This window comes from Vicugna pacos, chromosome 27 (assembly GCF_048564905.1).
Source record: "Vicugna pacos chromosome 27, VicPac4, whole genome shotgun sequence".
NCBI lineage: Eukaryota > Metazoa > Chordata > Mammalia > Artiodactyla > Camelidae > Vicugna > Vicugna pacos.
This window is the reverse complement of record NC_133013.1, coordinates 10,624,643-10,913,000: the sequence shown is the minus strand read 5'-3', so window position 1 is coordinate 10,913,000 and position 288,358 is coordinate 10,624,643. Positions and strand designations below refer to the sequence as shown.

Here is a 288,358-nt window from a genome sequence, read left to right as displayed (position 1 = left end):
CCTGATTCTCTTTAAAATTTCATTGTGTTGACACCTGGGCACGTTCTTCAAGATTGCTGAAACGTACATCATGAGCAGTGACCTTCCCGGTTTCCTGTCTGGGTAGAGTTGAGGGCTTTCAACCATTTGACACAGATGCACTGTGGACCAGTCAGAAGTGGGATATAAAGCCAGTGGGAGAACATAAGCTCTTCCTGGAACATAGAATCCAGTAAACTGCTCTGCCCTAAGTCCTTTCCTTTGGGAAAAATATGGGCTCGTGGCTTTTCCTTGGAAGGGGGCTGGATATCCCTTGGGTCACATGATGAGGATGGGCACTCTATGTGGGAAATCTGGGTGTGTGGTCATTCTTCACACAATGAGGGTGTGTCCAATCATCAGACCAGAGCATCCATACTCTATCCAGAGAGTTTGGATCATGGACCCCTAAGCCTTTTGTTATGAGCTTGAATCCCTTCAAAAATGCCTGAATGAAGACCTCTTGGTGTGGTGTGAGCATTAAATGAGCTTGTGCACATAAAGTTCTTGCATCAGTGTGTGGCACACAGCCGAGCTCCAGAAACTTCGACTATAGTGGGTGGAGACACCATGAAAGGGTTCTCCATCCCAGAGCTGTCAAGTTCATGAACAAACTTGTCTAGGAAACTTGAACGTTAGATTTATCTGTTGAATGGCTCCTTGAGTTTTATTCTTTTTATTCTAGTAAAACTTCAGCCTGATATTTTTCTGGCCAAAATATGAAAGGCAAGGCAGTTAGTAGCTGTCAATACAAGATAAAAATGCTGTTCCCAAATCTCTTTGCCCTTTGTACTAAGATACTGTGTGTCCAAATACCACTGACCCAGATTCCCATGAATGGTCATCTCATGTGTCTACACTTACACCTCTGGTTGTGCAGTGCAATTCTGGGTGTGCCTGGTTTGTCCTGATGCAAATGTTCCTTCTCTACCCTGTGCCAAGAGTGCTTGCCACACATTCACTGCAAATTTCCACTGTGCCAAACGTTGTATGAAAGGCAAGGGATGTTCTACCATGATCATTATGCTCATTTTTCTTTCAATGCAGAAATTGAAAATGAGAGAGCTTTTCTGAAGTTAATTCTACTGTTTTTAAGTGTGAGAAAGTTCCTCTCATGAAGAGTGGATTTGGGGCAGCTTGGTCACTGGACATCCTCAGACAAATCATGATGGCTTTGTGGCTTAGCTTTGTCGTCATTCAATGAAGAGATCAAGGATTGGCAAACAAGGAAGCACATCCCATGTGTTGCCCAATGTTTGTTTTTGTTAATAAAGTTTTATTGGATTATCGCCAAGCCCATTCATTTATGTATTGTCTGTGGCTGCTTTTGTCCCATGAAAGTAGAGTTTGGTGTTTGTAATAGAGACCACAAAGCCTGAAATATTTGCTATTTGATGCTTTACAAAGAAAGTTTGCAGAGTTCTAGATAGGTATATTCTAAGTTCCTTCATGGTATTATATGATTCTGTGGTAGAGAGTCGCTGCTGTCCTCTCAGAATTCAGTGAACAGTCATGCACTAATCTCACTGAACATACTTACAAAAGCTCTACTGGTTTTTCAAAGGCTCTAACCAGTGTTGCAGCAGGTAGCTTAGATGGGAGATGCATCTTCCCCAGAAAGCACTGATATTCTAGACTGAATAGGGAGATAGCTAATATGCCTGATCATATCGGGATAAAGCATTGTATGCCATTGAATTTTTAAAGAATATCTTTGGTATTTGCTTAAAACTGATCTGTGGCTTCTAAAGTATTTTAAATGGTTTTTACTTGAGAAGCACTAAAGACACACTGAAAACCTGATCCATTTTGATGTAGTTTTTCTCAAAGATAATTTACACTAAGTATACACTTTTGAAAACACAATTTGGAACCTTTTACTTTAATTTGTTACTTCTCTTTGCAATTTTTTTGGTAGTTGTTACATCCAAGCTACAATAATCCTTTATACTGAAAACTTAATGTTGCCATAATTACGCAGACACTAATGCATGAAGACGATGGGTTTATATTTGCCAACATCGTTAAGAAAATTTCTGCTAATAGGTCCTGATTACTTTTCCTGTCTATTGTGGTTTGTCTGCAGTGCTTTGCAGTACACATTACCCGGCAGTGGTGCTTGGGGGCCCCTGTGTATACCAAGGCACAAAGGTGGCTGGGGAAGGGTCATACACAAGTCATTTTTACTTTTGAGTACAAGAGAATGCAATCAGCATGACCTGATAGGAGAAGGAAATGCTAGATTCTTCATTTTCATCTTTTCTCAGCTGTGTTGGAATGGTCAGTTTCTGTCTAAGGAAGTCCCTGAGCCAGTCCCCTCAAAATCTTCCAGTTTATTCATAGCTTGTCAGTTAAAGTGTTCTAAGGTCTTAGAGTCACAAAAGTGATAAAAGTAATAATTTCTATTTAATAAAGTAAGTCAAAGATTTATATGGTACTATCTGAGGAACCACTAAAAGAGGAATAAAACAATGTATAACTAACAAGCTAAGAGAGGAGAAAGAATACAATAATAATAATGACAAAAAAAATGATTAATCCCCAAAAAAGAAAGAGGAGAGAAAATAAAATACTAGGTCAAATAGCAAAGAAGTAGAAAGATGATAGATATAAATCCAAACATAACAGTAATTACATTAAATATAAATGGACTATACACTCCAATTGAAAGAGATATAAAACAAAGGCCACAAACATGCAAATTCTAAGAGATATCTCTTAAATATAAGGACACAGAACGGTTAAAAGTAAAGGAATAAAAAAAATAACATGCATACATTAATTGAAAGAGAAATATACTACTAACAGACCAAGTAGACTCTAAGGCAGGAAACATTACTAGAAACAGAAAGAAAACTTTTATAATAAAAATGGGATGAAGAGAATACAATAAATTTTAATGTGTATATACACAGTAACTTAGCTTCAAAATACATAAAGCAAGATAGATAGGATTGTGAGAAACAGACAACTCCATGATAATGGTAGGGTTAACACAACTCAATATCTAACAGATCAAGTAGATAAAAAAAAACAGTGAAATCATAGAATATCAAAGTACACAATTAATAAATGTGACCAATTTATGTATTTATTATATATAAGCATACCTTGGAGATACTGCAGGTTTGGGTCCAGATCACCACAATAAAATAAATGCTACAACAAAATGAGGTGCGTGAATATTTTGGTTTCCCAGTACATGTAAAAGTTACCTTTACTCTATACTGTAGTCAATTCATTGTGCGATAGAACTGTGTTTAAAAAATGTACATATCTTAGTTAAAAATGATGCTTAAAAATGGGGCTGCTAGACTTGCTTGACACAGAGTAGTCATAAACCTTTCATTTGTAAAACAAAACGCAGTCTCTGTGAGGCGCTAAAGCAAAGTACAATAAACCAGATATGCCTGTGTTAAAATAAAGCATGTAGAATATCTATTCTATATAAGCATAATCATTGTACCCAACAGCTATGTAGAACATTAAACCTAAAATCTTATCATTTTCAAGTGTACAGACCTCATATTTCTCTTTTTGCTAATACAGGTGTACCTCTCATTATGCAGCCCTCTGGGAGGGCTTCTGTTAACTCCCTCAGCCACATTGAAAGTGGATATGAGGAAATATGTCTTTCTTGGGGACTCAGGACCTTTCTAAGTCCAATTCTTGACCACTGAATCTTAGAGGACTGAAGATTATGTTTCAAGTACTCATTGGCTCTTTTATTTTTATCTCGGGCCTGTAGATTCTCAATCAGTGCAACTCGAATGCTGGGTAGCTCTTGTCTATTTGGATACAGACAGGGCTCTCTAGCCTGAAAAGCTGATTAGTTTTTTCACTCTTACCCTGATGACTAATGGTATAAAAAGAGAGGCAAGACTGGTCGGTCTCAGGAGGAGTAGAATTAATATCCCTGACATGGCATAGAATTGTTGGCATGTGGAAGTGATAAAGTCAGGCTGATCTTTGATTGGTTTTATAACTGTTTAAAAATTCTCTTTTGATAATGTATCCCCTTATTACCTGGACATGGGGGAGGCTGGTACCATCACACAGCTTCTCGTTTTGGGTTTGTTACATCCCGTTACCTCCTGCTTCCTTGTTACGTGGAAGCTGCCTCGTTAGGGTAGTCAGGTTTTTGTGGGAAGGCCACACCCTTGATTTTATTTCTACCCTGACTTATTTTAGTCAACTGAGGCATTTGGACATCAGGTAGAAAGATTTTTTTTTTCAATATGGCTTTGTCCCTCAAAAACTTTAAAAAGTTTCTCTCTTACTGTTTGGTGTCAATTTAGGACGTTTCAAGTCCTAAATTTCCAGGATCTCTCTATTTTAATTACTGCTTGCACACTTGCCGATATTTTTTTTCCTAAACTCATCTCTTTCTTATAACACCTTGCCAATGCAGCGATTACCTGTTAGCACCAGCAACTAAGCTGTATGTTCCAACCTCTTCCCCTAGAGCTACAAGTTCCTTAAGCAGGTAATCTGTTTTCCAAGTGTCCACAGGTTTACCATGTACTTCGCTACTGTTTAAAATGGGTAATCATTTCACATCCGTTTCCTCACCTCCCTCACTTTCCAGCATCTGACATCATTTCCTCACCCTCTATTAGGTCCGAATAAATTTGTGCTACGTGAAAATTTCAAGTCCTCAGTGGCTTAGAAACGAGATTTATTTATCACTCAAATAAAATCCACTGCAGATTAAGCAAATGTCTACGTTGCAAATCTAAGACAGGGGCTTCTTCAATTTTCAGGATTGCCCCATTAACAAGGACCTCGATTCTTTACGTAAGAGAGAGCGTTAGAAGGTTGCAAAAGGGCTTTCCTCTGCCTCAGTGCAGGAGTGACAGGTGCCCATGAGCCAGAACCAGGCACACGGTCTGTCTTCCTACGAGGGAGGAAGGGCGGAGTGCAGGATGAGTCCAGGAACGAGAGAAGGACCAGATAACCAGGAACCCGAGGAGTGTCTCTCAAGAATGAGGATTGTAGCCTCCTTACAGAAGGGAAAACTGAGGCTCAGGGGCATTTAAATAATCCTCCCAGGGTTCCGGGTTAGTAAGTGACAAAGCCCCAAATCAGCCCCAGGTCAATCCGATATTCTGCTGCGTGCCATACCTCTCCCGGTGTATTTGGTGTATCGTTTCAAATATCTTAACATCAGATTGTCCAAAGAAGATCATCTGGAGAGTTAAAAGCCAAATATTTCTCTGTTAAGACCATCATGGCTCCCCAATGTCTTCCTTGTTACACATAAAACAGTTCTGCTTAGAATACCTGTGTTTTCAATGACTAGTAAGTTACGTGCATGTATCTGAGACACGGGTGTTCATTTTGTGTTTGTCTACTTTCCAGAGGGCTCGGAACTTGCTGTGAGTGGCTTAACTTGCCCAGCACCATACAGGGTAGGATTGCCTCGCAGACAGCGTGGGTATGCTTTGTCCCGCAGTGGTCTCAACGAAAGGGTTTAGGAAGAAACGTTGCTCTGCACAGACAGCAGCACTTAGCTGGTGAGGGTCACTGCTGTGGGATCCCTAGCCAAGAAGGGGTCAAGGCGAGAAATCAGCAAGTGTGGAGGTCATCTGGGGAACCAGGGGTGATGGATGACAGAATAGTGGTTGAGAGGATGGAGATTTCCAGTTGCTATTATGATGCCAGAAAGCAAAGAGGTAGGGGGATTTTCATACAAGAATCAAAACATGAAAAAGTAATTGCAGTAGTTTGTTTTGACAACTAAAATCTGCCCCTTTTTTGTATGTCATCATGTCTATTTGAGAAAACACTGGTTGCTGCCTGAAAGTTTTCTTCACTAAATTACATTACTTTGGGGCTACAAAAAAAAAAAGGGGTCTGAAGCATTGGATATATCAATATACTGTATCTGAAATTCAGGTTTTTCAAAAATATCTCTAAATGTCAAAAATAAACTCTCATATTAAGGGCAAAGCTTGAAGCTTTTCCCTTAATTCTTATTTTTTAAAATTCATTTCATTGTTTTTTAAAAAGCACCTCAAGCTCATTTTAACAATTTAACTCATATTTCAAAGTACCAAAAACATAAAAAGAAGAAAAAAAATCACACCAAATCTCATCTTTTAGAAACACCTAAATAGATGAGTATTACTACATATAAATTTTGATGTCAGTGGTCAGACACAATAGTATACAGACAGAAATAATTTTATAAAAGTGACTTCACACTACTTGTGCAACATTATAATAAAAATGAGAGAAAGAAAAATACCATATGAGATTGCTCATATGTGGAATCTAAAGACTCATGGATAGAGAATACAGACTTGTGGTTACCAGGGGGGTAGAGGGTGGGAAGGGATAGACTGGGATTTCAAAATTGTAGAATAGATAAACAAGATTACACTGTATAGCACAGGGAAATATACACAAAATGTTATGATAAATCACAGAGAAAAAATGTGACAATGAGTGTGTATATGTCCATGAATGACTGAAAAATTGTGCTGAACACTGGAATTTGACACAACATTGTAAAATGATTATAAATCAATAAAAAATGTTAAAAAATGATAAACTTTATTTTTCAAGAGGAAACAAAATAAACTACTGAATGTCTTCAAAAGAAATATACATTATATATTTCATATTTTTCATTACTTCCTAAAGTCTCTAAAGAGGGGAAAGAAACGTAAAGAGAAAAGAAAATATAAAGAAGTTGAATCCATCCTTTTAAAAAAATTTTTTGAGGTGAGTAATCAGGTTTATTTGTTAATTATTTATTATTTTTAATGGAGGTGCTGGGGATTGAACCCTAGACCTCCTGCATGCTAAGCATGCCTGCTATCACTGAGCTATACCCTCCCCTAAATCCATCTTTTAAAAATGTTTCAATTTAGGTGACAATTGATTCCCTGCTCTGAAAGAAGGAAAAATGAGACACTCACATTAAAAAAAAATGGTATCATCTCTTACTTTTATGAGTTATAGAAATATTTTTCCATTGCGGGAGCTTCTGTTCTGCAGCTGTACCGTTCACAGTGGTTTAATCTGAATTCCGTGCATGAAAGGGATCAGGGCTCACTTTTGATCACCCATCCAGGCGTGCTTACCTGGGTTTCATCACCACGTAGGTCTGGTTGTGTTGTTGTCTATGAAGTCTCACCAGGCTGCTTACGCAGACTTTTACACGATTGCAAAGACTCTTTATACCCAAGAGTATCTTATCTGGATATACTTCTTTAAGGTCATTTTTCTTCCATCAGGATTATTGTAGGCATTGTTCCAACATCTCTTGGCCTGAGAATTGCATCAGTCCTTTTATCACATCTTCCAATGCTTTTTCATTTCTTCCTTGCTTTTCAATGTCTAGTAACCTTTCAAAGAGTTAACAGTGTGATATTTGTATAACTAGTTTACCTGACTGATGCTTCTACAGTTGAAAAACTATTATATTTATATTTTATATTTGAAATACAAATTATTTCTTGGGTATAAAGTTTGGGTCCAAACTTCCTCTCTCTCAAGTCTTTGTAGACACTACTCCATCCTCAGACGGCACTGAGCATACAAGTGTATATTCACGTGTCCGTGTAAGTATACAACTGTCATACATCTATATAAATACATATACATGTATACATATGTCCAGGTATGTATATAAAGTATATAAAGTCATTCTGATCTCCTTTTCCCTTTTATAAGTGATTTGCTTTCTTTGCCTAGATGTTTGAAGATTCCTTTCTTTACCCCTCAAGCTCAATGTTTAACAAGGCTCTGTTCTGAGCTAATAGTTTTTCACCTGGGAGATAATGTACCACTCAATAAGGCAACTAATTTTTTCCTTCAGTTCAAGGAAATCGTGTTTTATCTCAGGAGCCATACAGGTACAGGCTTACAGAAGGGCCGGTGTATAACAGGAATGTATATAGTAGGTCGGGTTACTTCAAGAGGGAGTGATGGTGCCTCCGGTGAACCAGATTATGGATGCTCTGCATGAAAACACTGAGATACAATTTTTAAAAAGAGGGAATGCATCAGTCAAACAAAACACATCTTCCCAGTCTGTGATCCTGGCCTCAAGACTTTATATAACTTTTCTGCTCCATTTTTATAGTTTTTTTCCCCCCGAGTTAGGGACTATGATTGACCTGTGTTAGTCTGTAAATTTTCTGGCTTCCAGCCTTCGTAGCTTCTTTCTTATTCCTGAGATCTTCGTATCTTCTGCCTTCCTGGTTGTCTTCTCAAACTTTCCTTTATGCAAGTCATTCAGCATCGTCCGTTCTCTGCCTTAATTTCTAAAATGTGTTTGTTAGTTCATCAGCAGCATGACTCTAGTCTTCAGTTACTTTCGTTTACTGTGTTATTTTTATCGTTTAAGATTTGAGCTCTAATTTAATGGAGTTTTTATTATTGCTGTTTTTCTGTTGCGTTAGGCAGTGACGGCGAATTGTCTACTGTGCCTTTTGTCAACTTTTTGATAGACTGGGTTCTTCATTTGTCTTTTAAATGTACTTTTTTTCTTTTCTCTTTTAAATAGGCTACTTGCATATTTTCCACAATATTTCTTCTTATCATGTCTGTAGGATGAGCCTCTGTCTGGATTTCTGCTGGCACTGATACAGTGTGGGTGATTTCTCTGTGACTCACGTCTAACCTGCTCTGAGTCATGCTTATTTTCTCTGAACTAATTTTCCACGGACTAATGGAGGATGGGTTCAGGAAGAAAGAGAAGTTACACCCTTAACTAAAGCCAAATTCTGGCTTTGCTTTTGGAACAAGGCTCTGCACTCCCCTCTGAATTTTCTTAACTTTCTTGCACCAGGGTTACCTAGCAAGGAGGGCTGAGCTGCGCTCAGGATTCAGGTCCCTCCCCAAGGGAAGGGGGCAGCCTGCATCTACGGACTTGTCAGACTTGGTTCCAGTTGTTCACTTGCTCCGTCTCCCCCACCCCTTCCGAGGAACTGCTTCCTCTTTCCAGGCAAATAGAATAGATGGGGAAGAATATGCCCACAATCCCTAGTCTATTCAATTTTACCGTAAGTACAAAATTGCAAAGTTGACGATACTATATTTTGGTAGCATTTCTGGGACCTGGGTTGGAGATGACAACCACACCTATGTGTCTCAAATTACACTAGAATATTCTGTTTCATTTTATCATTTCACCTTTAGAGTTTCTGATATAAATGCATGTTCCTTTCCTGTTTTGGGTGCTTTCGGCAAATGGTTTATTATTATTTATTATTATTGTTATAAGTATTAGGAGGAGAGAAAGACAGTCATCTTTTATGCTGTTATTTATTCTAAGAAACTGTGAATTGTGTCTCTGCCTTTATGAAAAGGAAGTTTATATTGTTGAAGGACATGTTTCAACGTGTCTCAGAGCTGGAGAAAACTGAACCGTTTGTGATCAACGTATGGTCACTAATTTGTAGATACCACACAAATGGCTAGACAAAACCGAAGAATGACGTGTAGATTTGCTCAGCAGCTTTGTGGAAATGTATTGTCTTCTCTGGTCAAGTTGTCTGAAGAGGAGATATCCTGGGAAAAGACATCATAAAGCTTTACACTGAATGAAAGTGAGAGGGATGTGAGTTGGAGCCAGCATGCAGGTCTGGGATATCAAAAAGGAGCCCTGGGGGGTGACGAAGGGGCAGGCACTTTAAGGGACAGGATGGGATGCTTTATGAGACCTCAGGGCCTCAGGTCGTTCACCTCCCTGGGAAAGGGCTCCCTGTTGGAAAACACTAAAACATGAATTAGCCTGGAGGACCTAACTACTAGGAAGGCTAATTGATGCAGATGCTACCAGGTTGGGAGACATCGTCTTAAAGTCTAAAATTCTCATGTGTCAGTTTAACTTGTAGAAGTTTAATAAGGCTGTAGTGGAAATTTTTCCTGTATTCTGATTTTATAAGTTACTTATGCTTATTTTGCTGGATGAGTGTTTGAAGACTGCCTCAAATCCTTACTGGCAGAGGTAAGGTGTAAATGAACAATCATTATAGTGCCTTAATTATGGTATTGTTTATACTATATTTTTAAGAACCAAGTCCTCTAGCATTGGGTTAGTACCAGCGCATCTGAGTGTTACCTAGGTAACTAGACCCACCACCACCACCACTTCCAATGGCTAATCACTTTGCGTATCCATTGACATCATTGTGTTAATTCTGGTGATCCTTTTTAAAAGATGACATTTGGACTCAGCGTTGAAAAAGTTGTTAGCAAAACGTCATTTAATCTTGGTGGTAGGGCAATGAGGCAGAACATTTTGCATGTTTGCAAAATAAGCTTCATTTTGATGCATTTGGCTTTACTGATTATATTAATTAACTTAACAGCAAGTGTGGATATTATTTATGAAGCATTAAAAATGATGGGTCCTTAATTGCTTCTCTGGTAGAACAAGGAACTTGAATTTCAGTGTAAGGTTTGTAAAAACTTTAGCTTGCTGGTATGCAAATTCGAATTTTAGAAATACTCCTTTGAAAACAAATGAAATCTCATGATGAGATATAATTATGCATAATATTTCCCTCAGAAAGCAGAATGTAAATGTTCTATCAAAACTGGAACTTTTTTTTCAGTTTATGCTTACAAAGCATTTTGATTTTGTTTTTTAAAAGATACTCATTTCATTTATTTTAGGTTATTCTTACATTTATTTACTAAAAATATACCAAAGTGTGTATTTTTATTGCCTATAATATCTAAGATCTAAATATCACAGGAAATATAAAAATAAGACATGTGTTAAGTTACTGGTCTTTAAGATTTCTTCTCTTAGAACATCCTCAGCTAATTTTGCTTCAAAACTTTAATATCTTCCTTGTGTTTTCAATTTAAATTTTATTCTAATGTGTTTGCAGAATTTTCTCTCTTCCAACAGGAATGAGGGACTGAGCACTTCTCTGTGAAACATTATTCTTTTTTTTTTTTTTAACTTCTTGTTTGACTATTCATGCACCATGGGCAGCAATAAATTTCTGGATGAAAGTTGATATGGATTCTTCAAGTTCATTAACCCCAAGGAACTTGCATTACCTGCTACCAAGAGTCAATTTATCACACAGGGGGATATGAAAATCTACATGAGGGAAAAAGCAAAGAGTTTGTAATATTGAGTATGTGCCTATAAAATGTAACTGACTGGTAAAAAAACTAGACTAATAATTTAGAGTAGTCTTTTAAACCTCACACTTTTTTTTTTAACTGTTCTGAAGATTTTTACTTCTTTTGGTAGGAGGCAGGTGCGTGGTAGATCACAAAGTTAGTGGGAGAAGTCACGCCATTGACATATCTTAGTCGATATGGCTACTTCAGGCCATAATCGTTATAGCTTCGCAGAACAGGTTCACACCTATGTTTTTGGTCCTTAATGCATCTTAAATAGAGTCTGAGGCTGCAGAGTTTCTATGAATGCATGTGTAATGTCTGTTTGATAAGTGTCTTTTCACACCCTGAGGACTTTCATAGGCAATTTGCATTTCACAATGAGAGAAATCAGCTGGAAAGGGTTTATTGTTTTGTGTAATAGAGAGGAGTGTGAAAATACCCCAGCTCTACAGATGGCACCTCTCGTTAGCCTTGAACATATACATGTGCAAGGATTGTTTTATCTTAACTAATGCAGCCACCAAGAAGGCTATTTTTAGCAGTGAATTCACAGTTTGGTTGGCTTGCAATAATTAGTAGAATTTCTTAAAAGATAGAGGGAGTACTTACTTGAACTCCTGGCTATATAGTGACTTCATGATCCTGGGGAGGAAGTTTCCCCTTGCGCTGATCTCTTTCAAATGGTGAATTGTCATAAGTCTATAATGCAATCAGCCTGGTTTTTAAATAACTCAGAAGACAAATGAAGGAGCGTGGAGCCAGGGCTGCTGCGTGTGAACTTCTCATTCGTGGCAGTAATATACAGATGAAAACTTGTGCATATGTGAGTCAAAAAGCTGGGTAATAAAACAAAAGGTTGTAAGGGAAACCACGTGCACTTATAAATGCTCTCAAAGAAGAATGAAATCTCATCAGAAAACTTCAAGATCCCCACAATTCGTAAAGTTAACTTGAGTCTTGTATCTTCCCATCTTCAAGTTGAATATTAACTTTTACTTTTGACACAAAGGTAAGTGAAAATATAACTTCTATTGATGGAGTGATAGTACCTACCATTGCTCGATTGAAATAAGTATTTATATTTGTACTTTCATGGAGAAATGATCAGAAATCTCAGCAGAGCTCAAACTTTGGGTTGTTCTGCCCCTTTTCGCTCCTTAAATTTATTGAGGATTCCAGAAGCCTTTTGTTTGTGAGGATTGCATCTATGAATATTAAAATAGATGATTATTTTTTGCTGTTTGTTAAATATTTGAAAAATAATAATAAACCCCTTTCATGCATTTTTAATGGAAAACAAAAAATAGTAAAGACAAAAAGTAGCACAGATTTTCATTTTTGTACATCTTTTTAATGTCTGACTTAATAGAAGGGGGCTGGGGTTTCTTCCCTGCTTTTGAAATCCACCTGCTGTGATGTGTCCTTTTGTTTGAAGTACATGACGAGCACCTAGCTTTAAACTGGCATTTGGTTGGAAGAGGAAGATGTGTTTTAATGGCACTTTTTGATAATTGTGGGAATTCTGCTTTGGTATTACACCAAAACTCAAAAAAATGGTAGTTTCAGATTTGTTAAAAGTAGAATCTTAAATCATATTAGTAAACTCAGCTAGATTAAGATTATTTAGTCTATCTTGCACTCTGAATGGATATTTTAGCCACATATGATTTTATCATTCTTTGGTCATTTCTAAGACATTAACTCACTAAATTATGTAGATATTACAAATGTTGACATAATTTATCATGCAGTATGAAAAAAACTGCATGTTCATTAACAATTACCATTGATAACAGAAATGTCTTTAAGTTTTAGGAAGACATCACACGTGTGGAGGTGAATACAAATTTTCCAGAACTTTTGTATTTGCTTGAGAGCTCAAGTTTTGTTTTTGTCAACGAAAACGGCCAATGGCCTTTCTTGGAGGGATAAGTTCACACAGTTAACTTTTGAAAAATTGTCTGCTAAATACCTAAAACTAAGTAACTATATTTTACCTGTCAAGCTTTTAATTTAAAATCGTGTTCCATGACAAAAGAGAACAGCCACACTCACAACTCAAACCCGAGTGCTTTTCCTAGGAACAACCTTTTTATTTCTTTTTTTAATGCAGAAAATCTTTGTTTCATGTTTGTTAATCATTTTAAAAAGCTTTCTGAAATAAAATCAAACAACTTAGGGATGAATCAAAATAAAATTTAAATTGGAGAAGGTACTGCAAAAACACGAAGGTTGTAAGTAAGGAAGATTAATTAATATAAAAATAGAATATTAATATAAATCTCAAGTTAGAAATAAGAAAAAATCAATAACAAAGGTGTGGAAATAGAAGAATACAGAAATTATTTTTTAAAGTCAAACAGTTTACCTTAAATGTAGTATAGTTTAACTCCCACTATTGATAAAATGAAGACATTTTCAGTTACACATTTTCAGGAACAACCATTTTATATGCATAAAAAGTGCTTTGTACATATTTACCATTTTTTTCAAACAGAATATTTGAAAAACAACATAAAGACCTGTACACAGGGGTCAGGATTTAATAAAGTTTATCATCTTTACGGTTTTATCAAGGACATTCATAAGGGCAATTGACTTTCCCTTTTCCCAGGGAGCGTGTGACGTTAGTGAATATGTATAGGATAATTTGGTGTCACTTACCTTGACTCAAGCAACAACATGAGCCGTTTTATTCCCCACTTCTTTTGCACCACCAGTACACCAGTACAAGTGTAAACATTGTGAAAATAAGGCATGATGTCTCAATATCATGAAGAAAATTGTTTTAAAATCAAGAACCTCCTGACAGTTTAAAATCAAGAACCTCTCAAGGACCATCAGGAGTTCACAGACCACATCTTGGAAACCATTATTTTCTAATCACGTGTAATAAAATACTCCATTTGTGTCTAAACAGTGCTTCCTATTGGAAGAAAATCTTCTTAGTCCAAATGTTATAAATTTTATCACTTGTCTAATTTGGATCTATGACTTTGATTTTAAGTATTTATAATGGGTATTTTACTAGAACAAGGAAGGACTTCTTTTTTTTTAATACATCACTTTTTATCTTATTTTTATTTTTACTTGAGAGAAGGTAATTAGGTATTTATTCATTTATTTGTTTTAATGGAGGTACTGGGGATTGAAGCCAGGACCTTGTGTATGCTAAGCATGCACCCTACCACTGAGCTATATCCTCCCCCCAAGGAAGGACCTTCTAAAGGCAATTTAAGAATATATCACTGAATACTTTTAGAAGGTGAGAATTCTACCACTGAACCACCCATGCCATTGAATACTTTTATAAATAAACCCCCCAAAATTATTTATTATTTTATGTGTCAGGATCAAATGAGAAAGAGAGAAACCACCCTAAGTATTTTAATAGACATACTTTAATATAGTGAAATGATTTTAATATCAGGAAGTATTTGAGAACTGAAAGAGCAAAAACAAAATAACACTTTAGCATAGCCAAAATTACAAATGCAGAGCCACAGAACTTGAGATTTCCCAGGAAGATGGCACTCAAAATCCTAAAGAGTTTATATGTCTCTGTTCTGCTGCTAATTCCTTAGAAAGAAGGGTGTTGAGGTTGGTCTGTGGGGGATGGAAGATGGATGATGATGGAAAATGGCCAAAGAAAGAAGAAAAGTTTTTTTTTTTAAGGTTTCTTTTAGTCCTCTTTCTCCTCCTCCCACTTTTCTTTCTTCTTCTGAAAATTCTTGTCATCGAAACCTAACAGGAAGTCAGTTTCAAACAAGTCTGCAGACCGCTATTTTCTCAGTTTCAGCCCTGGGATCACAGAGTGGAACATAGAAAAGATGGTTGGTAGCCGAGTGACAATAGACCAATAACTGGCAAGTTCACCCCTGGGGATGCGCAGAGTCCACACTCAGCCTTCTACACGTGTCTGAACTGCCTGGCAACAACAACATTGTGCTCTGGTCTAAGAGGAAGCCAGTGCCTCATACAAAGATGCTTCCACTGTCTCTGCCAAAAGTAGAGACCAGAAATCTCAGTAGCCATGGTACTTACCTTGTGGAAAAATTCACTGAATTCATATCTAGATGTTTATTTCTCTTATAGTGTAGTCTCAACACCCTAGCTGAATAATTTGTAAACTAAATATGAATTTGAATACAAAATTCATATAAAATTGTAAGAGAATAAGAGGAAGGTAAACTTAATTTATCTATATGAATATCGTATATTCATATATATTATATAACATATGAAGTATATACACATACATATGTATATATTATAAATTATATATATAATACGGGGAGGGGCTAAGTAAGGGAGACCTAAGAGATACAAATTTCCAGTTGCAAAATAAATGTCACTGTATGAATTGTATGGTGTGAGGAATACTAACATAGTGCTGTAGCTCAGTTACACTTCAAGAACAAACAAACTCATAGAAAAAGAAAACAAGATTTGCGGTTATCAGAAGCAGGGGGTAAAAGAAGGGGGGACTGGATGAAGGCAGTCAAAAAGTACGAGCTTCCAGTTATAAGATACTAGTACTTGGGACTAAGTACTAATACTTAGTACTTAGTATTAGTAGGTAGGTGCTAATACTTAGTCCCAAGTACTAGGGATATTATGTACAACATGATAAGAATAATCAACACTGTTTTATGTTATATATAAAAGTTATCAAGAGAGTAAATCCTAAGCGTTCTTCTCACAAGAAAAATTTTTCTCTATTTCTTTAATTTTGTATCTATATCAGATGATGGCTATTCACTAAATTAATTGTGGGGATCATTTCATGACATACATAAGTCAAAACATTATGCTCTACCCAATAAACTTATATAATGCTATATGTCAACTACATCTCAATAAAACTGGAAGAAAAAACACATAAGTAAAATCATGCAAGAAACAACTGCTACAGGCATTGCTGCTGGAACTGGTCACAAAAACTATAGTTGTTTTTTTTTTTTAATTTAATTTTATTGAGTTACAGTCAGTTTACAATGTTGTGTCAATTTCCAGTGTAGTTGTTTTTTATAACATCTTTCACTACCCATTTCTTGTTGCCTTTTTCCTCAGTCAGCACTGAATCTACATGATTCTGAATTTAACTGGTTGCTATAGTTATCATTAATATTTACTGCCTGACACGGAAGTGCTGAGAGGTAGGTCACAGAATTGCCCAGGTTCCAGACCATATTCTGCCTTCTCCATTGCACAGTAACAACCTGATTTTCACCTGACAATCCAGGAAGTAGGGTCATGCTCTTATTTGGTTCAGTGATATGAAAAACCCAAATTGGCCAGATAGCAGTCTCAAATTCCAATGAAATGAAACTATACTGTATCCCATACTAGAAGCATACCTCCTTGAGGGTGGAATATCTCTAAGCCAGCAAAGTTCAAAAAGAAGCAAACTTTCTGTGAGTGGATTGTTCAGGGCTAATGGAGGGAGAAATCTTTCTGGTTTCCATCCCTCGATTTTGTGAATTCTGTATTCAGGCTATGGGAGAAACCACATCTCATATTGCTCAAAAATACACTGACCCTTCAATGAGATCCCCAGTCTTTCAGGTTGCTGTCTTCCAGCTGATGCTGTAATCCTGAGATTTCCATAGGTCACTCTGCCATTGTATCAGGGTTGCTGCCTCTGAGTAATGGGATGGCTGAGAAGGTAAGTTAAGTCTTTAAGAGCCCACTACGGCCATTTTTACAGTTGTTGTTGACAAACGTGTTTCTTGTCAGAAGAACATATTGCCTCTCAGAAGCAATGTTAGGTGGGATGCTGTGATCATCCATAAGTCCTGCTGTAAAGGGCTAGCTCTAATCTATAGCATTTGTACTCTTTTCGGTTTGATGAGTTACAGCCCACCCTGCAATGAATGCCACTTGGCAAGCATTCACATGAGACAAAAATATCTCCAATTTCTGTGTTTGTTTGAAGAGTTTCATCTACAAACCTATTCCCAGGCCTGTTTATCACCCATCTTTTTTTGTTTTTTTTTTCTCCCTTCAAAGTCTCTAGCCATTTAGTTGTCTTAATGCCCAGGAATCAATGTACATCAATATCCTTGACCATTTTTTTTAAATCCAGATAATATGGACCACCAAATGCATTGTTTAAAGCTCTTTCCACTATGAAGATTTTCCTTCACTACTTTCTTTCAGGAACTTTCCTGTCTGTGCCTGTAATACTAAAAACACTTCTGGTTGGTACCAACATATTGTACAGGAACATCTGTAATGAAGGTCCAAGTTTTTCTTTTTCTTTTTTCTCCTCACTAATGATGAATTTCCCATGAGGTCATAGATGTGGGTTGAGGCAGAGGAAACCAACAGGATCTGCTCACAGATGGTCACTTACATGCCATTTGTCTTGACGGCGGAGTTGCCGCTGTGAACATACAGCTTCCTGATCAGTGGACCCTAGAACGCCAGCTTTATGACATGAAGTTTCAGGTTGCATGGTCACCTGAGGTCTAGGATTAGACTCTTGTCAGGGCCCAGGAACAATATAGGGTTTTCTGAAAAGAAGAAGAGTTATCTGCCCATGGCTTTTTTTTTTCCCCTAAACAAATATCTATGAGTCTGCACTGTGATTTCTCTAATGTGGTTTATAAAATGCTCCATGTAACATACCTATTTGCGTCAGACACAGAGAATGCTGGGGACTCTTGTGAGTCACAGGGACAAATTAACAGAGCAGTCTGTGTTACAGAACGTATGATGAAGGGCTTTGTTTTTCCCTAAAAGCTGGCCATTTTACAGGTTTCTCTCTAAAAACTGGCCACTTTATCAAGTTACTTAATAATTAAACTTTATAGTTAAACTTTATAATTATAAATATATGAAAATATATTAAAATATAAATATATAAATAAAAGTTTATGATTAATTTATAATTATAAATATATACAAATATGAATATATAAATATAAGTTTATAATTAAACTTTATAGGTTTTTCTTTAAAAACTAGCCACTTTATAAAGTAACTTAATAAAGTTACTTAATAAGTGAGTTATGTTAGCATGCTCATCGTGGCCTTAATTATTTTTAAAATCCAAAGAAAGCTACCAGGCAGTGTGGAATGTGGCAATTGTTTTTTACTCTGAAGGACCCTCCATTGTATTCCAAATCTTGGGTGCTCAGAAACTTGGGCAAGGTGGCAGGCTTGTGAACTTTCATGGCAGATCTTCTTTATTCTTTGGTATGCATGTGTCTTGCTATGTTATTCCGGGTACTAGCTACTTCTTGGTGATCAGGTCCAATCAGGGATGCTGCCACCAGTGAAGAGGAGCCCTGTGACATTTTGTGGGATGTGTTTACCAGCAAGACCTCTGTGAACTAGGTTATGTCAGAGAGCGCCAGATCTGACACAGTTCTGAGGCGAGACAGTGAAGATGGGCTGTCGTTCCTGACAGGCGGGGCGCACGGTGGGTGGGTACTTCTAGTGTCTTTGCAAATCCGTATAGAGAAAAAAAAGTGTGAGACCGATAGCTGTGTGTCAGGTGCTAGGAGACATGCTGACTTGCCCAGTAAATAATTCATATCTGGACCAGCCACTATAATTCAATCACCTTATAAAGTTTAGGAAAATCTATAGTCATTCCCCAAGATTCGTTGCCTTTTGCAACAGCCCAATGGCAGAGTTAAATAGAGATACGGTAGGATTTTACCTGCCTCTTTCAAGTCTTTGGTAATGACACTGACACCTGTATTTCCCTTGATGGTAATGCTTTTTGCTTTACCATTCTGATGGAGAGAAAGATTCTAAGGGATTTATCTTGGTTATTTTTACTATAATAACCCAGCTGATTGTCTGGTTCTTATCCAAGCTGGTAGTTTATAGCATAACACTCTAATTTCTTTCTATAAAATCTTCCATGCCTTTGAAAGCAGCCAACCCACCACTCAATTCCTGTGGCCAATATTAACTACAGTCACAGTAAACATATCAGCTGCTTAGTCTTTCAAAGCACCTGCTGTGAAAGCTACTTCATTCCAAGCAACCGAAGATGATAGCTTATTTCATTTTGATGCCTCTCCATGACTTGGATTACCACTATCCCATTTTGCATCAGCAATTAGCTTGATATGGTGCTCAAAGCCAAAGACGTAACCAGATCAGTCCTCAGATAACTCCTCAGAGAGTCTCATTTATGGTACCAAGTAACTGTCTCAGACAGGGTCTTGTCAGGAAATAAAAAGCAAACAGATACTTCAACAAGGCTGATTTAAATTGTCCATGCAGGTGATGAGATAGTGAGAGGCAAAAAGAGAAAGTAAAAGGAAGGAACGAGGAAAGGAAATGAAGCACAGAAGTAACCAAGATAACTGATGGAAGCGGCAATCACTTCTAGGACTAGGGAAGCAAAGGGAATAACAGAACTTCAGGAACACAGGAGCACGGACAAGGAGCACCACTGAGCATCTGACCCATTGCTGCTTGTACCTCGGGGAAACTTTGACAAGGCTGGTTCTGAGAAGCTGGACAGGAATAGCTGCTGCTACTGAGCCCAACTGGCACTGCGGGGACCAGATGTCAAAATCCCTCCCCTCTCCTCCTGTTCCCCTTGTCCATAGTGTCCCGCGCTGGCAGAATCCACCAGAGCCAGCAAGCAAAGGATTCTGGGAAATGTAGTTTACAGAGTCTCAATCCCAACATCACAGGTCAGACTACAGACGGAGCTAATACATAAATGACTGGCGCGTATGGATATCTTTTGTCACATGAGTCGTCTGGGTCACTTACGAAGTAGAGAGTAGATACCGTAGGAAAGATGTGTGGGACGCGTTAAGGATATAAGATCAGAGATACATTCACTTATCTTTTCTCTTGCTGACTCTCCTATCTGAAGCAAATTATTTAGCCTCAGTGACGTTTAGTTTCTTCTTTTATGCAATGAAGAAAATCTTACCTTGCATGCTTGGTGTAATGTTTAAGTAACATAAATGAACATAAAACGCTTAGTTTTGTGATGGGCATGTGGCAAGCACTTTTAGAAGTGGGCCATTAATTTAAAAACAAAACAGAACAAAACAAAAATGCCTCCCGACAATTTTCTTGCTATTGGGACTCTTTTAGGTGGGTTACGTTATTCTACTTTCTCTTATTAAATACTTTGCAACACAGGCCTTACGCCGAAAGCCCAAGCAAAGCACGTGAACAGAAAAACTAAGGCTGAACCTTCTGTTGTAAAAATATGCGCTATTTGTACATCTTTAACTCATTTTTTGAGTTTTTAATAATTTCTAATAAATGCTTAGTAATAAGAAGTCATTTGTGAAAATTTTTCTGACTTCAAAGTATGTAAATTTATTATTATTGTTGTTGTTGTTGTTGTTGTTATTATTATTATTACAATCATTATTTGAGAAACTAGCCAGGAAAGCTGGTGTTTTTTAAAACCCTTCTGCGTAACAGTCTCCTTTATAAGGTGGTTTAAATACACCTTTTAGTTGTGTTCAAGGCATTTTCTTAAGCCACAATCACAATTCTTAATAAACATAATAATAGCATGGTCATGAACCTCGATAACTTTCATTTGTGAAGGTCTTGTTAGATCTCTGGGATGAAAACTATCCTGCAGTCACTCAATTCACAGTTGACTCTGCTTCATTCTTATCTTCCCTGAAGTTTTATGTTGATAACGTTTTCTTTTCTCTTTCTAGAAGAATGTCAAGGAAAGACTGAGGGACTGATCTGGAATTTGGGGTATGGTGTTGACCAGGGCAGTGGTTAAATTGTGCTCAGATAACCAACCACAGTGAGGCCAAAAAACATTCACCAGTCACCTAATATGCTCTCTGAGTCACCCCATCATCTGCTTAGAGAGGAAATTAAATGTGTATTCAGTCTAGTGACTCAGGAGTTGGGCAAGCTAATGTATCTGTGGGCAGAAAACCTCATTCTCAGGTGAAATAACTGAGATTCTTATGTCTTTGAATTGTGTCTAAGTCTAAAGTTTGGTCTCAGCCCGAGAATGCATCCAACTTTAAGCGGATGGAGCTCTTTGACATTTGAGTACCAATATGCAACTAACTAGCTTGCAGGGTTGGCCAGTGCCAAACCTCTAGCTGAAAAAAAGTATTTCATTACTCTTATGTTTCCTTCTGTTCACTAGAAATGCTGGCAACATCAAAAATTGGGGGGGAGGTACACTGAATGTGAGAGTCTATGCAAACTTCCACATTTTAGGAAAGGCTAGGACTGTTTTTCCATGGATTTTTGAGAAAAAAAAAGTGAATTAGAAATTCTTAATTCACTTCTGCTATTGCTGTGAAATTTTATAAAAAGGTACCAAAGCAGATATAGAAATAGTTTGTGTTATTTGCATTTTTTTCATACAAGTAATATGCATTCCTTCAGAAAAATAAGAAACCACAGACAAACAAACAAAAAAGTAATGTATGTTTTCTATGTCTCTGAGTCTGTCTCTATTTTGTAAATAAGTTCATTTGTGTCTTTTTTTTTAATTTTTGATTCCACATATAAGTGATATCATGTGGTATTTTTCTTTCTCTTTCTGGCTTACTTCACTTATTATGACGATCAAAGGAGGGATAAATTGGGAGTTTTGATATTTGCAGATACTACCATATATAAAATAGATAAACTAGATGATCCTATTGTATGGCACAGGGAACTATATTCAGTACCTTGTAATGGCCTATATTGAAAAAGAGTATGAAACAGAATATACATATATATTTTGCTGATTTCAAAGTATATGTAAATTTATTATTATTATTATTATATTATTATTATCATTATTATATATATATATAACTGAATCATTCTGCTGTACATTAGAAATTAACACAACATTGTAAATCGACTCTACTTCAATAAAAAAAAGTAATGTATGGGATGTGTAGGAAATTTATAATCAAGTTCTATTCTGCATTTTTTGAAGCCCCACATTTCAACTTATTTTATTAGAGTGTTATTGCTTCTTTTTGAGAATTTGAAGTTGCACCTTAAATTTCTACCTGATACAGAATCCTACCAATGAAAAAATAAACACAATTACTATTTTGGTGCATTTATTTTGACACATAAATGTGCATTTTGCAGCAGCACTACGCGTTATTAATACATTTTATTGTTTGGAATTTTGTTCAGCTTTATTCCTTGTTCTCACTCTCCTCCTGGGAGCAACAGGCTTGTACAGGGCTGTCTTCTGGGTAGTGTCAGAAGCCTAAGTGAGCAAGTCCAGCTGCCCAGAGGCACTTCAATTCCTGCTTTTCATTTCGCTCTTGGCCTGTGCAAGTGACACGGCCAGGCTGAAATGCAAGGGATGAAGACGTGCCCTCCCCAACTGCCAGTGAGCCACGTGGCTGAGCCCAACCTCAAAGTGGGGCCAAAGGGGAGTTAGACTTTCCCACGTAGGTGAGGTGGGAGAAGGACATAGATACTTTTGAGCAGTGATCCAATCTGCCATATTGGTCATTTGGATAGGTGCTTTTGTGAAGACTCGGTTCAATTTTTTTGGCCACTTTTTCTATTGGGTTGAGTTTTTCTGTACACACATCTTGGATAAGTGCTAATATCTTTCCAGGAAAGGGTTTAATATTTTTCCATTGTTGCAGAAGGAGGAGAGATAGGAGAAAGGAGGAAGGAAGGAATGAAGGAAGAGCGGGAGGGAAAGAGGAAGAGAGGAGAGGAAAAACACAAAGAGAAAACAAAATCACTGCCAATAATTCTATTCTGGTGAGCAAACCTTTTGGTGGTCAGAAAATGACATTAATAATTTTTTTTTTGATATACAGTGTGTGGTCCATTGCTCCTGGAGACTGGGGGAGGCCTTCTGACCTTACCGAAGGATTCAGAACAGACGACTTTACAGGTATCCCTGAGTTTACTCACCTGATTCAGACATTTTCTGAATTAACTTTCTTATAGGTCTTCAAGGGGTTGGGGTTCCAGGGCAGTGCACTATCCTATCATCTCGACTCAAACCTGTACTGTCTTAGGGTTTACAAAGCCTGGTCACATGCATTGTCTATATTTCTGTATCCATATATTGGGTGAGTACTAATATCTTTTTTTAAAAAGATCTAATTGTATCCACTATTGGAGAAAAAGAAGGATGAGGAGGATCACATTAAATATGATCTTTGCCTGCTTAGTTTTTTTTAAGTATAATCAGTTTACAATGTTGCATCAGTTTCTGGTGTACAGCATAATGTTTCAGTCATACATGTGCATACATGTATTCCTTTTCAAATTCTTTCTCATTATATGTTACAACATGGTATTGAGTATAGTTCCCACTGTTATACTGTAGAAACTTGTTGTTTATCCAGTTTTGTGAGGATTTTCCTTGTAATTCCAGTTGTAAGAGATGTTCCGCCCAAGTCCAGTTGGTATTCTGTGAGAATTGTTCCAGGTGTAGTAGATGTGGTTTTTGGTGTGAGCTCCACATCCTTCTACTCCATGATCTTGAAATCCCCTCCTGCCTGCTTACTGTTATATAGTTACATACACATTCACCCTTGTATACAAAAGGCGTGGATTAAAAAGTTATTTGCACGTTCAAAAACATTGAACTGAATAATCCAGAACTATATTAACTGCCAAGGAGTTCGTCTTTCTCATTGTTTGTTTCTGTAATGCCTGTCTGCCTTGAAATGACAAGTTCACTCTAACCCATTTCAAAGTCTATTATCCATTAACTTGGTGAAATGTCAATTGCTTTTATACCTTCCAGTCAGCGAGCCAGTGAGTCCAGCATCACTTAGAAGAGACATTCTCATGAGCCCAAGATGTCCTATCGAGATGGCTGCGTGCAGAGATGTTCCTCAGAGAAGCGTCCTGGATTATCTCATCTTTCTCTGGACTTTTAACGCTTTCCCCTCTTTCCCAATGCTGTTCAAGGGAAAACACATCTATATTTGAAGGAAGAGATGATAAGTGATCAAAACAAGAAGAGAATGGGAAGTCTGGCTTCTGCATAGAGAGCAGTGCATCCTGTTCTGCAATTCTTTCCTTGGTTCCATTTTTCCATAAAATGGAGCAATTGAAAATGAAGCAGTAAGGCATGTTCAGAAACAGGAAGGTTATCCACATAATACTCACAATGCCATTTGCCTTTACCGAATGCAAATGTTTCTAATATATGTGAACTTCATTGTCTCCATCTCGGTATTTAAACATTTTTCTTCAGCCCTGCTTCTGCCAGTCTTTCAGGACTACTCTTCTGTTTTGTGATTAACCGTCATGGTTTGTTCAGACTTTCCATCTCTTTCATGAAAAAGTCCCCACAGTTAGGGTTGTTATACCATCAACCTACAGGAGTCCTGTCTCTTTTTTCAATCAGCCTCATCCATGTAGGACGGATTATGGGCTCTTCTGGATTTTCATTTGACAGAATATCTCAGATACGTTTTAGCAAATACATCCATAGGGCTTGTTTTCTTAAGAAACAACCAGAAACATACAAAGGGACTAATATTCTTCCCTTTAACCTGAGTGAGTAAGGGAAAAACCAATCTACTCTTCCGTGCACATACAGACTCACTCTTTAAGGCTTTTTGCACCTGCTCTCCTCTCTCCCTGAGTCTCCTTACACCTGTTACCTCAACCGCAAGCTGATCGATGCTGCCCCATCCTTCTCACCTTCAGAACACTTGACCCCTTTACGTATTTGCATAGTTTATGTACTTGTTGAGTTTATTGTCCCTCCCCTGGGCTAAAAGTTTACACAAGCCCCCAGACCCCATACACGTTTCTTAGGCAAGTTTTGTTCTATGCTGTATCCCCAAGTACCTAGAACAGTGTTCGACTCAACACAGTACTTTTCCAAAATGCTGACACCTGAATGAGGAGCGTGGGAGAGAGGAGCAGTTGACACTGTCCCATTAGGCTGCATTGTGCTTCCAGTCTGTTGCTTATTGTCCCATCCTGCCTCCCTCAGATCCACCTCAGGTAGCTCGAAAATTATTAGAGACCCCAATCCCCCCCCCAGATCCTGTGGGCAGATGTTGGTAGCTCTCTTGAATGGACTCCATAAAACATCAAGGGCAGCCGGTGTGAATGTCCATTAAAGGCCTAATTCCTCCAAAGAGCAGATACAAACTCTCACCTTAATCTCCTCTTTCAGGCTGGATAGAAAGTGGTGGGCAGATGCTGGGGACGGACAAGGCCCCAGATGTGGTCATCATTTTCCGCCTCCTCTCATTAAATGTGAATCGTGAAAATAGAATATACGTGGAAAAGAGCTACAGAACACATTTGGCCTTAAAATCTAATTCATGTCCATCCAAAGGTGACTTACGAAATAGATTGAAAGCATTGCTGATAGATAATCTGTTTACTTTTACTGTTTTTCTGTCTTTTATTTTTAAAATCTTGGTATAGTGTTTTCTCAGGATAGTTCCCAGTTGTTCAGTCTCTTCAAATTGTGCATTTTTCCCCATTAGACTTTTCTTGTATATCAGTTATTAGATTTTATGTCATGGAATTATAGACACCAGTTTTAACAACATACTTTTTTGGTGTTTTGCTAGTTCAAATCACATTATTGCATCCAAAATATATCATGATGGGGGGGTGATTTTTTTTTGTATTATACATATTTTTAAATTTTATTTTTTATTGAAATGTAATTGATTTACAATGTTAGTTTCAGGTGTACTGCAAAATGATTTAGCTATACATAACGTGCATAAATACATTTGTTTCAGATTCTTTTCAAATTATATGTTATTATAAGTAATTGAATGTAGTTCCCTGTGCTATGCAGTAGGTCCTCCTTGCTTATCTATTTTATATATAGTAGTGTGCATCTGTTAATCCCAAACTCCTTATTTATCCCTCCACCCCCGTAAAATGTTATTGTTAGATTTTCTAATCCTAGGCATAGATTCTCTCTTCTCTGTTAAGCATTGTGGCTATTTCTGTATTTAATTCAGTATGTTTCAGTTCTTACATTTCTTTTTGAATTGCGTATGTCCCATTTGCATACAGTTTATAGAACTGTAATGGGGTTCAGCAAAATAAAGATTTATATTTGTATTACTTTCAGATATTCTTAGTTGAAAGCATGCATGGTTTTCTAAACTAGTTTTTTCACTATCTCAGCTAGTTCCCTGTCTTGACCAAATAGAGTATGCTTTGTGGCCAGTCATCAAAATTGCATGACCTTTTCCTTCGGAAAACTGCCTGAGAAAATATGTACACATATATTTTGGGCAAGTTATTAAACCTGACAGTAAAAAAAAAACATATTCTTTCTAAACAAATACCATCTATGTGCCACTCCAAGACACACCTATTTGTAAGACTTTCTATTTTCTATGCTTCAAATTACTCTGAAATTACAGTCTACACAACTGATTATCAGATGGAAACGTTGAAACAGAGATAAAATATCTTCCCAACTTGATGAACCAAGAATTTTTCCTCTGATCTTAAATCTGTCATTTCTCCCAGATTAAACAGCTAAATTGAGCCACCTGTGAAGAAAACAATGTGATTTATTTCCAGGAAAGGTAATTCCCATTTTGATAACCTCAGCCTAAAAGCAGAAGCCTCTTAAAGTACTTTCTTCAGCTAAACAATTTCTGAATGGCTCTTTATTTTCAAAACCGCGCCTCACCTCTGAGCACTGGGGGTCATCAGTGAATTTTAAGGACCTGCTTGGACACTGTGTTTTTAGTTGCTGCCAACTTTCAATTAAACAGACAATATCCTCTACTACTAGGAAATTCCTATCACTGGTGTAATAGCTGCCTGATAGGTGATTTCTGTACTCCGCCCAAGGTGCACTACAAAGGGAAACACTGATGGATTAATACATTCAAGAACTGAGAAAGTTAAAAATCTAAGCTCTTCAAACCGTGAGTAAAGGGGTTAAAATATCTCTAAAGCACATCCTATTTGCAGCCTCTGGCAGGAAGACACATCCCAATTCAGAGAGAGGTTTGAATAAAGTGATTTTATAAAAAGTAATACAATTACCTGTAACAATGAATGATTTTAGGATAATTTGTTGCATTTATTAAAATTGAGTTATCAAAACATTTTTGATAACTCAGTTTTCATTTAACTAAAGGACTGCCTTTAAATTCTCAGTTTTTCTCTGTGTTTGAATAAACTTTAGCTGCTTTGTCATTTGGGTTTCCTCTTTCAAGATGTTTGATATTATGTTACATTATTATTTTGAGGTCTGTAGAGTGGTGTGATAATGTTTAAGTTGAAATGTTGACTGTGTAGGTTTGTATAATTAGGAAAACAGATGTGTGTGTATCTACATGTAAGCATGTAATTCAAATAATTAGAATTACGATATCTTTTCAGTATTTCAGAAGGAGAGGGGCATAAAAAAAGGTTTGTGGAAACGAATGTACTTCCCTGAAGAAGGTTTCATGACAATTTAGTTATGCACACTGGCTAGAGGGACCTTTGGTCCCCTGATTTCAATCCTGTTATGACCAACTGTTCTCTTATTCTGTCAATATTAAATCAAAATTATATTACTTAGCCTCATGTTTCAGAAGGCAGAAAATTGCATAGTATATATTTTTCACATATATCTCATAATTCTTAAAACAGTGCTGTTGAGTGGGCATTGATTACATGTATTTCACAGTATTTAAGGGAATAACACATTTCTGAAAGTTTCATGAACACAGATCTTCAGTTCAACACTGGAGACAATTTGAATGTCCAGCACTAGGAGGAATGTTTAATTATGTCATAAGGGAAATTATGCAGATTTTAAAATGATTTTTCTGGAGTTTTCATCAACGTGAGACAATACTGCTGTTTCATTAATAAAGAAATACACCGAAATAGACATGGACAATTGTCCCCGTTATGCCAAAACACATGGACAGAAAGCAATTGGGTGGCATTTAGTTGTTCATCGGGTTAACCTCTAGACAGTTTCTGATATTTCTAAGGCTTTTGTGTGTGTGTTTTCTAAATTTTCCCCATAGTTAGCCCCCTCACCTTTATTTTTAAATACAAGCTGTAAAAATAGAATTGTGGTTGCCTTTTCCATAGGAAGTGCTGAGTATTCAAAGGTTTTATTGTATTCAGAGGCCTGGGGACAGTGATGAGTGATAGGCAGGGACAGCGCTGCGTGGTCATTCTTGGACCCCGATGACAACGTCAGCCTATCCCCTGATGGTTCCTAGCTGGCATGTCATCGGCATATTGATTTTTACAGTTTTATTGACTCTTCTAAGACACTGCGAGGCAAGCTGTAAGCTCTTTTGGTAAGCCACGGGTCCCTCCGCTCTTCACTTCTTGGCTTTGATCGAGCTATTGAAAATTTCTTATGTGAAGCCTGGTCCCATTGGTGAGATTTCTAGCCTCTGAAGAATTTGAATGCCCAGCCATGTGCAGTCTCTTAAACTTTTACAAAACCTCATCACTTCTTGAAAATGTGCATTCCAGGGGTGTTAACTTTACTGATCTTCCATCTTTCTCCTCACCGCCCACCTTGGCCCATGCCCTTCCTGTCTGCAAAGCCACCTCCCTCTACTCACAAAGCACACATTTCCTGGGGCTTCATCCCTGCATCAGGCCCAAGGCTCACTGCTGAGGTTGCAAAGATGAGGAAGCCAGTCTTCACAAAGCTCACAGTCTCATGAGGAAGATGACTCAACGCTGCTATCAGTAGACAAGAACAAACGTGCTGGGAAATAGAAGCAAGGGGGACTTAGCTCTCTAAAGAAGTTGGATCAGGACCAACTTCTGGGATTTATCATTAGCTCTGAAGATAGAGTAAGATTTAGATACATGGAAAGCAGGGAGAAAGGCATTCAACTCAGAGAAAACTACGTACAAAGAGCAAGAGGTGTGGTGGGTAGGGCACGCAGAAAGGAAAGGCCCCCATCTGATATCCCCAGAGAATAGGGTGCCTGTGAGGGAGCAGACTGCAACCAAGGTGAACAGGTAGGTTAACTCTCGAAGTTGGAGAGCTTTGAATGCCTGCTCACAATTGCATCTCTCAAGGTCAGACAAATGGAGGGGTGCTGGTGATTCTTAGTATGTCAATTTGATGGACAAGTTAAAAGTGTCCCCATGCATGAAAAGATGTTCACCATCAATTATCATTAGGGACATGAAAATCAAATGCACAATGAGATGTCACCTCACATCCATTAGGATGGCTACAATGAAAAACAAAGGTCACAGAAAGTAACAAGTCAAGTGTTGGTGAGGTCGTGTCAGATTGGAACCCTGGTGCCCTGTTGATGGGAATGTAAAATGGTGCAGCCACTATGAAAAACAGTATGGCAGTTTCTCAAAAAATTAAAACCAGAATGACCACATGACCCAGCAATCCCACTTCTGGATACACACCCAAAAGAATTAAAAGCAGTGACTCGAACAGGCATTTATACACCCATGATTATAGCAGCAATGTTCACAATAGCCAAAACGTGGAAGCAACTCACATGTCCATGGATGGATGGAAGGATAAACAAAATGTGGTCTACACACACAATGGAATATTATTCAGTCCTAAAGAAGAAGATTCTGACACATGCTACAATGTGGATGAATCTTGAAGACATAAGCCAGTCACAAAAAGACAATTATCTTATGATTCCACTTATGTGAGGTACTTAGTCTAAGTCATAGAAACAGAAAGCAGACTGGTAGTTGCTAGGGGTGGAGTGGGAAGCAGGATGTGACAAGTTATTTAATAGGTACAAGGTTTCAGTCTTGCCAGATGAAAAGAGTTATGGATACAGGATACACAATAAGAGAAATATACTTAACCTTGTTGAACTGTACACTTAAAAATGGTTAAGATGGTTAATTTTTACATTATGTGCATTTTACCATGATTAAAAATAAAAAAAGTCCCCATGTTTAAATAAATATGGGACATTGTATAATAAAATGCCAACTTTGATTGAATTTTTAACACAAAACTTGAAAATATGAAGAAATTTACACCAAGCATCTCTCTGTGTGTCCCCAAAGCCCCTCTAAGGCACCCATTTAATCCTGTCTACTATTTGGCTTTCTTTAGTAGACAACTTTGAGGAACCCTGCTCTGGGGATTAGATGTTATCCTATGTCAACGTGTCACCAATGATGGATCTTTAAAAAGAGTTCTAATATCTTTATTTTCATCTGTGTTTCTATGTTAGATATTGACAAATGGTTGCTAATAATACATTTTTTCATTCACTTTTTATAATGTCCTTTTATTGTGGTAAAAACACAACCTGAGGTCTACCCTCTTAAAAATGTCCAAGTGTACATGACTGTTGCCTACTAGAGGTTCAATGTTATACAGCAGATTTCTAGAACTTATTGAGGAAATGACATGATAAGATTCACATTTTGGGATCTGGAGGGTTGGGAGGTGGGGGATGGAGGGGAGGGCAAGGGAGGTGTAAGAGAAAGATGTTGCTGGAAACCAGTCAAAAATGGGCAAAGACCCAGAGGTGGGAACTTATGAGCCTCAGGAGCAGCAAGGAGACCACAGTAGTGGATGTGCAGAGTGGGTGAGAAGGGTAGAAATTCAAATTGCAGAGGGAGTCAGGGGCAAGCAGAGAGGGGTGGTGGGAGGCCCATATTAAGGCTTTGAGATATAATTACAAGCATGATGGCAGGCATTTAAGAGGAAGGAGAGAGAAAAGGGGAGAAACTTCACTTTCAACCATAAACCTAAGCTTCATCATGACTGTCTTCACTCTCCCATCCCCTTCCCCAATCACAGTTCCTGTTGATTTGACTCCCTAAATATCTCTAATTCTGACGTCCTTGCTAACATTGTTGAGGACTTACTAGGAAGCACTAATCGAAGAACTTTATATAATTTAAATCATCTGAGCACACAACAATCCCACGAAGCAGATACTGTTGTTATCCACAATCAAAACGGAGGACACTAAGGCACATATAACTTCAGTACTTGTCCAAGGTCATGAAGCCTCTAAGTGACGGAGCCGGGATCTAAATCTAAGCATTTTGATCATAGCATCGCACTCTCACCAGGAAGCCACCTGACTCTCTGTCCTGGTGACTGTCTATTCTTCATTGAAAACCCTTCAGTGGCTTCTTAGTCCCCACAAAATTAAGTAGACACTTCAAGATGCTTTATAAAATGATGTCAACTCACCCTTCCCACCTCATGTCTCACTTTCCCTTTAAGCAAACACTGCACCTTAGATAAACTGGGGTACTCGGTGGCCCCTAAAAACTCTTCATTGCTTCTGAGTAATGATTTTTACCCCTTCTAAAAGCCCCATTACCAGGCACCTATCTTCCTATCTGAATTCTATTCATTTCAAAGCCAAATCAACGGCAGCGGAAGTGTTGTTGAAGCCTTCCCAGGCATTCCTACACTTCTTAGCCTTAATCAAGGCTTCATAATAAGAACTGTCTTTCTAAGTTACTCAAACACACAGACACACAGTGTTCCCCAATTTGTACCATCTCCTTCATCATCTAATAAGATCCTTGAATTGGAGCAGTGCTATTTTTGGTTTTACCAGCCTCATGGAGCCCAGCACAGTACATGGCACAGAGAACCATGTCTTGTATTAAATAAATTCCTCGAGTGGCCTCCATCACAGCGATGCAATGTGGGTCATGGATACTCCCCCATTAATATGTGATCATATGTCTCTCCCCTCGTTTCTCTCCAAGTTCAACTTTCAAAATGTTTTTATTTAGCTTTCAAGGGACATGTTTTGAAAAAGTCTGTTTCGGTGTCACAATTCTTCAAGAGTTCAATGGCTTATTAAATTGGTGAGCAGATGATTAATTGTGTCAAAAATGATGTGTGATGCTGAGAAGTACACATTTTGGATGAAATATACCCATTTCTAATGAACATGAAAGTCCCTTCAGGGTGAAAATAAGCCTTCTCTCTCACCATCAAAATCTTGACCTCGTTCAATAAAGCAGTCAGTGCTTAAAGGAGAGGATGAAATGTGAGACGTAGGGACTTTTTAGACGTGCACTGTCTTGCTTTATACGCTGAGGCTTAAAGAGTTATGAAGTGATGCAGGCAGAGGACTTGCTTGATGAAGGGGTCCAGAAATCTGAAAAATGACTTGTTGCCGAGCGGAAAGGTCCTATAATTCAAGAGCACATTTCAGCAGCTAATGTAGTTTGTGATACTTTATAATCCTTACACATTCCAGAGCCCGGCTCTCGGAAGGTTAGACCTAAGGGATACACTTCAGAAAAGTTACATAAACAACTGTGAACCTTAGGCAGGGAAAATGTACACTTTGAACATGTTGAAACTCTCCATATTAAGTCAGTTTAGCACTTTGATTAAAGAGTTTAATCAATCACCATCCTAAGCTGTTTATTAATCACTTTATCAAGCAGTTGATGCATTGCCGGTTTTAATAGAATCCATTTATTTTGATTTCTACCTACTTCATCTTTCCAAAGGGCTTTGCGAATCAGCTGTGATAAAAAGAAGAGGGAGAGGGGGAAGGAGAGAGCAAGAGAGTGGGAGAGGGTGGTTGCATCGAAAACCCGGCAAGAAATCTCTAACTGCACCTAAACATACTTTATTATCAACGCCCGACCAAGACTTGGCCAATTTATTACGGGGCAAAAAAGCGCTCTGGGAAGTGAATGTTTGGGTGAACCACACGGTTTAGCTCAGATAAACACAGGCCATTCGTCTGCTTTCACACCTGACACCCTCATGATATACGATTCTAATAAGATTAATCTCCACCCACCCACCCTCCCTCCCCCCCCCCCCCCGGTCCCCTCTTTGTTTCAACCTATTTGAGATCTTCCACTTCCCTTCCTGGACATTTTCCCCACCTTGGGTTACAATTTGTGGTTCAAGTTAAAGCCCTTGGTTCCTCACTACACGGAAAACAAGATTTGTGGGAAGAAAACATTTGTTATGTGGCTTAAATTTTACTGGGAGACTTTTGCAGTCCTTGTGCCTTTAGCAGGAAAGGAAGTGACACTTGGAAGGTATGCACACAGCCAGACGCATCAGGTCTGAAGGCTGCATCCTCCCCACTGTGTTCAGAACACCGTTCATACTCTCAACGGGTCTTCCCAACCGACGCCAGGAACTAAGGGGGGAATACTGGTTATCTGTGTTTCTCTTTATTCTCTTCTCCTTGCTTTAATTCATAGAGATAACAAATATCATACAAATAAATATTTTAATTGTTTATTTTCTCTTTCTCTATTAAAAAAAGTCTTTAAATATCTTCCTTCTCCATAGTTTTTTCCCAAGAGGAAAACAATATCATGGGGGAACTTTTTTAATAATAGTATCATAGGCCGTGAGAGGTAAGCAAAAGTTTGGTACATCCTTATATGACAGCTCCTGTGTTAAGTATTTCCCGTATGCTGTTCCACATCGTTGTAATTATAGCCCTCAGCATCGGAATCCCCGTGTTTCAGAGCCGTGCTGTCCAATGTAGTAGCCACTAGACACATGAAGGGGCTGAACGCCTGCGCTGTGGCAGATTCAAATTGAGATGGGATGTTTTAGAAGATGAGGGTTGTTGGTTTAATTTAAAATCCCCTGAATTACTCTATTAGAGAGCCACTCTTTACTGAGGAGATCACGTGGATTATGTAAACATTTTTGTATCACTTTTTTTTATTGTTATCAAACACTGTGGGAACATTTCATTCTCTTGACATTTACCGAGCAGTTGCTATGCCAGGTAGCAGGGGTGTAGAGATAAAAGGACAGTTCTTGCTCTCAAGGGGCTACAATTCAGTTGAGGGAAAAGAAGAGGGGGGTGGTGAGAGAGAAGGGGAGAGAGAGGAAGTGCCATGTGATATTGAAAATGACAAACCAATGCATAAGGTGTTATGGGACCAGAAAACACACACACACACACACATACACACAAACCTTCTAGAACTGGGCGAAGCAAGAAGTATCCCTTGTAAGAATGCCTTGTACGTTAGCATGTAGCTCTGGGAAGGGATTTGGAAGACGAGTGGGGGAGTCGGTGGGGGAGGAGAGCCGCCCCAGTTAGAGGCACCGCTCAGGCAGAGGCATGCAGGTAGACAAGCAGCTTGCAGTGTGAAGAGATTGCAAACCTTTCAGCATAAACTGAAGACAATGACAAAACACAGAGCTGGAGAATTAGCTCCAGCTCAGGGTTTCTTCTTAGGGAGTTCTGAGTACCATGTAAAGGATTCAGCTTTTTATCCTGTATCCCAAAATAAGTTACTGCAGGGTTATAAATGGACAGAGGTGATGAGAACTGTCTTTATGATCTGTCTCTCTGGTGGGGATATACAGAGGATGAACTTGAGGTGGACAGACTGGAGGGAGACCCACAAAACCTCAGGCAACAGTCTAGGTGAGGAATGATAAGGATTTGGAAAGAGGTTCCAGACTTAAGACATGGCTGGAAGAGGAGCAGAGGTCTGCTCAGATGACAGCCAGAGCAAGTCTGTTGGCTTTGGCAGCAAGGAGGTCATTTATATGAGAAAGCAGATCACAGGGCATTGATGAATCACTGGAGGTGGGCAAATGGAGAGCTTAAAACAAGCTCAGTTGAGAAGGGGAGAAAAGAAATGGATAGCAGCTGGAAAGGGGCAGATTTTTTTTTTCAAACGTATTTATTTTTTAATAAAGGCAGAGACTTAAGAAAATATTTAGGATAAAAAGTAGGAGCCAGGAGGTGATTTCTAAAAGATTTAGCTCCTGGAAGAGAGAAAAAAGATTGCCGTCAAAAGCACAGATTGGAGGTTTGCTGTCGCTGCTTCTGAGACAGAACAAAGGGATGCAGAAGCAGATGTGGATACAGCTGTGCTTGTAGGCAGGAGAGAAGGTGGGAGATGGTTGACAAAGGAGGTCTGATTGTCCATTGTGAAGTCAGGGGAACTGATGACCCTAGGGAAGGTTTGTACTGGTCAATATGGGGAAGAGGCTCCAAAACAAGTTTGAGAATCGGTGGGAAGTGTTGAGAGATTGGCTGCATGGTTGCCCAAAGACCTCAGATGTGGCTATAGGAACAGTGTGGGCAGAATGTAGCATGGCCCCAGGTTGGCAGTTGGCTTGGTGGCTTGAAGGTTGGAGCTGCCAGCCAGTAACAGGGGCTGGTGAATGAATAATTTAGATGACCAACATGGGATTCCATCTGGACTTGGAAGGAAGAGAAACCAAACAGTGGTGAATGAATTAAAGAAATGAGAGGGGTAGAGAGACGGGGCATTCTAATGATTTTAAAGAGCACATATTGCTGATTTCTTTCACTTTAAATTCCATAAGTGGTTACTCCGGGTTTTCTACGGAAGAAGCCACTAAAAAAGAGTGGCATTAGATTTTGGCAATCTTGAGTTTAAGGATTATGATGTTTGCCTTTCTGTTTATCTAGTAAAACACATGAGTGTTAAACACGTATGAATGAAACAGAACCTAGACTTGTGTGTTTGGCAATATGTTTTACAAGTTCATACAGGTCACACTATTATGGATAGGATGAGGAAAAATATGCATAGAAATATGAAAATGCGATGATAATTAATTTTATTATTTAAATGTCATGTGAATCAATTATTTTCTACTAATACGTTAGAGTTGACCTCTGCTACTCTAGGACTTGGACGAGGCAATTGATCTCCGTGAACCTTTCCGGGACCCTCAAAAGGAAGGAGGCGATTTGTTCTTGTGGCTTAACAGTAGGTGGAGATGGCTGTCCCAGCTCCTGTTCCTTGGTGCACTGAGGGGTGTGGACAGCAGTGATAGGGTTTCCCTGATCCTAGTATACCAGTAGCTCCCATGCACAAGAATGCTCAATAAATCTTTATCAGACAAATGAATCAAGGAGTATGAGATGAAATAATTGCATTAGCTGGTTTATGAGAACCATTCTAGCTCAGGTGTCTCTGGTGGATGATCATGGAGTCCTCAAATAGCTGTGATGGATCACAAAGATTATATCCATTCTCTTTAACCTGACCATCCTAACCTCGGGATCACTAAGAATTCTGGAACACCATTAGGAATGGGATGTTAACCCTAGAAGACTTGACATCTTTCTTTCCAATTTATTGTTTCTCTCTCTTTCATCATTTTTTGGTAAGCATCTAGCCCATCTCTATTATCATTCATCCTCTGTTCACCAAATTTTGCCCTTTTCTCCCAAATAGATAGCACTCAACTCGCACGGCAGAGACACAACACAAAGTCTCACCCAGTTTTGCTCCCTGCTTCAAATCCAAGATGTCCCAGTGATGCACAGTCCCCTTTATCAGGTATAGAAATAGCTCTTGTGGTCCAGTGACATATAAATTAAAAAGAAAGTGACCTGATCCCTTAAACTGTACACTCACCCCAAAACACAGAGCAAAGAAAGGACAGCAAGCATTCTGTAGTCTAGGGCACCTCCAACATCCCACTGGGCAGACATTGTGAGAACCCCCTTCCCTGGGGCAAAGGGTTTCTTTGGCCACGCCTGACTCTGCTGCCTGTGAGGAGCTCGCTTTCCCATTGCTCTCTGTGGTCCCTGCTACACCCTGTCTAGTCTCCTTGTCTAGTCTCCTCCTATGTCATGTCTGAACTGGGCCTTGAGGAGGAAGCTGGCTTTCTTTAGGCGACACACCTTTTGTTGCCTACTTTCCGTCCAAGGATTGTTTGAAAGCTCTTTTAAACATCTCCAGTCTTTGTAGGCCAAACTTGTGGTTTCTTTGGCAACACAATTCCTTTAGAAACTTAGCAGGTTCTGATGGATTTGTTTCTCATCAGTTCTATGTACCAAAAACCACATCCAATGTTCCTTCTAGATGGTGTCTCATGTATGTCTTATTTCTTTGTGCGAACTGTCAAATGTCTCTTAATTTACTGATGACTGCCTTAATTAGGAAGACCACACCCTTCATCTGATCTACCCTTCAAGGCTGAGACACTGTCAACTGGGAAATCTAACCAGGTCGCGGTCCCTGTAAATCTTTCTTAATTGAAGAATTTCCTCTTCAGGGTCTAGATACTGTTGGCCTTTCTGACCCTACAAGTCTTCCTATATTTAGACTTTCTCTATTCCTTTTCACTTTTGTTTACAAAGCAGTCAGTATTTTGTAGAGTTCATTTCCTTTATCAAATGTCTAACCAAATGCAACCAGTGACAAACACAAAGAGCAGTAATCTTGTTTTCTGACTTCTTCCATCAGAGTCACATGCTCAGGAAGCACACAGTCTTCCTTCCAAGTTACAGCATCTCTATTTTACAAAATATTTTGCCACTGCCTAACATAGCGTCCCAGCTCTCCATTCAGTTATATCCTTTTCTTCACCAACTTCCTGCTAAGCCAATGTGATAAAGTTGAAGATTTTGTTTGACATTCTGTGGTACAAAGAGCCATATTCCATATTAAAATGAACTATACAAAAAAAATCTGAAGGCTAAATAGATTATAATACACTAAATGTTGATTACTTTCTCTTGGCAGTCCAGTGTGGTTGATTAAGGGGGCATTTCTCCAAGTAGTTATTCAAAGACCCAAAACTCCTTCCATCTTATAATTCTGCCATTGTCAACTCATGGCTTCCAAGTACCCTATGGGAGGGAAAACTTTATCATGGAGAGTCTCAGGTGGATTGACAGCAGACCTGGAAGTGGTGAACATCACTTCTGCTCTCATTTCATTGGCCAGAACTCTGTCCCATGGTCTCAAGCCAACCCAAAGAAGTCTGGGAAATGCAGTTCAACCCGTGTGCCCAGGAAGGGGAAATGCTTTGTAGTTAGTCTCTACCACTCATAGGATCAATTAAATTTCTGCTTTGCCATAAGTTGAATATAATTGCTACCAGAAACAGTTGAAAAGGTACAAATACTATATTGTTTCCTTTTGATAAGGTACCAAATCGTTTGGTTCTTTCCCTAAGCTAATTAATATTTGGTAGCTCAAGGATTCACCAAAATTTTCTCTGTGATATGGTGGAGCTAAGAGCTGAAGTCTTTAAAATGTTAACCACTTCTCTAATTTCGCAGTGAAGTAGCTTTTCTTTTTTTTTAATTCCAAATGCTGGGTTGTAGGGAATGAAAGTGTTGCTTTGTTACAAAGACTAAATATCCTCTCATTATCCACTCATTTATTTACTCTCTCACTTAACATATGTTTGTCCAGTCCTTAAAAGGTGCACAGTGCTCAGTGCACATGCTATCTTTTTATTATCAGAGTTGATAATTCTTATTATTCAGTCTGCACATATTTATGGACCACTAAGCAGTGCTAGGGACCAGGGAGACCAAGATAAATGTCACATTCCTATCCTGAAAGGGCCTTAGGTTAGGCAGGTGACCAGCAGGTAAGCCAGGGTTCTCATCAGCTTACAAGCGCTGTGATAAGGCCACATCCTGGAGCCCAGCCTAGGAAAGGCGTCGGGGCATCTACAACAAGGAAGTCGGTGACAATCAGGCTCAGCCTTCATAGGCAACTAGGTGTTCACTGAGGAAAGAAAAAGAAAGGAGAGGAATTTCAGAAAGAGGACCTACACACAAAAGCACTGAGGGGAGAGGATGCTGGAAAGAAGGCAGGAGGTGAACAGGGGAGGAGGAAGTCCCGAAAAGCTTGCCAAAATACGAGGCTGCAAGTGAACATGAGAGCCTGGTAGTGAGGAACCATAGATGTCTACTTAAGGAATTCAAACATAAATCTGAAGGTCAGTAATATGCTAAAGTTATAGGAACCTTTGCCTTGGAAATGATACAAATATAGATAACAAAGTAGCAGACATCTTCTGAGATCTTACTGTTTCAGGCTATGTTATAAGAGCTTCATACATTGTGAGCTACACACACGTCGCAAAAACTTTGGGAGGATGGTGACAGTCTTGTATTTGTTTTATCGCTGAGGGACTGACACCCAGAGAGTTTCCATAATTCATCTGAGGTCACACAGCTCATAAGCCTGGGAGGTAACAATAAGGACCCATGCAAAATACCAGCAAAGAATTATGACAGCTCCTGATTATGGGTATATTGGTGTGTGAGTGTGTGTGTCTGTGTGTCTGTGTGTCTGTCTGTGTTTCTTCTTGAGAAAAAATGATGCATGGAGATTAGCTTCCTTCCCCCAAAGACCTCACAACCTCTAGGTGGTACAGAGGGGGTTTCAATCCAGGTGTGTCCCTGCCAAGCTGTCATATCCATCCATCTCCTCTCCCACTCCAAGCCTGCGGGGGTGGAAGATCAGGTGATAAACTAAAAATTAAGAGACTCCCTCTCCTTCCAGTCTGTCTGCGTGACCACCCACTAGCCTGAGCTCCAGCCACGTAGCTTCTCTGGGCTTCAGTCTCTTCCTCTATTAAGTCTAAGGTGTTGAACAAAGTCTATTGCAAGGTCCTTTGAGTTGTACAGTATTCCATGTTCTCTTTGGGAGCCTGGTCCGCAAGAGGAAAGGCTGGTGCTTAGCATGTGCATTTAGCCAGGGAGGAAAGGGGGTGCCCAGCCAGAGATGCCAGCAACCATCCTGCCTTTATGCCCACAGCTGCCTTAGACCATGGCTGCCGGGGTCAGAAGTTAAAGGCTCCATACCTCCTCCTCTCTTTTCCATGCCTTCCCTTCTCTCCATCACTCACAGGTTACAGGTGGTGGCGGGTTACTGCCTCTGAGCTCTCCTGTCACCCAGGCCTGGGGTCTGCACCGCTGGGTCACTCATCTTCCAACAATAAATCCTCTTCCAACTGGCTCGCCACTGGTGCAGCGCAGTGACAGGGGCTCCAAGTGGCAATTCCAGAAATACTCATTACAGCTGAACAAGGCAGCTGAGCGGCCGGATTCCAGGCTCCCTGGGCGAGGGCTCTGTGGCCCAGCTGCGAAAGCCCTCTCCAGGCGACTATCAATTGGAAGGGAATGCCCATCCAGCTGAATTGAGGGGGATCCAAAAATGCTAATTAAGCAGGGGACACGGCTGTAAAGCAGCCGCTTCCCACCTCCCTAGAACTAGTGGCAGAGGCTTCGGAAGCTGGAGAGCTGGCAACGTGTGTCTGTTACAGCAATTTTTTTTGCTTTCGTTTTATATTCAGCATTCAGGGTAAATAGAGGACTTCTGTTGCCTCTTTCTCTTTCTTCCTTCCTTCTTTCCATCTTTCCTTCCTTCCTTCCTTCTTCCTTCTTTTTCTTCCTCTTCCCTTTCCCCCCTCTCTCCTGACTTCTTCTCTTTCATGTTATTTCAAGCCATCTGTGAAAGATGGCACTCTGACAGCACTCAGGGAGCATCTGAAGTCTTTAAGATTTCCCTGGAAGACTCAGAGCTGAGATGGGGCTTCTGTCAAAACCCATCTTTTAGGCAGTGTCTGCAGATCCGAGTTCAAATTCATTTCCTGAGGTTGGTCAGCCCTGGAGCTAGCATCATCTTTGAAAGTAATTGGATAAAACAGAGAGGAAGAAGTCCATAGAGTGTTTTCAATGACCAGAACTGGTGCTGAACTGGCTTAGGGACATGGCCTGGGAATGACTAATGCTCGGTTTTAGGCTCTTGATCCATCACTTCTTAAGTGTGTAAGTGTCTATTTCCCTGCCTCCCTAGAAACAGTGACTATTATGAACCTCTAACATTTTTGGCCATCTGGTGGACAAAAAAAAAATGCTATCTCACTGTCTCAACTTGCATTTCCTGATCACTAATGAAGTTAAACCCTTTTTGAAAAAATATATTATAAGCCAGTTTTTTTCCCTGCAATTTTTTTCTATTAATATCCTGTGCTCATTTTTTTCTAGGAACTTGCACAAGAGTTTATCAGAGTAAGAGGACGCATTGTCACATTTAGTTAATAGTACGAAGGAGGGTGGTCTTTGGAAAAACTGTAGAAGCGGGGGGGAGGGGGAACTGAAGGAAAACTGTGTTAGGAGACGTTTAAATTAATTCAGAAAAAAATTTGTTTTTGCTGGAGAATCGAGATTGCCTAGGATGATGGAAATGTAGGATCAGACTCGCTTAAACAAATAGGAATCAGTTTGTCTCACAAGAAGCCCGGTGGCTGCCTGGGGGCTGCTTCATTACTTCAATGATACTGTGACCAGGAAAGGGACAGTGATTGGGGCCTTCTTCTCAAGCCTCACGAATACAAGTTTGAGGCTGAAGCTCCAGCCATCACATCTTCATTTTCATAAGAGAAAGGAAAAAGAGGGGCCTGTAGATGGAAAGCAAGGACTTTTCCTCGGAGTCAAAAAATGGTGTCATACGATCACAGCTAGCTGAGAAGTTGCTAGGGAGGGTGTGTGTTGGGTGAGTGTATGATGAGGAAAATGGGCACCTTTGAGACAAATGAGGTTTCTAGGATTGGAGACGGGGTGATTTTTGTTCATCAAGGAAACATAAGAGAAGGAATAGATTGGTGTATTTTGAGGGCCGCCATATATCACAGCACTTGGAAATACGAATCTGAGTTTGGGAGAGAGCTTGGCATACAAAGAACAGACATGAGAGTTATTCAGGCTAGAGACCAGAAAGTAGGGTGGCGAGAAAGGGCAGAGGGTCAAGAACAAAAAATGAAGAAAGTTTCAGATGCTCTTTTACATCTGTTAATTTTCTTGAATTAAATTCTCAGAATTGAAGAGTAGATTTGAAATTGCCCAATTGCTTTTTTTTCCCAGCGTTGCATTGCTTTTTACAGCTTATTAATTTGCGAATGATAGACTCAGGTACTTTTGCACCGAGGATAAAACTTTCAGGGCTTATAAAGCAGCTCTTAGATCAATAGAAGACTCCACTCTCCAGGACTTTTTTTTTTTCTTTCTCTCTCTCACTAGCTCTTCCCTGGTAACTATTCTGATTATGCATTTGAATAAAAGGGTAGTAAAAACGAATTCCCTGATACATTTAAGTGCCCTGAGGGATAGGAATATGCAGCAGGAAGCGTGATATGTAAAGTGTCTGCTCCTGTGTGGCCGCACGAGTGAAGGGACACACGTTCGCCCTCCGCCGAGCCTTTGTACTGGGCTTCAAAGTCATCATGCTGCAGCTCAAAGGCTCTACCCTTTCCTGAAACTCCAGTGTGGAAGTACTTTGATAGCTGAGTTGGTGTTTTAAAATGTTGGTTCTGGTAACGCGCTCTTCTGAATGGCTTTTCCATTCCATAATCTCCTATTCAGAATACAAATGGAAAACTCTATTTACATAAATATTAAAATGGGAAGTTTGCTTTTGCTGAATTCTGAATGCTGCAGATATTGAAATTGTCAGCTGTGATGAGGCAGTGAAAGTATAAATAGCTAACAGGGATTAGGCACTAACTCTGGTGCTAAGTGCTTTAAATGAAGGACCTTTTGCGACATCCATAAGCGTCCTACATAGTCGATACACTTATTATACCCATTTAATACACGAGGGAAAGATTGCTTACATAAATTACATGTTGTACCCTGTGTGTTAACCACTGTGGTAAAGAACAATCTACTTTGGTTTGATAGGTAGGTGTTGATAAGAAGCAAAAGCATCGAAGTTCCCAGGACAATAACAAAAAAGAAATGTCCCTGATGGAATAGGCAGATAGAACTTGCTACAGACACTGGGGCCAATGGGCTGGGTAGCAATACCTGAGTTGCATTTCTACGATCTAATATGGGCTGTGGTTGCTTCCATTCTTCTGTGAGGAAGCACTAGTGAAAAAAAAAAACATTGGAGGCTGAGAGTTGGAAGTGAAAAAAAAAGTTATTGTAAATTCAGGGAAAAAACCATTTACATAATTTCCAACGTTTCCAATTTTGTTACAGTGAGAATAAGTAATAATGATTTAAAACACAGTACGTTGAAAAAAAAATGAAACGTGGTCCCTGTATGTAACACAATTAAAAAACTGTTGCATAAAGCTTTTGGAACTTCCTTGGCAAATCTACAGCAATTATATTTTAAGAAGTATTTGTAAACTCTAGTAATTACCTAAACAAAGACAAGTAAAAGACACATGAGCTATATTATTCTAGAAAAGCAGGTGTGCCATTGAAATAAGGAAACTATTTGAAAAGTGCCTTCACATCCTTAGAGGAATCCTCTACACAGGGGCTCTGCTTCAGCTCAGGGCACTATTTCAGCTCTCGTGTTTTGGACAGTTTCTCCAAACAAACTGAATTTTCAGAATGGATTTACAGTTTTTGTTCCCCCTAGGGCAGGCTGGAGGGGATTCGGGTCTAGACTGGAAGGTGGCACATAAAAAAGAAAAAAAGAAAAAGAAAGAGAAAAGCTTCATTTTTCCCTGTTCAATGTTGACTGACAAAAAATGACTGAATCTGGAACAGCTAGTGAAGAATTGGTTGGGTTTGGTTTATATGTATGTAGTCTGGGGATTGGAGTCTACTTTTTAGATTGATAGAAACTCCTCCAAAGGCAGGGTCTTACGTTTCCCTGGGGTCCCCACATTTCTGGTTTGCCTTTTCTGTCTACCATCTTTGATGAAGACTTTATTATTGCCAGCTCTGTGCAAGGCGCTGGAGATGGAACAAAGAGGAGGAAGAAGTACGAGGGGTCAGATGTAGATAAATGGTACTAAAGGGGAACCAGCAAAGGAAGGAGTGATCCCTTCCGCCTGAGGACAGGGTGGCACGCGGCTGTCGAGGGCATCTGAGTCAGCACTGGAGGAAGGCAGCCCATCGTAACACATTCACATTCATCAGAATCAATCCGACTTCCCAAGAATGTTCTTTGGCTTTGTTTTAAAACACCTTAGATGGAATTCTTTTCTATTTGCTTTCCTTGTAAGTTTTCTTGCTCCTTCGGAGCTCTCTGGCTGCGTGTTTCAAGCGCTGGCTTATCGGGTTTCTAATCATGCCAGCTAAGTCCTTTACATCTTGCTTAAAACGATGGGACCTAGACTAATGGAGTGAATGAGTGAAAGCTGACTGAATCCAATGCGTTCAGTACGTGCATTCTTTTCACTGGTGTTCAGTAACTATTCACAAATCACAAAGCCAAAATTCACTGAAGATTTGCATTTTGCTGCCCTAGACAGATCTTTCCTACCCTCGGGGAGGATGAGAGGGTGGATGCCTCCTTACAGGAATATGTGGGGAGGAGGCTGAACTCAGAAATTATCAATCAATCGTTATGGTATTTATTTATTACCAACTATCCATAGAATATCTACTTATGTGCCAAGCCCCGTGCTGAGCTGGCGGACATACTAATTGTCAAAATGGACTTGATCTTGTCCTCACCAAGTTAGTACATGTCTTTAAATCAGTTTTCATTGATTCGAGTTTGCCTCAATTTCCTGCCCTTCTTACAATACTTCACAAGAACTCGTGGTCCATCCTTCAGACCCCTTGAAGGGAAACTTACACACTCAACAGCTTATTGACCACTAGATCCCATTAAGGAGCTTCTGCAGGGTCTGTTATCGACTTTATAGTAGATAATATGAGGCAAATGTGGTTTTCAAGGTGATAGTAAAAATGATTTTAGTGTGATTAGAAATACTTTCTAACCGAGGATGCCAATAATATTTTGATCAATAAAAGATTTTGATAAAATTGTCAATGATTTTCTAAAAATCATTGAAGTAAATTGTATTGTCTTTTCAAAAGACAACATAGGTGAGAAAGGTATTGGACTGGCATGTCCATACATTTTTGTTAAGACGTCATGTTATATTACACAAACAGAACAACTGCATGAAGGGTTAAGAATAATACAGAGACATGTATTTGGGTTGGAGAAGGAGTGGACGTCTCCCAGAAGAAAGAAGAGAGAGACTGAAGAAGGCAGATATCATATATTGGGTGATATTAAAACAGAATTTTTAAAAGAGTATTAAATAAAATTTTAGATCCTTTAGACAGAGAAGAAAAACAAAACCTTTTTCCTTGATAAAGTAAGTTTGGAAAGCATTACAAATACATCATATACTGGTAGAACACATTTCATATCAGCATTTTGAAGACGCTGAGAAGTCATGTAAGGGGGAAAAATCTATTAATGTTGTTTAACCTCCATTTCCCAAATTTACATGACAATGGAATACATTTTTATCCCTTTCATTTGTTATTAAAACTGGTCTTGCTGAACACACTTTCAAAAACATACATTTTGAATGTCCTAGAGGGGGGCAAACATTAAGAATTAATTTCTAAAACAAAAGAAATAAGTTAAGAATACATCTAGTAGAGGAAAAAAGTTGAACAAATGTACATGGCTGGTGTAGGAAAGTTGACAATATTTTCCTGCTAAAGTGGAGGGAATTGAAAGTGATATGAAATCATATAAAGAGTTATTTATATTTCACTCGGGGTGTAAACAAAAGACGTCACAGAACTTAAATAAAGGATACACTGCTTACAAAATGATAAAGCATTTTTGTAATTATAAAGTGTTTCCACCGCTGATGCCCTTGGAGTGTGAAGAGGTTTTCAATCTTTTACGAGTTCCTATGTCTAAAAAGACTGAAATGAGGTACAAAGCCCTACCCACTCTGAATCAGCCACAGGAACGAAACCACTCGAGAAGTCTGGCACCTCGCTAGTGGCGGACCCTGGCCCGCCATCTTGCTCAAAGACTGAAGACAACACCGCCTGGAGAACTCGGCCAGGGGCTCCATGTGCCAACCGTACCATGCTGGCCTGTGTGAGTCTGGGCTTTTTGTTAACTCAAGGCATCTGGAGATTTTGTTCTGCCTGAGTAGGAGGACTTACTGATGACTTTCAGCTCCGTGTTTCTGAAGACAAGTAGACAGAGGCTGCTAAACAGATATTAACAGCTTGGTGGCATAATAGTAACATTGATAGGTAGCATTTATTGAACTCACTATGTGTGAGGCATTGTTCTGTATGTCGATTATCTCATTTCATTTTCATTATTTTTACGGGGCAAGTCCTATTGTTTCCATTTTACAGAAGAGATTATTGAGGTTTACGGAGCAGAAGTGCTTGCCCAAGACCACACAGCAGGTTTGTGAGGGAGCTATGATTTGAACCAAGTCTTCTGACTAGCTTTAGACTCGATCTGGGAGTTCTGAGGAGAGCAATCATAGCTTCAGTTCCATCAGCATGCAGACTTTTCATTGCGGTGGGAGGCCATGCTGACCTCAGCATAGCTTGTGTTATCTCCTTGAGGAAAGGTGATGCTAGCTCCGTTGCTATGGGATTAACTCATGGGTGAAGCTCTCAAGAATACTGACCCTTTAAATGCTGCAGAGAAAAGAAAGAAGCCTGATTCTCTACTGGGAAAGGAGCATGAGAGTCAAGTTGGTTAGTGTCCATTGAGGGTTTGTGGATATAGCAGGGCAGGAGGTAGATAAGACCTGACAATCTCACAAGTGATTGGACTCAAGTCGTAAGTGGAACCTAACGGACTTTTGGTTTAAGTGAGCCATCTCCTGTGCCGGAGTCTGGAATGGATGTGAAGTTTTAGTTTTTCCCTCTCTGATGTTAGGCTAGACTGGACAGTAGTAGCAGAAGTAGACCACAGGGTGTGTTTTAAAATTGAGACACAAACAAGCCATCCATCCAACATGCTGGGGATGATATGTGGGATAAAAGGGTGCCCTGTTGAATCCTTGATGGCCGTTTCTTACAAGGCTTCAGATAAAACTGTTTATTATACCACCCTGAAGACACCATTCATAATCCACCCACCGTACAAGGCGGCCCTGGTACTGACATGGTCATAACAGCATTCTGGAACGGAACAGGACAAAGGAAAGATGAGTCATTTCCTTCTCCTCTCATGGCTCTCATCTGTGTAGCAACTGCCAAGCAATTTCCAGAATTCTGTAATCTCTCAAATGATTTTAATAGCCCTTTTGGGGTGGGAGAAGGGGAGATCCAGTTTTTAACAGTTGATTTTTTTTTTTTTTTTGCATTCAAGATGACATGGCAGAATGGGATGAAACAACAAATTCAGCCTCAATAGTTTGGCATCGGATTAAATTTCCATTTTACAAATGTCCCCTCTGGAAACCAGAATTCTGGGGAGGAGGGGGTGAATCTTATCCCAGAAAACTCTGATATTAATCATGTTTTGAATACAATCTGTATATTTGGGAAAGAGATCATCAGAAGATGATAGAATTTCAGCCTCGATTGACTGGATCACTCTAAAGTTAAGTTTTATGTAGTCCGTACTTTGAGAAGCTGTTGCTTAGAGCAAAACCAGGATTCTTTGAGAAACATTTAAAAGACAACTCGATTTGAGTCCGCTCCTGTCTCTTTTCCCAGACTGCTACATGTGGCCTCCTACATTTAAAATGAGACGTCCTCAGACAATCCTAATCACATTGTCAGTCCGACAGTCATCTCTGAAAGGGCCGCCTTCACCTTTAAGGATGCATGTACAATAGTGATATGTAAGCAGCTCAAAGACTCAATACCCCTTTTTTCTGCAAAGCAAGGCTGGGTTAGGAAAAAATCAATATGTTGGAAGTAAAGGTCAGACTGGGAAAAGTGACATGAAACAGAACTAAGGGAACAATATCCTTCATGAAGACTGTTTGAAGTTTCCTTTACCCTTGTGCTGGCTTCAGAGCAAATATATTTTATCCAAGAATAGAAGGCTGCATTCTTGAGAAAAAGTCATATTTTAAATATTTATCTATTCGACAGCATCCTTATTGCATATTATCTTTGTCCTATTGACTAATACTCGAAAAGAATAGTGTACACTTTGAAGTGCACGTTGCATGTGAATTGGAGTTGCCAGATTTTTTTTTCTTTCCTTTCTTGTGAGCAATGGGATTCGAACACACATATGCATTTGCCTACCTTTTTTGAACGGTTCTCAATTTACTTTTTCAAGTGGGCCAGATGCACTGCTATAGTCCTTAAAAGGGTCAGGACCATCTCCTTATTTCCCCACTCTCTACACTTACTGCTTGGGTATAGCTTTAAAGTAGCCCATGAACCCTTTTCATTCTTGCAACACATTTACCCACAATTAACAATCAAGCCGTCTTCCCTTCATTCAGGCGTCCATTCTCCCTGGCCTCATTTTCCCTGCCTCTCTCTTGATCTACCATTGTGCCGAGAGCTGTTTGTGCCACCTCAATCTGCCCCCCTCACCAGCCGCACAAGGATGGGGGGAGGAAGAAAGCGCCCGGCATTCAGATGCTGAATAGCAAATTGCTCTGGAGTGTCCTTGCTTCCCCCCCGACTCCCCCTCCTTTCCTCGGGAAGGACAAGGGGGGCGCTGAAAGCAACCATACATTTTGTTCAGTGCTCTTGAAAACAAGCGTTTCACACCTGAAGCCTTTCACAGCAGCCCAGAAGCACCCCTTCAAACCACTTAATTGCCAATTGCTTCAGAGCTCCTTGTAAAAGTCCATTATGTCAGCCAGCTCCATGGCGGAGACAAAGTATGCGAAATGAAAAAGTCCTCCTTCTTCCAGGGCCAATGCAGCGTTAAATATCCCCAGATCACTGGTTTTCTTGTTGTTAGCAGGCTGTGATTGGCTCCCGTTGGAGGTATGCACAGAAACCTTCTAGCATTATTCGAAAACGAAGGATGCAATTTTCCTTGGGTCTTTGTCAAACTAAGGTGGAAAAAAAAATAGAAAGAGGTACTAGAGATATCCAAGAAAGGACTTTCACATACTCATTTGCTGCGCCTGGAGCTGGGGTGGGGGATGGGGCGGGATGAGATGCACCTAGAATAGATCACCTCTCAAAGCTGAGTAGTCTTCTGTTTTGTTTTAGGTTTTTTTTTTTTTTCTCCCATTAGGTTGAAAAAATTACAGTGTGTGCAAATTCTCAAAGTTAAGAGGCTCTATCCTTGAAGTCGAAAGAACCTCGCAATAAGAAATTCCACACCAAGAGAATGCTCACCTGGAAGACAACGAAACCGAACACTACTTCACTAGAGAACTGTCTCAAAGTTGCAGCTGTGGAAATTGATTTTCAAATGACTTGGCTCTTTTGGAGGCCTCCCTCCCCCCTCACTTCCATCTTTACTACAATTAACAGCAACACAATCAATCTGATGGAGAAGAAACCCTGGTAAGCATCTGAGTCATGAATGAAATGTTCTTGGAGAAATATGTCTCTTGTAGTCAAGGCTTCTCACTAACTGTTAGGGAAATGAGGCTGTCCAGGTGAGAGAGACAGACTAATAAAATACGACCCAGGGAGAAAGCCACTAAGATGATGGAGGTGTGGGGTCCATCTGTTAGGATAATTCAAGGTATGTTTTTAATAGACATTCAGGGTTCCGGGGCTCCCAGTGTTGTTCCCCTGGCACTTTGAAAACCACGGGCCTGACACTGGAGGAGTCTGAGTAACGTGTAGGCACGTCTTCCAGTCTCTAGGATGGTGTGTGTTTTTCAGATGCACCTGTGTCCTGCTTTGAAAGAGTTGTCATTTTCTCTGATACCTCAGCACTGAGATTCCTTGGAGAAATCAATGTTTTCCTTCCTGTAAAGAGCCAAGTAGAAAGTGGAGTATGAGAGCGGAAGGAAATGTGTGTCTTTATTCTAATGAAACCTGTAAGAGTTGGCTTCTATTGTGAGCCAAAATACTCCTGTGACTGTGGGGATGGAAGGACTGTCTTCCTTATCGTGTGTAAACTTCCTCTGAATGAATGAGCTTCATCCCACTGAATGAACACTCCCTGGACAACCTGATTCTTCTGTTTTCTTTATCAGTTCCTACTTCTTTCTCCGAATCGCCATACAACTCACACCTGCCACTGCTTGCCAAACCATCTGGTCCAAGCTTGTCCTTGTGACTTCTGACACTAAATCACCAGGATTTCTTTCCTTCCTGTCATAATGAGTCTTTAACTGTTTTGGCCATGCCCCACAATACATAGACAGTAACTGTGCCATGTTTCAGACTTGCGGTGGTTGAGAACCTAGCGCGATTAGAGATGCTCTAGGTTCTTGATGGCCTGTCCATATCCAAGGATCGTTATAAACAGTGGGGCTCATGTCAGAGCTCCTATATCTCATACTGCAAGAAAGGTTCCCCAACCACTGAGCTTTATTAAGGATCACATTTGTGAAATCCATTCTGTAGTAAGCACTCGGCTTACAGTAAGAAAGAATCATTTTTGCCCGTGATTATTTGCTTTTCTTACTGTCCTTCCTCTTGGCTTCTTTTCTTTATGTTTCTTTGCTTAAGTTGCTTCTTTTCTCATTGCTTATCAGGTTGCTCTGCAGAAAAATTAAGAATATGAAAATGAATATATGTATATTCATGTATGACTGAGAAACTGTGCTGTACACCAGAAACTGACACGTTGTGAACTGACTATATAACTCAATAATAAAAAAAAAATTTCCAACAGATGAATTTATTTGGTTAATCATGTAGCATACTTACGCTGTAAGATGTATAATGCATTTCCATTAGACCTTGTGATAATTTTAATGCCACCATGAATTTTTTTCTAAACACTAAAGTAGTAAATGAGAGGAAAGCAATGTGGGCAGTGTCCTGCTCATCTGTATCCCCTCCGTCTCCAAAACTCATGAAGTAGAGGATGTGGGGAAAGATACTGGGAGGGAACACTAGGGAACACCGTCTGATAAAAAGTTTCATCTTAGCATGGAAAGCCTCAGAACCATCCCTAAGTATGGGAAGGTCAGGAAACCATGGCCAGGAAACCAGTGGGCCAATTCTGGGCTGCCACCTGCCTTTGTAAATAAAACACTATAGGAATAGAGCCACACACATAGGCTTATGGATTGTCTATGACTGCATTCGATTCAGAGTTAAGTAATTGCAACACAAAACGTACAGCCCCCAAATCCTAAAATACGCACTATCTAGCATTTTAACAGAAAATGTTTGCTAACCCTTAGAACATGGGGAAAAAAAAACCTGCTGAGATCTCTGTATGCATTTTGCACAGGAGACCATGAAACATTTACGGAAGGCTTAATCAGATATACTTTTGTTGGGAGCCTGATCTTTTGGGGGTAGGGGGAAAACACTGAGATAATATATAAAATATATAAGCATGTATGCATGTTTAACTAAATTTTATTTAATGAAGGATTGTTTGCATGTCTGTCTCTCCTGAGAGATGGTGATTCTTGAAGACAAGATCATCGTCTTGTTTGTAAGCCCGCTGTGGCCATGTTTGTCAAACAGTTGCCCCTTGATATGTGTTTTCACATGGACATCCCTTGAATGAATGTTCTTTGAAGAAAAACCATTCCATAAGACTCCAAGTCTTTAGGCTCAGCTCTTTGGAAATGCAGATGATGAAGCAATGAGACAATGCACGGGAAGTTGTTTTCGAGGTGCGCCATGATCTCACTCTACTTCTGGACGTCACAGGGGGATTTTCATTTCTTAAGGAACAACTGCATGCTCTTTCTAATGTGTTTTCTTCTCTTTGTCTTCACTTTATTCCTCTTACGCCCAACTTTCTGGCATTTTTGAAAAGAAGTGAACGATTTCTCTTAAGCAATAGGTTTTGTATAATTGTGTTAGCAACAAAAACACCTTTAATTATTCTGCAAACAATCCATTTCCCATGATGGAGCCTTGCTGCCTCTTGGTCAACATTTTCAATGTCACAGCTGCTCTCTCCGCTCTCCCTTGGCACAGGTGCACTCATCTTCTTTGCCACTTACCTGGCAACATGTGTTGACACAAATAGCGGCAGATTTAATCAAAGTCTTGCCAAGACTTCTGGGTGCCAGGTTTGTAATCTGACTTTATTCGGGGGCTACTCTGGCCATTTTCAAAAGGGGCCAATAAAGGAGGTTCTTTTTTTTTCTTTTTTTTTCCTTGAAAAAAACAACTCTCCATTGATAGATAGAAGGCAACTAAATCACTCCCCCTTGGCAGAATGGAATTCATACCACTAGGAAATTTTCAACCAAGGAAGTTTCAATCTGTCTAAAACTATTTGAACTTTACTCTTCAGTCCAAGGGCATTTGCTTAAATATGCCTACACTTTCACACATAATGTTGGCTTTAACCAATGCTTAGAATTTTAGCTATTGAAAAAGGTGGTCCTAATATTTTTGAGTGTTAATTCTAAGTCGAGCCCTCTCCCTGTGTTATTTAATCCCACATGTGCTGGGTAATTTACTATTAATGATTGCCCTCCTGGGAAGCTGTTATTGTCCACAATTTACAGATAAGGAAACTGAGGCACACTGAGGCCAACAGTGTTTATAGAGCTAGAATAAGGCCACCTTTCTTCCCACGCCCTCAAGCTGCTGTAAAACAGCGACTCTCCACTCACCAGGAGCCCCAGGTAATTATGCGCTGGTGTGACCTGCAACAAGTTGGTGTTTCCACGTAAGCAACACTTTAGCTGAACGAGGCTAGATGTTGTGAATCCACCTATTGCCAAATGAATAAGCCAGAGAATTTTCCAAAAGGATCATAAAATTCATCTGCCCGAGACTAAAGACAAAAGCTCAGGGTGGGGGTTGGATGGGTGGCAGAAGTAGATCCAAAATAGAATCTCTAGGAGAAGTTCTCCGTCGGCTTTGCACTTGATAAAGTCTGTGTTGGTCTTGACCTTCAGCATGGGCATCACTTTTGCTTAAATATTGATGTCACGTAGGTTCCGTTCTTTGTCCTCTGATCATCATCATTATAAGAGTAACAACAACAACAAGAATAATAGTAATGGTTTGCATCTACTAACTACTTACTATGCACTGATATTTTATATGGATTAATTTATTTATTTCTCCCCAGAATCCTATAAACGGATAATATTATTATGCCTCTGAAAATGGGAAAACCCATGCCTGGAATGTCAAATGACTGCTCTTGTCATACAGCAGGCAAACATCAGAGTAGACATTTAGATATAAGCCCTTGGCTGTCTGGGGCTGGGGCTGCAGCCTGTACCACTAACCTCCATAGTGTGTTCCACATGGGATCCCTGGATCAACTCCTCTGCACCCATGGCCTCAGCTCTCCCTGAGATATGCCGATGATGTCCTATGTTATTGCTCAGTAAGAGTCTGCTAAAGACAAACATATTATCCACACACGTGAGTAGAATCTTCTACTCATTTTGAACCTCTAATTGTCTCCCCAACCTCCTTCTCTATTTTGTCTCTTGATAAATACATCTTCCATCTAATTGCCTAAACTTGAAGCCTAGAAATGATCCCAGCCCCATCTCTCCCACTCTCTCTGAGAGATCTCTGACCTCTCAGATCTGTTTCCGTCTCCTTCTCATTGCCCGCACCTTAAGTCACAGCTCATCCCTGATCAGTGACTGCCTTCACCTACTGTAGACCTCCTCTCTCCAGCTTGAAGTATCAGGAAATCCATTGACTGCACTGGGACTGGAGTGATTTGTCAAAAGATGATTTCGACTGTATTCTCCACCATTGAAATGTATTCGTTGACTTCCATTGACTCAAGATCTTCCCAACCAAGCACACAAAGTTCTTAATGATTCAGATCCTCCTCCCTGGAATCTTTCTATGTTTTTCTCACACTGGACAGCAAACCTCTCAGAGACAGATACCAACCATGCATTGCCAGCACCCAGCCTGGGGCCTGGTGTACAGTTGATGTGCAATGAATTGTTGAATAAATGAACATGCTGTTAGTTAAAAGATTTTATCAAGAGTGGTTAAAACTTCATATTTAAGGTCCACAGTGCCAAAAAATTAAGCTACTTCTGGTTTGATGAGCCAAATAGAAAATTTTTGCAGGCCTATTTTTTCTAAAATTGTCTCCAAATTACCATTTAAGCTATTAATGCAAGTTTTCCTATTATTGCCCATACTCCACCAAGCGTTTCTTCTCTAACTTGAGAGAGTCGTCACTTCACAGATCACTAAGTTAAATTCATGTGAAGGCACATGCTTGATTTTCAAGTGAATTATATTTTTTATTATTTAAACGTAAGTCAGGCTGTTTTGTTGTTGCTGTTTTGTTGAAACGGTTGCACATTACCTCTGCTCTGCAGATAAAAGTTGAAGTTTCTCGTTCACAGGCAGGATTTGGCAGTCGGTGTAGAGAATGGCTTTGGCAGACTTAGTTTAATTGACTTAAACTTGAGCACTGGCTGCCCCTCACATCGGAATTCCCAGAGCTGTTCTTAACAGGCCTCACAAATCTAATAGTAAAAAGGATTTGCTGATGAGAAACATCTGCCTTAGGGCCTAGCGAAGATTCCATAGAAAGGCATACTTTCTGTGCTGCAAACTTATACAGATCTCCCCTACTTAGTCTATATCGTGGGGACAACCCTGGAAACATTCCTTCTCAGTTTAATCATGAGCTTTTCACATACTTTCTTCTCCCCTTGGCAGAACCAATGACTACATCAACACGTTGTTTGAAAGAATAGAGAGGCTATTGAAGATAATTGAGTTAACCCCCCACCCCATGGTTGTCCTAGGACCTAAAGCTTTGAGTCTGTTTAGAAGTGAATACAGAAAATGCCAAAAGGAGAACCTGTACGTAATAAGACTATTGAAACACATACAGGAGTGTATTTTAATAGCCTGTTCAATCATATTAGAATTGTTCTGATTTGTATAGAAAGGGATTTTTGAATGAAAGAAACCAACCCTTCCAGCTGTCTATCCGGTCCAGCCCAAGATCACACTTACTGGCATTTAAGAATATCAACAAGGTCGACTAATAGAAAGGCACTCAGTGATGGATAGAAAGAAACGTGGACACGTCTTTAATGAATGTTATGTTCCCATATCAGATTGAATTTTAGGATCCATGTTGCTAACTAGGATGGAGGATTTGCACTTTACAAGGAATGAGGAAAGACAAATTATGCGGTTAAGGAGGCTGCGTTAGACTTCTGACTCGTACGAAGAAGCCCCGAATTACACTACATCTTGCAGAAAGGAGTGCTTCTCTCTGGCGATGCGCATTCTACACCCCCGCGCTCTGGGTAGGAAAAATCTAATTTTAATGTGTGCTGAGGCATGTGGTGTTTATAGGAAAAGTTGTGTGTGTGGGTGTGCACTTAACGACTCAGGAGGGCTCTGAAATATGAATCAGATTTCAGAAGGCTTTCTTACTTCTGAATACCAAGAAACCAAAACAGTCAACTGGCTGAATCTACTTACAAGCCAAGAAAAGCAACAAGGCATTTTTCGTATCACAAAAGTAGGGTAAGTTTTTGCCATGAATTATTTAAGAACTGCTTTCCACACCCTGAGCAGATGATTTAGTTCCTGTCCTAAATTGGAGGTTTCCTTTTAAAGACTAAAGGAAGCATATTTCGATTAAAAACAAATGAAAACCAATCAGTAAGTTTTGAATCTGACAGCTCTTCTGTCTTGAAAGTCAGGCAGAGCAGGGCAGTGTTTCATCAGTTAGGTTATACCATCAGTTAGGTTATTAGGTTATTAAACTTAATTTTTTATCAGGAGAACAACTTATTAATTGTAACAAATAAGGAGAACACCGGGGTTCCTTCCCAATACAGGGTCTCAAAATCAACCTTTTCTTTTTTTAATGGACATACTAGGGTTGCACCCAGGACCTGGTACATGCTAAGCATGTGCTCTACCCCTGACCTATACCCTCCCCCCAGTAAACTTATCAAAGCTCAATTTTTAGCAGTCTTGGTTATCTATAAATATGTGAAAGGAACAAAAATGTACATTTTCATAAACTTTTCATCGTCATTTACTACTTACACAGTTCTGGTTTCTGTTGGATTTTGGAAAATGTAAGATTTCTATTTGCTAATGAATCAGAATCCAAAATAACCACAGGGTAGCATCCTTTGGAGGCCAGTTTCACAGGTTTCCCTGGCCTCTGGCTGCTGACCTGTTGCTCTGAGATGAGTGAGTTGACAGGACCAAGGGAAGGAGAAAGAAAGAATCTTGCCCCGTACAATGTCATGGCCCCAACTCCTGGTTTTGCTCGTTGGCATGGCGATTGAAAATTTCTTCCACGCCTTGATGTTTGCAGGAGAAATCCCTGGGGTGGAATATAGGCATGCAAAAGCTCAGATGCCCTTGATGAGAGTTGCTTCATAAGTTTTGGCGCCCACTCGTACATTTTTTTTTCCCCCAGTCCAGGGATTTGGATAATTATGTTGGTTCATGGTGGGTGGTATCTCATTGCCAAATTGTTCTCTTGAGGGTATAACTGCCTCGGGTTTTTGCAGCTAATGGTCTGAAATTTTTGGACTAATTGATTTAGATTTGTAATACTTCTTTGTTTTATGTAGAAACTATTGGTCTTGGTACTGAAAGACCATTGAAGCCTTGCAGCTTGATATTCTTTGGACTAATTGAATCCGATTTGTAATACTTCCTTGTTTTATGTGGAAACTATTATTTCTGTCACTGCAGGGCCCCTGTAACCACGCAGCTTCTCCTAAGGAAGTTAACCTCTTTGCTTTGTAGAGTTTCCCCATCATGAGGGTAGGGGAGCAACTCTGTTTTTACCAGCTTTCTGTGCTTTCCCCAGGATCTAGAACAGTGTCTGTCCCACAAGGATTCAATCAGGGTTTGCTGAATTGAGTCCCGTATACGTGTCCTTACTTCTGGGGGGAACTTATATACGGGAAGCTGTGTGTACTGGTGGAAGACAAGCAGAAATGCTCGTTCAGGAGCTATCTTTGCTGCTTGTTCGCAGGGGAATCTTGAGCAAATCACTGAACCCATCTAAGCTCCACCTTTTTCACTTGTAAATGGGAATTTTAGAACATACTGGTACTTAAGATACAGAGATATTATGACGATGAAGGAAGACGATGTACATGTAAAAAAAAATGTCCTTTATAAACATACCACACTATAGAAATACAAAGTGTAATTAGAAACATGTAATTGCAGTAAGAATGTACTGAATCTTGGTTTTCTACCTAATTCTCTCATAACTGTCACTGATGGTTGTGAAATGCTGAGTCACGTGGCTCTCCTGACCCCCATGCTGCCTTACGACTTGCTTGTCTCATCTGCGTTTAACCTGCTTCTCTCCAGGTTTTCTTCCAGGTTTAAACATCTGATGTCAAGCCATGATTTCAGGATTTGCATACACGAGAGGTCATGAAATACTCATCGGATTATATGTAGTAAATGTTATTAAATATTCTAGGTTATACTTAAAAATAAGGTTGTTTCTTTTTGGGGGGGCAGGCAATTATGTTTATTTTAATTTTTTTTTAATGGAGGTACTGGGGATTGAACCCAGGACCTCATGCCTGCTAAACACGTGCTCTACCACTGAGCTATACTCTCTCCCATACCTAAAATATAAGGGCTATATATGTAGGAAGTAAACAAAAGAAACATGTAAACTGAATTCTAGGTATTTTTGTTTTATTCCTGTGATGCTCTGCTTCCGGTACTCCTCTTGCAGAGATTCATATCTGTGGGGCTAAAATTCCACAAGATCCAGATAATCAGGCACTTAGGGGGATGCTGTAGTGGTGTGGCAGTGGTAATCAGCCTGGGTAAAGACGTTTTTTAGGAAGATAGTTTATGACGATTTCAATGTCAAGAAGGAAGAGGTCTGCCCATCTTTCAACACTCAGCTCAAGTGACCCATTCTCCCCTGACCCTCCTTCCAACAGGCAGTTGAAGTGACCACTGCCCACTTTGTGTGCCCACCCTGTGTCCTACAGAGATGTCTCACATACCTCACCCAATGATCCCCTGCACCACTTGACTCCCATGCTTTCTTCCTTTTACCCGATTTGCCCCCCACCTGGCCAGGACAGGTCTATGCCAGTGGGTATCATATGGTGGTGCTCAGTAAGGTTGAATGGTTAAATGAAAGGAAGAAACCAAATGGGGAATCTGGAGTAAGAAGAAGAGGCCAAGAAGAAACACTCTGCTAGGCTAGCTTGAATGTAGTTGTAACAGCAAAAACAGAACACAAAAAACAAGTTTGGGAGATGTTACAGAAAAAGCTGTGTACTGTACCACCTCAGGATTCCTGGATTGGGGTGGTGGTGGGCCCATCACAAAGGCTAAGATGGCCTTGTCAATACCAAGGTTTCCAATGGCAAGTCAAAATGTCAACATGAGAAGGTGGATAGCATAAATGATTTCTGTTATTTAATGTATATTCTGGTTCTGAGTGATGAGGACAAGTAAGACGTGGAACATTATGAATCTAGGAAGGGCCACAAAATTGGCTTCAGAAATTAGTTTCTTCTGGTGATAAAGAGCAGCGGGACCATGGGCTGAGACAGAACTTCCTAGAGCCCTGATCCTCACTGGCTCTGTGGCTTAAGACAAGTTATTTTAACTGCTTCCACCTTATTTTCCTAATTTTAAAATGGTGTTGGCAACAATGGTAACTCCCTCAATGATTGTGGAGTTTAAATAAGATGATCCATTTACAGCACTTGGTACAATGCATTATCAGAGCAGAGATGAGCAAATGCTTAATTTGTGTGCATCTGAGACATTGAAAACTTTGCAAGAAGAGGGATAAAGTAATTATGCCCATGAGCTTTTGGGTACCTGCTCGTGGGAACTTGGATCATGAAAAGCTGCCTGTCTTTCTTTCTCTATTTATTCCAAACATTTATTGAATATTGCAAGACTCTGGGCTGGGTTCTGTGAGTTACATAAACCTATACATGAGGTGCTGTCCCTGGGCTGAGTGAAGGAAGATAAAACTTGTGTATAAAACCATGTAATCAAAGAAACAAAAACAAAAATGACTGCATGTAGTAATCTCTGAAACCAAAAAAAAAAAAAAAAGGGCACTGGGTTGGGGAGAGATCAGATAGCCAGGGTTAAATCCTGGACTCTTGTTTGTTCTCTGGCCTCGGGTCGGTCTTATTAACTTCCTGGCCTTCGGCTTCCTCATCTGGAACGTGAGAACGTCGGTTGCCAAGACCTCAAGTTTCCTGCTGGGCTTGATGATTCTAAGCCCCACAGGGTCACTGTCGCCATTCAGACCAATGCCGGAGGCCACTGCCCCTTCAAAAGATCGCATGGTGATCTGGGAGAGAGACAACAGTTAGGATTGGTCTTGAAGGATAAGTAAGATCTCTGGGCAGAGAAGGGAGAATGGTCTTAGAAGACATGGGAGCGAAAGTCCAGAGGTGGACAATGACAGGGCTGACTTACAGTTACCTACACCCTAGAGTCAGGGGCTGGATGTGGTCATGTGATTCAGCCTTAGCTTTAGCTGGGTTTTACTGAGACTCTCTCCTTAACAAGCCCCAACCTGGGGATTTCACATATATACATAATTTAACCCTCCAGCAATACGGTGTAATAGGTATTTTTACCCTTTTTTTATAGACGAGGCATGGGTACACATGCAGGTGACTGCAAAGCCACCTGCAGATGATGCAAAAGTGAAGTAAGTTTTCTGGAGCAGAACACACATCTGGGCCCACATCTGGCCCATAGACCCCTAGTTGTTAATTTTCGGTATGAGGAAACTGAAGTTCAGAGAGGTTAAGTGACTTACCCGATGGAACAGAGTAACTGTATATTAAGCTGGGATTCAAACCTAGGTTTCCAAAGTCAGTGCCTTTGTCCTACTAGAAAAACTGGGAGAGAAGCCTGGTGATGCTAAGTAGGGTCCAGACTGTAAACGGCCTTAAAAGGCAGCCCAGTGATCTAGACTGTATTCAGTGACCAGCTGAAGACTTTGAACGAACACAAGTGGTACCTTGGGTCTGTTAGAAATGTAGGACCATGGCTAAGAGAGCACAGGTAGGGGTGGTGGTCTAAGGATAAAAGTAGCAAGGGAGGTTCCGAATGGAACAAGCAGAGATGGAACATGAAGATTAGATATGACTGGATATTGACAGAGACGAGGGGAGAATCCGTCAGAGATGACAGCTTCCTGGACTAGTGAGGTCTTTCTCCTGTCCTAGTTCAAGAAACTGACATATACAGAGAGTAGTTGAAACCACGTGCATGGTTCAAGGGAAAAAAAAAATCTTACTATGGAATCCATGTTTATGTCACGTGATTTGCCAGGTCACAGACTGGCTTTGGAGCTTTCCATGGCCTGTCTCCATAGCCAGAGCAGAGACCCCTTTGCTGATAAAGAAGTGTATCAGCCCTTAACATGGGGTGGGCTCCAAATTTTAACACCAAAAAGCTAGCTTAGTTTGAAGGAGGAACTCTTTGTGTGTGTGTATGTGTGTGTGTGTGTGTGTGTGCTCATCAGTTTCTCTCTTTTAATCGGCTCTTTTCTTGTAATTGTATATCTGCCAATACCCTGGTTATATAGCGGCCCTTCTAGCTGCAAATGAATAATTTTTTTTCTTCCTTGCAGGAGAACTTCACAAATGCTGCTTTGAATAACTGGAAACTGGCAGATCCAATGGAAAGACAAGTACCAAATGATCAAGGTATATCTGACATAACTAATTTGAAGATTCATAAATTTCAGTAATGAGAGGGAAAAAACACTAAACTTCAGTAAGTCACTATTAATTTTTTAAAATCTATTGAATATAAAGGTAAATTGAGAATATGAAGTAGGTAAGCCTTTCTGTTAACTTCAGATAGTGTCGATTCAAACCCAATGTTGAGCAAAAATGGATAAAACTGAAACGACTAGTGTAGTTTTTAACTTAATTTGAAAAATGTTTATCTATGTGTCCATCTTATTAAAAGAGCAGACCCTTCAAAGCACGTTGAAAAGAAGATGATTGCTCTTTTATCTGATCGGATCCTTAATTATTAGTGGTTCACATTTGATAAAAATAGAAAGTAGCAAGGCAAAACTGAAAATAATATGATATAACATGCAAATATATCTAGCCTAGCACATTCTTCAGAAATAATCTGAGCTGGAGTCATGTTCTATGGGTCTAGGCCTTTCCTATTTCTCTCAATTCCACAAGTCGAGAGAACATCTGAAAATGATTGTAATGTGGGAAATTATACCCAATATTCAATATGCTATGAGTTAATGCACAGCAATTTGCCTAAATACTAACAAAACTCATGTTAACTTTTTTTTTGAGTGAATATGCTAAGTTTAAAAATTGTTTGGTGTTATTTTCCAATATGTACCCTTAACATTTGAATGTAAGTGGGTTTTTCCTTTTCTTTTTTTCCTTTGGGAGGTAAGGGGTGGGATGCGGTGCTACCTTGCCCTCTGTGAAGACCTCTGACTTGAAGAAATAGATGCTGGTACCGGGTCCTGCCGTGCAGAAGGACCGTGGGCACCGGAGAGGTTGAAATTGGTGAGTGAGTTTATTGTGTTCTTTACTTCATCACTGCAAAGCCATGTGCTAATCTCAGAGCCAGCCCGTGTGCTTCCATGAGCCCCCTGTCAGGGTGGCAGTCCTGATGGGTCCAGGAGTCCCCTGCTTGCCAGGTGCGGGTGACAGTCTGTGAATCCATCTTCTGTGCTCTACACTTTGATTTGGTAATAGTTGGAGTTAAAACTTAAAGTCACAGTAATATTTTTTTGAGCCAGAGTTAAGTCAGATGAACTTGAATATTCAACTTCGTTTTTATCCTCCAACTTACTCCAATTTAGAATATTTCTTTTTCTAAAGAGTGCTAAGTATCTCTCAAAGCTTTGCACAATTAATCTCTTCTGCATTTTTTTTCCTACAAGGGGCGGTGCAAATATGTTATGTGGACCCCAAACCATTTTTATCAGAATCAGCAACACAAGATTTGGACCTGATTTTAATATGATGCATGTGAGAAAAACACCCCACAGTGACTACTTAGTACCATCTTTTATTTATTTTTTTTTTGCCTGGAATCCAGGGCAGGGTGGGTCGTTTTCTTCACGCATTGCTCCCATTCACATTTTTTCCCTTTCTTTAAAATTGCCGAAGCTTAGCTGTTGCTATTTGGTGTTGCTCGACCCTTCTGGTCAGCAATGACTCCCAAGGGTGGAGGAGAGCGTCCTAAAGTTCTGAAGGAGAAAATTTAATCAGCAAAGTAATCATTTCTGCTGTGATGGAAAAAAAGGCGTCCAGTGTGAATGACAAAACAGCTGTGGACCACCAAAAAAGTCAACTGGAATTGGAAGGAGGTAGACCTGGGGAAAAAAAAAAAAATTGCTTCCAAGGCATAGCTTTAAAGGGAAAATGAATCAGAAAAGAGTTCTGAAGTGTTCGAATGCACTGCCTAATAACTTTAAATAGTCCATTGAGTCTTCCGGAATTTTTTTTGTTCTTCTTCAAGAATAATCTGCTTACATCGTTAAGACCTCGGCTAAGCTCAGTAACACAAATTACCAGATGTTGTATCCCCTAGTTTTTCCATCAAAAGACCAACCACCAAGCTTGTTGAAAGAGAAGGGTCATTGTCCCTCCCTGGCTATAAAACTATTTTTGCAACTCCTAACAAATAGAATGAGAATACCTTTCAGCTGTCGAAGGAACCTATCTCCCGCTCCTTCGAAGTCGCCCTGTTTGGCTTTGTTATTTTCTAATAATGCACTCATGTGTAAGCTAATAATGTGAACAGAGGGAAAATGAAGAGACTTAGGGGGGAAGAAAAAAAAAGGAAAAAAGCAGAATGAATTAGGGCAATTGAGGTCGCTGTGTTTCATTTTTGCTGGAAGGATTTTAGCCCTAGTTTTTACCTTATCGCTTTATTACACAATTTACGATAAAATGAGATGTGATTCCATTCTTATTGTTGGGCTACCGCCTATGGAACATGCATATATAGAATTCATTTCAGATTTAAACACTATCTTAATTATGAACGGAATAAAATGGACAACCTATCGGGTTCTCTAAATTGCATTCTAACAAATAGTTTCATTTTTTATCGCATTTCTACTGATGACATATTGGGTATAATAATGTCCAGAGACTGTTCCTCTTTTATGCACTGTCTTAACTGTGCCAGAGTTTTTCGTATGTGACAACCAATACTTTATTTCTGACATGCAAGTTTGAGAACTTTAACCGTATGTCCTGACTCACAGTATTTTTCATAATGTTTTACCTAAACAGTATTATCAGGAAATCTTCCTACTTGAAAATCACCTACAAAGGATACACATGTCGCATGATGAAAACATAATAATTGTATTACATATAACTTTTTTTATTTTCTTTGAAAGCAATGTGATTGCCGTTTGCATTTAGGATCCACATGTAGAAACCTCTCCAGCAAAAGCCAGGCACCGAATTGGAAATATTGCAGGAAATAGTCTCATTGTGTTTTAAAATGCAATATACGTTTCTATCTTATTTTTAAAAGAAAAAGTAAGAAAGTGTTCAAAAATTTAAAGTTTTTAAAAGAAAATGCATGTGTATATGGACTTAAAAATTTTATATTTACTTGCCACATACTGAAAATTGCTGTAGAGTTATATACATGATCAAACATAGTTTTATAGTTAGTGTACTTCTTCCAAGCATAATCTGAGTTAACACAATAATACAGGTCCTAATCATCAGAATATGATGCTGTGTCGTCTATAAAAACATTGATTTATATTAATTTGATATTTTTAAATATAAAAGAAAAATTATGTTTGGAAAAAACTGATGTTAGAAATGGTAGTCAACATACAATTTTGTAATCAAACCTATATTTTAATATGCATAGCATTTGTCGAAGAATTTCTAACTTAAAGTGACTTAAATGTAATTTCACCTATCAAATAACTATTTCAGTGACAACAGATGAGAGGAAAATAATTAGCACGTTAATGTTAATTGTTTTTTAATGTGTTAAGTTAACCAAACTGCCTCATTCACTTACTAGATATTGCTATACGTTTGTATGTTACTCAGATACAGCTGCATCTGTAAATAAACACACACACATACTTTAGATTTTTGTTTTCTTCTCTTTCAAGTTCCCATGCGGCGTCTAAAAAGTAAACCTGGCCAACTGGTCCTGTAGAATAGAGGCTGGCGTTTTCTGAAGTTTGCATCTAGACCATTAAAAAAAGCTGTTGTTCTGCTGGACCTTGGAGCCACCCTGCTGCCCACCAATGTCGTCTTGCGTACTTTTTTTTGAACAGTACAAATGGAAGTCGATTGAGTTCTCTCTTTTTCTTTTACTTTAGGCAGGGGGTTTTCCAACACACATGCACGCTCGCACACACACACACACAAATACAATTTTTAGTCATTTTTTTCCATTTAAATGATTTGCTATCACAGTTACTCCATCTTTTATCTCTAAAATAGTTTCAACCCTGTTAATGTGTGCATGTACTTTTTTCTTATCAGCCTCTCAGCAGCATTTGTGATTCATAGCAGCCATCAAAGTGATAATAAACTCATTCACAATACTAACAAACACGGGGCTCCCAGTTATTTACGAGGCAAATTCACTGCAAGGCTGGGCTGCAGAACAGGGGAGAATCAAGATGGTGTTGATTGATAAATTGACAGGTTAATTTACAAGTGGATAATAGGAGTTAGACCCAGAGGGAAAGAGGGAAGGTCTGGATTCTAGCTTGGTTGCACTGCCATCTGTCTTATGCCCGGAAATCTGCAGGACTGTGGCTGTCAGAATCAAATACATATACATTCTTCATAACTTAAAGACAAAGACCTCCATTTACTGCTGTTTGATGGGTTTCTTGCTTTCGTTCTTCACTCAATTGACCCTCAATATGTCAAAAACTGTGCCATGTCCCAGTGTGTCTTCTAAGTACCACTCGGAACATGATTTAGAGTAAGTTATTCTGCCAGTTTCACAAAATAAACAATGAACAAAAAGTGTTTTTGCGATGATATTTCACCAATATTAACTGTAATCTGATTGTTGATGGCTGAGATGGGTTCTTCCGAGTTTCAGAGAACTTTGGTATGTTCTTGTTCTAGGGTGTACACCTTCCCCACCCTCCAAAAAACACAACGTTCCTGTTTTATCTTTGGCATTACATACTAGCTGGTCTTGCTGTTTATAAGATATGAGAAAACCAAATAGTATGAATCTTATATTACACATTCGCATCATTTCTTTCTCTTAGAGTTTTATTATTGTAAATTTTGAACGTATTTGAGAAATTTAAAAAAATGTTTCCCAAGTACTTTTTAAAATGGAATATCAATTTGGTTATTTTTCTCTTCCAAGGAAACATTTTATTTTATAGGTCAACCATTTATGTTACTACTTTTGGAGGGAAAATCTTCCACGGTCAAGTTATTTTAATCGTGTAGGTCTGGTGTCACAAGCAGATTTCATCATCAGTTGTTAGGATAGCACGTCTGTCTCGGGCTAATGCCAGTTAGTTAGATAGCAAACGTGTAACTATTGCTACTTGAGAGAGTCTTTTAAAACCAGCTGATGGGAAACTGTAAGCAGCCCTGTCCGTGCCCCGGGTCTCCCAGACAGCGGGGTGTTTGGTTCTCTCTTGCCCGCACCTGTAATCCCCAGGGCTAAAATTCTGGATTCTCAACCTGAACCCTCTCTCCCCACCCACCCCCAGCCCCGTATCACCCATTGTAAGCAGATCTGAAAGTTCATTTAATGCTTAGCTAATGTTAAAACTTGGTAGATTTGACCCAAGAGTGGGGACTTCAACACATTTTGAAAGAAAATTCAGAAAAGGCACAAAAGAGCATGTATGCTAAGCTTTCCGAATTCATTACAAAATGCAACACTAATATTATTTTTAAAGAGATTGTCTCCTATTAATCAAGGTACTAAGGTGAACTATTAAAACTATGCCTTTAGTTGGATACACATGATAAAATTCATGGAAAATATCTGATCAAGAATGAATGTCAGGAAAATAAAAACAGATAACTTTGCATGCATGGAATTTTATGGTGTCACAAGGTTAAAAATGTCCCCTTAAAGGGTAAATATCCTTTGAAAAGAAAATGCATTTATGTGTGAATGGGAGGTTGAATGGCTTTTACTGCTTTGTTTAAAAGTAGACAATCATCTTTGTAAATTTTTTGGCAAGTTGTTTATTTTTCAAAAAAGACTCATAAAAGATCACAGTATGTTTATATTTATGATTGCTGATTTTTCTTGATGTGGTGAATGTTTTATTAAACGTGTGTCAGAAAAGTGTCTAAGTAATTTTTAAACTTTATATTAGACAGAGAAAGCCTGAATTCTCTCTTCAGACTGAAGCCGGGTGTTTTATTTTCTGAGGACCGTTTGAATTTTGTGTTTTATATCATCTTTCTATTTAGAGACTTAGTGACAAAGAAAATGTTATATAAAGTAAAGAAATAGAGAGCCAGTTTACAGAAATGTGTGATTTTATATCATTTTTATGGGAAATCTAATAGAAAATAAATGTGTTCAAAATTCAGTCTGATAACTACTTTTCTCCTATCTCTAAGTTCCAATGGTAAAACTATTAGTGTTATAAAGCCATAATCTTCAATATGTTATACTTTTGTAACTTAAAATATGTAAGTTAACTTCCTAAAGATTTATTTTAGTTAATATTTTTTAAAGCCCATTATCCCACTGTGATGTGGCCAGATTCATTTTAATCACAAGCATGTTGATACAGAAAAAAATGAAAGCTTAATGCAACAATGAGCAGGTACTGATCATTTTATGTGTTTATAATTTTGAATTCTTTCTAATAAGGCACACTCCTTCTGTGCAAGTTAAGGAGAGGGTTTCTGCCTTTTTCTCCCTGCAGGTGCAGCTGCAAAAAGAAATTCTGAAGCAAAAGAAGCAAAAACAAAAACAAAACCAAAACAACAAAAAAGATACCCGATCTCATCTCCCACCCAATTTCTGAGTTAAACCAGTGACAGGTATGTTTCGAAGCAGGACTATTTAGACACATTGATTTTTGCTGTCACTTTCTTCTTATTTCATATGTCACATCAAGGCTTGGAAATTAGATGAATGTAAGAAGGGTCCGCTGATCATTGTTCCTCAGGAGGGATTTTCAAAGTCAGCTAGCTCTGCTTGATAGAGGTGGCCCCGCACAGAGCTTCACTCTGCCTACAGGGAAGTTTAGGCGAACTCAGCTTTACCGCTTCACTCATATTACTAAGATTCCTGCTTGTCAAGAAGACATCTATTTAACTGAAGTCTGGTAAATCTCAAAAGTAAAGCATTAAGAAGAAAAAAAAAAAAACCTTAAATCATCTTCTTTTCCCCCTCTCACTTCAAAGTCCTTTGAAATGAACGTGCAACTCCAATTCTGGTAAACAAATTTTATGAAGTAAGTCATGCAGGTAATGCTTTCTTCAATAGTGTGCTTCCAGGATAACATGTTGACATCCAATCTTTGTGTTTTGAAGAGTTTGTAATAATAAATAAAAATCAGTGCTGCAGACTGAAAGGTACAGCAATTATGTTTCTTTTATCTCACAGAGTCTTTCCATGTTGCATCTATCTATCCCAGTGAACTTTTTTTTCACATTGTAAAGCATGCTGTAGTCTAATTGGCAACATAGATTCTCAGTGCTGATTGAACCTAAACTTTATTTGACAGAAATTTTTTAAAAATGGTTTTATTTTCTGTGAAATATCAAATATCATCATGGTCCTTGAGTCTGAATAGGGAGATTATTTTGGGGTGTGTATTATACTTTAAAAAGTTCAGAATAGGTATGAAAAATTTAGAAATAAATTAAGAAAAGTCCTATAGAGCCATTTGGTCCAGAAAAAGAGGGAAAAAAAAGTGACCCAAATAGTTAAACTATGATATATGAAATGAATAAATATCAAAACTTTTAAAACTGAAAATATTTAGGGAAAAAATGGTTTATTTCCATCCAGTACGGAAATATGTTCCCTCCCCATGGGTCTCATTTACTGCAGAAAGGGGAAGTTCAAAACAGACTGGCAAACTTGCAGAAGGAAGTTGGTCCTGAGCTCTGAGGGTGGGCACCCTACTTGGTGCAAAAGCAGACGGGATTCAGGGCTCCTGGACAGACTGTGCAGACTGAATGGCCAGAATCTCAGTTATGAAACAGTGCATGGAGATTTGGAGAGGAGGGGAGGATGAAGAATGCCATCCTCCTGTAACAGCGAGATTTCCTTTTCACAGCATTTACAATTCCTTCCCCGCCTGTGGTCGATCTGGAGTCTTTAGGAAATTTTATTTGAGCCCATGGGGAGAGAGCACTTGCTAAGCTGTAATTTCCTATGATTTGAAATATGGCGTCTGCAGCCCTCCTGTGTAGGATCAGTCAGGGGGAAAAAAAAAAAAGAAGAAAAACAGGGTTTATCTTTTAAACTTGGCTGAATACCCAGGCACTTTTAACTCCAATTCCCTTTACCAATATATTTTCCTTTAAAAACATGTCCATGTAATTGTGTGGACATTTGTGGACAGTGGTGTATTGGACTGTGTTCATTGCTTTTTATCATGATCTTTTGAGCCTACATGAAATGTTTCTCCTGGTCACGTTATTTGAAATATTGAATTAATTGAATTAATAAGGGAGAATGTTAATGTATTAATATGAATATTAATGTATTAATACAAATGAACATTTATGAAAACTAGGATTGGGGTCAAAACATTAAATTACAGAAGAAATAAAAAAAGAAATTTAGAAAGAATATCCTGGAGAAAAAAAATCAGATAAATTTAAAATTGTAAACATGGGTGATCCCACAGTCCTCGCTTCTCCTCACTCTTTACAGACAAGGAAGCCAAGAACCAAAAGGATAAAATGAGACCCCATGTTCTCATGGGTAATCCCTGCCAAATCGGTGGCCAGGATCCAGGTCTGTGGTTTGGTTCCCACATCAGCATGCTGGGAACAGTTCCTGTGGCAATTATAGTGGTTAGAGTGAGCAAAGAAGAGTCAGCTTGCCACTGAACCTCAGTTTTCACATCTCAAATATGGAGACAATTGCATTGTCTTTTATTTCTCAACGTTGAAAACATTGTTTTTGAATTTGAACTGAACATTGAATTAATGGAGGAAAAAAGCAAGAGAAGAGTAGATCTGGTATCATTTTTGATAAATGATGATTCTTTCACCCATCAGTAGGAAGACACGGTGAGCATGCAGGTTGACCGTGGCAATGATCATCCTAGAGTGTACATTTGCAAATCTATGGGGTGATCATGTCCTGACGTCTCTCTTATGAATATACATTCACGCACACATGAACACATGGATTCTTTCTTGGAGAAATCCTTTTGCCATGTATGTATTTTGAATTTCTTTAAATAGTACTAGATTTTGTGGGCATACGAGCCAATGCCCCTTTAAAAAGTCTGTATTTCCTCTCTGAATCCTTGAATTCTAGTGACCCCAAACCCTCCTTGGTGAATTCTCAGGATGTTTGAATCTTTCCAGAGAATGAGGCTGTGTGTGTGTGTGTGTGTGTGTGTTTGAAGAGAGGAAGGTGATGGCTAAGATGGCCAATGGGCACTTGAGAAAGGAGTCAGCAAGGAAGGAGGTAGAACAAAATGAGAGGAGATTTAGGATAGTTCAATATTAGTTTTAAAATACTTCATAAAATTGGCATAAGGTCAATAGAGAGAGGTCATGATCAAACTACCTGTGAAATTGAGATTGAGGGTAGGTACCTGAGGACAACTGGAAGACAGAAACTTCTGTGCCTGTTTGGGCTGCTCTGGCAGGACTAGGTGGCCCCATGGTTTGAAAAAAAGCTGGGTTTCATTAAAATATCACCAGCTTGTAGTCAAAGTTATGTTTTGATATTATTTATGGTGTTTCTCCATAGCTCTGTTTGGAGATGGTGGTGGTGGTGATGATGAAGACAGTAGCATTTATATGATGCTTATATTCTCAGCATTTTGTGATTTTGTATTAGCCTGGGTTCTCCAGAGAAACAGAACCAGTAGGAAATAAAAAAAAAAAAGATTTATTATGAGGAATCAACTCAGGTGATGATAGAAGCAGAAAAGTCCCACAGTCTTGCCATCTGCAAGTGGGAGACCCAGGGAATCTGGGAGTGTAATTAAATCCAAGCGCAAAAGGTCAGAGAAGATGAGATGAGACGTCCCAGCTCAAGCAGGCAAGCAGGAAGCCAAAAGGAGTGAACTCCTCCTTCCAACTTTTGTTCTGTGCAAGCCCCTAGTGGATTCAATGGTGCCCACCCACATTGCGGAGGACAGTCTACTGAGTCCACTGATTCAAATATCAATCTCATCTGAAAACACTGTCAAGACATACCCAGAAATAACGTGTCAAACAGACACATAAAATTAACCACACATTTCATCTTCACCACCATTTGTGATAGATTCTTTAACAGTTGCCATTTCATAAATGAGGACATAGATGGCTGAGGACATCGGATGAGTTACCAAAAGTCATGAGTAAGTGATGGCAGTGGAGTTCAAACCCAGGGAGTCTGGCCTAGAGACACATGCTTAATCCTACAAGATAATCTGTCTGTCAGTGAAACAGATCTATCTTATGGATGAATAGCAAAAGAGACTACTCAGTTAGTAAATTGCCAGGGAAACTTTTGTTGAGTTGGCTTGAGGTCAATTTAAATAGATAATATTTCCAGAAATCTTCACTTGACACTCTCTTTCTTCCTTGTATCCTGCATTCAGTCAAGGGATTTTATTCACATTTTTACCTTTTCTTTCCCCACCCCACCCACTCATTATTCCGTGATAAAGTCAGGGGAGGAAAGAGTTTATGATTCTTGAGTTGGAATGTTTCTTGATATGAGTTCTCTAGTATAACACATTTTTCTATTTGTTGTGTCCACTAGGAAACTCAGAAATAAGTTTTGTACCCATGTGCTATATATATATATTTTTTTCTCAGACAGCTCTTGATAAATGATGATACATGTTTTGGGGCATTTTAATGTTTATGTGGGTAAGTCAAATGTGGTTCCATCCTAGGTTTGCATAGAGCATGGTTTGCAAAGACAAATATGGCAGCCCTGATCTTAGGTTAACAGATTGAATGTGGAAATCCAGAGGGTCATCTCAATAACTGCAGGAAAAGCATTTGGTAGCGTTCAACATTCATTCATGATAAAAACTCACGTTGAATTTGGAGGAGAACAGAATTTCCTTAACTTGATAAGGGATACAGTTCAGATATCTAGAAAAAACATCAGGTTAGGTAGGGAAAGTTAAGGGAGCATTATCATGAAATTCAGTAATGACAGGAATGCCCATTATCAGTATCTCTATTAAACCTTGAAACTGGATGCTTTAACCAATGATAAGAGAAAACAATAAGTTATATGAATTAAAAAGAAAGAGATAAAAGTACATTTACTTCCAGAATATGTGACTTGACTACAAAGAAAATCTACCAACTTCTAGAATAACTATAAAAATTTTACCAAGCTTACTAGATAAAGTATAATTATAAATAATAAATAAATTCTTATTCACCAGACATAACTTATAAAATGTAACACAAAAATACCTCATTCACAATTCATAACAGTATGGAAACATTACAAAAAATTAATATTGGATACAAGAGGAGACATAAATAATATAGCGATACACAAAGATTTTCATTTTTCCTCAACCAATCCATAAATATATTTCTCATGAGAATCCCAATTGTTTTTTTTCTTTTTGAGTGAAACTGGACAGGCTGCTTCTCAAATTTACAGGAGTAGCTCAGGTAATCTTTTAAGAACAAGAAGGAGTCTGTCCTCACCAGTTGTCCACCCTTATTATAATGTTTACAAAAGTAAAACAATATTACATAAATAGTATATAAAACAATGAAGGAGAATGAAAGGTTCAGATACAAATTCACCTATATATGAGCATTTAATCAATGATAAAGGTGAAATTATAAATAAATGGTGAAGTGGGATGGTTCAAGATGGCAGTGTAGGAAGAGACTGAACTTACTTCCTCCCACGGACACAACAAATATACAGTCACATATGGATCAATTCCCACTGAAAAGAACCTGAGAAATGGCTGAACACCTGCTCCACAACAAAAGATAGAAAGGACCACATGGTGATGGGCAGCAGAGGCAGGGGAACGCTCTTGCCAAAAACCCTACCACAGGCACCGTGGCACACAATAGGGAGGGATGTCACCAGATGGGTGCTTGTCCTGAAGGAATGAGAGGTTGGCACCCCACATTAGACACCCAGTCCCATGGATCTATCCCACAAGATGGGCTCCCAAAATATCTGGCTTAGAAAATCAATGAGGCTGATATCCAAGAGTCCCAAAGTATATAGGAAAATGAGATTCCTTTCTTGAAGGGCTCACATGAAACCTCACTCACCCCAAGACCCATCAAAATAACAGCATTTTGAGGAGTGCCTAGACTATCTGTGAAGAAGAGTCATTTGTGAATCTGAAAGCATCGGCTGGAGGGACTGGGAATAGTGGAAATACCTCCCAGAGGCAAAGGTTGCTCTTTCCACTGAACTTGTTAGCACGGGGAGGGTCAAACAGTCATAGCACTGTCCTGCCACATTGGTGAAGCCAGAGACTTATGGCCATTGCAGCACTTCACTGCTCCTTGGAATGGATGGGTGGGTGCAAAAGGTTGCAGCATGCTCCATAGCTAAAGTCTATGAGTGCAGGAGGTGATGACACTCCACAACTCCCTGGCTGGGGCTGGTGAGCACAAATAGCTGTGGCATTCTCCCACTCCAGAACTAAAGCCCACATGAATACATTCTCATGCTGAATTGCTAAAGCTTATGGGTTCACACAGCCCAGTTATATTCTTGCTGAACCAAGAGAGTAAGCCCTTCCCCCTACCCTCTCCAACTACCCAGCTAAATCTGAAGGGCTTGCATAATCCACACAGGGAATGCCTGTTGATTGCCTGACACTGGTGTCCAAGGGGAGTGGCCTTCCTGAGCTCCATGGGATTATAACAATGGGAAACACAATTATTGGCAGGCCACCAACTCCAGGACACTGCAAACACAGCAGATTGAAACACAATCCCAGTCTTCTTATAGAAAGGTCTATCTTAGCCTAGAGCTTTATACTGCAGGATAGGCTGCAGGTTTAAAACACATCCTAGAGAATAGGGAGACAATCTCAGGGAATGTAAGAGAGGTAGCAGCTTTGACTAATACATAGGAAAAACTCCAGAGAGCAAAGCAAAATGAGGAAATAGGGAAATACATTCCAAATGAAAAGACAAGATAAAACCTCAGAAAAAAAGACTCTAAGATATGGAAATAGCTAATCCACCTGATAAAGAATTTAAAGTAGTAGTCATAAAAATGCTCACCAAACTTGGGAGAAGAATGGATGAAAACAGTAAGAACTTCAACAAAGAGTTACAAAATACAACAGAACCAATCAGAGGTGAATAATATGACATCGGAAGCAAAAAATACACTAGAGGGAATCAACAATAGCTTAGGTGATACAGAAAAGTGGATCAGGGATCTAAGAGACAGAATAGTGGAAATCAGCCAACTGGAACAGCCAAAGAAAAAAAGAATTGAAAAAATAAGGATAGTTTAAGAGAATCTCTGGGGCAACATTAAACATACTAATATTCACATTATATTTCTCCCAGAAGAATATAAAAAAGAAAGAAAGGAGCAGAAAACATCTTTGCAGAAATAATGGCTGAAAAATTTACTAATCTGGGTGAGGAAAATGAAACCCAGGTCTAGGAAGCAAAGACAGTTCCAAACAAGATGAACTCAGAGAGATCACCACCAATGCACATTGTAATTAAAATATGAAATGTTAAAGATAAACAGAAAAATTTTAAATCAACAAGAGAAAAATAGTGACATTTATGAGAACTCCCATAAGCCTCAGTGGATTTTTTAGCAGACACTTTGTAGACCAGAAGGGAGTGGCATAATATATTCAAAGTGCTGAAAGGAAAATATTTATGAACAAGAGTACTCTATCTGGCAAGTTTATCAGTTGAAGGAGTTGAAGGAGAGATAAAGAGTTTCCCCAACAAGCAAAAACTAAAGGAATTTATCACCACTAAGAAGTCCTTACAATAAATGTAAAGGGACTTTAAGTGGAAAAGAAAAGGCCATAATTAGAAATAAGAAAATGTATGATAGAAAAAATATCTCACTAATAATGACAAATATAAAGTAAAAGTAGTACACCAACCACTTAAAAGGCTAGTATGAAGGTTAAAAGACAAAAGTAGTAAAAGCAGCTGTAAGTGCAATAAGTATTTAAGACGACACCCAAAGTAAAAAGATGTAAAATGTGACATAAAAACAAAACATGGGGTGATAGGTAAAAATACAGTGCTTGTACACGCTTTTGAACTTAAGGGACTATCAACTCAAAATAGACTGCTTTATATAGAGATTGTTATCTATGAGCCTTATGGTAACCACAAACCAAAAACCTGTACTAGATAAACAAAAACTAAAGAGAAGGGAATCCAGTGTAACACTGAAGAAAATAATCAAACCACAAGGGAAGATAACAAGGAAAGAGGAAAAGCATAGAGAAGAACCACAAAAACAACCAGAAACAATTAGCAAAATGTTAATAAGCACATACCTATCAATAATTATATCAAATGTAAATGGACTAAACTTCAACCAGAAGACATAAGATGACTGAACAAATTAAAAAAAAAAAAAGATTCATCTATAGGCTGCCTAAAAGAGACTCACTTCAGATCTAAAAACACACACATACTGCAAGTGAAAGGATAAAAAAAGATAATTCATAGAAGTGGAAATGAGAAGAAAGTAGGAGTAGCAATATTTATATTAGATAAAATAGACTTAAAAAAAGACTATAACAAAAGACAAAAAGAGTAATGATAAAGGGGTCAATCTAACACAAGGATATAACATTTGTAAATATTTATGTACCCAACATAGGAGCACCTAAATATATGAAGCAGATAAAGGGAGAAATTGACAGGAATACAATAATATTAGGGGATTTTAATACATCAATAGATAGACCATCCAGACAAAAATCAGTACAGAAACATTGACCTTAAACAACATGCTAGATAAGATTGAGTTAAAAGGTGTAGATACCATATATATACACACACACAAACACATAAAATATTTCATTCAAAAACTGCAGAAAATACCTTCTGTTCAAATTTACATGAACTCCAGGATAGTTCACATGTTAGACCACAAGTCTCTGAATTTAAGATTGAAATCATATCAAGCATCTTTTCTGACCACAATGGTGTTAAATTAAAGATGAAACACCAGAAGAAAATTGGAAAGAAACACAAACACTTAAAGACTAAAACAGCATGCTGCTAAACAGCCAAAGTGTCAATGAAGAAATTAAAGAGAATATTAAAAAATAACTTGAGGAAATGAAAATGAAAACACATCTTTCCAAAAGCTATGGGACCCGGCAAGATCAGTTCTAAGAGGGAAGTTCATAGTTGTATGGCCTTCCTCAAGAAACGAGAAAGCTTCAAATAAACAATCTAACTTTGTACCTAAAGGAACTAAAAAAAAGAACAAAAACTCAAAGATAGTAGAAAATGGGAAATAATAATGATCAGAGTGGAAATAAATGAAATAGAGACTGAAAACAAGATAAAAATGTCAATAAAACTAAGAGCTGGTTCTTTAAAAAGATAAACAAAATTAATAAAACTTTAGATAGACTCATCAAGAAAAAAAGAGAGGACTCAAATAAATAAAATCAGAAACAAAAAAGAAATTAGAAATGATACCACAGAAATTCAAAATATCATGAAACAACTATGAACAATTATATACCAACAAATCGGATGACCTAGAAGAAATGAATAAATTCCTAGAAAGACATTATCTTCCAATACCAAATCAAGAAAAAATCAAAAATCAAAATAGAGCAATTATTTTAATGAAACTGATCAGTGATACAAAAACTTCCAGCAAACAAAATTTCAAGGCCAGATGGCTTCACAGGTGAGATCTACCAAATATTTAAAGAAGAGTTAATACTTATTCTTCTCAAATGATTTCATAAAACTGAAAATTCCAAACTTATTCTATGAGGCCAGCATTATCCCAATAGTGAAACCAGAGAGAAACACTACAAAAAAAGATAATTTCAGATCAATATCCTTGGTGAACACAGATGCAAAAATCCCAACAAAATATTAGCAAGTTGAATTAAACAACACACTGAAAGGATCATACACCATGATCCAGTGGAACTTAACCTAGGGATTCAAGGATGGCTCAATATCCACAAATCAATCAACATAATACATTAACAAAACAAGAATAAAAATCAAACAGCAAAATATGTAAATGACCTTGTGTATACACAATGGAATATTATTCAGCTATATAAAATGCATAAATAAAAATAAATAAATATACATAAAACTAAATCTTGTCATTTGTAACAACATGGATGAGCATGCTAAGTGTGATGAGAAAGACAATTACTGTAATCTAAAAGAAGAAGAGAGAGAAACAGACTCACAGATACAGAAAATGAACTGGTGTTTGACAAGGAGGGGAAAATTTGGGGAGTGGGCATACTAGATGAAGGGAGTGAACAGGTGTAAAATTCCTGTAATAGAATAAATAAGCCATGGAGATCTAAGGTACAGCATAGGGAATAGAGTCAATGACATTGTAATAACTTTGTGTGGTGACAGATGGTAACTAGACTTATTGTGGTGACCATTTTGAAATATATATAAATGTTGAATCACTATGGTGCATACCTGATGCCAACACAATATTATGTCAACTATACTCCAACAGAAGTGAATAAATATGTAAATAAATAAATAAATGATGAAAAGATGGCAATGAGAGACTTAATTTTGGCCATCTTGTTATTCATAAAATACTGTATCTTTTCTATAATCCCTACACATAGATTAAAAAAGCAAATGTGGAAAGCAGAACTTCAAACATTTCAAAAAATTTGAGCATCCAGCTTTAGAATATTGGAGTATGAAAATCTTTCATATGATAAAAACATAGAAATCATAAAGGATAATATAGATGAATTATATTATAATATAAAATACAAAAAAATCTGACTTCTTTTCAACAAAAACACTATATACAAAGTTAAGAAGCATAATCCACAGCTCATGATAACATATATAAACATTGCAGTCAGGAACTGACTAAACTAAAGAAAAAAAAAACAGGCATCTAAATAAACATTGGGTAGATATATGATCATATAATTCACATAAAGTAACACACACCTGACCGATAACTATCAGAATAGGTTTTTAAACTTACTAACAAATAGGAAAATGAAAAATAAAATTATGACATACCATTTCACAGTCTTAAATAATTTCAAAGTCTGATAATAACAAGAATTAGTGAGCAGGGGGGAAATAAACTCATAGATTTCCAGCAAATGTGTAAATTACTACTACCAATTTCTAGAGCAATAGGATCATATCTAGTGAAATTGAAGACATCATGAACCTTGATTCAGTATTTCCAATCCTACTAGAAACTCATTTATTTATACACAGGGAGATATATGCAAGAAGTCTACTTCAGTATGATTGTTACCAAAGAAAAATTAGAAAGTACCTAAATGTTCATCAAAGGCAAATGAATAAATCATAAATTATATCTGTGAGAAGGAATATTATAGTGATTATCATTAGTGCTTTAGAATTATATTTATTCATATAGATTTTTAAAAAGAAACTATAATTTTAAGCCAAAAAAGGAAATTACATAATGATGTGGGTATTGTTGTACCATCGATAAAAAGGTCAATAATAACACAATAAAATAGTATATGTATTTTATGGATATTTACATATATAAATATGTAAAGTACACAAAGTTAAAGGGCTTTCCTGAGGATTATAAACACAGAATTCAGAATAGCAGCCAACATCTCAGGTAAGGGATAAAAGGATACTGTGTTTGGAAGGAAATGACAGTTTCAACTTTACCTGAAATGTTTTATAATTTAACAAGATTAGAAACAAATGTGGTAAAATGTTAAAACTGTGATGAGTTAAAGAGCGAGGAGGTGGGCAAACAGATGTTCATTTTATTGGTCTTCGTAACGTTCTAATGAAGTGTTTTGTAATATAAATATTTAAAGCTTTTCTTAAGAGTTTTGTTAAAAGACACTTTTATATCCACTCCACCACCCCCACATTTTTCATCCACTTTTAAATAAAATAGCAGCTGCTCATTTCCGGAAAAAAGTCAAAACAACATCAACAACACACTAAAAAGCAGCGTTCAAATTCCTTTGAAATAATACACATACAGTTTCTTCTCGGTTATGTCACATAATTCCTTATTTTTCCATATAATATACATGTTGTGTGTTAAAAGATTTTACCCATTTTGTTGATTCCAGAACTTTTGTCTTGATTGGTGGTTATCATTTTGGTCAAATATTCAACTTGGAATATTTTCTTATTTGCTTCAGTATCCTATGAATCAGAATACAAGAGAGTCAAGTTTAGACCACAAAACCAACTCAAGAAATGTTTCTTTACTACCTCATTGCTTGAACATCTTAACCCAGTAGTAATTATATAAGTAAGATGAGTACGCATTTAAAACATTTGGCAAAGTGAAAATTACAAAGAAAAAAATGTATAATAATTTGAAATTCCATCCCTTAGCAACAACTTCTTTTTATTGATATATTTATTTTCACACACATACCAATAGGAAGCAAATAAAAATTCAGGATTCCCAGTTAAATTTCATTTCACATAAGCAATGATTATGTTTTTGATATAAGTAAGCTCTGTGCGATAACTGGGACCTATTTGTAACCAAACAAGTTAATTTGTTGTGTGTGATTCAGATTTAACTGGGAATCCTGTGTTTTATCTGGTAACTCTACTAAAGGTCAAAGCAGAGTGAATTTCTGGCTTCCCTCAGGGTCTATGTTCAAATTCATAGACTAGTTTAATCAGCAAGACTGGAGGCAAAGAGACCTAGCATTTCCCTAATTCATGAGAGTGGAACTGTAATTCCCACATCAAGTCAGACAGTCCTAGAAGAGAATGTGTGGAAGAAACTGAGTAAATTCATGCACGTTCAGTAATCTTCCTGATCTATATGGAAGATATACTTTGTTCTCTGCTGAATGGATAGGGACCCATGATCTCAAAAATTTTACATTTACACAAAATTTTTAACCATTGCAAACTGATAATCTAAAACCATTTCTAGATCTTTCCCGACCAACGAAGTCTAAGGATTGGAGTACTTGTTAGCTGGCTACTTGCACAGTCCCTGCTCTCAGTGTCCCCATGAAGACCTTGCTCAGCCAAGCATGGCCAGCGGATAGCCTCAGGTGTCAACTTTCACAGGGCTCCTTGGCAAGGCAATTGAGGGAAATGGCTCTCCTCAGCTTTCTGTCACACATCATCACTGAAACTTGGAAAAAGAACTGTTTGTACTCAGAACCAACCAAATGGAAGTAACTTCTCAAATTCTCACTTCTGTCTCAAGCTGCCTCTACACCAGAGCACAGAAACGGTCTGTCAGGCTGAGGAGCAGAGAAAAATGAGAAAAGGGGCAAGTACCATGTCATCCTTTACATACTCATAATTTCCTCATTCATTGTCCTTCCCTTGAAAACCCATAGATACCAAGATGCTTCTCTTTTCCCCTTCAATAAAAAAATAGAAGGCCTTTAGATTTTGGGAGGAAGAAGACCCACTTTACTAAAGTAGCCAAATTATAATTCAGCTGAACCAGGGCATCCTATGGTAATCATATGGTGTTTATTTTTCCTAAAACATGACTGTTATTGGTGAAGAGAGAGGAAAAAAAAAAGGACACTGCAATCTTATCAAGATGGCAGGAGATTTATCCTGAACACCAAACAAATGTGGGCAAAAACAAACAAGAATAAACAGAATGATCTTCAAAGGAGGGAGTAGGGTTCGGAGAGAGGAATCACAGTGTCATCACATCACACTGACCCATCATCAGGGTCAACTCATCAGTCAGTTTCCTCTCTAGTTACCCAACCAACACGGGACAGAATTCCTGCTGGCGCTTCTCACCCCTGTATTCACGGCTTGTAGGAGCTGAAATGGCTCCTTTTTTTTTTAGGATGGTTAGATGGGCAAGAGAGATTTTTATACAGAAGCATGACTGGGTACAAGCATGTGAAAAATTTCTCTAACTTTCTATGGAGATTTGATTGCAGAGAATCCTGCCTTGCATGGACCATAAGGCTAACTCACCAGTATAATTCCACTACTCAGAAAACATCTTCAACAAACATACTACTGTATTTCATTCATGGGACTACTGGGGAGAAATGCAAATACATTGCTACATATAATATCTTACAAGCTGAGTATCGCTCATCTTTTATTCTGTTCCACCATTGAACAGCTCTATGATCTGCCTCTAATATAAATTTTTACCCCGGGAAAATACTTTAGTACCTTAAACTGTCGAAAACCCATTTGATGTCTAGACATTCTTTTTCAATCATCAAATAACGAGTCTCTGGGGAAAGACTTTTCCTCCTGATGGGCTCAGTAGCTTGTTCCGGACTGGCTGGTTTCTGTACCAGCCATGCTCTCCAACTCACCTGCACTTTAAAAGATTTCTCAAAGTCACATCTAATTAACTCTGGCTCTGGATATAAAAAGACTTTGTTATGATTTCTTATACTCAATGCAGGTAATCTTTTTTGGATCTTTCCAATTTATTAAATGCATTGTAAAAATGGCAAAGATTAATATCTAAAATATGCATATTACATAAACTATTAAGTGTCTCTTTGTCGTGTTTTGTTTTTTGGTATTTTTCACCACTTATTTGCAGTTCGTGCTATTTGTAACCAGCTCTCCCTTTTCAAAAAAAATCGAATACTTCTTATGATGTGAATTTACATCCCAGGGAAATATATTTTTAAGTCCCTCAGAATTCAATACTAAGGGACGAGATTATATCAGTTATTTTAATATCTTTCTCAGAATTCTTGTTGAAATGTTGTATTTATGTCTCTGAAAATGTCATTATAGTTTTGAACAAAACTCTGTAGATGTTTGAATTTGGATAGGTTTCTGAGCAAAACAAAAGCTTGAGGAAATTAAATGGGGAAAAAAAACAATTTAAAAGCTTTCTATAAGGAACTTCTTATCCAATCGATCGCATGAATAAACCTGGATACCTTAAGTATCTTATTAACTATTCCTCATTAATCAGATCTTCAAATCTGTCATTCACACACTGCCCTAGTTATCTTCCTCAAATCTAAGTCAGTTAACATTTCTCCTGTTCATCGCAGTCTTCAGGGACTGGCAGCCTGAATAATAAAGGGGAAATACATTAAAATGACCTTCAAGGCCTTCTGTAATCATCTCAAAACCTCCTGGCTTCATCTCCTGCCAAATTTTATCAGTTTCACCACTTACTCTCTCTATTCTCACTGTACAGCAGGTGCATTCAAAACTCCATGCCTGTCCTCATGGTGTTTCTAAAATTCCCATCTGCACGTGCCACTGATTTATGGAGTCTTCCGTCTGCAGTGGTCACAGTCTGTTCTTTGTTCTGCTTCAACTGTAAGATGTGTGGTCTCTTTTGAGACAGATTTTATTTTAAGTTTTGTTTTAGTTATTGATTTGTGGTTTTCTCATTGCCAAGTAAATTCTCTGGGAAAAAGTATTTCCTTAGTCATCTTCATATTCTCCTAATACCACATACAGTACCGTTTAGATAACAGATCTTCAATGAATATTTATTGAATGATTCAAAAATGAACTAAATTTAATTGGAAGTCATATTGGAATCATCACCATTTTCAAGAGTGATATTGTCTACTTTCATGTCTATGTTCTGTCTTCCTTCATGTTGAAGAATTCTGAAGGGTGAACTGTTCAGTTATCAGGAGAGCTATGCAAATGCTGTTGGGTTTGACCGAAACTGGGTGGTATGCAGACAATGCTTGGAGCACAGAGATGGGTCTGACAGATGGAAAGGAGTTGTAAAATAAATGTATTAAACACGAGTTTTACTTGTGATCTCCATACCAACAGTGATGAAAAGGTAAAAGTGTCTTTCAGTGTTTCAGAAACTGAGAGGTTGTCTGATTGTCCTTAAGTTATCTTGAAAAAGATCAATTCTCAAAGTCCACCTTTCTTTTCCTAAGACCAGATTCCAAACTTACCACTTAGGGTTGTGATTGTTCTTTCTCAGTGTCATAACCTCCTTCCTACCAGGGGAAATTGGTGAATTTATCCTAGACCATTAATAGAGAATGGTTACTCTGCTAAGCTTCCTGTGAGTGTCTCCCCACATTGGGTGGAGATTTATCTCTGATGAGCAGAGGAGGATGCTGTTCACCTGCCGTTGCCACCTGAATCACTAAGCACCCCAAAGCTGGTAAACGCAGAAAGATGCACTGCTCGCCATGCAGTGGAGAGCAGATGTGATAGCTGGCCAGTGATTCTAGATCAATTTTCAATATAGGCTGTCTGCAGTTCCCAACCCAACCCTTCACAAAAACCAAAAAACCAAAACAACAACAACAAAAATCATCACCAACAACAACCCCCCCTCCAAAAAAAAAACAAAAACAATGTATTTGTAATTGGCCCAGCTTTTGCCTTTCACCTGAGAAGACTTAATATTAGCAGGTACTTCTAAAAAATTCTTTTTAGCAGATAGACATTAGGTTGAATGGAAGAACTTAATGAGAAGATGAGAAAATGAATTTACAGGTGCTATGTAATCGATCTAGATATGGAATCTGGTCCATAAGCCATGTACACATCCAACTTTTAAGACATTAATATAAACTTATTATCAAAATAATGGCATGATTTTATGCCTCCACAAGCAGGATATGAGAAATACCATTTATTGGCATCCTTGCCAAAATCTGATACTTTCATACTTTGAAACTTATGTCAATAAAGTGAGTACAGTCATCCCTTGGTATCTGGTTCCAAGAACCCCTGCAGAGACCAAAATTTTCAAATGCTCAAGTCTCTTATGTAAAATGGCTTAGTATTTGCATATAACCAACCAACCATTCTCCCATGTGCTTAAAATCATCTCTAGTTTCCTTATAATTCCCAATACACTGTAGATGCTATGTAAATATTGCCAGGCACAACAAACTAAGTTTTGCTTTATGGAACTTTCTGGATTTCTTTTTTTCCAAATATTTTTCATCCGCAGTCGATTGAATTCACTAATACAGAGTCTGTGGGTATGAAGGGCCAACTGGAAATTTCTATTTCATTTTTTTTATTATGGATTTAATTTGCTTTTCTCTAATCATTAATGACGCTGAGTATGAAGCACCTGTTCATGTACTTTGCACATTGCTTTTAGGGAATATATATATATTGTTCAGTATAATATGTGATTTAAATATATAAATATTCAAATAAATAACTTTCTGTTCAAATAGAATTATTTAACCCATTTAAAAATTTATTTAAATATTTAAGTGACTATATTTACAAATACATAGTACATTGTATATGATGTTTTTCCTTTGAAATTTGCTCACACTTTTAAATACCTTATGACTTGGTAATATTTTCTATGTTTCATATATGATTGTGTATATTTAATATTTTAGAACATATTTGATAGGCTAATTAGGTGATTGTGCTTTTAAATATTTTATGTCCTTACTGAATTGTTCATTTGTTTGAACTCTTAATTATTGAGGTTGATATATTAGAGTTATCCACCATTATGGCAATAAAATTTCTCATTATAATTTTGTCATTTTCCCCATCATATCCTGAGGTATACACAACTATATATATAAATATATATGACTACATTTTTAGGTTCCTATTTATATTTTCTCACTGAAATATCGTTATTTTAGTATCATTACTAATTTTTTTTTCTGTCACTAGTGATATCTTTCCCTTAAAGTCCAATTTTTCTGGGTTTTATACATTCCCGCCAGCTGATTTTTTGGCTTTTATTTACCTGGTATATTTGTTTCAGTCATCTACTTTGATCCTTCCTGTGTCCTTTTTATTTTTATTTTTAAATCTACTGTGACAATGCGTAACTTTAAAAAAAATGTTCATCAGTTTATATTTATTATTACTATTGATTATTTGGATTTATTTTGTGCTTCAAATTTGTCTTTCTTTTCCATTGTTCCACTTTTCTCTCCTTTCTTAGGATTTTCCAAATCCATATATATACTCATCTATTCCACTGGTTTAGATAACATAAATGCTATTTTCTTTCCTTGGTGGTTCTGTTGTAAGTTTTAACCTGCAGACTTCATGTAACAAGGCCAAGGAAGTATTATCAGCCTCTTCAACAAATGCCTTGGGATATTTTAATGCCAAAAATCCCTCTCTTCCTTTACCTACAATATCTGTTAATAACTTTTGATGTGTACTGTAACACAAAAATTAGGCATTTTATCATTATTAGTTGAATACCAATTTAAAAAATTTACATACGAGTTAAGCATCTTATTTAATTGCCATTCTCCATTCATCTCTGAATATCTTTTAGGACTTACGTTTTTTTATTCTTGATGCAATCTCTTAGGAATTCCATCTTTCGGTGGCAAACACTTGCAGGTTTTGTCTTCTTGAAAGATTACTTCACTAGATTTAACAGTTCTAAATTACAGGTATTTACTCACAGAATTCTAAAATATAATTCTTCATTCTTCCGTACCTTGTTTCTGCTGTTGGGGATTTGTCAGCAAAATGTCATTTCTTTAAAAGCAATCCATTTTATTTTTTTTCTCTCTGATATTAAATTTACTCCCTCATTTTCTGTGGGATTTTGCAGTCCTGCTACAATGCATGTGGATGTGAATTTTGTGTTTGTCTTGATGCACTGGGATTCAATAATCTGAAGATTCATATGTTTAAACAATTGAAGGAAACTCTCAGACATGATTTCTTCAAGTCCTGTTTTCTTTCTCCAATTCTCTGCATTTTATCCTTCTAGAAGTATAATTACACATGTATTCTTGATTACACATATATTTGATTAGACTCTCTTCTCCATATCTCTCTAACCTCACTTTCGTATTTTCTGTCCTTTTGGGTATTATTACTGGTCATTCTTCAGATCAGTCTTTCCGGTCAATAATTCTCTCCTTTATTGTGTCTAAACTAATATGTAAACCAGTTGTTAATTTATCTAATTTCAATGATTATATTTTTAATTTCTGGATTAAAAAAAATTAGATTGTGTTTTGGTAGTCATTTGCTCTAAATTCATTTTTTTGTTTCTGTTTTTAAAATGTATTTGTTTTTAATTGTACATCCAATAATTATCATAATTGATATGATCACAGATCTAATTTTGCTCTTGATTGTTTCTGCTGACTCCCCCTTATGCTGTCTTATTTTCTTTTGTATAACAAGATTTTATTATGAGTTTGTGTTTTGTTGAACAAACAATATGGATTTTTTTGACACCTGCTTTGAGGATGCGTTCCTCCAGGGTAGATTTATATTTCTGCCAGATATGTAAGGACACCAGAGATTTGGTCCATTTTCAGTGATAGTTCTTTATTAGCAATTTTTAAAGCAATGAAAGAAATTGTAAACCCAGTCCCCAGTCTCACATGAAGACCATTAGACACTTTGTTCATGTCCCTCTTTTATCTTGAAATGGAGACAAGGTACATTTTTTGTAAACTATTTCAAATGGTTGTTTTCCCTAGTTTAGACTTTTTTCTGAGAGTGAAACCTATCCAGAGTTCCAACTTTATGTAAAATCTTTCAATCAATAATTTTAGAATGTCGTCTGCAGTCACTCCTTGCCACTGGTACCTTAGCATCTTTCTATAACCTCAGGATAACAAGTTGCTTTATTGTTAGCTTTTCTCCTTACTCTGTGTTCCTTTTTCACTTGTGACCTTGGATTGCCATTACTTTGTTTCAGATATGTCTAATTATTTAAATAAATTATTTAAAAATTTTTTTATACATTTCATGGATTTTTTTTAAGTAGGGAGGGGTTGATGTCAGTACCTTTCAGACTCTATTCTATTCTAGAAATGGAAGTCTGGTTTGTTTTTCTAAAAGTAATGGAAGCAGTACTAAACCTGAAAGTTTTCCTTTGGTCTTTTGAGGCAGAAAAAGATTTTTAAAGAGGTTAGTTCAGAAGAAGGACCAATTTTGTTAGGTCTCGAAATTGTAAAAATCAACTGGCACAATCAAACGTAGTTCCTCAACTGAAAAGTCTGAAAACAAGTTATAATGAAAAGAGAGAATTGTCTGCAGGTTGTATAGAAGTTTAGAGCTGGGTATAATATGGCTTGACATAAGAAGGGAAGGTTTACTTTGGAGATAAAAATAAGAGATGGAGTTGGCAGCGGTAGTTCTCTTAGTCACAGCAGAGTATGAGGAGCATGGCTGAAAGGGCAGAAATGGGCTTCGTGTCACCCAGACTTGTACTTGAATGATGCTGATGACTTGATGAAATCTGTGTTTATTTCATTTTATTTCATTCATTGAAAAAAAACTCTTAATGAAATAATTCTTTCAGGTTTTTCTTTTTTTTTTTTAATAAGAAAATCCTGCACCAGACATTTGACAAGATTCAGTTGTGTGGAGTGAACAGGTTAGTTAAGGACTACTCCTGGCAGAAAATTTCTTTATAGGAGTCAGAGGCACTTCACAGTACCTCTCACTTTAACTCAGAAAGGAAACGAGTATATGACTTTTTTGATAATTAAGGATAATTATCCTCATAAAGAAAAAAAGTCTTTATTTTTTCTGTATTTCTTTTGAGTGACTTATGACTTGACCTGTTTAAGTGAGCTCATTTGATGAGAATTTTTTTACTGCAGAAGTCGCAATGTATTCTGATAATTATTTTCTTAGAGTCCTACAATTGCATCACGTGCTTCTGTATATTAAGCCAATAGTAAATGTAGAAGAATTATCCTTTTTTTTAATTTTCCAGGCTTTTATTTTTTTCTTCAGGATACATGTAAGTGATAAATTATTCATTGCAAATGGATATTTGGGGAGCTAAGTGCTAATTAGAAAACTTTTTGCGGATTGTTCCTCAATTAGTTGATTAGCATTAATAGAAGGATATTTGAATGGTGCAAATTTAATGGTTTAATTTCACTAATGTGGTTAAAATAATCAATGCATCAATTTAAGGAACAAAAGGAATTTTGTTTCCAAGAGTGGACATTATTTCACTGGTGAAGGGGGCATTCAGGATCTGAAGCTATTTGTTTCTTTGATTGATAAACCCATTGTGTTAGACTAAGTAAAACAGAATGTCTTTAAGATAGAGGTTGACACTGCTGGATATTATTTCTGTCCACTCCCTGGAAGCTAAGCTTGAGACATGTGCGATGTTTTGTTAGACTGCATGCTCTGGCTAGCTTTCCGTAGCTTGTAGAAGTGTGGTGGGCAGAATTCTAAAGACGTTCTTTGAGATTCCCATCCCCTGGTTATACAATCAAATACTAATCTAGGTTCTGCTGTGAGGGTCTCTACAGATGAGTTAAGTTTACGAATCAACTGACCTTCAAGTATGGAGATTATCTTGGATTATCTGGAAGGGCTCAGTGTAATCAGATGAGTCCTTAAAAACAGAAGAAGGCAGAAAAGTCAGTCGGAGAGATGTGGTAGAAAAGAAGGGCAGAGGCAAGTTGATTTAGGAAAGGAAGTCGGAGAGCTTCTAAGCGTGAGAAGGACTCTCCTTGCCAATATTGGCTTTAATGATGAAGACGGGTGCCATGAACTAGAGAGTGGTCGTGGCGTTCAAGAAGCTGAGGATGTCCCACATTACCAACTGTCAAGAGAACAGGAACCTCAGTCCTGCAGCACATGGAACTGAATTCTGCCAACAACCTGAATAAAACTGAAAGCAGATTCATCCTCCAGAAAGAAATGCAGCCCTGCTGACACCTTGAATTCTATCTTTTGAAATCTAGCTCAACCATGCTGTGCCTAGCTTTCTGACCTACAGAACCGTGAGGTAATAAATGCGTGTTGTTTAAAACTGCTGAGGTTGTGCAACTTATTATGGTGGCAATAGAAAACCAATACAAAAAGTAATGTAAAATATAAACGCCATTTATAAAGTGTTCATGGCAGAGACATTGGTATTGGAAGGGGTGGTGGCATCAGTGTCCAGCTGCTGCAGTGTCCAGGAGTGGTGTCCTACCTGTTTCATTTCTGTGCTTTAACTTTGCATGTCTTTTTGCTGCATATTCTCTTCTGGCCCCTGACCACTTTTGACTATTAGTTTTGCCACAAACTCATTCCAATAAATTTCTGTTCTGCTTAAATTAGACAGAGTTGGTTTTTGTTGCTTGCAGTCAAGAAATCTGCACTGTAGAGACAGACAATGGATGTAGAGAGTGTCTTGTAAGCAATGGAACCCATGATTAATACGGATATTTGGAATGGCTTATCTTGACTATTTAGAGCTAATATTTCTTCTAGGTTTGAAATATGGAAGCCCATGATACATAACAGAATTCCACAAGTGATTGCGTGTGGTCACCTAGAATGAGGTGTTTCCTGGAGGCAAGTTTTTGAATGTCTATTCTGCCACTGCCATGAATGAAAGACAAGAAGTCAAGGTGGTTGCTGAAAGGTGATGACAAGCTGAAATCCTGAAAATCTCATGTAAGGTATCAATTAAAATTGAGAGACTCTCTTGATTTCATCTCATGCTTCCACAGAGTGGAAGCTGTCAAAGTCTAAATTTAATGTTTGAGCTAAATTACAATATCCACTGAGTTCAAAGCTTCTCCATATCTTTTATGCTAAAACTGGAAAAATGACTGGGAATGGTTATAACACTAAAAATTAAATTCAGGACTATGGAAATATTCAGAGATCTTAAACTTCCCTTGGGGACCAGAAGAATCCTTCATCTCTCGTTTGACCTTATGCTGACATGAAGATGAGGTAGTCATAGCCTAAATTTGGTGTTTAATTTGCAGACACTGAATGATAATATCAGTTAAGTTCAAAGCTTTACCAAATCTTAGATTAATAAGAAGACAGCGATTGGGAGAAAAAAACACAGAATTTGAACAAGGATGTATGGAGGAGATTCAGAGGTCCTGAAACTCCCTTGGAAGCCCTCTTTCCTTGTTGATGGGATTCTCACTGTTGTATGAAAGCGTTTTGAGTAACTCTCTTTCCTAAGTTATCTACCTTAAAAGCAGCCATCTGTTATAATTATTCCTAAACCTTTCTTGCATCCCCAAATGTAATAAGTATTACATTCCAGAATATTCTGGGAGAAAATTACAAAATCAAAATTTCATGAGAATGCTTTCAAATTAAAAGTGTATATATGGCTTTCCTAATTCCTATTGACCAAAATCTGGAAAATCTATGTAGGAATGGATCTGAGCTTGTTTTTAAAATGAGGGAAGATCGTTACTTTTGAATTGATCACATTAATTGATATGATTTCAGGATGCTGGCTGGATTTCCTGGATTTTAATTATTTGCTTGGATGGATGCCTAAAATCTGAAACTTGGAACTTGAAGGTAACCTACACTTAAAAGAAAGAAAACAGGAAAAAGTGCCAAGAAATAACCTTGGTATAATATATAGAAGAAGCCCTCAAAACTTTGGGATTGGAAGACTGGGGTTCGTTTATCATGTGTTACTACAGCTCTTTTCCTAACTATGTCTCTTGAGTTACACCAAGAGATACTCTCTTTACTAAGACTTCGAGGAAAAGATTATGTCATGAGAGCATCCAGATCTATGAAACATGCTTATTGGTAATTTGTTTGGAATTTAAGATGCTTCTGAGAGAGATATTGCTTGAAACACGCTCCTGATTTCAGTGGGTAGGAGGACTGCAGAGGAGCAGGAACCAAACAATTACATTTAATCTCCACAATAACTAGGCTAACATGGTAAACAGATTCTCTAGTGTCTTTGACCTTCGCAAATAATTATGAGATCCCTTAAGACAAAGCAGATGCAGAGTTGCCAGAAGATTCCTAAATGATATTACAATACTTTGTGTATGTTGAGGGAGGGTGGGGCTTCATGTCTGGTGAACTTGGGTCAAACTTGAGAAACAATGGAACCATGATGTGTTAGCCTAAACTTAATTCCAATACCTGAAGCAGTTCCTGGCTTAATTCTTCCTTGAATGAAATGGAGGAAGATAGCCTTATGAGTGGACCCTGTAATAAAATCAAATTATGCATCATGATTCTTTCTCCAAGTCTTTCTCAAAAGAATATGGAGCCATTTATCACTGGGAAAAGGGAAGTATCCAGACCTTTTGCAGATTAGTAAACACTAGCTCAGTACTAACACTGTGGCTCACAAAAACTCCAGATATCACTGTGGTCCATTCAATAGAATAGTGGCTTTTAGACATCAGATAATAAATACATATTTGGCTCAATGGACCTCCGAATCATTCAATATTTGAAATACACCACATACATCAGTATCAACAAGATCCCCACTAGTTTTGGTGACCCATAAAGTAAAGACTCCCCTGGAACTTCTTGTTCTTAATGGAATATGGTAAATTTAAAAATTAAAAGCAGTATCCTATCCTTAGGAAAATCTTTTCCTCCAGAGAATGATGAGTGATTTTACCAAAGACAAGAAATATAGAAGTGGTGATCCTAATATAGCTCCACTGATGTCTCCACTAGTGAAGGTGCAGAAAGAAGAACCTCAGAGAATGAGCCTTAATTACCTACAATGAAATAGATTTGACTCTCAGGGTAACTACTGTTCCAGATGTGATTTCTCTGCTGGAGAAACTCAACACACACACTGGCACTCAGAACACATCTGTGAATTTGGGAATACTTTTCCTCTCTCTTCTAATAAATCGAAGATATCAATAATATCAATAGAAGTTTGCCTAAACAAAAAAGGACAATAATATATTCTGAGTTTTGTCTCATGTTTCCAACCATGTCCAATTAATTTCCAGGGCCCTTGACTGTCTCATCATTTCAAAGGACATTTTGATGGTCTACTACATGAATAATTGCATATAGATAGGAGAGAAAAAATTAACAAGCACCTTAAATACTTTGGCAGTATACATTCAGGCCACAGGTTTGAAGATAAATCCCATAAAAATATAAGGTCTTACCAGTACAGTGGGTTTTCTAGTGACCCACTGACTGACTGGCTAATGGTTTGTCCATGTGGTCAGGGGGCTGGAGGGGCAAGTTTGGAAAACCGTAGCAGGGACGTTTAGGGAGGAGGTACAGGTCTTTCAGAAGAATCACAGAGGAAACTCTTAACTAATCAGAAGTGGTTTTCTTGAAGTATCCTTCTCTGCTTTCGTTCCCTATTTCAAATGGCCGTGGAACAAGGTTAGATGCTCAAGACTAATTAAAAACATGCACTTCACCTTTACCAAGACCCTTCAGGCTATGCTCATTAATGGGTGTCCAAATCATATTGTATATATATTGTATCCTAAGAGGAGCAACTAGGGGTCTGTAACAGGGCGATAACACTGAAGCCCTTCCAAGATAGGTTGCATCACTTTTCCCCACTGGAATAGATATTTAATATAGATTTGTGTCCTTGCCCATCAAGCATCTGCAAGGAATGCTCTAAGGGGACTTGCTGTTCTAACATTACTGTGGATTTCCACGTATCATTTCTTCTGATGGGGAAAACTCCTGAGGGGAGAAAAGGCAAGGGGACTGCTATGTTCTCAGTTATTAGCGTTACCATATTGGCCATAACCCAGAAGTATCTTTCATTATAAAGTCTTTGAATGGGCAATTGAAGTCTCAGTTACTTCTATAATTTTTGCTTCTTGTTCGCTTAAGTCTGGGGTCCCCTGGTTTGGAGATCTTAGTCCATTAAGGAAGATTATTTCCACCAGGACACACAACGCTTTCATTGGTTTAGAAGCTCATGCCGTAACCTAGTCCTTTTCAGCTTCTTCTGACTCTAGAAAGAAAACGGAAATGATAGGCATTTTAGTATTGGCTAGTGTGACTGGTCCTGATTGTGAGGAAAAAAAAAAAGGGTTATGGCTTTACAATGAAGAAGGACGATTCTGGGTGGAACCTATGTGATCTCTCAGGGCATCTTCTTGTATTATCATTCATTATAGCAGAGTTTAATGAAAGAAAATAATCCTGAACTACAAAGACTGCCAAAGGCTTGACTCCAACAACAATAAAGTTTTAGGTAATTTGCTAGGTCAAAAAATCCACAACAACCTAGTTGGTCAGCTGGGGTGCTAGTTGAAGGCAGAATATGAGTAATAAGGGAGAGAAGTAAAAAAAAAAGCAGATTTGCCTTCATACAGAGTAGTAGAAATGAGGGGAATAACCCCTACATGTCTCTTTTTGCTGTATAATAAATACATTTACATACCCTAATTTCTAACTTATTTTCATTTTCCTTCAGTATTGTATACGGTGCATGCTACTTAACACATTCAGTTTACGAAAGCAGAATTCCAGCATGAGATGGTGACTGCATCAAAGGACTGTCACCCCCTGGGTTCTGAGCTGGGGGAGATAACTGATGAGACGCTGTGCTGTCATCTCTTTGAGGAAAAGACTGAATGTGCTTATTTTTGCACGTTTGAATGATGTTCTGAGTTTCTTTTCCCCTTTCTAGAGGTGTAGGCAAAGGGAGAATTATTTACACAAATGACAAAAAGTGATAGCCCTTTTCTGTTCTCTTGGCTACTCAGCCTCTCTGTGCCCTTTGTTGTTTGGACCAGCTCCTGATGGTGTCAGTTTGGGTGGAACTCCATTGCAGAAATGAAAAAGACCATACAATGAATTCTCTTGTCTCGTTCCATTGTAGCAGGAGTGAGGTTTTGGCCCTAGGTTTAACTAACTGGGACTTTATGTTGAAGGAGTAATGAGAAGACAGAGGGATGTTTTACAAATAGTTTAATTTGGTTTCAGAAGTGTTGAGAACGGGGGCTCCTGCAGTTCCAGAAGTCAGCTACCAGAGACAGCAGGGGCAGTGGCGCCAGAGAAAGTTTATATCCGGAGCCTTTCTCCTGGGCCGAGTCTTTGTCTATGTTCCTTTCTTGCTAGCAGTCCCCATATAACACCCTGACTTAAAGACTTTGGGAAAGGGAGGCTATAGCTCAGTGGTAGGGTGCCTGCCTAGCACACATGAGGTCTTGAGTTCAATCCCCAGCACCTCCATTAAAAAATAAGTAAATAAACCTAATTACCTCCCCTGCCTAAAAATAATAAAAATTAAAAAAAAAAAAAAAAAGACTGACCTCTCTAGCATCCTTTGCGGTTGGGTTAACAGGATTGGTTCCTGTGGCCTCCAACCCTAGTTGGTACAATATTGTTTATATATTGTTAGCAGATACGTAGTTTTATGTATATATACATGTGTGAGTGTATATAGTTATATATGTATATATATTATTTTATATAATATATTTATACATAACCAATTGTCAAATTATTGCTAAGTCATAATAATTTTTCTTTTAATTTTTCTTTCCACTCTTTAACCTGACATCCACTATGGGTATCCATAAGAAGATATGGGCAAGTTCGTATTTTTCCTGTAACACTATCTTCCCCTGAAAGGAGAGCCACTGTTTATCAAACTTAAACATGTATAAAATTCATTTTAATTTTACTTTTCACAGTTCGGTTCCTGATATTGATCACAAAGCCCGTTTCTGCACGTGACACAGTGTTAAGTGTGATGGAGCCTGGGTACCCAGACACGGGGACCCGCTCCCTGAGTCAGCCTGCAGCCCAAGAGGACCAGCGTGATTATAAATAAACATGAACATTCATAGTGTAGAACAGAGATGAGGGAAATGAGTATTTTTATCTATTTGATATGATGTACAATGGTTGAGTGTCAGGAGGAAGATTTGGGAGAGAAATATTGTCTTTATATGAGAAAGGAACATGGAAAAAATTTTTTCCCTCAATAGTCAGCGTAATTATTCAACTTGGTGGTAAACTTTAAAGATTCAAAATGAGTTCTTCCTCTATTCATTAAGATAGCATCACAAATGCTTGGCATAGACAGCATATGTCTGTTCAGGACAATGTGCAATGTCTGACTGCTAATAAGTCGGTCATGAAGTAGAGTCTTCTGTCTTTACAACATCTGAGCTCCTGGCATACTGATTCATCTAACATGATACAGTCAGATGCTCCAGAAGCTTCTTCCTATTGATAAGTTTCATATAAATATTTAGTCTTTGTTCCTTTTAAGACAATATCTTAAAAGTAGCTATTGGATGAGTAATGACAAAAAAAAAAACACACGTTAATTTTTACATTGTTTAACAGATACAGATTGAATTCTGAATAATTAAATACTGTTTGATCTTAGAAAATATTTAACAATTGGAAGTAGTGTACCAGCAATGGACTTCAGAAGGAAGTTGAAATATAATCATTCAAGCTTCGTGTCAAATTTGACAAAGGTCAAACGTAATTAACACTATGCTTGTTGAATCCCAATTAACCAACCACCTGATCTCTACAAAAAGTATATAAAATAAATGTGGCAAGCACTGTTCATTGCCTACAGACATCAATTCCGCTACACATGCCCTTCTTGCCATTTACCTCGGGAGAAACTGTGCCTCTCTCCTAAGCAAGGAAGAAGGTGCTGATGGGCATGGGTGGACCTAGAGACAATCATACTGAGTGAAGTAAGTCAGACAGAGAAAGACAAATATTACATAATATCACTTACATGTGGAATCTACAAAATGATACAAATGAATCTATATACAAAACAGAGACAGACTCAGAGACATAGAAAACCAACTGATGGTTACCAAAGGGGAGTGGGAATCAGGGAGGGAGAAATTAAGAGTATAACACTAACCAATACAAACTATTATGTATAAAATGGACAAGCTATAAGGACTTACTGTACTGCACACAGAACTATATTCAATATCTTGTGATGACTTATATGGAAAATAATCTGAAAATTATACATATAACTGAATCACTTTGCTGTACACCTGAGACTAACACAACACAGCAAATCAACTATATTTCAATAAAAAAATAATTAAAAAATTAAAATGCTGATTGGTTTGTTAGCCATGGTGATTCTCTGATCATGTTGCCAGGAACTTGTGACACAGCTCTGGCCAATGAGGCTTAAGTCAAGATTCAGAGGAACTTTCTCCTGCTGTTAAAATGGGAAGAAACGTTTACTGCCTTTGGAGGTTTTTTGAGTGAGAATATGGTGCTTGGAACCACCACAGCCACACTGCAGCAGCAACAACGAAAGTCATGAGGACCAAGGCCAGTACGTGCAGATTTGCAAAGCAGGAAGACAGAGAGAATCTGGCTCACAGATTACATCATTAAGCCAGTGAGTTATCCCTGTACTGTCCTCCCCTTGGGCTGATTATTATGTGACACATAAAAGGCATTATTATCCAAACCATCTTTTGTTAAGTTATCTGTACTTGCAGCTAACATATTCCAATAAATGTCTTTATTATGAAAAGAAAATTAAAGTTGCTAATCAAGTTCATGTAACTTAGAGTGACTCAGTATAGGGGTAGCATTGATCAGATTCTGCTAGGAAATCCTGTCCTCTAAAAACTCTGGTACGTTATCATCGGTGTGTTGTTACACCGTTGCTGAGAATCACGGGGAAAATGCTGGAGTGGACGAGGGGAGTTCTGTATCCCAGTCTAGTCTGCTGTTGACTGAGACGGCTTGAATATTGTTCTTATCATCATCACTTATATAAGCTGAAGTACCAACCACTGCTGCGTTCTGGACTTCAGTCTTCTTATCAGTGAGGTGAGGTGATTACGTGTTAGTGTCTTAAAAATCCCTTCCAGCTCTAAATTCTGTCTCGGTTTATTTGTTTCAAAGTCATAATTTGATTGTTTCTTCTAAGATATAATTACAAAAGTTCCTAGAATCCTGGGAAAGTTTTTTTTCTTTTTTCTGACTTCCTTTTTTCCTATGAGATGGAAAGTTATGCACCTGGACACAAGGTAAATAAACGCTGTACAACAAAGATGTGATCCATGCCCTCACCGATCAGTGGAATTATTATGTGAACATGATTACAAATATACACATTTGATGTAATCCAGAGGGTCCGAGAATGCATGGCCAAGGAAATTAACTGGAAGGTGGGGGCGTTAGGGATATGCAGGACTTACACATCTGACGGGACTGGGGGTTCAGAGAGAGGAACAGAATGTCCGATGTAGAGTGAAAGTTGAATACATTTGAGAAAACAGAAGGGATTCTGATGGTGTTGGGCGCAGTGGGGAGAGATGTGTAAGATGAAGTTGGATAGAAAGGCAGGGACTGGGCTTAGAACACTGTTCAAGATTGTCTGCTTTATCCTAAGGATAATGGTCATAGTGTTTTGGGGTAAAAAAAGGCAAAGTTGGAGGTACCCTTGCTTTTGTCTGTCCAGGCATACCTGCTTTTCTCTTTACTCCTGAATACGGCTCAACCACTCTTTGAACAAACCTATTTACCTCTGTGAAAGCTCCATCATTGAGACCTTCACTTCTGGTGCCAGGTGACTTCCTGTATGAGGCTTAACAGTTTGGCAGAAGAAATCAAAGCATAATGAAGAGGAAGAGTTTAGGAATGGTCTGGTGTCTAAATAAATATTTTTCTGGGCAACTGAGGGCCCATTATCCAATTTTAGTGCGGCAGTGACCACACAACCAGATGGACAAGCACAGCTTATCCTAAGAGGAAGCAGTACACGGATGTGTGGGTTTTTAACACGCTACAAGATAATTAATTAAGTAGCTACTCACACCCATACTAGGCAGTTATTACCTGGTCTAGAAATTGGAATCAGCACAGTCAATAAAAAAACTCAGATGCTTTCTTATACTAGCCACGTTGACTTATTTTTATCCCAGGCACTCCCTATTTATTTATAAAATGAGTTGACTAGTATTTGGATGAAATGTAATTTTCCGCATTTATAGCATTCAAATAACAAGTCCTAATGAGATTCCAAGGTTCCGTCCTTACTTAGAAATATTTTACATAAATATTTTCTTCTTTATTTTAGAGATTTTTTTTTTGAAGTTTTATTATTTTTCTCTTGAGATTTCCTTTAGGGCTTCTGAGCATTGGTCATCAAGCATCCTCTTCTTATTTTTTTTTCCCTCCAGTTTTAAGTCAAGTTTTGTTGATTTACTTCAATGCGGGGCTTTTGCTGTCAGTAGTTTCCACATCAATAAAGTTAGAACAAGATGATGTATTATATTAATGTAAGGCGCATGTGACTCAAGCCCTGGGATTCTCTTGTTCTCATTTTATCAGCAAATGATCGAGTGTGATGTGATGTGCTGTATATCCCCTCAAGTGTACGTTTTGGTAAATATTAGTTCTGGGGCATGTGCTCTGAGATCTGTATATTTTATACCAGGTGTACCTGCATTTTTTCAAGGAAAACAGTGGGACGTGGGGCCAAGAGACTAGAAAGTTAAGTGGAGAGTGGCAGGGAGAAGCCAGGACTCAGAGCTGGTTGTTGGCAGTCTTATAGCCCAGGGGAGACAGAATCTTGGAATTCCGTGCTACCCAGGCAGCCAGGACTTGAGCGATCAAGGTGCCAGGAAAAATTAAGTATGCTTAGGTAAGCTTGATATTCTGCTCCGCATTTCCCATGAAGGCATGTGCTGATTCATAACAGCGTCCCACCAAAGTTAGCAGTTTAAAGTCTAGGAAGCCAAGCAGAGATTACTGAAGTCTTTGACACTGGTTTTAGCAATATCTTTCTGCATATGTCTCCTCAGGCAAGGGAAACAAAAGCAAATTTAAACAAATGGTGCTACATCAAAGGAAATGATTTACAAAATGAAAAGACAGACTCCCAAATGCGAGGAGATATTTGCAAGTCATATGTCAGCGAAGGGGTTAATATCAAAAATATATTTTTAAAAAACACATAGAACTCAACAATAAAAAATGAAACAAACCAACTAAAGAGGAGCTGAATGGACGTTTTTCCAAAAGCATACAGATGGCTAAGAGGGACATGAGAAGATGTTCAACATCGCTGATTATTAGGAAATGAAAATCAGAACCACAATGAGATATCACTTCATACCTGTCAGGATGGCTATCATTAAAGACAATAAATAACAAATGTTGGTGAGGATGTGGAGAAAAGGGAACACTCCTACACTGTTGGTGGGGATGTCGATTGGTGTAGCCGCTAAGGAAAACAGGATTGGCGATTGCTCAGAAAATTCAGAATAGAACTACCATATGATCTGGCTATCACACCTCTGGGTATTTATCCAAAAGATACGAAAACATTAATTTAAAAGATATGCACACTCTTCGGTTCTCTGCAGCATCAGGCAGTAGCCAAGATGTGGAAACAATCTAAGCACCCATCAACGAATAAATGAATGAATGCATTTTTAACATGTGGTGTATATCTACAATAGAATACGACTCAGCCATAAAAAGAGATGAGATCTTGTCAATTGCCACAACACAGATGGATCCTGAGGGCATTAGGCTAAACAAAATCATTTCGATGAAGAAAGACAAATACCATATGATTTAACTCCAATGTGGCATATAAAAAACTTACAACAACAACGACAACAAAAAACCCAAAATAAATTAACAAAACCAAACCAAATGAAAACAAACATGTAGATACAGAGAACAGAGTAGTGGTTACCAGGCGGGGAGAGGTCACATCACAATGATTCGATATTTGGATACATTCTAAAATGATCAATGAAATAAGCTGAGTTAACATCTGTCACCGTACATAGCTACAATTTTTTTTTCTTGTGATGAGAACTTTTAAGACCTACTCTCTTAGCCACTTTCAAACATGTGATGCAGCATTATTAACTATAGTCACCATATTACATCCCCATAACTTACTAATTGTATACCTGTAAGTTTGTATCTTTCGACTCTCTTCACCCATTTCCCCCTCTAACCCTCCCTCCCTTACATCCCGTAACCACCACCGTTCTCTGTATCTGTTAGCTAGCTTCTTGTTGGTTTTCCTTTTTTAGATTCCAAATATAAGTGAGCGTACTGTACTTATCTTTCTCAGTCTGACTTATTTCACTTAGCATCATGCCCTCAAGGTCCATCCCTGTTGTTGGAAATGGCATCTTGGCTCCTTCTTAAGAGTACTGTCCCTCAACAATTCTTCTTACGATTTTGTCCCCAACTTCCAACATCTCATTAGCCAGAGTTGGAGCAAGTGGTCAATCTTTAACCAATCTGGAAATGGAATAAAGATGTCCTTAGAGCAATCAGACCCATCCTTGTCTAAGGCAAGAGGCTGTCTGAGGGTGGACTAGGGATCTGAATACAATTGAAGATGTGTTAAGGGGTAGAGTGGGATCATGAACGGTGAGTACCTACCTCAAGCAGTCATCAGGGTCCTCTAGGAAATAGGGATGCAATATCCATTCAACAGTCTCATTCATAGCCTTCCCATATTTATGTTTTATTCACTAGGGTATTTTTGCTTACTTCTTACCGATTGAGAATTGTGCCTTGAATATCCTCTGCAATTAACCACCTTTGACTTAGATGTGTCTAGAAGATCTTTTAGTATTTGCTTTAAAACCTACATGGTTATACTTAAATTCTTGTATTCCATTTTTATGTGGAATATGTTCATTTCCCAAGTTACTCACTAGCTTTAATAATGTTTATATGTGTATTTCTTGCTGGCCTTTTTTTTTTTAAATGTCATTTCATTGCACTGAGCACTTAGCATAAGTCCCCCTCTCACATACCACGCATTTCCTTGGAGCTGAGAGCCATATTCAGAAGGGAGGGTTGAGATAAAGTTACCTGGAAAAGGAGGCTACAGCAGCAGATAAAGGAGTGTTGGGATCTGGATTCAGCCATCTTGGTAAACTCAGAATTCTGGCATTTTGCATCAAAAGGAGTTAATAGTCCCAAAATGTTCTTTAGGGATTTGGGGCAGCTTCTTAGCTGTGGACCAAATATGAATGTGCCACAAACAGTTTAACATTGTCAGTGCTGGAAATCTTATTCTGGATCTAGGCTAAAAGAAGTGGATATTCGCTAACCACCCAGTGACTGAATCAGCAACAGTATGAAGTATCTGATTTTATTTTTTATTTGAAATAGATAGGACATATCCTCCAAACTCCTTACTTTCCTCTCTGACATCTTGTTATCCTGTCAATTGCCTACCAGAAATACAATGCTATCAACCTTCACTTATCACAGAGATGCATGTAAGCACACACACACAGGAAATTGAAAATATCAAAATGAAATTAAAGACATAGTGATTTCAGTTCCAAATATCCAGTTGTATAAAATAATTCACAATAGCATAATTTAAATAATGAATTTCCCTAATACCTCCAAAATAGAATTTTAATCACAAAATTATATGGACATGTAAAATCAGTGTTTATTGAATTTATGCTCCCTGCCAAAATAAATCAAAGTTTTACAACAGGATAAATGAAAACATTTATTATTCTAGAAACTATTATCATTTAAGTCTTAACTGTCTGAATACTGCAGGAAAAAACCAGGTTTTATTTTTGAGGTCTTATTTCAACATACCCTCTGTGTCTGGCAATAAGACATTAAGTCATTTATGCAGGTTGAAAGAGATCTCTAGATTTCCACACACGCACAAAATGAAAAAGGCTATACATAAACTCTTCGCAAAATGGTGAAGATGACTAAGACTGGATCTATTCATACAAAATGTAAAACTGAAGCCTGAAATTGGATGACAACTTTTAAAGTAATAGCCTGGCTGCCTCTCTGAGCTCCGGCGAAGACAGCATACGCTCCAAGCCAGGTTTACTAAACCTGCTGTAGATCTTGGCTCTCTAATTTATTCATCGTGCATCTCTGGGAAAGTCTCTTCACCTCTCTTGGCCTCCTTTTTCCCTTTCACAGAATGGAGACCATTTGCTGGATTGAACTTTGCCCCTGGGATAAGTCAAGTTTCAAAACCACAGATCAGTAAAGGTGTGATTTGTGGAAACTGCCTTTACTTTCTCAACTGTTTTCCCACCTACAAAATGGGGACAATGCCTAACTTGCAGAGGTCTTGAGAAGGTTAAGGTATGTATGGTCCATGGAACCTAAAGACATTTGATGGTAACAAGAGGCCTCTACCACATGTTAGGACCTATTCGAGGAATTAGCATTACAGAGATGAAGAAAGGGCAGCAGTGCCTCTAACCACCAAGAACTCACCAAAATAAAGTTCCTGTAGGGATTAAATGAGATAATGTCTGTAAAGATATCCAACATGTGTGCACACTCAATGCCTGTTGCTTTTGACTTTTTTAAAGTTTATTTTCCCGAAGTTGACTTCTGGTGATCAAAGGCACCACTTAGAGATGCGTAGTGAATAAAAGATCTAAATAAGTAATTTTCACTTAGTATTTTACGTAATTATTTTTAATGGTTGCAGGGTGTGTGGATCTCATTTAGAACGGTGGTAGTTGTTTTCTGGGCATCTATTGTGGCCCATGTGCTTTCATTCCCATCACATCCCATAATGATCTCCACAGCCTCAGAAAAATGTATCAGCTGCATTTCACTGAGTTAAGGGAAGCTCAGAGGGGTTAAGTGGCACGCCTAAGGGCATGCACGCACGCGTGCGCACCCATGCACTCATCGTGCGGCGCGCTGTGTCCTCTTGCTGCCCCGGTGCCAGCTGCCCGGTGGCCCTGCACGCACTTTAGGGAAAGCCAAGGGCGGTTGACACTCCGTCCTCTTAAATCATCGGAGCAACCAACAGGCGCCGTCAAACACTGCTGTGACATAGTGAAGGCGGCGGGGCAGCTGCGGGCTTGCCCACCTGACAGCTGGGTTTGGAAAATAAAACCGGTGCAAGGCAGTGCCTGCACTGCCCAGGGGTGAGCAAGGGCCGGAGCTGCTCTGCGAGGCGCCCTCCCTCCGTGCGTGCCGCGGGCGGCGGCAGGATTAGCGGCAGTGACAGCAATGGGATGCGAGCGCGGGAGTCCCGGCCGTGGTGATGCTGGGGACAGTGCTGGCAGCAACAGCAGTAATAAGACCCCATTTCAGGGAAGATGGTCCAAAAGGGTTAAGAATCACACAATACGGACGGGCCGAAAACCCATAGCGGGGTGGAAGGGTCTAAAGATGCCGGGAAGTGGCTCGGAAATAATAAAATAAGAGGGAAGCTTAACCAGCGACCCTTGTCGGCGCTGAAAAGCGGCAGATCAGAAAATGTTCCATGCTAATTTCCATGGAGATTTCTTTAATTTATCGAAGACTGCTTCCCGGCCCGTGGTCGGTGGTCGCGCCGCCCTGGCTGCTCGGCCGGCCGCGCGCGGGTCGCCCGGGCGCCTCCGACGTCCCCATCGGCCGCGCCCCGCGCCGCGCTCCTTCCCCCGCTCGCGCTTTTTTTTTTTTATTTCCGCCGCAGTCTTAGGCTCCTTGTCACATGATGGCTTCATCGGGCCCCCCTCTCCTCCTGATCCTTTCAAGCTCTTTCTCCTGCCTGGCATATCAAAGGAGATTTGTGGGTCACCGAGCCGGGACGCGGCGTATAAAGTCATCAGCCTGCCCGGCACCACCTCGATCATTTGGCGCATTGTTCTTGCGAGACGCCGGGGATGGCGGGGTCGCTTTCATAACTTGAATAGCAGTTAAGCGGCACATGTTAGCTTTTAAAGATACATCTATCTATATGGCTATATACATAAATATGAGTGTATATATAATATATATGGATGCATATAATATATATTATATATATGTAGAGAGTTAGAGACAGTCCGAGAGTTTATTCACACACTCCCAGATGAAATTTATTAGCAGCATAAGATAAAGGGACACATCATATGAGTTAAAATGTCTTACACAATTATTACTATTTAGCGTTATGATTATTATTTTAGAATTTAATTAACTTTTTTTCCTTTTTTGTTGAAGTAGAGACGGTTTACAATGTGTTAATTTCTGGCGTACAGCATAGTGATTCATTTGTACACGCATACATTCCTTTTCATAGTCTTCTTTTTATTATAGGCCATTACAAGGTATTGAATATAGTTCCCTGTGCTATACAATAGGGCCTTGTTGTTTGTTTCTCATGAACAAATTAGGTATTAAACTCTGTGCTAATACAGCCACGAAATACCAAGCTGCATTTTTGGGGCACAAGACTTTTAAAGAATAACTGTTTTAAGGTTACCAAATAGTTGAGATTCAGGTGATTTCTTCGTAATAGTAAAATGCATTTTAAACGTAAGTGTTATGCAAGGTATACGCGTATGAATGGATGGGTGCTTATATAGTATAATATGTAGCCTCTAAAATAAACCCCATAGTTGGGTGAATATTTCAGTGGGTTTCCAGGTAGAGATTGCTGTTGTTTGCAGAATTATGGAGGACAGGTAAGGAGATCCCCTTTTCCGACCTCCTCACGGAGCCTCCTGCTTTGTCCCGCTTTCTTAAGGCAGGCAATGGGTACAAGCCCCCCACCCCCTACCCCCCAACCAAGCCGAGCTACAACCAAAGTTCTGAGGCACTGGCTTCAGTGGAAACTGTGTTGGAGTAAAAGTGACCTGAGGAATCATTTCTGATCCAAGTCTCTTCCGCAGCGTTTGCTGCTCATACAGTCTGCGTTCATTTTAACTGTGTTTTTCCTCTACCTGAATTTATACCTCCTAGGCTGCATTTCCAAAGGGTTAAACCACTTTGCCTTATTTTTGCAGACACAATTATTATGAATATGCTTTGGTTAGTCACATTGTGAAGCGTCAGGGCAAGTTTCTTTGGCATTAATTATTTATTGGAAAAGTCTGCCTGGAAAAAAACTGAAGTGTCGCCTTAAAATCTTGCCTAATGATGGGACATAAATTCCCAATCGGTGAGGTGTGTTCGGGGCTTTGCATTAAAATTCTTTTTGCAAATAAAAGCAACTAAATGTAGCAACTACAGATGTATATCTTATACAATCTATCATATAACATATTTGTTTATCACACAATATGGGAAAAATGTAACCTTTTTCTGTGTCACGCCTAGATGTACTACATTTAGCTAAAGAAAAGTTCTTGCGGTCCTTTTCCAGATCTTTGCTGTTAAATCACTAAAAAATATTCAGAGCTTAAATGGCGATTATGTGACGTTCATGCCATGACGTCCTTCTTCCATGCCCACATCAGAGGTTGACCAGGAATCCTGTTCTGGTCCACACGTGTCTAAACAGCTTCTCCAACCCAACAAACAGGAGCCCAGGGCCTCTCCATCAGATACATTCTATTTGTCATCCTTTATCTCACTTAATAAACATGTTTTGAGATTGTGAACTAGTAAAAATTTTCCTTACTGCTGGTTCTTGAATATTAGACTGTAAAGTTTGTATTCAGTGGTCCCTATGACAAGAAAGTTGATTTTATGTGTATTTCAACCCCAGGCGATTCTGGACAGATGTGAGACTGGACTTTGCTGTTTCACTCTGAGCATATTCAGAACTCACGTGTAGAACACAGAGGCCCTTTAGATCAGTAACGGCATCTGGAAGGCTAGTAAGGAGTTTTTCTTTCTTTCCTTTTATTTTGTATCTCAGAAATTTCTAATGAGGCGCGGTGTCCGTGGTAGAGGTCTTAGTCTAGAAATGGAGCATATACTTGGAATTACAGGCTTGGGATTTGGTAACCCGTCAGTCATGACAGTGATCATGGGTCACTTCTATTAAAAATGAAGCCTGAGCTGGCGCGTGGAGGGAAAATACGAACGTGTTTGCTTTACTTTGTTGTCATTAAGCTCCTGCATTTAATATGGGCGTCTCATGTTCATCTCTCTTTGTCACCTCCTCAAAATTTCAGATTACTCTTGCATTTAATTCCGGGCTTAATGACTGTGCGTTCCCACAGGATCAAATATCATCATCCAGAGTTAAAGTTAGGAGCGATGGTGAGTGTTATGTCATTAATTTCATAAATATGCAATAGTAAAATTAAGTGTTACCCAGTGCTGTCAGTGCTCAGCAAATTCCTTCATGTATGCTAGAATGTATTAACTGACCATGGGCCTGGGGTATTAGATATTCACACTTTGTAAGAAGATTTTCCAAAAGTGATTTCGCCCCCTTTGTTTAAGGGTTGTATGGATTGTCAAGATAGGAAACGAGAAAGGAGGATTTCATATCACATCTTAGTGCCCAGACCAGATATGTCACCACTTTCCACTGTCAGTGCAAATGTTCTTAGTGGACTCAGAATCCTTTATGACACTTTTATTCTTCCATTAATACTGATGAGAGCTGAGGTATAAGCCAGGAACTATTTATTAGTGTCTTAATGCAGATAATATAACCAAAATAATCTCAATATTCAAGCAACATTTTAGGGGCTTTAGGTCTACTTGTCTTATTTGGATAATCCTATTTTTTATCTATTCGGGGAATCTGCAAATTTCCATTGATCAATGTTGAGGACATCTCCAGGCTTGCTTATGTTTCTTGGAGTGAAAAAAAAAAAGTGGAAAAATACAAGAGGTGCTGGGAACAAATACAGATAGAAAGTACAAGACAAAGAGAGGAGACGTTGCTAGTGTAAAGGCTTTTAAGACTTTTGGGACATATATGTGTGCTTTACCCCTCCCCCCATTACTCTTTCCATTTGCTCTACCTCTTCATCAAAAAAGAAAAAGAAAAGGAAAGAAAGAAAGAAAGAAAGAAAGAAAGAAAGAAAGAAAGAAAGAAAGAAAGAAGGAAAGAAAGAAAGAAAGAAAGAAAACAGGTTTAGAAGACTGAGTGAAGTTAACATTTCAATACCCAGGAATGGCACACGAAACCTTTTATCTGCTTCCAGAACCCAAGAACGGATGGGCAAGGTTAATCTCAGTTAGGTTTCTGAAGACAGACTCTGCCCAAAGTCTTGCTCCTTTGACATCGGTGCTGGGTCATTCTTTGCTGTGGGGTTGTCCTGTGTACTGTCAGATGTTTAGCTACATCTCTGGCTTCGAACCCAGTCCCACCATCGAGGCGAGACAACCAAACATGCCCCCCTCAAGTTGCCAGATGTCCTTGGGGAGACTGAGGAGGCAAAACGGCCCTGTGTTGAGAGCCACTGTGTTGGGATACTTCCGTCTTCCTACCCTACTGGGCACTGTCTCAGCTCTTCTCTTCTTCATCCCTCCCCTCTAATGCTTTCTCTCTTTCATCCTGGGCCTTAGCTGAGAAGGTAGCTCTTCTTGGAAGTCCTTGGCTTGGAACCATTTAGGTGTCCTAGCTGTGCCCCCAAACTGAGCACAATCAGTCTTTACAGCTTCCCACCCCACCCACCTGGAGCACGAGCTCCTTCCCGTGGCCTGAGGCCTGCCCCCAGGCACTTCTGCCCAGCACGGTGCCTAACATGGGAGAAGACGTGCCCACGAGGTAGGGTGTGGGCCAGCGAAGGTGGCAGGCTGGATTACAGGTGCGCTTTGCATAGGTGGAGCCCTTCTTTTGACCCAGGCAAGTGCCAAGGCAGTCTTCCCTCTCTTGGTGAATCCAGAGCCCCTTTCAGAACTGCTTTCTAGAATTCACAGCAGCATAATGAAGAATGTAATTTCAAAGGTGATCTGCGGCTCTTATCTTCCCAGAGAACTCATTTAGGAATTTGGGATAATAAAAATGTCAGCTATACCGGTGCCTCTCATTTCAAGGTAGCGTAGTTCCCCGGTCCCCAAACCCTGGGGAAAATACTCCCCGAGAGACCCAGAGGAAAGAGAAGCAGACTCCTCGTGGTGCCAATGTCCTCTGCCCGCTTCTCCAGGCGGTCTGCTGGTAGAGAAGGAGGACTTGGCCGGTGCCGAGGCCCTGCGGTGGGCATGCGCGGGAGGGTCTCAACCACAATGGCAAGCTCACACCTTGTGTCTGGCTCCTCTCCTGCTTCATTAAGACTTTTCTGGGCTGTTCCCTCTCACTCTTCTTGGGAAGCACGCCATTTCAAAAGGAGCGAGATGACTCTCATTTTGTGCTTTCAGAAAGCACACAGGCAAAATTTCAATACATATGGATGCGTGGACCCAGTGGATCAGTTGCCTTGATGCCCAGAGACTGCAGGGAATGATGTCTGAGCAGGATGCTGTCTCCCGTTCCAGCCCAGGAACCCTCCTTGGCCATGTAAACATCTCAGCAGGGGATGTAGCTCTAACAAAAATAAGGCACACTGGAGAACAGAAATTTAGGGTAAATAAGGCATAAAATGGTGAGGAAAAGATTTTTTTCCTCTTGCTTTTGTGTCTCCCTCTACATTTCCCAATTACCAAAAAAAGTCAATTAACATATCTTCAGAGGAGGAAAGAAGGCTGCGACAATGTTCTCAACACTGTCTTGAGTTGGCATAGATGCCCAGTGTCTGTGCCTTTTTCTCTCTCCATTTGTCAAAAATACAATGACACTTAAGCTAATGAGTGATTTCCAAATTGCAGGCAATCTAGAATGTCCCTGTGTTAAGTCACAAAGCCTAGGAACTAAACGCCAAAAGATCACATCCATTCTTCAGATACCTCATAAGTCTGTGAGTTATTATGTCTCCTTTAATGATAGTTAATGGCATTTACTGAACACATACTATATACTAAGTCACTCAGCGAGGTCAGTGAATCCCTGAATTAAGAGCATTGTAAACAGCATCTCATTTCATCACCATAGCCTTATGACTATCACCCACCCACAGGAACAGCAGAATAAAAGTGTGACTTGCAAGGGCCAGGCATGTTGAGTTCCACTTGGCTGTTCAATTATTATTTAATTTTTAAATTAAACTTTTCATTTAATTTTGAGATACATATAGATTCACTTGTAGTTGTAAGAAATGAAACTTAGATTTGTGATTTGCGTACACTTTGCCTGATTTTCCCACAGTGGTGATGTCTTACAAAATTTGAAAAGTATCACAACCAGAAAATTGATATGGATATAATCCACCAGACTTACCTAGATTTTCCAGTGTTGCATGTTTTCATCTCTCTCTCTCTCTCTCTTATATTTAGTTCTTTACAATGTAATCATATGTCTAGGTTCTTGTACCAGTATCAGAGTCCAGATACAAAACATTTTCATCACCACCAAGATCCCTTGTGTTGCACTCTCAAAGCCATAACCACTTTTGCCCTGCTTCTATCTCCTCCTTAACCCCTTGCAACCACTAATCTCTTTTCCATCTCTATAATTTTGCTATTGCAAAAATGTTACTTAAATGGAATCATACACTATGTAACTTAATGAGATTGGCTTGTCCATTCAGCCTAATTTCTGTGAGATTCATCCTGTTGTTAAATATGTCTACTGCCTGTTCCCTTTTCATTGCTGAGTAGTATTCCATGCCATGGCCATACTACACTTTGTTTAAACATTCATGCATTGAAGGACACTTGGGTTATTTCCAATTTTTGGCTAATACAAATAAAACTGCATGAACATTTGTGTACAAGTTTTTGTGTAAACATATGTTTTCATTACTTTGGGATAAACACCCAGGAGATCAACTGCTGAATCATGATAGTTGCATGTTTCATTTTATTAGAAAATGCCAAATGTTTTCCAGAGTGGCTTTACAAGTTTGCATTTCTACCAGCAATATACAGATGATCTGATTACTCTGGTAACTCTCCATCTTCACCAGCATTTGATGTAATCACCATGTTTTCTTTTGGCCATACGGATAGGTGTGTAGTGACATCTCATTGTGGTTTTCATTTGCCTTTCCCCAGAGGCTAATTGTGTTGAATATCTTCTCATATTGTATAACTATCTTGGTATGTATCTCTCGAATTAAAAAAAATTCTGTATCTATATTTTAAAATAGATATGCATGTTTGTGAATTAAGCGGTAAAGAGCATCTTGTTATTTGTCATATGGCACTCAGAATAAGATGAATAAGTTTCGGTCAAAAGAGGTTCATAGGAGCCAACGTCACATAGTCTTTTCTGATCCTTTGCCATGCATAAAGCTCTAATGTACACAGTGGAATAAATTACTGTCTATCTATCTATCTATCTATCTATCTATCTATCTATCTATCTATCTATATTTTAAGAACATTTAGGGTGCTATTAATAATAAAGAGAAAATTCCTGGAGTATTTAGCTTTCTGTTTTGCTTTAATTTCAATAGAAAGCTGCTTCTAAATGCTTGTTATCCCATAGTGATCCAAGGTCCAATTTGAAAGTTTGTTTTTCTATAAGGGGGCAGTTCAGAGTAGAATGACCCTTGCTCTTTCACTGTGTCTGAGGGGTCAGAGATGTTAGAGCAGTAGTCAATAAATTCCAGCAGAAAGTGTGTCCTTTGGCAAAATCCTCCACCATTTTCCTTTATTTCAAAACAGTTCTATATTCTTGGTATTTTGGGAAACCCTCGAATTACCATCTTGAGAGGTAGGTCAATAATCTTTCCGGTGAGATCATAAGACGAAGATAGCATATACTTTGGTGTAAAGTAAGTTGCAGGGTGATTTCAAGTTGGTTACTTAACATCTCTGAGCCCACTTCCCTCAACTGAGACTCAGGGAAGACACTATGGCTTCCGAGTGTATTTGTGAGGATTAAATGGGGTGATTTTGTACAGTGATAGGCACGGGTTCTCCTCATGGTCATCATCCCTTTTCCAGTGACATCTCCATTTATATCTTTATCTTTTTTTTTTTTTCCTCTTGCTTCAAGCTCTGTGTCCTGTGAGCCCTGCTTCTCCAGAAACAGCGTATCAGTTACACCAGTGTGGTACCACCAGACCCTGCTGAATTCACTCAGGCACCTGGGGACAATAAGTCTTCTGCTTCCATCACACACAAGTCAGCCTTCCCCCAAGCTCTCTGAACTGATTGCACCAAGTCAGAGGGTAGGGAATCATTCTTTCAGAAGAACGATCCATCTAGCCCAACCCTCTTGTTACTTTCCTTAAAAAGGAAAAACAGTAATGATTAAAAACTGGGGATCTCCCTGACACATGCTACAAGATGGATGAACCTTGAAGAGATTATGCCAGGTGAAATTAGCCAGACGCCAAAGGACAGATACCGTATGATTTCACTCATGGGAGGCACTTAGAGTAGTCAAATTCACAGACTCAGAAAGTAGAATTATGGTTCCCAGGGGCTGTAGGGGAGGAGGGCATGGGAGCTAGTGTTTAATGAGCAAAGACTTTCAGTTTTGCAAGATAGAAACAACTCTGTAGAAGGAAAGTGTTGATGTTTGAACAAAAATGTGAATGTCTTTCATGACACTGAACTGTACACTTAAAAATGGTGAAAATGATAAATTTTATGTTATGTATATTTTATCACCATTTAAATATAATGTTTTGTTTTAATGGCAATCAACGCTTGAATACATGCCGTGGTAAAAACCTCACTTCTTCACCAGGAAATTCAATTTAATTTTGGATGGCACTAATTGTCATATGATTTTCCTTTTGTTGGCCTGAAATACGTTTCTTCAGAACACTTAGCAGTGACCTCAGTGCTTTCCCTCTGAGCTGTGTAGAACGTCTTCCACACAACTGTGTTTAAACATCCAAATTTTGATATCACAGTTTCCCAAGGCCTCTTTTTTCTAAATGCACAATCCATTTCCCTTCCCTAGTGGCTCTTCATGTGGCAGATGGTTCCAGACCTGGCCCTTCCATTATTTTTGCTTAATAGATATTCTTATTAACACATGCCGCTCGGAACTGACCACCGTTCATCAGAAGTGAAGGTATCATAACCTTCATGTTTCTGGACACTATGCTTCTGTTAACGGACCCTTGTATGGCATCCTACTTTTCAGCATGCATGGCAGAATCTTATCTCAGTGATACCTGCCATGTGGCCATTGACAACTATCATGAATTGCCTACAGCCAGATCCAGAGCATTTTGCTGATTCTCAGTTCCTGTGTCCACTCCTCCAGCAATGGTATAAAGCCTCTGACATATGCCAGGTTTGGGGAGCTGGAGATGCCACACTGATTCCTGCTGTCAGGAGCTCACGGTATTTCGTGAGTTAGGTGGTGCGGGGGGCAGGGGAGGTGTCCGGCCACATGCAACATGAAGCTGATAATTAGCTGGCATGAGAGAGATACAGTGATGGAGTGTAGACCAGATGCAGGGGGAGTATAGGAGAGGGACGTGATGGGTTATGACAGATGGAGGCTTAGGGCAGGCTTTACGGAGGGGAGGACTGACAGGGGATTTAGATAGCATTATCTAATATTACAATATTATGCTTGCTTAATCCTGCAGAGGCTAAGCCTTGTCTATTTGGAACCCACTCCTTTTACCTTTCCCCCCTTAGTGACGGGGATCTCACATACGCTCAGAGAAAGGGATGACCTAGCCGAAGCTAATTATAGACAATCCTGAAACTCATCACACCGCCCTTTTTGTCTAATTTAACTCTGGTGCTGTATCTCCCTGTCTGGCCTTTATATAACCTTTGACCTGTGCTGGCCCCTCGTCTTCAAGAAGAACGAGAAATTGTTTTCATTTGGATCTGCTCAGGCACAGAATAGATGCTCAGAAAATACCTTGGGAATGAGTGAACAAGTGACCAAATGAACAGCACGCATGCAATTTTATGATCATCTGGGGAGTAAAAAGAACTCTTAATTTTGGTGTCTCAATCTTGTCCTTAGGGAGCTCCTGGGTAAAGTAATAATTATGATCCTTCACAAAATTAACTCAACACGGATCATAGACCTAAATGTCAAAAAAACAAAACTATAAAACTCCAGGAAGATGACAGGAAAAAGTCTAGAAGACTTTAGGTATTCTAATGAAATTTTAGATACAACACATATGATAATGAAATTTTAGATATAGCACCAGCCATGAAAGAAAGAATTCATCAGCTAGACTTTATTAAAATTAAAAATTTTTGCTCTGGGAAAGACAATGTTATGAGATTGAGAAGACAAACCATAGACTGGGAGAAAATATTTGCAAAGGACACATCTGATAAAGGGCTGCTGTTTAAAATATACAGAGAATTCTTAAAGCTCAACAATAGGAAAATAGACATTAAAAGGTAGGCTGATGACCTTTCAACAGATACTTCACCAAAGAGGATGAACAGATGGCAAATAACCATATTAAAAAAAAATCTCCCTATCATATGTCAGAAGGGAAATTAATATTGAAACAACAGTGAGATATAACTATGTATCCATTAGAATGGCCAAAATCTGAAACACTGACAACACCAAGTGCTGGCAAAAATATGGAGCAACAGTAACTCTCATTCCTTGTTGGTGGGATGCAGAATGGTACAGCCACTTTGGAAGATAGTTTGGCAGTTTCTTACCAAACAAAACATACTCTTCCCATATATTCCAGCAAACACACTCTTTGGTATTTACCCGCAGGAGCTGAACAATTCTTGCCACAGAAAAACCAGCACACAGATGTGCATACTTGCCAAAGCTTGGAAATGAGCAAGATGTCCTTCAGCAAGTGAATGGATAAATAAAACACGACACATCCGGAGAACGAAGTCTTATTCAGTACGAAAAAGAAATGAGCTATAAAGCCATTAAAAGGCATGGAGGAACTTTAAATGAATATCACTCAGAAGCCAATCTGAAAAGGCTGCATACTGCATAATTCCAACTATATGGAAAAGGCAAAACCATGTAGATAAAAAGATCAGTGGTTGCCAAGGATTAGGGGTGGGGGCAGATTTAATAGGCGTAGCAGAGAGGATTTTAAGGACAGTGAGAATACGCTGTATGATACTGTAAGTAATGGTGGATTCATGTGGGTACATTTGTCCAAACCCATAGACTGTGCAGCACCAAGGGCAAACCCTGCTGTGAACTGTGATCTTTGGTGATTATAACATGTCAATGTAGGTCCATCCATCGCGGCAAATGCACCATTCTGGTGGGGGACGTTGGTAACGGGATAGCTATGCATGTGTGGGGCAGGGGGTATATGGGAAATCGTTGTACCTTCCCCTTATTATCCCCTAAAGCTTTTCTTAAAAGTGTTTTAAAAATAGTAGTAATAATTGTGGATTCCCAGAGTTTGGAAACCATTGTTGAATTAGAATCAGAATTTTAACTAGAGACTGACTGAACGTTTGTGGTGCTTACATTCTGTTAGACAGACAATAAACCAATACTCGTACCTGTTTGTGTCAGGAGATGGGCAGTGCCAAAGCAAACAAACAAGCAAAATTGGCTTGGCGGTGGGGCAGGTGGAGGGAGCATGATGTCAAAGTGAGCAGTACCCAGCGGTTGGTCAAAGAGCTTCACTGAGAGGGTCCAGGAGGAGGGACCTAAGGCAAATCTCTGGTCACGTGACAGAACAATTTGAGGAGGAAGCGTGTAGAGATTTGTAAAATTTCTTTGAGCTTTTTCTGGATCTTTTTTTTAATCATACAAAACTTATAGACTAAGCATCATTTTACTTAAAAATGCAAATGGGTAATCAAAAATGAAGAAAAGCAGCCAGAAGGGTAGCCAAACATGTTTTCTTGCTATTGTCATAAAGCAACATGGAATTAAGAGTGATCTTTACCTTCTCTTTATTTTCCAGTTTTTCTTTAATATTCTTTGGCTTTTACCACAAACAAGAATTCTATGTATTTTTTTTTAAATCAATGCACTACAGGATGTGCAGTTTCCCTTAACAGAAAAATTGAAGCTCTTCCTAAGCTTTGATTTTGTGGGATCAGTAAACACGGAGTGGACAACAGCCCCTGTATCTGCCTGTGCGGAGCCCAGGGATAGGGAGGGTCCCCGATTCAATGCCATTTTATATAAGGTACTTGAGCATCTGTGGATTTTACTGTTTGCTAGGGTCCTGGAACCTATTCCCCGTGGGTACTGAGGGACGGCTGTGTACGGCAGGGTCAGCATGCTAGGACCGAGCTGTCCTTCTGGCCAGCCCTGGGAACATCCAGATTGAAAGGCAGACCTGGGTTTTGTCGATTTGCTCTTGAAACTTCTTAATCTTTAACTGAGCTCTGACAATAAGGTTCTATAACATCCTGAAAAATGTAATAGAGACCTGAGGAATGGTCAGCTAGCCATCCAAAGCTAACAGAAATCCCCAAGAGAAAGAAAGAGAGAGAGGGCGGCGGGGAGGGTGGGGAACACTGAGAGACAGGAATCATTTTGCTGTTTTCAGGTTAAGTGAAGCAGGATACCATTCCTTCCTCTGTAGGGTCATTCTCTCAAAACCCATTCTCAGGGTTACCCGCGAGGTAGACGGTGGGGATAACACAAGTCTCTTAAGTGTGCCTCGCCGAGGTGAGTTTCGCGGCTTAGCTGGGAATTGCCCAGAGAACATAAGACTCCTGAGTTCCAAGCTTAATAGAAATGTGAGAAGAGGTGCTGGTAGCCTTGAAGGAGAGTCTCTTCTCTTGACATTTTCTGAGCACCTCTGAACACTCAAGGGCTGCTTAGAGCTCAGAGAAAAATCTGATCTGTGAGATATTTATCTGCATTAGTTTTAATCTAAGCCTTTCACACCACCCGTCCCTGCAGAGGGGTCAGAGGCCTTCACTGAGTTCTCTGTAGCCATTGGCTCGCTCTTTGATAATTTGGGAGTTTCACAGCTAGGGTAAATTTCACTTCATATTTTGTTTGAAAATAGCACAAAATAGATATTGAATTTTTTTTCTTTCTTTTGGGCTTTGAGCTCCTCAATAAACCTTTATTTAATTTTTTTTTTCTGTGCACTGAGACCCTCAAGTTAACGCACATGCTCAGAGATGTTAAGTGTAAAAGCAACAGCATGTCAATGAACCTTAGGGGTGATTTTTAAAGAATCATTTAATAGGTGCAGCCTCTCTTTTTGGTTCTAATAGATCAATACTCATGTGAGGTGCTTCCATGGGAGCTGATTTTCCTCAGGATTCAGATAAACTGCTTCCCTTTGGAGACTCAGTCTGTTTGAATAGAGAACGCTGGCTTCTAGCCTGGCTCCCCTTGTTCAGCTGGTGCGATATTGTAAAACACATAATGATACTCTGTATGGAGGAAGACAGGATATGGGTTTTCCATACTTTCAGCAAGTGGCACTTAAAGTTTTGTAGATGGAGCTGGAGCCAGGGTGTCTAGAATACTAAGCTTTCTGACAGTCTAGCTTTTAAGTGCAGCAATTGGCTTTTCATAGCGGGTGACCCTGGGGACTTGTCTACTAACAGCATCCTCTGACACTGGTGCTATATGTTAGGACTGTCACAGGAAGTCTAAATTAAGTGGCAAGTGCCCTCATGCCTTAGGTCTGCTTTGGGGTATCTGCACAGAGACAGACCCTCCCTGAAGGAGGAGGAAAAACTCCCTTGGGGAGCCAGAAGTCAATAAAGTGTACCGAATTGATTGTACACATAGAAAGGCACTGGCTACATACGATCTCAATTAGAGTTTTATTAATCAGTGGAGTTTGGAAGCTTAGATTGACATCAATTTTAATGAGAAATTTATCAATCAAAAATCAGCCCATAGTCATTTACTATTGATCCAAAATAGGCACCTTTAGTGAATTTCAATAACACACTGGCTTTGGTATCTTAAAGGAAAGTTAGCGTTTTTGTTTTTGTTTTTGTTTTTAAAGAAAACTTTTTCTTTTGGCTTTTGCAATTTTATATTCATGTGCCATTTTCTTTTCTTCTTCTTTTGCTCATGTAGTCAAGAGGATGAGAGAGTGGACTGGAAGACATTTGGAATAATCACACCGTCCAGTGTTGATGTCAGCTTACGTCAAAAATATATAGCATGAACCCATTCACCACCCTGTGGGACATCTGGTACCCTCAGAGACTTAGGGGAAATGATTTTCCATAAATGACTTATCACCCGAAAGCATAAAGGAGCTTAATATGTACAGAAAACCTATGAGGAATCCACGTGCAAAGTGAAGAAATTGCTTGCCCTGTAAACATCTGCTTTACAATCGTCATCTTGAAAACTCAGATTCTAGATCGATGTAAGGATTTCTACCCAAATGGTGTATACTGATGCCCTAACGCATGTAAAATGCTTCTCTGTCATACCCGTCTGTGCACGGTGTTCTAATTTGTGTGTGCTCTTTAGGTAAAACATTGTCGGAAGCGGCTTTCCAGGACCACACAGCCCCCCAAAAGCTGCTCCTTATCCCATCCTCGCATTTTCTGTTTTCTTCCCTGGTTTGATGTTCTTATGCTTACCACTAGAAAACAATAAGACAAAATAGAAATATAAGACAATGTATAAAATTATATATTAATTTACTTTTTTGTTTGTTTGTTTATTTGTTTGTACCTCCTTTCCCTTCAACTAAAATCAATTGGAATCGAAGGCCTTGAAGTCTGGGACTCAGCGGTTTTGTTCATAGATGTAGCCCTGTTGCTTGCAAGGTGGATACACTCAGTATTTTTTTGAAAGAACCAATGGTTGCTTTGCTGAGGTTAAGAAGGTAGGTAGACCCTGCGTCAAACCGAAGCAGGTAATATTTAACATGCATTTATAGATGGAGTCTTTATTAGCTGCAAGCAAGATGCTTTGACCAGGTCTCTCAGATGACAACAGTGAGACAGTCAAGGATGAGCGGCTGGATCTCTAGACCTGAAGCTTATTAGCGCTGTGGTCCTGCGTCAGCTGCGTCATCTCTTGGAGCCTCGCTTTCCTCATCCATTAAAATGGATTTCATTAGTGGTGATCCAGCTCTGGGGGTTTTAAGATGATTAAATGAGCAACTACCTACACAACGTTCACCAAAGTGCTTGGCACGAAGTCAGAGCCCCGTAAACGTTAGCGATTTTACTGCTGATGCCGCTGCCGTCCGTTTATTTCACTATTGACATTTTAGGCTTCTTTTCCTCACAGTTATTTTATGCTAAAAATGCAAATTGAAGCAAGTGAAGGTAATTCATTTATGCTTTTGCCCATGAGATGTTTAATGACCGAGAGTGGGAAGTTCTGCCTTCTTTATACAAGACTCCACACGCTTCATTTGCAAAATAGGTGCTTACATACACAAGATTTCTCTTTAAAAGTACTTCCGCGGCTCAGCTGCTGCTCTGATTAACCAACTCCCTCTTTAAAGACTCAAGTCGTGAAGTTTATTTTTTGTGCCATTCACTCAAGTGCAGAGACGAGGACTGCCGACGGGTTCCCAGCAGCCTTTATTTCAGTTCCATCGTGCAAACGTGCAGATGTTGTTTACGTGAAAGTCACATTTGTAGAAAGAAGGTAGTATTGACAGGTAGCATCTGTTGAAAGGGGCAATTCTGAAAAGTGTTGTTAAGCCAATTCCTTTATTTGGCGATAATTTCCCGCAATGGTTAGGGCCTTCGTTGTGAGTAATTAACTCGAATTAGAACATAATTTTTCATGAGTTTTACCCTCTTAAACTTTTCTTTCTGACGTTTAATGCACATAACCATCCAATCAATTGATACATTTAAAACTTGAATGCCTCCTGGGTACCTAAAGCCTTGCAAAGATTTCTAATTATGCCAGAATAAAACCCAAACTCTGTCTACGTTCCAGACGGTTCTCTGTGACCTGACACTTCCTACAGATTTCATTTCTAAACTGATCTCTCTTCTTGCTTGCCCTTCTCTGCTCCTCTGGTCTCGTGTTTTGTTTCGTTTTGTTTTTAATTGAGAAATAATTGACATATGACATTGTATAAGTTTAAGGTGTACCAAATATTGATTTGATACATTTATATTGCAATAGGATTGCCATCGTAGCATTAATTCTATTGTATCACACAAGCATCACTTCTTCTAGTGGTGGGAACAGTTGGCATAGCCCATTTCTCATCTTAGTAGTTTGTATTCAGTGTTTTTCTCTACCATTGCATACTAACTCCTTGGATTTTCTCTGCCATAGGATGCAAAGCAGCGTGCTTCTACACCAGTCCCTTCCTATCACATCTTCCTTCATTTGCACCATTATTCTTAGCATTATTTGAAACTATTATTATGTATATGCATATATATACTACACATAGCTATATGCACATATATACATATATAAATATATACATATGTATAACATACATTGTAAGTTACTTTATTTTATCTATTTCCCTGTCCAAGACCTAAGACCTACAGGTCCTCTGCCTTTTCCCTTTCTGTATCTCCTGTGCTAAGAACCACATTTGTTGGCCAAGTGAATAATTATGTGGATGCCAGGTACTAGGAGGGACACAGAGAAGTTTCAAAGGGGATTTTAGATCTTTAGAAGCCCTCTGTCTAATAAGAAAGTTAAGCCACTGGTGTAGGAGAAGATAATTTAACAAGTCAGTATAATGAAGTGATGAAAGCAGTAAATACTGGCAGATCTGAACGCAGAGAAATCACTTTACCCTGATCAAGGGTGGATTGATAGTGGAGGTGGGTTTCAAGCTCGGCCGTGAAAGATGAACAGGGTTTATAAAAAGAGCACGGTCATAATTCAGCTCTTTAGTGTGCAAATCCAAGCATAAGTCATTTCACTTTAACTGCAACCTAGGTATATTCAACAGAGCCCAGGTGACTCAGAAGAAGAAAACGCATGTTGCTTTTATTTTTTGTTGCTGTCCTCATAGATTTTACATGAATTAGAAGGTCTTCCAAATGGAATGCTGCCCAGCCTTACAGTGCTGTCATGTGCCCCCTTCCCCTGGCCTCGCATGTTCCAGATGGACTGCTTCCCCCACCCCGTGAACTCCCTAGAAAGTGCCCAGCTCATCCTTTCTACTGGACTTCACTCAGGCTTGTCACTGGGCCAGCACTCTCTCCAAGCTGTGCCATTTCACTTGACTGAGGCCTTCCCATCCTTCACGTGTCACTTAAGAATCCATAGCTCAGAAGTTCCCTCTGTTTTCTTCCAGGCTAGCCTAGGTTTGCTGTCCTCTGCTTTTACCTTTCTGCATTTCTCCTGTGTTGCCCAGCACAAATCATTGTCATCACATGGAGAATGACTGTGTCTCCCCCTAGACTATAGGCCACATGAGGATGGGGAGTCTCCTTCCATCACCTCTGGGTCTCATGACCAGCACCGCGCTTGGCCCATCAGAAGAGCTAGGTGAATGTTTCCCGAATGGTGGGATGGCCGTGGGGGAGAGACAGGAAGCAGCTGTCCTTACGTGCGATGTTGGAATGCTGAACTTAACTCAAAGCCGTTTCTACAATCAGAGAAGGTTGCTTAATGGAAACCAACATGAAAACACCAACACTACGTTATTTACAAGGTGGTTTGTTCCCTAGCGCTCTTAAGGGGTCATCTGGATGGGAAGTTGCATGTAATTTGTAGGTATTATGCCAGAGACCACTTACTGTCAGGCTGCCAGACCAAACAGGCAGGCGCTGTACTCTGGAGACCTTCACCCAACAGGATTATTAAAAGAATCTGTAAGGGTTAATAGATGGATAGTAGCATATTAAAACCAACACTAAACACTTTACTTTCACCGCAGATGCGTAATTTGGACCATCCTGGGGAGCCTGGTGAAGCCTGAAGTGCATCCTTCAGGCTGATTTTCCAGGCTTGCAAAGAGGGCGGGCACTTTGGATTACAGTTCACAGCGATAATAGTTAATGCTGATGGGGACACCCTCCCCTAGATGTTAGAAAAGGGAAGAGGCAGCTTGGGGTGGAAGACCCAGCTCTGTTTCCTCTGCCTGAGCAACGGGAACACAGCCTCTCTGAAGCTCCTTCCCCACCCTGGGCATCTGCAGCTCATGGGACCAGGGTGCCCACTTCCACAACATCCTGGAAAAAGCCAGTAGAGGAGAAAAATTCAGTAGTCACTGGATTGCCAGCACTGGGGGCTGGGGTTGAGAGATCATCACTGCAGGGTTATAAAGGGTTAACCCCTGGAAAGAGAAGATGCTATAGGAGACATCACTTTGAGCACAGGGAGTTGAGGCTGGGAAGGTAAGTTGGTCAGAAATAAAAGGGGCAAGGAAGGTGACTTGGGCATCAGGGGGAAACATGACACTGATAAGAAGGAATGTGAAATATTTCCCTTGTGCTCAATGTAGTCTTGGTCCATGACCTTATATGCATTATGCATTTAATGTTCTCCATTCGCTGCACAGCCCTAGGTGTTAGACACTCAGTCTGAGGCACAGAGGTCCTACTGGCATCTATGTCTAACTCCAAAGCCATGGTCCCCTGTAGGAGGCAACTGGGAATCATGGCAGTGGGGGTGGAGGGAGTTGAGCAACAGAACACCATGACACTAGCGCAGTCTAATTCCGAGATAAGAAATCACTCTGAAGACCTTGTCCGCAAAACCAGTGCAAAAGAACCAAACATTGACTCATTTTCTCTCACCTAAATGTTTTCATTTCAGAAGAGGTTAAATACAATTAAGGTAAGGCTTGATCTATTTGCCTATTAATAAATGAATCCCCAACAAAAGTCTAGCTTAATGCACTGCAGGTACCCATGGGGGTGTAAGAAGGTCAGAGCATGACACAGTCAGATGAGACAAGATTTGTTTTTACGGCACATCCTCTCCCTATCAGTGTGTTACTTTCATGCTAGATTTCTGAGTCCCAGCAATCAATAGAATTATCCCCTGCTTTCTTTCTGTGCCTTCATTTAAGCATCAAGGTGAAATTCAAAGGCTTGCAGAGCCTACTTGGGTCATTCAGAAGATCACTGGTCTTCTGGGAGTGGCTTTTGTTTTTTCATCCCTGCATTGGCTTTTATTGCCCGGATTTGGGTTGTGTGCCCCCACCATCCTTGTCCTCCTACTCCCACCCATTCAGAAGCTAAGCACAGTACATGCAAACAGCCTTGTAGCCTTAGAAATAAGGTGAGGAGATAGAAAACAGTGTTGGTTTTTTTTTTTTGAGCTATTTAATTGCAGTCTCGTGTGGGAACCCCCAATGATGACCAGGGATTTTATAAAACATTGTAGCCGCATTCAACAACAGACTACTAATTAGTTCATTTACTTGGGTACTAAACTCATCTAAGAAGAGGAGCAGAGCCTAATTAGAGAAATCTCAAAGGATATTAAACCCCAATCCTTTAAAGTTACAGTTCGAAAAAAAACCCTCAAATTTACAAGAGCATCCATGATCGCACATGTGCACATACATGCACACACACTGAAGCCAAGAACCCATGTGAAAAATACACCCAAGTATTTGGTGAAAGCTGTTAATTAGACAGGGCTCCAGTCACTGTCGTTTGTCCTAATAGTAAAAAAAAAAAGACACAAGTAACATAAAATGTATTCACACTGAACGGAACCATAAATTCATCCTTTCTTCAGGTTAACCATCTTTAAAAGATATGGTGGAAATAAGACTTCGGTGTCCTTTTCTTCCATTACTATAATCTTTTATTCCTTGCATTTAATGGGATTTTTTATGGACCTCAAATCTTGTTTAAGCTGATGCTTATGTTCTGGGAGACCAGTCCTTACATTTGTTTGTATAGTCCCCGGATATCTTCTCAATGGCAGTCATATCCGAGGCTTTATCCTAGGCACTTTGCGGGGTACCCAGAATTCGACATGAATCCCATGAATCCTATCAAGCCAGGAGCAGCTGTATGTCAGTTCATTTGACAAGTGGTTAATGATTGTTTGCAAATGCAAATGTTAATAAGGGATCTCCCTTTTAGAAAGTGAGATAGAAATGGAACTAATATTTATAAATGTATATACATACATGTACATATTTATTCTGTTGTCTTGCATTCTGTTATAGTTGTATTTTAATGAACATTTTATTAGATAGGTAGGTAGATAGATAGATGATAGATTATATACAGGTATAGTATATAAAGACATATGCAGAAGGCATATAGAAGAACTATCAGAAAAAAGAGAGAGATAATCACCTGGAGGAATCAGAAAGTCTTTACTGAGCAGGTCAGTCCTGAGCAAGGTCATGATGGATAAGTAAGAAAATGTCAGATAAAGGGGAGAGAGCATCAATTTAATGAAGAGGTGGCTAAGATGACAGATGATAACTTTGGTGGGAGTTAAAAATGGTTTGCTGTGGCTGAGGAAATTGTTGGAGGCAGGAATTGGAAAATTAAGTCGAGTGGGGAATGGGGCAACTATTAGAGAAAGCCGTAAAAATGACATAGGCAACAATGATCATCATTATTGTTAACATTTATTGAGAATGGACCATGCAATCAGATTCGATTAAAAGATGCTCCATGTATAGCAAACCCCTTTAACAGCATCTTCTACGGAATAAAGTTGTTTCATTTTGATGAGGTCCCATTTATCGGCGTTTTCCTGATGCGGCTCCTGCTTTGGTAACAAATCTAAGGAGTCATCTTGATTCTTTTCTGTGTTTTTTCTTTTTCCCTAAAAATTTCACTGTTTTGTATTTTACTACAGGCTGTCTTAATCCAGGATAGTAGGCTGTTTGTTTTTCAGTATAGCTCACTCAACACTTTAGAATTTTTCTTGTCTATTTGAATCCATTTAGTGCCATATATTAATATACCAGTAGCTACATGAATAGTGTTTTTGAACCAATTCTTCTATTTCTGGATGTCTCTAAATCTTACTTTCATGCTTCCCTCTGTCCCTCTCTCTCCAACACTTACTGCGTGAAGACCTCTGCTGGTCTCTGTATTGGATGTGTGCCATGCTGAGTACTTGTTGTGTAATATCCTCAATCATCCTATGAAGAAGGAGCTATTATAATTATTTCTAATTTTTATGAAAAAGAAATAAAACCTTAAGTGTTTAAAGAACTTGCTTGGCACATGAAAGAAGCAAGCAGTAAAGGCAAGATACAAACTCATGCAGTCTGACTTCAGAACCCCCTATCATGTACTGAACTGGGATGTATAACTATCTATTATAAGATAAAGTATACACACCAGTGATACTTGTATATAAACCATTCCTGAAATAAATGTGAACAGAAAAGCCTGATTTTAACATATTATTACCGTAGTGGTTTCTCTGATCACATTTTCTTCCTGTTTACTAAGGTAAATTACAGTCACATGAAAACAGAGTCACAGGGAAGACATGGGAAGACAGAGGCAGAGGCTGGGTTAATGCATCTACAAGGGAAAGGATGTCTAGAGTTACTGGCTGTCACCAGAAGCCAGGAGTGAGGAGGGGACAGATTCTCCCTCAGAGCTCTCAGATAGAACCAACCTGGTCAGCATCCAGATTTCAGACTTAAGCCTCCCCAACTGTGAGATAATAGATTCTTGTTTGTTTCAGCCATCTAATTTGCTTTATTTTGTTATGGCAGCCTAGAAAGCTAACAAAGCCACATTTTAGATTTGTAACTTACATTCTCCATTCTAAATGATGTAACTGATTTGCACTATGGGTTTTTAAATACGAATTTAATTTAGTCAGTACGAGCTCTGAGGAAAAAGGTGTTAATAAACAGGAGCAAAGGCACAGTTTGGAGCTTAAATATTATTTTGGTAAATCTGAACATCTTTAAGAATTATTTAAGAAGCTGCTCTAGCTATCTGTATGAAATGGTGCATGTTCAATCAGTCAGCTGGTCTCACTGTTAATCAGAGAGGGGGTCAGGGGTCATAACCATCAGCTACACAGAGAAGATCCATTCCGTCTCCCCACATCCTGAGAACGGACTTACTGGCCTGCAGCCAAGGTGAACGTTAAGATGTGAACGATGCATTTTTGCCCAAGTGGGAAGAATAATTTCTGATCATTAAAGGAATGCTTGCTTTTTGCAAAGAATTCAGAAATAGTAAAATATGTGTATAAAAGAGAATAAAAATTACCTGTAATCCCACCGTCCAGAGATACCAAAACCAAATGTGCATATATATACACACATACACATATATATATGTGTGTGTGTGTGTGTGTGTGTTTATATATATATGTGTGTGTATGTATATATATAGTGAGTGTGGTCAAGAATAAGATTATTTCATACATAAAAATATTTTTCACATTGCTGTGTATTATAGGAATTGTTCCCTGCCCGTAAAGTATGTCTAGATCATATGGTTTTGACATCTGTATGGGTATATAATGGATTTAACCATTGTCCTGTTGAAGTTGCTATAGTAATTTTTTTTTTTTTTGGCAGGGGGAGGTAATTAAGTTTGTTTGTTTGTTTGTTTGTTTGTTTGTTTGCTTAATGGAGGTGCTGGGGATTGAACCCAGGACCTCGTGCATACTAAGCATGCATTCTACCTCTGAGCTACCCCCACCCCTTTGCAGTAATTTTTGATACTTTGAACCATATGAACGTCAATGTTATGCACGTATATTTGTAAATCTGTCTGGTTACTTACTTGGAATCTGTATTTTTCACAGGGAGCCATGAAAGATCTGTGGTCCCTGGTAACTACAGGTACGCTATCCGAGGGGAGAGATGCCAGTCCCAGCGGGCTTGGGCTCTGTGTAACCCAATTATTTCCCAAACCAAAGTGGTTTCTTCGGTCTGCAGATGATATCATTTATGGGAACAGAGCTCTTCAGGGACAGGTGATGGGCTGAGCCATTTCAGCGAGTTACTCAGTTTTCCTGGATATCTCCCTTGCATATAGGAGGTACACAGGTCATTAAAATTCTCATTGATCTTCTCCAAAATGATAGAAAGTGTGGCTTACATCACTAAAGGATCTTATAGCTCAACTTCAGTGAGGGCAATGAGTGAGTGATTCTACAGACTGAGTTCTAACCCCGCAGGGCAGACATAATGAGTAAGTGTGTGTGTGTGTGTGTGTGTGTGTGTGTGTGTTGGAAGATGCAGGTTGCTGATAAGTGAGTGTGTCAAGGTCAGTGTGAATGGGATGAATTCATTGGGATGAAAGAGCCAAGATGCCCAAAACGGATCAGTTAGGGGTGTTGGTTGAAAGTGAGAGGGGGCAATTTTGGAAGAGGTGGGGCTTGGATTTGTGCATGGTTCAGCAGCCACGTCTTTCCTTCCGGGAAGCCTTCTCTCTCCTATTTGGAGGGAGTATGCACCTCCCTGACAGCTTTCAGAATATTTCTGCCAACATATGTGGACGTGTAGCTCTACAACATAGCACAGCGCCTTTGCACAGTGGAAGCATTTTTCAACATGTGAATACATATACGAAAGTGCTATAGATAATGTTAAAGCAAAGTTGCTGAATTGGGTCTAGGACAATTTAGGGGAAGGCTTTGAGGACAGAGAAGGGAAGAAAACCTTGAGAGCCTTGCATAGATACTTCGCAAGATAGGTGAGCTGCAATGACGCTCTCTGAGGCTCACCCCTGTTCCAGTTTTGTGAACGGGTAACTGGGCTGAAATGTGGGTGCCCTGCCTCCTTAGCCTTCTCCCATAACACGACTGGGACCCTCAGTCTTTCTCTTCAGGATTAAATCTACCCTCAGCTGTCCGAATAATCCTGTTCTCATGAAAAAGTCTAGAAGCCTTAATTTAGGGGTTTAGCATCAGGGCATGTGAACTTGTATCTCAGTTCTAGGAACGAGGTGGTTCCTGGCCCTCCCCACCGCCCAGAGCCTTGGATACATGGATGCACCCAGGGCCTGTCCCAAGCCTCAGTCCTCGCCCTGAGAAGCTGCCTGGAGAGCCATTTCTTCTGGAACCAGTACTGACCTGGCTCTGCTGATCTTCAGCCCTGGGGACCAACCCAGCCCAAGGAATAGTCTCCTTATTTTATTTAACAGCTCTGTGAAAGTATAATTAACACATATGAGACTGCATGCATTTCAGATGTACAATTTGATAAGTTTTGGTGTACGCTAACAATCATGAAACAATTGCAGCAATCAAAATAATAAGCCTACCTATTACCTGCAAAAGTTTCCTTTCACCCCTGGTGAGCCTTCCCTCCTGACTCCACACAACCTCGGATCGACTTTCGGTCACTACACATCATTTTTCTTTTCTAGAACTTTCTAGAAATGGAATCATACATCACATCCTTTTTATTTTGCATCCATGCTTCCTTTACTCAACATGATCATTTGAGATTCATTCTTGTAGTTGCACGTATCAGTAACACACCTTTAATGGCTAAGCAGTCTTCTGTCATACTGTGTCTCCCACTATCTTTATGTGTCCATCTGTTGATGCATATTTTGAATTGTTTCTGAATTTTTGATTATTACCAAGAGAGGCGCTATGAGTATTCATGAACAAGTCTTTGTATGAACATATTTTGTTGTTTCTCTTTGGCAAATATTTAGGAGTAGAATGGCTGGATTCTATGGGAGGTGCGTGTTTAACTTTTTAGGGAACCACCAAAGTGTTTTCCAATGTGGTTGTACCAATTTATTTTGCCATCAGAAGTATATTAGAGTTCCAGTTTCTCCCAATCTTCATCAAGACTTGGTATGGGGGTCTTGTTAATTTTAACCGCTGTGATAGGTATAGAATAACATCTAATTATAGTTTTAATTCTCATTCCCCTAATGACTAATGATGATGAGTGTTTTTTCACGTGTTTCCGTGTTATTCTTATTTTTTCTTTGATGAAGTGTCTGTCCAAGTCATTTGCCCATTTTTTATTGGGTTGTTTGTTTTCTTATTACAATATTTTAAGAGTTCTTTATATATTGTGGAGTCAATATATAAAGATATATAAATTGCAAATATCATCTCCAAGTGTATGTTTTTTCTTTTCATTCTGTTAACAATGTCTTTTAAAGAGCATACACTTTACTTTTGATGAAGTCTAATCTATCAATTTTTTCTTTCATAAATTTTGCTTTAATGTTGTACCTAAATACAACCTACCCCAAGATAAATCCAGAATTTTCTTATGTTTACTCTACAAATTGTGTGATTTTATGTTTTACATTTATATCTATGGTCCATTTTGAGTTAATTTTTGTAAATCATATGAAGTAAGGGTTGAAGTTTTTTGTTTGTTCATTTTTCTTTTTTTCTTTTTCACATGGCTATCCAAGTGTTTCAGCACCATTTATTGAAAAGACTATCTTCTTACCAATGAATTCCTTTTGCACATTAGTCAAAAATTCATTATTCACGTGTGTGTGGGTCTATTTCTGGACTCTCTTTTCCATCAATCTGTTTGTCCATCTTGATGTCAATTCTACATTGCCTTAATGCTTGATAAGTCTTGAAATCAGGTAATTATAGTCTTTTAACTTTCTTCTTCTTTTTCAAGGTTGTTTTAGATATTGTAGGTCCTTTGAACTCCATACAGATTTTAGAATCAGTTTGTCAATTTCCACCAACAAAATTGACATTTTCATTTAGCCTGTGTTGAGTCCAAGATTAATTTAGGGAGATAAATGAAAGATGGCATATTCATACAATGGAATATCATTTTGCAACAAAAAAAGAATTATGCACTGATACATGCTACAATGTGGATAAATCTTGAAAACGTGCACAATATTAATAAACAGAATAGAATCGAGAGGCCTGAAGTGGGTGGTTCTCACGCCCTGCGAAGATAGCAGATCGTCCTCCACAAACAAGAGACATGTCTTCTTTCCTGGCAAGGACTCAGCCAACGAAAAGCCATGAACTCTGTGCTCCCAGCTTCCATTCCCCACTACACAAGTGCTCGCCTTCCCTTGCTGGGCTGAGACTTGCAAGTCTCACCGTGGTTGTAGACCCCAAACTGCACTTCTTTGCTGATCCCTTTTTTTATTGGAGAGATAGCTGGCAGTCTATCTGTTTTAGACCAACACATCCTTAGTGGAAAAAGCCATTCACAATGAACCACACATTGTGTAATTCAATTTTTATGAAATGTCCAGAATAGGCAAATCTAGAGAGACAGAAAGTGGTTATGTAGGGCTGAGGAGCTGGAGGACTGAAGGAGTGATTGTTAATGAGTACAGGATTCCTTCTGGTAGGGCAAAATAGTTTAAAACTAGATTGTGTTGATGGCTGCACAATGCTGTGAATATACTAAAACCATTTAATTGTACACTTTAAATGAGTGGATTGCACAGTACATGAATATCTCAATAAAAGTTGTTCTTTTTTTAATAAAAAGATCAATGTAGGGAGAACTGATATCTTAATCTTGAGTCTTTGACCCATGAACGTGGTATATATTTTCTTTATTTAGGACTTCTTCATTTTCTCACAGAAACATAGTTTGGTTCTCAAGTCTTATACATCTTTAAATTTTTTTTTTCAGATTTATCTCTAAATATTTCATATCTTGATGATTGTAAAGTATATCTTTTATTTCAGTTTTCAATTTTTGGTTTCAAGTATGTAGAAATACTGTTGACTTTTGTATTTTGACCTTGTATCTTGTAGCTCCACTAAACTCACCTGTTAGTTCTAGAAGCTTTTTGATAGATTTCATAGAAACAATCACATGGTCTTCAAACAAATCTCTCTCATGAACGTATCTCTCTAATAATGAGTGCATCTTGGACTCCTATCTTTCTAGTTCTCTTTGACTCCTCATGATGCTGTTGACAATAATGCTGACTGCCAGTGAAGGCTGCTCTGAACAGTGGGCATTATGTTTTTCGGATTCCATAAACCACCTCTTAGGAAAAATGAGTTCCCAGGGTGAGTAGCTGGCTCCTTGCCTGAGCAATTAGCCAACTCTTTAAGAGCATTTAGTTCTCAGGTCCTGAAGGCTCCTTGTCTTGCCCATGTCATTGTCTACTGTTGGCTCTGAGATCTTACTTTGATAGACAGAGAAATATAGTGAGACATGGTTAATGCCACAGGATTTTCTTGGGAAGGTTTTTCCTCTGGGAGAATGTGGGAGACATAAAATACAAATAAAAGTATAAATTTCTAGTTTATCTTTTTTTATTGAAATGTAGTCAGTTACAGTGTGTCAGTTTCTGGTGTATAGCACCATGTCCCAGCCGTGCATATATATACATATATTTGTTTTCATATTCTTTTTCATTAAAGGTGATTACAAGATATTTAATATAATTCTCTGTACTATGCAGAAGTTTATCTTAAAAAGAAGAACGCCCAGGAACATTGGATATACATTTCCATTTGCTGTGATAAGATAAATGCTACTCTTGAGTCACGTGATTGATTTAGGTCATTTACCTGACCCTTACACGTGAATCTGAGTTTCAAATTCTGCCTTAGCCAGGTGGACTTGCCTAGGCTTAGCAAGAGGCTTTGGCACATTCCTTATTTCGTTTACCCATCAATACTCATTAGCTTAGTGACTGCATGCCAAACACTACGATAGTTGCTTTCTATAGACAGAAAGAGCTCAGAGAGCTCTCAATTTAAGGAGACTCTTGCAATATTTTTGTGCTGTTTCATTTCAGCACATGTTCCTAAATGAAAATAGAATGGTGGGCAGGTGGTCATAAAGAGCTTTCCAGAGGAAGTAACACTTGGTCTGACTCTCCAGAGTTCAAAGAATTGCCAGGTAGAAAAGGGAAGAAAGGGATGATGTACTGGGTAGAGGGAATGGCAAGTGGGAAGACAATAAAGCATTAACTGAAAATGCAAGTTTTGGGACTTGTAATTAATTCATTTTGGCTGGGACCAAAGGATGGCGAGGAGTTGGAGCTAGAGATAACAGCTCCAGAACAGAAGTGCCTATTAGAAGAGAACGTTGCTTGCTGCTAAATAGATTGCTTCCAGTAAGCACACATCACTCTTACTTAACACAAGTGGGTAACTGCTTTCCAGCCAGAAAGTAGATCGCTGGCTGCCATATAACAGTCATAAGATCCACCTCCATCATTCTGCATCTCTTCTGGAGATTTCTGTTATAATGCAGTATGTTTGGGCAAGCGTGGATAACACATTTCAGCTCACTTTATTTTTTCACATGCTCATTTTTTTTCCTTTTGTAGAAACAATTTTCTTCTATCCTCTCAAAGAATAAAGTTAAATGAAAGGTATAGAGTTTTTTTTTTTTTTTGGAAAGAATGAAAATGATGGATGATACTTCAGCGCTAGTAAACCCAGTCAAACACCTGAACTTACAAAATTTATATTTCCAACAGGGTTTCCCAACAGTGGAATTTCTTCAACGCTTTCTTTGCACTGGTTTCATCATCAGTGAAGCCATTTCCCACCCCCCACTCGCTTTCAGCTAAAATTTCTTGGCAATATCCAGGTGAAATACAATACCTCTTAACCTTCATTAAGCCAATAGCATCTTCTGTTAAAAGGAGGCATTTCCCAGTACGATGAGAAGAACGGAGGTTGTGATGAGAACGCAGTGTGTGTTGGAAAGTCTCTACTATCAAATCTAAGATGGGGGAGGGACAGGCAAACGCTATCAGGAGGAATGCTAAAGTTGTGAGCGTATTACTGTTTACCTTCAGGAAAATGGGAAAACTGTTCACATCTTTCTTCCTTAATTGCTTGGTTGACCTCAAGAGAAAAAAAGAGACTGAGAGAGAAAGAAGCCTAAGTTAAATGCACAGCATTTCTCTTGGACACGCTCACCCCTCGCCCCCATGTACTTTCCTCTCAGCTGAGTACCCATGTGGTTTCTGCGTTTCTGAGCACAGAGGGCCAAGTCGCTTTAATAGCCCTTGAGAAAGTACTTCAGGACGTCTCTGCAGAGAGCAGGGTGCCAGGCCACAGCCCTGTCTCCTCGACGTGCCCCAGATATTGAACCTTCCAGTAACTACAATTACAACCCAAACCACAAAATGTAGATTTACAGATTGTTTTCAACAACACCCATTCAAATTTACTTATATTTACACTAGAAAAATTAGGGTGAGTGCTACTGTGACCAGAGACACAGACCAGGATCAATAACCAACCAATTCTTGGCTAATAAAGCACTTCTCTAAGGTCTACGGTTGCTCTATTCTGACTTTGAGGTTGGCCTCTAATGTCTTATCCATTGACTTTTCCCGTAAATATGTCTAATCGAGGCCATGGAGGATTCTAAAGAGAAATGATACACTCGGTTTGGTAAGAATTGCTAATTAACCAAGTATGTAAAACCTGTAGCTGCCATGGCTTCCAGTATTGCTCCTGTGGTGAAAATTTATACACAAGGAATTAAAAGTAAAACAGTAACTTCTATTTTAGATAGAGTGTGTATGTGTGTGTGTGTGTGTGTGTGTGTGTGTGTGTGTGTGTGTTCCTTCTCCCTCTTCCAAATCCTATTGGTTCCAAAATCACCTTTAAGATAGGAGCTTAAAAAAAAAAAAAACTCTTAACAGTTTTTTTCCAGTATTATCAAACCTTTAACCAGGAAAATAATATGCAGAATATTTTCATGTTCCACAGGAATTCTTCAATCGTGCTTAACCTCGGTTTGTACAAAGTTCTCTTTTTTCACAGCCACAAAAGATTACATTTCGTATTAGAAAGGTCAAGAGAGATTAATTTGGTTCCTTGTATGCTTGAATCGTTAATTTTGTTCAGGTAACAGAGCAGGGTATTTAATCAAACCTAAAGGAAAGAAAATAATGAATGACAAAGGAAGGGAAGTAGGGAAAGACCTCGAAAGGGTTTTTGAATACACATTTCCAGTCGGGAGTTTGATGCCAGGATGCCTGTTCATGCAAAGGCTTTTTGACAAAGCCACCTCTGCCTGGAGAGCTTGCTGGATGGATCTGGGCTCCCTCCTCCCCCCACCCCCAACCTTGTTATCTCTGTTCCTTTGGCCACAGGCAACAGTCCCCATACCCGGTCGATTAGAGTCTCTTACAGGGGTGATGGCTGAGATTTTCCATAACCACAGGGGCCTGTTAGTGTGGCTCTCTTGTAAGTTCACAAACCTGCCGTGTTCCCACCTGACCCCAGGTCACAAGGAGAAGAAGGTGCAAGCATGTCGCTCTCAGGGTGAAGCTCTTGCTCGCGCTCGGGGAGGGAGCCTATACCTAACAGGAACCCTCCTCAGCTTTACTGACACCCTGGGACTCAAGTTTTCCATCAGATTTCTTGTTCTCCTCCAATCTTTATGGGAGGAGGGCTTGGCATAGCTGTGTTTGATTTGGGGGGAAAAGGATGGCCTTCTTTAAGCAGACATGAGATAGGCTGGGCTTATAGGGGTGACATGAAGACACTCTTAGGTGATTTGAACGTACATAATGAGCAAAGGATAGATTCCAGAATCTCTGTGTACCCATGAACTGGTTGGACCAATCTGGAATTCTTAGATTACTATGTTCTAAGTGTGATATCACATTTTAATACAACTTAATAAAAGAAAGCAACACAATATGTTTACAGCCATTTTGACCCTCAGGGCAAACTTGGGAGAAAAGAACTATTTTTATTCCAATATTATACTTGAGGAAATTACAAACTTCTGTTCTCAAGGAGCTCATAGTCATCTTGAGGAAACACTGAGTAACACTGGTTTATGACAAGGGATGTCATACAGGTATCTGGACAGGTTCTGAGGGAAGACTGTCTACACCAGGTTCAAGTTTAAGGTGCACTTTAATGGACTGGAAATAATTTAGAGACATGGGGAGTCCTCTGTTATGATGTGTCACTGATGAGTCCCCAGACATTTGATCTTCAAAATCCAAAACTTCACTCCATTACAGCACAATTGAAAAATTAAAGAGATAAGCCAGAAGCTGGGAGAAGATATTTTCAACCCGTATAATGGGCAAAGATCAGAATTTAGAATATATAAAGAACTCCTACAAATGAAAAGTTAAATATACCAGATTAGTAAATAGACAAGAGACATGAATGGGAATTTGAGAGCAGAGGACATGCGCGTTACTGTTCACTATGTGGAATGTTCATCTTAGCTTTGTTAGTAACTGTGTAAATGTTAATCAAAGTCACAAAAAGAGATCCCTTTGTACCACTACCTTGGCAAAAATCAAAGGAGTCTAAATAAAACACTTACTTGTTGCTGGTGGGAGTATTAATTAGTACCATTACTTTGAAAACAATGTAGAATGACCTTGTGAACTTAAACACTCACGAATCCTGAAACCCAGCTCATGTGCCCCAGCAGATACATGCATGCATCTTCATAGCAGCACTGCTCATAAGAGCAAAATTCTGGAAGCAGCCCAAATATCCATCAACAGGAGAGTGGATAAATACATTGTGAGATGGTAAACGTGATGGAATACCTTCAGTGGTGATAATGAGTAAACCATCGCTACAAGCAACATCATGGATGAATTCTAGGAATACAATTCTGGAAATATAACATCAAACAAAAGTGGCAACACAGAGAAGATGTCATATAATATGACCCCTGTATGGTAAATCTTAAATACAAGTGCAATTGATCAGCATATTTTTAAAGCAGAATACACAGGGGATAAATGCACCGGGGTAAGCCAGAGAAGGGGAAAGTCAACACAAATTCAGGATGCTGAGGGCTTCTATAAAGAGATAAGGTAACAGGAAGGGAAGGAGCACATAGATGCAAGTTATTGGTGAAAAGAACTCACTGGCAAACATATTAGAATCTCATACATCTACTGGGAAGTTAGACTAAATGACTTATACTTTATTTTTTTAAATGAGCCAAAATGCTGTTTGCAAAAAATTAATGAAAATAAGAAAATAAGCAAAATATATCTTTTCATTTCAAATTAGTAACCTGGGAAATATGTTAAACAGAAATCACCTAACGCCTAAAAAAATTAGTTTGAATTGCTCAAAGAATACAAGAGAGAAATCTGCAACACCAGGTTATTCGTAAGCCAACAATATGAGGACAATATAGTCAAACTTCCCAAATGTGACAAAGACAGTGCTAAATGGTGAATTTACAACCTCGGATGCTGAAAGGAAACACATTGAATGATTATTTAAATAATTATTAAAATATGCCCTAAGACTAAAGGAAACAAAACACAATAAATATTAAAGCAGAAAACATGAATTTTTAAAATAGGAAATCATACAATGTATTAGTGCAAAAGCTAGCTCTTTCTCTGAAAAAAAAAAAAGATTCCTGGGAAATCCAACAGGAAAACTGAAACAAACGCACACCCAGGGAGCTTGGGATTAACAGATACACATTACTGCATATAAAATAGTTAAACAGCAAGGACCTACTGTACAGCACAGGAAACTATATTCTTTTTCTTATAATAAACTATAATGAAAAAGAATCTGAAAAGAAAACACATATGCATGTCCATGTATAACTGAATTGCTTTCCTATACACCTGAAACTAACACTGTAAATCAAGTGCACTTCACTAAAAACAAACAAAAAACACCAGATGATTAGAAAAAGAAAAGAGAGTGAAATGAAATGCACAGGAATAAGAGGAGACCCCGATTCCTCCTGCTTCGGACCACACTGACCTTACACTCGCTTCTCGCTCTTCTTGATAAACAATTAGGAAGGACTCGGAGGGGCTGCTCTGGTCTTTGTTTTCATCTTCTTATTGATTCGATTGTACGCTAATGTAGCTAAGGGCACCTTATTCTTTGGATATTCATTGGAATACTGGGAGGTATTTATGAATTTTTAAAGACATAGTTCTGTGTCAGTTCTTGGTTATTGACAATCACAGGGCCAGGCAAAGTGCAGGAGCAGAGATGGGAGGGAGGCCGAGGCACCTGCCTTCAGGGAGCGGACTAGCCCCGGACTCTTCTGGGATGGGTATTCCCCGCCTAACACTGCCTCTGGCTGATTGATTCTCCCGGTAGGAGAAGAAGGAAGAACCAGGCAAGGGAAAATAAAGGTTCCTGACATCCCATGACTCTGCCCAGCACGGGGCTTCTGGCAAGACTAGCATCCCTTCTCTCCTTCCCCACTTCCCAAACTGAGTGGCAAGTATGGTAATCTACAGTCAGAGGATGTCAAGGATCAGAGTAATCACCTGCTCATCATAACAGACAGTTTTTGAAAAGATACTTTTAAAGAGAAAGAAAACAAAGAGCGAGTTATAATGAATACATGTATATAAGTAAATAAAAGCTATGGTCAAGGAAAATATTCCGATTTAACAATAATTATCTCTGGGTGACCATCATTTTCTTCTTTTCTATATTTCCTAAAAATTCTACCATAGACATTTCTGCAGTTATAGCTGGGAAAATTATTTTCACACTATTTAATATTCTCATCAATTTTTCATTGACATGGAAAATAATTATTTCTTTTTAGCTGTAGGCTGTCTCAGGCTGGGCTGCCCACCTCCTCCAGAGCCCATCTCCTGTCGACCATTGGGGACTGGAATCCTGGAAAGGTGGCTTTCCCTTTCTTCCCAGGCTGGTGTTTTGAGACCTTCTTAAGTCTCCTCAAAAGGTCCTATAAGCCTTCCATGGTGGCCACCTCCAAGTGCATCCTTGTTTTTCTCGCTTGCTTTCTGCTTCACACCGTGGTCCTAGAGCATCATTCTGGAGATTATATCCCCAGATACACATCTGCATATAACATGCCACTCATTTTAGGCTCTTATTTCCAGGAAACCCAAGTTTGGATACTATCTATGTCCCCTGTACAGAGTTACTTAATTTTGCTGAGACTCACCATTTGGAGCATAAATAGAGTAACATCTTCTTACAGAGAAATTGTAAGAACTAAAGGAAAAAAAATAAAAATGATAGCTGACTTCTAATGACTAGCTGTCAAGTGCTAGGCATGTCTTCTCTCATAAAGAAGGTGTTTTTCCTCCAGTTCTGGACATAGATACTGAGGCAAAGAGAGGTTCCCTGATTTTTCCAAGATTGCAGATTTCCTCAGAGACAGAGATGGGACTTAAACTCAGTGTTTTCCAACTCCACCACTAGGGCCGATACCTTACCAGAATGTTACTTTCATTCATTACCTCCCCCACGTCCAATCTCCCGAAACAAAGACAACAACCAACGAAAATCAAAAAACAAAAGTAGAATTCCTTCTCATCTCAGGAACAAAACTTCCTAATTGACCAGAACCAGTTTGAGAGAAAAGCTGTCCTGTGTGACCCTGGTGTGTCCTGACTTGCCTTTTCTGTTTCTCTGTGCCTCAGACTGGATGTGGATGCCGTGATCCAGAGTCACACAGTATAAGGGCTATGGAAGCACCTTTGCAGGCAGCTCCCAGCCCAGCCTAAGCTCCACGTGCTCCGTCCTAAAAAGGCAGAGGATTCGGGCTCGCATCCAAAGTCTACAGTTGTAGGAATAAAAATTACGTTTAAAAAAATCCAGACAAATTCTTAGTCAGGTTGGTCTTTTTTAAAAGCTAGATTTTTTTAAAACTGAAGTGTGGTTGATTTACAATGTTCTGTTAGTTCCTGGTGTACAGTGATTCAGTTATACATACATATATATATTCTTTTTCATTATAGGTTACTATAAGATATTGAATATAGTTCCCTGTGTTATACATAGGACCTTGTTGTTTATATATTTTATATATAGTACTTGGTATTTGCAAACCCCAAACTTTTCATTTATCCCTCCTCCCACCCCCTTTTCCCCTCTAGTAACCATAAGTTTGTGTCTTATGTCTGTGAGTCTGTTTCTGTTTTGTAAATAAGTTCATTTGTGTCTGGTTTTTTAGGTTCTACATATAAGTGATATCATATGGTATTTGTCTTTCTCTGTCTGACTTATTTCACTTAGTATGATAGGTCCATTCATGTTGCTGCAAATGGCATTATTTCATTATTTTTTATGGCTGAGTAGTATTCCACTGTATAAATATCACAACTTCTTTATCCAGTCATATTCTGATGGACATTTGGGTTGCTTCCATGTCTTGGCTATTGTAAATAGTGCTGCTGTGAACATTGGTGTGTGTGTATCTTTTCAAATTAGAGTTTTCTCTGGATATATGCCCAGGAGTGGAATTGATGGATCATATGGTAAGTCTATTTTTAATTTTATAAGGAATATCAATACTGTTTTCCATAGGGCTGCACCAAACTGTATCCCCGCCAACAGTGTAGGAGGGTTCCCTTTTCTCCACACCCTCTCCAGCCTTTATTATTTGTAGAATTTTTTTTTAATGATGGCCATTCTGACTGGTATGAGGTGCTATCTCATTGTAGTTTTGATTTTCATAGATGACCATTTAATAAAAGCAATGACAGAAGATAGGTTTGCAGATGGCTCTATAGCACGTGAGTTTCATTTGAATCAAGTAATTGCTCCTCACAGAACTTGTTCATCTTCTTACTGTAGGTTGTATAACCAAGACTCTTGTGCATGTAAAAAAAGTCAAGAGAAACTTGCTCATGTGTCATCTCTGTTACAAAAAAAACTTGCAAGGGATAAGAAGACTCCAGTTTTATATCAGTGTTATCAGATGCTTCAAGGAGAATTCAGTAAATTTCAATAGTGGTTTATTTTCATCCCATTTATAGAATCAAAATGAAGCTTTTGGAACATATTCTATCAAAGATGAAACCTCTGACATTACTATGAATATTATAGTCAATTCAGTCAGAAAGTTCAACTTGGATAAACTTTTTGTTGATTTTGGGGTAACAGAATCAATATAAATTTGGGGTAAAAATGATGTTTTACTAATTTAATAAATCTATGATGCAGCCATATTTTTACCAGATTGGTTGGATATGTGCAGAGTTCATCACTCATCAAAGCACATTGCTGTAATATACAAAGAAATAGAAGTATCTGTTGTTAGAATTGACAGTTTTTTATATTGAGGTGTAACTGACATATAGCATTATATTAGTTTCAAGTGTGCAACATAATAACTCAACATTTGCATAAACTGTGAAATAATCATTAAAGAAGCTTAGTGACCATCCAAGAATTGACAAATATTTTCATGTGAACACAAAGTAACCAAACTGCAATTTTTGTGTGTGAGACAAAATTGATGTTGAATTAAAAAAAAAAAAACAAAAACTTTGGCATGGCAGTGTGTACTCTCTTCACTGCCCCCATCACTTGGATTTTAAAATGTTTAAGATTTATTGAAAGATATTTATAAATAAACATAAGTGACTGACAAAAGTAGTAAAATTTCTGGAAAATCTTTGTTTGCATTTTGCTCAATATCAGTTGAAAAACATTCCTCAAGATATTCAACAAATGGAGCACCAAGAGCGTTACTGATAATGATGACAAGACTGTCGAACAGGAAAACATTTAAAATCAAGGGTGAAACTGAACAAAACAAACAATGAGCGCTGAAATTGTCCATGATTTAATTTTGAAATCTGTGTACTTTGGAATATCTTGATTTGAAGAAAGGATTTTCAATAACATTCTTCTATTCAACTGGATGCATTTCTATTCTGTCCTGGAATGGAACAAAATTGTAAGGCCTCTCATTTTGCAGTATCTAAATTTGGTGAAACATTCAAAAGAATCATAAATGGAGACAATTTATTTGATGAGCTTTGTCTTTGAAAAATAGTTGCTCTAAAACTGAGAATGGAAGCAAAATGACAGTGTCTATTAAAATACTTTAGCCTAACCATTTGCATATTTTCAAGTTAGAAATGAATTTTCTTTCCATTTAAACAGAATTTGCTCTTAACTTACCAGGTATCTATACACCTGTAGAAAAAATATTTTCTTACTTAAAAATGGCATATTTTATATAGTAGCAATAATAGAATGTGTCAATAATTTAAAAATTTAACATAAAGTTCAGCTATGTAGAAGATTGTCGGTAATTTTATGAAAAAGTTAAAAATAATAAAACTACATTTAATACACACATTTTTCTAAAAAGTACTAGTGACATGGTACTAAAGACAGCTAAAAAACAGATTAAAATATCTGAATGTATAATTATTCTGCTTGCTTTTTTTTTACATGTGGGTAATCAAAATAATATGTTTATGTATGTAGCTCAATGATGTTTTTATTTTTTGGACAGAATTTTCTTCTTCAAAATAGTTGTTTTTGAATAGAACTATTTTATAGACCCACTAATATGGTGAAGCCAATTCATGCCAGTAAGTGATTATTAAAATATATCATTATAATCATTTTTAACATCTCCCTTTTATTCCAAGCTTTCCTTCAAGGAGTTGAATTACTTATATGGTTGCCCTGTGCGTTGAGGTTCCTGAAGGTCCTAGGTCAGGGGGTGCTGGAAGTCCCTGCTGAAGTCATTGAAATAACCACATGAGGCAACAGTGAGAAAGGAAGAGTGGAGCCAATGGTTAGTCGCTAAGAGAATGAAATCAGTGATGCTAGATGCTCATAGGACATTGAGGTCACTGCTGCCTGGAGTGAATTTAAAAGTTTTTACAGAGATGTTTACCTAGTTCAGAAAGTGAGTGGGATCTGGAGACACAGGAAAACAGCACAGACTGGGATGCAAATTCGTGGATGTATATACACCCACATCTGTTGTGGATTACACTTTTTTCCCTTTGTATTTTTACATTACTTTTTGTTGGTTTTGTAAATCCTGCTTAGGGAAGTAGTGCGAACCAACTGAAAGGACTCAGGACTCAGAAAACATTTGTTTGTAATCCCTAACAAAGCCTCAGTTTCCTCATCTGTAAAGTGGGAATTAATTAAACTCATCCACATAGTAATCTTTTGCTAAAGTCTGTCTCCTACTGGATGCTGAATGCATTAGGGCTCAAAGACAAGGGAGAAAGATGGGGCAAATAGACCACTATAGTAATGCAATGTTTGCTATGACATAAGCTGGTTTAAGGAACTACAAGATGTAAGAGAAAGATGTATTGATAAACAAAGCTGAATTGATTCTTAAAGGTTGGGTTGGATGTTCGTCTGGAAAATAAGGGAAGTGTTTCCAGGAAGATGAGAAATCATATAGAAAGCATGGAAAAAAACACTACAAATGGTTCACATGTGCTCTAAAATACGAGTTCTAAAATTGTATAGAAAAGTAAGGTAATCTTCATTAGGAGATAGTCATTTAGATAGAAAAGTGCCTTAAAACAGAGCAGCTACTAAAATAAGGGCACTGAAATGTGAAAGTACATTTTCCCTGAGTACCATGTTTTGGCAAAGACTACCCCTCACTCATTCTGATTTCAGTGAGAAGACGTGGTGTCAACTGAAGGATGGACTTGAGCTAAACACAGGCTGAATCTCCTAACTGCGCAGGGGCCGTACAACATGCAACTGATCACCTGCACGATCGGAAATCTTTAATGGATCATGTAAAATACAATAAACGTCTATCTGTCAGGCATTGCTCAGTCATACTTGGAGTGGAGAATAGGCTAGGCGTCCTCCTGAGATTCTTCACAATTGCATACTCCCAAACTGAGAAGCAAAAGGAAAATTAATGAAGATGAAGATTCTAGAAAAGTTCAGGATCTCAAAATATTTTAATAGGGCCTTCTTTACAAATTGTCCCACAGTCTTCTTTAGTGTATCTGTCATAACGTCTTGGGGATACTAAAGCAAAAACACCATAGACTGGGTGGCTTACACACCAAATATTTGTTTCTCATAGGCTTGGTGTCTGGAACGTCCAAGAGCAAGGCAGCAGGGGATTCGGTGTCTGATGAGAGCCCGCTTCCTGGGTCACAGACGGCAGTCTTCTGTGTCCTCACATGGTGGAAAGGGCGAGAAAGCCCTCTGGGGCCTCTTTCATAAGGGCGCTCTCATTGCCTAATCACCTCCCGAGGGCCCCACCTCAAATGTCATCACCCTCAGGGTTAGGTCTTTAGCATGTGAATTTTGGGGTAGAAACAAACATTCAATTTATAGCAATCTCTATTACTTGTAGATGCAATAAAAATATGCCTTATTTCTGTTTATCAAGACCCTCTCCCAGGCAGTTCCCAAAACCTAACACCCTCTGTACCAGAAGTCTTTGCTCCAATCAACATTATTTATCATTTACCTTCCCTTTCATATCCCCACCTTCACACTAATCTCCCCAATTCAGATGGACTTTCCTTGCTTTTTTCCCTTAAGCCTCTTTAAGACCCTACTCAAATCCCAGAGATATCGTACGAGTTAAACAAATATAATCTCTCTGAGCCACTTTTCGTAACACGCGGCACTACGTCAAGTAAAATAGCTCTTTTGCACACGGTTCTTTCAGAATGTATATTACGACAAATAGGTTGTTTTCTTGTTTTTGATCGATTTGCCTTCCTTCAGCCATGAAATATAACCAAGATTGGATAATTCACTACTTAGGGAGTGTGGCAACATTTTGAATTTTTAGTATTTGTTTGTTCACTGAGTACTTTTCAGTCTTGAATTATTTACATGCTGAGGGGATTATCCTGCATAAATATTACATACAACACTGACAGTAGGACTCGAGCTTTCCTCATATAATCATTCCTTTTGGCAGGAGGTGGACATAATGCTTAGACCTTAAAGAGCCACTGTGGTTTTTAAAAGGTCACATTTGGCCAGCCGTAATTTATTCTGCGCGTCTTTCAGGAACAAACAAGAATGATTCAGTTGACAGAACTGGATGATTTTTTCCCATGAAAGCTTTCACAGGTTTTCATAAGGAGGGATAATTTCTAAACTGCACAGATCTGGAAGAAGAGAAAAATCAATGTGATGGATTGGAAAAGTGAAAAAAGTAACAAATTTGAGAAGCCAAACCAGCTCAGATGGTAATAACCAAATAGAAGTAAGTATACACCTTGTTGTCAATTGAAATATCTTAAAGATTTGAAAACTGTTCCATGTTTTCCCTACCTTTATATTTGTGAGGGAATAACTTTAGGAAGTAAAGTTATAATTAGTAAGGCATTTACAGATAGTGTAGTATTGAAAAACTTTAATTTTTTCGTATGTTTGATCTAACACTATCATTTTAAGATAGGCCATAGATATACCTCTCTTTTGCCGAAAATAAATGAGAGTGACAAATAATTTTTTCATGAAATATGAAAATAAATTGACAATATTTACTCTAGTTAAAGTTTTTCTTTTTTGAAAAATTCATTTTGGTTTTTTTAGAACTTGATCTAGAGTCTGTAAGGCATGTGAAGAAGGCTTTGGCTTTTTGGAAAATACAGGAGTTCTTCTGAATTTTCTAGAGGTTTGGTGCAATCTGTATTTTGAGCCCTTTCTGATTTTGGAAATGTGAGGATAGTTATAGTATCTTGGCATTTTTTGAAGACTGAGGATTATGTCTATGGTTTCAGAAAATCATGTAATATCCATATAGCTCAAATATAGCCAAATAACTCAGATGGCCACCTGGAACTATAATACAAATATGAAAAATCTCATACTCTAGTTACACAAATGGCCAAAGTTTCACGAACTGGCCATACTTTTGTAACCAGGACCCATTTAGGGAACTGATGATCTAATGTGGAAAAGATGCTAATAAATGGGATCATGTCCTTGTGGCCAAATGTTTGAACCCAAAAACCTCAAGGTGATTCAGGGGTCTTTTGATTCAGGGCACAATGTGAGGAGACCACGAGGCAGACCGCACAATTACTGAATCCAGTGAATTAGTTTATACAAGGATTCAGAGCCACATTTTTCTTTAAAACCATATTTGAAATGAAAAAAAATGCATTGTTCTTTACACATTATCATTACAGGCAACCGTGGAATTGTTTTCAACCCAATGTTTCCAAATAAAGAGAATCATAGCTACATACAGCTTTTTTCTATGGACAGCTTATAGTTACGCTCATCTCTAATTTTCACTTAGGAACGTTAAAGAACCTATACTCTCAGGTTTTGCAGATGAGGAACCGGAACGGATTCTCAGTGCCAAGTATGGTTTCAAATATGTCCCTGGATGCTGCAACCCTGATAGCAAACCCACAGAGGTCCTGAACCTCCTCCTGCTAACTCTGTAGCTGTTTGTTAATCAGCCCCCTTTGTTTCTCAGATAAATTAGTTTCCATCTAATCTGGGAGACAGTGGTTGTTTATTTCAGGGTGTCTTTTCTGCTCTCATTTCCCCTCAGTTTGGAGGAGATGGCTTCACTGGCTTTCCTAGAACCCGTCGCTCCCTCAGGGTTCAAAGAGGAACAATTGTTTCAAACTCTTTCTGTCACTGACTCCTTCCAGCTTGGCTTTTCACAGTGCACCCAGGCTCTTCTGATCTCTCTCTGGGTCAGAGAACATTCCTTCACTATGGCCTTTCCAATTGTTTTGAAACTGACATTCAATTTGGAGGCCTGAATAGATGGTGGTGATGATGTCTTTCCAAGACCAAAATCTCCTTGAGTGTTCGCTTTAGGCAATCAAAATGAATAGGCATTGGGAAACTGTTTCTCAAGGCCAGGGTCAAGCCCCAGTTCTTCCAAACAAACAAACAAACAAACAAACAAAACTGGCTCCTCTATGTCTTCCTCTTTGGAAAATAACTTTATTCTTTGACAAAAATGATACTCATTGTATAAATTCAAACAATAAAAACGGTAACAATTATTCGACCTTCGGTGAACAATCTTCCAAACACTTCTCTAAGCATGTGTGGTTATTTTTTTTATATAATTAGGATCATACTATGAGTTTTGTTTTGTAATTTGCCTTTTTCACCAACAATCTTTAGTGGACTGCTTTCCACATCAACAAATACGGCCGCACACCGTCATTGTGGGGTTCACACGCTGTGCATGCGCCGTGTTTGACCCCATGTTTTGTGGAAGAGCATCCACTTTCTCTTACGAATAATGCTGAAATGAATACCTTGTGCAGTTGTCTTTCTCGGCTTGTATGATTATGCTTTAACCCGAAATCTTGTGGTGGGGTAGCAGGGTCAAGGCAAACATGCACTGATTATTGGATACGTGAGGTCAAACTGCCCTTTAGAAAGACTGTCCTATTTACGTGACGGATGCCTCAAATGAAAGTGCATGTTTCCACAAATGCAAATTAGACACTGAATTTTAATGATGTTCTAAATTTTTGTATCACTATTAAAAATAATGCTGTATTATTTGAAGATCAGTGAGGTTGAACCACACTAACTAGCCATTTGTATTTCTTCATTCACAAATTGCCTCTTTACCCATCTTCCTCCTCTGTTTTTATTATGTATTGTTCCAATTCTCTGGCTTGTTATTTTCAATTTTGTTTTATTTTTCCATAGAGAAGTTTTTGCTTTGCTTGGTTTTACGCTGAGGTAGCTAAATGTATTAACTGTTTCATTTTGTCCCTTCTAATCTTTCTAAAGTACATGCTTAATAATAAATAAATAAATAGAATTAATAACAACAAATGAATAAACTTGCATCTTTAGCTACTACTGGCTCACCAAATGCTGCCTAAAATTTGTTATTTTTTTCCATGAATTTTACCCATTTTCCCGAGTAGATCATTGATCAAGGAGTAGATGTTACTTTCTTTGCTTTCCACATAAGATCATTGGATCCTAGCTTAGCGCCTTGGGTATGGGAGGAATTCAATAAATACAGTTAATGGATCGTTCATACGGACAACACATAATGAGCACCTGGCATTGTTGAAGATATGGCAATAAGAGTACTTTTACCTTCTTGTGTTTGAGGTTTGAATTTTTATGATCTTTTTGGAGGGTACATAGTAATATACACCAAAATCCTTTAAGATAGGCTTTTACCCCTCAGAATTAATTCTATGAACATCATCAGAGATACATAAAAAACAGTACTAGGGTTTTCCTCACAAATTTATTTATGGCAACAAGAATCAAAAAATACCCTGGAAGTATTATAGTGAAGCACTGCATAGTATATGATCTGTTTTAAAATTATTATTCTGTAAAATAATTAAAGTAATGTGCTTGAAGAAAATTAATTACTTGGAAATACTCATCTTACAATGCTACATTACAGTAAAAATAAGCAGAAATTTTATTTCATCCTAAAAGTCCTATATGCCCAGAATAGGCAAAATTCATACAGTATGGAAGGGAATTATATCAGAAGGAAGTGGTTTTTTTCCTACTCCTTTTTCCCAACCTACTCCCCAGAAATAAGCATCATGAACAGTTTCTGTAATATATTTTAGGAATGCCCATCTATTTTCCATAATGCAAGTAATTACAGCTCTGTTTCTTGATTTGTCATAAAATTTTAGGAATATTTTCCCAGTTCCTCTCCACTTCTTTTAATTTTTGAAGGTTGTAAATACAATTGGAATGTGTTTAGAAGAATGCCTTTAAAAAAGTTTTTCATCCAGCTCTCCTTGGAGAGGGGATGGGGGTGACTCATTTGAATCTGAAGGCCGATGTCTGTCTTCTGCTCTAATTTAGTCTGTTATTTCTTCATTGTTTACCTTTCATTCTGAAACTCTTATTACATAGCGATGGGGGCAGATGGGTACAGCCTCTATTTTATACCCTTACTAATATTTTGTATTTCTTTTCATTTGCTCCTGGAAATGGGAAATGTATGTATTATCTTCCAGATCCTCAAACCAGGTTTCAGTCAAGTCTGTATTTTTGTACAACCTGTACATTGAATTGCGGTATGGGGGGTATATTTTACATTTCCCAGAATTCTTGTTATTTGCCGACTTTAACCACACCTTCTAGTTTCATTGCTGCAGGGAGGAAGCGGAGGGAGACTCCCAGCCCAAGTTCTGCCCTTTTGTTCTGGCTCATTACCAGACCCTTTTCCTCCCTTAGTTTTAGCAAAGTGGGTGATGGCAACAGCCAACAGTCCCCTTGTAACGTATTGGCAGATCAGTGCAGGAGAGCGTGTATACGCATCTCATGAAAGTGCAGGGCCATCCCCCTGTACACAATCTGAGGCTGCTTTCTTATTCCCAAGGAGAGGATGGTGTCGGAGGCTGCGTTCTCTGGACTGCAGACCACATGTAGGCAGAAAGAACCAATCAACGCACCAGAAGCCAATCCTAATGACAAGTGCGAATCCGGCACCCTTGGTCTCCTCGGCTCTACGCTACTAAGGGGCTGGTTTTCAGGTGCACGTGGGGATGAAACTTGGTCGGCCAGTTCCTCACAGACACACCTGTGCACACAGATACAGTTGACGCTCAAATGGGTTTTTGCAGCAGTAGAATAAGATGCATCTAAAACTTTCAGGTTTCACTGGCATTTTCTTATCAGGGCTCTCCTTCACCTTCCTGAATGTACGTTGCAAATTTGAGGGTCATTGTGGCTTCTAGGGGAAGTGAGTGGGCTGTCTTCCAAAACCTTCATAAAAGTGATCCTTTTAAGCAGTGGGACACCTTCTTGAGATGTTGAGGACTTCAAAATGGATTTTGCTCCTGTAAAATTGGTAATGCTTGCAACAATGCAGAGATCTCTTCCCACAAATAAACAAAGCAATTAATGTGTCTTTAATCTGCATCTAACCAAACAGAAAGAGTGTATTTATTCCACGCAACACGTAGACAGTTTTTTTTTTAAAAACGAAGTTTCATGCTGTGACTACAATTAGTGTAATTGTCAGCACGTCTCTAAAAACAAATATGTATTAAAAGAAACGCCAGCATTGTGCCCTCCTCTGGTGTGAAAATGAGACAATCAAAATCTATTGTAATTACCTCAGTGATATTATAATTAGCAACGATTAAGTTATTCCATGCTGCTTTTTTCCTCTTGGCTACAATTAAAAAAGTATATATCTTTCTGCTGCACATTACTGCTGATCATTTTACCTCAATACATGTCTGGTAAGTGGATAAATTAGAAGTAATTTTAAAGCACAACTCCGTTAAAACATATATCTTTCTATTTAACTACCTTAACCCTGTAGACACATCTGCATTCTTCGCTGCTTGGTTGAAAAAAAACCACTTTTCCCCTGGTTTCTTGGTCAGAAATCAAAAGTGTTTTTTAAATAGACAGTTTTAGATAATGGATTTTTTTTGTTTGTTTTTTTAATTACACATATCTGAGTGATCTGATTAATCATTCAGTTCTTGCCAGGCATGCCCACCTAGCTCCAAATGTCTGTGCTGGGCAATAACCAGTTGTTTTTTTTTTAAATAAATTGCTAAAAAGCCAGCCAGCTGTACCATCACAGCAAGAAAAAGTCCTGGGTAAATGAATGACTTTCTAGTTGGGTTAGGCAAAAAAGTGAATTAGGCAATAATTAAAAATGTGTCTTTTACATATTATGTATATTTTTCTTTTTTTCTTTACTTTTTTTTTTTTCTCATAGGTACTTTCATGTCATATCCTCCTCCTCAATGGAGAAAATGAATTCAGGAAAAAATGAAGATTTGATTACGGTTTGAAGCTTGATTCAGTTTGTGAGCCAAGAGGTGGTTATAGCATGGCCTTTGTTAAAAAAAAAAAAAGACAACAAACCCAAAATGGAGTCACTTGAGCTAGGCGCATGTCACCAAACTGACACTTAACATCAAATGTAACTGCAGCGTCCACCTCCCCCAGAGCGTCACCTTAAGCAGACCGTCTGGAACTTCCTGGTTAGCGCAAGTGAAGGCATCCACCTGGGAGACCCCTTAAATGCAGGGGGCCTTGCCTGCAACAATCCCCTCTTTCCTTGTCCCACCCACTTGTCTGTCTATAAGTTTTCAGCTTTGTATGGCTCCTCTGAGCTCCGTTTGCTAGGTGGGGCATTGCCCAGTCCATGGATCACTGAATAAAGCCAATTAGATTTTCAAGTTTACGCACTTGAATTTTGTGTTTTCACCTCGAACATTTAAGGCCAGAGAGACTCATTTGCCCATATACCATCCTACCAGAGTTTCTGTTTTTTCTATAATTTTTGAATAACAGACACATCCCCAAACTTTCATTTTTCAATGAAACACTTAAAATAACCTTGTTCTAGAAGGGAAAAATCTCTACTCTCCAAGAGAAATGGCAGAAATACTTTTTTCTTTTCTTTTTCGCACAGTTACTGCTAACCAATAGCTTGTATCCTTTGGTTAATTTTTTCCCCCAATACATGCATGTGTGATTTTTATAGAAGCATCTATAATAAAACTTTTGGATGCCCAGGGATACTGACAAAGGGCATCCTTTACAGCAAATCTATCCAGAGTACAGTCAGCAGCCAGCAGGTTTTAGGCATGGCTTGCAATTTTGCTGAGAATTTGCATTCCCTGAGGCTGAGGGTGGAAAAAGGGGGCTTAAGTGGGATTCACTTTCCCCATTTCATGGGGAGGAAAACTGGAGCAGGAAAACACACTGATCTGCTAAAGAACAGAAACGTGTAGACCTATCCTGAATCCTCTTCCCGCGAGGGCTTGGAGAAGAACAGGAAATGGAGGGACCAGCATGGAGAGGCAGGGAATTAGACATGCAGGGGCTGTGCCCACCTGTTAAAGCATTCTACGCCACCACTGATTGACCCAAGATGCCAATTTGAAAAGGTAGGTTAATTTTTAAGAATTTGAGGGTACCATGAGAATGTACAATAATGTATGCTGGAGTTCTAAGTCATACAAAATAATAAAAATATACAGGGCTGCTTCATAGGAGTTCCAGTCCTTGGATCCTTTTTACAGGGCCAGCATCATAGGGGTGTGACCTTTACAGTGACGTGGAAGGGCGCCATGCTTGTCTAACGATCTGCAGTAGCTGTCTCAAAATTCTTAATCATTTTTTTGAACAAGGGGCCCTGCATCTCCGTGTGGCCCTGGGGGTTGCAAATTACCAAGCCCATGGTGCCTTCCCACTTCTCGCCCTGCCTGGAGCAGCAGAAGGAAGTGCAGTGGTCAAGAGCCACTCTCTTTCACCTGGAATGGTTTGAGTGACTTTGCTCAGAATGAACGTGTTACATCAGCCACCCAAGAGGACGTGGACCATCTGGGTTTCTACCCTTAAGATAACCCAGAAAGACGTTTTTGTAGGGAGTGGGGAGGGTGTGTGTATAGATGAATAATTTTACTTATTCCAAATACTTTTTCTTACTATTTTCTCACACGTTCTACTTGTGCACACAAACTGATTTAAAAAAAAATAATAAAAATCAACAGTCCCATGTAGTGTTAGATCACACCCACTCACAGAGGAACACGCAAGCATACACACACACACACACACACACACACACAGGCTGTGAACAGAGGGGCTGTTCAGTCCCAGACGCTGTAAAATCTCCCCTGTGATGCTAATGACAAGCTTGTTTAACTCCCATTGTGCTAGGAAGCGCCTTCCCACTCCTGTTTCTCCTCACTTGATGGCATGTGGGAATTGGAAAGCCCTGGTGCTCCAGGATGCCCATCAGTGCCTCTGTTTACAAAGTGGAGCCCTCAGGAGGGGGCCGCTGGGATGCGCGACTGGCTCTGAATACCTCGTTACCCCTGCGCAGCTCCAGGACTGTGAGTTTTGTTTAATACTTCTTATTTATTAGCAAGTTGACAGCTATTTTAGTTCAGTGGATAGTGCTTTACTGGGAGAAACGAGACGGGAGCATGGGAAAGAGGACAACCCTGCCTTCTAGTGTTTTTGAAGTAACGTGAGAGGAGACGAAAGGAGATGGTTCCGCCCGCGCAGGACGCACATAATGAGTCCACCTGGTGTGGAGGAACAGGGTTTATTTGCAGCCTGACAGTAAGGTTTATGGAGTGAAAGGATCGGGCAAAATGTTTATGAAGCTTCCAGGAAGTGATCTTCCTCCTTCCAGAACCTGATACTTTACCCAATGCCTTCTTTTCACTTCAGGAATTCTCACTGACTGCCTGCATCCCCGGGCCCCACATCCCTTCACTTCTCTCTCTGCAAAAATATGTTCGGCTTTCTTAGAGGTTAAGCGCACTAGTGATCTTTCTCTGTCTGACTGACTTCACTTAATGTGATAATCTCCAGGTCCACCGATCTTGCCGCAGATGGCATTATTTTGTTCTTTTTTATGTTTGAGTATTATTCTATTTAAATGTAAAAGAATGTGAAAAAGAATATATATATATATATTTACCTCTAATCCATCAGAAAGTCCTCTTGGCTCAAATTTCAAAACACATCCCAAATTGGCCCGCTTCTCTCCATTTCCTCTGCCCGCCTGTCCAACTGCGATCATCTTTCATTGCATTTTTTATTGTTCATCTCCTGCCTCTCATTTTCCCTTTGCTCCTATTCTCATCCATCGCACTCCATGAACAAAAGATACGCCTGTTATAGTCGGTCCCTTCCTGATGCTTCTCAACAAGGCCCTGTCCAGACCAGAATCAAGTCTGCACAGCCTGGCCTTTCTGGACCTGGGAGATGGGGCTTCTGCCAACCTATTTAGTCTTGTTCCCTTTGCCCCCCCAAAACCTCATCCCATAGCAGCCATTTCTCTTCCCACCAAGATTCTATGCCAAGGGGTCTCTCAACTCCACATTCTTCTTATGACTCCCCACGGCATGCTACCCTTCAAATTCACAGGGGACACCCAGCTGTCCCTCCTGCCACCGCTTAAGTGGCACCTCCTTCATGGTGTTTTCCTTGACTCTTCCTTTGAGATGCTTCCAGACCCTTTTGTGGTGCCCGATACACTCCATGATGAGTGCATCTTTCCTCTTTGAAGCCGACTTGCAGTTGCTTGGAGAAAGGTGCTGTGTTTTATGCATCCAAAGAGGCAGGGGTCCATGTCGCATGGTGTCTTCCTCACAGTATATGTTCAGTAAGATTAACTCCTCTTCCTTTCTCCCTGGTGAGGTGAGGCACAGTTCACTGGCGGTCATAACATTGAATGGAATGCGTATTTGCAAGGAAAACGGTCATCAACTCACTTTGTGGTGTGCTTGTTACAGGTTGTGAGTATTAAAATATATGTTATCATCTTTCAGAATTAAGCACTATCATTCGACCCTCCTAATGTTCACGTAAAACTGCAATTCTCCCATTTGACCACTTTTTAAGGTGCTGTTTTGATCTGTCACAGTCTGGACCCAGACCCGATCATTTCCTCTTAATCTTCAGATGCCCATATCTCAGTCATCCTGAACGACTCACTGCCCCTTTTCTAATATTTGTGTCTGGTTCACACTATTCCTTCTTTCTGAAATGTCCTCTCTCCCCTTCTCTGCCTATTAAAACTTTATTCTTCTTTCACGTTCCATCACAGTTATAATTTCCTCCAGGGAGCCTCCCTGGTGGTTATGGGACAGACCTAACAACACTGTCCCCTGCAGTCCCTTCCTATCCCCGTCCACCTCTCCTGTAAACCGGGTCCTGCGTGATGCAGTTATGCTTGTCCACTGGATGACTGGCTCCTAGGGGCAGGGCTGTGTCCTACCCATGTCTGAGTGCCCCGAACAGTGCTTGCTGCAAGTTGAGTTTCATCTTCCGCTGTCATGGAATCCACGCTTGGGCGAGTCACTTGGCTCAGTTGTCTTTGCCATAACAGAGGGGAGGTCAGCGACATGGCTTCTGCCTTCCAATGGATCCTAACTTTTACCCTAAGAAGTTCTTTTATGAACTATCTTTCTTCTTAGTTGCAGTTAGTCATCGTGGTCTTGGAAATCTTTCCTTAGAATATGGGCTGAGTGACTCTGAACAAATTCATCATGATATGTCAAAAAAAAAAAAAAAGAAAAATCAAAGCCTATGGGCAGGCAACAGTTATGCTGTCTTTACATCTTGTATGATTGGAAACAGTACATTTTACCTTTATAGCTCTTTACAGTTTGGTACTTGAAATATTTGTGCTGGGAGACCTTGAATTAAATTTTAAGTGGATTTTCCCATACCAAACTAAATTTTGGGTTTGCCTATAACTTGTAAAAAATAAGGCATTTTGTGCAACTCTTGAGGCTAGGCACAAAATGAATTGAATTCTGTTATTGGAATGAAATACTCTCTAACACTGATAAAAAAAAAAGTGTAAGATGAATCTTAGTTTGGCTGGTACTTATTTCACTCAAAGGAAGAAGAAAGAACAGAGAGGTAAAAAGTGAGAAAATTATTCCAACAGGACTCAGCTGATGTCACCGCCACCTAGATGTCAGACAAATTGTTCCCCGGCATCTGTGAGAACAAGGAGTACATTCGGAAGGAACGCTCAGTCAGAAAGAAAGTCCTGTTGTGATTAAGATGAGAAAATGTACCCAGTAGGCAGGGTTTTGCTGCCTTTGTCCACAAGAAAGAGCAGGCCCATCAAAGCAATGGCTGGAGATTGCTCACTCCCTCCAAGGACTGCCAATGAGTTAAGTTTGTCTTCCACCTCCTCTACCTGCTTATAAGTTGACGATGTGGGTTAAGGAGAGAGCCCTTTATAGATATAATTCTAACATTTAAAACTTAAAACAAAACAAAAGCAATCTTAAATATCTCCCTGTATAAGAATGCATATGACCAAACACACTCTGGGGCCCTCCCTGTGTCCCTCTCAGTTAAATGACCCTCATGCTTCAAGCAATAGACACAGTTTCTAAATTCCAAAGATGCTAGAGACCTTATGACAGGATTTCCTTTAATTTTTTCTGTGAGGTAAGTTTCAAGAGCTCCACAAATGAAGAAGTGTGCTGTAATCTACCTACCTAAGGTCATACCAACAGACGGTTGTTAAACAGGAATCTGGACCTAGACTTTTGAAGGTTCTAGACTGTATGCTGTTTTCATTGTCTCAGTGTTAGCAACAGCTAAAAGTCATTGAGAACCAAACCCAATGGTGATGACAGCAGATCATGCCAGCTGTAATGAGTTCATTTGTGTCCGGTACCAAATTCATATGTTGAAGTCCCAACCTTCCAGTGTCTCCAATAATGAACTTCTATGGAAATAGGGTCATTGCAGGTATAAGTAGTTGGGATGAAGTTCATACTGGCATAGGGCAGGACCCTCATGCAATGGACTTACGTACTTACAGAGAGGAAATCTGAACACAGACACACAGGGAGAATACATGTGAAGATGAAGGCAGAGATGGGGGAGGTGTTTCAACAAGTGAAGAGACATCACAGATCGCCAGCAAACCACCAGAAGCTAGGGAAGAGGCCTGGAACAGATCCTTTCTCATGGCCTCAGGAAGAACCAACCATACTGGCATCTTGAGATCAGACTTCTAGCTTCTAGAACCGTGAGACAATACACTTCCATTATTTAAGCCACTCAGTTTGTGGTACTTTGTTACGCAGCATCAGAAAACCGATACACCAGCTAATAGTACTTTGTGACAACAACAAAGTGCTATCGGAAACTAACCAGACTGATATTTAAGTATGTCTCATAAACTGTCTCGGAAGTAGATTGTGAAGATTACATACATACATTATATATAAGTATAGATACAGATATATCCTTATTTGCATAAGACAAGAGGATGCTGTCTGTTATAAAAATATTTTCAATGAAACGTTGCTTTTATGATTCTATCCTGATAGAATATGGGGTAGTTTTGTCTGAAACATATTCCAAATAGAAAATATAGCTCCCAGTTAGAAATCCTCCCTTTCATACTGTGAAAAATTTTGTACCACTGACCCTGCTGATTTCTCAAAATAGGTTAGCCTGTGAGAAAGAGACTTGGAAATTCGAGTTTCCTTTTCACTAATTAGACTTAGAAGTAATAACCATAGTTCTCTGTTCAAAAGTTGTTAGCCAAATCTGCCTACAGCGGAAATCAATGTGAATACGGTGGAAGGAAAATGCACGAAGAAAAAAGAAAACAATTCTAGTAATTTTTTCTTGCTCTTACTCTCAGAGTCAGCACACAATTTTTTTCTTCTATCTTTTACCCCTAAACCATAACACGTTTCTTCCAATCAAGTTTTATGTTGCAAATTGTTTTTAGAGACTTAAAGAAATTCAATTGAAGGTGTGTATTCTTTCTACTTTTAAGTCTTGAAGGCCATATAATGCCTTCACTAGTTAAAAAAAAAATAAAAGTGTAAATAGGAGTGTCTCATGACAACTGCGTTAGCAGCTGTTGGAATTCACTCACCTGGTACGTGTGCAACCCTGCGTGATAGCACCTACCACTCTGCGTTGCAAAGATTTATTTATTTTTGTGTCTCACTATTGACATGAACAGCTTCACAGCAACAGGGTCATACCTTTTTCTTGCTTTGTTTTGTTTTGTTTCGTTTTGTTTTGTTTAACTCCTTTTTAAACTTCTGGATGTGTGATCCCTGGAATAGTGTACCCTCAGCATCACCTGGGAGCTTGTCGGAAATACAGAATCTTGGGCCCTATGTCAAGGCTACTGATTCAGAGTCTGCATTTAAGAAGATTCCAGGGGATTCTTCTGCGGCAGGGAGAAGCACTGTACTAACTTTGTGCACAGATGCTGCCTTGTGAAAAGTGTGCTGTGTTTATTGCATAGCTTAATTCCTACGTTAATGAACCTGAGGTCTATTGCCTGTAGGTGTAGGCTTAACTGAGAAAACTTTCCCCTTCCTTTCTTTGCATCTGAGAGCACTCAGGTAGAGTCTTTGTGCCATTTTCATGACTGAGAAATGAAAAGAAATGGGGAGAACCGAGAAGTCTTTGAGAATGGAGTTGTATATACAGAGTTTCAATAACTACCCCCTCTTCCCCCACCATGCATGTCTAGCTCTGAAACCTGCCATCCCAGACCGCACCCACCCCCGCCACTAGGGATGGTGCTCTGAGCCTCCTTTCTTCTTTCTTCCCAAAGCCTGGTGGCGACTGACCACTAGAATCACCACCCATGACCCAGATCACATAGAGAGAATTCCCATTCCCCTGGCACATGAATAAAAGGTAGGACTTCTCTTTCAAATCCTTGAGTGGATGCCAGTTACCTCCAGAGTTGGATGTTACAAGCCTTTGACCATCTGAACTGTCCTGGTCTTCAGATTCTCACTCCTCTCTGCATTTCCACCCACCACCTCTGCTTCATGTACTTTCCGCTGCTTACAGAAACTCCAGAGGGCCATGCTCCTCCAGACCTCCCCGCCTGTCGCAAGGCAGGTTCCACACTTCCTAGGAGGACTGTTCTCACATCATCTCCTCGGATAAAATTTACATGTTATCCTTTGGTGCTCCATGATGTGTCGTAGCTCTTCTGCCATTACTTACAGTCTACACCTCTTACCTGCTGGTCTTTCCCGCTGAACACTTTGAGGGCAGCCATTACATCACTTTTATCTCTCGGTAGTCTGGGAACCATTTAATCAGTGTCTGTTGATGGACAAATAAATGCCTTTCTCACTGCCTTTGCTGAAGTCAGTAAGAATCATCTCCTACTTTTCTTACTGTGGCTACAGACACTACCACTGCGTTTACAACTCTGGTGATGCAAACAGATGAGAAGTCCCTCAATGGCAGGGGCTGTATGATACTTATATCTGCACCCTTGCACCTGGCAGAGAATCTAGGGCATGGGAGGTGCTTAAAAAAGGCTCATTGAATAAATGGGCAAAAGGCTACCTTTTCACATTCATAATCTACACAACAAGCCAACAAAAGAAATATAATTATTATCATGCCTTTTAGAATTTACTTTAAACTGGTTTTTACAAGCTTCAATGTTCAGTAGAGTAAGGGGAGCACAGGCTATTTGACTCCAGGTAGCACACGTGTTCTATCACATCAGACCCCTGTACCTATGTTCTTTTATCTCAGACGGTCACCAATTACTGTAAATGTAAATGTGGACCCACATGCTGTATGTTTCACACTATGTTTTATATTAGATAGATCTTTCTCTGCGGTGCTGGAGACAATATGTAAATCAATCTTTATGATCACGTGAGGATACACAATTGACTTACACAAAATCTTTTGAAACTCAGCCCATTCATTAACAGAGCCTAATCTATATGTTAGTTTCTCAAATGTATATTTGTGTTTACAATTAAGAATGTAAAAAAGTGTACCTATGATGGGAAATCCTGCCTATCCCTTCATGCCCAATAAAAGAAAGCTTGCCAACAGTGGTGATGTTGGGTTGTTATGCTTTAATTTGGAAAGAAATATGGGGCACCCAAGTGAGGATTTTTTTTTTCCTACCAATTAGAAAAAAATTAAACTTATGTTGATGGAGAACAGATTTGTTCTGTTTCACTTTTGTTACACATGCTGGGAACCCCAGTGGAGATGAAATTGCACTGCCTTGAAACTCTGTCAAGGAGGAATTTACCCACTACCCATATTCTGACTTGCAAATACATTTTTGCTAGTATTTGACCAAAGCTCTGATCTTTTCTTGTATTATAATAATGTCGGTACAACTGACAACTTTATGGTTGAGGATTACAACCTCTTATCTCTGATGCTTGGGAGAATACTGTATGAAATGGAAGAGGGGGGATAAAATTATTCATTTTGCCAGTTTCACTGATGGAGGCATTCGGTGATGGAGAAGATGAAGAGCATTGCCCAGCTTAGACTGTTCTGATAACCTACATCATTTTACCCATTATTTAAATTTTTATCTGTGCTAAAAGAAGACATGGGCACTGTACAAGTTTCATCCCATTTTGATATTATGAACATTTTGGAAATATCAATAAAGTGAAAAAATCAATTGTTTAGAATAAAACAAGCTAGCTCTTTATGAAATCGTTTTCTATTAGTTTTTGGAGACTAACAGAAAGAGTGGATACGTTTTAAAGAAAAAAAAAACTTTTACAGTATTTACAGAATCAGTGTTCTTATCTGCGTTCTGCCTTTTACTCTGTGTTTCACATCTGTCGAAACCCAGAAAGAATGACAGCGATAACCATACACTTTGGGAATTAAGAAAACCATGCTTTGGCTAACGATTACCATGTATTATTTAATTCTTCATATTATTGTTTTGATTATTCTTTATTTTTATTTCTTAATTTTTTTTTAGTGCTTCCCATTACTCTTATTTTTAATTCTTTACATTTCTGTATTCTTGTGGGAAATCTGCACCTATTTATTAACCTACATTCAAGTGTTGTTTATCAGAACTTAGGACAGAAAAAGCAGACTCTTGTATGTGAGCGGACTGTGAGAATTTATTTAAATCAGGGTTTTTCAGAGAGGAACGCAGGTGCCGCCGGGGTGCCAAGAAGCTCTGTTTGAGTGTGGAAGGATATCTTTAAACATATGATTACCTGTATTCAATAAAATTAGAAAATTAAACAATATTAATATTTAATATGTGGATTCCCACTAGGGTTCTCACCAGTTCTTGATATGTCAGATACTCACTCAACAGGTAGGCTCCTAAAAGAACTCTGACTTAGAGCTCTCCTCTAGCCTGTTGGGAGTGCTGTAATTCACACACTCCTGGCTACATCCATGTGTAACATGCAGAAACCTGGTTTTACTTAACTAAGTTTTATAAAATGGACCAGTGGCTAAAAGACAATTCTTGAAAAATAATCTACTATCAAAAAAATAATAATGCAAATGTATGTGCACAACAAGAAAAAGACAGAGCCCAACAGCCACACCTTGAAGTGAGGAGGAGATGGCGTTTTGTGAAAGAATATTTGGAAATCTTTCCCCTGTTATATACTATCGTTTATCAAAGGGTATGTGTACACGTGTAAATCCCCCCATATCAACATGCATGGACAAACCCACACATGCACATACACACACACCTACACAACACAGACACAAAATATCATTTTTCTAACTGCTTTGAAATATCGTTCAGATTACAGTTTTAGTGGATTTTGAGCCTACTGAGTATATAAAAATGCAACACGTTTTGATTAGTTTCCAGGATGAACTGACTGACAAAAATGGAATAAAAATGTGTTGAATTTCAGTAACAACTTTTGTATATTGGAGGATGATATTGACAGAAAGTGGAAACATTTTGAGAGTTTTTTTTCAACTATGTCAACCATTGGTAACCAGATAATTGGAGTAAACTGAATTTAAAAACATAACCTCAAATTTCCGTAGACTTTGAAAGAAAAATTAACAGTTCTGCTTTAGGTATGCTAGTAATAATTTTAGTGAATGCAAAAAGTTGTTTAGAGTATTAATAAACAAAAAATTCCTGTCTCAATTAAAAATTTTTTTTGCTTCCTACTCCTTTGTTGGTTCTATTGTATACATGATATGCATACAGCATAAAAATTATGTAATCTATAAGCAATTTTCTGTGTATATGTTGAGATGAGTGAGTTTGCAGACCACTGGGGGTTCTCAAGGGCATTAATATTTGATCCTATGTTGGTTTCGTCTTTCTGTATTTGATATCAGTGATGATGTCTTCTTTATAGTTTGGCACAATATTAAAAAGGATGATTTATTGATGGCATTAACAAAAAAAAAGCTGCAGTAGAGCAGCTGGTCCTGGAAACACAGTGTGATGTTTTTCTTGTGTGGAGATTTATGCTATTAATTTTCTTACAGAATATTACATAATCAATGCAAAATATTGTAAAACTGCACTAATTCAGACTAATTAGGAAGAGAAGTCTATCTACTTTAATAATTACAACAGAGTTAGAAAATTTCTTTTAAAAACAAGGCAGCATCTGCAACTGCTATTTTCTGATACACACAGTGACTTAAATGAAACAGGCTCTGAAAAGAGGGGCAGCTTTCATGATTTTCAGTTTGCAAATACAAATAATTCTATTACTATATGCAAATACATGCCTCTTGAGTGTTTGAATTTTTTCCCTTAAATAAACATTCTTGCTTACCATTTTGTGAACATTGACAACTTGTCCAGCAAATTATTTCATGCAAAGGTTTGTTTTGGTCCAGTCTCAGTCTAACTTACTATAAATTCTAGATTAGCAAGGTGAAAAATAGACTTTGTTGAACTCCCTTTAGTTCAACAACCATGATTTAAATCTCGAATTTCTGTTTCAAAGTCTCTCTGTCTCCTTCATAAAGGTGGCCTTTCTTGTCATACCCATTACTCCTACCATTATAAAAGTGAGGAAACCTAGCTCTATTTTTCAACTAAACTGTCTCTTTTTCACCTTAGAAGATTGGTAGCCATGAAGTCAGGAAGTGTCGATCTTAAAAGGTCTCCGAAGGCAATAGGTGTTGAATACGCTGTTAAACAAGAGAATTGGGAGTCCTTTGTCATCATTCTGGGAGCAGCATTGATGGATGTGAACAGGGCTTGGTATTGGTTTTAGATAAACAAGATGAAGACAAAGATTGAGAGTAACTGTTGGGGCTAAGGCATAAGGAAAAAAGAATGTCAACAAAATGACAAAGAACTTTGTTATTTCTCTGCTGCCCTTCTTTATGGTCAGGTTTCCTTATGGTCAAATAATCTGTGCACTGAGCTCCCTGCTGCATGGGGATGGTCAATTCCTGTGTATGTGTGATGTTCATTCACTTCTCCCTCCTTCCTATCTTACAGGGTAATAGAATGAAGAGAAAAACAGACAAGCTGTACACACTTTTAAAAAGTGTGTCTGTTATCCCTGGCTATAAAGCTGGCAATTCCTCCAAAAGAAAGCAATTCATCCCTGTGAAATTTCATAGAGAATCACAAATAACTCATTGCTAAGCTCCATACACAAGCTGTTGCTCGACACATCAGAGATCAGTACTACAAAAGCTGTTATTTTCATTTGGTATAATTTGACCTGTCCCAGTGTAATTTGTAGCCCTTCATGCCCCTTTTTGGAGGAGAGAAGTGGGATAACTCCCTTTAAAAAAAATGACCAAGGATGGTGAAGTTTGCAGTCAGCTTAGGACCAGAAAAAAGCATTCTTCAATTTTGGATATCATCTCATCTTTCCCTGGATATTTCATGCAATTAGTCCTTTACCTGGGGATGTTTGCTAGGTGATGGGTGATAAAAAGTCCTAGGTCCAATGGGGCCATCACTGCTGTTGAAATGCATTTCCCTGATGACAGCTACTGAAATGAATTCCAGCTAGAGAACTGATTTCAACCAGTATATACTAAAATATGACCAACTTAATTTTGGTACCAAATGATTCCCTGGTTACGATTCAGAAAGCAAAGAATCCAATGCTGAGATCCACTGAAAGCACATCATGGGACAGAATGTTGCAGACTGAATGAGATGAGGATGCTTACAAGAAACAATTCTCTCAGTGCACATAGAACAACGTAACTCCAGACATGGCAGAGGAGACGTTCAGGAAAGCTCATGCTGTGATATAAGACAATCCAGCCTACAGGAAGCAGCCTAAGGAAGGACTTAATTGTGGAATCGTCCCAAAATGTCACTTGTCCAGAAGAATGATGGGTAACTCAGAAGCAGGCAAGCTTCCTTACAGCTCAGGAATGGGCTGCTGAGTGTTAATAAACCAAACCACAATCTTCTATGGAAACTTTTCAGATAAAGATAATAATAAACACATTGACCAACTTAAAAAGAAAAAAAAAAGCATTCCTCCTAAAGTACTGCCAGGAGCCCCTCCTTAGATTTGTATCTACTGGAAATTATCTTCCCACCGGACACCTTGTCTACATAAGTGTGTAGACTCTCTCGTAGTCATTGCCCCATCGTTGCCTCTACCACCACTCTTGATGGTAGCAGTCTCACCTCATTCTTAATTGGAGCATAAACTTATACTGGCCTCCTTAATGAAATTCTTATTTAGAAAATTCAAGTTGCAAGATGAAAAGTAACCATAATGAATTTTAAACATAAGATAGAAGCTACAAAACCCATTACTAATTGACTAGAATATGGTTAAATTCAAGATTAATATTTGCTTACAATATGTCTCTCTAATACCCTTAAATGGAGTACAGTTAATCAGCAAGAAATGTTATCGTTTAGAGGCGAGGGAATAAAGTCCAAGTCAGTGCATATGTTTCCATTCCTGAATGCTTTTAAAAAATCCTGAGGAGAAAGCAGTCAATATCCTGCCCTATTTATTCCCTGAGGCATTTCCCCCAGTGCCTTCACCTTCTGACCTAACTTTCTGCCCTCCTTCCTTCATGCTTCCCGGATTCCACTGAGGCTTCTTCACAAACCAAGTGCTACCATTCACTGGAGCTTAAACTCCTGGTTTGTCAGAATTTAATGTTTTGCTTCTCAACCAAACTAAATAAATGTCAGTTTGAAAATATCATGCTATACATTTACATGAAAGGAATCAAATCTGGAATTTTCTTAATATTGTTAGAATAATAATTATCTTGATATTTGTGATTTAGTTTGTGGGTCATCAAGGTATGTGGCTGTAGCTCTCACAGGATTTGACATAGGGAAAAAAAATTAGGAGATGTACAGAATATTAACAAAGTATGGTCCATAAACAGGAAAAAACAGATTAATACAAACTGTTCCTGAGGAAGCCCAGACATCAGAGTTATGTTAGACATTAAACTTAAATATGCTCAAAGAATCAGAAAGAAACCATGTCTGAAGAATTAAAGGAAAGTATGAGAACAGTGTCTCACCAAGTAGAGAGAAGGTATAAAGAGAACTAAATAGAAGTTCTGCAGCAAAAATCACAATAAATGAAAATTTGAAAAACTCACTGGAAATCAGCACATTATAAACTGACAATATTTCCAAAAAAAACCAAAAAACCCAAAACTCACTAGAAGTGTTCAAGAGGAAAAATGAACTGGCAATAGAAAGAATCAGCAAACTGAACCATAACTCAATAGAAATTTTGCAACTTACAGAGCAGAGAGAAAAAAGAATAGGTAATAAATAAAAAGTGTCCCAGAGAAATGTAAGAAACCATTAAGCATGCCAACAGAAGTATAATGGGAGTCCCAAGAGGAGAGGAGCAATGAAAGGGAAAAGAAAAAAATATTCAAAGAAATAATGGCTGAAAACTTCCAAAATCTGATTAAAAACAAAGATTAACTACATGTCTAAGAAGTTCAGTTAACTCCTTCTAGGATCCAGATCTCAGATGTCATGCTGAAAACACTGAAACACTGAAAAACAAAGCCAAAAAGAGACTCTTGGAAGCAGCAAGAGAAAAGGGAATCTTCAATAAAATTTACAGGTGATTCTATTATACCAGAGTTAAAAACAAGAACAATATGATTATCTCAATAGACAAAAAAACATTTGACAGAACACTAACCCTTGCTTGATTAAAACATTCAACAAACTAGGGTTAAGGTGAACTTCCTCAACTTAACAAAATGGGTCTATGAACAAAACACAGCTAACATCATCTGAAGGATAAAAGACTAAAAACTTACCCTAGGTTCACGCAGAAGACAAAGATGTCTGTTATGACCACTTCTATTTATATTATCTTTGAGGTTCTATTCAGGGTAATGGCAAAAAAAAAAAAAAGAAAAGAAAAGAAAAGGAAAAGGAAAAGATAACAGATTGGAAAAGAAGAAGTAAAACTATTGCTGTTTCTAGATGAAGTAATCTTGTATACAGACAGTCCCAAGTCATCCACCGAAATACAATGAGAACTAATAAATTAATTAAGCAAAGTGCAGGATATAAATCAGTATACAAAACTCAATTGTGTATGCATATACTAGAAATGAACAGTGCAAAAAATTGAGAACAATTCTTTTTATAGTAACATGAAAAATAATATAATTAGATATTAATTTAACAAAACATAAAAGACATGCACACTGGATATTATAAAGCACTGCTGAAAGTAATAAAAGAAAACCAAAATAAATAGGAAAGCATCTAATGTTGATGAATCAGTATATTTACTATTGATCAGATGGTCATACTCCACAAACTTATGTACAAATTCAGGGCAAGCCATCCCTCTCAGAATTTCAGCTGCATTTGATTTTTTGTTTGTTTGTCTTTTTGTAGCAATTGGCAAACTGATATTAAAAATGAAGGAACTCATTTTTGTTTCCCTTGAAAAAAAAATGTTCTTAAAAGAAGGACAAAATTGAAAGACTCACACTTCCTAATTTACAAGCTCACTACAAACTGAAGTAATGAAAATAGTGTGGAACTCGAATAAAGATAGACATATAGGTGGCTTAAATTGAATTGAGAAGTATATAAACCCTTGCCTTTAGGGTGAATTAACTTTGGACACTGATGCCAAGATAATTCAATGGAGGAGTGAATGGGCTTCAACAGTGTTGGTAAAACTGGATAGCCACAAGCAAATAATGAAATTGGATGTCTATGCTATACCATATACAAACTAATACAAAATGGATCATAGACCTGAATGAATGGGCTAGAACTATGAAACACTTAGGATATGAATAAATCTTTGGAAACTTGGAAAGGCAATAGTTTCATAAAAAGATATCAAAAGCATAAGTGAGAACAAAAAAATTTTAAGTAATTGAACTTCATCAAAAGGAAAAACTGTGCTTCAAAACATTATGAAGAAAGTGAAAAAAAATCAATGTAATGAGAAAAAACATTAGAAAAATGATATGTATGATAAGGAATTTATAGTAAAAATATAAAGAAGTTACAAGTGCTTATAAAAAAGCAAAAAAAAAATTAAAACTAGATAAAAACGTTTGAATAAATACTTCCCTTAAAAGGTTATTTAAATGGACAAGTTCATGGAAAGATGCTCAACATCAAGTCATTAGAGAAATACAAATCAAAGCTACAATAAAATAATACTTTGTATCTAATAACTATATAAAAATAGAGAAAATAGGAAATGTTGGCATGGATGTGGAGAAATTGGTAGTCCTATACATTGCTGGTGGGGTTGCAAAATTATGCAGCTGCTCTTGAAAACAAGTTGACAGTTCCTCAAAATATTAAACATTGATACCATATGATGCAGCAATCCACTTCTAGGTATATAAACAAAATAATTAAAAACATATGTCCACACAAAAAAACTCTTACAAAAATATTTATGGCAGCATTATTCATAACAGACAAAATGTGGGCACAACAGAAACATACATAATATAATGAATGGATGAATGGATTGAAAAGATGAATTTTATGGTATGTGAATTATTGCTCAATAAAGCTGTTATTGGGGAGGTGGGAAGCTGAGTGGATCCCAAACAAGATAAACCCAAAGAAATCTACTACAACACATATCAGTCAAACTTCTGGAAACTAAAGACAAAGAAGAAATCTCAAAAGAAAAAATGGAAACAAACATTTACCTATGGGGGAAAATAATTCAGATGACATTTAATTTCTCATCATAAACCAGGAAGCCAGTAAAAAGGGACATAATATTTTGTAAGGGCTGAAAGGAATTAACTGTCAACTCACATTTCTACGCTCACAGAAAATATCTTTCAGTAATGAAAGGAAAATCAAGGCATTCTCAGATGCAGAAAAATAAAGAGGACTCATTGACAGCTGACTTCTGTTAAAGAATAGCTAAAGGGACTTCTCTACAAAGGGAGAAAATTAAAAACAAACAAAACAAAACAAAAAAGCAAGAACACTTGGAACAGCAGTATGTCATTCAGGACTCCACCGTCAAGTGAGTTGAATGGAGATGTGGTGGGAATTACCACACTTCATGCATCAAGTCTTGGAAGGACAGTTGCAATTTTCCCAGGTAGAGGCAATTTTTATGCCATCCACTAGGGCTTTCCTAACATAATAGTCCTCATTCCACGTTTCATGGAACCAATTTGGGGGTTCTGTCAGTTGTAGAGTATGCCTATTACAACCATGTGTTCTGGACATAGGGAAATAACCACAAGATAGAATTAGAGACTCAGGTTCAAAATTCGTAGGACAGGCCATCAAGAAGGGCAGCCTGGAAACTCTCAGACAATAATGATGCTGCAGTCTACAGGTAGAACTTCTTCCTCAGGCACACCTCGTTTCTGCTCTTAAGGCTTTTCAAATGATTGAATCGTGTATACTCATATTATTGATAATCTCCTTCATTTAAAATCATACACTATATCCAGAGCAAGAAAAAGAAAAAAGAAAAATCTCAAGAATTGCTATCATGCAGAAATGAGAGAATTGTACAAAAAAAGAGAAGATTAATGGTTATTGGATGGGGGTTAGGAAGAGAGTGTGAGCGGGAGGGAAGTGGGTGTGGCTATAAATAGGAAACCTTAGGGACCTTTGTGATGAGACAATGTAATCTTCACTGTATGAATTATAACATTCCAAGTGTGATGCTGTAACATAGTTTTTCAAGGTGTTACCATCGGTGGAAACTGGTTAAAGGGTACAAGAGGTCACTTTGTTTTATTTTTCACAACTACATGTCAATCTATGATTAACTCAAAATGTTTAGTTAAAAAGTATGAATAACATTAGAAATTCCTTTTGTGCTTGAAGGAGAAAATGAATTGTGGAATGTATTCAAGTTATCACTAGGTGTGCCATTTACCACTGACTCAGTGTTTTAAACATCCCATTACTGTAAAGACATTAGACACAGATAATTAATAAAATCAATCATAATTAATTCCTTCAGTGTTCATACACTCGTAGTATATATTTCCTGAGGAGTTTCAGTCTAATTTGACACTAATGGAGATGGAAAACAGTAAAATGATGTGGACTTTATAGAATAATGTACACCAGTCTACATAATAAGGTTTTCTGTCATCCAGAAGGACTTGTGGCTTTAGAAAGCAAGACTGGCAAGCCCGGTGGTTCATCAGGACCAGCTCATCATCATGACAGATTTTATATGAATTTCATAGACACATAGTTATGATATTACACTACCTCGGTTTTTCTAGGCTGTGGCTAGATAATGTTTCATGAGATTTTTACAGGGGAAAAGAATGGTACAAATATGCCTCTTTTTTTTTTAATTGAGGTATTAGTTGCATAGAATGGAATACATAGATATAGTATGTGCACAGCTGGATCGGTACTGATCAAAGCATAATCCTTTAAAACCTACATCCTGCAGGGACATAGGACAATCACATCACTCCAGAAAGCTCCCTCCTGCTTCCTCCTCAACAACAGCTACTTATCTCTTATCTCCATCATGTCACTGCTTCCTCTGTGCAAAGTCCTTTCAAGTTTCTTAAGTGTTATTTTACAAAATTGGGTTAGTTGTGTTTTATTTATTGAGCTGTAGATGTGTATACACTTCATGTATACAAATTCCTTGTGAGGTATACGTAGCATGCAGTCTCATTAAAAATTTTTTAAATTTTGATTAAGTTGAATTTATTTTTAATTGACTACCAATAATCTATGGTTAATAATTATTAAGTTCTTTTAGACATTTTCAAAGGTTTCCAGGAAATCTTTGTTTAGCCCTAAATTATGAAATATTCTCCTATGTTTTCTTCTAGAAAGTTTGTTGTTTTAACATTTGTTGAAGTCTATCAAAAATTAATATTTTTGTATGAAATGAGAAATTGGTGGAGTGTGTTCCCTTCTTCAACATGAACATCCAGTCATTTCAGGATTACTTTTTGAAAACAATGTTCTGTCTCAAGTTTATTGCTTTGGTATCTTTGGGTAAATTCAATTGCACATGTAACTATGGTTCTATTTCTAGACTCTATTCTATTTCATTTTTAAAAAGTTTTATTGAAGTATAACTTACAATAAAACACATATATTTAAGCTGTACAATTTGATAGTCTTGCCATATATATACATATACATATATATGAAATCATCATCATGTCAAGGTATTGAGCCTATGAACTGTCCATTACCATTGCAGTCCCCTCCTGCAATGCAATAATTCCTCCACCTCCCCACCATGTATTTACCCACCCCACTAGCAACAACTGATTGCTTTCCTTACCTAAGGGTTAGTTTGCATTTCCTAGAATTTTATGTGACAATTTAGGTACATTCAAGATGATGTAGGTTTTTTCTACCATGTCCTCATTTCCTCTGAGTCCTTGCCAGCAGTCATCCATACTGTATTTCTAATAAGAGTTTGTTCAAGGTCTGTAGATATTGGATACTTCATACATTGGGGATATAAAATGACATAGTCCCTTTTGTCATAGAAGCACCATGTACTAACTGATTGCACTATCCAGTCCATTTTGAAAACAATTTGGAAGTTCCTCAGTTCCTCAATGCATTCAACATAAAGGTACCTTATGACTTAACCATCTCATTTCTAGTTATATATCCAAGAAAAATGAAAGTGTATGTCCTCACACACAAAATAATGTACATGTTTAGGTCTTCTGCCCATTTTTGAATTGGGTTGTTTATTTTTTTCTTATTGAGTCATATGAGCTGCTTATATATTCTGGATATCAAACCTTTGTCGGTTTCACTTGCAAAAATTTTCTCCCATTCTGTAGGTTTTCTTCTTGTTTTACTTCTGGTTTCCTTTGCTGTGCAGAAGCTTGTAAGTTTCATTAGGTCCCATTTGTTTATTCTTGCTTTTATTTCTTCTAGGAGAAAATTTTTGAAATGAGATCGCTCATATGTGGAATCTAAAAAACAAAAACAAACAAACAACAAAAACAAAGCATAAATACAGGACAGAAATAGACTCACAGACAGAGAATACAGACTTGTGGTTACCAGGGGGGTGGAGGGTGGGAAGGGATAGACTGGGATTTCAAGATTGTAGAATAGATAAACAAGATTACACTGTATAGCACAGGAAAGTATACACAAAATGTTATGATAAATCACAGAGAAAAAAATGTGACAATGAGTGTGTATATGTCCATGAATGACTGAAAAATTGTGCTGAACACTGGAATTTGACACAACATTGTAAAATGATTATAAATCAATAAAAATGTTAAAAAAATAATGTACATGAATGCTTATAGCGGTGTTCCTCACATTATAGCTTGAAATTTGAAACAACACAAATACCTATTAACTGGCAAAAGAAAGAAGGAAATGTAGTGTATTTATACAATGGAATGTTAGTAGGCAATAAAGTGAATGCGATACTGGTACATGCTATAAACATGAATGAACCTTGAAGACGTTATGCTAATAAAAGAAGCCGGTCACAAGAGACCATATATTGTGTGACACCGTTTAGAGGAAATAACGTGAGTGAGTAAATCTATACAAAGAAAGTAGATGAATGATCGCCTAGAACTGGGTTGAGGCAAATGGGGGGAAATTGGGAGTGACTGTTACTGATCAGTCTTATTTTGGGTGATAACGTTGTTCTAATGTTAAGTTGTGATGATCACACAACTCTGTTAATACACTAAAAAGAATTTCATTATCCACTTTATCCTGGTGTTGTCAGTCTATTTGATTATCACCGTCTTAGCAGAAATACAGTAGTATTGCTTTACAGTTTAAATTTTTAATTCTCTGATGACTTATGAAGTTGGCCATGTTTTCATGTCGTAACAAGCTATGTGTATGTCTTCTTTGGCAAAATATTTCTTCGGTGAAATAGCTGCCCATTTTTATTAGGTTTGTAATCTTATTATTGAGTTATAAATTTTTCTCTGATGAGAATATAGAGAAACTAGAACCCTCACTCATTGTTCCTGGGAATGGAAATGGTACAGATGAAATGAAAAATAGCTTAATAATTTATTATAAAATTAAACACAGACTTAATATACCAGCCATTCCACTCAGATTTCTCCCCAGGAAAAATCAAAAACATATATCCACCCCAAGATTTTAATACATAGAGTTATCTTACATGCACCTCAGGAAGAAAAATGTCCACTATTGAGTTATGGCACACCTGCAGTTGCAGGAAAGAATCACTGAGTGAAAAATGCAAATCTTCATGTGGATGAGACTTTCATTTATTTTGCATCCATCCCCCCAAATATATTTCATTGCTAGTATGCCAAACGTACATCATTTGGGGTTGGGGATGATGGTTACTGTTGTCTTCAAATGAGTCAAATGGACAGCAGAATTTTCCCTTTAAAAAATAGATTATATTTCAATATCTTTAGAGTGTGAAGAAACATCTTAATCTACAATCTCCTCAAAAAATAATCGTCCTCTTCATCCATTCTTCAATCAATGTAACACTGTAAGAACAGGGTTTTCAATGTTACATAAGTGATTCATTCAGTTGAATATATTCAATTGTTATTGGTGATGAAATGATTATTTAATTACTGTCAACTCTGCTTCAAATATTACTAGCAGGAAATCCTAGAACACTGACAGCAGAATGTAATTTATTAATCAATTCCATAGTACTGCTCAGCTAAGCATAATTTTACCAATTAAAATAAATTCAATAACTAAACCTGGAAGGGTATATTTGTAGCATGAAGAAGTTTGACCTTATATAGAGAATCACAGTATTCATGACCGGCTAACAAAACTTTTTTTCTAGAAGAACAAAGCTTGTACAGTGCAGAATAATTGGCTTTATTTTGGTATTATCTCTGAATAGTTATTGGACTTCCTCCCTCTCTTCTACTCACTCGGCCTCCATCCTATTCTTTGTTTTTCCCCATTGTTTCTTCCTCCCTCCATCTCCTGCTTCCCCTCTCCATTCTTTCCTTTTTCCCTCTTACATAAAGGAATTGTTTGCTTTTCTTTTGATGTTCCTTAAAATTATCATAATAAAAAAAAGCTTCACTCTTCCTCACACTTGAAAGGCAGAAATAAGAAGTACTGATGACTTTTTAATTCTATATTCAGAATAGTTTGTAGCTATAATAGTGGGGAGACACATTCGTCTTTTTGGGGGGCCCTCACTATAAAGAGAAGATAGGACATGTCTTTACACACATCTTAGATTCCTCAGGAAAAAAAATCGGGAACATGATCAACCCACATGCCAACATGTTCAAAACTCAATTTGAAGCTTATCAGCAGGTTAACATTATTTTTCCAAATATCCCATAGCCTTCTAATGCATCTACTGCCATGATTGTAAGATATAAAGAAGGTGAAGTAAATAAACTCAAACCATGAAATTAAGAGTCATGCCTCTCGTGGACTCATAGTTCTCCTTTATTTTCTCCAAGAGAATTTCAAGGAAGACTGGTCAGGATCATAAGGGAGTAACAGATGGTTAGGACTCTAAGAGTGAAATGCCACTCCGAATAGAACAGCGAGGTGCAGCTGGAAGGCAAAGGACTGGAGACACGTGACTCCACTCTTCACATCAAATTTCAGGACGAATGGATGCTCGAGGTGCCTCATAGATTATCATGGGCTGCAGTTGTAACTTTAGGAAGATAATTTGTGCTCTCATATTTTTATAAACTGAAACATTCCCCTCTCACTGCGAACTGAAGCATCTCTTGGTCCTGCTGGAATGGATGCTTGCCAGAGAGAAAGAGAGTGAGAGAGACGGAGAGAGAAAAAACAACAAAACAAACCAAAAAGCCAAAAACAAGCACAATGTATTAGACGAGCAAAGGGAGGAGAGAAGGGGGAGAGAAGTGTAAAGTGTTAGAGAATGATTTCTGTTTTTCTTGTGAAAGTATCGGTTTTTCCCTGACACAAAGGAGAGCGCTTTGTCATTGTTTTCTTTACAACATTGATGAATTTCTTGTTGAGTGGGTATTGGGTTTTACTTAAACAGGACAGGAGCAGAGATTTATAGGCAGTTGCCTCAGAGGCTGTTTGAAAGGCCCCATGATGCTTCAGGGCACAGATGTGTTCTCAGTGTTCACTTCTGGTGAATAACCAACAATTTCATACATTCCACCCTTAGCCCTGATTAGAGAGCGCTCCTTGAAGAATGAAGTACACTTGATGAAATGGAAAGCAAAGGCAGGAGGGGGGGTAGGAGGTAGGTTTTTGAGGGTTTTTTCTGTTGTTTTGTTTTGTTTCCATTTCGACTTGTGCATTCTTAGGAAAAACAGTGGTATTCATCCTGTCCTTGTGTTTGTTATAGAGAAAGGCAATATTCTGGATGATAAATTCTATTCTAAATACCATTATGCTTCTCCTTATAATCTGATAGCAATAAAGAAATCTCCAAGCAATAAAGAAATCTCTAAAGAAATTCTATCTATATTTGTACATATATATAAGACATATTATATATACATATGTATAAATACATTATTGTGAAAAAAAAAGTAAAGATAAGACTGGACACAAACTAATCACCATGAACATAAACATATCACTGCATACCCCCCCGTCTTACTCTCGTAAGTGATATGTGTAATCAGTTACAGTGTTTCCTAATTCAAAACCCACTGAAAGCTCTTCTCATGTTATTATAAATCCTTGTTTAATCATTGTACTGTAACTTAATCTTCTGACTTCAAATTGTCTATGTTTTTAATTTTTTACAGTCTTGAATAGCACAGAAATAACATTTTGCACACAGTACTTTTTCTTCTATTCCCTTAGTCACGATTCCTTAAAGTGAACTAACTTGGTATGAACATTTTAAAGCTATTTGGTTCATATTGACAAATGGCTTTTCAGAAAGATTGGATCAATTTACATTTCTACAACAGCCTTTTTGCCGTATCCTCACTAGTAGGAGCTATTTTTTAGATTTTAAAAATATTTCTCCAATTATTTTTAATGTTTAAAATTCACTAGGAAGCTGGAACAAACCCATTTTTATTAACGGTTTACCAAATAGTTTACCTCAATATGTCTTAGTGAGACTTTAGTGTTTCTGCCTAATTATAAAGTTCACATACCAGAGATACCACCTCAGCACCTTCAAATATTTCTTTCCCAGGTTCCCTTTGCTTTCAAGTCTTCATTATGGTGAAGGCTTTGTTTATTTGCAGTTATATTAAGATCAAAAAGTCAGAAAGGCTTAGCTGCCTATTTTTAAAACGTAATAAAAGTTTTTGCCTTCAATAAAGGGGAGGCAAAAAGAGTCAAGCCACTGACTGAAAATATGGTAGAAGAAAACATCTGAATGACCCCTCCATTTGGATAAAAAAATAAATCCAAGCAAAACAGAAACTTCAAACCCAAAATACGGTCTTCAGATCCCGCAAAATGCCTTTGGGTTCCATGGGTTAAGTTTATCAAGGTGTGGAGAGCAAATAATGGCTAAAGTTTCTATGGTGCTATATAGTTAGACTATTTTTCCTTGAATTTCTTGGTGGAAAACAGAAAAAGAAAAAGAAAAGTTGCGTTCCGCCCATGGGACACTGATTAGATGTGAGAGAAAAGAGGGGGCAAGAGAGTCCCCAGTGGGGATGAACCACACCACTGCCTCCAAAGACGCGTTTCCTCCCTTCACCTGAGCTTGTCATGAGCCATCTTGTCACTGGCAGTAACCCAGCTCTGCCAGCGGGGAAAGGCGGGCACGTGGTGAACCTTGCTAAGTGGGGTCACATTTCCACACTGCGCTCACTCAGATTCCAGCACTATTACCTTGTTTAGGAACCTCAGTGTAGCAGAAACAATGCCCAGGGTTCACAAGAACAATCTCCCACAAGCATCAGGGCTATGTCAGAATTAACTATTTTTAATTCATTTCTTTACAAGCATATCTACAATTTAAATATTAAAAATGGAAAGAGCTTAAGAAGTCCCTTAAGTGGGCTATGTTCATAAAGGTGTTCAGAATTGAAGGGACGAGCTCTCACCACCTGGGCTCATTTAACAAATATGTGTCAAATGCTTACTGTGTGCCATGTCCTTCACATGGCTTGCAGCTATAAGAATGAAGACACCGCTGGTCAGTCCTGACTTCTCTTTGCCTATTAGTGGTAATGACCGATACAGGAATAATCAAATGTTTTTAAAAGCTAGTTTTCTGAATTTTCTCTCCTCCAAATCCCTGATTCCTCTCCTTATATTAGATGTAATTATTTAGTAGAAAAATAATTTGAAATTCATGAAAACCGTTTGGGAGCATCTTATAAAGCCAATTTTAAGCATGCATACCTGGAACGACATGTCTGCTGTTATGCCAACATTTGCATTAACTCCATCAGTGCCCACCAAAGCCACTTTACCTTCTCAGTGGATCATTTTCCATCTCCTAATCTCTGTATCTGTAGGCCTAAACCACTGAGCTGTGCATCTATGAGAAAGATAGTCCGACTTAGTCTGAAAAGGGAGGACTCTGGACAGCAGGTAGATACACATTCACGGTATTCTGGAGTTACAGCATGATTGACATTTGACTTTTCGGAATGCTTCCTAGTATTTAAAATGCTGTGGGTTATAATAGTACAATAAAAGGAAATAGGATGGGTTGGACACTGGCTTTTAAAGCCTTCCATACATGTCACTTTCCCTCACATTTCATTAGCTAAAACAAGTCAATTGACAGTCCTCAGTTTCAAAGAGGCAGACAAATGCAGCTCTACCACAGGCCTGAAAAGATGAGAAGTGAAATAATGGAAAACAGTCCTTATGATTTCCCCGTCTACCTTTCTACTCACCAAAATCAAGCCAAATATCCCTCCAGTAGGCAATCTACTTCTTCCATATTCCAGAGAGACAATTCAAAGATCCTAGCCAGCGATCCAGGATTCTCAGTGGCTTACAATAGCCTCTTCAATTGGGGTGACACATGGTCATCTCAGGTGAAACGTGACACCTCTTGATCCAGACATGAACTAAAAGACAACGTTTATCTTTCTCCCAACACCCAATATACAATGTGATAAAAGGATGGTGTAACCACGATAAGTCCCCCATTTGGAAAGAGGGAAGGATGGAGACACAGCAAACATTGAGACCCTTCTGGGATGACATCTTTGAGTGCTTTGACTGGCTACTGATGGAACTTCTCAAGTCGGCTTCCTTTCTCCAAGGTACTCTGTGGGCCTGGGCCCCACCCTCTGGCATCTTTCCTTTTTCTTTATTCTCCTTGGCTACATTTGAAGTGGATATTGAGGTACCAATATTCCTTGGAGGCTGGACAGACTTCATTCTCACTCGTAAATGATTGAGATCCAAGCTTCTTTTTAGGTTTCCAATATTTATAGTCTCTCTTCTTTTTATAATCAACTTTTATTTTGAGATAATTGTAGATTCCTGTGCAACTACTAGGAACAATGCGGAAGGATCCTGTGTGCTCTTCACCCAGTCTTCCTTAACACCTTTGGCAATTACAGTACCAAACAATCCTATAACCAGGAAATTGACATTGTTATAATCTACTGGTCTTATTTAGGTTCCACTGGTTTTACACGTACTCATGTGTTTGTGTGTGCATGGGGGGTATTTATTCTATGTAATTTCACCCCATGAGTATTTTTGTGTTTTGTAACTATTATCAAGATTAGAACAGTTCATCATTACCAGGATCCCTTGTGCTGCCTTTTTGTTACTATACACCCCATCCCTAAACCCTGAGAACCACTGATCTGTTCTTCATTTTTATTTCAAGAATATTATATAAATTGAATTTGATAATGTGCAGCCTTGTGGGATCGACATTTTCACTCAACACAATTACCTTGGGTTCCATCCAAGTTGTTGCAGGTGGCAATTTTTAAATGTATAGCCAAGTGTTATTCCATAATATCGATAAGCTATTTTTTCTAACCATTTGCTTATTGAACAATATTTAGATTGTTTCCAGTCTGGGGCCATTGTGAATAAAGCAGCTGTAAACATTCATGTTTATATGTATGAAATAAGCTTTCATTTCTCTAGGATAAAAGGCCAAAAGTGTAATCACTGGGTTTTACGGCAATCACATATTTAATTTTATTTTTAATTTTCTTTTAATTTTTAATTGAGGTATACATATCTAATTTTATAAGACATTGCCAACCTGCTTTTTATGGTGGTCGTACCATTTTACATTCCCATGAGCAATGTATCGATGGTCCAGTTTCTCTGCATCCCTGCCTGCACTTGGGGTTTCGCTGTTTTTAGTTTAGCCATTCTCTTAGGTCTGATATCTCATGCTTTTAATTTGTAGTTTCCTAATAGGTAAAGATATTAAATGTCTTTTCATATGTTTATTTGCTATCTGCATATCCTCTTCAATGAAATATCACTGTCTTCTTTTTTCTTTTTCTGCTAATTTAATTATTTGTTCTTCCATTTTTTCAGATCTTTATAGATTCTAAATACTAGTGTATTGTTGAATATGTGGTTTGAAAATATGTTCTCCCAATCTATAGTGTTTTTCTTTTTATCATTTTAAACAGATCTTTTTTTAATCCTTTTAATCAGATCTTTCACAGAGTCAAAGTTTTTTTTTTATTTTGATGAGGCCCAGTTTAACAGTTTTTCCCATTATTGCTTGTGCTTTTGGCATCAAGTCTGAGAAACTTATCCTGACGTTTGTTCTATTTTTTTTTCCATAAAAACTTTATCATTTTACATTTTATACAGTCTCTTTTAAATCCAGGGTGGTAGGTTGCTAATTTGTTTTTCAATATAACTCACTCAAAACTTTAGAATTTTTCTTATCTGATTTAGTTTAGCACCATAGACTAATCACTATATTAATAGTATTTTTGAGATATAATTCTCATATTTATTTGAATTTCATTTCCATGAATTTATTTGAATCTCACTTCCATGCTCCTCTCTGTCTCTCTGTCTTTCTCCAAAACTTATTGTGCAAAAATCCTCTGCTGGTCACTGTAAAGATGCATGCTATGCTGAGATTTATTTACTCTTTGGAACCATCCTATGGAGCAGGAGCTATTTTAATTATTTCTATTTCTTTTTTAAAGAAAAAGAACTGGAGACCTAGAGGGTTTAAAGAACATGCTCTGGACATAAACCAAGCAAGTGGTGAAGGCAGGATACGAATTCATGCAGTCTGACTTCAGAGGCCCCTGCCCTGTACTAAATTGGGATGTATAACCATCTATAATAAGATAAATTATAGATATCGGTGGTATTTGTATATGAGGCATTACTGAACCAAATGTGAACAGAAAAGGCTGATTATAACGTGTTATCACCCTTGTGGTTTCTCAGATCACTTTTTCTTCCTGTTTACTAAGGTTAATTACAGTCCTTTCTTGTGAGGCACTACGGGAGAGTTTCTAAGACAAGCGTGTCCATAATACTCCCACCTTTCCTGGATGAGCACAATGGTAATGTAATACATCCTTAGGGCCCTGCAGCATAAATTGGAACTGAAGTGCCAGGAAGCATGAAAAATAGCAGAGTGACAATATACTGTGTCAGTGCTTACAAAGATGAGCTTTTAATATCCGGATCATTGAGCTACTCTATCCATGATGTATAGCACCAGCCTGGGAGCAGCGAGGCTCTGTCGGCTGGAAGGCAGCATCACTGCCTTAGACATCCCAGTCTAAGGCATCAGAAGGAACAGTCTCAGGTTGTCCCAGGGCCTCGGAGCTGTGTGTGGGACTAATGCCCGCACCGACGTTGCAGGACAGCTTCCTGAGAACTACAAGGATTTCAGCACCACTTTGTTTCATCATCCCAAGTGTTGCTTTGCAGAAATGCTCTAAACCAATGTTGAAAAAAACCTCTACAGCTACATCAACAAAGCTATCTCAGGTAAATGTCCTTTTTTAGAACATATCCCACGTCGGTGAAACTGATGCAGGAAAAACGGATGTGGGTGTGAGGAGGGCCGTGTCCCAGATCGCGGTTGAGTCCCTGGGATGTGCCCCGCCAAGTGTGAGTACTTGGCTTCATGCAGGAAAGTATTCAAGAGCAAGCCACAGTTGAGTAAAGGCAGATTTATTTAGAGATACATCAGAAGGCAAGAGAAAGGCCACGAGGTGTGGTGGTTGGGTGCTCAGATTAGAGTAAAAGTAGGTACACACTCCATAGACAAGAGTATGGACCGTCTCTGAACAGGGAGAGAAGGGGCGGCGGCCACGAGGCGCAGTGTTGCCAGTTTTTATGAGCTTGGTGTCTTCATATGCTAGTAAGTGAAAGGACCAGTCTAACTGGCTTGGGGAAGGGGCTGGGATTCCCAGGAAGTTGGCCATTTCCCACTCTTTGACCTTTGGTAGCTAGCCTTGGGGCTGCCATGGCGCCTGTGGGCATGTTATTCACCATGCTAGTATATTACAATGGGCGTATAATGAAGCTCAAGTTCTACTAGAAGTTAAATCTCCCACCATCTTGACCCTCAAGGCCTCCTGGGGGTTGAATCTTCCACTATTTTGATGTTAATTGTTGCATCATTCCTTGAATGGCTGTGCCCTGCCCCCTTCCATCCTGTCTCAAAACCAGATCTTTTACAATTTATATTTGTTTTTGAAATCAAAGAGTGATATCTTTAGCTCCTCCCTTCACCTTTCTTGCCTTAAAACCAAGCTTAGAACTACAGTCCTAAATTTTTCTGCAAGTTTATAATCTATCGCTCAATTATAATCTTCCCATTCAATTGGAAATAAAAAAAAAAAAAAGACAGAGAGAGGAAAAAAGGCTGAAACAATTTTTAAGGAGAAACTCTGACCAAACAACCCAGCCCCAGATTCAAACAAGCAAACAGACATACAAGGCTGGTTTGGCTAACTGGGTTTAATGCATCTATTCTCCATGTTTCATGAGTTCAGTAGGGTTTGAAGTGTTTTATATTTCAGCTGCCAATAATCAAATATCCATTCGCTGCTGAGGTGGTCCTCTGTTTTAGATCCCATCCTGTATGTGCCTGAGCGTCTGCGCATTAGCTCTGTACCACCGTGGGGATGCTATCACCATATATAGCTATCACCATAGACAAGAAGACGCAAATGCTACTTAATAACCATCAAATGTGCCTATTTCCTTTTCCTATAAATCAGAGCATGCTTTCCTACTGAATTTTGCAAGAAGGAAAACAGACTCCCTCCTGCTGATGCGAGGAAGTGGAGCTAAATCTCCCTCAAGATCCACTTCGGCTTCTTGCAGCTGTATGTTAGTACCTTTTTATATGCAATTTTACTTCATTTAGTCTTTAAGGTTGTGCCTGAGGTTAGTTTAAAAGGTTAGTTAAATGTTAATGGATGTTAATGCTGCAATTAAATTGTTAAATCAATTGAAAACTGTGGCTCCATCTCTATGTGCGTTAGTGCCGGCCTGAGCTGCATTGGCGTATAAATTAAAAGCTGTAAATCTAGTGAAGTCTAATTAGAGACCAAATTTCTCATTTATCTTATTTTCACAGGACTGTAAGCACTGATAGATAATCAACGAAGGGCTAAAACTTTTTAACATTAAAAACTATTTTATCTATTTCAGGATTCAGGTGACTGATTATAATTCAGATCCAATTACTGTAAAAGGTCATATGTGAAATGAAGTTCTTTCAGACACTCTTAAGTTTTATTTTACAGGTTTGCATACAACCCGGGTACCATCCCATCCCCAAAAAGCAAATATAAATACATTATTCAAGATCGACTTTAATGGCATCTTAGAGTAACCCTGGTGCTAAACAGTGTGTTTATCAGACCACTGCATTAACCAAAAGGAGGAAAGATGGATCTGGAAGCTTTGTGGGAGATTTGTCAGGGAGCAAAATTAAGCCTTCATGGATGTCTAAGGTGAGAATATTTCGTCGTTGCTTCAAATTGGCTGTCGCCATGTTGCTTTGCGCAACGTCTGAGGATACTTGCGTACAAAGGGTTCAAATGAAAGGACTTGTCAAGCTTGATCCTCCTCCGTTCAGTGTTGTAGAATTACTCCATTGAAATTATTCTGGATGTGACTTGGTTCTACCACATTTGATCATGCATTGTTATAAATTCCTCTTCACTGTTCTCTGATGTATGCACTACGTGATGAGGTCTAGCCATAACTTTTGATACACAAATGCTGACATGAAGACGTGTTAATTTGCACCTAAATTGGAAGATCAAAAATTGTCTTTCCAAAAAGTAGGAACACACACACGTGAGTTTTGGTTTGCAGAGCTGTTCCTTTAGTTTTATTATTACCATTAATTAAAAATTTCTATAAAAATTATATTTTCCATGAAAGTTAATTTCTTTAATAAAATCTTCTGCCCAGAAAAACACTATTTTAAGGGAAGAAGTCATAAATGGGTCTTCAAAAGAAGGCCTCTTTCCTCTAATAAGGGCATAAGCCATGTCTTTCCTCGTATTCTGAGTTGAGTTTCAGCATGGATTAAACCACGGAAGAGCAGCAGAGAGCGAATTGCTGAGCAGATTGAACGTTCTGATCTTTTTGCTTGCTTAATTGTGTCATGAATTCAGATCTCCTTAAACTCTTGATCGCAGACTCTGTAGGAAAAATGCCGTGCTGGGTCGCTTGTCCCCGGAAGCAAATGAAAAAGATGTTCTATTTTTTTCACCCTTAAAGAAGCACTGATTTCCTGACAGCATGTTTGTTTCTTACTTGCAGACATTCCAAACTCAAGAACTAACTCATTGTAACCAGCCGAACCAAAATCAGTCTATATTCATGAATTGCTGTGACATTCAAGAAGAGAGGGCTGCAAGATCTTAAGCAGGGACTTTGCACTTAAGATGAAAAGGTGCAGATGGCTTTCTACTAAAATACTTGGCATGGAACACAGAGCCCATCTCTCTGTCTCTCTTTCTTTAGCTGGGTAGCAAAAGACACAACTTCAGCCTTTTTTTTTTGTTTCGGTGGGGGTATGAGCTATCACTCAGCTGGTAGAAAGAGGCTGGGAAATTCTTTGAGTAGAAATGCAAGGATGGGATATTAGATTTTTCTGATCACCCATCTTCTTTTTTATATTCAAGTGTTGACAGGCAACTGTCCGCTGAGACTAGCCAGACACCTAAGGGCTTTTACTTAATGATCTCTGAGAATGATCTGCAGCTGAAGCCTAAAATTCTGCTGTTAAGAATAAATCCTTTTGAATAACAGAATTTCTTTTCCCCAGTGCAATTCAAACATCTTTTAAGTCCTACAAGCCACTCTCAGTCACTGACATGACTGCCTCCCAATGTGAAGCTGCTTCAGATCTGGTTCGAGGGCTGGTGGAGGGCATGAGTGCGGGGGATTATATCGGAGGCTGCAGCAGTGGGGTCTGAGCAAGGATTATTCCTCCCCATGGAGAGAGGCAGAGAAGGACAGTGCTCCAAAGTTTCAGCTCTGGAGGCAAAAAGCAACTAAGTTCAAACCCAGCTAATTCACATGTTCTGGGACATCAGGCAAGTTTCCCAAACTCTCTTTCCTGGCATTTCCTCCTCTTTTCCTTGACTGTTCTCCATTCTTATTCCCATGCCTTTACATCCTATCTGACTGCAGGTGACCAGCCAATGTTTGTATTTTTAGCTCTTTTCTGACTCCTAATTCCCAAACACCTTTTTTTTTGGAGTACAGTCAGTAGCAATGTATCAATTTCTGGCATACAGCACAATGTCCCAGTCATGCATATACGTACATATATTCATTTTTCCAACCACCTTTATTAAACATTTCAATTGGCATCATTACTTAGATTCATTCATTCACTTATTTATTTGTTCTTTCATCACTGAGTATTGGCAATATGTCAGCCACTATACTAGGCATTGGGGGTTCTACAGTGAGCAATATAAATTACTTGCCCTTTTAGCATTTACATCTTAGAGAGGGATACAGACAATGAACAAAAGAAGGGGGAGTGATCTGACGTAATTTCAAAAAGGAATATACAGTGCATAAAAATTCAAGGCAGAGTAGAAGCAGAGAGTGAGTGAGCATGCTGGTTTGGGTTGATGAGACAGGGAACAGAGGCCTGAAAGAAGTGAAGGGACAGGCCATTGTCTAATAAGTAATGCAAGTGGGACATGTTGAAAAATCACCAAAGATTTGGTGATTGTCTAACACCCTACTTTCCTCCTCCTTCCAAACCTCTTTCTCTTCCTGTTTTCACCATCCCACTATTTACACAGAAACCTACAAGTCTGTTTTGATCCTTCTTTCACACTTACGTGCTCCCCTCCGAATTCTATCCATCAACAGTAGGCTAACATTAAAGTACCATCTTATAGAAAAGTAACTGATACTCAGCGGAGTTAGGGGTCTAGCCTTGGATTATATAACCAGTCACTGGTGGACCCAAAGCTTGTTTGAAATCAGACTTTCTGGCACCCATCTTTGCCTTTTTTCCCCCTCTGCCTCTGGAGGGAGCTGAAAAAGGGATAAGATGAGCAGTAAATGCCCTGTATTTGTCCAAAAGTTCTCCTGAGGCATCAACTTTACCATGCCTTCCCTGACAATTTCTACTCAGAGCTGGGTTTTTACTTGCCTCATGCAATTACTAAGGCAGTCTCTACTCTCTCACACACTTTCTTCTACATTATTTTGCAAATACTCCTTTATCATTTCATGTCTTGTCTTGTAGCTACATTATGAGTCCCTAATGGATAGAGGCCAACTCTTCTCCCTCCATGTATGCACATGCTGTTCAATAAGTGCTCGCTGCCTTTAAACATCAATTTCATCCTCTGTTCTCTGAAAGTTTGCAATTTGGCAGGAGCTGTAAACAAGGACTCATGACAAAATTAAGTGACGGCAAATTAAAGTGAGGAACTGAATGATATAAAATGGAATATTTTACAAACTAAGGGGCTAAAGAAATCACTGGGAAGCTGAAGAATGAGTACAAGCTTTGGCTGAAGAGGAGGCAAAAAAATGGGAGAATGGAATAAATAGATTTCAAAGATGACAATGAATGTGTCATTTGCAGGTCAGGCTGACATGATGAGAGCCAAGGGTTCTTTTAATAGATGAGTTCGGGCACCAAATATTTATCAAGTACTTTCCAGATGTCACATATTCTATTGGCACACACGGTGGCGACTGAAATAAATACTGTCATTTTCTCATGTAGGTGATAGGTTAGCAAGGGAAGACCAAGATTGTTCCAATGGGATGTTCTGTGGGGACCTCAGGTCGAGTTGTCCAAATCCAAACTCCTTACCTTGAGCATCACAGCAGCTGGGCTTCTTAATTTCTTCAGCTCTCACAGATAGAGATAAATAAAATAAATTAATGAAATAACATAATGACAAGCGTTATTTTAAAAGTCTGCCAGTCTGGAAACTCGACAGGCATCATTCCTTCCTTTCTCTAATCCCACTGACATCAGTTGTCAAATGTCTATTCTGTGTCCACAGTGACTTCTGAATTTATCCCTTCTTTTTGATGATTATTCTCCACATTGTTGTTTAGACATTCATTGATTTTTTTTTCCAGTTATTCTCAAGGGGTCTACAAAATGACCCTTTCATCGCTCTTCCAAATATATCTCATTGTCTAATGTTACTAAAGCTTAATTCCTACCATGATTCTTCCAAAAAAATTAAAAGTAGCTACCCACTGCATGAAGTCCTCAGTTAAAACTTCTCAGCTTGGCCCTTTGTGATACATCCTCGACCCTACTTTCCAATCTCTGGTCCCATGTTTCTCTACACACTCTTTTCCTTTTCACACCAGGTATCACTATCCCTTGGCCTCTCTTACGTCCCGGGAGCCTGTGAAATCTGGGTACATGCCTGCTGTGTGTCAGGCATGAGAGTGCCACACATTACCGTTGCAGAGGGAAGAACAAAGGTAAGATAACCCTTCCCCAGATTCCATGTCTGCCTCTTTACTCACACTTACCTTGTCCTACACTGTCCTCTCCTCCCAAGTCTCATTGTCAAGGTCTCATTCACCCTTCACCATCTACGCAAAGATACAGCCAGTATAGCAAAGTGGCTAAAAGCATGGGTTCTGGGTTAAGGCAGACCTAGGTTCAATTTCTGGCCTTGCATTTTACTACTTTGCAAAATTAGACCCCCTGTGTCCTCTCTAAGTATCTCATTATTTATCTTGAAATGGGGATTTGGTGCAGATGATAAGAAACAAAGTACTTAGGACAAGTTTCTGAGATGTTGCAAGTCTTTAGTATGTAACGTTTTTTCAAAGGTCAGCTTTTCAGGAAATCTGGCCTATGTGTGTAGATCCTTTGTTTGTTTCTTTGTTTGTTTTTTCTTCTCCTTTGTGTCTCCTGTATGCTACTTTCCCAATTCCTTTTTGCCCCATCATTATCTATAGTCCTGCTCTACGACACTGAGCAAGAACTCCTGTGTGTCTTTATTGGCTTCTCTGTACAATGAAAGTAATCATAATAACTCCTTCAAAGGATCCTTTGAAGGCTACAAGAATTTATGTATACAGAGCGCTTAGAACAGTGCTTGACATATAATAAGTGCCAGAGATGTGATTTTACCTATTATGACTCTGATTATCATCAAATCTGCCAACAACAGACAGTGAGATCTATCTTCATATTCCCTGCAGTGACCAGAGGAAAAAAAAAAAGCAAGGTATACAGTTGGTGTTCAGTGGGGTAAGCTGGAGTGGGATCTGCCATTGTGAATGGACACAGTCTTCCTTTCTCTGAGGAGGAAAATATGGACCAGTTAGAACCAGGAGCCAAGGCCATGGGTAATCATGTGAGGAAGAAGATACACAGAAGGAGGGTCAGGCAGAAAGAAAAGATTCAGGAGGATGAAGCTGTCAGGAGCAAAAATGCTGAGAATGAATTGTATTAAATAATGCAGCCATTACTGGTGTCTGATGAATAAATGAAAAGCACTAAGTTACCGCATGCATGCCCAGAGGTATGTCCACCTCCCAGAGAAGTTGCTGGATAATAATATGCAATCAGCTAATGTCCAGTATTAGACGTTCGACCAAATCCCCCTCATTGTAAGTCTAAGTAAAATCTTTACATAAGGTATGACTTGATTTTATTTAATGATAGAGTTGTTTCCCTTTAACCTGGGTAATTCAAAACTCACATTTGAAGGATTAGTATAGGGCACCTTGGTATGATTTTAGAAACTTGCACAGTATCCACATCGTCCCAAGCAAACATAAGATAAAGTAACTACTCAACTATTAGGGATCATCTTTGTATCATATAAAAAGAGCTGCCATGGGCAATCCTGACAAGTTTCTGTCTTTCCACTTGGTCTTTCTTTATCTTCTATCTATGGCCTCTGAACGGAGATTAAAACCTAAAACATGCTTGCGAGAGAATTAGATAATCGCTTGTTCAGTAGAAATATTACACCCATTTTTCCCTTGTGGAAAGAAAATTCAAGTATGTTGGAATGTTTCTGTATGGTTTTTATCAAGCTTGAATTTGAAAGTCAGGATACACTCCCGTGTTTGTCACCTCTCGTGAGTTGCTAGCATGTTCCAAATTCAGAGGAAGAAACCACATTTCTTCCAACCATTTAAGAAGAGGCAGGGATGTGGTCTGAAAAAGCCGAACCAGATATGCACCCCTTCGGAAGGCCCTGAAAGAGGTGACGGGAAGAACCCCATTACTTTTATGGGCTTGACCTGATCCCTCGTAAAACTTTCCTCTGTGATTTCTCACCACAATATGAATCCTTGAAACACCCAGAAAGGGAAATGAAACCCTTCCGGCTTGTATTTAAACTCGACCCCAAAGCATATATGTTTATTGGCCTCATAAACCCAATGCAACCAAAGCATTCATGAATCAGGATCAGGGGCTGTGACAAAGGGTCATTTGTCACTGGCGATGACATCATTGTTATCACCTACATCATCATGGGAGATGTCTGAGCATCGCTGCGCACAGCAGCACACACCAGCCACTCCAGGGAACAGCGGACACATGGCTCCATCAGAGGCAAAAGATAAAGTTATTCAGCCTTTCTAGGGTCAACTTTGTGTGCAAGAATGAATTGAACAACCGGGTAACGGGGCTGTGAGAAATCAAGCCCTACTTGTGAGCCATCGTGTTTTCGATTTAGAAGCACTCCTACCCGAGGATGTTTGAGAGCCCTATGAGTTTGGTTTGGGAATCTGAATTTACTTTAATAGCTATGATCTTAGTTTCTTTCTTTCCTCCCCGTCTGGTTCTATAAAAATACATACAGAAGAAAGGGGGTGGAGTGGGTGGATCTTGGAGAACTGGAAGAGCCAAAGCTTAGCTCACTCCATCTGGGGGTCTTGTCAGCAGTCCCCCACCCCCACCCCATTACCAGAATTCAGGGGAGCTCAGTAGGCACCAGAAGGGAACCATGAGCCCTAAGAGGCATCACTTCATTTTAAGTTAGTCCTCCCACCTTCCCAGCAAGGCTGCCCACCACGGGCTCCCTCCGACAGGATTCTGAAGCGAGGTGGTTAGCAATTTCCCTTTCTTCCCTCCTTCCTTCCAGCGGCCTCCCCGCCCCGCCCCGACTCCCACTCCATCTCCCCGCGGCAGCCCGGGCCAAGTTTGTTGCTCGCAGCAGCAGAGACTCAAACGTTTTCGTGATCCGACTGTTTTCAAACAGGCTCGGCTCCTGTGAGCCTTACCAGCTGTGACTAATAGCAAAGAGAAGGGGGGAAGAAGCTTCTCGAGCCTGCAGGCTTCAGACAGGCAGGCTCTGGGGGAAACAAGAGAAAGCCATTAACTAACCACAGTGTTATCTTGATTCTCTCGGAGAAACGAGCCAGGGACGCCTAATGAACTAGCCTTAACGTTTCAAACTGAACGTGCCTCTGGGAGCTCTCCTAGAACAAACAGTGTGACAGATCAATGCTGGTTCCTATATCAAGAGAAAAGGTTATTTGCTCCTCTAAGGAATTCGAGGGTTGGTATATCTCTCTCTGATACACTTTCCTTTTCAAATTTTACCTATTCTTCGTATGCTCAGGTGTGAGGAGTGAGAAGTGGCTGGGAGGGCGTGCCTGCGTGGGCAAGTGTGTTTAAACATCTGGTTTTAAAATTCATTAATAGGAGATACTCCTGCAAGACAGAAAAGCATTTCTTTTTACACTTTCTAGATCATCGCTGATTTTTTTTTCTTTTTTTTTTTGGTGGTTGTTGCTCCATGCAAGGTAGATATTTCTGAAGAAATTATATAAGCCTTCAATTGCCGAGCCTCAGACTGAGGCAGGCAAAGCTCACCTGCTCGGTTCAAAAATCCCCATGTGGCTACTAGCCCCAGATTTTCGAAAGGTGACTAGGCTTCTTCACCAAATCCTCCAAACTGTTCATTTTCTAGGGGGCTTCACAGCATCAGTCATCATTTTGAAGAATGTCTGGAGAGGGAGCCATGTAAAAGATAAAATTCTTACCTTGTCATCAGTAATGACTGAGATTGGAATCTGTTCCGTGTTACTTTCCGGGGTGGTCAAGGGGAATGCCAATTGTACCCTTCAGAAAACTGGTCTTGGATTCTCAAGTTTAAAAAAGAATGAAAGAAAAAGGAGAAAGTTAAAAAATGCTTCTAATCAATGCCCCGATCAGGGAACTGTTGTTAGGTAAAAGACTGATGCTTGAATCTTGCTTATTTTTCTTTTTATGGAAGACTTTCATTTGAATTGGATCACAGAATTTCTTTTTTTTATTTATTTATGCACTAATTTTTTAGCCGGCTATATGTCTTTCAATCCTGGTAATTTGGTAATTTGGCTTGAATAAATAAAACTGAAAGCAAACACTCTCTCCTCTGGATATCTCATTTTCTCCTGTATTCCCAAGTGTTCTTTGAAATCACAGTCTAATCAGAGTTCCTTAAATGTGATGGGTAGCTATCTATAAAAGAGATTTACACAGAACAGCCCTCTTCACTGTGGCACATCCATCAACATGCCAGCCTATTTTGCAGAGTGAGTTATTGAAGACGAGTACACTATGCAGTTAATATTTCTGTGACAATTTACTCTTTCAAAACCTTCATACAAGCATCCTTTGACCCAGCAGTTCCAATTTCAATACTTTTTCTAAGAAAGCTCTCAAAGATACATGTCAAACTCTACATTTTAAGGAATATTTATCACAGTAGCAATCATGTTAGAATATGCTTTTCCAACCTAATTATTACATCCCCACCCATGTCAGAGAATCGCTGTCTTGCCAACTTTTTTTTTCTTTTATTTAATACCGTGTACCTGCTAAGCAAACCAATTCTTCATATTAAGTACAAAATGGAAAATTAAGTAAATCTCACTTGAATTGTTACAGTGTCTTAGCCTGTTTGAGCTGCATGACAAAATACCACAGGTGAGTGACTTAAACAACAGAATTTCTCTCTCACAGGTCTGGAGGCTGGGAAATCCAAGGTCAAGGTGGTGGTAAGGTAGCTTTCATTCTGAGGACACTTCTCTGGGCTTGTAGGTAGCCACCATCTCTCTGTGTGCTCATCTCGCTTCTTCTTAGTGGGGAGAGGGGGAGAGGAGAGAGGAGGGGCAGAGGGAGAGAGGAAGGGGGAGGGTTTTTTGCTGTGTCCTCTAATAAAGGCACTAATCCTATTAGGTTGGGGCCCCACCCTCATGACCTCATTTAACCTTATTTACTTCTTTAGAGCCCCCTTCTCCAAACAAAGCTACGTTGGGGATTAGGGACTCAGCATTGGAATTTGGTGGTGATTGGGGTGGGGCAAACATTCAGTCCACAACATACAGTTTCCTCTTTAGTAAAAATTTGTCTTAATGAGACATTCTCTACATAAATATTTCACTGAATCTCAAACAAGATTGTATAATTAGGCCAAAGAGACTTCACGCCAACAGCTTGAAGAAAGTTCTCCTTGTCGCTGTTCACACGTGCAGTCAGAAGGTCTGGGCTCTACCCGTGACTAGCTAGGCAACCAGAAACAAAGCCCATAGCCTTTCTGGATTTTGATTCCTTCAATCTTTAAAGAGAAGGAATTAAACCAGATGTCTAGTTGAGTTTCTCTTAGCTCTAAATTTCATGCATCTGTGACTGTTTCTTGCAGCTGAATGTTCTCACACCTGTGATTCAACTGTCAGAAGTTATAATGTGGTAAATAACATATTTTACACAATTCGTAGATATAAAAATTGCATACGCACATTATTTATGTATGTGTACCTACTGTCTCTTGAGGTTCATTTATACAAATCATTCTGGATTATTGTTTTATTCAGCAGAATAGACTACGTCGAATTCCCTTTAACTCAATCCTTGAAGTTAGAAGTGAATGGGATGAAATACAACTCAAATTTAAAGGAGAAATTGGATCCAGATTTGGAATTTCATCAAAAACAGGAACAGGGAGGAACATTCCAGGAAAATAATGTAATTCATTTTTATGAGTAGAATATTAGCAAACATATTTCAAAATCTGAGCCTTATTAATACATTTTGTATTAATATTTATTGCCTAGCAATTTCCTCCAGATATGCCATAAAACAAAGACAGTTTTGTATGATGAGCTCCTAGTACCAATTACATAAACAAGTTGGTAAGGACGTAAAAGGAAAAAGAGAAAAGTATAAATATTGGAATTTACATCAACAGATCTGTAAAAATCTCAAAGGTCAGAGGTTATCAACTCTGGTTTGACTCTTGGGTTATTCTTCAGTCAGCTGGATTTATAGAAGAACAGCCTGCTGATGGATATGTCGGAGGAGTTGAAATAATGAACCTCAGAAGGGGTTGCAATTCAGTAGTGAGTGAAACCGTCCCTGGAGTCCAGAGTCTAGAAAATGTTCCAAGATTATTAGAGACCAAAGTTTCCACTCAAGTGTTTAGGATTTTAATAGGTAATTACTTTAAAAGACACTCATTAAACAATTTCCATTAATAGACCCCACTGGGCATAGATGGCTCAATTCTCTGAGGCTTTCTGGGTGTGTCTTTTCATGGACGGTTTTTCAATGTTGTATAAATCTTTTTTACATCCTGCTTCTTGCCGCATCCCTTCATTGGCTTAAATGCAAAGTTCCAGTCCCAACATACCCCAGGTAGCCAACGTAATTTTAAGCTCTAAATTGGACGTTAAGGGAGTAAGAATCAGAAGACAATGAGGACAAACACACAGCACTTCTCTCGTGGGGAAATATGTTAATTTTAAGGATGAGGAAATGTCTAGAAACAATGCTTTCAAGATAAAGCTCTTTCCAAAAGAGTTTAACCTGGACAATTATTCAGAAAAATTGAGGCTGGATAGATAACTCATTTGGAGAGGCAGAAACAAAACGGTCATAATTTAATTATCTGGTAATACTATGTACATAACTTCCATTTTACACATGATTGCCAGCTATCTTCTTGATTATGCAGTTTATGAGACCAGTCAGATATTTCATGATGACCCTTTTAAAGCAGAGATGGAGAGAAAGGTCAGGGCTTTGCACTTATGCATCTTGTCTAGCTGTGTAGGCTCAGGGTTGGGGGAGGCACCACTGCCAGCTTCTCCAGCACTAGCTCTTGTTTTGCTGGCCTCAAGTTCAATACCCTTCCGGACCAGTGGGACCGTCTGACACCATTCAACCTTAAATAACTTGCCATCTCTCTTTATGGAAGCATTCTACTTTATTCTTACCCATGAAATTGTTACTGACTGATATTTTTTTGTTTGTTTTCCATCTTTGCTCGCTTAAACACAAGCTTTGTGAAAGCAAGACTCTTTTCTACTTTATTCCCAAAGCCGAGAACACTACCTTGCACATAGTAGCTTTTTAGCACAAATTTGTTACAGAAATATTGAATGAATGAATGAATGATTCAATGACCTTTAGTTGTCTCATGCCATGTGGGGGTTGTATTGCTTACTGCAAAGCTGTCCCGAGCACACAATATGAAAATCCAATTTTAAAGGGTTTGCCTACGAAGTACCCAGGACACGTTCACCTCTTTTCCCTCCCCCCCTTTCTTTTATTTATTTCCTGATTGCAATTAATGAGAGAAAGGAAAGTTTTCATGAAGTTGAACTTTTGACCATCTTCTCGTTTCTCTAATGTGAAAAGATTAAATGCATCTCCAGGAAATAGATATGCCTGGAAGTCTTTGATTCCCAACAAACCCCCACCCACCTCCTTTCCACAGAACAGTTGTTTGAATTCTGTGATTCTTACTTGATCCAGCTTGTGTCTATTTCCCTTCGTGGTTCTGTTTATGAAAGAGAGAGACGTCTCTAATCCGTGTTTATGTGTGTTTTTCTTACTCTTTACTCCTTCTCTCTCTCTTGCTCTCTCTTTTTTTTTTTTTCTTTCCTAAGAGAAGATAATCAGGTTCTCATGTTACTACTAAGTGTTCTAGCGGATGGAAAAAGGTTGCCACATGAGGTCATGGCTGTGTGGATGAACTTGTAGACACTGACATATCAGAGAGCATCTAAGGGAAATATTATAGGAGCCATCAAGGCCGCTTCAAATTTCCTGAGTGCATATATTAAAACAGGATAAGCTCCAATTACTGGAGTCCTTGCTTCAATATAATGGCGAATTGGAGCTGCGTGTGGATTCTGATCTCTCGAAGCAGCCAAGTGTATCCGAAAATATGAAAATAAAGTTAACTGTCTATAGTTGGAAGAGCAGGAGAGCTAAGGAACCAGCCCCCTATCATTTTGGGCAAGAAATAAAAAGGGTCATAAGAGTTCAATTTGGGTTTGTGGCTTTTCACCGAATGCGGTGTAGCCTTGAAATGCATAGCTTCGTATTTCTTTTTCCTGGTGATAAGTCAGATAAGATACGGAAACTTAGCCTTAATGGCTTTAAACCTTTCTATCTGTGACCATAAAGAAGTGACCATTTACAAATTGGAATGCTCGACTGACCTGAGATCCGGTAGCTTCTGGACCTGTCCCTCCGGGTGGGACTTCCAGCTAAAACAACAGCCGACTCGTGCAAAAAGTTTCCCACCGTCTGGAGAGAGCAGTGAATCAGAAGACAGCTGCTAAGAACAGCTGTCTGCTCGCACAGCCATCTTAGGGGAGAGTGATTAATGAACTCACCTGGGCAGCGAGGCGCCCAGCTCACTGATCCGTCGTCCTAGCACAGGTATTGATGTGAAACTAATGAGAAATTTGATGCTCAAATTTGAATGTTTATTCCAATTACCAACCAACAGATCCAAATTATTTTTTTTTAAAGCTTAAAGCATTAACCTTTTGTTCGGAATAGGCAGGCATCAAATTGTGGTTTTATGCTGGGCGTTAGAATGTGCAGACTGATGTGATTGGGGTCTGTTTTGAAAAATGGTCCTCTTCCCCTGCACATTGCTTCCTTTAAATATCATGTTAAGTGTTTTGCCAAGGAGAGGAAGAGAGGAAAGAAGTACCTGTCACGTGCCTGTCACACTGGCAGCCGCTTAACACTCAGTACATGGAGGTAATGAAAATCCATTCCAAACCAAGTATGAACTTAGACCGCACACCTCTCAGTGTGGAGCCCGGAATGAGAACGCTGGGCATCTAGATCTTCTCTCTGCTCGCCAGACCACACCTCAGCTAATATGCACAGTCCTGACTTTGACCCTTTAAGAGAGATATTAACCTTTACCCTGGAGAAAGGGCAAACACAGCAAAGACAGAGCAAAAAAGTAATTTGCTCAAAAGAATGAAGATATCCAAGCTAGAGAAGGGACAGCTCTAAGGAGCTGCAGCAGTGTATTAGGTCTCCAATATGCACAGGGTGAATGTCCACTGCCCATCCCTGCCTGGCATCCATGGCAGATGCAGTTAGATAAAATTCCCTTTGACGCTAGCCAGGATCCAGCTTTCAGCGTGCAGATCTAGACATCACCACCAACCAACGAATCAGCACCAATAGGAGAAGTGAAATCTGTTTGCCAGTCCAGAGTGGGAGGGATGGGGACCCCCCATTTGTCCCCTCCTGGCTCCCTCCTGCAGGTCTCGGCTCCGACTCACATATCACCTTGTAAGTGAGCCCTTCCCTGACCACCTGATACAAACTCACCGCTCCTCTCCTCCCCCCGCACGCCCCAGCGTCCACCCCGCATGCTTCTGTTTAATTTTTCTCTTCCTGACACTTTCCGTTTTCACTTATTTGTTTGCTTACCCTCTCTCTCTCCACCCCGCCCAGAATGCGAGTCCCACGAGGGGCATGACTCTGTCGGTTTTGTTCACTGCAGTGTCCCCAGCAAGGAGGTGGGTGCCTGATTCGTGGCGGGTGCCCAGGAAATGAGTGAAGAAATAAAGAAGCGATTTTTAAGTAAAGTCTAAGTAGAGATGCCCCGTGGGAATATCACGGCTCTGCTCTCTGTAGAAGTAGCTCAAGTGGTTCCAGGTTTGAGTGTTAATCATGGCAAAGAAGAAACAACGTGTCCATATCAGATCCGTCCGTCAAACACAGTAACGGGCTGCTTTCTGAGGTGGGGAGTCTTTGAGAGCAAAGGGCTCAGAGTCCCTGTGCCCCTCTGCCAGCAGACGGATAGCGGGGGCTCCTGAATCATACAGAAAATAGACCTGACCACCTCTGAGTCCCCTTCCAAATGTCATGTGACGTAGCTATTCCTTCAGAGGTTGAATGTCGTGGTTAAAAATGTGTGCTGTTCCGTTAAAGCCATCATGCAATGCCCACGGGCTTCGAGCAGGTGGTCGTGAGATTCAAGCCACTGTCCCTTCTTGGGATAATGCTAAGAATATTCTCATTACCATCCTTGTTAGGCCCCACTAATGGAAGGGGAAGTGCGACTTACAGACACTCTTGCCACGGCATGATTGAGGTTATCGCAGTATGTAAGCCATATCCTCAAAGCGAGGGTCTCTTTCCGAGCTGAGGGGAATATTTCAGACTATTCGAATTTCATTGAGGAAATGGCAGCTTCATTGCACGAAATGAGGCCGTGATGTGCAGAAAGAGTTAAATGTTCTTCCAGGAGAGCCCGACTCTAAGCCAGGATATGGCATTAAGCACAGAGAAAATTGGGCCGAATAATCCCTTTAGATTCTTTTAGGTGCTGAGCTGACATTTTGATATGCTGCAAGTTGGCAAGTCAACGTTTCATAGTTTATCTCCAAATTCCACATTTCAAAAGTCTTATTTCCTTCTTCTGAAAAGACTGTACCTGCAGCCACCTTAAGCCCACCCTACGCAAAACTAGATATCTTTTGTTGTTGTTGTTGTTAGTTCAATCCAGAGGGAGATTTTAATAGCCCAAATTTTGTGGGAAAAGAAACTCCATTACTGCTTAAAACCTGTGCCTTAAGTTTCATAATAGTCACCAAATTCTGTAAGGACAATAAATTATGAAATGCTACCAAGATGTAAGGCATCGCAGGGGTAGCGTTTTTGATACTAAAAATTTAATGTGTGGTTGACATATGAGTTTTAAAATCAGCTGGGGCTACTGTATGTGGCTTGATTATAGATGTCAAAATACCACTCTTTTTCTATTCGTCAGACAGGCTACTGAGAATGTTTCCCTGCTGGAATTTCCAAATTTAACTTGAAAGAGAGTTTTCAAATCTAACCAGTGTGTTGTGAGAGCTAACGGGGGGGGGGGGGTAAATCAAGGTGGGATTGGAGAAGAGAAAATGTGTCTGCAAATTACTGTAGGTACACGTGAGAGTCGCAACAGAGAATCTGTAAAATCAGGTCTTCAAGGTGGCACGTGCATTAATTTTCTTCCCTTATCAGGTAAGCATCCTGTTGTCCAGAAAGCCTTCCCAAGTTTGCTTCTGTTATATCCCGCATCAGAATCCATCACTTCTTCACGTGACTCAGTCTTCCTAGGAGGAGTCCCCATCCTTCCCAGTGGGTGGACTCCGTGAGAACTGGCTGTGTCCATCGTATTTAAGTATCTCCATCCCTGAAATCAAGTAGGATCTTCATAAAATGGGCTGAATGTAGGAATTATCTTTGATCCTCCTCTGTAATGTTCCCACCACAACGATTCTCCAGCCTGAGTTCAGTCACCCCAACTATAGGGTCTCCTGTTCTAGCCCATGACTTGCTGGGGGACTTTCAGTAGGAGAAATGGAAGGTAACAAAAGTGCCCGTTGCTGTACTTGGCATCCCTGAGATCTTACAGGAAGTCCCAAGAGCTGCCTGGTAACATAAAAACCCTCATCCAACATCAGCTTACGAGCAAAACTGCCTCCAGTTTGCAAATGGGAAAAGTTCAGGCCGCAGGATTTCTGGCTTCATCCAGAACTTGTCAGTGACACCCAGAAGTGTGAGTATTTTGCTAACTATGCTTATTAATTAATATGTAAGCGTCCAAGGATGCACAGCATAATGAAAAAGACCACAGTCCTGTGCATCTGGAGCAGAGAAAAATCCTCTGCCAGAGAACAGGAATGGAATTTTCTAGCAACCTGTATGTGTAACTTTTCATATATCAACTATTGATGGAGAGACACCTGCTTAGACAGAAGACCTTAGCTGCAGAATTGTTCATTTCACACAGAAGTGTATAAAAGCCAGGATAGTCACAGTCACTCCGTTCCTTCCAAACAGAGGGATAGAATAAAAATAGAAATTTCTAACCATGCAGGGCCATCAATATTCTCAGCATCTTATAAGTTGTTTACTCCTGACAGTCTCTCTTATTTCTGTTTCCTATTTTTCCTTCTGCCTAATGTGTGTATATATGCATAGCATAGTTCAGATTTGAAAGGCTTCCTTCACCTTTGTAGTGTGCACTTGCACACACACACCCTTGGAATAAAGTGCCTGATCTCTGCTTTGGTTCTCCCCCTCCGGTGGGTCAGGGGTCTCCCTCTGAGGAGTCCGTCTGCGCACCAGCAGTCATGCAGAACCTGTTTCTGACGTTCAGCCGGTGCGCTTGAAAGGGAGCGCCCTAGAGATGGGCTGACCTTGCTGGCCCCGCTACCGAAAGGGAGCCCGGTGGGGAGCACCTGGGCAGGGGGGGGCTGTTTCTCCCTTGGTCGCATCAAGGTTGCTCACTTCAGTGGCTCTGTTTTAACTGTTCCCTGTTTCCCTGGCTGACCACTGGGAAAGGCGATGGTTTCCTTGTCCCAGCTTCAGAGGCATTAAACCCTTCACCTTGACTTCTCATAGAACTGCAAAACAAGGAAAGGAAGAAAAAAGGAGGGCTGAAAGAGATAACAGAGTCCTTGGTGCTCTTATCAAATGGCTAATTATCGTGCTCACAGACGTGGGCATGTCGGGGAGGCCCCGGGCTGACCACACAAAGGGTTCTTATTTATAGCCCGCTTGGCCCTTTTTATGGGCAGGGGATTTTGAAGCTGATGCACATTTCTCCCTATCTGGGGGCCTGGGATCTTGGTCCCAAAACATGCTCTTTTTGAAAGTCGTGATCTGAAAGGAGGACAACTAAAATGACTTTTCAATTATGGGTAGATTTTAGAAAATCAACACTCTCAATACCCTCTGCGTGGTGGTCCGTTCAGGTGTAGGGTGGACTAAAGTTGTGCCTAAAATGCAGCTAAATACTTAATGATTTTAATAAAGCAAGTATCTCTTTCGCGTTACTCTTACTGGCTAGGTAAATAAAATCAGAGCTCCAAGTTGCCTCGTAGGAACTTTAGAAGATTCAATATTCACCTTTGGACAAAGGATCGAGTATCTCGCATTTCATGTTGAACAATTATAGGCCACGTTTCCTTCAAATGTTTCAGAGGGACAGTTAAATTTTGAAGGGGACGCTTTCTATTTGAGCCGTGGGGAACAAAGGCAAGTTTGTGCACAGGAGGGCGGCCCAGGGGATTTCTGCTAAGTCAGATGAAATGATTGTGCTGAAATCAAACCACCTCTGCAGCCTCTTTGTCCAGTCTGTGCGCCCTCCCTGGTGTTCTCCTTTCGCCTGGGAAAAAGTCCGGCAGTGGTCAAGAGGAGGTGGATCAAATGAAGCAGGGATGAATGTGTGTGATGACCTCCAGGGGCCTCGAGGACAACAGAAAAACAGACAATGCGCAGGAAGCACTTTGAAAATTGTGAGATGTTAGTGTTATTCCAATTACGATCTTTAAATCTGTAAGACATGCTCCTGGTGAGCTCACTTTAGTTCCCCCCTTATATGCTGGAGAAAGCCATCTGAGAGGTGGGACTTTGTCTCTCACCTCCCTGTATCTTTGGAAAAGATGACAAAATTACTAAATTTGTTTTGGCTGAAACAGTCTGAGAGAAGAGGCTGTTCACACAACACACTCAATTTACAAACTGATGAAACGATTCCACCATTGCTATGATGAGCCAATATTGATTTCGAAAGGAAAATCACACAGAACACCAAGAGTCTTTTTATACGGGATTCGTAAAATCTTGGGGGCCAAGAATGGGAGGATGTACCCCCGTTTTACACACAGCATAACCCAGGGAGAGAATGTTACCCCCTCCCAAGGCTGAGGAGATGATCCAGGATTTACAGTCCCGCAGCAGAATTATCAGACTAGCTTGCCCCAAGGAGCCATCTACAGCAAATGGAAAAACTAAAATTGCTGTGCCCTGAAATGCTAGTCCAAATGGATTTGTATTTGGATCTGGTTACACACCAGGAGAAATCCCCAGCTAACAGCCTACTTGTCCAGCCTCCCAGTAACATCTGGCCAATCTCAACTTGTGGCTGGAGGTTGAAACCATGCGAAATCCTGTGGTTACAGTAATTTCCACCAGGAAACCATGAGACACTGAGTGGTATGCAAATGAAGAATTCTCCGTCAGGTTTATTTTTTATTTCCAAGTTGGCACTTGAGGTTTGGGAGTGCACACGGACTAAAATGGCAAACTAGTTCTACACACAGCTCTGGAAATTGAAAATTTGAAAGTTTCTTTTTCTCTGAAAATTGCTTTTTGTTTTGTTTTGGGTGTTTTTTTTGAGGTTTTTTGTTTGTTTTTGTTTTTGATTTTGATTTTGTTTTGTTTTGATTCATGGAGTTTAGTGGCTGTGAGAGTTTTCCTTCCAAGAGAAACCAGAAAGGGATGAGCGTGAATTCCTCACTTCTCTCCAAACATGACGTTGACTGTTAAGAGCTGCCATTTCCTGAGTAGTTGCTTTTATCGGGCTGAACCCAGACCACAGTGCGCAAAACTTGCACCCTCATTCCCATTTCAGAGATGAGGTAAATGAGGCTCTCTGAGGAGGCAAACACCCAAAACTTCAGAAATTCCCCGCAAAGCTTCAGACATGCACGTCTGTCTTCCTGGACAAAATACAGCTTCACGAAAGGAACTTCCACCGTGCCTTCCCCTCCTCGCCAGGCATGGCACTGTGCTTCAGAATTTGGAGACTCCAGGAACTGAGGTAGGATGAAAGCACGCGGTCAGCTCCTCCAGGATCGGGCTGCTTAAATGCGTTCATCACCCGCACGGCATTAGCCTTAATGCTGGGCTGACGGCTGCCAAGTCGGGGTGGGAGGGGGGGCGCGTCTTTGCAACAGTTTGTGCTCCAGGTTGGTGGCCCCCAGTCAGGGCTTCCCTCCCAGTTACTTCTCAGGAGCGGGGGCCGGATCGATAGTGTGTTGGCTCAGACCTCTGTAAACCCAGCGGGGAAGGCAATGACGGTCGTGCGGCTCCCTGCGCCGTCTGGAGCGGATCAATAGGCCGACAGCGCGGGGCTGTGTTCCTTCCCCAGCTCCGAGATGTTCTCCGCAATCATGTAGAGCTAATATTCTCGGGCTTCCCCCTGGATGACAGCACCGCTGCCGCCCTCAGCTCCTCTAATACCGTCGCTGTAATTGCCTTGACATGAAATAGCAACGCAGACCCGGCGCCCGGGCTGTGAGGTGCTTCATCTTTTTTTGAGCATCTCTGTTAGTAAAGGCTGTTGATTCGGCTTTAATATGCACTCGGAGCTTTAATGCAAACCTGCACTTACTTCCACTGACTTGCGAAACCCACTGAGATGATTTTACCTATGGGAATCATAGAGGGGACTGTTTCAGCGGAGAGGAAGATATAAACTCTTAAGCCCGAGAATATTAGCTTAAACTTCATGCGGCTTGAAGCCCATTATATATACCCCATACTGCCACGGCAATCGTCTTAGAAGGGCTCTGTGTCTTATTTACTTTTTAAGTGATGTTGGGTAAAATGAAATATTTATTTTACTGTTTTCAACCAACATTCCATTAAGTGGCAAATAACACAAAAGCTCAGCAGATCCTATTTTCCCAAGTCTTATTTGCTGGGTATTTTTTTTTTTTATTGTTTCCCGCGAAGTCAAGTTACTGATACGGTCTGAATCTTTCCCCTGCACATGTCTCCTCATACTTCTCAGCTCCATCCAAATAAACCCAAACACCAAAAACAATTAAAATATAGCTTGAAGTATGGATTACGTGATAGCATCAAAATGGAAAAGTTGACATGACAACCCACTACTTGGCGTAAGGAATAAAAGTCAAGCACTTTAGTCTCAAACAATTGGCTTCAGCCACCTGTTTCAGCCTCTTCTCTGTTGTCACTGACCGTGCCCTGGGTTCCAACCTCCACTATTGCTTTTGGTTCTTTCCGGCCCTCTCCATACTGTTCCGCTTGCTCTCTCCCTTGGATGCATGTAACTCTAGGCCTTCCCTTGTTCCTTCAAGTTCTTCCCACCCTTCAAGATACAGTACCAACCTCAGCCCCTCTGGGAGTCAGTGGAAATGGTCCGACCCAGTGCGTCACAATGGAGAACTACTATATATCGGTCATGAGTCAGATTACAGGACAGTAGGATCTGGCCGCCCAAAACAGTTGAACTTCTAAAGATGTCCAATGATTTGTTTTTCTAAAATGATAGTTAGGATGATAAATATTGATATTTATCAACTGGTCAATTGATACATGAAAGTTCGAGGTTATCCTTAATTTCTTATTCTTTCACTGGTATACTGGTACGTTTCTAAGAATGATAGAAAGGGGCATGGCCACACACCCTTAACTGCACCCTCCTTGAAACTTGTCTTAGAATATTCATAGGTGACTTACGGCCAGCTACAGGGTGATGTTAGATATCTAAGATGTGTCAAAACACTCCCAAATAGATCATTTTTATTTGTTGGGTCATCAACACACTCAAATACCACACCTTATATGTATCACTAAGCACAGAACAAACACTGATTAATGTGCTGGCTGGTGGGAGACATCCTTTAATAGAAAGCAAGTATGTCTGTGAACTGTACGCATATCATGGCTATGAAAGAAAAAAAACTGGAGGGAAAATGATTTAAAACATATCCAGTATTGCAAACCAATTAGAATGGTCACTTCTGAAGGCATATACACCAAGCAAAGTTGTTTTAGTTAGTACTTTACTTAATTTAATGCACAGTCCATTTCAGGTTGAATGTTTAAGTACAGCTCCTGAATACATTGGACTGCGAAGGTATATATTTAAAAAGTTGAGCTGAAGTATTCTGAGGTTTTAAGCTGTTACATATAGCTGAGAAAAGAAATCAGGTGTCAGATACTTGACTGTCTTACAGGGGAAAAAAAGGAATTGGTTTTACTTGCTGGAACAACTCAGAATGACAGCCACATAACAATGCAATGCTGCAAAATACAACATGTGACATATATAATGTGTGCAAATGAGAGAGAGGAGGAAAGAGAATGATGCAGAGCAAATTATTTCTCCTGCATTCATGCAAGTTGATTGCAGCTGAATTAATATGCATTTTCAAGTACACTGTATTACTGCTGCAGAAGTTACAAGCAATGTGTAAGAGATTTTATGAAATTTATTTTAAAAGAGTTGGTCTGAGATATTGATGTAGACAATGGAAGCGTAATGGGGGGCAGAACTCATTATGTGGGAAAAAGCAGGTTGGTGATGAACAGTGGACCCACAGCAGTATAGAAAACTGAAAGAAATTAAAATTGAAGTCCCATATTTAATTGTTAATGTGATACATTTTGAACAAGGAAAAGGCTGGATTCCTTCCTTCTTTTATTTTGTTTTTCCTTCTTCCTCCATCCCTCACTATCTCTCTCTGTCTCTCTCTGTCTTCTCTCTCTCTTGAATTCTATAAGAAGTTATTAAAGTCCTCAATTTGGATACCTTTGTGACTTGGTGGGAAAATGGACTGAACTGGCTGGTGCTTTGCAGCTTGTGGCCTTGAGAATCTATTCATTTTTATGATAATTTTCTCTTTAGTATCACAACGATAATTTGAATTGTCTACCCAGTGTCCCACCCTAGAATATGCTATTTAAGTTTTTTTTAAGACCAAAGAATAAAAAATGCAATAGCAAAGGAAGGAACCATTGATATTACCAGTTCCTCAGAGCCCTCATATATTTCTCATCTACTGTTTATAACTATTACTATTCATTGAGCATTCGCTACATGCCAGGCACAAATTTTTAAAGTCTTTGAATAACTGAAGATCTCTATTGATTGAGTGTACTTCATTGTTTAAAAGAATACTGTGTTCAGCGTGGTCTTATGTTTTCACTTGAGTTTTTTCCCAAGTCTACCAGGAAAGTTGATTCATGCTCATGCTAGTAATAGCATGGGTTTAGCATTTCATATTTAGTTTAGGGGCATTTTTAAGCCCAATAAAAACAAGCTGGCTTAAAACAATCTTCTTCAATCCAAACAAACTAACTTCTTAGAGAAAAATTCATCTAACAATTTAATCGTTGACCTAAACAGGCAGATTTCAATATTTGCTATGACATGACCTTAGAGCCACAAGGCAGTCTGTTGAACATTGCCTTAAGACTATTTTCCCACTTCCTTAAGTTATATAAAATCATACACTTTTTTTTTACTAAATTTTGTTTATTAAAAAGCTAAACCGAGAAATTTGCAACAACAACCAAAAATAGTACAATGAATCTACAGTGACTTCCATCATCTACCCAAAATTAGGTCACATTTTACAATCTTTCTCTCTTCTGGCACCAGTCATAAATTAAGCTGTCATCAGGCCATCCTCACTTCTGATCCATTTTCCTCAAATACAGGGCTTCCTCTGAGCTGTTCGAGTTTGATAAGCTGCTGGACTGAACTACAGAACTCAAGAGAGTTCTTTACTTACGACTCTAGCTTTATTACAGCAAAAATGTGCAAATCAGAAAGAGCCAAAGGGCAAGGTCTGGGAAAGCTCCAAATGCGAAGCTGCCGCTGTCTCTGGGGTCATGCCGTCCTCTGCACCTCTATGTGTGGCAGTAGGAAGAGCATTGCCAGCAAAGACAGGTTGGGCTTCAGTGTCCACAGTTTTTATTGGGGCTTCATTAAATAGACATGATCAATTGAATCATTGGCCACATGACTCAATATCTAGCCCCTCTCCTCTCTCCAAAGTTCTGGAAGATACCAAATGGCTCAGGTCCCCAACCCTCTAATCACATGGTGGGTCTTTAGGGCATGAGCATCTTCCATCTTGAGTAATTTCCTTGGTATAAACCACCTAGGGGCCCATTATGACTCACCTAGTTAGCATGAACAATCAGATGTAGTCCAAGGGGACCACCATGAGTAACAAAGACAGAGGATCCCAAAGCTGGAAAGATACACTCTCAAAGACAGGAAATTCCAAGTGTTTCGAGTATACCTCCCAGGATCCAGGGACAAAAGCCAGCTAAATTCTTTATTATACCGAAATATTATTTTTGCTGAATCATGTAACATAAGATACAAACTCCTAAGTGTTTCCACATGTATCTCTTACAATAACAAGGATAGTTTCCTGCTGGAATACAACATTTACAACACAGTTATTTAGCTGAGGAAATTGAACACAAATATAATAACGTTATTTAACATGGAGACCACATTCAACTTTTTTGGAGTTGTCTTAGTCTTTTTTTTCTCCCCCTCTCCATTCAGGTTCCAATCTGAAAATCACACATTTCACTTAGTTGTTCTGTCTCATTACTTTCTTTAAACAGAAACCATTCCTTAATTTTATTCTTTTCTCTAGTGACATTGACAGTTGGGAAGAGTAGAGACCAGGTGTTTTATTTAAAAAGTTCCCCAATTTGAGGTTGTCTGATTGTTCCCTCATGATTTCATTCAGGTTATTCATTTTCTAGCAAGAACACTGTATAAGTTTTGTAGTGCTCTTCTCAGTGAACTGTATCAGGAAGCACGTGATACCTTGATTTAGATTGTTTACGCACTATTTTTCTATCGTCAAATTCTTTTCTCTCCCCTCTGTAACTAATAAGAAAGCCATATGGAGATATTTGAGATTATGTGGATACATTATTTTTAACAAAATAACACAAGAATTTTAGTATCCCTTGATTGTCCATATTAATTATGACTATAGTAGTTGCAAAGTGTGATTTTCTAACCCTGTTGTTCCTCTGATATTTGTTACTTGCATTCCACTGTAGAAAAGAGCTTCCTTTCATTTCTTTGTATTTGTCTCTTTGTTTAACTTTTAGCATCAAAGTCATGGATTCTTTCTTTTTTTTTTCATTTGGTACGTTATTATGATTCTGTTAAATTTCAACATGTGAAAGTGTGAGTTCAGCAATAATCACAAGTGCCTGTGTGTGAAATGGTGCTCTTTAGAGAATACTGTCTTGTATCTCTCACAGGTAGGAAAGTTGTGATTTAGAATCAGAAGGAATAGGAATCCTTTGTTAACTCTTTCAAAGCCTTCTCAATGGAATATGGATGTGGCAATGGATGAGATTTATTTCAAACAAACAAATAAACAAGGAAATGTACAAAACTTTTGTAACTGTGACTGTAATTTTGGCAGAGAATGAGTTTTTGTCTAAACAATCACATACAAAAAATTACACCATCTGTACTCCAAAATGTACACCCTATTGAAAGAGGAACTGGGCGCCTCGTTCAAGGTCAATTGGTTTTAAAAAGCATACCAATCTGAGTCATAGTACGTATTGAAAAATGATTTCAGTGTGAGGATGGATGAGAATGGACCTCCTGAAACCCGCCATTTGCACCGAGGTAAGCAGTAGGGTGTAGAGATCTCTGTGCTGAAGGTGACGTTTTTCGCGACTTTCTGACACATCAGTTCTCTTCTGATTCCTACTACCTGCTTGTCAGCACTTGGAACTCCACCATCATGTTTTCCCCTCTGCCACCTCAACTAGACTCCACTGTGATTAGTAGTATGCGTGTAAGACACGTCCCTTTTCTGAAGATGTGGTAGTGCACGTCGATTAAGGTGTACATCCTTCCTCACCCCGAAAGAAGACTCACGGCGCAGGTGTCAGGAAAAAAGATGGAGGGAACATAAGGATGACGGGTGCCTCCTGGGAAGGAGATAATCTATTGGGAGAAGTAAGGATGCTGAGGATATAAGACAATATAGCCTGGCTAGCATAACACATTTTAATAGATGCTTTTTGGAGAGAGTGCCCTACCTGATAGCAAGGACTCTTGGAGAGGGACAGGCACAAAGCAAGCTGCTTCCTTGAGACACTTTTTGAGACACTTTTAGAGACATTTCTAAAAACTGACCATAGCTGGCTTTGGAACTCTTGTTTCCATACTCAGCTCCATTTTTTCCACATTTTGTCCATAGCACGGCTCTCCTCACATATCTTATAATGTACTTATCTGCAATGCTTATTTTTTCTGCCTATTTTTTCTGATTATTTTTGTCTGCCTATCATCAAAGACAAGTCTTACTACTCCCACCCCTTCCCCAACAAAAATATGAGCCCCAAGAAGGCAAGTACTTCTGTTTTCTTCCTTGATATGCCCTAGTTACCTAGGACATTGTAGGAGATCAGTAACATTTGTGGAATGACCAAATGTCTACACAGTGGACAGAGAGCCCTCTCAAATCCCTGCAAATGTATGACTGAACATGAAAAGTTATAACTTTTATGGGATGGACTTCTTTGTTTCTGTTATTTAGAAAAGGCACAACTGGACACACCCTAAATCTGCTCATTAATGTCAATTTGGTTTTCTACTTGGTATTTCCCACCTTTCTTGGCCATTTTGAAAACAGTGTTTGTCTATTATTTATTATTATTATTATTATTATTATTATTATTATTTTGCTAAGTTCATATATAGGACTCTGAGTTGGATTCTTTTATGATATAAACTTCTCTTTAAGGGTAAGTCCATGCGGGGGACAGCTTTCAGCACTGGAAGAGACAATGCCACTCCCACAGGTGACAAACTTACTCATTGGGAGTGTGGTCTTTGGAGGTCTCCCTTATTCAAAGCCTATAAGGCTGTGACTGTTTACGCAGTGCAGAATGAGACCAGGGAAGTCGGGAGTTAGGAGCACACGCCTTTTAAAATCACTGTCATCTGCTTATGCATCACTCCTGGGAGGACTCCCTGCTCTGTTAATGGGAGAGCAGCTCTATTCATCCCTGTTGACAAGGCTCTAATGCATGCTCTACCATTAGCTGTGCATTTCCAGACCGAGGATCTTCCAGGAAATGGGTAGCTTTGCTTTGGCCTATTTGCATGCTATTGGCAACCTGGTAAAAAATGGTTGCTAATTGCACCTCAAAGAGCAAAATGTCGTTCTTAAACCGTCTATAATTTGGCTTCAATTAAAGCCAGCCATGCAAGCCAGAAATTCTACAGAATTGGAGAGTGAAGAAGCTAGTGGTTAAGACGTCTATGACTTAGCTTAAGCAGCTCTCCGGAGCTGGTAACATTCAGTCAGAAACTTCATCTCTGTGTGAATAATGGAATCATTTTAGAATCTGCCGAGAGGTTCTTGGTATGAATTCCACTGATTCCCTAGAAGATCTAGTTCCATGTGTGTGTGAAATCTTCTGTGAAGAGAGTTCATAATTTTCAAAGAAATCCATGATCCTTATGAAAAAAAAATGGGAATTGTGTGTTAAGAATCACTAGGTTTTTGTCTGACATCCTTCTTTGTAAATCAGAAAAAGAGATGGTGACAATGGACTCTTTCAAGGCCAAAAAGCAGATGTACTGACACAGCAGAGAGTCCCAATCTACTGACCCATGGCTGAATTTTCTGAGAATAGTTCTCCTTTTCTGAAAAATGAACTTAATCACATTTGCCTGGTTTTCAAGTTTGTTTAGAGATAAAATGAGGTATATGAAATGCTCTTTTCAGCTCAGTTATCTTTATCATCGCCATGCACAGTATTAATGTAGATAATTTCATATGTGTATGTGTGTGCACACAACTATGTGAATCTCAGTGTCCGAGATGTCACAGTGGCTGAGATTGCTCTGGGATCTCTAATTGATTGAATTCCACACTTGTGAAAGTATGAACCTTATTAATGATTTATAAAATTTCCCAGAAATTGCATATTATTTCAAGTCAAGCTCCTGCATCTCTCTGAGGTTTTGGAAGTATAGTAGATTTTACTAAGCCCCTAGGTTGTCGTGAAAAGGGAATTGTCGCATCTTTGATAAACACAATGTGTTATCAGCTTATTTTCTGCCTCCTTTTCTCTCCTACGTTTATGTGCTTCAACTCCTTTTATTTTCTCTTTTACTTTTTAGGATGCTGAAATCAGCAACAGTTCGCTATCCTTAGAAGGCAGATGTGGTGAAAGATGCAACATATTATTACATTGATACATTGTATCAATAATTACAATATAATGTGAGAATTATTATAAAATAAATGTATGGAAAAGGGTTACAGGATCACACAAAAATGGGGGAATTTATGGTTTGAGAGTCTCAAAGTCTCAAAGGAGGTAGGAACATTCTGGACAGAGGGTGAATTTCCCTGTGCAAGTAAGCCCCGAAAATCTCGTCTGTACCAGGCACTGATTTCGGCTCCAGGGGTCCAGGCCTGGGCTCTGATATAGAGGAGACAGGGACAAAATAAACCCTGAACAAGTAAATTCCTCAGATGATCTTCTATGGTGATAACTTCGGAAATTTCTGAGAGTGATCTAGTTGGGGAAAGAGATATGTGAAAGAAAAATCTTTTATAAGATAGCCATAGAATACATCTCTGAAGCGGTGATATTGAAGATGCCTGGTGAACGAAAGGGAGACAGTCCTGCAAAGACAGAAGAAATGGCTGGAAGCGGATGAAGCAAGAGCAAAAAGTCAGCGTTTGAAAAACAAGAGAAGCAAACAACATGTCAGTCATTCGTTGCTCATTTGGGGGAAATATAGGCCTGGAAAGGTAGGCTAAGGCTATGAATTTTGCACTTTGTCTGAGAAGCTTTTACCCAGAAGCTGGTCATGACACGATTTTAGGGTTTGAAAGCCCAGTGAGGGAGCCAGGACGGTGGAGAGCTGGGTTAACTGGGCTCTGACATAGAGGAAAGAACTGTGTGTTGAGGAGGGCTCTTGTCCTTCCAACACTCACTGACCAAGTTTCCCCCTTTAGTTAAGCTGTGACCGTGCTAGTAAATGACGCTCAAAACCTTCTTCCTGTAGATGTGTCTGTGGTTCCCTGGTGATGCTTGGAAAACCATGACTTCTGGGGAGAAAGCCCTGGTACAAAGCGTGGAGCTGTACTGGGTTTGAATGATCAAGTTGCCCTTTGCAAAAGCCTTACCCCACAACCCAGCTATTTCAGGGAGCAACGTTTACTGCTGAACTGCTAAACTGACCCCAGGGAAGCTTCTCATTGCTAACAATTCATCCAAGTAGCGACCCTTTGGACTGAATGAGTCATCTTAGGTGCGCTCTTTGCAAATCAGCCTGATGTGTTTTCTCATTTGACACCCAGGCTGTCAGACTTCACAGTGGTGTCAGACGTGGTGAGCAATCTTGTAACCTGTTAATTTGCTTGGAATAATGACAGCGATAATCTGATCAGGTTTGCCAGACTGTCTCCATTTGAAGTGGACAGTGGTTTCTCCTGTTAAGACTGTGACACATTAAGACAAGTGTGTGAGTGTTATATCCGGCTATGGCACTTGGGTAACTTGAGACAGCCCGCTGCAGCGCGAGTAACCCTCACTTACCACCCTTTGCATCCATTTGCTATGACTGGCATACTGGTGTTCTTGAACCTGTCTCCAGGTCTCTTATTTCCTTCTGGGACTACATCAGTCACAGATTTCTTCAGCTGCAATTGAGAGTGTTTATCAATATGTTAACCCCTCTCTGAAGATATTGCAATAGGAGTTATTTATAGGCTGTGCTAAGAAAGCTACTTGAACACCCTAACCAAGATGAACAAAGATGAGCATATCAGTGTATTGGAGAAGGGTTATATTTAGACTTCTTTGATAGGCTTGGGTTTGGAATTTTGTTTCCTTCTAGTACACAAGGCAGTTTTCCTCCTAAATTCTGTAGACATACCATACAGTCCTTGATATCCAAACCTGAGTTAAGGGGACAATTTCAAAATATGAAAACACTGAAGTTATTTCAATTTAGGCAAATATGTTTTGACAATTGCTCAAATGCAAACTGTCTCAAGTATCTGCTGTGTCTATTGGTGACAGTTTGAGAAATGTCATTTGAATCTCCATGAAAAAGTATACCAAAAACAAATAGGTCAATAATCACAAAGACATCTTTATGACATTTTTCTTCCAATAGATTCCTTTCCTCTGAAATAATTTACACAATTATTTCAACTTAATTCAAGTCAGGGCTAGGGTATTTTGTCTTTCCTTGATTTAAGACCAACTTTCATAAGCTATTTTCTATCATCTAATTTTTTCTTTTCTTATTTATTTTTTATGAGATGAGACAACATATTTGATCAGAACAGGTGGAAAAACATTGGTAAAAGAAAATTAAAATCTCATTATTATAAGATAATTTTCAAAATATCCTCATTAAGAAAATAATAATTTTGAATGAAACATTTTCTAAACTTGACATTTCAAATATCTGGTCCAGAAAAATAACAACAAAGTCTGTTAAGAGAATTGGTTGATCAAATTTGAGAAAGTTAGGTACATGCTGGCTTTCATGAGGAGCAAGATAAAAGACCAAATGCAAACCTAAAATATGCAAAAACAAAAATATTAAGGATGATTTGCAATGTCTAGAGAAGTTAGTATGATGTCACTGCTCAGGAAAATTCTGGAAGCAAGTATTAAAAGGGAAGCAATGATCATAAGTCTCTAAGAAATGAGTCATGTAAGGTAAATTTTATTTACTTGATAGGTTATTGTTTTGGTTCCCTTTAATCTATCCTTCCTCCTCTTTACCCTGCTGTACCTCTGGTCCATTCTTCACTCTTCATATCAAATTTGTCCTCCGGTACCTCTTCCAAATCTGATTGCATGCTTTGACATGTTTCAAAAGCTCCTTGTGTTTTATGAAGAAATGTTCAAACTCCTTTGCTTAGAATACAAATTCTCCCTGATTTGGCCACTTACTGTACCTCCATGCTGCTCCCGCCACCCAACCACCACCTCTTCCCACTCATCCTTCAATATCTGACTTGGTCATCACTCCTGCAGATTTCCTCTGATGGTCACTTCCCCTTTTACCACTACAACGCAGTGTTGGTCATTCTCACCCCTTGTGCAAAAATAAAGTATACACCTGCATTATTGAGTCAGTACAAGAAAACATTGAGATACTATATATATATCTCTAATATCTAAATATATAAGAACTCATACAACTCAATATCAAAAATAACCTCAAACAATCCCTTTAAAAATGTTCAGAGGACCTAAATAGACATTATTAGTAATGAAATTGAATCAGTACTTTAAAAACTCTCAACAAACAAAAGTCCAGGGCAGATGGCTTTACAGGTGAATTCTACCAAATATTTAGAGAATAATTAGCACCTATCTTTCTCAAATTAATCCCAAAAGTTGCAGAGGAAGGAGTACTTCTGAACTCGTTCTGTGAGGCCAGCATCACCCTGATATCAAAACCAAGCAAAGATATCACACAAAAAAGAAAAGTACAAACCAATGTCACTGATGAACGTAGCTGCAAAAATCCTCAACAAAATATTAGCAGACCAAATCCAACAACACATTAAAAGGATCACACACCATGATCAAGTGGGATTGATCCCAGAGAGGCAAGGATTTTTCAGTGTATGTAAATCAGTCAGTGTGACACACCTCATTAACAAGTTGAAGAGTGAACCCCATAAGATCATCTCAGGAGATGCAGAAAAGCATTTGACAAAATCGTCTTTTTATTATACTGTGCGGCATCATTTTGGGTAACATCTTTTTTCAGATATAATTTATATAACTTCTTAAATTGTACAATTCAGTTTTTTAGCATATTCACAAAGTTTGTAACCACTACCATGATCATTTACAGAACATGTTCACCTCCTCCAAACATAAACCCCATACACTTGAGCTACACCTCCCTGCCAATCACCTCCCTACCAATCACCCATTCCTCCTGCCCTGGGCAACCACTAATGTGCTTTCTATCCCTATAGATTTGACTATATTGTGTGCTGTTAGATTTGATTTGCCAGTATTGTTTTGAGACTTGTGCATCTATATTTATAATAGATAATTATTCTGTAGATTTCTTTTTTATTATGTCTTCATCTGGCTTGACATCAGGGTAATATTAGCCTCATAGAATGAATTGGGAAGTGTTCCCCTCACTTCTATCATTTTTGAAGTTTGTGAAGAATTAGTAATAATTCTTTAAATATTTGGTAAAATTCACCAGTGATGCCAACCCAGGCTTGGACTTTTTTTGTTGGTGGTGGTAGCTTTTTCATTACTAATTAATACACACACACACACACACACATATATATATATACACTTGGATTTTGTTCCCATTTCCACTCTCTGGGACTTGTTGCTATTTGTTCATCAATGTTTTAAGTGATTAACAGGATTATTTTAGCAAAATCTATTTCACCCCCATACTGTGAGCCGCTGGTGTTGCCACATGAACGTAAAGCCTTGGGCCTGAGTACTGCCATCCTGGGATGATAACGATTTTGGCAGGACTCTCCTTGATGTCTCTTTCTTGATAACACCTAGCTGCTAATCTCCACTAATTTCTGGCTTATTTCTTTGTTATTTTCAACAATGACCTGGGGCATACATTGCGCCAGAGTGATTCAATAAAATTCAGGCTCCTTTACAAGGATGGTTTTTGAGGACTGTGTTTGAAATTGTTTTGAGATGTTCCCTGTTTTTTTTTTTTTTTTCTGGAAATTAGTCATATAATGGTGTAGCTTAGATTTCCAAAGAATCTGCCGGTTTCCTTTTAATTACTTTTCATCACACTTTCCATTGTTTTGAAACTTCCCTTGGGTTTAATTCCCCACACTCTGTTTCAATTAAGTCAGTTCCTTGGGAAGAGATACAGAGGTCTCTGTTTTATGGTTTGCCTATACCCTGAGGCAAAATATCTGAGTTAAGGTTTTGGAGTTGGGGGTGGGGACAATGATAGACTTCTCTCTGAGTGATACCCTTTACAAAATAGGCATTTAATTGGGGTTGAAGAGTTGTAGATCCGCTTGTATCCTCTGGTCTTTTCCACTTACTTTTCCTAAAGCAGGACAAACTGGAGTGTAGGTGATCTGCATCCTGGTATTCTTAACATGCTTCACTCAAGAGAGAGCCTTGATCCCACAGATGGGGGACTGGAGAGAAGAACTGACTCTTCAGTGCACTTCCCTTGAACATATGCTCTGCAACAGGTAACTAAAGCATGATGAGAAATTTTGATGACCTGCCTCTCCTGGAAATATACATAGCCCTTCAGCTGAGAGCTGTTGAAGAAGAATCCTCGTATTCTCATTCTCAGTTGCACCAATCTGGAGTGGAGTTTCCATAACACTGAGCTAGGATGGAGGCTAAAGGGAGTGGGTCACGGTTCAAACACCATAGGCATTGCTTTTGCCTTAGTTTTAGACAGTTTTCTCAATTAACTGTTTCTTCCCTTGCTGTATACCATAGGACCATTTCCAGAGACTTTAAATTGTCATTTTCTAATTGGCACTTTTATAACTTTCACCAGTTTCATTTGGGAGCTGGGTTGCATTACTCTTAAGGCTACCACACCAGAAGTCCATCTGCTAGGGTTTGTTCTGGCTGTTTAATTTACACCCCTGTTTTAATCATACATTTTTTTTTAACATTTACTATTTTAGGCACTGAGGAGGTGAGAATCAGCAAGCAAGCCATGGATTCCCAAGAGCTTTGAGGCAGCCTGTAAAATGCAATTCTGCTTTTTAAACCTCGAGTGGGAGGTCATTCCATAACTAGGTCATTCCATAACGTGTCCTGGTCATATGACATAAAGCATGAAGACCTATTGTTTTGCTAATTCAGAGAAATCCTTCCTTCTACAAGACATCATGAAAATGGTGGTGTGTCTGAGACTTCCAGTCACATACCATCTTCTCTACATCTGTAGTGACTAGAACATCTGATTTATAGCTGGGTGTTTGGCTACAGGGGATAAAGACTATATTTTCCATCTTCTTTTGCAGCTGGAAGGGCCATGTGACTAACTTCTGACCAATGAGGTGTGAGCAGCAATGTGTGTGTAATTTCTTCTGGCCGTGCTCTTATAGTGAAGGGATATGATCCTCTCCATTTCCTTTTCTGACTTTGAGAGAGTGGGGTTGTGGTGATAAGCCATCATGGACCATGGGGATAAAGGTATTCCCTGAGGAGAGTGGAGCAACGAGATAAAAAAAAAATCTAAATAGCTTTTTTTGTTGTTTAAGCTACTGATTTTGGGGGGAGCCCATCATAGAACACAATTAGTGAAAAACGTAGAGTTAAATTTTTCTATTCTGATTATTGATTTGTCTATGTACTTCTTTCTGTCAAATTTTATACTTTTGAAGGTTTAAAAATTTTTTGAAGTATGGTCAATTTACAATATTTCAAGTGTACAGCGAAGTGATTCAGTTATACATAAACATATATATGTGTTATACATACATATATATATATACACTCTTTTTCAGATTCTTTTCCATTATAGGTATCAGAAGATAGTGAATACAATTTCCTATGCTATACAGTAGGTCCTTGTTGTTTATCTATTTTATATTTAGTAATGTATATCTGTCAATCGCAAGTTTCTAATTTGTTCCTCCCAGCCTTTATGTTTTGGAAACCATAAATTTGTTTTCTGTATCTATGAACCTATTTCTGTTTGGTAAATAATTTCATTTGTATTGTTTAAAAAATTCCCCATGTAAGTGATATATGATATTTATCTTTCTTTCTTTTAGGGCTTTTTAAGACTGATCTCCTAAGCTATGTTGGAGACCCTGTGGGAGAGAGAAGGCTCCTACACTGAGTCTTACCTCAGAAGATCCAAAACAGCCTAAGACTTCAATTGAACCCAGTGATGTATGGGCTTCAGGAGCTGCTAATTTTAGGGAAGTTGGAAGTAAGAAGAGAGGAGGTCATGTTCATGTCACCATGTTTCAGAATCCTTCTCCCATTTTCTTCATTGTGCAGGATAACAAAATACCAAACAATTTATTAATGTGAGCAAACTTTTCCAAAAATATTTCATTCATGCTACTAAAATTGGGGCCATGGTAAGGAATAAAATCCAGCTCATTATCTTCAGATCCTAATTCTCTGAGAATCCTTTGTGGTGCGCATATTCTGCATGAATAATTTCACGGCTCTTTCTCTTTGACCTCTGTCTATATTAAACAAAGCAATCATAAGACTTAAAAATAAGAAATGTAAGAAACATATAATGATTAAAATTTAAAATATGTAACATAAACTTTCATAATAAAAATGAATGTTTTCCTAATTTGATTTCAAAAATGTATTGATTAAATACATTTATATCTAAGAAATACAGGAAAATCTAATTAGCATGTGTCTGAAATGAAGATATTCATAATGATGAACTTTAAATCATGTATGTTATTGCATCTTAGAGAATTCTTCAGTGTATTTAGTAATTGGATCTCATTGTTTGCAAACATTTTAAATGATATTTTCCATAATTGTTTGTAAAAAATAATTTATATTTGCTACTTAAAGAATTCTATGTTATTTTCCTCTATGCAGACATATTTAAAATAATTTTTGTGTACTAAGTTTTGTTCATTATCAGTTTCTTAATTATTGATGCTGATGGTGTTTTTTGTTTCTGTCAGAAGTGTGGATTTTGTCAAGGACCTAACGTGAATATTGGCACTAAACAGATGTGCATTGGTAACCATATGTGACAAAATGAATAAAACTTCCAAATGAAATTTTATTACTCCCTGGTCTCTTTATGAATATTTAGAATGCCTTATATGTTTTGGTATTCCTAGGGACTTGACCATACCAGGCACTCAATAAATGTCAAAACACACATTAATTGACCACTTAATAATTTATAACATGGCTCTACAGTTTTAACTTATTTATATAATTTTATTTTTTATCACTTATAAAACAAATGCATTATTAGTGGAAGATCCTTTGGAAATACAGATATTTTATAAATATATAAATATATCTTATATATATATAAACATATATATAATAAATATATATAATATATATAAATATTTTATATATAATAAAACAGACATTACTCAAGTTTACACAATCAGAAATGAGCAGTGATTGATTTAATATGAATATGTATATTTCTATGTAGATATTTTCTTTTTTGTACCTAAAATTTCAAAAAGAGCAGATATATAATATTTTATCTCATAACTATAAGACAACTAATAATAATTTCTTCATTAAGGACTGTTTAGGCAGTCTTTAGTGTTTCTCTATAACAAAGAGTGCTGAGGTAGACATTTTGTAGCTATCATCATCTATACATTGAATATATCTTGACGAAAGGATCTTGGAAGCGGGATAATGATGTCATACTATAAAGCCTCTTTAGAACCCCTGAGAAATATTGTCAAATTTCTACGGCTCTGACATGAATTTAGGTTAGTGTTATTTGGCCCTGGCTGTTTCAAAGAGGACCATTTGAACCAGAAGTCTGAAATTTGGTAATAGAGTTTGGTCTTTCTAAAACGGAGATTTGAAAAATTAGTGTCACCTCAGAACAAAAGGGACTTCTTCAGGAAGTCTGTTTCATTACCCCATGTTCTGCATGCTTTGCACTAGCCCTGGTGATGCACTCTCTCGTTCCTGCACAACACCTCACCTCCATCCTTAGTACATGATGTGAACCCCATGCTCGGTGCTGCTGCTGTCAGTAGCAGTGACGCCTATGGAGGGTTTGCTATGTTAAGGCTTAGCGCCAAGAATTTCTTCCCACATCTTGATTCTACTTCACAAAACTCCATTCTAAACATATTTTTTTCCCCTCTCTCTTAAAAAGAATAGGAAAATTGTCTAGGGATATGTAAGTAGGACTCATATCATATTCATCTGTCTGCTTAATGCTAATCACGGCAGTGCTTAGGGCTAGAGTCTCCATCAGCTATGAGGGGTGTTGTTTTATGGAATCTCCACTGTTGGGTAATCGATTTCTTCCTCACGCTCTATCCCACCAATGGCACCCAATAGTACAAACTCCAGTAGCTCTAACCTGTATCTCTACTCTGTGTTTTCTGCTCTCTGAAAAATCCTGAGATATTATTGCCCTTGTGTGAACATGGTGAGTATATATCATGAGCTTTCTGAACCATTATTCAGTTGTATATATTTTATTTTATTCCATTTGTTAATACGTATGGACAACATATGTATTTAAATCATTGTCTGTTGAGAGCCAGTTTCCTTCTCGTAAGAGAACAGAACAGTTAAATGGGACTTTCAAAGGGAAAGTGAGTTTCTCATAGAAGGTAAAGAAATACTCAGCTTTCTGACAAGAGCAGAAAATAAAAAAATTCAATGAAGGTAAACTGAGGACATTTCTGATATGAATGTTAATATACTATTTCAGTTTCAATTTTGGAAGAATTCATGAGTAAAGGTCTTATACTGGAATTTGTTTTGATTGAGAATGTTAGAGTGGAGAGAAAGAGAGAATGCTTATGTGTGTGTAAGAATGACAGAGAGAGAGTTCCTGGAAAATGTTATGAAAACTACAAAAATATCAGATATCAGAGTTAGGATGAGTTAAGTTGCACTGCTGACTTTAGCAGAAATAGAGTGTAATTAACCTACCCAAATTAAATCTTGTAGACATAATTAACTCTCTGGGAACTATCCAAATTTTTTCAGCATGCAATGGGGAAATTCACTATGAGGATTCTATAGCAGCTAAAAACCAGAAGAGACGCTTGCTTGTCTGAAATTAATGTGAAAAATAGGACCAGGTGGAGATGTTATGCAAACCTTGGGGTCAGGAATAAGGGGATTCCACTTCCTTTCAGGGCAGGCTCCAGAGTGCCCCTCAACTTTGGCCAAAGGTAAAAAGCTAGAAAACAGTGACAGGAAATGCCAATTGGAGGATGCTGAGGCAAAGACATCCTGAAAGTCATAAGCACAAACAATTATGAAATTATTCAGATGAAATCATAACTTGTTAGAGTTGGGAATATTTATAGTTAAGATAGAATTTTCCAGGGGAGGGAGGTAAGTTCCAGAGTTTTTAAGTCAAAAGTGACACAGCAAGTGTCAAAAAATCAAAAGGAATCTCAGGGGTCTTGATGTCTACTCTAGGTCATCTGTCATGAACTCACATTGTCTCATTTCATCTTTTGCTTGTGGTAGATTATTTTGGGTTTGTTCTGCTGGAATTTAGACATTCATTGCATTTATTAATTTCACAGTACTTCATAGGTCTATAGCTTGTCTCATTGAATTTATGTTACCTTGGTGGGTCTAGTCCATATATTCTCTGAAATGATCAGTCTGCATAGTAAATGCTACTAAAACCCTACACACCCACTACAACTCAGAGACAACAAACCTAAAATGCATTGTATCACTCTTGGATTATAACAAGAAAGCAACACTGAGAATTACTATGTTGCTGTTGTAAAATATAATGTGACATTAAGTTGTCATATATAGATACACGTGTGTATTGATCTTATCTTTAGGCAGAAGAAGAGGTGCTATTGAAAAATACATCTATCTAGGTTGTTAAAATCCCCTCACTTAAATCAACACTAGCCTGCAGATTGGAAATTCCTCACCCTGATGTTCTAGTGTCATCTCTAATCTTTATTAGGGGCATCTTTGTCAATCGGGAAATAAATACGCTCAGCCCACCAGGTCATCCACATTTGTGCCCAATCTCTATTGTGCCAACAATGTCCAGGGTGAGTTGTATTCATTTTTATGTGGCTGCTGTAACAACCTACTGCAAGCAGGATGACTTAAAACAACAGAGATTTGTTTCCCCCCACAGTTCTGGAGTCCAGAAGTCCAAAATCAGTATCACTGGGCTGAAGTCAAGGTATTGGCAGGACTGGTTGCGCTCCTTCTGAAGCCTCTTGGGGATAATCCTTGCATCTCCCATCTTCTGGTGGCATCTGGTGTCCTTTGGCTTCTTGCCACATCACTCCAATCTCTGTCTCTGTCTTCACATCACATTATCTTTTGTGTGTGTTCAAATATCCCTCTGCCTCTCTTTTATAAGGACCCTTGAGATTGCATTTAGGGCCAACCAGATTATCCAGGATAATCTCCCATCTCAAGGTCTCAATCACATCTGCTTTGTCTTTGCTTTTCAACACAACCTCATAGGGGTTAGAATCTAATATCTTTGGGAGCCATTATTCAGGCTACTACATCAATCTTCGTTGCATTCTGGACTTAGGTGAAACATGGGATGTCTAAACTCTACTGAAAAGTGTAACATAACAGCTTTTGCTGCCTGGAAATTATATGAATAATAAGAAGGAGATTTGGGAGTTTTGTAAATACTATTAAATCCGTGGGTGACTGCTTTTTCCTGAAAAATTAGTGTAGATAGGAAGAAAAGAGACGCAGAGCTGAACTTTGGGGCCTTTCAAGCTTAGGAGGCAAGGAAATGAGGAGGATTTTGAGGAGACTGTCGAGAAGGTAAAGACAGTGGACTAGGAGGAGAGCAGAAAAAAAGAGAGGCAAACTATGTCAAATCTGCAACATGGGTAGTAAAATCACTAAGAAATATAGCATGAGTAGTAGTAATGCAACACAAAATGAATGAGCCGGGGGTAAAGTCTTCAAGGAACTGGAGAAACCCTCAGGAGGAAGAAGGAGCTGTCACAACAAAATTCCCATTTTTTTTTTAAATTAAATGTCTGTTTAATACGTGAAGTTAGTTAAGTTTTTTCCATTACCACCCATTCAGACCTGAAGTTCCTCTTCTACTTGTTTCAATGACAAGATCAAACTATTAAAATAGAATTGTGTGCTCATCTCTTTGAAAGACATTATTAAGAAATTGAAAGACAAACCATGGGGAAGTATTTACAAAGCATATATCTGTAAAGATCTTATGTTCAGATTTTATAGAGAACACTTACAACTCAATAAATGGGCAACAATTCAGTTAAAACAGGGCAAAAGAATAAGCACATCAAAAGGTGCTTATGAACGCTAAAATCACAATGAGATAGCACAATATAGCTACTGAAATGGTGAAATTAAAGAAAATAGACAACACAAGTGTTGGTGAAGATGTGGAGGAACTGGAATCCCTTACATTGCTGATAAGAATGCAAAATAATGCAGACACTTTGGAAAATAGTTGGACAGTTTCTTATAAAATTGAACACTCAGTTGTATGTCTGATAAATTCCACTCTTAGATATGACCTAGTAAAAGCATACATACACACAAAAATCTATATGCAGATGTTTATAGCAGCTTATTAATAATAACTCCAAACTAGAGATAACTGAACTATCCTTCAGCTAGTGAATGAATATACAATTTGTGGTACATTCATAAATTAGAATACTACTTAGCAATAACAGGGAACCAATTTGTGACATATGCAACAAAATACTAAGTGAATCTCAAAAGCAACATGCAACACAAGAGAAGACCAAAGGAAAAGGCTATGTATTGTATTATTTCATTCGCATGATGTATGGTTGAATGGTGTTCCCCAAATTATGTATTGAACATCTAAGCCTCAGTAACTTTGAAAATGTCCACATTTGGAGGTAAGGGTTTTCGCAGAGGTGGTCAAGTTAAATGAGGTCACCGAGATTAGAGTGAGTCCTCGTCCAACAGCTGTACCTGTTAGAAGAGGCAATCAGGGAACAGACACATAGGCTTAGAGGGAAGGTGATGGGGAGACACAGGGAGCAGATGGTTGTCTACAAGCCCAGGAGAGAGTCCTGGACCGTATTCTTCTCTCATTACCTTCAGAAGGAACCAGCCCTGCTGACGTCTTGATCTCAGGCTTCTAGCTTCCAGAGCTGTGAGGCAATACATCTCTGTTGTTTAAGCCACCCAGCTTGTGGTACTTTGTTACAGCAGCCCTAGCAAACTAAAACCGATGACGTCTGGGAAAGGTAAAACTATAGGAACAGAAATCAGATGAATGGTTTCTAGGGAGGATGGAAGGAGGGGATTTACTGCAAGAAAGCAGGAAGGAGATGTTCTGCAAAATGAACATGTATTTGTTGATGGTGGTGGTGAGGACATGACTATACATATCCACAGAATCTCCCCAAATTCTATGCCTCAAAAGGATGAATCTTACTCCATGTCAATTACACCCCGGTAAGCCTGACTTGAGTACAGTTGGCCATGTTTCCCTCGTTACTCTGCTGTTGGTCTTTACCGCGTTCTTCACGGTCATTGGTTGAGATGTGTAACTGAAGAAGAGAGCAGGCGATACAGACTTGTGGTTACCGGGGTGGGGGGCGGGGTAGAGGGTGGGAAGGGATAGACTGGGGTTTCAAAATTGTAGAATAGATAAACAAGATTACACTGTATAGCACAGGGAAATATACACAAAATGTTATGATAAATCACAGAGAAAAAAATGTGACAATGAGTGTGTATATGTCCGTGAATGACTGAAAAATTGTGCTGAACACTGGAATTGGACACAACACTGTAAAATGATTATGAATCAATAAAAAATGTTAAAAAAATAATAAAAAAAATAAAAAAAAAAAGAGAGCAGGGGAAATTGCTCCACATGGAGCATGAGAGGCATCGCAGAAAGAGAAAAGGATGAAGCAGAAAGAAGCAAGAGGTAAGAAAGAGGAGAGATGAGAAACAGTGAGGCTAAGGACTCGAGGAAGAAAGGATTTCCGAAGAGACAGAATTTTAAGTAAGTCACAAAGGGTAACTCTGGAGAGAGGGACCGGTAAAGAAAATTGTCAGGAAGTGTTGCTATGCTCAGTTAAAGGAACGTTTTTCCATCATTATGCCCTCAAGGAAATCTTTGGTAGAAACCTACATCTTTGTCAAGGATTTTGGAGTCAGACATAATGTTCATTTGTACCTATCACTCTTCTGAGCAGAGCCTTAAAGAGGAAGTGGGATCCTGTTTTGCTCAGGTCATTTATTTATTCATTTATTTGCCTACTTTCCTCACAGAGCAGAGATCAGAGCTGGTGAATTTTAATAACGTTTGCCCTCCCTCGCTTTCAGGTGCGACCTGATGACTGACCATTCAATTTCAGCTGCAATGCGCCTGCTTTTCCACTTCCTGTAGTGATGGCTGAAGTTGAAAGAGAAATCATTTCTTGCACGTTAGAGAAAAAAAAGTCAACATATCTGTGGATTAAAACATCTAAACGTTATATTACCTGGGATGAGCCATTATTCTTTTGAGGATATGATTTTTCATTTAATTCCCCTTTGGATTGGCTTTTATGAAGTATGGAATGCATGTTTCTCCCCACTAAATAGTATTTGAGCAGAGAGTGGATTGGATGGATTAATCCCAATAATGGATTAATCCCAATAAAATAAGCACATAATGTCATTGACATAAACTCTCTGTGTGTGTATTTGCATATGACCTTGTATATCTACACTTTGAGTTCTTCACAAGCATATGATTTATGAGGAAACTCCTAGACAGTCCTTCTGGTAAATAGAACCAAATCTGATTCTTTGACTTTTTTGTACCTCAGAGTATGAGAAATTATGACTTTTGATTCTGTACAACAATTAGGGCAAAGTTTTCTGAGTGTCCAAAGGTAAGTTTGCAGTCAATATTTTGATGGGTAGATATTTCAGTGGTACCCAATTCCCATTTTGTTTTCTGTTTATGAGTATTATCAGAGTCTGGGGACCTTACTCTTTGCTCAAATACTATTTAGCAGGGAGAAACATGCATTCCATACTTCATAAAGACAGTCCAAGGGGGAATTAAATGAAAAATCATATCCTCAAAGGAATAATGGCTCATCCTAGAGAATATAATGTTCAGATGTTTTAATTCACAGATATTTTGACATTGTTTTTTAAACGTGCAAGAACATTATGGCATGTAAGGAAGAATCCTTACAAATGACTGTTTCTTTAGGAGCTGCATCTGAGTGGAGACAAGCCTAGATGTCTTTGTTAGGCTCTGGTCTAAGTCGCCTCCCTCCAGGGGACCCTGGCCGGCGAGCGTCAGCAGGCTGGTGCCTACGCTGTGGGAATCTCTGTGCTCGTTGCCGTGCACATTATCAGTGGGTGACCTCACAAGGAGGGATGGAGGATCGCGATTTCTCTGAGGCTTAGACCCTGTGTTGACTCTAAGAGGAAGGATGCGGGCTTCCAGATACAAAGCCTCAAAGTGAGCACATCTGCACTAAACATCTCTCTGCAACAAGCAGTTTCTCTGTCATGAGAACAATCACAAGGCGTTCCCAGCCAGAATAAACTGAAGTCCAGAGAAGCAGTGTATTCTGACTTCTTGTTAACTACTTCACTGGGTAAAACTGCTCTACCAGTAACACAGAATTCATCACGTGTGAATTTCATTCCTGTGTTTATTTTGGAAAAAAAAATGAAGTGATGAAGTTTTCTTTCTTTTTTTTTTTTTTATTGCTGCCATTTTACTTGTGAAACATGCTTGTCTGCTTTTAGCTCTGGTTGTTCAGGTATAATTTGAAATATGTGCTGTATAAAGTGGCAGAAATTGAGAAGTTGACTTGCCTTTCTTTGCCATAAGCAGTCTGATTTTTGAGAGGGTGACCGTAATGGTAGAAATGGTCCTGAATCTCACCTTCCGTATCATCAAATCAATTTCTCAACCAAAAGCGAACACTGCACAATTAAACATTTGCTGTTTCTATGAAATTTCATATGAAAAGAGACAATGGTAACACTTTTCATTAAAGCGCACTATTATGTAAGCACTTACAACTGGATTAGAATTATGAACTGGAATTCTGGATTCTCTCTGTTGCACTGGTCACAAGCACAGTCAAAGGACAAAGGAGCACCGAAATGCTGGATTCTCTTCCAATCTGTGGCTATACTGTCATTTTCCTACACTCATTTGGGAAATTAAAAAGAGAAAACTCATTTTAAAACTTTTTTTTGTAAAGGGACTCCATTACAAACGCAGTGACTTTGCACATTTTCACTGATTTTATGTCCACCTACACAGCAAAGTACTTTCTGTGACTCACTTGGGGGAGAAATAGCCTTGACCTTGGCTTTGAGTCACTAGTTTAATAGAAACTGGCTCAGGAACATTGTACATGTGGTTAAGCCACAAGTTAATTAAGTTTGACACCATTGCTGGGAGTTGGCGAGGGTGAAAAGAGAATTAAAATGTTAGTACATTAACACCAAGGAGATTTCTGTCTGGTAAAAAAATATATATAAAAGTTATAACTTTGCATTAGAAGATTAATTTGCATAGAACCAAGAAAAGTTTACTTAAAATTCTTGGTCTTCACACCTTTCTGATCTTTTTACACACATTCTCTTTGCAACAACCCCTTCCCTGACTTTTTGCATCAAAAACAATGATTCTGGAAGACAGACAAACACATCCACACACACACAGAGCAATGTGCAGGAAGAAGAGGGTCCACAGCTTAACTGGCATGTGCCACGAAATGTCCTCAGAATTGGAAAACAGCATATATGACTGAGTACATTAAGAGGATGCCATTTGAAGCTAACAAGCCAGAAAAAGCTATAAAATATATCAGAAGCGTTTTTAAAATTTTCAGGTAGGATTAGCGGATCCCATTCAAGCACAGGAGATTGAAACAGTGTTTCCAAGTCGTGAGTTTATAGTTGTGAAGATTAATGAGCTTTTACAGAGTATCTCTCTCCATTATCTGAGATATAAAACAGGCCTTTATGCAGCTATTTCTAAATAAAAATGAGGCTCTCCTCTTGCCCTAGTGGTAGGTTGGGAAACACACCCTCTGTGGCCGGGGATGGGAGGACACCACTATTTTTCTTATTTAGAGTGACTGACTACACGTTTCAATCAGAAATATTGCATTAGAATAAAGGTGGGGAAGTGGGGCCTGCCCCAGACCTCGCTGAGGCTCCCAGGTCATGTAGCCTTCCAAAATCGGAAGACTGAATTCTGAAACATATCTGGCTCTGAGAGATTCAGATAAACAATTATGGACCTTCATGTCAAAAATTTCTTTCTTGAGTCATTGATTTGAACTGTCAATTCCTCAGCCTGTTTTTCTGTCCCAAACCAGGTGTTTTCCTACAGTGATCCACGCTAGACTGACAATGTTTTTTGACCCCACACTACTCACCTCCAGGGTTTTCAATCTCTTTGTCATCCTTGGGAGCTCAGTCTTCACAGATCTTCATCCAGAGGTAGGTGGTTATTTCCACTTGCTCTGGCCTCCGAGATGCTGGCTGCCAAGGAGGTCCAGTGTTTCACTCTGGGCACTGCAAAGGTGAAAGCCTCATTTTTCTTAGCATGGCTTGTTCTCTCCCTGTTATTCTTATGTGAACAGAAGGATTAAAAGGACCTGTAGCAAGCTCTGTCTAGTCCCTTCTATTGTTCAAAACATTTTTACACAATATTTTCCTAGATTATTATTGAGAAAGTTCTCCTAGATCTAATAATCTTGGGTTTTATTTTTTTTTAACATTTTTTATTGATTTATAATCATTTTACAATGTTGTGTCAAATTCCAGTGTAAAGCACAATTTTTCAGTTATACATGAACATATATATATTCATTGTCACATTTTTTTCTCTGTGAGCTACCTTAAGATCTTGTATATATTTCCCTGTGCTATACAGTATAATCTTGTATATCTATTCTACAATTTTGAAATCCCAGTCTATCTCTTCCCACCCCCCACCCCCTTGGCAACCACAAGTTTGTATTCTGTGTCTGTGAGTCTATTTCTGTTTTATATTTATGCTTTTTTTTTTAGATTCCACATATAAGCAATCTCATATGATATTTTTCTTTCTCTTTCTGGCTTACTTCACTTAGAATGACATTCTCCAGGAGCATCCATGTTGCTGCAAATGGCGCTATGTTGTCACTTTTTATGGCTGAGTAGTATTCCATTGCATAAATATACCACATCTTCTTTATCCAGTTATCCGTTGATGGACATTAAGGCTGTTTCCGTGTCTTGGCTATTGTAAATAGTGCTGCTATGGACATCGGGGTGCAGGTGTCATCCTGAAGTAGGGTTTCTTCTGGATACAAGCCCAGGTGTGGGATTCCTGGGTCCTATGTTAAGTCTATTCCTAGTCTTTTGAGGACTCTCCATACTGTTTCCACAGTGGCTGCACCTAATAATCTTGGGGTTTATATTTTATCTACTTGATATTCATTTATAAATAAGCCACATTTTCATTTGCAAGGTGGATGTTATTAGACCCATTTACAGGTTTGGTAAATAAAACTCATAAACACTGAGAAACTTGTCTAAAACCCTCCTGCTCCAAGCAGAGTCTGGAGACTAGTAGCTTCATCTTTCTAGGAATGTAGAATCTCAGATCCCACCACAGACCTGCTGAATCGGAACCTGCATTTTAATAATTCTCTCTGGATGATTCATATATGCACATTACAGGGTAAGAAGCTCTTCAGTGAGAAATCCAGGAATCCGTCTTCTCTGCTAAAGATCTAATTGAAACATCAGAGATGTAGGTTACTTGTAGAGATGCAACAGTCAGTTAAATTGAAATTTTGACAAAAAATCCTAGAAGTAAATAGGACTTACAAAGACACTGAAAGAGTTTTTCGAAAACATGTTTTACTTTTCATACTCCTAATTGTTTCAATAAATACTTCTGGAGCCTAAAATAACAACTAGCACTGCAATGTTGATAAATGATCGAAGGAGAAAGGAATGGTTCCTAACAAGGAGGCGAATATCTGGTGTGATTGTGGACATGGAGTGTAGCTGGTGGCTCATTGGGTTGGTGCCTGGCTAATAAGGCCAAAGGTCAGGTTCCCTTCTAGTTGCTGTCTGCGTGATGAAATTCTTCTGTCTCCAGACCATCTAAGGAGGGAGGCACAAACGTATTATGATCCTAAAGACTTGGGTTTTCAATCAAAAGAAAAGTTTTTCCAATCTGTAGGACCCAGGAGCAGCAGCACAGAATAACGTGTGGTCCTCCACGGCCCAGCTCCACGAAGCACTGGGTGCCTCTACACTGTGGACGCTGCCTCTAGCTCTCTGACGTTTCCTTTGCACTAGCCTCTGTACATCTCTGACTCTCCTCTGGCAGCCAGCAAACCTGTAAGCCATGGACCCAGGGACTCTCGACTTAATGCTTGAACCACTGGCCCTCACCCCACTTAGATCTGGTCTCCTTTTGTGTAGGTGTTATTTTTCTGCCAAGAATTTGTGCCCCTCCACACCCCACCCTTACCTAGGAGAAAAATGGGACTCAGAAAGGTCCAGTGACATAAGTCCCACCAGTCTAAGTGGCAGAGCTGGAATCAAAGCTCAGGTCTGTTTGACAACATTTTATTTGAAACTATTGTATCAGGTCTCACACATGAGCCAGAACCAATCTTCAGTGATGAAAATCTTTTTATTCTAAAATGTCTTCATACTAAAAAGTTGTTTTAATGAAAGTTTCTGTGATGTATATTTGAAGCTCTTGAGAGAGTCTCGAAAGTACTTTCAGTTTAAAGACACCATTTCCTAGGGGTAGAAAACTGGCGTCAGAAAAAGGCTGAATGTAGACCGCCTGTTTGGTCTCTCGATTGTTAAGTTCCGTTATCATCATTATCATTATTGCTATTGTTGCTATTTTGAACTCCTTCAGGCATGGCAGGTCTTTTCAGCTGCCACATGCATTACTTCTCTTTATTGTATACTTTTCTGATTAATAATTCATAAATGTATATTATCTGATTGATCTCACCCAGGTATTTAAATTTGTATACTGATTTCTGTTTTACTAACCAAAGTACTGTATTCTTTATCAGATATGCTCATCCTTACAACTTCATGTGCAATATTCCTAAAAGGAAACCAAAACAACTGAAAATAATTCCTCAAAAATATGACGGATATTTATTGTCTTCATTTCCTGCTTTCCAATATTTTCCTGTATTCTAATGTAATCAATGCAGTCGTTATGTGGCTTAAGGGGGATTTTGTGAGTTGACATCCTTTAGTCTTGACACACACTTAGACAGCTTTTTATTGAGTTATAATTAACAGACACTATTATATTAGTTTCAGGTGTATGACATAGTGATTCAATACTTTTATACAGTATGAAATGATCAGCACAGTAAGTCCAGTTAACATCCAGCATCACATTAAGTTGGCTTAATATTATTGGCTCTATTCCCTAGCGCATATCACATCCCTTGGTTGTATTTATTTTATAGCTGGAGGTTTGTACCTCTTAATCCCCTTCATCTATTTCATCCATCCCCTTAGCCATCTCCCCTCTGGCAAACAACAGTTTATTCTCCATAGCTATGGGTCTGTTTCTATTTTGTTTGTTCATTTGTTTTGCTTTTTAGTTCCCACAAAGAAGTGAAATCATATGATGATCAACAATTTCAAGCTGTAGGAAAGCAGCCCTACCTATGACATCATTCACATCTTTTTGTTGTCCCCCCTCAAGATGAGACAGTGTGCTTTGTCTCAGATCCACAGAGATTTGTCCAGTCCAACCAGAATACATAGGTTATGCTGTCGTAACACACAGTCTTAAAATGTCAACAGCTCGACATAATGAAGGTTGATTCCTCACCCAAGGTCCCTGGTGTGACACAGATGCTCTGCTCATTGGAGACCCAGATTGCTGAGCATTACCACCTTCACCATGGTCAGTCATCACAACAGAGGGAAAAGCTCTCCAGAGGGTCTTGCCCTGGCAGTGAAATGTTTGATCCAGAAATGACACACCTCACTTTGCTCACAGCTCATTGGCCAGGACTTTGCACACGGCCCTACCATCTCACAAGGGGGCCGAGAGTTTCACTCCTCACAGGGGCCTGGGAGGCAGACAGACCTCTGCCTCTCCTTTTTAACTCTCCCTTTTACCATCTTATATTCCTTTCACTCAGAAGATTTTTCTTCCTGAAGATCACTGACATTTCTTTTTTTCTTAAACCTCAAAAAAAAAAAGAAAAAAAAAAGAAAAAAATCCTAGACCATTATGGCACCAGTGAACAAAATTCTGAGATGAAAGTAATTTAACCAGAGTACACTGTTAGCCCATACTTCCTATTAGATAAAGGCTATTAAGAACTGTCATATCATAATAAAATCTACTGTTATGATAGATTTTCTTTCCTTCATTATCAGAAACAGTGGTCATATTTAATTACCCATATTTGTACAAAGTCAAGGTGCAGTGATTCTTTTGGGGATGGTGATTATTTTGTTGTAATATATCTGCAAGTGTCTGATACCATTCTTTATGAGCAGAAATGAAAGAGATCTACCCATTTAACAAAAAAGGAAAATGTCATTTAAAAATGAAAACATCTCATTTCATTTCTTTTTATATAACTGGATTTATAGTATTTATTTTACAACACTATTTTTTTTTCTGGACATGGTAGTCTTTTAGTATTTAGCATTTGGCATTTGGCTGTACATCAGGATTCCACCAGATCCTCATAATGTAGGTTTCTTCTTTTTTTTTTTTTCCTGAATTGAGAACCCCTCAAAATTAATTAAAATGTGTCAGATGCAATAAGGAGTCATCGAAAAGGAGAAAAAGAATTTTCTTTGTATTTTCTACTACAACTCCCAATTTACTCTCTTCCTTTCCCTCACATCATTTTATTAGTGAAAAAAAATGTTATAAGCCCAAAAGACACAATTCATACAAGTCATCTACCCCATTGTCAGCAACTCTGGGACGAAGTACGCATGTAATTTACTAAGGTTTCTCAACTCCTTTAAAAGCCTCTTAAGACATTTTGGCAAGAGGCTGTCTCCCCATCCGGCTTCATTCAAAGCCAGCCTGCTTTTAGCCAGGTTCAGGACAGATCACAGGCACAGGAGAACGTTTTTCAACTCTTCATGTCAACATGATAATCCTGTAAAATTATATGGATACAAATAATGCAGTTTTATCCGAGCCATTGACAGAAAGCGGTGGTGCAGAAATTCCGAAGGCGCCTCTGGTGATGCTCACGCAGCCCAGGGTGCGGTGGCGCTGGTCCCTGGCTCGAGCGGCCCACCGCCCTCCGAGGTTGTCAAGCTCTCAGGGTTCTGTGAAGTCATTCCACACCGCTCACCATGGGAACCGCGGGAAAGCGCTTTGCTTGAAGGACATACACACACAGCTGTGATGTCACAGGCACAAAGATATTCATAAAATGTGGCTAGCGTGGTGTCAGCTACACCTTAGCTCTTTTGTCTTCGCTCCCTTCTCGTATAATTTTGTATCCTTGTGCGAATCGCCTCATTAGGGAAAGAGACTGAAAATTGGGGTCAGGGTATTTAAACCTGACCTGTGCAGAGGCCAGACAAGGCCGGGGCCCACCGAGGTTTCACTTCAGAGCCCCAGACCACCCCTGAGGTGACACCAATTCAAGCCTCATTTTATAAAGGCCTTATTAATTATTGTCCTTATAAGAAGGAGAAGAAGCCTTATAAAGAAATGTGTCATTCTCCAAGTAGGAGTGGGCAGACAAAAAAAGGAAGAGAGAGGGAGAGGGTGAGGGAGAGAGAAAGAAACAGAAGATCAAAAGGGAGCTTTTTTTTTCCCTTTTGCTTTTCATGCCTCCAAACCTCAAAGGAGGTGGGGGAACAATCAGGCCCCGGGGTCTCGTGTGCTTTCTGGCAATTAGACTCAGCTGATGGGCTGAAAAGGATTGAATGGCAGGGTTCAAGGCCCTTCTCCCGAGCTGCAGACAACAGGCTTTTCCAAAGCAGCCGAGCAGCAGACACCATCGAAATCATTTCAAATGGAGACTCAGAGAGGATTCATTAATTCACTGGCCTAAACAATTACAGGAACATATAATGTCTTTATAAACACTTTGATAAAGACTGTCATCTTAGACCTCCATTCTCCCTATTTTATTAGAGAGTTGTAATGCCACGTTGGGAAGGCATTTTTTATTTCTCCAATTACTAAATTATAAACCCTTTTGCTGAAAATCACTCACCCCCAAATAACTGAATATTTCGTTTTTAACATTAGACTGCAAAATCCAAATATATATATATATATATATATATATATATACACATTTTATATATGTCTAAATCTTTCACCCTCAAATCTACAAAGGTCAGTTTTTATCTGGTTTAAGTAGAGCAAATTTGCTCTCTGGTTTGACAATTCTTGCTCATTTCCTTTACAGTTCTCAGTTTCTCCCTATTTATTTAATTGTTAACCAATATATTGAGACATTTCTTTCTGTCAACTTAGACAATGCTAGTTAATTAGAGGGGAGGTAAATGCAATAATCTTGCACTGTGTGTGTGTGTGTGTGTGTGTGTAGGGAGGAGGAGTAGGTAGTGATTTTTGTATTTGGGGCATCACCTACATTTAAATTAAAAAAAAAAAATGCTTACGAGGCATTTGGCCTCAGGGACAGCTGGACATTCAGAAGCTGAAAGAAAATCAAAGTGCGGGGACTCCAGCACGTGCAGCAGGAATGAATGATGCTGAATTTTAAGTCCTCTGCTTCCCAAGTGTAACGGGATCAAAATGATCACGAGCCGTTTGGTCACTCCCCAGATGTGTGGTAATTTGCAGGAGAGCACCATTAACCGGCCTTTCAAAAGATGGGGCTGTTTTTTTTTGTTTTTTTTTAAACCGCCTGTGAACCGAGATGGGCTTTATTTTCTCCACGGGGTTTTCACCTACACTACCTGTGAGGCTTTGATTTTTAGGTGGAGCTGACCTCTTGCACAGCATCCGCCAGCAAACATAGCTGCTCCTCTTTGCTCGCCCACACGGAGAAAATGTTTATATGTGTGTGATCACATTGGGCTTGCTCAGCAGGGCAAGGGTTAACTACTTACATACTGTCGACCCCTTTCAAGCCAGGACTGAGAACTGCTGCTTCCAGGCAACCACATCAAGCACTTGAAGGCTCCTGCGATCACTGATGACAAAGCGATAATAAAAAGAAATATGGCCGCCTTCAGAGCATCTTTCATCTACCTACAGTGGGGCACTTGTTGCACAAAAGGCTGGTACTTCGTTTGGCATATTTGGAAACTGAGGTAGCTGGCCCTTTTGCCTTTCTCAGAGGTGCCTAGGCTGCCTGGAAGCCGAGCCCCAAGCACTTGACTTGCCCACCCCACTTGGGAGAAACAGCCATGCCGATTCACAGGAAAATGGCGCCCACTTTGGCGTCTCTTCAGCTGCTGGAGTGCTCTTCGGGGCCGAAAGGGAAAGATGCTATTCAAATAGGCACAGATTTAAGCTTCACAGAGAACGTCTTCTTGGACACAGAATACCCTCCAGGTCTAGACAAACGCACATCCTAAGAAACAAGGTGGTGGTAGACGGCTCCCGGGGTTAGGTAGGTTTGCTCTGTAGCCTTTGGAAGGTCTCCTTGGCTTTTCCAGAGTAAGACTGGAGGTTGCAGCTTTGCAAGGATTGCCATGGAAATATTAGTCCATGAGTTTTTAGTATATTCACCTGAGGTCATCATTCTACAAACTCTACATGGTTAAGTAATGGATAAGCACTGAAGTGCATGGTTTTGATGAGTACAATTTTATTCTTAGGCAAATGGTTCACAGCTTACTTCTTTTCTCAGGGTGGGTGAGAGAGGTTTCAAAGGGCACGTAGTGGATGCTGGGACTTAAAAGGTATTTCATTCTGTGCTGCAGGGACTGAGATCAGCGTGGCCAGCTCAGCTGTCCTTCAGTACCAGCAGCTGAGGGCAGAATGACCAGCCCTTCTGGCCCTGGTGCCTGAGAGAGGGAGGGTGACGGCCATTTTCCAAGGACTGTGTGCTGGTGAGCTTTCTCGCTGACTCCCCTTCTTTCCTTACAGATGAGGAGATGAGGTTCAGGGAGGTGCAGTCCTTTACCCAAGTTTACAGAGTTGGTAGTGTTAGACCAGGCCTTGACCTGGCTCTGTTTTCCTCCAAAGTGTAAGTTCTTTCCATACCATTTGTTTATTAATTTCTTCCCTTATTCATCCATTCTTTTATTCCTCCATTGATTCCAAAAATATGTCTGACCACCCAACTCTCCATTGACCAATGAACAGATAATCAAAATGTGGAATATACATCCAGTAGGATAATACTCAGTCTTAAAAAGGAAGTTTCCTTCTGACATGACGTGCTACCATGTGGATGACTCTTGAGGACATTAATGCTAAATGAAATAAACCAGACACAAAGGAAAAATACTGTACGGTTCTACTTATATGAGTTCCTAGAGTAATCAAATTCTTAGAGACAGAAGGTACAGAGTGGTTGTGGGGTGCGGGGGGCAGAGGAGCTTGGGGCGTTAGTGTTTAACAGGTACAGTTTTAGTTTGGCAAGATGGAAAGAGTTCTGCAGATAAAGAGTGGTGATGGTTGTCCAATATTGTGAATGTACCTAATGCCACAGAACTCTACACTTAAAAAAGGGTTAAAATGGTAACATTTATGATATGTCTATTTTATCATGATTATAATTTTTTTGGAAAATCTATTATATTCTATACCCTATACTCGTTCCAGAGAGTATAGAACTGAATATAAAGTCTTCTTTTATAATTGGAAAAAAAAAAAAGAAAAACAACTAAAAAATGAAGATATCTTTTCTCTGTGGCCCAGATTTCGCCCAGACTTGTCCTACGGACACTGGCTGTGACTGAGTTGAGCAAAATGACATCTGCTGTCTTGGTTAAGAAGCATGAACACATTTTTTTTTTCTGCTTATCCAGTGAGAATGTTAGACTCAGTTTTAATTGTATTTAGATTTTTAGGTAGAACTTGCAGAAACTGTAACACCAAATAGAGAAATTTCAGTGTCTTTAAATTGACTCTAATTCTCATTCTGAGTATCCATTGTCCTTATGTTTTGCTGTTACTTCCCTTTATTGCAACTGAAGGAGTTGTTCTCATGTACATTTTAGAAGAAATAAGTCACAACATTGTTGCTGAGATGTGTCAATGTCTTCCCTTGAAGAAGCAAGCTGATTGCATATTATTTCTAAATGCAATAGTTAAATTTCTTTTACGTTTATCTTTCCTAATTTCTTCTAAATTCTGCTTGATCTACATATATCCTCCCTTTTGTTTAGTGCCAATTAAATGTTGAGCTTGCCTCGGGGCCGTCTCTCCCTTTCCCCCTTCGCTGGTTGCCCTTTGCCGAGCACAGGGCTAGTTGCAGTCGGGTTGCTGTCTCGTTGTGTGACAGGCAAGTTCCTCTCTGGCATCTGAAATATTAATGCCCAGTGTCAGGTAGCACATTACCCAAAGAAGCACAGGTCCAGAGATTTGAATCTGCTTTCTCATTCCTCTCTCCTAAGAGGTTTTGTGGTTGTTGATGTTTGACTGAAATGTACATATTTTGAAATCTGCCAGATAGAGGCAAGAATTTAATTTTTTAAAGTGCCAAGCTCTGATTTTAAGCTGCATCATCTTTACAGAAGAAGTATAAATTCTTTATTCATTTCCAGTCACTCGATTGTCTGTTTTTTATAAAATCTTTTTTTTTCATAATGCAAACTGATGTAATAGGTCAATTTTGAAGGGGGTAAAAGGAGACTTGTGTTGGTCTGAATGAAGAGGAGGTGGGGTCGGAGTGTGGGGGATGAGGTTTCTAGACCCCGTCCATTTCAGTCCTGTTGACTGTCCCCCTAAGATATGTTTGAACCATTGATGCAGATTCTCTCCCTGAACCTAGTTTGAAATGTTGATGGATTGGATTTCTTGCAGCTCAACCCACTCTCCTTTGGGCATCACACAATCATGTCTTTGAGATGGAGAATGTTAAATTACACGTACTTAAAGCACACATTTCCCCACCTCCCCACCCCCATGGTTCATTTAAGAATCATTTTATTTTACCTAAACCTCCAAATTTTTCCTCTACGTTTTTCCTCCAGGGAACAACCACTCATGTTTTGGACCCACCAGCCCATTGCCTGGTTTCATCATGATAAATAATCCGAATTCCTCTTTCAGCTGGTCTCTTAACCCTCTAAGCTCTGCAGCAGATTCATTAAACCCCGTTTTGATCAGGAATAGCCACCCCTGCCTTGCGCTTGGACTGTTATTCATAGTCTGTGATTCATTCTGGCAATTTCTCATTCCCACTGAAATGCTACCGAGACTCCACTTAGAACTCTAGCATCCATTCAGCAGGCGGTCGCTGAGCTCCTCGTGGGGGGGGGGGCAGTCAGAGACCTCCCCGTCACACTCTGCTTTTAAGATGCTTGCAGACGAGTAAAGGGTAAGGTGTACACATTCACACATGGACAAGAGAATCGTGAAGAAATAACAATATGGATAAAGTACCTATTAGGTGCCAGACATTCTCCAGTTGTTGTTTGTCTGAGTTGTCACTGGGAGCTGGTAAAAGTTACATTTTACTTTCATTTTTATCATATGATGGAATTGAATTTCAGGGAGGTTAAATGAATCAGAGCTGATTTCAAAGCCCATGCTCTTCCCACTTCGCTGTATCACCTGGGAGCCACTCAGCCAGTAAGCATGGGGGTCTTAGGTGCACAGCAGAGCAGTGGTCTCCGTAACCTTGGGGCTGCTTGGGGTCTCACTCCCACATTACATTATCCTTAGAATCAAAGTAAATAGCATCCATCGGCTCCAAACCATCCTTGCCCGGCAACGACCGGAAGGCCAGCCCACGGCCTCAGTCAACATGAGAGGCAAATCCATAGCACAGTTTTGATTTTCACCCAAAGCCACGGCTCGGAGGTCCCCAGGGCAGAGTTCACGTTATCCCAGCCCACGTGTGTCGGAACACACTTCCCTCTGCTTTCCAATGAACTGGCCTCTTTCATCAGACAAGTCGTTTAAGCAACTCCAGGCTTCAGGATCGTAGTGTGCAAAAGGAATGTGAAAATACTTAACAGTCTTAGATTCTAACAATTGATTTATGATCCAAAAGTGTAAAAGTAACACATGACGACTGATCAGTCTCCTGTGGATATTGCAAGCTCTTCAGAAAGACACGAGAGCAGACCTGCCACGTGGGAAGCCGGCTAGACCTCTTGTGAGAGGCAGCTTATTCGTGTGAATGATATTCAGCAACCTCTAAGAGCGGCGGTGGATGTTGGCAGGGAGGGAGTTAACCAAACGTGCCCCAGAGCTATCCAGAATTTTCAGCTAAGAGGGTGTTCACTCTGCTGTGGACCCCAATTAAAAATAAAACCCTTAGCTGGGTGAGCCCGCCCCGTCCTTAGGATAAACAAGATTTGATTCACTGCAATAGCTCTGTACTAACTGTGTTGCAGAGGAATACAGGATATGTGCCTCCTCTGGGGAGGCACAAAAGAGAAGGCTTAATTATCATCCAGCCAGAAGGATGGGGCATAGTTAACACCTTTCTGGGTGGGCTGAAATTAATGACCCCTTCTCCCCACTACTGCCTACCTCCAAACCCCTTTATAAACGACTACACACACAGTAGTTGGTATTCAGATCACAGGAGAGGGCATTTAGCCAAAGCATTTGTCTACAGGGTTTGATCTTGTTCTAATTTTGTTCAGATTTACAACTCTGCTATTAAGTGAGATAACTGGGTCCTGTCTGAAGTAGACCGGGACCTTCCCCACTCAAATCTGAACATCTGAAGTTAACATTAATTCTCGAGACTGGACATAATGTTTTTTCTCCCCCCTAAAGTGTTTTTGCAGGCTGCTTTCGCGCAGCCACGCTGAACCCTCCTGTTCTTCGGGGCTGTGTGTGCAGCCTGCCTGCCCACTTCAGGCAGACAGAGTGGGCTTTAGGGACAAAAAGACTGGACTTGTGACGTGTGTGGCAGGAGCTGTCACACTTCACAGATGGTCAAATGGCTGGGGAATTTGCTCTCTCTTTGGGCAAGGAGAGCGCTGTGTTATAGCTAATCATGATGTTTGAATTTAATGAAGCATTTTCTCCTATATGTGTGTGTGTGTATATATATGTATTAATTATTTGCATATGTAGATATAGGCACCTGTATAAGATTTGATAACGTTATCTCCTTGAGTCATGTTTTTGAGATTCACAAAGCAATGAGTGCAAGATTCGGTGATGTCACAGACGTGACGTGATGTCATTAGGTCATGTGGTAGTCCCCACCACGACTGCCTTGAGTCAGGACACTACCGGCCCCGCTTCATATTTGGGAAAAGTGACCTTCCGAGCCCAAGTCATTAATTCAAAGCTAATGAGAATTAGAGTGAAGACTCGGACCCATTTTTTTTTTCCTGACTCTAAATTCCCTGGCATTCAATTATATTACTCTACCTTTTCTGGAAGCAAAGTTATGGCTGCTAGGAGCCCGCCTGCTCCTTTGCTCTGTCTTCTTTCTCTCTAGGCGCATTATAGTAGAGTGAGTAGTTAAGAGCGCCAGGCACAACCAACTTCCACTAGCTAACTCTGTGTGCATCCCTTGAAAGGTACTTCACCTCTTTAAACTTCAGCTTCCACATGTGAAAATGGGAATAATAACAATAGCTCTTTAATGAGAATTTCCCGAGGACAAAAATAATGCAGGAAGAATAGAGAAACAAGATTACACTGTACAGCACAGGGAAATATACACAAAATGTTATGATAACTCACAGAGAAAAAAAGGTGACAATGAGTGTGTATATGTCCATGAATGACTGAAAAATTGTGCTGAACACTGGAATTGGACACAACATTGTAAAATGATTATAAATCAATAAAAAATGTTAAAAAAATAATGCAGGAAAAGTGCTTAGAATATCAGATGCTCTCAGTAAACAGCATGTCCCATTCCTTTGGAGGTTTATGTGGGTTCCAGATATGAAAAAATGTGTGTTCTTTGTATGCCTATATAGTGCCTCCCATGATTCACTAGACCTTGATTCAAAAAAAAAAAAGTTCATTTAGCACCTTATGAAAGTCCACACCTAAAGTAGGATATTTCATAAGTGTTATTCTAGTTTGCTCCATTATCCCCTTTAAATATTATAAAATAATAGAATCTTTCTTTCTAGACACCCATATAAATCACCTGGATGAGAACCCGAGACCAGGGAAATAGTCTTATAAGACCAAAAGTGTAGTAGCCAAAAGATTATGAGCAGATCAAAAGTGAAGGATTAGAGACAGTGAGGCCAAGTATATATGACCTAGAGGGTCAGGAAAGCAGTCAGTGTGTCAGGTTTTGTTGAATGCCTTACTGACGTTTCACACAGCATGTGCCAATTCTTATCTGGGGGGAGCTTGAAGATATCATCAGTGTTGCCTAGCTTAGTGTGTAACAACACCATGCCCACAGTTATGCAAATGTAGAATTGCCCCTGAATTCTCTACACCACATCTTCCAAACTATCCAGTCCACTAACCAGTCTTTCAATTTCACCTGCCAACTATTTGAGTCCATTTATTTTTCCACTCTCTCTACTACCTTTTCCAAGCTGTCATCCTCCCTTTCCTACAGCACCTGACCCCCACAGCCCATTATTCCCGCAGTCCACATCATCTTTTCAAGGGACAAACGTGGAGTCTGTGACCTCCATGCTTAACACTACTGAAAAGTGTCTTACCACTCTTAGGGAAACACATCTTCGAGGTAGCACTGTGTGGTCTGGCCGCTGCTCACCTTCTTAGCTGCATCCCACACCTCCCTCCTTCTCATTCTCTCTCCTCCAGCCCCAACGTCTCTCTTTCTGGTACTCTAATAAGATGGTCGTCTTTCCCGTCAACAGCATTTTACACAAGCTCATTCTCCTTTCCCTAGCCCTCACTCTCATTCCATCCAATTTTCTTCTACTATCCTTTAGATCTGAAGCAGCTCAAGCTACATGTGCTTCAGAAAAAGCCTTTTTAGAATCCTTCCACTCCTGATTTACATAAAATGTATTATCTGTTCCCGTAGAGCTATCTTCCTGTCTGTATTTACACTGATGTTATTTTGTTTCTAGATGTCTTTAGATGTTCATTACTGTGTTTATTTCCTGAAGGTCTGTCTGCCCCACTAAAGTGTAAGCTGCATTATAACAGGGAAGTTGTCTGCTCACTGCTGCATCCAGGCACCTGTCCCGGTGCTTAGCACCTCAATTCATTAAATATCTGTTAAATAAATTAAGGAACCCTGGAGTAAGTGTTATGAAAAATAAAGGGGGAACATTCTTTTCAGCACGGGTAAGTGAATTTTTTCTGGGTTTCTGTATTATTCCACAAAACAGTCATTATGAGAATAAATTAATTTTTGAAAATGAGATGTTAATTCTGACAGTCAGAACGTCATCTTCTCTTTACTCCTCCTCATTCTCAGTCCACACAGTTTAGTAATTATCATCTTTTACAAGTATCTCAAATCTGTCCACTTCTTTAACTGGCATCTCAAACATCTTCTAAGCGGCTCCCTTGATTTAGACCCCTGACCTTTCATTTTCCTGCTCTCACACTCTTTCCCATCCCATTCTACCAGAGCTTCTCTGGCAGAAAAAAATCTTAAAATTTGTCTTGACTTTTTACTCTCCCACATACAACCAGTCACAATGTCCCGTTGGCTCTTCCATAGACACGTGTCCGGATCCTGACTTTTTCCCACTGCCATCTCTGCTACCCTGATCTCGCCACCAAGATCTCTTTTATGGACCACAGCAGTGTCCCTGCTCATGCTGCTTCTGGCTGCTCTTATTTACAGGACCCCAAGTGGAAGCCAAATCAATCTATAGCCTTCCTGACTTCCTCACCAGAACTAGCTACCCCCATTCTCCTTGTCTCTTACATCGCCTGTTTTATTTCCTTCACAGCACATGCACTGATCACTTCTGGGAGATCATGTAGATACTTATTTTCCAAATATGCATGCTCCCCAATGTTCATAGCAGCACTATTTACAATAGCCAAGACATGGAAACTGCCTAAATGTCCATCAACAGAGGACTGGATAAAGGAATTGTGGTAAATATATATATATATATAATATATATATAACTGAACCAGTATGCCATACACCAGAAATTAACACATTGTAAATTGTCTATACCTCATTAAATTCATCAGTCAATATTTGTTTTTCTGTTTATATCTTTTCCCATCAGAATGTAAGCTTTGAGAGGGGATGCAGCTCAGTGGTAGAGCGCATGCCTAGCATGCACAAGGTCCTGGGTTCAGTCCTCAGCACCTCATTAAATACACAAACAAACAAACAGACAAACCTAATTACCCTCCTTCAAAAAAAAACAAAAGCAAACAAACTAAGAATGCAAACTTCGTGAGAGATAGCTACATCCACTACTGTGTTTTCAGTGCCTTATACAGTGTCTGGAATAAAGTAGGGGCTCATTAAACAAGTTTTGTTTACATACATGTGGAAATTAAGATTAATGCAGGAAATAAGCTGGGGCCAGGCCTGCTAATGGGGCCCTTTGAAAGTTCTATTTTCAAGAAGGGTCATACAAGCATTTGGCAGCAGATAAGAGGTGAGGATGTAGATACAGAAAGTGTTGAATGTGAAAAAATATTTGTTCACTTGGACTTCGTTGAAAAAAAATGTCAGATTTAGGTGTTCTATGGTATGAATTCTAATTGCAAGTTTTATTACAGAAAAAGGATTAGTGGATGGCATCAAATAAATATGAACAGCCTGCTGGCTCTCCACCACGATTTGAAGCCCACTGTATCCCTTCGGACATAGTCCTTACTTATTAATGAATTCAATTTCTTTCCATGCATTCTCCCATCGAAACATTATTGTCTTACCTGACAAAGCAAATCCATCCTTTTAAGAACTCTAAACATTATTATTTAATAGATTTGGCTAGAAACAAAATTGTTAGATGCTCAGTAGAAAGCAAAATGAGTCACATCAGGAAAATTTTCATCCAAATAAGATAAAGAAGTTGATTAGGGGAAAGTCACAGAGAAGCAGGTTGTCATTTGAGCTGGCCTTGGTAAAAATAAATAAATACATGAAATGAAAATAAATCTCATTTGCTCTCTGCCATCCAAATCTCTGTGAAAGAGTTGGGTTTCCAAATTCACAGCAAAGGTCAGGTTTGTTGTGGCCAGAGGCAGGGAGTCCAGGAGGGGAAATTGGAAGAAGGTGGTCAGAAGGTACAAATTTCCAATTATAAGATAAATAAGTGTTAGGGATGCAATGTACAACATGACGACTACAGTTAACACTGACACATGATATATACAAGTTAAGAGAGTAAATCCTGGGTTCTCGTGACAAGCCAAAATTTTTTTTTCCTTTTTGTTTTTTTGTACCTATATGAGATATGGATGTTAACTAAAATTACTGTAATTATTTCAAGGTATATGTCATCAAATAATGATGTACACTTTAAACTTATACAATGCTGTATATTAATTCTATCCCAATAAATCTGGAAAAAAAGTTTGGTTTTGAGGACAGCATGAAAGAAGAAATAAGGGGAACAACATGAATAGGTCAAGAAAGATTTTCTGCAAGGAGCGGAGAAACAGGGCAGAGAAGGTCAGGAAATGTATTCAAGAGACTCAAGAAAGTTATTCTGAAGCCAAGAGTTAGTAAGAGAAACTCATACATTTCTATTGAATATCTCCAAGTCCATGGTGCCCTTCGGAGCAATACCTGGTACGTTACCCTCAGGTCACTGCAATCAATAATTCATTCACATTTCAGTGCAGGTTGCAAAGAAATGGTACCATTTTGACTTCCAACTGGTACTCCCACTTTTCTTCAAGGGAAATAAATACTGCTTACCTCTGCAAACATCTTACAATGGCAAGTTAAGGCAGTAAGCAAATTTCTATACCTGGTTTGCCAACAGTGTATCTTTTTCTGAATTCAGAAACTGTCATTTCTGGATTTCCTTTGTGAGAAACAGTTCCCATAACAACATGGGAAGCCGGACCCCTGGGGGACCTCCTGCAGAGCTCTGGAATCTTCTCTGCCTCAGAGGTAGGAAGAGGAATGCCAGCCTCCCGCACAGGCTCCTTGTGGACGTGGGCTGTATACTGGAAGTGAGCCAATCCCTGAACACCACGGGCAAATCTGCCCTTCTCCCAGGTTACTGTAAACTATGCAGCATCTCAAATGGCAAAGCTATATTTTTAAACTTATCAACTAATGAGTAAAAGAAGGAACTATTGTAAAATATTCTCCTGGTCTGACAAATAGATGTGTCTTAAGATATTTTAAACACTGATGTTGATAAACACTCTGCACATTTCAAATATGTTATATAAATACAAGTGTATGAAAACAGCTATGTAAATTCCTCCTAAAAGTTTATCTTGTAAATTTTCTAGACAATATCGTTTTAGAAACCTTAATAACAACAGCACTTAGGGAAATTAGCTTCTTCTATGTATCTTCTTAGATATATAACTCTGCTCATATGCACCCTAAAGCAAATATGTTTAGCATGAAGTTAGAAATTCAGATGGGGAGCCACTGAATTATACAGTAATATGTGAAAATACACAGAAATAGCCTACTTTTAATAAATCCACTTTGTAGCTGTTCTTTCATTTTTAAATAAATTTTGTTAGGGTTGTTTATCTATTATGATTAATGAATGTATTATTTCTAATTCAGTATTAAAATTTAGCTAGAACAAAAAGACCAGCTGGGGCACAGTAATACCTTTGTAATGCAAGGTTGCAGCAATAGATCACTTTCTCTTCACATTACTTTATATTTCTGGACCTGCTGTAATAGCCCAAATGATGCCATTATACAGGTATTTTTCATAATAATGTTAAATTACCTTTACCTCGTCTATAAATTGTACATAGTGATCTGTGCTATATCCATCTTCTTTTCTTCTGCTGGTTGAAATGAGAATTTGCCATATGATTTTTAACCCCAGTTTTCCCAACTGCACTCATCCCCCATTTGAAAAAATAAACAAGATAATGGACAAAAAAAAAATATGCTATTGTTAACTGACTAACACACAAGATGGAACTGAAAACTTCCGCTAAATAAAAAGGTCTTGATTTAATTTTTGCTCTGTTAGTAAATTTAAGTTGGTTTGATTTGTTTTGTTACAGCATAACATCATGAAATTTGTCATATAATAAAACTGCAACAATTCAAATGTTACAAATCTAAATTCTTCAATGTGAGCAGTAAACGAATTAACTTTTTACATTTGTCTATACAATAAGACAAATGTATACTTAATAAAGTTACTAGAAGTTTTATGGTTTAATTCTTTAGTCTAATATGACATTGATGTTTTTGGAGAATAGAATATTCCCATTTGGAGTTTGTATGATGTTTCTTCATAGTCAGATTTAGCTTATGCATTTTAGTTCAAAATATTACACTAGAGATGTGTTCATTTGAACACAGAAAATATCCATTACCGAGTTAAGATTTTATCTAATTTCCACATTATATAGTTACTGTTTTCTCTCTTGCTATCATTAACTAATGAAGGTGTATTTAAACAATATTTAATACTCTCTCTCTTCATCAAAATCCCCCTCAGAATTCTTCAGTCTTTTTTCCCCCCTGTGTTTCATTTAAAAAGCTGTTTTGCTGTGCCTGACACCTGTATCTCCTTGCAAGTGACTTTATTTTAACAAGTTTTGGAAGGACCATTAATTGACCATTGAGGTGACCTCAGTTATCAAATGAACTCTTGAAAAGTTGTTAATTCATTCCCTATGAGAGTTTTTTTTCCTGTTGCAAGGATTTTTTTTTTCCCTGTTTTTGAGCTCTCTACTCATCCGAGCTGAAATTAGAATTCTGTTTTTGTCATTTACATGTTAAATCCATCTGGGGCTGATTCTTATACATACAACTAATTTTAGTTTACTTATTTTATTACACTCTTTTTCTTTCGTATGTATTGTTATATATGTCATAGGGAGAGAGAAAAAGTTGGAAATTGCCTGTATCCTTTGGAAAAACTTGGCATTAGTGAAAAGGGTTTAAGATTTAGAGTCAGAAAAATCTGGTATGAGACTTGATACAAAGACTTTGATAAAGTTATTTAATCCCGCAGATACTGAGTTTCCTTATCATTTCCACACATACTATGAAGCTCTTTTAATTGTTACTGGTTGGTGGCATTTTGTTTGTTCTTTCTACAAATATTCTTCTCAAATCTTTTCTCCTCTGAGGTCACCTGCACCTCAGCATGGGTTTGTAAGTTCCCGTTCATACGCCCATGGAATCTGACCGCCCTCTCTCCCTAGATGCACTGGTCCATTCCCAAGTCTCCAATAACGTGTATAAGCTGATGATTTTCAAATTCTTCCTCCAGGTCCTGAACTTTCTTAGAATTCCAGTCTAAATCCAGATGCAGCATCTTCACTTGACTGTCCAATAGTCATGTCAAACATAAAGTTTCCAATATTAACCCTTTGATTTCCCTCGGGGAATATGCTTCCCTCTTAGTGATCCTTTTCTATATCTTTTTTTTTAACACTTTTTATTGCTTTATAATCATTTTACAATGTTGTGTCAAATTCCAGTGTAGAGCACAATTTTTCAGTTATAGTGATCCTCTTCTAAATAAATGACATCCTCCTTTATCCAGTTGTTTTGTGCAAAAGGATGTGGAGTCATTCCTGACTCATCTCACTATTTACAGGCCATATCCAGTCTGTCCACAAATACGCATCCTAAATTCTTTGAAATACACATCCCATTACACCCTGTCCACATTATTACTAGCCTCTCCCTGGGCAACTAAAACTGTCTCCTGACCAGCAGCCCCCTGTAGTCAGGACCTGCACAGTGTGGATTCTGTAATGGGTTCTTCTGGCCCCACAGGAGATAACTTCTTCCACTCACAACCCATTTCTTCTGAATGCCATACACCTGGCTGTCTCAGGAGCCTTGCTCATTATGACGTTCTCATTTTCTGCAGACTTTAATTTGCCAGATACTGGAATATCTAACTGTATCCATTCTGCAAAACACAAAGTGAATGTTACCTGTTCCATTAAAATGTTTCTGGTTCTCAAAGGCCACAAGTCCCATTGTGTAGTTTTTACATAAGCTTTTCCAATTTTTCAAACTGCCTATTGATATTTTAAACTAGAAAAATCAAACAGGTTTATATTAAAACTTGAAACACTCCAGAAAGACGCATTGAAAAACAGACGTCTCTTTCTCTGTCTCACTCCCTGATTCCAAGAAGGAATCACTGTTAACAATTTCTCATATTGAAAATGTTTTCCTAGAACTGTCATATGCCTTTTGACTTTGTTGTTGATAATATTCCTTCACTGAATGCTTAAAGATACATTGACTTGCCCATTTTTTTCTTTCCTATCCCTGTCCACAGAATGATCATGGTATCTTGTGCACTGAAGGTGCACAGCTATTTGTAAAATGGGAGATAACAAAGTCAGTGACAGAAGTTTAAAAAAGCTTCTTGCTGTAGAGAAGGAATTAGTGGTTACCAGTGGGGAGGGGCCAGATGGAGGTGGAGGATTAAGAGGCACAAACCATCAGGTATGAAATAAGCTACAAGGATGTATTATTGTACATCATGGAGAATACAGGCAATATTTTATATGAACTATAAATATAGCATAACCTTTAAAATTGTGAATTACTATATTATATACCTGTAATATATAATATTGTACATCAACTGTCCTTACATTTAAAAAATATATTGTAAAATAAATACGTAAATACATTTTTAAATGAAAAAGAAAAACTTCTTGCTGAAGCAGTAATGCAATCATATGCTGTAGGCTCCAGTCAAAATTGAAGCATGAATTTCAGTAAATGTATTTATATATCCTGAAAAACACCCCACATCATGCCAATTTGCTACTCAGCTGATTTATGACAACTATACCCATCTGCCTTTTTAAGAAACCATTTAATTTAAAAAATTACAAGTATAGAGTTTTCGTCCTTGACCTTTTTACAGATATTACTGAAAAATCAGGCTAAAAACTCTCCAAAATCTCATAAATTACCTCACGCCTACAGCTTACATCATCCTGCCTCTTCCTTGACAGCTGAATTAATTTTAAGAAGTCCCGCGGAGTCATCCTCAGCCATTCGTTATCCCAGGCTTGCAGCAGAGCCCTAGACAGGCATTTTCCAACTTGTCCTTTTAATCGTCTCCTAATGATGGATTGGCCTTGAGTGATCCTGCGCTCTCTCCCTGTCCCTTCCCTGACTCCCTTGTCTCTTCTTGGCCATTGTTCCCTCTTCTGGGGATCTTACTGGAAGCTACGGCAACACAGTGGATAGAAAGATGCGCTTGAGGTTTACCTCCAGCCCCTAACACCGCGCAATTCCACCTGCCCACGGCTTCAACCTTCAAGTGAGTTGATATCTCACTCTACTTGTCTTTTCTTCATTTTCTGTGTTTTTGGTGGTATCTGTGGAACTAAATTCAGCTGTTTTGCTCCCCAGCCATCAGCCCCAAATGGAACCCCTAGCTTGGCCGTTTTCTTTCCCAATCATGGCCGCAGCTTAACCATATCCCTTCCATTCATCCCTCAAGGTTTCTCTACTTTCACCAGTTGTCTCTCTTTCCAGATGGACTGACACTTCAGACTTTATTTTTTTTAGGCACAGCCCTCGATCACTCAAGGTCCACCCAAGAAAACAAAGACCACACTAGATATTTCATAGATAGAATTTAATTGTTGGTTGTACCAGTGTTGAGGGATTAAAAAAACATAAAGGACGTGTAACATAGAGGTACTAAACTGTGGGAGAATGCTACCACCCACAGGGCTGGGGAAGGAAGGGAGAAGGACCTAGAAATAAGGAGATGCCACACAACTGGGATTGAATCTTCTGAGAAGAGGGTGCTCTTCCTTTGGTGCCCCTGCCGCTGAACTGTGACTGGTCCTGGGTGTGCAGACGGCAGCTGGGGCTTGAATGGAGTGGTGTTGTCCTGGTGAAGGGGCATTGTTGGCGTAATTCTGACAAGACCCAGAGGAGGGAATTCCTTCTCTGCTTCTCCTGCCTCCTAGTCTCCCTGTAGATCCCCATTATCAAAGCCTCACAGGAAGTCAGCTGACAAAGGAGAAATAACCTGTCCATTCCACCAGCACAGAGGAGAATATAAGGAGGTGAACTGGAAAATGAGAGAAAATAGATTAATTAGCACCTTAAACTCCCTTGGTTCAATTCATCTCAAGCTACATCCATTTCTCTGCCTGCAATGCCCTTCCTCTCCATTTCCACCTGCTGGATTCTTCCTCAGATGTCACTTATTTCTGTAAATCTTTAATTCTCCAATTCTTCAATGAGAAAGGAAAAGAATTCATCTCTCTCCCAAGGGTTGTAGTCCCAGGTAATATGTTCTGTCTAGTTATGAAGTGTGTCCGTCTACATGGGAGTTGGGGCTCCTCAAGGATGGGGACTAGTATATCCAATTATCTGTTCACTGGGTCTGGCTCAAAAATAATGGTTCAATCTGTTATAATAATGACTTGAAAGGAAATAAGAAGTGATGCATATCACTTCATTCCAATTCCACTGGCCAGGACCCAGCCACATGACCCAAGTAAACTGCAAAGGGGGGAAGGAAAATGTAGTTCTTCTCACGTCTTCTAGGAGGATGGGGGAAGAGTGAGAATTACTGAGCATCTAGCTAGCCTTTGTCACACTCTCTACCTTCAAGTATATCCCACCAGCAAAGAAAGTCACACAGAGCAACACCACACTCAGGGACACATACGTATGTGTGTGACGCATGGTGATACACTGTTCTTTACTAAACCCTAGTTATGAAGGAGATTTGAAAGCTGATTACAGGAGAGCACCATCTTTATATGAACTTGACACATTTTCATAGAAATCGCTGAATAAGGAAATATGACAGCAACTAGCCTATGATCTACAGAAGAAGACAAAGTCATCTTGCTCTAAAAATACTGATTCATAATGTTTTAAATAAATGGAACACCCTGCCATTTACATTTTCCCTCTATAGGTAGATGCAGGGAAAGCTATAATGACTAAGAAACATTATAATCAAATTGGATTTTTATCATTTTGAGAGTGTTTTATCCAACAGTCTATATCACCATTATTAGTAATTTTTTTCCATAAATTCTCACTTCACTAATATGCCATCCCTCATGTAGATAAGATAGAATTTCCTACATTCTCACATTTACATGGGAATAAACAAAGGAATTCATCAATTCTGGCAGCTTTAACAGAAATGGTCATCTTGTATTTGGTGTGTGAATTTTGCATAATAGAGATGATACTAGTTTTGAATTTGAAGACAAAGAACATTAGTCAGAAGGAAGAAGAAAACCTTCAGTGCCTGATGTTAGAGAATGAAGACTCAAAACAATTTCAGGAAGCACAGAGCAGCAATAGCAACAGGGATGCAGCAAGACTGGCCTCTGGATCTTTCCTCCTGAACTGATTCTTCCACAGTCTTCCCCATCTCCCTTAGTGGAAATTCTATCCTTCCGGTTATTCAGGTCCAGATTCATGCAGGTATCACTGAGGACTCTTCTCCTCTTATATCCCACTTCTGAAACCCCAGGAAATACTGTTGTTGGTATCTTCAAGATATACCTAGAGTCTGGCTATGTCTTAACCACTGCCATTGCCACCCACATCAACCGAAGCTATTGCAATTGCCTGCTAGTGGGTATCCCAGGATAGACACTGGATTCTACAGTCAACTCTCAACACAACACCCAGAGTTTTCTTTCCAAAATATTCCTCCCCTCCAACACTCCCCTCAAAATCTAAGCCAGAACAAGTCTATACTGTGAGCTCCCATGCAAACCTAATCTACTCCTTTTGACCTCTTGGACCTTATCCCTTCTTTCCCTTCCTCCCTCTCTTCTCCTATCCTTCCTTCCTTCCTTCCTTCCTTCCTTCCTTCCTTCCAGACATCAGATACTACCCAAATACCCCAAATATTAGACTGGATGAATAAATTGTGGCATATTCACGCAATGGACACTGTAAGCAATGAGAACGAACAACTCACAATTACGTGCAATAATACTGACTCTCACAGATAAGAGTGTGCAGGAAGCCAGACACAAAAGAACACGTGGCATATGATACCCCTGATCTTCAAAACAGACCAAACTGACCTGTGCTGTTTGATGTTAAGACAGAGATTGGCTTTGGTGGGGAAGGCAAGGAGCAGAAGCGTGGCTTCTAGCATGCTTGCATCCTTCTGCCTGGGAAGGATTAGCCTGCATACGTGTGAAACGTGTGCTCTTCTGTATGTAGTTCATACTTCAAAGTTAAACAAGAAAAAAAAGCAAAAATGAAAAAGATTCTCTTTGCCTACTTTACTCCCTCTCCCTTTGAAACAGCGTTCTGCCGTATCCCTTTTACAGAACTGCAGAGACACGGAAATCTAGTCTCAAATGCATAATGGATCATATTAGAGTGATGCATTCAGGAAGCAGGATTACAAGTGGGTACTTTTCAGAAGTCAAAATTCAAGTCAAAAACAACGTATTTGACAATGTTTGATGTAAGGTCATCGTGATGATAGTGACGTATCGTTATAATGCAAGGCATAAATCATACAATTCACTTACTTTGTGACAAATTCAGATTTCAGCTGGTCCAGGGAGGTTCTTTCATTCTATTAGGGGTGACTTATCTCCTGAATAATGTTTTTCTAACCCAGGCTTCCTTCCTTCTGATGCTGGACACATGGTTTGGGGACCACAGGGGAGGAGGGCTGACAGGCATCCCTGCAGATTCCACCTGGATACCAAGCAGGAGCACCTGGAGGTTTTTCAATATTCTCACTCTGTTTTGTGAACAAACATAAAACAGTATTTGTAAATATGCCTAGATTTCTTTGTGGCTCGTGTGACCAGCAGAGGTGAGTTGCTTAAGGCTGGCGCCCTCTGCTCTCCTCGGAAAAGAACTGAAAGCCACCAGGGCTGGGGTTCGTGCAGACCCCGGGCCGATGGGCAGCGTGGCCCGGGGAGAGCTGCAGAGAAAGGGGCAAAGGATCAGGAGGGCACAAGAGACTGCTTCAATTAAGCTGAGTAGCCAAAGCTCTCGCTGTCCCTGAACGAGCACCAACCGGGGAAATGACCTCCACCCTTTGCAAAACACCACGGTGGACGTTTCACCAGGGGCTGCACTGGCCGGGGCTGCAGATTTCAATCTGCACTCAGGTTTTTATCTGTCCCTCTCTCCCTGTGCCAGCTTTCCCAATGTTTCTCGACATCACATTAACTCCCCTCCCAGTACAATAATCGACTCCAATCTGCTATTATCACGGAAATAGAAGAGGTAAAGTGCCTGTAATAGGATCCAAATCAAATCACTTTGACTTCAGCCGGCTTTTGCTGTGAAGCCAAGGATTCCCCAGGGAGGCTCAATACAGAGAAACACCTGCAGACCCGGGCTGAGGCCCGGAGAGTAGATGGAACACGACAGGCACCCGCATGCCTGTAGCATCTCCTTAGTTACAAGACGCTCACCTCGGGAGTAATGACCTGAGGCAGGCTCGGGTGAACCAGGGACTCCGAGGCGGAGCCGGGATCTGACTCTTACTCCATCTGATCCGTCCTGAAGCCACACGTTGGTTTATAACCCGCAGCAGCTGGGCTCTGGTTACGTGTCCTTTCCTGAAGCATTTGCTATCACGGGGGCTGCTTTTGCATGAGTGGCTGTTCTTTGAGCAGTCCATCCTCAAGGAGAGGCTTCCGCGTAGGTGTTACTTGCTCTTAAGAAGTACGGCCAGAGTAAATTGAATTGGACTTAATTCCAGCCTGACAGGGGGTGAGGGAAGAAGAGCCCAGCGAACCTTTCCTTTGGGCATGTCTGCACACTTGTGCCACCCTTTGACTCTCGTGCAGACTGCATTCCCAGATGGTTGTATCTTAAGTTTCCTTAGTGTAAAGCCCTTTCTCGATGTGAGTCCATAGTTCACATCTATTTTGCTGACTTCTCCCCGTGCGCATCTCTAGTTACGCAGCAATGCTACAGATACTTGTGGTCATCCTTCTCGTCTGGGCTCGGACTCTGACACTGACATGGACATGGCAGGAAGATCTGAGTCAATGCCTACTTACGTGCCAGAGTTCGGAAGATTTGAGCTGCCCAGACTAACTGATAGTTCCAGTAAGCAAGTTTTCAGATACGCAAAAAGAGCAATTATAATCTCCATTTCACAGGCCTTTTTTAAAATTATTTTTCCAAAGCAAATAGCTCAGTGGAAACATCTTCCAACAGAAGTCGCCTTCAGTAATCTTTTCTAGTGTTGCCCTTGAACTGCATCTGAAAAGTAGAAACAAACAAAAGAAGATTTCAGTAATAAAACCAGAATCAGAATCAAAGGTGGTAAGTTTGCGTTAAAGTTTTACTCTTTTCCAGCCACGTGGCTTTGATAAATATCTTAATCTTTCTGAACCTTGAGTTCCTCATCAGTGGACTCCATCCTCCTCTGTGCAGCCATGGGTGTTACAGGAGGCCCGGGTTTGGAAGTGCTTTGTTATTTCTAAATCAATAGACTGATGTAAGAAATTATGAATTGCCTGAATGTGTTCTATGATCAAGCTCTTAAAAAGTAAAACACTGAACATTTCTTCCGAAAATAAATTTAACAGGATCGAGAGAGATCTGTGATCATTTGAGATATGGGGCATTTCTCAGGAGTGGTTCTGCTCACAGACAGTTTGATCATGGCCACCATGTGGTCTTCTCAGACCAACGCTTTGTCCTTAGTGCAACCGAGGCTGTGGGCGCTCGGAGATGCAAGTTTCAGGGTCCCCAGGGGCCAGCTGAGCTTGAAAGTTATGGCTGCAGAAAGGGGTCACTTCCAGGCTCCTTGTGAGGAGAAAGGAGGACACATTCTCAGTGGAACACTGGAGGGATTTTCCAGGGACAAAGCCATTAGTAGGATTTATGTCTGGGCTTCTGTATGATCTCAGTGTCCTTAAATTATAAGATGGATGTAAGGAAAAATGGTTTTGTGGTAAATGTGGATATCAGGGAATAGTTGATTGCTGTTAACACTGACAAGCTTGCTTCCTTTAAAGCCCTGGCTACACTGTTTGCATCTGTGGCAGCACCCCATCAGGGCTTTCGGACAGTAGGAGGGTGTGGTGTGTGCATGGCAAGGTCAGAACTAGTGTGTGTTACATGCGACAGGGTGAGGTACCCACATATTGTACAAATGGCACCCAAAACAAGTCTAATTTTGTGCAATTTGTTCTTTTCAATTAACGACTTTCATTAAATATGCAACTGGCTCTGGTTTAACACTCGTAGCTTTGGGGAGATATTTTCTGCAGATACAAGGATACCTCAAAAAAAAAAAAACAGTCCAGCTGGAGGTTTGAAAATATGATCACTTTATTCTATTCCTTCAATAAAAGTCTTTCGAGTGCCCAGGCAATGGTGTGGACACGGAGCACGAGGCATTTCTCGTGTTTCCATGCTGGGTGTGCCCAGGGTTGGGGAGACATGATGACAAGCAGGCTACAAGAAGATGTGCTTACGGAGGGCACCTGCTGAAGAAGGGAACTGGAGAAGCAGGGTCAGACCTCACCTGGACTGGCCAGGGAGTGCCTTGCAGAAGCAACGCCTGAGTGAAGACAAGGAGACAGAGTAGAAAGTTGTCAGATGGAGAGGGCACACAGAGGAGGCAGGTTCCAGGAAGAGACAACAGCGGAGGGAAGGTTATGGAGGTATGAGGAAGTGTGTGACAAACACCTTTTACCTGGGCACACTGACCATTCATCATTTCATCAGTTCATCAGAAATGCCTACAGCAGTAGGGACACACACATTCTTCTACAAGAACCGACTTAAATTCCTGATGTAAGAATGCATGGATTCTAGCAGTCTGTGACTTTAAAATTATTCATGTGCACAGCGAATGGTCACCAGAAATAGCTGGCCCAGGTCAGCTACTCTGTGATCCCTGACATGCAGATTCTCCCTCCTTGGCTGCCCCCTTCTTAATGGTCTCCTTCAACTTGACCACTTAATATGTCTAAGGCATTGCTATCTGCATTTCTTAGATAAGAAACCAAGGCTCAGTCCCTTGCTTGATGACACAGAATTGAATGATTGCCTAGAAAAGGTGGTACAGTCAGTCAAGGCTATGGCTGATTCCAAAGCCAGGTACTCAACCCCTTCCTTCTGTTCCCTCCCTGAAAAATCGCCTGGACCTTACCCACATCCCTTTCATTGATTCTGTCTAACCTTTCTTAGAGACACTGTCAGATCAGGTCTTCATGATGGTGAAGACAAGCGTGGGGGAGAAAATCAAAGTGACTGTATCCAAACCCACCAATTGCTGTTGCTTTCATAAACCTTTCCTTCACACTAGCGCATCCAAAAGGGTCCAATTACATTACAAGGAAAGTCAGTCCCTACTTTGTTTACAATTTGGGAAACTCTGCCCATGATCTCCTCAAACTGGGGATGCCAATGCATGGTAACACATTTAAAAATCTGGAAAATTACTCTAGCAAAGAAATCTGATGAGTTACCTGCAACTCACTGTATGTCAAACTCCTTTGATGTCACTCTTCCTATGTCTTTATTAACATCCTGGGGAAAGAGTGTCAAAGGGACATAGTTTGGGAAACACAGCCTCAGGCCATCGCTGCTTTTTTCTAGCAACACCACCACCACCACCACTACAGCGTCTTTCCTTTTATGCAAGTGGCCCTGGGTTAGTTTGCTAGGCCTGCCATGACGAAATACCATAGACTGAGTGGCTTATGAAACAAATTTATTTTCTCATTTCTGGAGGCTCGGAGTGCAAGATTAAGATACCATCAGAAATGGTTTATCCTGAGGCCTCCCTCCTTGGCTCGCAGATGGACCCCCTCTCCGTATGGTCTCACATGGTCTCTCCTCCCTGCTTGCGTTTCCCAGGTGCCTCTTCTTCTCATTAGAATACCAGTCATACGGGATTAGAGTCTCACCCTGATCTCATTGAACCTTAATCACCTCTTTAAGGGCCTTATCTCCAAATAGAGTCACATTGGGCATCAGGACATTCCCATATGAATTTTGGGGTACACAACTCGATCTACACAGACTCCTTTTCCCACCCTATTTCTGTGACAAAGTGACCAGGGCAGTGAGGCCAATTTTATCTTCTGAAATATACATGATGTTCACTTTGATTCCAATGGTCTTTTAACTCCTGAAGGCCTGTCTCTGGCGGGGTCTAAATGTGACAAGAGAAAGGAAGGAGAGGCAAGGGACTGGAAACATTTCTCCATTATATTTACTCCAATTATATTTTCTCCAATATATTATATTATTACCAAAGGACAGAACACTCTGGAACTTACCAAATGGTCAGCAGATTCTCTGGAGAAGGGAGAAGCATTCTACATCCTGCCAGCAACAGAGGAGAGAGAATCGATCAGAAGGTCCAGATGGCCTGGGTTCCATGTTTGTTCTCAGGGCTAGGAAAGTTGCATTTTCCCTTTGGTAGTTTTCCTAAGCCAAGAGTTCTTGATAAAATTATGTTCACTCCCCATTTTTTAAGTTTTATATTCCAGGTTATATACATTGTTTTCTTTTTTGGTCTTTGGATATATATATTGTCTTGGGATTTAAAATTATTGTGTTTCTAAATTAGCTTTAGGCATTGGGTGTGCTGGTGACAATCAACAGGGAAGCAGTTGAGCGAGCTCTTGTGCTGGGAGAAAGAAAGCAGGAGCCTCGTGAATCAAGGAGAAAAGGGAATTAGTCTTCAAGTGGTTAGAGGCAGAAGGGCTAGAACTCCTTCCTTAAGAGGGAACATGAGGAATGTTCACCATCATCGCGACAGGTGATCAGATCCATTCTCAACTCCTGGGCTTCAGCAGCATCTCAGATTCAACAGGCTTTTGTAGGGTGACTGGTGGCCCCCTGTTGGATTTGAATCTGTTCCCTGAGGTATTGCCTTAGCATCACCTCAACTAGAACTGACAGAAAAAGGTCAAGTAATTGACTAATTTAAAAGCACATCTCAAATGTAAACAGAACAGCATAGGCATTTACTTTCATCTGTAAAATGAAGGTAATAATGCTCTCTTCATAGACTTTAGGGAACAAAAAAGATGGCAAAATGCGTAAATACCCAGCAAAACACTTTCCTTCTTTCTTTCTCCCCTCCTTCCCTTTTCCTTCCCTTCCTCTGTCCTGAACTTGTTTCTTCTCTCTTCCCATCCACCTCCATTCTCTATTCACCTCCCCCAGTATTTCTGCCATTCCTTTATTTTCTACAAAGTTTTAAAAAATATAAAGTTTAAGAAAATATCAGCACAACATTTTATAGACTTCTAAATGCAAGACTCCTAGGAGAGACTCCTCGAGATAAATAAAAGGTTTGTGGAGGGGAAGGGCTACATATGAAGCTTTATTTTATTCTCCCCTCCCTCTTGTGCCAAGTACGGAGCTGGACACAAAAGGAGGCACTAAGTAAGCAAATTAACCTGAAAGAGGAAATAAAGCAAGACTTAAAAACTCTGTAAAGTGAGAGCTGATTCTCATAATTGCAGAATCTGACTCCAGAAAGGAGGCCTCCGACTCCTGTCATCTCTATTATGACACGTGTTATGTAGGAGAGTCCATTTATGTCTGTTACGTATTCATATATATGCAGACGTGTTCCATTAGATATTCCTGGAGTAATCTGATATATTGATGATTATAAAATAGCTACCATTTATTGAGCATTTATAAACGTCAGGGATTCTAAGTGCTTGACGTGAATCATGTCAATTAGTATTAGATAACGTTAGTGTGCTGCAAATATACCACGTGAAGCATACACTGCGCACAGCCTTTTCTTTCTAATTTGACTTTCAAAGACAAAATGTTGTAGTCATGTTCCAGTGTAGAACCATCCTGACTGAGAATGCTTAATTCATCCTAATAAACATACAGATAATATCCAGTATTCATCCTCTTTCTCATTGAAGTGTTCACATTATTTTCATAATGTTGTAGGTCTAGAGCATAAAGCTATTGGATTTAAACTTGATCTTGGACATTCCTTTCAAGAAACGGAGGGACTCCCTCCTTTCAGGCATGTAGGTATACCAGTTCTCAGGGTCAGTTCATCATTTATGAGAGGCTTAAGGGCTGAGTATGAGGAGAGGAAAAAAAAAATCTCTAAAGCATAATATAAAATTGTAATTGTTATTTTCTTAAATTTTTATAATCTCTTGGCAAAAAACTTAATGTTTGACTTAAATACACGGTCAGCTAAGAAATGGATTTTGTATTTTGTCCAATAATAGCCAAGTGGGTCACTTAAAACAAACCATCATTATATTTGGGGCAAAAAAGCTGAGTTCTACCTATGCTGTATGATATTTCTGGGGCAACAATTACATATTGTGGATCTTTTATGGATAAACAGAAACATTCCCTACATTGCAATATGTACTGTAGCATTTATATCATTAGAAAATGATAGTGGTGACTGAGAATTTTTGACTAATTAGGTTTCTTGGATAGTAAGAGCTTTTTAATAAGGTACATATCATTTACAATATTGCTAATGAAATGTGAAAGCGATTCAGTACCCGGTAAGATAATGGCTAACTTGTTTTAATTGTTAACATTTTTTCTTGCCTTCAATGACACAGTCATTATTTCACAGTCACCACTTATCATGAAATCCAAGAGGATTAATGGTTTCACTTATACTGGCGAAAATGTTTAAGCTGTCCTGATTACCAGTGCAGTTGGAAAGAATAATGGTTATTTGTCATCGCGTTTAGCAGCAGAATGAATTGTCCCCTGGATAGTGGTGCCATTAACCCTTTGAGGAGGTGGTAATAGAGTTTTACAGCAGAGCCGGAGAATGCCAAGATTTAGAATTGAGTGTTCGTTTGAATGTGGCTTATTCTCATCTACGACTATCTGAAAGAACTGCATCCTTTCCTGGAAGAACTGGAAACAAACAGCTCAGCTTGCTACACACTGTTGGATATCTGAAATTAAAACTAGATAGCAACTTATCTACTCTGGTGATGAATGAGCAAACTGCTGCATTAAAAAAAAATAATCAAGGGAAATGTGAATTCTGGAAAAGGATATAAAATTGTTTGTAAATTCCTTGCTCCTTGCCTCGTCTATTAAAGAAACAGAAAAATGTGGAAAGTAGTCCCTTTGGGTTTCTCTCACCAACCCTAATTACATTTTAACTCAAGTATTACATTTTCTTAGACCCTTTGTCATTTAAAAATATTATCATACCTGCCTTGCTTAACTGTAAACAAAAATTATAGTTAAGGAAACTTTCTCAATTTTTAAAGATTAAAATTATGCTAGTTGAGGAGAAAGGCTAAGACTTAAGCTTTCGAGCTAGTAAATTTTTAAGTGTACCAATATACATCCACTGCATTATATTTAATATTCTGGCTTCAGTGAGCGATTTCAGTTAAGGCTCATATGGTAAAATAAAATTACAATATCAAAAAAAGAATGCAGGGCTATATGAAGAAAATCAATATTTGCCTTCAGCAAAATGAAGACTGTCTTCCTTCCTGGATGACGGCATCAGTTGGACTGGGATGAAACGCCTCTCCCATCAGGTCACCTCGCACACGAGCCAGCGCAGGAAGTGGCCCTGCTGCCTCTGGGGCCCCTCGCTCGCTGTCCCGTGGCCGAGGCACGAGGGCAGCTCAGCTCCACAAAAAGGAGTGCGGTGCTTCACAGGAGGGCCCCCAGGGCAGACCCGGCGGAGGCCACGGGAGGGGAGAGGGCAGCGGAAACAAAAATAAAGCGTGTTTTGGGAGATACAGCCTGGCCGCCTTATCTTGTTACCGTGAAAACACTGTTCTGTCTCCTCTGGAGAAGTGGCCGCGGCTCAGCCTTGTCAGGCAGAGGCTCAGCCCTGGAGGGTGAGAAATCTGTGTCCAAAAGGCACAGAGTTCTGGAGAATTCTATTGCTTTCAGAAGCCTCCGGTTTAACAGGAAGCAGCTACAAGGAGCCCATCATGGCTTCCCCGCGGGGCCCATAAAGGCAAACAGTGCCCTTTACAAAAGCTAACTCTATCCTCGACACGTTACTGAACCAAGTTTCAAACTGGAGCAGGATGTTTCTGGAAGTAAAATGCAGATAGTTGAGACACAAATAGAAATTATATTATTCAATATCATAGGGGAAAAAAACAAATGCCTCTTCAGGTGCCTTCCAACCTTGGAATCAAGATGGTCAGTATATGGAGGAAGCTTCTGGCGTCATCACTGTCACTACCTGTGATCTGTTGACAAACCAGTGTCTCTCTGAGATGGCAAACAAGACAATTTCTGTGGGAGCCCCACGAGGGGTGCTGAAACGACCCAGCCTGTCCATTTTTAGATGTAAGAGGTCAGGGGAAACAGCTGCCAGTAGAAGAAAAGACATAGGGAAGAAGAGAAAAACAAATAAAACAGGGAAAGAAAGACAGGCAGGGAAGAAAGGATGGGAGAAAGGATATAACACGACACGCCGTGTCTGAGTGGTCCAAAGACGGAGCCATAGAGTGGCAGACGTGGCTGACAAATTACAGGGGGAATTTAGCGAGCACATCCAATTCAGAGTTCCTGACGGACACAGGACACAATGAGATTATGGTCTGCTCCCGCAGATTGGAGTCTTTGTTTCCGTAACACTGCTTTTTGAGTTCCCCTGACTTCATTTGGTGAAGAGCAATTCTCCTGGAAAATGAAGCAGTATAGTAGGGATGATGATGTCCCAGAAAGACGGCGCCAGCAAACTACCCCGGGGGAGTTTAATTCCTCCCTAATGGAGTTCAGCACCTTCTAAGTTGTAAAACAAAATGGTACCCTAGCCTTTTTCAGCCAGCCAGATGCTTGATTTCAAAATAGCACAAGCTCAGATAAAATTTAACTTTTATTCTTGCCCCTAAAATAAATGTACACGCATTAAGTGGTTACGTAGACGGATGAAGATCCCAAACAGACTGCTTCTTAAAACCCTGCTGACAGATGGGAAAGTCATAGATGGAAGCGCAGGGATGCCCTTGTCCCCAGGAAGGGGACAGCAATCTTAAAATCAAAATGGTGTATGTGTTTGAAAGATGTTTCTTTATGAGTATCTACTTCAAATCTGATCTCTTATGTCAGACTGTTGTAAAATCAAGGAGTAGGCACATCTTAGCACTGAGCACAAATGCAACTGGATTGGCTTTTGCTTTTTGACTCTTCCACTTTGTCATCCTGATAAACTTGGACTTTTTGTGAAGAGGTGCGTGAAATAGACTTCAATACTCAGGATCAAAAAAAAAAAAAAAGAAGAAAAAGAAGTGATGATCACTGAAGGCTAGAAAGGTGACTGACATTTATAAAGAAAATACAGAGATGGGAGGAGGGTTCTTTTATAGCAGTAGAGGGGCCACAGTTATCACAAACTGATGAAAGTTGAGTTTTGAGGCATATCAGCCTTACGGTAGGACAGTAGCAGCTTGACTCTACTGAATGGCTGCCTCATCCCAGCTTTATTTTTTCTCTATTATAACCACCTCTGCCATGCCAGCTGGAAGCCAAACTTCTGATTTTCCCCCAGTATTTATTACCTTGGGATCTGTACTCCCTCCCTCTCCTCCAAAGGGCCCATCTTTAATTGACATATTCCTGGAAATGTATTAGGTCAAGTTAGCTGAGAATATACCAGATGTATGTGAAATTCTAGTTATTTCCTGCAATGATTGTTTGCTTATATTTTCATCCTCACCTATATTTTGAATCACAAGTTACCTGTACAAAAAAAAAAGTCAGTTATTCAGTACCTTAGCTTCACAATTTCTATCATGTCTTGCTCCCTTAATACCTAAACAGGACCATCATACGTAAATTAGATATTCTTAATGTGTCTGCATTTTGGAGCAGGGTCACCATGTCACTGAAAATAACACATGTTCTAGTTTGTGAAGCAGTGCTAATGGAAGACTAGGTGAGTGAAATTCTCTCAAGTAATCAGCTCACCTGGTGATGGAAGTGATTGTTTTGGGGCACTAAGGCACCATCAAGTGCCCTATGGTAGGGCAGATAATACCTGGGTGCCTTTAAGGTCAACTGACACTCCCTATGTCACAAAGCTGATGGATGATAGTCAAAACTATCTGTGAAAAAAATATATTTCCACTGATTTGGAAAAATCCCCAGGATACTATATAAAGAAAAAAAAAACACCTAAAAGAAATATATTTGTAGAAGAAAGTATGAATGCTTGGAAAGCAAAGAGCAAGATGAAAACATTGAGATGGAAATCTTCTTTTCTGATGGATGTCTCCCTGTTTGTTCATCTGTTGATATCCAGCATGATTTTAACTGACACTTAGTGAGTCCTTACTATGCATGTCTCAGTTCAACTCATCCAACCTGCAGAATGATCCTAAAGGGCAAGACCCATTATGACCTCCGTTTTACAGATATGGTAGCCCAAACACAGAGAGGTTAAGAAAGTTGCCCAACATGGCACAGCTGGTAGGTGGCAGAACCAACACTTGATTTCAGACAATCTGCATTGAGTGTCTACGTGCTTCAACAGGAGCCAGTCCTGCCCCCTCAACATATTGGAAAGAGCAATGACTTTTACTCTAACGAACTGGGAGGCATCAATAAGATTAACTAGAGGCAAAACCTGGATCATATGTTTTATTTATTTGCTTTTTCAAAGAAACAAATTATCTGATTAGTTTTTAGGTAGAGAAGATGTATTTTTTTGAGAGTGGAATTAGTGAACAGATAATCACATGGGCTTGGAGTGAGTAAGACAAATTCTCTCTTCTAAATTTGCTAGCCAACTGACCTTGGAGAAGGTACTTTGCCTCTCTAAACCCAGTCTCCTCATCTGGAAAATAATGAAGCACTCCCTTTTCAGAGTTGCTGTGACACAGCGCTTGGCTCCAAGCCAGTGCTCAATTTACGTTGGTGGCTGTTTTGGCATCGATGCTATTGAATCCCTCGGCTTCCATGAACTCAGGACAATTTGCTCAGCCTTATCCAGACCTCATATTATTCTGCGTGTCTTTGTTCTGTGAACTCAGAAAAACATTTAAAATTATTGCTGTTCACAATTGTCATAATGCCTTTAAAAGGCGTGTTTGAATTGTTTCCCAGTTTGTCTTAATTTCTAAGACAATTATAAAGGAGCATCAAGTCTTGAGGATTAACCACAATGCACTTGAGACATTGCTTTACTATTTAAAAAATTTACTAGAGTTTTTACTGGAGTTTTATTTGTTTGTTTGTTTTGTCTTGTTTCTACCTATCATGAAGTTTTCACGAACTGTGTTAAGTCTGGAAGACAGAAAAAGTAAAGCAAAAATGAAGCCAAATGTACTCAGCAGGTTCCTTCAGAAAACTACAATTCATATGTGTTTTATGCAGTTTGTCTATCACTCAGTTTAACCAGAAACTGGAGAAGGTGGTTATTAAAATACACCGATCCATGTCAAATCACGTCATTACATTTGAAAATCAATGGTGATAAATCTTGTGTTTATTTGCAACACACTTTTTCACCTGCTTCCAGTATGTGAGGAACCTGTAGCTCTTAACTAAACTTCCCCATGAGTTGTATTAAAATGACTACTGACACATTATTCCTTGTGAGGGCCCAATACAGACCTACAGCTATGATCATAGCCCTCCACATTTTTCTTCAAGTAAAACTTTAACTGACAGGTCAGCAAAGAGGAAAAAAAAATTAGTCAGAAGTGAGATCTTAGGTCCTCCAGACTGAGCCCATGTTTAAGGTGATGAGAAGAGTACTTAAAAGTGTCGACTTACACGTGATCATCCTGACCGTGGCAGCTCTGGTCCAAACTACTTCCTCCTTTGGTAGGTCATTTACGGTATCACTGACTCTTGGAAGTACATGAATATTAGTGCAAATATACGGAGAAAAAAGTTATCAAGGACTCAGAAATGAGAAAGGAGCAAGGTCACATCATTTGCTGGTTTATGAGACAGAGTGAAAAAAATAGCTTTGGCTTTTTTCTGTTTATTTTTGTTAAAATGATTGTGTTGTTCTTGGTTCAGCTCAAACTAATGGAGGCATTGTAACTCAAGATGAACTCACACAGAATTTGCATCCTCAGCATTTGTTCATTGACCTGATGAGCCAGTTACATACTTGGGATTATAAAAATATGAAAACTTAACAAATGATTTTTTCTAGTCAGTCGTATTAATTCCAAATTGATCATTGAATTTCAGTTTCCAAGTGAGATCTTTCCAATTGGGTCTAGATTATTTAATTCTTTCCAAGATACGTTATATGTTAGGACATATTGTACCATGATTTAATGGATTATTCTTTGACAATATACCTTAGAGCAGAGATGCTGTAATCTTTAAAAAAGAAAATTACTATGAATGTTCACTAAACTTATTGTGATAGTTATTTCATGATGTATGCAAGTCATATCCTGATGCCATATACCTAAAATTTATACAGTGCTCTATGTCAATTATATCTCAATAAAATTAGAAGAAAATTAATTAAAAAATAATCTAACTTGCATTGATAAAATAAACTAAAATAAAATAACGGATATAATGAATATTGGTTTAATAATGATGTTGTGTGTTTTATAAGGGCTCTGGTCCTAAAACCCAACCAAGTTTTGAACAATGATCTGCTTGTTGGAGTAGCTGTGTGATAGGCAGTAAAAGAATATGATTTGACTGAGACAGATCTGGGTTCAAATTCTAATGCCATGTGCTCTAGAGCAAATAAACCGAATATCCCTGAATCTCCACTTCCTTATGTATTTTGGTGAATATTATTGCTTGCTTAAGGTTTGTTATTGGGATTAAGTGGTATAATTTATATGACGTGTCTGGTTCGCAGTTCAGGACTCAGTAGATGGTAGCAACATCATGGCATATTTCCTGAAGGCAATGAGTAAGCAAGCCACAGGCAGCCTCCTAAAGAACCCTCCCTGCACTGTGCATCTTCCCACAGTGTGACATAAATTGGGACCATCAAGATCTCTGCACACTGGGTGGCTCATTACCAGAATTGCATGCTTAGATGTGGGTCAGCAGTGAGGCGCTCTGGCAGTTAGGAGCGTGTGGGGGAGCCAGCTCCACATCTGCCTGCATGTTCCCAGGGTCCAGATGCTCTTGTTTTACTGTCACTAACATGAGCGCTTGACATCACAAATCTCTCCTTTTACTCTGTTCATTGACTCCACTTCCTCTCTACCCTATGAAAACTCAGAATCAAAGCGCACGCACACACACACACACACACACACAAACACACACACACACACAGCCCTGATAAGGCTTCTCCCGTGGAATACAGCCATAGTTGAGGCACCTCATATAACACACTGAGCTGTCGATTGACTGCGTAACTCGCTGTGTGGCTCTGGCCACATGCTTGTGCACAGTCGCTGCCCTGCATCTAGCATATTATCATTGTATTTCATCATTCTATAAAGTGCTCAGAGATGCAGAGTATGGAAAGCACCAAGGCGCTCTGGTGCAATTCAATTTAGTCAAATATCAGGCATCCGCATAGTGTAAATGGAACATGAGTAAGAATCTGATCCAACTGCCTACTGGTGTAATTGACTCAGCAGGGCCAGCTTGTGCCATTAGTCCTCTAAACAGTTGCATTTACAACAATAAAACTGAAAAGCATGGAAATTAAAAGCTGTTAGGATTTTCTCTGGTGTGCATTTATCTTTGAAGAACTGTGTACACTCTCTAAACAAATTTTCTAGTCTCTTTGGTAAACTGGCATCAGAGCAACCTGTGTCAGCAATGCCTTATATATCAAACGGTGATCAAATTTGAAACAGGTGAAATGAGAGAAGAATGCAATGGGGTGATGGGCTAACTTAATTGTCCAGGGCTCGAATTCTGGATTCATTGAGTGGCATGGCACCCAGCTCCTGAACAGTAATCTAGAGTTATATCTGGCAGCTGGAAGTTATTTTGGGGAATATTGTAAATAATATATTCGTGTCATAGAGAATTACGCAGCTTAAATAACAGTTAGCCTGAAAGTTCAGTCTGTAGTTTCTTAATAGTGTTTCTCCTGAGTGATGGACAAGTGCTCCCCAATAATGTTCGGTTGATTGGCAGAACCGTGTCAGATAAGACGAAAGCATTCTGTAGAAGTGACCTTTTTACTTACCATTCCCAACTTTATCCCCATTAAAATAAGGCTTTGAGCATGTCTTCTGTGCATTCTCATGTCAACAGTAAAGAACTAGAGTGTCTTTCTATCTCTGGTGATATGCCACTGGACCACTTAACCAAAAATTGAGAGATAGTGTTACAAGGTTAAAGAGCAGAGTTCAGAGGTCTTCATAATTCTCATTAAGAAATGTTTCTATGTTCTCCTGATAGGTGAGATAATCAATATTTCTGTCTGAAAATGAGCAGGCTTAGTGAAGATGGCTTTAATTGGAGAGATGCTATTCACAGAGCAGGTGCATTTAGGGCCTTTCATGGCAGCAGTTCTCATAGGTTACACGGCTTGTAGCAAGATGTGCTATGACAACTGAGATGACATAGATTTTGACATTTCAGGTCTCCCTAGTGTAAGCAGCTTGGAGAATCTTTAGGATCAGTCCTGAGCTCCTCAAATCCCACCCTGGGACTTGTGGTTTGATACATACGTAGATAGAGAAGGAAGGAAAGAGCTCCTGCAAGGTATGTTCATTTGCTTTGATTCTGTGTTAGTTTCCTTTTTCTTGAAGAAGAGGGAACATCAAACCCATTGGTTTTCCAGTGTATCATAAAAAACTTTCTACTTCTAGGGTGGGCAACCATTTCTGCAGACATATCCAATTACTAAACTTCAAGAAAGAAAGAAAAAGAAAAAAAAAACCAATAAACTTCACCGCTCTCCAAAGAGGATCATGAAAGATTCTAACACACTTGGCTTTTCCTGGCATTTTTACTACCAAACATTATCTGAAATTAAATTTCCTAGAAGACTGTATCAATGTAGACACTTCAACTGAGAAGTGTTAGTAACAACTAATCCTACAGTGATTTGTAGTCCTGGGAATTTTTCCACACATACTCTAAACAGCTATCAAAATAAACCTCTGACAATTACTTTGAATACTCTTCCGTTACTCTGAATCTAACAGTTTAAATATCCATGGATGGGAGAGGAAATCATAATACTCAGTCCTTAAAGATGCCATCTTCTTGTCACCAATATTCACTAAGAGAATTTGAAGGAACTACACCGATGAGAAAGAGGAGTCTATTATAATAGAGATGAGACAGGCATCAACATTATTTAGAAGTAAAAGTGTTCAGGTAAAAAAAATAGAAACAGTGGCCAAGTTGACAATGGATATATCAGAACTGTAGAGAGTAGAATTCAAATTTTAAAAATTCTTGTAGACACAAAATAAGGTAAACCAAAAACAAGCTGATTTGACCAAGAAGTTTTGAGCTACGTAATTTTTCCTTGCTCATGTGAACCCCACATGATAAAATAATAAAATTAAAAGTAGAGAAAAGAAAAGAAAACATACATTTATACAAATGAAGAAATAGTAATTTGAATAGTGGGTACAAGTTTGATCTGGCTAAAACTTGAAGGGGAATCTCAATACATTTAATCAGATCCTTCCCTTCTGTTTTCCGGAAGCAATGTTAATAAATGAAGTACTTGCATATCTACACTGTCTCACTTCTTCTGCCTTTTATTATTGTACTTTCACATACCTTAATTAATAGAATTCTTAGAAAACTTTATGAAAAGATACTGTTGTTTTCATTTTTAGGTGAGTTAAGAAATTACAGCAGGCAAGCACAGAACTCACATTTGAACTCAGATCTTTCTAATTGATGATTACAATGCTCTTTAAGCTACATTCATCAGAGCTATGGATTTATATTTTTATTGTCTGACTCATAAATTAGTATTTAAAAAAACCATATTCCTGACTCTTAGAATGTCATTTTACTTATGCATGAAAGGGTAAAAATATCAGTTGGTATGCTCTTGTTATCTTTAGACTTTTAGAAAAAAAATGCACACTTCACATTTGATTTTGCGTGACCAACAAGTGACATTCCCTTATAATTGAATTGTACAGTACTGGATGTTACCTTTAAAATATAGTAAATTTCTGGATTCCCTAAAAAAAGAAAACATCAATTGGTGTTAAATGAGGGTAACAAAAATGGTAATGAAAGATCTCAGTCAATTGACTGCATTCAATAGGTGCCTAATAATTGCTAATTCCTTTCTATTCTCTGTGACATTTTTATGTTCAGCCTGAAACAAAATATGTTTTAACAGACTTACTGAGGTGTAACTGATGTACAATCAACTGCCCATAATTAAGCATTACAATTTGTTATTTTGGTATACACACATGGATCCAGTATAATTAAGATAGCGAACGTATCCATTATTCATCGCTTCCTCACGCCCTTCATAATTCCTAGCTCACAACATTTCCCACTACATTGCTCATCCTGTGGTTTTGTCCAGACGTATTGTTGTTTTGGGTTTTATAATTAGATCTATGATCCACAGTGAGTTTATTTTTGTGTTTGGTATGAGAATAGGTCAAAGTTACTTATTTTCTCCTAGATATCCAGCTGCTCTAGAATCATTCGTTGAAAAGCTTATATTTTCTTCACTTGATTGTCTTTGCATCTTTGTAAAAGCTAGTTGTCCATATATACGTGTGTGATCTATTTCTGGATGATAGTCTATTCCGTTGGTATATTTGTTTATCTTTACACCAAAACCACACTGTCAATTACAATTGCATTATAATAAGTCTTAAAGCAGGTTGTGTGAATCTTCCAACTTTTTTCTATTTTTAAAAGTAATTTTGGATGATCTAGATTTTTTAAATTTCCATAGAGAGCCTGGAACCTCTTTGCCAATTTCTACAAAAAAAGTCTGCTGGAATTTTGATTGAGATTGTGTTGAATTTAAAGGTCTGTTTGGGGAGAAGAAACATCTTAATAATTTTGAGTCTTCAGACTCATGAACAATTTTATGTCTCTCCATTTACTCTTTTTTACTGTATATATTTACAGTATACAACTTGATTTTCCATTTATTCTTTAATTTCCCTCATCAAAGTTTTGTATTTTTTAGTGTATAAGTTTTGCACATCTTTTTGTCAGATGTTATTCTTATTTCACATTGAGTCATGCTACTGTAGATTTTTTAATTTCAACTTTGAATAGAAATGGCATATAGAAATAAAACTGATTTTCATATATCAATATTGTATCTTGTAACTTTGAGAAACATAATTATTAGTTTTAGTAACTTGATTTATAGGTTCCATTGAATTTTCTACAGAGTTGGTCATTTAGTCTCTTAATAAATTCAGCTTTATTTCTTCCTTTTCAATCTGGATGTTCATTATATATTCTTTTATATGACTACACTGGTAAGAACCTCCAGTCAAATGTTGAGTAGAAATGGTAAGAATGAATTTCTGTTCTTGCTCCTGACCTTAGTGAGAAGCATTTAGCCTTAAACCATTAAGTAAAATATTAGTTTCAGGATTTTCATCAATGTTCTTTATCATGTTTAGAAAATTCCTGCCTATTTCTTGTTTGACAATAGTTTTTATCACGAATGAATGTTGGATGTTTCAAATGTATTTTGTTTATTGAAATGTTCATATAGATTTTATTTTTCAGCTTGTTAATATGGTAAATTATATTGATTGTTTCTCAAATGTTAACCCAATTCTTTATTCCTGGATTAAACTATGTTTGATCATGGTAAATCACCATTTATATTTACTGTTAGACTCAATTAGCTGTAATTTCTTGAAAGATGTGGGGCTATTCAAGTTATCTGCTTCTCCTTGAGTGAATTTTGGCAGATTGTATCTTTCAAAGAATTTGTCTATTTCACTTGTCAAATTTGTTGGCATAATAACTGTTCATATTACTCTTAATATCTTGTATTATCTATAGAATATATAATGATGTAAGTTTCTCATTCTTGATGCTAATAATTGGTCTCTCCTGATTAATATGGTTAAAGGTTTAACTATTTTATTAATTATATTCAAATAATCAGCTTTTGCATTCATTAATTTCCGAGTTATGTTCAGTAATGTTAGTGTTTTTCTATTTTCTATTTCACTGTTTCTGCTTTTATTTTTATTATTTCCTTTTTTTTTCTTGCTTCACTTTGGTTTTATTTCCTCTTTTCTGGTTTCTGAGGATGAAAGCTGTGATTATTGATATGAGATCTTCCTTCATTTTCACACTAGGTGTTTTGTGATAGAAACTTCCCCACAAGTTCCGATTTAACAACATCTAAAGGATTGCTATATTTTGCTTTTATTTTCATTTAATTGAAAACACTTCCTCAGTTTCCCCTTTGATTTCTTTTTAACTATGAGTTACTTAGAGGGGTATTATTTGGTTTCCAATTATTGAGAAGATTTTCCAGAATTCTTTCTGCTATTTATTTCTAAATTAACCCAGTGATAGTCAGAGAGAATGCTTTGTTAGCCTTGAATTATTTTAAATTTATTTAGAGTTTTTAAGGCTCAAAATATGGCCTACCTTGACAAATGTTCCACAAGTTTGAAAATAATGTGTAGTTTACTGTTGTTCAAGTATCAGTTAGGACAAGTGAGTTGATAATTTTGTTCTTTTTCTATCCTTACTGACTTCTTTCTAGTTGTTCTGTTAATGATTGAGAGAAGGATATTGAGATCTCTAGCTGTTATTTTGGATTTGTCTATTTCTCTTTACAAGTTTATAAGGTTTTGTTTTGGTTATTTTAAAATATTATTAGGTGCATAGAAATGTATGATTGTAACGTTTTCCTGACAAATTAACCCCTTTATCATTATGAAATTACTTTTTTTCCTGGTAATACTCTTTACTTTAAAATCTATTTAATCTGGTAGTAATATAATCACTGTAGGTTTCTTTTATTAGTGTTAGCATACTATGTCTTTTTTGTCATCATTTTAACGCTTAACTGTTTGGGTCTTTATATTTAAAGCATGTTCTTTATAGTCAGTATGTACTTGTCTTGCATTTTGATTCATTCACAGACTCTTCCTTTTAGTGGGGTGTGTAAACCGCTTGCACTTATCTAATTATTGACAAGTTTACTTTCCTTTGGTCTCATCTCTTCCTCTTTTGTTTTCTTTCATTGCTTTCTTATGTATGAATAAGTGTTTTTCAACTCATTTTTATCTTCTCTTTCGGTTTATTATCTATAACTCTGAAGGGATCTGAAATGTTCTTTATTTTGCATTTGTTTTACCTTTCAGTACTTCGATTCTCCACTATCTATATCTTTGCATTGTGTTTGAGGAGAAATCTAGTGAAATTCTTATTTATATGCTATGGAAGTAAAGTGACTTTTTCTCTTCATACTTTGAGATTTTCTTTCTTTACTGATTTTCAGCAATTTGAACGTGGTATGATTTGGTGTGATTTTCTTCATGTTTCCTGTGCGTGCTGTCTTTTGTGCTTCTGGAATCTATGGGTTTGTAGCTTTATCACACATAGAAATGTTCTGCCATTGTTTCTTTGGGTGTCTTTCTGGATTCCCCTACTGCTCTTTGGTTTACGGGTCTCCAATTACACGTGTGTTAGGCTGCTGGAAGTTGACCCACAGCTAGGGATGCTCCTTTTAAATTTTTCATCATATTTTTCTCTGTATTTCCTCTTGGATTTTCACTCCTAGAAGTTTGATTTTGGTCTTCTTATTTATATTTTCCTGTCTGGGAGTCTACCTCCCTATTCCATGGCCTAGAAACTCTCTCAAGTCCATGACCTTGTGCAATCATAGAGCGCACTTTTTTTTGTTTCTCATTTCTCAGGGATAAATTTCCTTCATTGCCTGATGTTCAATGTCTTAAAAGGCATTGTTAAAAGAAATTTGTTTTTATTTACTCATTCATTCATTCATCTTTGGTTTATGGGGAGAAATGATTAGTCTGGTCTGAATTCCTCCCTCTTGACTGCAAACACAAGTCCTCAAATCATTTTATCAAGTAACTAATTACCAAGGGAGAAAATGTTAATAGAAAAGGACTTTATAACTGCAGAGAAATAAACAGTAGCATAGATGACAGTAATGATAATGATTATGTTGGTATATCTCCTCATATTTGGATGTGATCCATTTTACCTTTTCACAAAGCAGGCCCACTTCTCAGCTAAATTCCAAGGACTTGGACCTGGATACTAGATTCTATGAAAAAAGTGTAGAATGATTTGAACATACACCTTTAATACCAGAGCTGCAATATGTATTAAGAATATTACTTTCTATACATACTTACCAGTAAACAATGACTTTAAAGAGATTTTCCTCCCATCTGTGCTACTGTAAATAGGATAGGTATGCACAGGCTACTAGCTAAGTCTTACCTATATTTGGGTCACTGAATAACTTGGCATATAAGCCATATATATTTTTAATGTTTGCTATTTGTTGAAGTAAGAAAAAAAGACCAGCAAAAATATTTTTTTGGTTTTCATAAGATATAAATGCAGTCACCATGTAAAGACATGAGGCAAACTGCAAAATATAGAAATATCTTTTAGCAGTTCTTTGTTTGCATATGGATTCCGAATATTGCTAACACAACAGGAAACTTTTAATAACCCTGTCTGTTCACTGGTGCCTTCCTCTGTCTTATCTAAGTAAGCATAGTCTCCATGTGGTCCTCTGACTATTTTATTTCCACTGATAACAGCACAGAAATTCGTATATAAAGCAAATCCTGTGGGATTTCTCCTGTCCCCAGGTGTCATGCTTTGAGGAAAGAACTTTGCTCAGAGTGTCTGTATTGTGATGAACAGACTTAATATTTCCATTCGCAATATATTTATTACCAGAAAGGAAGAAATCATATGTATCAAAGATCTTAGAATGCAGTGAAAATCGTAAAAGTATGGGGCTACGTCAGCTGGACTCATTGTCTGATATGGTACACATGAAAGCAGAAAGAGATGTAAAGGGTAATCGTTCAGTATCAGCGTCAAGAGAACTGCTTAATTACTAAAGGATATCTTTCTGTGGTTTTATATTTTAAGATTTCCTTTTTGGGATAAATTGCAGGAAAATCTTTACTAGTAAGAAAGATACCATGGAACTACAGAGTGAAGAATAGTAGCTATCCCAAACACTGAGAGGAGTCATGTGATCAACTACAGACTGAAGATTTTGGGACTAATAATGACTCAAAATAAATTCATGCATAATTACCTAATCAGTTTTGTGAAGTCTTTCTTGACAGATATGGTTACATAAAAATGCACTAAATTTGAATTCTAAGTTGTCCATTAAAATTAGAGAAAGATCCAAAAAGGAGATTCCAGAGTACAGAAAAACACAAGAATCTCACATTATTAGAAACTAGCCAAGAATCAGAATGAAAAAAGAAGTGTAGGTTTTAGTATGTAAATGCATACAAAAAAAGATTTCTAAAGCTGTTTTCGTGCCTCCCTGAATGAGTAGTGAGAATATTACCCCAATGCAACTGGTCACGTTCCTAACATAAAATGTTTAGATTTTTAAAAAAGGGTTTTGTTTTTTTTTTCCAGCCATGTCCCAACTATAAGGAGTTTTTAGACCCAAATTATAGAGGAGATAAAAGATATACTTTTGTTATGGAAAGAAAAAGTGAGATGGAAACCTCAGCATAAAATAATAAAGTATATGGGAAATAAAATTGTTTGTTTTAGCCACCAACTAATGGCTTGTTCTGAATATCTAAACAGAATGAATCCGAGACAGGTTTTCTGCTTTACCAGCCCTAGTTTACATGAAGACATGCCTTTAACACCTCCATAAATACTGCTAATATCAAGGAAAGAAAATGATTGGGTTAGAAACCAGCGCTGTTGAGATGCACCCTGGGGTGATCTTATGCACAGTCAAATCTGGAGAAAAAGCATTTGGAGCTGACCTCCCACTCCCACTGCCTGAGCCCTGATCACTCCCACTCATCGTGTTGAAATACTGAGACACCACAGGTGCTAGACTTAATTCTCAGGAGAAATCCTATTTAGAAAAGAAAATGAATAAATGAATACATGAATACATACATCCTTAAGTGAAAGAAGGCAGGAAGCCCAAATACATCCCTGGGCTGCCTCTGTGTGATGCAGATTTACACGTAGGGGCCATAGTTACCAAAGGTCCAAGCCTACTTCTCTTTAGAACGTGAAGAGAGTAAATACAGGAAGATGGATGATGATTCCACACACTTTGTGTTGCCAGCTGCACAGTGCTTCTTGGACAGCAATTAAGCACATGCTGTGGGACCATCACAAGGGCCAGAGCCAGAGAATGGGTGCTCCAGACATGGAGATTTTCAATCTCAGGGTCCTTGGGCTGCAACTTATCAGGGTGAGGGGTGTCACAGGGCTGAAACCCATTCCCAGGCGCTGACCTCCCGTCTGTTGAAATGGATTTGTTCTGTCACTTGCAGTGAGGACCTCTTCATGTGCCAGGAGCACCCCATACCCTTTGTGCTAATTCCCATGACATCCTCTGTGTCTCCCTGTAGGATTCTGTGAGCAGGTCTTTGGAGGAGACGGGAGAACAAAAGATTCTTCGGCACATCTGAAGAGGGCTGCCTGTGTGTGCCTGAATGTGGGGTCATGGTTTGAAAAAGGCTGAGAACCCCCTACCTTGCACTAAAAGGTTTTCAATACACTGAGTTTTTTTTTTTTTAAATGCACTCCTATAAGCCATCTTAGGCCCTGTTCATTTGTGTATTCAGTTCAATTGCATCTGAATCAACTGGTTCCCAATTGAGTGAATGCAAAAACTGCTAAGATGTCACTTTCATTTTCTTGTTTTCTTCTCTTTCAAAAACTAGAAATTAGCCACCATGGATGAAAACTTTGTTATAGATCAGAGATTACAGATGGGAAAACAGTGCTACAAGACGTAAATTACAGCCCCGGTTTAATTCCCATGTAAAACCTCCTGGGTGTTAAAAATTCTCTGCCGATAATTTCTTTAGCTATTTCTCAGGAATAGAGATTGCAGTAATACAGGAGTCATGTGAATGTTGGTTGGAAGAATGAACATTTTCCTCAGCTCACTTCATGTACAATTTAAATCACCATAGGAGCTGTTTAATCGATATGTCAGTGAGGACGCTAAATAGCAAAGTGAAGTTGTGTTTGTGAGTGTGAGAGAGAGAGAGAGAGAAAAAGAAAAGAGAGAGGGGGAGAGAATTGTGCCAATACTGCATTGTAGAGACTAAGGGCTTATTTCAATGGATGGTTCCCTGACAAGTTGAAGGTATATAAAATATGAATACATTTAAATATAATAATAGTGGAAATGTTTCAGGGAAAAAATCTATAATTTCAGTATGAATATTTGCAAACATTATAAAATGTTTTTAGCTCCATTAATTAATACCTTGATGTGGCATATTTACCCAGAACCCTGTTACAGAACCCTATTACAGTGACAATCTCAAAAAAGTTCTTATTAGATACCATCATTGCAATAATTTTGTTATGCAATATTTAATACTCTAAATAACTTTAACTTATACAATAACATCATTACCAATATTATGTTGACAACCTCTAATTATTGAATCCATAGGTAATTATTAATTATCAATAACTTAAATAATTTGTCACATTTAACCAATTTAAAATGAGTGTACTCATTTTTTAACATCCAGGAATTAACTCATCTAATGACATGAGCAGCAATTGACTGAGTCCTCTCCCCTGTGCCCTGGCACTCTGCTCAGATGTCATTGCTAAACCTCACGGAACTGTGTTTGACACAGATTATCAAACTTATCTGGTGGAAAAGCAGCTGAAACTCCTAGGTGTTAAGTAACTTGCACAAGGGCACACAACTAGAAAGCAGAAGATTCAGGTCTTGACTTTGTTCCAATATCACATAACAGACCTGGTTTTATGGTACTTCACAGAGACGATAAAAAGCTACAAATCAATGTTCGACCAATATTCGACCAATATTCAATCTTACACAACTTTCAAGATAAAACTCAGAATGGGCGTGCTTGTGTTCATCTTCCTGCTTGGTTTCTCCATCAGTGAGGAGCCACTGCGGTTAAACACTGCTTCTGGCTCCTCTAAAGTCCTCAGTGTGAAGGCAAGGACTTTCCAGGAGAATCTGAAAGTCGTAGGAATGGTTAGCTGCCTTCACTCAATGCAGTTTACAGTGTTTCCTGTGGCCCGACAGTCCTACTGGTCACTCTTATTCATGGCAAGGAGACTTATCTGTACGATGTCAGCAGTTGATACTGATAAACATCATGTCCATTAGAACGCATGTTGGATGGAATTTGCCTGTCATTAATTTGGTGGTATGTTTCATAATCAAAGTGGGCATTGCCACTGTTGTCTAGTAATTAATGTTGCTGAAAATATATCAAACTACTTTTCAAATATCTTATGTTTGGCAAAACCAGTCTTGGGTTTTGCCAAACACAAGCTCCCTTAATTCTTCAGCCCATGTGTACTTTAAGGAATACTCAATCCATATGTTTCTGATGTGTTTGCATTTAACTCACCAAACTGCTGCCTTAAAGAAATTATATTGATGTCCAGGTCTTTAAATATAATTTTACAAGTGTTTTTCCTTTAAACTGCTATCTTTCAAGATAAGTCAATGAATCAGAAGAAAACACTATGAGTGTATTTTGCACTATCAAAACTCTATAATGGTCAGGTTCTCCCCTGATACCATACAGTGTTATTACTACTGAAATTGGAATCATTGTCATATATTGAAATAAAGAAATACCATTTAAAGCATACTAAGATCTTTAGTGCGTCAATGTTTAAATATAAAATTGTTAGCAGAACAGTAAACACATTTTATCTTTATAGAATCAGCAAAGCCACAGTCCTTCAAATCAACTCATTCTCAGCAAAACTAGATCCATCAAAAAAAAAAAAAGAGAAAAGGCAGTCATATCCATTTCATGAGCTTTGTCTGCTCCCATGACTCTTCAAGACATGTGCTGGCTTTTATCTGCACCAAAGTGATTTTTATTCATACACAATGTGTCATTTATTTAGTTTTCAGGAAATGATTTTAATCTGGTTACAAATTTTTTAAATGAACATGTTAAAATAACTGTAGCATTTTTCAAGCCACAAGAAAACAATTGATTTCTGGCCTCATCAGCTCCAGGACAGCGTCATGTCGTCCTCAGGATGGGAAAGAATTTGAGAGAACATATGATATATTGGAGAGTGAATGATTATTCACAGCCATGAGGCCAACCCATGTTTCAATAAGACAAATTGCCTTGGAGTGTTCCGGTGGCAACCAATGATAACTCATGATCCTGAGACAGAGTGGGTGAAAATTACAGAGAATTGATGAAAATCAAGAGCAAGAGGACAAATGGCTTTAAAGAGACGAATCTGTGATTATTATTTTCTAAGCCTTCAGTCTGATAGGACTTGAATCTATTTCCTTTGAAAAATCTATAGAGCTGTAGACACTCTATGTCAGCGTGAAATGGCTGCATTTGTGTCTTGCCAATGGCAAGTGATTAACCCCTCGGTCTGGATGTAAGAATCAGCCCCTAAGGGAAGGTGCATTTCCAAGGAGATGGCTCACATGGTTTGGAGTCTTCCTGTCGGTCAAGTGCATATTCAGATCTGTGAGAGTCACTTCAGTCCCTCCTACACTTTTGATGAAGTATTAGTTAAGTCTCCTTTATTTTAAAGATATACACATTTATTTCAGAGGTAAGGATGGTTTACCAAATAATAGAACAATAATTGATATTTAATATTTATTTTATATTTCTTGTTGTAATGAATGTATCTGGAAATGAGAAAGGACACTGAGAACCCAGGTAGGATCCACAGCACACAGGTGTATGAGCAAGTATTCAAGACGGAAGGCAAAAATTGCTGATGGCTTGGGGTCACAGACAGTTTACATTAATCCCTTGTATAATATGGGTGTGTTTTCTGAAATTGCCTAAAAATGGTATTATACAGCAAGGTGTTTCAAGGGATATGTTACTGGCTCACTTCATTTTGTCACTTCAAAATTAATCCTCAGTGTCACTGTCACCTTATGCACTGTCCTATGTCTCCATCATTCTTCCTGCAGGAGTAGGAATGCCAAACACCATTGCTTCCTTATCTTTTGAAAAATCGAAGGAAGTACTTAGTCTAGCTCTAATTCACATGTAAGTGTTTATATAACATTAGACTCGGAATAACCCGCATTGCACATTGTATAGGATAGTCACATATTATCATTCTGAAATTTATTTGTATATGTTGTACTTGAAGTAACATGGTGAAAATTTTATTTATTTTGTTCTCACTGAACCTAACAGCTTAAAGCCACATCCTCCATGATATGTGTTCTTAATTTAATCCTTCTCCCAGGTGAATGTAAAATGATCTTAGATAATTCATCATGGAGTTTCTCTCTAATACAAGAATTTGAGTGCTCTATGAAAATGTTAGCACTCCTTCCATGCTATTTGCATTAGGCTTTTCAAAAAATAACTAGCACGCCGTCCTGGAAAATTTTTGAGGAAATGGTAAAATAGTTTAGAAAATCAAGATGCTGAAGCATCGTCCACCTCCCTTCTCTCCATATGATGGGGAGGACTAGCTCTTAATCCTGCAAGAAGCAGCAGGATGTCTACGCAGTGCTGGTCAAGACCGTGTCAAGGGAAGCATGACCCAGAAGGTACCTTGGAGTGGTTAGCTGGTCCTTTCCAGAAACCCCAAATAATCCAGTGAGCAAATCTTATTTCAGAATGGATATACACATGCCCGCAGAAGTGAGACTGTCAACATAGTCACATCTCAGTCCCCCCAGGGAAACCTGATTCAGGTAGTAAAGGGAGTTCCAAGAATGCTTTGTCGCCCTTCAGTTCCTCTGCATTACCGGAAGACAGAGTCCAAACTCTTCAGTCTCCTCTCTGACCTACACTCATCTCTAACCAGATCTGGAATCCTATAACTGTAGCTTCTTTCTGTTCTGTGGCTCCACTGTGCAATGAACACACTTCTATTTCTGCACTCATCACCGAATTATAGTTATTTCATTGGAAGTCTATTTTTCTAGATTATAAGCATCTTAAATCTAGTATTTTCTTTTATCTCAATAAATTTATTATGGAAAATTTGAAATATGTAAAAGTTGAAATGATTTTAAAGTGTATACCTATATGCCTTAATATGAGTTTACATTTAACATTTATTGTGCTGATTTTGTCACATATCTATACATCTGTTCATTCCCTCTTCTATTCATCAACCCATCTGATTGGCTTTATGCATTTTAAAGTTAAGTTTTACATCAGTAAATTTCACTCTATAAAATTCATCATGCAATAACTAGAGTTCAGTATTTGTTTAACATTCTTTAGGGTTAAATTTACATACATTAAAAGCCCCAAATCTTTTTTTAATTTTACTTTTATTGAAGTTTAGTTGACTTACGATGTTAGTTGCAAGCATACAGCAAAGTCATTCAGTCATACATATACATATACCTATATTTCAGATTATTTTCCATTATAGCTCATTACAAGAAATTGAATATAGGTCCCTCTGCTATCCAGCAGTATACAATAGGTCCTTGTTGCTTATCTATTTTATATATAGTAATGTGTATCTGTTATTCCCAAACTCTTAATTTATCTCTCCCTCCATTCCCTTTTGGTAACCATAGTTTGTTTTCTATATTCATGAGTCTATTTCTGGTTCATAAATAAAATTTGAATCTTTTTTCAGAGTCCCCATACAAATGATATCATATGATATTTGTCTTTATCTGACTTACTTCACTTAATATGATAATCTCTAGGTCCAGCCATGTTGCTTCAAATGGTATTATTTTATTTTTTAGGGCTGAGTAATATTCCAGTGTGTGTGTGTGTGTGTGTGTGTGTGTGTGTGTGTGTGTGTGTGTGTGTGTGTGTACATATACACACACACCACATCTTTATCCATTCATCTGTCTATGGACATTTAGCTTGAAAAACCACAAGTCTTAAGTATGCCATTTGATGAGTTCTGACTAGTACATTCACCTATGCAAACTGAACAACTATGATACAGGATGTCATCACCAGAGAAATTTCATACATACCACTTTCCATCACCTTTAGAGGGAACTGCTATTCGGCTTTTTTTTCTCCTCCCACAACACTTTTTCTCTTTTTTCCTTTTTTTCAGTTCCAGGACTTTAATCCAATATAAACTCTTTATTGCCTCAATTTTCATTCCTTATTTTTGAAATATGTATATGTCATTGAAGATTGCAAAAAAGTTTTTATTTTTTTTTTCCTTTTTGGTGAAGAGAGCTGAGAGTATAACTTCATATATATATATATATATATATATATATATATATATATATATATACACACACACATATATAAAACCACAGTTTGTGTATGCATTCTCCCTTAATGGACATCTGATCTGGTTTTGGTTATTGCCAATAAAGCTAATAAGGACCTCCTTTTAACAACTTTTTTCATAGTTACATATTTTTCCCTCGGATAAGTAATAGGAATGGGATTTCTGGGCATATGGTAGATGAATGTTGAGCTTAAAAGAAAGTGCAAGAAATTTTTTTCAAAGTGGCTCTTTCTTTGACTCCTCTAACAATAAGGTATGAGATTTCTGGTTGTTCAAGGTACTCTCCATAATTCAGCATGGTCAGTGTGTTTTAAATTCTGGCAACACAGTGGTTGTGAACAGGAATCTTCTTATAGTTTTAATTTGAAATTCCCTGATGATTGATAATGTTGAGCTCATGTTCATTTTCTTTCTACCTAATTCGTATATCTTCTTTGTGTGGTATCTGTTAACATTTTGGCCTATTTTTAGTTGGATAGTTTATCTTCTTATTGATTTATAGCAACAACATATATACCAGAGTGTTTTTTTGTCAGGTATTTGTTTGAAAATATTTTCTTCAAGTCTTTACTTTGGTTTTATTTTCTTTATGGTGTCTTTTGATGAGCAGAACGTTCTAACTGTGGTGAAGTCTAAATTGTTATTTTGTTCTTAGAAAACTTTGCCCCCAAGTCATAGAGATAGTCTATATTGTCTGTACTAATTGACACAATTGATTTTTAAAAGAAAAAAACTGTGAATAGAAAAAAAAAGAGGACATTTTATAGTGGTAAAACTGTCATTTCATTGGAGAAAAATGTAACAATTACATGAAAATAAACACATAGAAAATAGACCCAAAATACATGAAGCAAAACTGACAGGGGAAGATAGGCAATTCAACAAAAAGAGTTGGAGACTAAAATATCCTATTTTTAATGATGGATAGAACAATTATGCAGCAGATGAAACAGAAAATAGAAGCCTTGAGCAGTACTATAAATCAGTCAGGCCCAGACGTCATCTGCAGCACATTCCACACACCAAAAACAGACTGTGATCCGGTAGACATGGAACATTCTCCACAGTGGACCATACTTAAGACCATAAAACATCTCAGTAAATCTAAAAAGGTAAAAAATCATACACAGTTTTTTTTTATTCTCTTATTATAATGGAGTAAAATTAGGAATAATAAGGAAATTTGAGAAATTCTTAAATGTGTAGAAATTAGACCACACTTTGCTGAATAACAAATGAGTCAAAGAAGAAATCAGAAGAGATTTTAGAAAACATTTTGAGGCCACTTAAAAAGAAAAAATGACAGCATACCAAAATGTGAATTTACGTCTGTAAACGCCAAATTTTAAAAAGAGGAAGATCTCAAGCCATTAACTTAAATTTCTACCTTAAGAAATCAGAAAAAAATAAGAGCAAACTAAATGCAAAGCAAGCAGGAGGGAGAGAATGATAAAGACTAAAATGGAAATGAACAAGACAGAATAGAAAACAATAGAGAAAACTGACAAAATCAAAAGTTAGTTTTTTGAAAACATCTGTAGAACTGACAAAACTTCAGCTACACTTACCAAGAAAAAAGAAAGTCATCTTAAATAACAAAATCGGGAATAAAAGGGGGACATCACTACCAACCTGGTAGAAATTAAAATAATTATAAAGGTACACTGGGAACAATTGTGTACCATAGCTGAATGTTTCACTAGACTTGCACAACTGGTATCATCATGTGGTCATGATACGTTGTCTTTACATATGCATCGTCTCCTGGATTTGATTTGCTAATATTTTTTAGTTTTTACAAAAATATATATGAGGTCTAATGAGTATTTTTTGGTAATATCTTTGTATAGTTTTAGGTTTAGAGTTATGTAGACCTCACAAGACAACTGATACACATTTGGATTCTTAGGTACACATCTTGGCGTTAATTTTTAGTACATTTTCTATGGATTACATGCTATACCCTTACTTTAAGGTTTGATTTTATGCTACATCATGGAAAATCCCTTCAGTGACATAGTTTCCTTTGCCACCTCTTTCTATCATTTCTGCTATAGTTTTCATTTACATGCATTCTAAGTTTCAGAACACAATAATATAAAAATATTTGTATTAAACAGCCATATGTATTCTAGAAAAAAACAGAGGAGAGAAAGTTTTTTTTTTTTTTACTCAATAATTTACCTTTTCAAAAATTTTGTCATTTATATAGAAGATCTGAGTTTCCATCTGGTCTTGTTTGTCTTCAGCCTGAAAAGCTTCCTTTGTCCTTCCTAGTAATGGTGCAGGTTTGTTGGCAATGGTTTCTCTTAGTTTTTATTTTACTGAAAAAGTCATGTAATTTTTAAAAATATTTTCTCCAGAATTGATTGTTATTCGTTGGAGCTACACAACAGTATTTGTAACAAACATACCTGTATTTTTTCAATGTGTATTTTTATTTCTAAATACAATGCAGATACAAGCAACAGATAATTGGTGAAATGATGAATAAATGAAACAATGGATAAATAAATACGTTATTAAAGAAATTAATAAACTGGGGAGCTTCATTTATGTCCATTTGGACTGGAAATCATCCTGCAATAGTATATATAATTTTTCTTCACCTTTGGAAAAATGCCTTGTTTGTCTCAAATCTAAATGAATACCTCTGTTCATCTAATCTGTAGAGAAGGGAAAATTATCCATCAGCTATGAGAACTGAAGGAAAAATAAGGTAACTTAAATTGGGACTAGAGCAAGTCTTCCCACATCCATGACATTTTCTTCAGTTTTCAAAACCCTCTTCATATCATAGGCTGTGTAATTTCTACAAGTTGCAGAAGAGTATGAATTCTGTTATACAAAATAGTAGAGCTAGTCAGATAGACTTTGAAAAAAATGAATAAAAATGGTGCAATTTACCATCTCATAGTAAAACAAATCCTGAAATGTTGTATTTTTTGAAACATTTGAAGCTGCTTTGCCGATGATGCTTCCTGCAGAGTCGGGGACGTTGATCCAGGCTGGTCACTTGACTTTTTAGAATATATTCTTCACTCCTTGTCAACCTCAGCCTTCCTCATGGTCACTAAGGTAATTGTTTTAAAACACAGACCATGTAATATCTTTCCCGTGTTCTCTGCTATGTAAAGAATACCATTTTAATGAATTATATTGACATGTAATATTCATAGTGTTACCCCAGTTTACTTCTCCGGATGATCCTAACATATACACTATATCAAATATCTGCATTTTATATTTGCACCTGCTTTTGACATTAAAACCCTCATCGTATTGCAGTGAGGAATCTTTTGCATGATCTCCTGCCCCTCAGTGGACTGAGAGATTTGTTCTTGCCATTTGTTACAATGTTTGTTTGTAAACCCCTCTGACCTAACACAGAATTATTTAGCATAGTTATTTTGGGATTTTTAAACAATAAGTAAATATAGCACAGTCATCAAAACTTAATTTCTTTCTTTTTCAGAAGTATATATTGTTTGAAACATGTCAATAAATTTTTTTAGTCTTTCTGTCTGTAATCTTGGCTGGGTATTAAGCCACAACTTAATATTTATGTGGAAAAGAAATCTGACCCCCCAAAAAGATAAAAAAAGACCTTTGAGATATTTGGGGACCAAAAGGATTTGAGCATGGTTGTCTATTAGCGGTTTTGATAATAGAATTTGCAATATAAAAGGGTCCTTTAAGAGCTCAAGCCTTCTAGAAGTGGTACCTTTAGGCATAATACTTCTTTGTGAGCATCTCCGTAATACAGAATTGAGAGCGATACAGTTCTTCCCTCCAGATATTTTTCTTGGTTTTATGGAGTTTTTAAGCTTATAAGATTTGGAAAACTCTCTATAAAATACAATCTAAAATTAAGAATGCAAAATAAGTGCAAAAGTGAATGTCACATGAAAGAAAGAAAATATCATAACAAATTATGAATTTTAAAAGCTGAGAAATATCACAGACATTACAAAGTCAGGCCAACAACAGGACATTTTTATTAACTGATCTTCTAACACAAGTCCATGATGGGTTTTTCTCCATTTGGGTGCTGAATTTCGTTTAATGGTTTCCTCATATGCAATTTTGTAATATTATTTTCTGCAGAGAAAAGAGACAGTTCACATGTTGCTTTAGTATGTTTGATAAACAATTTGTTTGTTTGTTTCATGGCTTAGAAAATTCCTTTCCGGTTTACATATTGTTCTTGATTGTGTCATGTAATCTTAGGACTGGTGTCAAAATGAGCAAAACTCTACCAAGTTCATCTCATAAGTGTGTTGCTACAGATTTCCCCATACTGGTATTGTTACAGGTCTATGTCCTATAAACACAGGAATTCTGAAACATTTCATTTTGTGGAAATTTCATTCAAAAAAATCAAAGAAAAATCTTTACCGCATTTACAGTTATATACACTGTATTCCTGATTTTATAACTGACAGAATAGAAATTTTGTTCTGAATATATGTTCATAAGGAAAAAAAAACCTTTAGCTTATAGTTTTAAGTGTTTATCAATTGGAAGAAGGTCTCATAGACTAATCTCTGGTTTTGTATCCTTCAAACCTCATGCCCTTGATCTAGCTAAAAATTTTAGGTACCATAATACAGATTCAGATTAAGATAGGTCCTCTGCTCTGAACTTTGTGTCACAAAGAAGGTGAGTTGACAAAATGGGATATAAAAATGTCCTTGGAAGCCATTCCTAGAAAGGACTTTGCTACCTAGACAAAGGAAAATATATATATATACCATTAGACTCAATCTAAATGAACCCGTGACTCAACTTTCCTTCAGTCAGATCCCCCAAAAGCCCAAGGTCATCTCAGTGTTTCAACAGTTATGGGTAAATATAACAGACGGAGGGTGTCGTGAAAAGCAATAGCCAATTGCAATTTAAATTTCTTTCACAAAGTTTATGAACCGAAATGACCATACAAACAATTTGCCCTGAGACTGAAGTTTCTTTAGCCCTAGGGTACATCCACCTCTGCTTGTTTTACCTCTTTGTGCAAATAATTTTTCAATCTGATTAGCACCCAGTATATGCTCATTAAAGTCTGTTTAAAAAATAATGAAATTAATTAATAAGATGTATGCTGTACAGATTTCATGCAATCAGAGTCTACTGACTGTGATTTTACAATCAGGAAGTTTTATATTTTTTTTTTCTCTACATGCTCTTAGGTTCAGAAAAATATTTTCCCATTTGCTCTCCAAAGTAGTTTTTAAAAAGTTATTCGAATCACAAATGGAAATGTGAATATCTCATCATAAGGCTCTGGATGTCAACGTGTTTCTGCGTTTTGACGAAGAGCAATGAGGGGAGTCAGGAAAAGGAGCTTAGTTTCATTTTCTCCGTCTTTGTTTATCACTTGTCTCACTCATCATTCTGTACTCATGTCTGTTTATAAGCTTTAGCCCAAACAGGGAAACAGCAAAGAGAAAGAATACTGATGGCAGGAGCAGATGTGACTTAATCTAAACCCTCACCACAGTTCCGCGTTTCAACGTACACCCACATCTCATCTTGTGCAGAGTGTTGCCTGTTAGGTTGGAATAAGCTCTGTGTGTTTTACCCATTTCTTCAACTTAACTCCATGTTGAGCCCATAAGCCTCCCTACTTAGATGTTTGATCAAAGCTCTTACTGACTAGGGAACAGAATGACTCCCACTGGGGTATAGTAGCCACAAAGATTGCTGCTAAATTACCACCATTTCCACCAAATCATCTTCCAGATACCATCTCTCCAGTCTGCCACCTAGAGAAGATATTAAGCAAGAAAGCAAAAATGAGCCAATGTATCTCATTGGGGGCCAGGTCACCAGGCCTGATGCAGTGAACTGAATTCATCTTCTGTCAAATCTGGAGATTTTCGGGAAGGAGTTTTTGTTTGAAGGAAGCTGATATCATAAACCCAAGCTTGCTGAGTAGAAAAATCCCCTGTAGTGAATGTAAACAATTCTGTCAAATGTGACTCAGGTTGCATTTCTCCTTTTTTTTTCTTTTTGGTGCTTTTTAAAAGTGTAATTAATTGCAATTCAAAAAGTTTTAAAATGCATGTATTTGAGGGTGCAAGCTCTAATCCAGCCAACTTGAATCTGAGGCCAATTTGTACCTGTGTATCTTTAAGAAAACGGTCAATAACATTCAGATTTTGGGTGCCCATATTAGAAAATACTGGATATCTAATTAAACATCAGGGCTTTATTCCAAAGAATTATTTAAAATGAGATGGGTTTTGGAGACCAGTATTGTAGCTTATACATCAAAGTTTGGTTTTGGTGATCATCTGTGTTCAAATATTGAGAGATTACATGTCTTTCTGCATTAGCAGATTAGTGATTATTCTCTTTGAACGAAAAGATGTTGTATACTAAACATATACTCACTTGGATGTGTAATTCAGTACATAAATGTGTCGTGTTTAGTATAAAGGCAATCAAACACAGGAATATGACCCTCTGATTGTGAACATTCCAATATTTAAATTACTTTGATGCTTTAAGATTCTTAAAAGAGAAAGTGAAAAAAGATTTTGGCATTAGATAAAATCAGGTTTTCAATAACGGCATGCTATTTACTCACAATTTTATCTGAAACTTTTGGAGTCTCATATCCCTCATCTTTGAACTGGCATAACACTTGCTTTACTGGGCTGGTAAGAAAATTACATGAGAACCCAGCAAAGTGCTTTGCACAGTATTTGGCAAAAGAAGCACTCCACAGTTTTGACTTCTTTCTTCTTAGATTTGCAAAATTAGTTCCTTAAGAAGGGCCGCTTTAATGTATTTTACTAATAACTATAAAAATTGTGTGTACATTTGTTAGTTTCAAAGCATAAAGGAACAATCTCCACTCTTCTTTCAAAGTATCCATACACACACCCACATATCCAAACATTTAAAACTCGTTCCCACTTTTACTGATACACTTTCTTCTGCTTACAATTGCCTAAATTCATTCTTGCTCTGATACCTGCTTCAATCATTTAAAATACATTTTTTTGGCCGTCTAAATTTATTTGGAATGAAAGAAAAACACTAATGTGATGAGCTTGGAGTGAATAACATAAATAGAATTCATGAATCATATATGATTTAATAAGTGGGAAATCTCCCTCTAACATGTCAACAAGAAACATTTGTTACGTAACAGGAAATACAGCAGTAGCTTTTCAAAGGGGAAATACTGCATGGAGGTGGTGATGTAGTTAAAGGTGCATCTCTCAGACTTCAAGCTCCTGTGAGTTGAAGCTGAGAACAATGAATGCCATGGAAAAAGAATAGTGATTAAGAGTGTAAGTGTTAAGAGTCCAGATGTTAGGTTCTCCCACTCACTACCTGTTCGACTCTGAAAGTTTAATTAACTTCTTGTATTTATTTCCTCTTCCTTTAAAGGGAATAATAATAGTACCTACCCTTCAGGGTTGTTTAAAGATTAAATAAGATGGAGATGTAAAAATCTTAGAATAGGACCTGGCTAACATAAATTTAGCTGTTTTTCTTCAAGTTATAACTGTATCACTTCATATAAAAAAAGTATTAATCTTTTCTCTTCGACACATCAATATTCAAACAACAAGCCAACAAAGTAGACTCAATCATTTTGTAATGGGGAAGAATAAATCTGACTCCATATTAGACCTGCTCCTTTAGCTCTAATCCTGTGCTCTGTTTCCTGTGCTGAGTCCTGCTGGTTCTGCACCTTTTGTAAAAGAATGTTGTCTATTGCCTGAAACATACAGGAGAGCCCATTCTCAAGGCTCTGATCTTTAAGGTTATAACACTTTTCCGTTCATATAGAGATGAAAAGTTGCAGGACAGAGGATAATATTTGTCTTGTTGGAGATTTACAGGACAACATGACCTGACCTATGTGGACAGCTGCAAGAACAAAGCTTTCTGACACCAAGAAGTTTGCAAGAACCAACCACACCCTCTCCCCTTATTAATATAAAAAGATCCTGAATTCTGACTTGGGGAAGATGGTTCTTAGGACATCAGTCAGCCATCTTCTCACTCAGCTAGCTTTCCAAATAAAGTCATTATTCTTTGCCCCAACACATCATCTCCCAATTTATTGGCTTGTCATGCAGCAAGCAGAACAAGTTTGGACTTGGTGACAATTTGAGATCTCAAATTTGATTCTCTGTGATTTTTTTGTTTTTTGCTGGAATAAAAATGTTGTTTTATTCTAAAATTAAGACAAAGAAGCAAAAACCAGAAAAAGAGACAGTTTAAAACTTAAAATTTTAGGTGGGTAAATGCAACTCTAATTTACTGAGAGATACTAGAGGGCAAAACTAATTCAGATTATTAAATAAGTGTTTAACTATGATTTAGATTTAATAAAACAATTATGTGCATTAACTTATAATTGATCATTATTAAATGTATAATTAGTGAGATTGAATGCCAAGGAAAAAAGCCTATCTTTAATCTATTATTCATTCTCAATATGTAAGATTCTAATAATCATTGGCATTTAATATAATTATGAAGTTATAAATATAAATTAGATTACGTGAAGGATGGATTTAAAATCCTTATGCATTTTATCTAATTACTATAAATTTGATTATGGATAAATAGCTAAACTATAACATGGTATTTGAGTAAAGCTTTTCTGACTAAAACCTTGAATGCTAATCTCAAGCTGTTCACTTTTTTGATGCCTGAGCAGCTGACGGCAAAAATTAGAGAATACGACAAAAATATAAATAATAGATTATGGTTAAATTTGAATTCACATGCACAAAGGTAAAAACTTTGGAAACATAAGATTTCTTGTAAGACTGAAGTAGACTTACGGAGTTCAGTTGTCTTTTGTTTTTATAAAAGCTAATGAAAAATTACTCCTTTTACTGTAAGCAATCTCTTTATTATAATCAAACTGATGATTCTCTCTGTCACAATCATGCCTACAATTAAGGCAACATGGCCCGTGATGCAACCCACACCACAGCAAATGTCGAGGCAATTTCAGTATCTCCTGATCATCAAAGGCCTCAAAAAATACATGCACTTTCTCCTTTGGTGCTGAAACACTAGTTTCTTAGCCTCTAAGAGAACTTTTAAGAAACTGTAAGTGAAGAGGAAAAACTTCACATTCATTTAAGTTATTTTTATTTCAAATATTGGGTCTTTTTCTTTTTCTCATGCATAAGAAGAAATTCAAATTTTGTTTTGAGTGAGTAATCTAATTTACAATGAAAACCTATGATAGGAATAAGGATAATATATTGAGAAAGTTCCCGCTCACAACATAGTAAATCTGTCAGCTACTCAAAGGAAAGTGGATAGATCAGTTTTGGTCTGGTTGAGGAGGTCTCGCTCAACTACACCAGTCACTACAATGGCTTCTATTGGGAGAAGTGGGAAAAACCATGCAATCGACCATTCCCTGCCATGACCCCTCAACTAGGGACATAATAGTAGCTCTCACTTTTGTTGTTGTGAGCAGCCAATCCAGCAAGTATCTTGTGATCCTAGTACAGTTATTGGCACATAGGATTACCCATTTAAAAGTAGTGAAATTACTATTGTAACTTCTATTGTCCCTTCCTCCAGCCTTCACATCTTGAGATGTTTTTTAAGAAGGATGATGTGGGAGGAAAAGGGACATCTGTTTTTCCTACTCCTGATCTATCAGTTTTAATACATTCTGTTACCAGCCTCATCTCTGAATGAGGCAGCATTTACAAGACTGTTGGAGGCACTTGCCACCCTTATAAACAACATTATATGTGAGTTATGTGGTTTATACTGTTGCCTTAAGACTGCTTTGAGCATGAAGGGATGATCATTCTGCATATTACTAAAAGAGCCACCATTTAGGAAGCACAGGAAAGTAGACATTGTCTCCTAACCTTAAATATGAGATTTTGTTTTAGTAGAAAATGATTTTTCCATGTATACCATGTAAAACAGCTAGTTTTGCCAACTTTTGTATTTGAAGTTTGTATAAATGAAATTATACAGTAAGTATTCTTTTCTGTTAGATTTATTTTACTCAATATTTATTTATTTCCAATCCTATACTATCTTAATGACTAAAATTTTATAATGTCCTGCTTTGGATAGAAGACTTCATCATTGTTATTATTATCACGTCTACTTTTGGTCTTCAGTATACATTTTTTAATCAGTTTATGAGTTCTACACCCACTCACACACAAACACATCCTCTCTTAGTATTTGATTAGGATTTAATTGAATCTATAAAACAATTTGATAACTGTGACATATTTATAGTACTGAGTCTTCCAATCCATAAGTATGTTATATTGCATACATGTTCAAGTCATATTTTTACGTTTTACAGTTTTTTATAGATGATGAGCGCATTCTTATTAGAATCACCTCTAATAATGTAATATTTTAGTGCTATTGTGATATCTTTAAAACATTGTTGTTTTTCAAATGTAGTGATGTATGAAATCCCATTTTGTATTTGTGTATTGAGCTTATTTCCAGAATAACTGTTAAAGATGCTTATTAATATTATAAGAAAATATCCATATTTTAAATTCCTATGTAAATATGTGTATATTAATATAATGATATAGATAATTTTGGATTATTAATATCCATTACTGTATCTACAATGAACAATGACTTTTTTCCCCTTTTCTATACTTTAACTTAGCATTTGACAGAACTTTTAGTACAATGTTTAGTAGATGTGGAGGTCCTAGGCATCCTTGTTCTTTCCCCAATTCCAGAGGGAAACTATTAACTTTTTATCATTGAGTATACTTGCTATAGATTTTGCAAATAACATTCATCAGATTTAGAAAGTCCCCAAATTGCATACGATTTTTATAATTCATGGATTTTAATTTTATCAAATGTTTTATTGCGTTTTTCAAAGTGACTATATGATAAGATTTATTTCTTTTAACACCTTATTCAGGTCAATTGTATAGACTAGTTTTAAACTGTTAAACCAACCTTGAATTCCAAGAATAAACTCAACTCAATCTTGTATATTTATCTCTTATGTATTGCTGGATTCATTTTACTAATATTTTGGTTTACTTTAGTGAATCTACTTTTATGATGATTCATTAGAAATTTTCTTGTTTTGAAATAATCTTGTCAGGTTTGGATTCAAGGTTTTGATAGTCTCATAGTTAAAGAATGTTTTCTCATTTCTATACTTTGAAAAATTTTGTGAAAGACTAATGCTATTTCCGTCTTAGAAACAATTTGTATTAGTGTAATTACTGCATCAAAATAATGCATACTTCTAGTTGTGATAAATATTACAAAATGGATCCCCATAACCATGGTAGCATGGTACCTTCTTAAAGTGATCATTAGAATGTGCATATTTGACTGAATGATGATAATCTTCCTAGCCCTTAACTGAAGCATAATATTTGGGATTTTATTTGCATTTAAAGATTACTAATAACATTAAAATTCTATTTTAAATCAGTTAGCCATTTGTATATTTTATTCTTTATAGTGTGTCTATGTTCTTTGCCCATTTTTCCCCCAAGAGAGATTTTATTGACCAGTTATTAAATAAATTGGTTTTCTATATAAATGTAAGTTATATATAATACAGATGCATTTATACATTAGAATGCTTATTTCTAGTGCTATCATATATGTAAGTTTATTTTCCAATATTAAAAAAAATTAATACCAACTATTAAAATACATAAAAATGTAAGCAAAATTACCTTAAAGGAAAATAATCATATTTATTGATTAACCTAATTTTCTTTAATTATTTTATAAGTCACCTTTATTAAGCATTAGATTCCCAAATTTGAGTGATTTACTTCAGGGCTGAGTAAAATTTCCTGATAAACTGAGTAGTTTATCATTATTACTCTTTTTTCAGTATATTGCTGCATATTTTCAACTATTTATCCAAAGTTCATATGAAAGAACTTTAGATTTATTTTGTCAAAGTACTCAAAGTTTTCAATTAGGATTTTAATTATAATTGTATTGAAATGATCAAGTTTGTAGAGGGCTGTCTTTTTATAAATGAAATCTCTTTTATGGAGTAATTTAAAGTTATTAATTTTTCCTTTATTCTCTTAATTAAAATATTCCTTTATCCGTATGCATCTTTTATAGATACTTTCTGAGTTCTTTAGTTAAATACTTCATTCATGTAAAATATTTCTTAATAATTAATATATTCAATATTATAAATTTACATTCTGGGTATAGTTTTGGTACAATATAATTTTTGATGATTTTAACCCTGCTTTTTCTTATTTTTAGTCTGCAGATTTAGGGTTAGTATCCTACTGATTTGTTAGGTATTTAGGAAATTTTCTTTAAGTGTTTAAAAGGTTATAACTTGGGGTTTAGAAAAAAGTTATCAGTTTTTAGTTTTCTTTTTTTTTTAATGTCTTCATCTAAATTTTCCTGTATGATTTGTGCTTTGTGACTATTTGGTTGAGATGGTGGCTCCTGAAATAGATAGACCAAAGTTTAAACATCACCACTGCATTTACTAGTTACCTGACCCAGGGAAAATAACTGATCTCAAGCAGCCTCAGTTTATTTTTGTTTTTGTGTTTTTGTCAGTCAAACAAATATAACACAAGTAATATGCTCAAAGGGTTAAGAGCATCACCTTGCATGCTCCACATCAACACTCACTGAAGAAGCCTTAAGATAATCCATTATTTTTATAGGTTAGTAAGAAAATAAATATATAGTAAATTAACCTTTATATTTCTTATATTTTCTATATATGACTTTATTTTTGGAACACCTAAAAATGTATTTCAACATCTCCCACAATAAGTCTGTTTCTGTGAATTTTCCTTGTCTTTCTGATAGTGGACTTGTACTTTGGTTGTGTGTTATTTGGCATGTGATTGTCCACTGCTTTTATTGCCATTGTGGACAGTAACTTGTATATAAATAGGCAATGACTGGTTTCCTGGTTAATGACTCCTGATGAAATCTTATTTGTAATAATTCTGTGGCTCTCCTTATTTTTTCTTTAAATTTTCTTGTAAAATTTTGCCCATTAAAAAAATGTTCCTTTGAAATTTTGTTTTCTGTATGAGACCTAGTAGTATTTAGTTGTGTTTTTGTTTGTTTGTTTGTTTATTTGGTTTTATTTTGAATGGCTTATCAGAACTTTTCTTTGTAGCAATAATATTATATTTTTACTTCTATAATATTCACTTAAATTTTTAAACTGCTTTCTTGCTGTACTTTTAGCTTCATTTTCTAGTCTTTTAGGGAAAAATGTTTGTTTTTTGATTTTTTTTTTTATGGGCAATTTCTTCAACTCTTCTTTGATCTTCACTCTACCACCTTAGTATTTTCAAGATAACCACCTTCTGCTGAATTTATCAATGATTGCTTTTAAGCTTTGCAAAAAACTCATTAATTTATATATCTCTACATGTAAAAGTTAAAATATGTTCTTCTAATAAAAATAAAAAATTTATTGCATCTTTTCCCCCACTAACATTCTTTTATTGTTTTTTCTTCAAAATGTGTCTTTGTTTCCATTTTGTTACTAAATTGTTTCATGCTTTGTGAGATTTTAAAAGAATAATCTCTGAGGTTAGAATGTGATATTATAATCAAATTTAACATTGCTATCAATAATTATATTTATATGAATTTTGTTTTGCTTTATTGAGAATCTGATATGGAATTCTTAAATTTAATTTCTCTCTTGCTTGACAGGACTATTATTTCAAAGAAGAGTACATGAGTTTTATATTTTCTCATCTCTTACATACTTGAATTTCAGAAAAGTGGGTTATTTAGAAATATACTACATCAAAAAAATTTCTCCTTCTAAATTTATAGGCAAGTTTCCAGTGTCTTTCATCATTCAGTGCTACAGAACTATCCAAGTTCAACCTAATTTGCATTTTTAAGTATATCTGTAAATCAGAGAATGTCCTCAAGTTTGCACTTAATCTGCGAGGGTTCTCAGGTTTGTTGTCCAGCCGCCCCCAGCCTAGTGTTCTGTCACTGTCCTGTGTCTCTTTGGGCAGGGCCGATCTGGAAGGAATATCTGATACCATGGAATTAGTCTCTAGGCATGGAAAGTGTATTTTCATGTAATTTACAGTTTTACATCCTTTATTTTTCAATATTAATTTCTATGATCTTACATTTTTGACAAGTTTTATAAATTTTTCATATTTTTTAAATTTTTAAAAAAATTTTAAACTACCTGTCTATTTATATTTAAGCTGCATTTTTAAAGTCAGCATATAGATGGGTCTTACTTCTTTATAATATGACATTCTCTGCATTTTAATTGGCATGTTTGGACAATTTACATTTAATGTAATTTTCAATTTACATGGGTTTAAGCCTCTTTTCTTGCCATTTGTTTGACCCATTTGTTCTTTGTTCCCTTTTCATCCCTTCTTCTGGGTTGAGTTTTTTTGTTTGTTTTTTTGTTTTGTTTTGTTTTTGTTTTGCTATCCTATTTAATATTCTCTATTGGCTTATTAGCTATACTGGCTGGGTTCTTTGGTCAGTGTCTCCCAAAGCTGAAATCGAGATGTTGTGCAGCTTTGATCTCAAATGGATCTCAGAGTTGTGCCAGTTGCTCTCAACTGCATCTCTTTGTTCTCAACTGGATCTCCTCTTCAAAGCTTATTCCTGTTATTGGAAAAATTCATCTTCCTTTTGCTGTAGAACCAAAGAGCCAGTCACAATGTTGGCTGTCCTTCCGTGT

The 288,358-nt window shown here is 38.5% G+C and overlaps 1 long non-coding RNA gene across 2 annotated transcripts; it reads left to right on the top strand.

The window, feature by feature from the left end:
• The first annotated feature begins 107,027 nt into the window (after window positions 1-107,027).
• LOC140689856 (uncharacterized) lies at window positions 107,028-115,916 on the top strand. Of its 2 annotated transcripts, XR_012065002.1 has the most exons (3): window positions 107,028-107,067; window positions 115,164-115,461; window positions 115,813-115,916. It is a non-coding gene; the product is annotated as an uncharacterized lncRNA (long non-coding RNA). The 2 variants fall into 2 exon arrangements; XR_012065001.1 differs by lacking the exon at window positions 115,813-115,916 and having other exon boundaries at window positions 115,164-115,744.
• Window positions 115,917-288,358: the final 172,442 nt, after the last annotated feature.